The 258049-nt window shown below is 41.7% G+C and overlaps 3 protein-coding genes across 3 annotated transcripts; 1 reads left to right on the forward strand and 2 right to left on the reverse strand.

The window, feature by feature from the left end:
* Window positions 1-6061: 6061 nt before the first annotated feature.
* On the reverse strand, window positions 6062-191235 carry DYNC1I1 (dynein cytoplasmic 1 intermediate chain 1). The gene is made up of 17 exons (XM_084215717.1): window positions 191101-191235; window positions 173690-173804; window positions 171437-171551; window positions 168664-168754; window positions 151651-151710; window positions 147559-147674; window positions 89032-89121; window positions 80093-80255; window positions 78877-78976; window positions 74076-74201; window positions 53804-53950; window positions 49532-49645; window positions 46590-46723; window positions 44065-44209; window positions 30489-30629; window positions 24183-24308; window positions 6062-7016 (listed from the first exon to the last, which is right to left on the reverse strand). The coding sequence occupies exons 2-17, from the start codon at window positions 173795-173797 to the stop codon at window positions 6906-6908; spliced, it is 1887 nt and encodes a 628-aa protein (XP_084071843.1). The 5' UTR covers window positions 173798-173804; window positions 191101-191235; the 3' UTR covers window positions 6062-6905.
* A 28071-nt stretch (window positions 191236-219306) lies between these two features.
* PDK4 (pyruvate dehydrogenase kinase 4) lies at window positions 219307-229528 on the forward strand. The gene is made up of 11 exons (XM_084215704.1): window positions 219307-219529; window positions 220376-220517; window positions 221520-221591; window positions 222166-222350; window positions 222786-222875; window positions 223402-223479; window positions 224102-224178; window positions 224699-224797; window positions 225095-225205; window positions 225907-226020; window positions 226952-229528. Exons 1-11 carry the CDS (start codon window positions 219388-219390, stop codon window positions 227093-227095), a joined length of 1254 nt encoding a protein of 417 aa, XP_084071830.1. The 5' UTR covers window positions 219307-219387; the 3' UTR covers window positions 227096-229528.
* A 14359-nt stretch (window positions 229529-243887) lies between these two features.
* ASB4 (ankyrin repeat and SOCS box containing 4) lies at window positions 243888-252926 on the reverse strand (the record flags this gene model as incomplete). Its single annotated transcript, XM_084206275.1, has 5 exons — window positions 252650-252926; window positions 248978-249277; window positions 246359-246849; window positions 244661-244774; window positions 243888-244076 (listed from the first exon to the last, which is right to left on the reverse strand). Exons 1-5 carry the CDS (start codon window positions 252861-252863, stop codon window positions 243888-243890), a joined length of 1308 nt encoding a protein of 435 aa, XP_084062401.1. The 5' UTR covers window positions 252864-252926.
* Window positions 252927-258049: the final 5123 nt, after the last annotated feature.

Genomic DNA, 258049 nt, shown 5'->3' on the forward strand with positions numbered 1-258049 from the left:
AAGTGAGGACTGAAGCTTTGATATTTTGATCTTTACTACTGGGGGAAGGTTAGTGGTTATGAACAGCCTAGTCACTTGAAAATCCTGTTGGGTGTCTTCTATGGTAACCTCTAAGATGAGAAATTTGGCTTTGTTTGTCTCCTTGGAGTGGGGGGTGAGAGGTGGGTGCCTTCAACCTTGGCTGTAAACTGAGGGAATGCACAGATGCAACATCTCTGCAGAAGAATGAGTTTGCTGTGCAATATCATACTGTGTTGTAATTTGTGGAAATACTGAAATGGAAATCAGTCTGATTTTGTATTTGCATTTGGGTCATCATGGAAGTTATTCTCTTGGACTAATTTGTGTTTTGAAGTTACTAGTGAAATGGAGATCAGGGGTATGAGTAGCAACACTTGTGTGTGAAGGTGGGGGGAGCAGATGACATTAACCTGCCCCTGCATCTGGCTAAACCACTGGGCTCTGACAGACAGCAGCTGCTTCCTCCCAGCCCTGTGTATCCCAGTCTCCCTGAACGGCAGCTCCTCCATTTCAAAAACAGGGGGGAAAAACTCTCCCTTGTATTAACCCTTCAAAATTAGCCATCAGGATTTTTGGTTAAAGAACGTCACAGAAGTAAAACACTCTCACTGGGCGCTGCCTATGCTTCACACATGAGATTTTAGGCTGTTTAAAAGCTGCTTTTATACTTCATCCCTCAGATTTGCCTGATATTCCATATCAGGGGTTTCTGTGGAAAGTCAGCAGCTCTGGGAAGATGTCTGAGTGCAGAGCTGCACCTTCTCCCTGATCCAGGAGAGGAAATGCTGGCCACTGGATGGGCTTGGTTGGCAGCTGCTTCCTCCTGGCTCATTCTGAAGGGGGACACCCAGGCTGCACCCACCAGAGCACGTTCCTCTGCTGACGTCCCTGACACTGAACCCAGTGCTGCCAGGGCTTTGCAGCCAGGCACAGAAGAGGAATTGGAGCGGGGTTATTGTAGGGCTTGCTCAACTTCTTGGCTCATGTGATAAAAACCATTCGTTGCTTGTGTTCACAATTTCTCTGCCTCCTGGTGCCCTCTCATTCCCAAGCCTGGCAATATATTTCTGACTTGTTCTTTATTCTGGGATGAAGGGCAAAGCTCCCATCCCAGGAACTCTTGTATGGCAGATCCATCTCAGAAGGCCACAGCCTTCATCTTCTCTGAGCAGGGCTGGACTGACATCCCCACCCCAGCCATGGTGGGCTTTCCCTTCACCATTGACTTTCCTGGAGGATTGTTCTCTCCTTCTGCCCATCTCTTCAGGGTCAGTAGACGGCAGAGGTAGGGCTGAAGTGTTGAAGAGCCAGTGGCTGCTTTGCTAACAGGAAGCCGAGTTCAAAACATTCCAAATCGTGCTGCAGCTCTGCCCAGAGATCTTTGGGGAAGATCTGTGCCCACAGTCGGCTTCCTCCAGACACAAAAGGATGCATTCCTGCTCTGAAAAGCTTGCAGGCCAAGGAATTGTCAGATTGCCTTGCAAACAAACAAAACGCCCTGAGGACAATATTTGTCCTCTCTTGGTTTCTGGGCGAGTTATGCAAATGGATAAAAAGTAACCTCACTTGCTTCCTGCACTCCACCTAACTCCCTGTGACAGCGCTTCTAGAAAAAAGAAATGGCCAAATACTGGTGATGTTACCTGTCAGACTGAGAGTGGGGAAGGAGTGTCCCTGAAGCAGGTACCCCGTGTTTGTGTTTCTCAGTCCAGCAGAAGCCAGGAGATGCTTTTCTGCCTGGTCCCTGGGGAATGGGTTGGGTTTAAGCTGACTTAATATTGACACTTCGTAGGGATGCTTTTGTAAGAAAACATACCACAGGCTTCAAAAATAAATTGGGCTGGTTTTTCTAAACCTGCTAAAAATACAAAACCTGACAAGCAGCTCGGCATCATCTTGGGAGGGGACAGCCTGCTTGGAATGACCTTGGCTTAGCCTCTGCGTGCGCCTACATGTCACACTGCCTGCTGCTGAGATCCTCTCCAGTAGCACAAGGACAATCAAGAATCCTCCAGCTTTGCTGTTTAAACAGTGCTGTGAAACTCAGACTCTGTTTTTGTTTAAATATTTGCTGTTTTTTGCATAAGCTGGAAGGGGATTTCCAGAGATAGTGATAATTTGTGAATTATTTAATGGTCGAGAATATACAAATCTCAAGATGTTTGTATTTTAAGTGTCTCCAGAGACCTTCAAATACATCAAATAACACAGAAGCAGCCTGAGATAAAGTGGTTTCTTTAATACCATGTGTCATGTGGTGATTCTGCTTTCTGCATGGTGGGCAGCAGATAACTCAGGCTGTGAGACTGGGCAGCCTCGCCTAGTGCTGAACCTGGGGAGGTCATCAAAGAGTCTGTTGCCTTCGGACAGATGACATTTCAAGTGTAATAATAATTTTAACTTCTCCTTGCACTGTTCCTCATCGCACCAGGAAGCAGTACAATTGCTTGCAAGATTCATTCCAGCTGCTGTAGTTACATTGCCTGGCCTTCCTCACACCCCAGGCTGTGCAGACACTGTGTACCAGACATGGTGGTGTTACTTCAGAAGTATCTTTGCTTACGACTTTGAAAGAGAACCGGTCCTGTAAGCTTGCCAAGGATAGGTGGCTGCTCTACAGCACTGAGTTCTGCCTTAGGAGAATGTCCTTTGTCACTAGCCAGTGGAGTGGGACCACTGGTCAATGGTCCCACTCCATGTGGGAAGCTGCTTTGCTCTGTGAGGGGTTTCCAGTCTTCTGCCGTGCATGCTTTTTATCTACAGTTGCTAAAACTCTTCAGAGATTTTTCCACCTGTCTTGTGTGAAAGAACCTATTCCTAGTTGTTTCCATAGCCCTAGAGATGCAGGCTGTCATTTGTGGTGTGACATGATGATATTCCAGGGTGTGGTAGGGGCTCTGATGTTTTCAGAAGTAGCAAATGTTTGGGGCATTGGTTTTGAGACCTGGGAGGAAGGACCTTCCATCTTGAAAAATTTCTTATGGAGCACTTACTGAGTACCCTGTGGAAAAAGCTGCAGCTCTTGAATCGTTTCAACCCCACACCATTTGTCCCGCCTGCTTTTTCTCTTTGAAGTAATAAGCTGCAGGTAATTCTGTGGAGTCTACTCTCAGCAGCAAAGACCTGCTCTGACAGCCTTTCCATGGAGATGTTTGTGGTGTTCCCAGACTTGAGAGGCAGCCTATTTCCCTTCCACCTTTCAAAGATCCACTTGGACCAAGTGCTGTTATTTACATGATGGATCTGGCATTCCAGCCCCATGCTGAGTTTTGTGTGTCCTGGTCAAATTCCAGGTTGGTTGGTGCTGTGCACATGTTCTTTCAGTACACCCTGGCTATCATCTTCTTTCTCTGTTACCACGGGGTGTCTTGACCAAAGTACATGTCATAAAGGTGAAGAATCCTGCTTCACCTTTCAGCTAATACTTCTAGCTCCCACCTCCAGTGCCACCTGTAATATCTCCCCATGTCCTTTCACAGCTTTTTTCAGAACAAATCCCATGTCCCTGGCCACATCATTCCTGTGCCTCTTGCCTGTGCAGGCATAGCTCTGATCCTAGGCACTGAAATCAAGGGGGACTCTGGACTTTCCTTCAACCAGTATAGGAGAGTTGTACCTTCCACATGTACCTCACAGTCCTGTCCTCCAGGCTAAACCTCAATTTAGCCTCTTCTTGCCACTCACTTACTTCTGCTGTAGTTGGTTTGCCTTTTCTGTGGTTCAAATGTGCTCTCCAGCTCAGTCTGAGCACACAGTTTGTCCTTCACACAAAGCTCACTTGCAATGGCCCTAAAAGAGCCAGGCTGTCTTCTGACCCATTCCACACCCAGAGCAGTCATGGCAGCATCCCGGCAGTGCTAGAGCATAGGACATAACCCTTTATGTTCTTCCTTCTATTCTCTGGATGTTTGTAGGCAAAAGAGACAAGAGAAGATGATTTCTTTTTGCTCAAATTTAAGGATAATTTTGTATTTATTTCCCTACTGGGCAGATTCTGAGTAACATTTTTTCATATGGGCTGTTTTAGAAAGCCAGTGAAATGCAGCTATTTGTTTAGCAGCAGGAAAATCAAACAAACAAGAACTGTGGGGGATTCCTGGAAGGGCAGCAACAAGGGCAGGTCAGAAACTCCCCTGCAGGATAATCATGAGCAGCAGAAGGGAAGTAAATGCTTCATGTTCTTGGGTGCTTTTCCATCTGCTTCAGCTGTGTGAAATGGCTCTTTCACATTATTGCTCTGTATATACAAACCTGGTGATTCCTGTGGAAATTCTGATTTTTTCCTTGTTCCCTCTGTGTACTGTTGAACCCCACACACCACAAAAAAGAAAAAAAGGAAAGAAAAATTTCAAAAACGGACGTTGGTCATGCTGATTTGCACAAAACAGCAACTGCTGAAGGTCCTATGAGGCTGCTCTTAGAACCATTTCAAAAGCTATTAATGCTATAAAGTAGGGAGGACTTGGACATGAACATGCAGACCCCCCCTTAGGTTCCAAAATCTGAATGGCAATATGGAAAAAGTAGAAGCAAATTTGCCAACTGTTCCTACTGCACAGATAATGATGAATGGGAGACAACACCAGCTGCATGACCTTCCTGTTACACCACAGGCACTCTCAGATGGTGTCCTCACACTTGCAATGTGCAGCTACTGCACAGGGTGGAAGGGTGGTGGGTTCCCACCTGTGCCTCCCATGATGGCAGGACTTTGCTGTGTATCCACCTGTGCATATGTTCCTGGTCTTGTGACCCACTGAGAACCAAGTGTGCCTCCCCCTCTTCCACTCTGCACCACATCTGCCTCATCCATGGATACAGACAACACTTACGGTTTCTGAAAAGAAAACAGGGCAAAACTGGGGGGAAAAGCCCAGAGATGATATCTAAACTGCTCCTTTACAGTCATTTCACCTGGCTGTTTGTCAGCATTCACCTTTAAGCTACAGAAGTGTTGCAAGTGCTTCACTGGTTCTTCAGGACAATTCCCAAAGCACCCAGGGGAGCAGCAGGAACAAAAAGTTCTCTAACACATGGCTCCAATCTCAGGATGCCACCTGAAAATGACTGATATATCTCTGCTGTGTACTAGGCCTTCTGGGAGATGATGCTCCCCACAGCCCAGTGGCAGGACACTTCCATGGGCACTGGGAGATAATTGCAGGCTCCACCGTGAAGATGAAAGTAGCTCGTGCACTCTCACAGGGAGGTGCCTCTAACAACCACAAAGATAAGGGAAATGCAGCTTTTCCAAAGGATTCATTTTCTCAGCCTACTCTGGCTTTAGCAGTGCAGACTTCCCAGTGCTTCTGGATCATAGCCCCAAACATAATCAGATGTTCTGTTCATTCCTCAACACGGCTGCCCTAAGTCGAGACGTGGCAATGAGACAAGAAACCTAATGTACAAGATCTTTCTTGTCAAACTTGCAGTGTTTCTTGCTTGTAAAAATGGTTTACCTCCCTGCCCCTATATCTAAACCACTGCAAAAACCAGATGTCAGAGCTGTCCTGTGGCTCAGCAGAGGGTTGTGACATGGATGTATCAAGCAGCCTCACCACCAACATCCATCTGGGCCACAGCACCCAATAAGACCAGTCTGCACACTGTTTCTTTGCTCAACCCGCAAGAGATTGTCATAAAGGAGCTTGTTCCTCTGTCCCCTGCCCCAACCTGTCTCTCAAGACAGTCTAAGGAGGCCTTATCTCTCCTATTCCTTTTCTTTCAGCACATATGGAAGCATGCTGCTGCTCTGTGTGTGCATGTGTGTGCAGGTAAGCATGGAGGGAAAACAGAAATTAGCCCAGAAGCTGACATGCAAGGCTTAGTGCTTGCCCATGGAAAATCAGTAGCAGGGTCTGATCCATGAAGGTCCATTACTGGGCAGTCCCAATGCTGAAGGTATCTATTTACAGAGCAGCTGCATGAGTTTTCTGTGCATCAGGGCAGTCATATTTACCCAGTGCCTCACCAGTGACTGGTAATGAACATGCTGAGCACTGCTGGCGAAGAAAGATCAACCACACTGCAATAGAACAGGCCTGATACATTTTATTGGCAATACTGGTGTCATACTTGGGAACCACAACCCTTTGTCAGACTATTAGTGTTAACTTGCATGACAAGTATCAGCGACCAACTGTATCTGAAATATAGTTAAAGTGTCTAGAAATAATAGGCATCTTAAAAAAAAAAAAAAGGAAAGGGAGCTCATTCCATCCACTCAAGCCAACCTTTATAGATCTTGCATCTTAAGCACAACTGATGTACTGTAATTGTTACGTGGACTTTAATGTAACCTCTACAGCAGCACACAGACAATGCAGTTCTCTCATTCTGCTCATGCGTTAGGATCGTTTATTTTAATGCTTTCAAATAAATATGTTCCATGCAGCACACCGCAATAAATAAGGAGCAGCAACTTTTGTATAGTACATCCATTCATAATGTAAGTCACCATGTGATACACCACATCTAAAGTCTTTGGCCCAGTCCCATACAGTGAAGCACACCACATCTGCACATAATCATATCTGGCTTCATATGGATTTAATAGGACTATGCCAGAAGGGCAATGTGAGCACAAGTTTAACCAGGGGTTCCTAGCTATTAAATACAGCTACTAAGTAGTTAAAAGGCAACAACTAAACCCATAAAGGGTTGATTTGTCTTTTCTTTCTTACTTTTCAGACAGAAATATAAAGTATGAAAATGCTCTGGATATTTTCAGCCTTGTGTAAAGCAGTATGATTAATATGGAATGCTTTGAGCAATACTGGCATGTACACTGGCATCAAAAGCCACAGCAGGACTGACTCTGACACTGAACACCGGCGCGCTCCGCGGGGGAAGCTGCTGTTCTGGCGGGCGCTGCTCCTCTCCCTCTACGCCGAGAGCTCCACCGCCCCCTCTTCCTCGCTGTCGGCTCGGTTGGCGCGGATCTCCACCAAGGTCCGGGCAAAGCGCGTCCACTCGTCGTTGTGGGGAACAGCCAGCTGCAGGACAAACCGGCGAGAATGGATTCAGACACTGGCGCTGCAGGACCGGTTCTCACCCCGGCCAAAAACGGAGGCACCTCCTTTGAGGAGAGCTCCTACTGCAATCAGCAGGGCTGTGCACACTGAAGCACCAAGGCATGTGCCTCACCAACCTGCTGGGGGCTGGCACTTGGCAAGCGTGGCCAAGTTCACATGGCACACCTGGCAGCTTCCTATTCAAGTACCAGCCAGGAGGAGCCTTTAGTCAGTGGCAGAGCAAAAGGCTTTATCTGCTTGATTTTGTAGTCTTGCTGCAAAATCTACCCCTTGGTTAAAATATTTCAGATTTTCCCAACTAGAGCAAGGCCTTGATCTCTACATGTGCACACATGTATGTGTGTGTTCACTTAACACACACAAGCTGGCTACTGGCAGTCAGCAAGCCTGTGCCCAAGTGTAATTGTTTGCAGGACCCAGGTCAGTGTGCACAAGGTAACAGAGCTTTTAAAACACTCTGTTGAAACTATTTTCCTGAAGTTCATTAAAGCTCTAAGTAGTAAAATAAATATATTGTGTTATTTTAGTTACCCCCTCCTCTATGTTAAGGAATTCACAGTTACAGGAAATGCATTACAATGGAAATGCTACACCAACTGGATACTGCATTACTAGTCTGATTTTTTATATCATCATGCAAGATCCATTTCCATTTAATACCATTGATGTTTCTAATGAAGAGCTCTTGAACATTAGGCTTCAAGAGGGACATGTAATCTAAATAGCTGAACTTCCAGACAAAATGCTTTAGTGCTATGGCAAAATAATGCTGCAGTCATTTCCAGCTGGATCCAATACTGCAATTTCTGGAAGATAATGCAAGCTGGGATTGAGATAATTAAAAAAAAAAAAACCAACAACTAAAACAAAACACCAAAACAAACAAGCACTTTTTTCAACTTTTTTCATTAAGCTGAATTCCAGAAAACAGCAACAAGCATCGACATGATCCATGCAAGTTTTTACTGCCCTCCTGAAGCGCTGTGATCACATCCTGCATATAACATGAAAGAATAACTGTTTCAAGACATTATGCACTGCTTGATACTGAAGAAGGCAACTGTTTTGGAAACTACAGGAAACTATAATAAACTGCTGTCCACCTTAGCAAATGGATGCCTTTGGATTGAAGAATGGGTATAACCATAGCTAATCCAGTCTGTACTACCCAGTATTCTATCTGAACTGACTTAAATATTTTAATACACCACAAGAAGTGTCAAGCAGATGGTCAGCTAACTGTGTCCACGTGGCACTAGTAGATCATGGGTGCCCATGAGCATATAGTACATTGTACTGGAAAACAGTCAAATTATTCTCTTCTCATTACATATTGACTGGATACACAGAATTGGAGACTAAGAAAAGGACATGACCCAGCTGGGGAAAGAGCTTGTGTGTATGTCCAAGACTACCCGTGTGTGGAAGCTCCACATACACTGCTGCAAGTGTTAATTGGATGGACAAGAATTTGCAATACAAGAGCTAAACATCTCCGTATCTCACTGGTGATGATCAGGGGTTTTTTTCCAATTATTTTTTCTCTAGCTTTGCCTCTACATCCAGGCTTTTGCAGAAAATGTTTTTTAACGCTTCTCATGCATTAGGCATGTATTAAACATGTATTATACATGTATACCAGTGACTGAGTTACATTATGAAGGGCTGGTGTGCAAGTTTGGGGTTTTGCCTGTTAAACACCCAATATATTACAGTTAGCATTAGCTCAGGCTAGACTGAGAAATTCAACCCGTGAAAAAGCCATGTCAGCCCAGTTAATATAGGCACCGTTGCAGTCTCTGGGTTTTTCATTCTTTGTCTTCCACTTCTGGCATTTTTCTCCTTTACTTCTCCCAGGAATGGAGACCAGAGTTACAAGAGTAATTTTAGACAGCTGTCTCTCACACTCACATACAGGGGTGACCTATATTTTAAAGACCACACTGTTCTTTCAAAGTCCTTCAGCAGAAGGAACTGTAGCACCAGAAGAGAGGTCAGTGCACCAGCTCACAGGTACCGGTGGCACACGTCTGGCCACAAGCACACACCTGGACTGACTGTGTAGTAGTAAGGGGCAGTGCAGAGATCCTGCTATCAGAGATGAAACCAAAACCAGCTCTGCAACCATCTCCCTGTTATTAGTACATCTCCTAAAATATTTCATTTCTTCTGATATGTACAGCGCTACCATTTGTCAAACTCTTGAATGAAATGAGTCTCACTGATTTCAAGTAGAAAAATCTTTTAAGTGGAGCAATATCCTAGGCAAAGGACTTTCTGAATTTAATAAAGCATCACTGTTCCTTGTCTTCTAGTCTTCAACAGCATTACATTGTATTAAGTGGCTGAAAAAGAAAATTTGTCATTCTAAAGAAAAAAATTAAATATATTTATGACATTGAGATGATTTAATTGCCTTTACTCCACAGCATGGCCACAGACAAATAAAATCAAAGTCCAGGCTATTAAAACAACTTGTAATCTCAAACTTGAAGTGTCTCCCCAGGAATGTATGCATTACATGTGTTGTTTTTAGCTGATGGTATTAGCAATGTCTGGGCCATTTCTAGTCACTCAGTTCACAAAGCAATTAATGACCAAAGTCAATACCTTTAGCACAGAGGAAAAAATATTCAATGCCCACATGCCACCTAATTCCTTACAACTTCATCTTATTTTACCTTCTTTAATCTCATGCACTGCATCATGCCTTCAACAAGGGGCAATCCTGCTAACAGACTGTTAGTAGAATAAACCTCTCTAATATAAATCCCTCAGGGATGCAAAGGGAAACCTTGGCAATAATAAAGTCAAGGGAAAAATTGTCTTTTATTCTCCAAACCCACTCTTTCTGCAAAGGCCCCAATACTAAACCACAATAGTTATACAGGAAAAGACCACAAATAAAAACAAAAGTATCCACAAACTCCAATTCAAATTCTTCTCTGGATTAATGCTCCCCTTCCAGTCATTTTCCATTCAAGCTCCTTCATCTGGGCGCATTGTCACCCACAAGTGCTGGAGACCTGAGTCTGTCTGTGGGATCTCCCTCTCAGCTTTTCTGCACATATTTTTCCTGCAAATACTAGGGCAGAGGTAGAAGAAATGAGGAGACACTCCATGGAGGAAAGGCAGAGGTTTAGAGCTACCTGGGTGTTCCTCACTCATGTGATAATTTTTCTGTCAGCTTCCAGTTACTACAAAGCAGAATGTGTTAACTTTCATACCATGATGTTTATGCAGAGTAGAAATGTTCACCAAAGCATGATAATATAATAACTTATTTGGGTCAGGTTATTTGAATGAACTGATGCTAAGGTATGGAGCAGAACAAGAACAGAAAAGTTATTAAGTGTTTTCCTCTGATCCCTTTACAGTGAAAGGTGAATGCTACCCACACCTAATTAATTGACTGAATTACTCACACTGCTTCAGCTTTACCATCATGGTATGTTTAGGTTGCATTTCTCATTAGAATTACCTAGAGAGTAATTCTAATGAGAAAAAACAGTATTATCTATGAAAAATGGCTGCCAGGATCTTCCTGACAAGCACCCGTCCTTGCCTTGCTGATGTGTCACCTTTCTACATGATTTACCCAGTACACAAGCAAACCGTGTCTCACAGAGACCTTGAACCTTCTGAAGCTTCTGTTTCTTGGGAGATCACTCTAGCCAAGCACTTCACTAACCTGTCAGCTTTCCTGCCCAAAAACATGCCCCACTCCCTGCTAGGACTGACCAAGAAGATGCTTTATGTGCATCTGGTAGGCACACGACAGAGTGCCGTGCCCCTGAGGCTCACCGGGGAGCACAGGCAGCACCAGGCATGTGAACTTCAGGAAAACCAGCCTCCTCCACCTTCTCCTGGAGCGAGAGACTTCTTCTGTGTGCAGACCTTCCAATCCATACAGCAGAGATTTGACAAACACAAGCTGTATTTCTGTGTTTTCCTAGAAACTGTGCAATTAGCAACTTCACTGAACGCTACAACTCTGAAAAGTGTGACAGAACTCAGGAAAAGGAGATCTTCTGACCAGACATCTCTTGATACTGTCAGAGCTCTGAGTCAATCCCAGCAAGCAGCAAAGGATCAAAAAAACAGTGCCTGAAGATACAAATCAACATCAATTTCATTTTCAGATAAATTAACACCTTCTAGTACATTTGCTCTTTAAAGTGAGGGAAAAGGAAAGAAAAGGAAAATGAAAAGGAGAAAAGGAAAGAAGCAGAGAAGGAGAGAAGAAGAGAAAGAGAGATTTTGAGACAAAACTCCCAAATCTTTTTGAATGTGCCTTTTAAAGGAATCTATCCAGATGCTTGAAACAAAATATTAAAACATATTTCATGACTTTTGTATACTTCCCTCCTATCCATCTTTTTTATGGCAGAGAGTGTTTCAGCTGAATTTGTCCAAATCCCTGTATAGCTACAGTTTCCCTAAAAAAACACTTTCCAGCCAATGAATTATTCATTGAGGATATTTCACTTTATTTCTGGCTCCTTGCCTTCCCTGAAGCCTCTAAATCTTTGGGATGGGAGTGGACGAACTCTTCCTGTCTTCATCCCTCTAAGCTCTTGTTCATCACAGCTCTCCTTTGAGGGCAGTGCACTCTCCCGAGAAGGAATCAAAATGCAATTTCAGCAGCAGCAGCCACCTCCACTTCAGAGGAACCAGTGTCCTGGAAGCTCAAAGGGAGCACAGTTGTCTATGTTGAACCTGTTCCATTTCCTTTTAATGACTATACCTCATGGGCGTATTTACCTGTCACTGAGACACTAGCTCATAACCTGCAGCACTGATCACTGCTGAAATTATTGTGTGATCCCAGTCACCAGTTTAGCAGTCACTCTTTTTTTGGCTTCACCTAGAGCTCGGAAGCCTCAAAGCAAAAGCAGCCATGGGAAGAACCTCCTCAGCATTGTCAGTGACCGCGAGGTTGTTGTGAAGGGGCAAAGTTCTCCAACCAGCACGGTCTGTAAGGCTCCTGACCCACTCGGCCTGTGGACACAGGTGTGAGTGGAGAATCTGACGAGGAGCAGCCACACCACGGCTCGCAGGATCTGCCAGAGCTGTGGTTGCAGCCGGCCCGCGCCGCCCCAGTGCCACACACTGTTTTCAATTACCAGCGTGCAGACGAGCCGGCATGGTGGTCCAAGACACACTCCAAGGGTGATAGCGGTTCCCAGTTCAAAAATCTGTGACCCATTCAAAACATTTCGTGGAAGCACAATGCTTTCTTATTTTTGTGTTAGGAACAAGCTTGTTCTGATCTAAATTGACGGCTTTCTTATAGCTAGTCACTGTGCTCCGAAAGGTCAGACACGTTCTGATTAACACACATCTTTTGTTAGTTACATTCAGGTTTGTTGCTGTTTGGAGGCAAAGGGTGATCTTATTTTAGACAATTCTGTTTACTTGTCCCTGCTTCCACAGAACTGTATATGCCATAAAATCTCATATCTAGCAGTGAAAATAAAAACTATATAAAAACTGATGATCTAAAATAGCCTGTTGCTATTACAATTTTTTAGAAGGGCAAGTTAAACACTCTTTGAAGAGACAGCTAATTAAAACTTACAGAATACTCAGATTAATCTGAGTTTGTGGCATGTCTGGTGAACTAGTGACTAAAATCTCAGACTTCACACTAAGTTATTTGTGTATGTGGCTTATCACCATTTTAATATTCCTTCAATTCAATTTAACAGCATCATCAAATAAACATAGCTTTAGGCAAATACAGTTTTGGCTGTATTTTCTCTGAGCAAAATTTTTGCCAACCTATATTGTCCGTATCTCTAAGTGCTGAAAAGAAATCTTCTGCAAATACTTCGAGCAATGGATTAACATCTGAATGCAGTTATGACATTGCAGGTAAAAATGTGTTTCATGATGATAAACCATGACTAGTTGAACTTGATGATTTCTAAAAAGTAGAACAATCACCAGCAGAATGAGGGCCGCAATACAAACAATAATGAACAATTATAGTTCCACTTTCAGAACTGATCCTATCTTCTGGAGTTCAACAGATGTTTTGTCACTATTGTTGAGGTAAAAACAGATATGAAAATGTAAATATTAAATATCTTAATACACACATAGCAGGCAGGAACACACCTATTCTGGCCCTGGTCTTGCCCCCCAGAATCAATTGCAGGCTGCCTTTGATATTTTTCTCAACCTATATGGATATTTTATTTCCTGAAAAAGCCTATATTTTTTCAGGCAACACCCTATGCCACACACATGGATGGAAACAAAGTGGGAGGTAATATGCAGTGAAATGGCCACCAAAGTAACCAAGAGCACCCTCTCCACATAACTAAAGTACCACTGTATTTAACTCTTGGGAGAGCCGAGCATCACTGTTAACAATGGATGAAACCACTGGCAGGAACTCAAACCCCACATACTGCATGCAGATGATTTTAATAAGATACAGTGTTTAGACCACAAAGGATACACTCAAGAGTAGCTCTATATATATTTGTTTACTTAATTGAAGGGGTGGAATACCATAGGCAACCTAAATACTGCATTTATTCTATGCACAGCAGTCAGTCTAGTGTCACAGACACAATATACACCACCCTTCTATGAAGTTAATTACTTAGCCCTCATCTAGATTAATGTCTGTTGTGATTTATTTCTTTGCAATTCACCAGCAGGGTCTGATTTAGCTAGTGCTGCCTTAGTAAAAAAAAAAAGACCAAATATTAGCTTATATCAAAACCCCCCAGCTAAACAAAAACTGAATCAATTTTCACCAAACTCTTTTTTCTTCTAAGAAGAACAGTAACTTCTGAATTGTTACACAGCTGATGCTAAATTATGTTTTGAATACCAAGCTAACAATAGTGTTATATTAATAATTTATATGTAATGTGCAAAGTTATGCTGTACAAAGGGCCTACATAGGAACTGAACATTTGAGTGCTCATTAATTCTTTTCCAAACTTAGTATTCTTAGTCTGCATCAGTCATCTCGATGCCAGTCTAAGAGGAGAACAAAATAAAACATAGCCCGTAAATTATACATACGTGACACATAAATGTGTGTTAACAGAACATTAAGACTGCAGACTGTAACACTTCAAAGATAGGAAATGTCAGAGTTAAGACTAACTCCCTCAATTTGAGCATGTTATTAATTTTGTGTTATGGCACTGTCTTTAATCTTAAAACAAAAAGAAAAAAAAAAGAAGTAAGAAACAAAATCTGTGCTAGAAGCACACACCAATTATGGAAAACTTCAGCCTGAAGGATTACAACTTGATAGGGCATATAGAAAAGAAAACAAGGAAGTGGGAAGTATTTTTAATGGTAGACAATGCTACAGTTCCCCCTCTAAAACCAGAGTTGGCTTAGGCTCTCCTGAATTAACCAGAAGGAATGATGTCCAGGCTACCAGATTATGCCTCCCTCAACTAACGTATCAAAATGCTGCACTTGATATCGACTACAGAGGATAAAACATTCAGTAATCATCAGTCATCCTGAAAGAGTTGACTTCAAACTGAAATTTCAAAAACCTTTATTTCCTTACATCACCTCTTATTTTTAAAATACTATGGCTGACTACAGGTTTATAGCTTGTTCTTGAGCCCACTGCTTTCACCAATCATATTGGGAGGAGCCTCTCTTTCGCATCTCCCTCAAGGGATACTTGTAGTGGCAGAGAGAATTGGCCTGTAAGACCTGAGAAACAAAGAGGTAATCAGCAGAAAGAGCAGAAAGACCATCTGCCATGCTGGAGGAAAGTTCACAGTTTTGCTTCAACAGAGGTGGTGCCCTAAGCAACAAAGTTCTTGCAGTTCCTGCCATTCCATTTCTTCTGTAATGGCCACCAATTTACAGGTGGATTGAGAAAAACAGTGAGGCATGCTGCTTGCCATTCACCTCCTATGGGGATCTCAGCCCTGCTCCAATTGTCATTTCTCAAAGTCACTGAAAAGTCCTGGAATATTTTCCATGCGTTTCAGGACATTTAACATTTGGAGCTAAGGCATCAGGATTCCTCCTATAACAATTATCAGTTGTCATCATTGCACAAGAAAGCCTAAAAATACTAAATGAACTAAACTAGAAGGTAAGGAGCCCTTGACCTGTTCTTTCCAATACCTACTATTTTTTTTTTTTTTACTACATTGATTGGAAGAATGGGCCCATCGTTCTCCCTTGAAATACCAGAGCTTCAGCTTGTGGGGTGGCTGCACTGGCAAAGGTGCCTCCCTGGAAGTTCAGCTGCAAGAAGGACTGTTGCCTCAGGGAAGAAATAAATCATATTCGGCTCAGCTTGCTCCAGACCAAGCTGGCCATGTCCATGCCATGATTCATGCCAGGAAACCTGTCAGAAAAGGAACTGTAAGGGACTTCTGCCACAGCTTTCTGGCAAATGGACTCTCACCACAGCAGCTTATAAACTGCTCAAAGATTTTAGTCAGCAGGAGAGTTGCTGCCTTCTCTGAGATTTTGTACTCATCCCGTTATCTGCAAGAGCTCATCCATCATGAAATAGCAGTGGGTTTTAATTTGTTGTTTCTTTTTTTTTTCCATTTCAGACACAGATTTTTCCATCACTTTAGGCACTGCAGTATAGATTTCACATTTAAATTAAACACAGAATATAGAATTTTAGCTGCAAAATAGGATGTATTAAGACCCAGAGTTATCCTCAGTTGATATTTTAACTGTTACTTTCCAAGTCAGGAATTAAGTATTTTTTTATACGTTCAAAATACAGACCATTCTGCAACCCATAAATTAAGGATTCTCCAAATGAAAACTGCTACTGGATGTGACAGGTTGAAACCATAGAAGTCCCCTGAAAAAAAATTAATTATACAAAACAGCTCTTGTCTCAGAAGTGTTTTACCACCACAATGATAAGTCATGGATTTCTATGAAATTTGCAAATTGCTGCACACAAACTGAGCTTAAACTAAATTTCATACTTGGCAATTCTCCTCTTCCATACTCTCTGTTACTTAAAGCTATGGACATTTTTCAGTAACATTTCTTTTTACATCAGAAAGGGGGTAAAAAATTTCAGAGAAAATGCCACCCAACAGACTAACTTAGATATTTAAAATACATAGTCTGTGACACAGCTAACATGCACTGACTACAGCTGTGGTCCCCCACAGTGTTCCACGATACCGAGTCAGGATAGGGGCAGACCAGCTAAAGCTGTCTCAGCTACAACCACACGGAAAGCCTGGACCCAGATTCTCTTTTCCACTAAGCCTCTCATCAAGTTTTCAGGAGAAGCAGAAGCTGAGGAACTAGAAGTGAAGCCTGAGTAGTGCCCAAGTGTACAGACGAGTATGTCCCATCTGGGCTTCCCTTTGCTCTTTTTCTCTTGCCCTTTACAGCACTTCCCAGCTCAGCAGGAAAATACCAGCAGGAGGACTGTCACACAGAGCTCTCCCTTCTCCCCCTCCTGCAGGCTGCACTGTGGCTGCAGGCTGCAGAAAGGGAATGATCTCTTACAGATTCTCTTCTGCTGCTCTCATCACTTCGTTATCTGAGTGCCTTCCAAAAGTGTATTAAGCTACATGATTAACTCCTGTCACATGTGGCTTGTTCTCTCTGATCCTCTCTGCAGGGGGAGGATCTGGGCCTTTGCAAAGGAAAAGGAAACATAAGTCAGCTTTAAAAGTAGCGTGCAAATGAATAAAAAGGAGTAGGGCCAGAGTTTTGCTGGTTGGTTGACTAGGTTTCTTAAGGTTTTTATTTCATATGATGAGAAGTTGAATAATTCTTCTAAAAGATATTTGTATCATAGTGGAAACTCATGTCTTTTTACCCCATGAAATTCACTGGGGAGCTACTAAGCTGTCTCTGGAGAACTGCTGAAATATTTCATCATAAGCAAGTGGAAGCTAAGAATAAAGAATCAAAAGAATTTTTAAGATGACCGTTTAAAACTCCCACCCTTTCTGTCTGTTTTCACTAATACCCATTTAATTTCACTGTCTAGTCAACAAATGAGAAAAAGAGGTACTTTCATTAAAAATCTGACACTTCCTCCTTTAACTCTAACAAGTAACATTCACACAGTAAAATGAAAATAGAATTTCATGTTCATTTATCTAGAGAGAGAAACAGAAGAAACTGTTCTTGCCAGGAACAACCAAACATCTGGGCATGGGCAGGAGAGTGACCCTGTCCACCAGGTGTGACCCACGTCTGCATCACACACAGGCACATCACAAAATCCTGGGGACAGGCTCCGCTTTGAGAGGATGTTTGTCCCACTGTCTCCACCCACTCTGGGACTTCAACCTTCTGATAGTTAAAAATATTCTTCTAATTTTTGACTCAAATGAATACACGGCCAGCTTGCAGCCACGTGCGCTGGTGGCAGCATGTTCTCAGCTCCGCTAGATCTCCTCCTCAGGCGCCAAGCTCTCTGCAAGAACGTAGAATATCTATATTGCCACCAGGCTCATGCTTCCCTAAGCCAGTTCTTCTGTCCCTTTCTACAGGTTACTCTTCTCTTCCCATAACCCACATCCACATCCCTCTCCGACACATTTCAAGAGTTCTTTTTTAAAATAAAATACTTTTTAAAACATAAGAATAAGGGATTTTGCACTCACAGTGCAAGGTAGAATATGACCTGAAAGAGATAAATGGGAAAAAAACCGAAAAATAAATAATAGAAGGTGGATGAGAGGCTGCTTCTTTTATAACCAAAAGTGCAAAGAGCATTTGCAAAGTTTTGATCTTTTAAATAACAACAGTTTTATGAAGCTGCTTTGTAAGTCTAAAACCCACGATGAGGGAGACTGAGAAGGGCAGAGAGCCAGTGATGCCACATGATACGCAAGAGGTGGCAGAGAAAGGGAAGCACAAGGGCCCAGGCTGGCACTGGAGATAAAGATCTCCAACCCTCAGTAACCAGCCTTAGGTAACTCAGATTAATTAGATCATGGCTCAGTTTTCCCTCTTGAAAAGTACTTCCCTAATAAAGATTGTTATTAGGAACATAAGCTTCCATTCCAGCTTCTTTAAGTACCCAAACAGACTGAAATAACAAGGTAACTCATATCCCTTTCCATTTCTTATCAGACTAATACAACCTCAATGACAAGCAAACAGCCATCAATAGGTGTGTATAGGGAAATTTATACTCTGAGGTATAAACTTACACATTTCTATGTATGGATGTAGCTAAGCCTCATTTTAAACTGTAGAAGTATATAAACGCTTGGTTTTAACTTATCAACATAACATTGTTTTTCTACAAAGGAATAAACCAGTTCTTACATAAAGACCTCAAAGCGTTCACAGCAACCTAAAGTAATGAATATTGTAATGAGAAACACAAGTATTTAGGGTGATAATGACTGGACTTTGCTCTACTTAGATCAGCTCACCCCCTATGGAGGCTACCAAAGCTTAAAGATTTTATCACCCTAGTAATCAGCAACGGGTAATGGCCTTCATAAAACACAGTAATTAAATTGACTGATTTCAAACTAGTGCGTTTTTTTCATTAGGGAGTTCTTATTTAACCTACTTCAAAAATCCCTTTGTGAATACAGACTGTATCAGTCAAAATTGAAATGATGAGGGACGAGGAGCTTGTTCTGCTCAATATTTCAGACATTATTCATGTAAAAAGCTGAAGTTCCTGGTAATTTTTTTTTTTGGTCATCTCTAAATGCTTCCAGTTTTGAAATCTTTACACTTATAAAACTGGGGGGAAAGAGGAAGCAAATCAAAACCATAGTTCTTTACATTTTCCAACAATTCCTAAGAGATTTTGCTTTGTTAAAACATGTTTTTAAAATTCTCTGAGGCCAGGGTTCCAACCTCCCTAGCAGAAATATCAACGGTGAAATTTAATTATCCTTTATGCCTGGATTCTGCATGTTGTTGTAACGACTGTGTCTTACTTAATCTTTGAATGTTTTTGAATAAAACCTGGTTGTAAGCACAACCCCTTATTATTGCTCAAATTTGCCTTCATGATATGTGCGTGAGCCATTTATCTGTGTTCCAAGAATACTTGTAACTCAACACAGATTTTAAAATAAAATGTTTTATGGTGAGTCTCAACTCTGCTTTTGTGGCAAAAACATTTCCCAACTCATATATGCTCTACAGAAGCTTTATGATGGCAAAAGCAAACCTACTGGAAAATCTACCTGAATAACTACATGACACAAAACCTAGCTTCAGATTTCTCTCTCTGGGCTACAGCAGCTTTTAACTGCATGAAAGAGATGCTGGATGTGTTTTTCCGTATGAAATCTACAGTGAAACACAGGGATCACAAAGGCAGAAGTACAAAGTACAAATGCTTCCGCCCTCAAGCCAGAAAAAAAAGTGACTCAACAGTCATACCAAAATGTGAGTGTTGGTCACAAATATACTTTTGTTTCTGTCTAGAACCCTAAGAATCTCAGAGCAGCTGTTAAAGGCTGTTGGAATCAAAGGAAATTATTTTATAGGCACCAGCGGGATATCCTTACTGTACCACTTCATCCATGTACTTCAGGGCAGTTACCAGCTCCTCCCTCGCTGGTCACGTACTTGAAAATGAGATATGGGATTAACACCTATGATGGAGCAAATGGGGAAGTACACAAACAACCTAACACAGCAGCCCTAAAAAGGCTTAAGGCAGTATTAACTCTGAAACCGAACGAAGTCACATAAACATCCATAGGATTCTGATTTCACTGCGAGGAAACAAGGACAGAGGAAACAACCCTACAAAGAATCCCAGGAAACTGCTTTGCTGGCAGAGCCAGTCTTCCTGGATGGTTTTGAGAAAGACATTTTCTTACTTCTCTCCAGTCCACCTGTCACACTAGCTGCCTTTTAAAACCATGACTAGAACTAACTGTCTGAAGGACTGCCAAGCAGATGCAATAGTTTGTCCTGCAACCACTTTAGCAAAATAATGTACTGCATTATGCTCCTTGTGATTACAGATTTCAAATTCTCTGATCCTATGCTGCAAATTTGTTTTATATTTTATTAGAATGAAATAATAAGTCATATGACTCACAGTTTCTATCTACGTACTCACAGTGCAAGCAGAATATGACCTGGAAGAGATAAATGGGGGAAAAAAAAGAAATAATAGAAGGTGGATGAGAAGCTGCTTCTTTTACAAGCAAAGGTGCAAAGAGCATTTGCAATAAGCACGGTAAGCAACAAACATGGTTGTTAGAGAATATTTATGACAGCAGGCACTGTGTAACATCACTGAAGCGTGCACAATGGGAGCAAGCTTTCTAGAAAACAGATCTGCAAAACAGACATGCAGTTAGGTCTAACTATCAATCACCTGAACATTTGAATAAATCTATAGGCAGTGGTCCATGCTCTGGTAAAATCAGCTTCTACCCTACAGAAAACTTGCTTCCCAGTAAAGACGTCGTAAGGCCACAGGAGCTAAAATATATTACACAAGCTATCACAATGATAATATCACAACTAATATGCCAGCTGAAGTTTGAATATTTAGATCTTACAGAGACTGAAGTGTATATACAATGATCGGTTGTATGTACTAGTTTAAGATCCCATCACACTGAAACAATCGGATTTTTGCGTGTTTGGATTTTTAGTTCATTTCATAATTCTCATTCTTTAAAACAGTGCTTATGGATCCAAAAGAGCACATCTATATGGACTGTTCAAGTCTCCTCTCTGCTGGAATTGTGTGTGTGTGTAACTCCCATTAATGCTAATGGGCATAAAGTACACGCATAGAGGAGAAAATAGACCCCTCACTGTGAAAATAAATGTGTTCAGTTATTTTCAGATGTGATGCCAAAATCAAACAACTAAAAGTACATAGTCAAAGGAGATAACACTACATAGCCTAACTGAAAGTGTCACCATTATTTTTAACTCCCTGGTCATGGACTCTGCTGTGTTCTTCATGTGTCTGACATTTCTTGCTGTCATTAAGACCATGACTGGATAACATATCAACATGGGTCAAATCCTAAATTCTTACACAAGTGAAAACAGCCTCGATCCCACACTCCTTACCTTCACAAAGGGTGCAAGGTAAGTCCTCGTGTCTTATGTTTTTCACTTAGGTCATATGTTTTCTTTTTATACCATATGTTTTCTTTTTATACCATATTTTTAATAGCAGCAGTAAACTTTACTGCTCTCTAGGATAGTTCCTTAAAACTGTGATGAATCTATCAAAGTAAAAATTCCTACCACTTAATTTTTTCCTTAATAGTTGATAGCCTGATGTTTTCTGCTCTGATTAAAGTTCACAGAATAAATGCTGCCTAAGAAACAGGTAAGAAAAACTGTTTATCTAATAAAGTGAAATTCAGAGATACTATACTGTATTAAAATACAAATATAGCATTTTTTTCTTCTGCTGGAACCAGTGCTTTATGAGTTTACAGCTGATCTAATGTCACATTTGGAACAGCCACAAGTAAACAAAGGTTTTTAAAAGGGTGTAGTATAAGTGGAGCATTAATAATTTTGGCGAGTGTATTTAAGATCTTTGTAAAGTGGCCTGCTGACTTTCTAATGCAGGTAATCACACCCATCTTCCCAAATCAGGGAGATGCACCTTCAAACAAGTGGATGCTACTGACTTATCAGCCAGGCAGAGATGAGTTCTTCCAGTGATGAGGCCTTTTCAGAAGCTGATGTTGCACGAGATGAGGAGAGTGCTGCTGCTGAAAGGTCAACTTTCACAGCTTAGTGTCAGGATTTGCAATAGGTGCTGGGTCAAATAGGAAAGTTAGCAGCTGCTGGGTACTGTATAGTCCAGCTCCCAGCCCCTTGACCCCAGCTACGTGCTCATTCATCTACTCCCACATGAGTCATTTCATGGAGACAAACAGCCCAAAGAAAACAAAACAAATAAATCAATAAAGAAATACTTCTCTACTGATCAGTCTTTCTCTGCACAATATGAGTGGTGACAAGCCCTTCCACCTGCACAAAAACTGGGCAGCAAGGGATGTGGCTAAGGATGGCTGGCAGGAGAAGAACTTTTCTTTTTAAACTGTCAGACCAGCCCCATCAGATCCCAGAATCAAACCCCTACATAAAGGACAGTCAAAGGAGGACCCCAGCAGAGCCAAAAACCGGCCAGTATCTGCACAGTGAAGTAAAGCAAAATCCTTAAAGGCTGCCATATTTCTGTACCAGACACTTCCAAGAGCGTACGTGCACTGTGGATCCCCCACGCGTCATCCCTGAGGACAGCTCATGACAGAATCTCTCATCAAAGAGCTCTTTACAGACAGGCCCACAGGCCTAATGACCCAAGAGGCTGCTACTCACTGTCCATGCCCTTGGTTCCAGGCTCTTGATCTGCAAAGTATTTCTGTATCTCACTTGAGGCTTTATAGTGAGAACACTTGGGCTAGAGAATCATATGAGCACCCTTCTCTTTCAAACCAGAAAAAGGCACTAGCAACACAGCAGCCCCAGCCGTGCTGCAGCCCAGATGACCTCTCCTGAATTTCATGCAGGAATTACTGCAGAGACTGATACTGCCTGACTGAACTGGGCGACAAATTAATGAGCTCCTTCATTCATTACAGCAGAGCAGGACTGGCAATGGTCTCTCAGCAGCCTGGTGGACAGACATCCATCGCTCTACTTAAGCACATAGGGAGCTGAGCTGGAGACACTGAGGCTCTGCAGAGTCAGGGCAGGCAACATCCCTGAAGCAGAACTCTTTAGGTAACACTGAGCAGGACTCACACAAATCAATACTGTTGAACGACTCTGTTTTCTTTTTCAAGTAATAGAAGCATGTCTTTCTTTTTTATTTGAGTGTATCACTATGACTCATTTTGCAAGATGACATCCTATTATATACAGGAAAGGTCAAAAACTTCAATATTGCTACTTCTGCATAGAACACTATTTTCTTCTGGGTGAGCTTGCAGGAGTAAATAGTCCTAGGAATGATTTGGTGGATGATATGCAAAAAGAGACATTTCTACAGCCTGTCTAGACTCTCAGACAAGATCAGACTGTGCTGTCATCAAAGACATTTCCACAGCCTGTCGTATCACTTGAAAGACAGAACAATCATGCAAAATGAAAAATAAATAAAAACAGCTGACCTGCCAGTGTCACAGTGGAAATCTGAGCACAGTAACCTTAGACAATTTAGAGATTATGCTAACAACATGGCAAGAAGTTTCAGCAAACATTTGTGAGGAAGGGCAACTCCTGCACTAGTGAATGAAATCCAAAAATATGAGTCATGCACAAGCAATTTTGCTATGGGCCATAAAATCATTTTATGAGAGTTACAGATAATTCTGTATGCATTCTATAATGCTTCCCTACTGTGTAGAGATGGGTATCTCCATATCCTATCACAGATAATGATGGAAAACAAATTCTCTACATAAAAGCTGATTGCTCGGAGATTCACCCTTACCTGTTCCAAGGGATTGTAATGCCAATGGAACACTTTAATACTGCATTAATCAACAAAGAGTTAGATTCATCACTGCCAAACACACTGCAGTTTAGATGCTTGCTATATGATGTAGCAGGGTGAATTGAGAGCAGCCTTAGACACAGAATATGCATCCTGCTATAGTCTATCATTCATGCCCCTACTATCCTTCAAAATGACACCTCTCATTTCCTCCTGTTAGTTCTTTTGCACATATTCAGACATATGAAGCAGTATCAAAAGAACAGATGCATTCTATGCATGTCATGCTGACAAAAACTTACGGCAATAAGCCAGTCATAAAATAAGAGATACTGGAGTATAAAAGGTGAACCCTTTAGGACCAATTTTAGAACAGCACTGCCTCTTTTTGCACCTCAATTTTTTCTTTATGTTCTTTTAACTTTTTCCAAATGGACCCACAGGATCATTATAAAAAAAAACAGCTTGAAAAATACTCGAAGCTTTTAAAAGAGACTTCTCTCATGAGACTTCAACAAGTTGACTCTTTTGCAAGGTACCTTTACGATTAACACACTGTTGGCAACCGAAATTCAATGAGGACTCCACTGAAAGAGTAAGACAGATTTCTTTCTTCAGCTTGGCAGTCTCCAGGAGTTGAGCTTAGAAACAAAACACAAAACTCCAAGAAAACAAACAAACCACAGAAGAATGCCAACAGAAGATACCTCTCCAACATCATAGACCCATATGCGGCCTTCTGAATCACCAACCGCGACCTCCTTCCCAGCCTGGGCCCAGCGCACACGGTTGAGGGCAGACGCTCCTTCTATGGTGACACTGGCTGTGGGAACCTGTTGAAAGAGTAGGAACAGGAACAACAATAAAATCACACTGCCTACAAACCCAGGGGTCAGTTTTGAATGCCCCAGGTGAGTCTAAGTCTCTTGGCATTGCTGGAAGAAGCACACAACTCTCATTGGGGTGAGAAAAAAAAAAGCAAAAGGATTTATTGTTTCTTCAATGATGCGCTAAAAAGAGAGAAGAGTAAGCGATTGCTTGGAATGAATGGTTAAGGGCAGTAAGCGAAACCATGTTTTCCCCCTTAGCCCTGGAAACATGCAAAACCAAATCTTCTTTTCTCAGAAGTCACTAACATGGCCAAGAACCAACTGAGAGCAGGATTTGGCTTCAGTCCTGGCCTGGTTTCTGATTCAAGCCCAGATAACTAACAGTCAGCAGACACATCTCTGTATTCATGCTGACACATCCTTTGAATCCATTCTCACCTCTGTGGCTACATGCAGAGGTTGAAACTTAGGTATTCTATCAGAAAAGTCCTGAGCTAATCACTTAAGAGTGAGGACATGGCAGAAGTGAGAACAGCTGAGCTGACAATTTGGAACTCCTACAATATATTCCCACAATTCTCTTTTACATCCCCAGGACATTACTTCTGCTTTAAATACACCTGGATGCTGTTTAATTCCTAAACCCCCCTCCCTGCCCCAAGTCAACCAACTTAACAGGTGATCCACAAGAACACATAAAGACTCTGGTTAATGCGTGGGATGAATAAAGAAATGAACCTGATCTCAAGAGAAGTATTTGTCATCTACGCTGGAATGAGGGCATCAAAAGATGCTGCAGGAGGAAGGAACTGTGTGGGTGTTTGTCCCAGATAGGTGGATCACTCAGTTGATTTAGGTCACCTCATATGACAAATGACAGTAACCTGCAAGCCTACTAATGCTCCACCCAGCTGCCTTTAATAGGAGAGAACCTGCCTGAGCAAGGAGCCTGTAGCTTGGCGTAACAGTCTTCCAAACAAGGCTTTTTAGTTTCAGTGCCTTTTAGGTCAAGGCAAATGGGATAGGATAGCTGCAAAAACAACTCCTCCACCGCATCCATCTGGTGGGAAAAGGTTTCGGTTACGTTGTGAGATGACAAGGGAGTGTCCCAGCATCTATAAACAGGCATAGAATGGAGAGCAGTCCAGGGTAAAAAGAGGTAGCTGGACAAGAACTGGAGTCCTGGCTACCCTGGGAGGAGTGACAGGTACTGCTTCTTTCCTCACTGGCAGTACAGTGCAGCTGGAGCAGGAAGAAAGCAGCTTGAAGGTCATACTAAACCCTGGTCTGAACACTGACAAACCGGCAAGATTAACAAAACCAGTACTTTGCTGACTTCCCCTCGGTTCTCTGACTGCGAGAACTGAGACAGGTCTAAAGATCCTGGACAAAAATAATTTTAAAATGAACATTGTACAGCTCCAATGCCAGTCTGCTCCTCAGCCCTAATGCCTTCATTGTGTCACACCAGAGGAGTGACAGCAGGAAGCCAAACCTCTGCAGACTTGCTGACACTCTTGCTGCAGCCTCAGCGCGTGCACTGCCACGCCAGCAGCTGGACCAGGACCCGGAATCTGGGCTGCTCCCCTTGACTCTCTTGCTGGAGGCTCCCTGCTCCCCCTCACCAATCCTGACACCAGGCTGCCAAACCAACTGGCACCTCAAGCACAAGGATTCTGCCACAGCTAAAGCATCACCTCGGCAAAGGGCTTCACAGTAGCGTCCTGAGCCCCGCACGAGAAATGCAGGAGGATTTTGTTTGCAGAACGTTGGATGATGTAGAAATAATGCTGGATACCAATCAGAAAGCAGATACCATCCTCCCCCCCTTTAGGAAGTCATTCAAATGCAAATAACTACTGGACTCATCTCCCCATTGTGCAAGGCCTAGGTCCTGTCCAAGGCACTATTACCCAAAAAAGCTGGCATCCACTAACTCCTCGTCCTGGGTCTGTTACCTAAGAAGAGTCAATGGCCATAAGCTGACATGATAAAAATTGATCCATGATAAAAATCACAGTAGAAAACAAGCAAGTTCTAGTGCTGTGATCATGGATTTCTGAGAAAAAAAAAATCCAGACAAAGTTAATTTCATAACATTTGGGAATGGGTTTTTTCAAACAGCTAAATGCCACATTTTAGAGGACTAAGCCACTAACCAGCTACGTTTCTCAGAAAACTGCAGATCACAGATATATGTTTCATGTGCAAATACACAGTGTATATTTAAGGCATTGAATTTTCACAAAATCTTTCAGGAGGCTGTAATACATAACTCTAGAGCTGGGGTTTGGTTTAGGTTTTTGTTTTTGGGGGTTTACTTTTTGTTGTTGTTAATTCAGCATTCTTTCAGTGTTCCACATAAAAATAAACACGAATGCCACAGACACAACCCATGCTTTTTTCAAAACCTAATGGTTTTGAAAAATCCTGTTACTAATCCACAAAGCTATCTAACAAAATAAAAAGAATACTGAAAAAGTCTTTAAAAATCCAAAGAAAAAACATTTTCTCCAGTGATATGGAGAGAAATATAGTCAAACCATACTATCTTAAAATAGATTCGTCTGTTCTCAGTAGTGATAGTTTAAATTACACACACCTATTTTAGATTTCAAGGTAAGAGTTTATTTATAATGGTAGCATTATGCTTTTAAAATCACATTTGAAATACCTTATAAATTCTCTGAAGTTGGTGCTTGTCAGATTTTAAACAATTTTGAAATGAAATTTTAACAGATAACAGATTAAGAAAGATGCAGTCAGAAAAACATGCATGATAAGAATACAGCTTTTTATTATTATTTTCATTGCCTATGTAGTGTCAAAACCTGCTTGCAAATACATCTGTTACCTGTTTCTAGATATAGACACCATCCTAACACTTTAAAAGCTAAGGTACAACATACAAAAATCCCGAGAAACATCTGACAGGATAACACAGAAGAAATAAGCAACTTTGTAAGTCAGTTTTGTATCAGCTCATACATAAATAAGACTCATCAAGCACCAAGAGATCCTCTCCAAACTTGATCAAAAAATAAATGTTATGGATACATTGGTAAGAAATCAGCATTTGCTATCCTGAAGCTTTTTGCAAACCTCACTACACTGATTCATAAAAAAAATATTCAGTTTGCAAAAGAATGATGAAATGGGTAAGGATTTTTTTCTTTTTGACTTTTCTTAATATGCATATATAAAATAAAACATGATGTACTTCCTTGCTATTACAAAAATATTTTCTGATATGCAGAAATAAACATGAAGTACACCAATAGCCTTGCAACTTTGCAATGAGATTTTGAAAATAATTATTACACTGATTATATCCTTGGTACAGTCCAATGATCTAAGTTATTTTGTCAGAAATCATCTAGCTCTCAGGAAAAATGTTTCCAATAAATACCGAGAGCAACACTAGTGGAAACTCTGCTGCGATTCAAAAATTTGAAGGTAGCATATTGTAACTAAACCCAGGTGTTTTCCTAATTGATTTTCAAAATGATACCTAAATATTAATGTGGCTTATTCCCCTAATTAAACAAAGCCAGGACTCCTTAATAACAATCACATCTAGTTCTTACACAGAGATTTTTATCAATAGCTAGCAGTTAAACACAGTAATAGACCTGTCATTTTCTACTGTCTTCACAAATACTTTGACATCACAAATCTGACATCTAAAAGTAATAACGATCTAAAAACTAGGTGTTTCAAGATCTCTTATTACCAAGGCAGAAGTGCTGACAAGGAGTTTTTCTTAGAAAATAGCTGTGCAGACTTAAACGGCATAATCAATTACAGAAATCTGGAAAATTATTAGCTAATTATGACCTACCAGATAGAGAGTAAAAGCAAACAACGATCACTTTCAGTTATGATGCTTAGAAGAACTGTTTGCAGTTCTCACTTTCAGAGATATTTTGTTGCTTCTCCTGCGTAAAAAAAACTTCACGTCTATTCAGACTTCACCAGTTTATCATTTATACTGATTTTTTTATTTGTGTCATCACTGCTCAGTAAGGAAAGCAAATTATATTTCTGTGTCCAGAGATCCAAATTTGATTCTCATAAAAACACAAAGCTCGGATACCACAGACATAGTTCCAGTCTGATCCTACATGAGAGCTGATTTTGACCTCTGAGAACGGAAATAATTTGTGAAATCAGGGGGTGGCCTTGCATGCAGAATAAAAGCAGGATGAAGCTTGAAATTAATTTTTTTGATGTTCCTATATATTTATATGTAAACACACTGAAAGCAGCAGCGGTTTGCTACGTACAGTCTTATTATTGATGGGAATGGGATCAAGCAGTCCAGACTAAAGTTTTGGAAAGAAATTATGGTCTCCTTGAGTAAAATGGCAAAACATCAGTTGATTTCAATTTCAGCCCTGGTACTTGGGGGGAAAGGGTTTTTTTTTTCTTTTCAAAATGCTGGGTTTTATGCTCTGTGTTTAAGCCTGCATTAATGAGAACACCTGAAGGATATGTCCCTCCCTTCCCAAAATAAATTCTTAGGAGACTCCTCCTGAATATCCTCCAGCTGTATGTGCTCTAATTAAAAAGGCTGCACTGTTTCCTGCTCAGAGCACTTCAAAAGGCCTCACTGCTCCCCTTGACAGTGCAGTGCCCGGTGCTGGTTCCTCTTACCTGTCCGTGCTTATTTATGGCAAGCACCACTCACTGGAAGCCATAAACTGCGCCCGTATTTTACTCCGACTGAAACGCATAGCAGGTTTATGTGAAAGGTATATTAATGATCCAACTAATATAAAAAAAAAAAAAAAATTAAAACAGGGTGTAAGGAGGAAAATACTGCCACTAGCTCTTCCATCTTCTCTTTTTTTGGGACATAAAAAGAAACTTACCAGCTAATACGTGGCCTTTTATTTTTTTACAGGCTGTTTGTTCTTAGTTTTGCATTGCATTAAGTAAAAACAAGGAAGACTGAGCGCATGGAAAAATACTTCAATTTTTGTGCTGGAAACTGATTACTGGCCATCTAAGATTGACCTTGGGCAATAACAGGTTTTCTGAAATTCATTTTTGGGGAAACTCAAATCCAAAAAAAACAGTATCAATTTAAGCCTCTGGTGTTTTTAAGAATTTGAAATAATATGAGGAAAAACCCGAAGTTTAGCACATTTAGAAAGATACTTTTTAAAAAACAGTGTTTATCAGTCTCAATCTTTCCTAAAAGTGATCTGATTAATCCTTTCTCACCAGTGAATTTCAAAGACCTATCCTTTCCAATGGTCCCCACTATTTAGCTAATAGCAATGAAAAGGTAGTTATTTGCATTTGTACCTTTAAGTTCTACAGCAAAGTTTAAAGTTAAAAAAAAGGGTGAGGGTGTAAAGCCCCAAATAAGGTGTGTGAGAGATAGATGCCCTGTGCTTTAAAAGACTGAAGCAGGGTACCAAGCGACTCAAAGGCAGGATGTGAGGGGAGATGCAGGGGCACACGCTTGGTTTCTGATACGCTGGAGGCACTGGCACGGGGCTTCCAGTTATGGTCCCCAGAGACTGTGGAGCAGAGGATAATGAATTCAGACGGAGAGCGAGTCTCGCAGTCCAACACGAGCCCGGTCCCCGCTGGCAGTCAGTGCCGGCGTGGCCGGGCTGCCAAGGTGTGACCCCCTGGGTTTGGGCCGGAATCGCAAACTGGCTCTCGGAGCGTCAGAAACGGGGTGAGGGGATAAAAAGAAACCTGCAGAACGGGCGCGGTTTAAAAGTGCGCCTTAAAATAACAGAGGGAGAAGGAGCCTCCTCCCCGAGCCGGCACCGCGGCACTTAATTGCGCTGGCTTTCTGCCGGGGGTGCCGCAGTCGGCCCTCCCGCCCCTGACAGGTACCGAGCGCACCAGCCCCGCCGCAGGGGAGGCAGCGAGGGAGGCGGGAGGGAGGGAGGGACGGCAGGCGGGAGAGGGGGACGGGCGGGCGCCCCCGGCAGCGGGACCTGCCCTCCCTCTCCCTCCCCTCCCCGCCGCGCCCCGGGGCGCGGGCGGCGGCCGACGCCGGGTTGTCCCCGCCCCGAGGGAGCGCGGCGCCCCTTGGAGCCCCGGCGGGGAGGACGGCGAGGGGCGCCCGGCAGTGCCGGCTCTCGCAGGGTTAAGGTCTCGCCCGGCGCCCCGCTGCCCGCCCGCCCGCGCCTTCCCACCGCCGCCGAGCCGCCTCACCTCGGTGTCGTTATTCAGGTTCCACAGATCCAGGCGCCCCATCCCGTCCACGCAGGCGAAGAGCGCGGGATGCACTGGCGACCACATGACATCGTAGACATAGTCGGCATTGTCTTCAAAGGAGTAGAGCGGCTTGTTGTGCTGTAAAGCAGAGAGCGGCATGAAGACTTCGTGGCGCTAGTGCTGCCTGGGGCTGTCTGGCGAGTCTAATTAAAAACTTTGCACATTTACAAAGTGTCATAAAACTTCCCCAGATGAAAGGTCCTCCGCGAAGGGCGGGACTGCGCTTTAATGGGGCAACAACTGTCCGGTGGGATAAATGAGATGCCCGGTGTGAGGGGTGTGGGACGCGCGGATGACGGGGTGGGGAGAGCGCCCGCGCCCGCTCCCGGCCGGCACCCGGGAGGCGGCGGGAGGGGGTGCGGGGGGCGGCGGGAGGCAGCGGGCACGGACCACCGCTCCCGCCCGAGCCGGGCGCGCCGGCGGAGGCTCCGATAAGGATCGTGAGAGCGGCGGGAGCAGCGCGGCGCCTCCGCGGCCCCCCGCGCACCGCGGGCGGCGCCTGACACCTAGCGGCGGGCGGCGGCAGCGCACCGGCCCCGCGCCGCCCCGCGCTCCGGAGGGAGGGAGGGAGGCAGCTCCGGAGGGAGGGAAGGCTGTCATCTGCAGCAGGCGGGGAGTCGGAGGGAAGTTAGGAAGTACACCAGGAATAAAGTGTAATTGTTCCTCATGAATTATTCATCGCATCTGGCTTGTCTTTAATTTTTGCATAATGGCTTCGCTAATCCCCGATCAATTAATGGAAAATGAAATTTGAATGATAATGAAAACTCCAGAGATGAAAGAAATTAAGTATTCTCATGGCTTATGACAGAAATCTAAACAATGGGACTTCTCCGAGGGTCTCCCTGAGTGCCTCTTTCTTCCTGCCGTTCCCTGCCGAGCGCGGCCCGGCGGGACGGGCGCCCGCGGTCCCCCGACCCCGGGAAATGCAGCATCACTGAGCGGGCCGTGTGAGTGTCCAGGTCGCACCCCTCGAACATCTCGGTCAGGTTTCTCTGGAATGCACCCTCGTGTATTTTACAAAGCAAACACTGTCCGGAGCGCCTCAATGCATAGCCGTGCGTTATTTTTCCAAACAGTGGGGTGACCAAATTGCAAGTGTTATATAGCTTTCCTCTCCTATATTATTAATTTAAAGTGACAATGCAATCTATTTACAGACAGGTCTTTGCTAGTTTTGGTTTTGGTCCTCTTGCATCCCATGGTGGGAGCACTGCAGGGTCAGCATGTGGGACAGGCGTGTGTCCATCTCTATGCTGCCATGTCTCTGACTGTTGATGTGGTGGGTTGCTGTTGCAGCACGGTGTTGTAAACAGTTCTGTAATATTTCTGGCCACCACAGGTATCACAAAAAATGACTGGAAGTATTCAGAGGTTTAATTGCATGACTTTGTCATTTGCAAACATACTGAAAATACACAGGGATTTATTCCAGAGACTGGGTTTTCCTCTGCTTGAATTAATGAAAGATGCTTTGATTACAGGATTGGGTCCCAAATTTTCGCAACTGGCCAAACGGTTTTTGTCATTTCTTAAGACTAGAAAATATTTTGTGTAACAATGAAATGAAATCAGAGCTTGACTTTATTACCTCCAATTTGTATGCCATTTAAATTTCTTTTCCCAGGCTGGAGTTTTGCAAAAGATAATGAAAAAATTACAAAAAATATTTTCATTCCTGAAGACGGTGTTTTTCTCCAAACACATATATGTCTCCCCACTATATTATCAGTGGACTTACTTATATGTGTTAATGGGATCACTTACATGCCTGTGCTAAAACTTTTCCAGGGTTTAGGGCTAAATGAACACCAAACTTTTGAAGAGGCAGAGGTATTTCATAGGAAATTTCAAAGTGAATCTTCATGACTGTGAGCTAGGAAACAGTATTTAGAGAGAGCTACATGGATTCCCAATGCTGCACTGTGGGTTTTCACTAAAAACATCTAAATTGGGTTCAAATATATCAAGTGTCTAAATTCTGGTGGGCATTGAAGATAGCAGTATACTGAAAGAAAAAGAAATCTGGTCAACTGCTAGATGGATGGCATTTTTCTTATTCATGGGAAAAGTGCTGCACATGCAGTGCTTTAACATTTAATGTCATGGGAGAAGTAACAAAATTCCACAAAAGTTAAGGGCCTATTAAGATATCAATCAATCCAGGGCAGATTTCAATCAGCATTTCCTTTTTGTCAGCATATCAAAACTTGTTTTGATCTTAAGTGTGGCACTTTTTTAATGGCTTTTTTAGTTCTGTTGCATTATTTTCCACTTCGTGCCTAAAGTCTAAGGCATTAGAAGGAAGGGTCAGGAGATTTGATGCTAGTCTATATCTTGCTGTTGTGTAGTCTCTGGGAAGTAGCTTTAGCAGATGTGCCTCTGTTTCCCTGCTATCAAAATAAAAACACTTTCAAGGTGCTGGGATTTGAGGTGAAAAGCCTCAAATACCAAAAATGAAATGCCTTTACCATAACAGTGGAAATATTCAGTCAGATAGAAAGTCAGAGGGAAAGTGTGGACAACAGGAACAATATGGCTTTTGAGAAAGATCTCAGACATGCAAGGAATGACAGACAAATTAATGCAGCAGAATAGGGCATGGAGCGCTGCAAAGAAAGAAGAAATTGCAGGATTGTGAGCAGCCCCAGTGGTAGTGGAGCTGAGCTACACCTTCATACTGCCCCCAATATCACGGTCCTCCCAGCTTGACTAGCTGTCAGTGAAAAAAGAGAAAGTATTTCCCATACTGTCTTGTCTTCTTGCACTGTTTAACCAGAGAAGAGCACAACAACTGCATATGATCCATCTTGCTTCGTGTCCTGACTCCAATACTAACAGCGACTGGCCTTTCTTAAAAGTTGGCATTTCATCCTGGTCTGAGAGCAGTTATGTTGGTTTCATTGTGAAGACTCCATTTCTGAGTTTAGGTGTGTGTATAAATGCTCACAGCACTTCCTTACTGTGAGCCTGCTTCCCTACTATGGGCCCAGGCCTGCAGATCCTGTAATGCAACGATTTATGAGTAAGAACCTCTACCGACTGCTTTTAGAAAATGCTGAAATGTGGAACCATGTAAAGGTCACTTTAAAGCAGTTTTAAATTACCAAAACTTCAGACCTACACAATCCATAACTAACATATGGCTATTATTATAAAACAACTGAAATTCAAACTTGATGAGCTTTCATTCTTAAATATCAACCCACTCTGTTATTCTATAGAACAGAAGAAATAGTTTAAAGCAGTAAATTCAGAAAAACATGGGCCAAATCTACTTATTACTGAAAAAGAAGAATGTAGGGTGAAAATATGGTCCTAAAAATCGATGGAGTTTTGCCATTGATTCCAAAAGGACATGATTTGAGCATTTAGTGGAAAAAACAAAAAGCCAATTCCAAGACATGCGGGTTTTTTTCTCATTTATTTAAATATGTTATCAATCATTTATCCTCAGTGTTTGTATAGAGGCATTGTTTAAGAGGACAATGAAGAGTGAATGTTTTAGGTACCCGTTGGCTGTCTAGGAAGTAAGACTTGTCTGTGAAATAAGAAGCTCACCTAAATAAATTCTACACATTTATATAAAAGAGGGGGTTTTCACATATATAAATTTGACCAGTTTATTCCACTTATTTGCATAAAAAAATTTTCTTTAATCCATGAGGCGCCACACATGAAGTAGCTAATTATCCATATGAAGGAATGTATACATATACACAGGTTTTAACTAGCAACTGACTTCTAAAAAGACATGGAGAAAACTATTGGCTTTGCCCATTTCATGAAACAAGCACTATTTTACACGTTGCCACAATTTCTGTGGGTGTCAGCTCCACTTAAAGGTACTTTCCTAGGCTGTACCTTCAGCAGTACAGATGTGTGGGGACACCACACACTCTGCTGTCTCCAGTTCTTTCTTTCTACTTAATTGTCTTCTGTTCTAAAGCTGATAAGTCAAACAGCATACTTCTGGCTCTCACCATATTAACAACAGCCATCATTATTGTGCAGTACTTACAAGTCGATTCAAGCTGATTTTGTTTCTCTAGGTGTGCAGAAAATTTGATAGATTCATTAGTCCTTGGCATAGAAACTTTCTGAACAAGCTAATGTTGTTTAGGCTCAAGCTCAAGCTTTCAGGCACTTGGAAAGAGCAGAGCCAGAGTGGTCCTGAGCAGTGTCTGCTCCTCTGTTTGGCCCTTGAACAAATCAGGGAATAGGAGCTGAGAAAGAGATGATCTTTACAGACCCTTCAACCCAAACCATTCTACGATTCTATGAACTTGGTCCCTGTGAGACCAAGTATTCTATAAATAGTCTTTATTGATTAAAAAAAACCCCAAAACCACAACACTCAAAATGGTGTCAAAGAAAGACATTTCTTTCAGCAGAGATAACACATAGGGAAGGTACAATCTTCTGTCTTTCTTTAAAGTGAGTGCTGCAGTGTCACACTGACTAGATGATGTGAAAGAAACTGGGACAGGGCACAGCTTGTGGAACTTCAGCTCAGGATAGCATCTGAGCTTGTTCAGTGTTTTATAGGCCCAGTCTTTTCCATCTTAAAAAAGACCTCAATATTTTGCTGAATCCAGGCTCATTGTTTCCCTTCTGAGGGTGCCACTTAACCAGGCCAACATGCAGACAGCATAGCAGAAATGAAAAGCTGCTGGGAATATTGAGTGAAATTCTCATCAAATTGGCTTTACTCTGGCACTGACCTTTCCCCCTTCAATGGTGTCCTTCTTGGGACACCAGCTATTAGCTGTTTAGGGGTAGTTGTGCATATCTCTTGTTCTGAGGAGTTCAGTCCTCTGCTGTGTATAAGGCTCTACTGCTCTTGTAAAACTTCATGTTCTCTCCCTGTTTGCATGGAGTCAAAGAGGCCCTGGTTTTCATTCAGACTGACTGATCTCCACAGGCATTTTGCCAGTTCTGGACTATCATGTTTCTCCCAAATCTGTTTTCTAATAGTTACAGTGATCTAGGATTATCCAATAGCTCTTGCTTAGATATGATACTTGTGGGCCTTGACTTAGTGCAGTTTATGCTCATTTTTTAAAAGTTACAGCATTCCCAGGAGCTGTTACTAGATGTCATAAATCAGAGGCAGTAGTTACAGGTACATCCCTGATGGCTCAGCAAAGCCTGTCTGCATTCTCCACAAAGGGTATCATTATCCTGCAGACCCCAGTGCTATACAGCTCACAACTTGTAGCCTGCTCCACCTTTTCCAGGACTAGTCAGACCTTCAAAGGACAGCAGTGGGAAAGCAAAAGGGTGATGTTCAGCTTTAGCCCCCCAATGTCACTGGCTAACTGAGGTGCCTGGACGGAGCCACATGAGTAAAAACTCCTTTACCTGCCTTAAAATTCCGTCTGGCTGTCAGTTTCAGCGGTGGATTGCAGATGAGCCTCTGGGACTCAAAGAACATTTCCCTGGGCTGTGACCTATCTGTATGTTGTGTCACCTCACTGTCAGATAACTACTAGGTCACTAAATCAAGTCTAAACTGACTTGATTGGCAAGATAACAGGCTTAAGTTTTAGACTCAGAAGCAACAGGGGGAAAGAAATGAGTATGGAAATGATCCCTGCACTCTTTGTTTAAGTGCTGTAGTATTGTTACACTGATTGGGCTTTGGCATTCTAAAAGTTGCAGACAGGCAAAGCAGAAAACTGTTCACTTTTAGAAATTATTGTTCTTGAAGAGATGCCAAAACTGTTGCCTTTCTTAATTGTCAATAATAAAAGAAAGTCCCATATTTTTGCATAAACATGTGGGAATTATTATGGATAGAGGAGGGGACAAGGGTAAGACCAAAAGGAAAGGGGCTATGAGAGCAGACCAAGTCTGGAGATAACCTGATGATTACATTTTTTGTGGTTTCCTTCGAAGTCAAAATGCCACAAGTGAGTATAAAAGAAGGAAGTAAAGGAAAAAAGGTTTGATGATTGGCACAGGCGGTTTTAATGAGACCTGATCTTAATGTCTAATACTATGGTATGAAGAAAAAATAAAAGAACTTGGAAAGTCAGACAGCACTTGTCTTTTAAGAGCATCAGAAATTCAAACAGCAGAGCTTTTGAAATCTGTGGATACAGCCTAGAAGCTAGTTTTACTGACAGGTAAACTCCTTATGTGGTTAATCCTTCTTAACTCTTTAAGTACTCAGCAGAGGTGCAACACATTGTACTTCCTGCTGCTCTACTTCCAAACTTCTCTTCTACCATGCCTTTCCACTTACCCAATGGAAAAATACCTTTTTATTTTCTAAAGAAAAAAAAAAAAAGCAGAAAGAATGCCATTCTTCTTTACCACTGCATATTAGCTGAGGAACTATTTTCAGTGAGTTTGATATAAATGTGCATGACTTGATGCCTATTCTAAATTTAAATGATTTAGAAGATTTGCTTGCAATTGATGAACTTTAAAAACATCAGAATGTATTACTAGCTTACAGTGTTCCCCAGCTCACTTTTATACCTAGTTCCTCTGGCCAGGCTGGTGTATTCTTGTTTCTGCATTTTAGATGATCCAGTTTAATTCCTAATCTGGACCCCCTCTTACTCCACAATTACAAGAGATGTGCCTGTGGGTTTCCACTCTGTGAGGTTTAATATTCTCTGCTTCATTCACCCACATCAAACTGGAGGCAAGTGCAGACAGCAACACTGGAAAAGCCTATACAGGTATCTGCCAGTTGTTCTGTATTTCCTCAGACTGCTGACTTCATCGCTAAATGGTAATCAAGTTTTCCACCTTTTATTTAAAATAGCTCTAAGCAGGACAGTACTTCTTCCTAAACTACTATCTATGCATTTGTGTCAAGAGACTAATTTAGAAATACTATTGTTTTCTTTTGGAATTTCTAACTATTCCTAAAAATGGCTCAATTTCTCTTAAGAAGCTCAAAGCACTACAGAAAGTCCTACTGTCCTTGCCTAGAAAACTGATTAAGTTTCTATAGTTCATACTCCTGCCTTTATATTACTATATTCCTGGAATATTTTTCAGAGAAGCTTTTGAGGGACTTGCTGAAAATTATAAGCAAGACATGTTGATGGAAGAAACCCAAAGTCCTGGTCAGAGGAAACACAGAGAGTGAAACACTGAAGGGTAGATTTGTTCTTCTAGCTTCAGTTGTCACTCCCTGTTTATACCCCACACAGGTGTGACAAGGAAGCAGAGCTGGAGAGTGGCTGAGATGATTTGGGAGAAGCTGATCGGTGCACTAGGGCTTTCCTGCCATACAGGAGAGGCAGCAGTAGGCGCTGAGGTCCGGCATGTACCTCTTCTGGGGACAGTGGCACTGGCCTCCCTGCCTCGGGTCTCAAGTTGTTAAAGAGAGGCTGTTTAGCTTAGAGGAGAGTAGTGGGATAATGTGGCTGTGGTTTGGTTGGGTCCCACCCCTGTGATTCTGATGGGAACATTCAGTATGAGGCCCCTGAAAATTCAATTTTTCTTTTTAATGGAAAATGCTGCTTCATCGCAGAGTACCTGGCCCAGCCTCGCGTGTGCGCTCAGTGAATTGCCAGGCTTTCAAGTGACCCTGCTGCTGCAGGAAGCAGGAGCACGAGGAGCATTGCAGGATGGCTGACACTGCCTGATGTTACAGCACTGTCTGCTAAACAGTCAAGATTAGTATTTGTAGCTGCTGCCACCAGGACGCCCGCAGAGCTTTCATGGGTCAGCAAGCAATGATTTGGAGGCTAATTATTGTTGAAGACGACTCCATCTTGTAGGACTTTGAACACAGTTCCTTTTTATTATTTTTTTTTTTTTTACTGATAACAAAAGTCTCTCACATGGCAGAGAAAGGATGGCTGCCTGAAGCAGGTGGGAGAAAATTTCCATTAGGGAAGAAGTCCTGGGCTTTATATACTGATAATTGTCCTGAAATGCTTCACTATTCCATGCGAGCTTGATCCTCCAGTGTAATTCTGCAACAGAACTGTCAGTGGGAGGTTTGCATTTTGATTTCAGGGAAAAAAAGGAATGATGACTTTGTTTTGCACAGATTATATAAGCTCCTGAAATCCAGTTCTGCTCTCCATGTGCAAATAGAGCTTTCACTGTTATAGCTGGATTTCTATTAGGGTTTTTCTGAAATACAGTTTAGCCCACTGAGTTTTTAGAACTCAGTATTTTAGATGACTGTTTTATTTGTGGGCGTGCCATTGTTCACTAAATGTATCACAAAGAAGCACCATGTTTCATGGCAGTAAATTAAGTATGTTGGCCAGCTGATTAATATTTTTCTAACACTTATCAGCTATGGCTACACAGGCAACTGAAATAATGGGAAGTATTTCAAGTGAAGAACTTGGGACTGATTTCAAGCCACCTGACTTCACTTTGGTTTTGCTCTTTAAAATTACCTAGAAAATACCTTTTTTTTTTTTTTTTTAATAGCTGGATGAGAGCCAGGCCTCTGGCTCCAGAGGTAAAGGGCAAAACCTAAAAAAATCCTGTCTGAACAGGCAACTCCACCCTCTTCCCCAAGTCAGCTTGGCCTTCTGACAGAAAGTGTGCTCTGAAGCAAATTCATTCATTGCCTTGTTTTTGGATCAAACTCAAAATTCTGAACTCACACCACAGAGAGACCATTTCTATGAAATCCCAGCATGCTATTTTATCCCCCTTTGTCATTCCCTATAATCAGATAAAATAAACATTTGGGCAGTGATTAATCAAATCAATAATTTTAATTGCTTTTATCAAAGAGAAAAGAAGGAGCTTAGTGGGGTAATGCATCAGTGAAGGAGACCATTCTAGTCAGGCATCCAAAATAAGAGGAGTGAAATTGTCCCCTGAGATAGGCATTTGAGCCCCACCAAAATCAGTCAGAGGGAGGAGTAGTAAAGGATTCCACAGGATTCTGGCTGCAAATCAAGGTGTATATGTATATGTGCATGTGGTATGGGGTAAAGAGGCTGATTCCTTCCTGGTAGTGGTTTGGGAGAAGCCAGGATAAGAAGACAGACTTAGGAACTCAGAAGTGCTGACACGTCTGCCAGTTTAGATATGGCCTGAGGCTGCCCAGAGGCAAGAAAGCCACCGAAAGCTACAGCAGCTGATCATCTGCCAGACTTGGGCTCCTGCATAGACAGTGGTGGGCAGGAATGGTCTCTCCCAGGGGTGTCTAATGTATGCTGTACAGTTACTTCTTTCCAGTGGCTGCATATGAAACCAAAGTGTGAAAGCTCTACATAATAAAAGATCCAGGAAGATCCAGCTTCATATGAAGAGTCATCTAAAATGCCTTACACCATAATATGAGAAGATATGGCCCAAAGGTGACCATCAAGTAGTGCTCTGGTTCATTCTGCAACACCTTTTCCCATCACAGTAGATTTGGTCTGTTAAGTGGATCTGATTAGATCCTATCAGCAAGTCTTCTGGGGAAGGGCAGGGGTACCTGTCTATAGCAACACCACCACCACATGCTTCTTTGCATTTTTCTAAAGGTAGGCTTCAGCTGGACCTTGGAGGAGATGGTGTTCAACTCTAGACCAAATGAAAACCAGTGGAGTCTGAAGCTACATGCTGGAGGGCATGACAGGAAAAGTAATTTGCTCCAAGAGGCAGAAGGACTGGGTCATACCCAGGTTGTTGACAAGCACAGGAGCGTAAGATATTCAAGGTACAGAGATGTATGTGAAAGCACATAGCATGGAAGTGGGAATGTCTGCTGTTTAAAATGTAGTTTCTCAAAAAAGCTCAACAGACTGGAACAGCAGAGCATTCCAGAAGAGAAGAGCAGCATGTGAAGAGCATAAGAAAAAAGAAAAGACAAAGGAGAGGGACGAGGAAGGTGGCACCACCATTGATGCACGTACTAGTAAAGCAAAACTGAGCATCGACACGCAATGGGTAGTCTGTCACCGAGGGCACATGACCTCTGGCTCCATTAGACCCTGCTGATGGGGATGTGGTGGCCCTACTACCAGTCTGCTCACCTCTGAGCCTCCTGATTTTGGCATTACCACCATTACTTAAACATTAGGCAGAGGGAGACAAGCGGGGATGGGGACCACGCAGTGTTGTTACAGTTACACCCATCTCTGCCCATCTGAGCATGATTTATCCATAGGTGCAAGAGGAGAAAATTAGTCATTAGCACCTCCCCTCTCAGTGGAAGGATAAGAGCTAAAGAAGGCACGTGAAGGATGAAAAAGCTAACAAAATCCAGCTCTCTGTCCAGACCCTTATCAACTCACTTAGCAGCAAACAAGCCATCTTCTAGGCTTTAGCTGAAACCAGGTTATATTTTGCTGTTTTAACAATTCCAAGACAGCTTCCATCTCTTGACACAATATCAAAAAATTTGCTCTCCAAACAGCAATTGCTGTAATAATAACAATACTTACATTTCATTATTTAACCTCATGCTATTCATTCATGAGGATTAGTGTTTAATTAATTAACAACACTTAGCATTTCCACTTAGCACTTTACCTCTTCAAAGCATCCTACCGACACTACCTAATTAAGGGCAGAGCTCCACAGACACTTCACATTGGGACTTCCCTTTGACAGCTCTGCATCCCAGACTCGCTCACATGGTGCAGCAGGAATTCAAGGTGAAAGCCCTATTCACTTCATCAGGAACCGGGTAATGCCGTGGTTATCAAGCAACTATCTTTGCAAATTCTGTATCTTTTCCTGTTGCTTCTGGTTGCTTGCTATTCACACAGGGATCTAATTTTTGGCTAATGTGATGGATGATAATATGAACCTTGTGTTAGTGCTATCTACAAAACGCTCATTCATCCGCTAGTGAAAATCTTATTCTCAGTCACCTGGTTGAACTGCCTTTAGCTAGAAAATGTGTTAACCACAAAAACATTATAAAATGTAAAGTGAGAGTTTTTAAGGAAGATGGTGCTTTCAATCCATCAGTCAAATGCCTGCTATGAAAGTGCCTTTCTTGTAAGCACCCCGGGATGCTACACAACATCAATAGACAATATAAACACAAAGCTTTTATGGTTCACTTTACAATTGGACATTGACTCTGAACCTGTGAAACAGAAAGGAATTGAATTTCATGACCAAAGAGGAAGATGTGCACAGGATTAAGTAGACAACACTGGTAGAAGCAGGAAAGCAATATGGCTTTGGATGCTGATAGGGAGATTAAATTTACAAATAAGAAACTAAAGGAATAAACCAATTCCGAGAAAAATCTTGTTAGCTAGCAGAAGCACTTACTTCATATCAATCCACTGTTTTTTTCAGAGACCACTGATTGACTGAGCCTTGACTATGAGAACTGAACAAAGAGAGCCTTAAATATGTAGTAGCTCCAGCCAAGAAAATTATTCAGACAATGTGGAAATAAACTTCTGATGCAGTTGAATGGCGAGTAAAAGAAAACATTCATCACAATTCAAAAACTTGTCTAGTGTCTCAGAGGATGTTTTCACAGGGCAGTGGCTGGCAGGGCAGCAGCCTGGGGTTGTTGCTGCTGCTTAAACCTGCTCCAGAAGAAAGTGAGTGATCCAAAAGAGCAGTGCAGCTTCCAGGTCTGAGCGGTGCTGCGGTGTGTCACATGCACATCGCAGCTCACCCAGCTCAGTCAAACAGCTTTCTCAGGAAGCCTCTCTTGCCAGACAAGCCACAGCTTGATGGATATCAGAAATTTAAATGGTTTGGTTCTTTGAAAACTGATTGTCTTGAACAAAATCAGACCCAACCGTTCTGGCACTGAAATATTCCACAAGGATAACTGTGTATTACTATCTGCAGGGTCTTTGTGCCCAAAATGTGCTGTGTTAGGGTTACCACTAACTTATAAAATCCCAAGAGTTTAAAATAAAAATCAGGCTTTATTATCCCTTAATGCAATTTCATTTAAGCTGCAGATGAATAAGACCCTTATTGCCATATTCAGCCTCAAGCTGACAGCTAAATACCAATCCAAGACTTTTCTGTACATGTGTGATTGGAATTCAATACTTGCCTTTCATCTTCCCTGCAAATTCTTCTCCCCTTATTCAGCTTCAGCTTCCACACTCCAGTATACCCTTGCTCCCAAGGGAAGTCACCCCTGCCCAGGAGTCCCTTGTCTCACACACCAAACAGCCTATCTAGCCCCAGTGAGCCAACATTTAAGCTGTCCATGCCTTGGTTATCCTGCAGCCTTTTCTAATGTTTACCACCTAGGAACCATCCCAGACCCATTCCAGCCAGCCCAGGTCCACTCCTCTGGATTACTTTTGCACTGGTTCATGCTGGGTCTAGTGATGTATATAGTCACATGTGAATTAGGTAAATTATGCACCTTTCTCATTATGAGTTTCCTGAAGTGTAATGCTCAAGACAAAACCAACAGCTGTGGCCATTGCTGATTAGGAAAAGATAATTTCATTATAAAAAGATAAGTTAATTAGCACACACATTGGATCAGGTCATTAACAAAAGCATTGAGAAGCTACTATTGAAACTGATTTAAGTTACCATCTAGGTAACTGCTTCTTTTTCCAGCACAAGGCTGTCCCATGAGCCCTTCTGATCACTTTCATATTTACATTTGCTGTGCATCTGTTCTAGCATCTCCAAGCCCTGATGTCTTGGAGGAACACATGCTGAGATACTTCCTGACTGTGGTCAGCTTCCAGTACAGGAACTCTGCCGGGTGCAGCTCAAGATGTGAACCAAATGCAGGCATAAAACTGACTTGGTTAAGGCAAGAACCTGACATTTGGAAGGCAATTCTCTACTCTGGTGTAGAAAAAAAATAATTAGATGACTTATATAATTAGGATTTTACATCTCATTGTCCTGTTTTACTCAGCCTGTACGATCCATCAGGTTGGTCTATTTAGTCTGTCCCATGGAGTGTTGGGGTTTCAAAGTTTCACAGGACTGTGCCATTTCTGCTGTTCTGCTGCTCTCTCTGAAAGAGGTCATGGACAGATGGCCACAGAGCAGTCAGCAGCAGATCCCTGGTGGTCATGAATGTACGTTCCAGCATGTACCTCCTCCCTGCTTCCAGTGTCTAATGTCATTGGGACATTTCATACCTTTTGGCTATCACAGCCTCCTCCAGCAGTGCATTTCACAAGTGATATTGATTGCACTAAGTTGTATGTGCACGTCCCCTGTTGCTTCATCAGAGGAAAGTGTTCCTGCTCCTGCACCACCACAGTGCATAATATTAGCCTTGCAATTTAGCCTCCCCAGGGAGTGATGAATGGATTGTTTGATGGCTTGGAGTTCAAGATATCCTCATCTCCTTGCCTTGTGAAACTGCTCAGCACTAGGGTTAATACTGAAATGAAGGCCTGCTAAGGGCAAGGTATGCTCCAGGGCAACTATGATTGAGGGTTATTACACTAGCTGTATATTTTACTTACAATTCTATCACTATGCTCATTCTAACCTTTCAAACAGCCTTTCAATTAATTGGTTCTTAGGACTTGATAGACAATATTAAAATATTTCTGACAAGAGCATTTTCACAAGTAGAATTACTTGTCCCAGCCCAGCTTGGATTTCTTACCTTTGTGGTCCACAACTTCACTGTCCAGTCAAATGATGATGTGACAAAGAGATGGGAAAAGTCTATTGGACCCACTGCCATGTGACAATTGATTCCTGTGACAGGTCCTTGGTGGCCTTCAAAAATTTCACCAATGCCAGCTTTACTGCAGGGAGAAGAAGGATTTACATGCACTTGATTCACCACCTAGTGTTTTAACATAACTTTACTGTTTCCTTTTAAAGTTCTATTTAATCTCCAAATTTTTCTCCTTCTGCTAAGGACTTTGCCTGCAGAGGTTTACTCCAGTGGGGAAAATTAATGCACAGGGAGAATTTCTCTTACTTCTGAAGACTTACCTTACTCACTTCTACATACATTGTCTACTCCTGTAGAAATAACATTTCTGTATAATTATAAAATTCAAAATTGTAATTATACTATAGCTTATGCCTCTGAGTAAGCCATTATCACAAGGAATAACCATTAAAATAAAAATGCAGATATGTTAATGACTTTTCATGGGCAATTCTTTTTCTCTTAAATATCTAAGATAACTTTTCATAGCAGTCAATCAAGGAAGCAAATGCTTTTTCACAAAAAGTGAAGTAATTGATCCTGTGATCAGGTATCATACAGTCATTACTTGGAACAGGGGAGATGTGCACTTCATCAGCCAAAGGCTGGAATAGCTATTAGGAAGGAAAGGTATAATGCTGTGTAAGTGACAACGGGCACAGTTTTCTTCTTCCTGGAAGCAAATGATGCCAGATCAGTTGTCAGTGCTGTCTCACAGTGTACACAGAAAAGGGAATCATGAAATTACCCTTTTAGCTAGATTATAGAAAAATTGCCCTGTGCCAGTGTGAGTACAGTGTACTGAAAGGAGATATGGAGCTGTGCCAGAGGAAACTGGTCCCTCATCCAGCTGGTGCAGTGTCCCCTCACCTCTCCTGTGTGGACAGGGTGACCTCACCTATGTTCCCCTGCCAGACCTCGCAGCATGTGCTGGAGCAGGGGCTGAGTCCTGCAGTGCTGGATACAAAGGACGCCTCTAATTTTATCCCAGCTATCTGCCACGTAGGCAGTGGGGTAAGGGGAGTCCTGGAACACTGAGACCACCCTGGGTGTCTGCTGTGCTTTGACACACCTTTTTCCAGAATGACATATGGCTCTTCACTGTGCCGGGCTGAAGGACACAGGAGCCTCTGGAAGTAAAGCAGGGATGATCGCAAATAGCTCCAGGAAAGACAGGCAGGAGCAGAAGAGCTTTTGTCGATGGTCAGTAGAAGGTTTCTAAAAAGGTGTGCCAAAAAGAGGATCTGGCACCTTCCTCCTCTTGTGAGGAACAAAACAGGCAAGTCTGAAAGTTCAGAAGTGAGAAATGCCCTTGGGCATGCTTCATTCATCCTAGCAGCCTAAGACTCATTCAAACCATGAGGTGCTACGCAGCCTATCAGTACATGTCTAAATAAACACAATTTTGCAACACTGTCAGTGGTCAAGCTGAAATAAAAATATTTTTAAATAAAAAATCATTGAACAAAACATATGTAAAACAGTATTTATAAAACATTGGGGATGTGTAATAGAAGCCTTACAATCTTAAACCACTGTATCAATGTCTTTTTGGCCAACATAAACTCAGAATATGATAAAATATGACTTTGGAGAACATTGTGTACTACTGGTGGGGATGAGCTCCAAGTCTGTCAGTAGAAAACCAAGATTTTGTTCTTTACAAAAGCCTTTCAAGTTTCCCAGAGATAAAACTACTACTGGAAGCTAACAGTGCACACTAGCATCCTGCAGGTTTGCAGGGTGCCAAACAAGGAACTTGCAGTATCAAACTACAGCCTGGGTTATATTATGTGTGACCACAGTGTGAGAGAGCACAGGATTCTCTGGAACCCATGTGGCTCACTGAGGCTGCATCCATGTTATTTAAGGAACCAGGCCCATGGTGGCTTTTCTCTGATTTATCCCTGTGGAGACTGAAGATGGAGCTGAGAATGGTAAAAAATAAAACAGATATCTGATATTGGTCTAGGCCTGATTACCCTGCAACAGAGGTGTCTCCTAGGCCTCATTTGACCTGTGCAGACATAGACACCTCCCTCTCAGCTAGGTATATAAACCTGTACACAGCTGTGAAAACCTTCATCTCATCTCATCTCATCTCATCTCATCTCATCTCATCTCATCTCATCTCATCTCATCTCATCTCATGGGTGAGAAAGAGGTATTTCTGAGGGCCCAGCCATTCTTCTCTTCAGGCACATGACTGAAAAAGGTAAAGGAAGTGAACCTAAGGGTAATCATTGCTCCCCACCAACCCCACAGGGAGCCTGGAGTAACTGCCCCAGTATAACAGGCTGTGGCAAAGGTGCTCAGAGTTGAGGAGCTCCTGTGCTGGTCACAGGAGCAGTATGTAAGACATTGTTGATCCAAGAGAAGGAAACACTGAACACTCTCCACACACACTTGGCTGTCTCTCATCGACACAGGTACACAATGTTTTAGGAGTACAAAATGCTGAACGTCACCTTCCATGACGACAGGCTGTGTAGACTGTTCCCTCTTCACTGCCCACGACGAAGTTATTGACATCTCCAGTTGGGAAAGCCATTCCTGTGACCGCCACTGGTTTGGACTTGTTGTATACCAGCTCCATGCTCTCCTACCAAAACAGGTTTTTGTTATTATGCTGAGATCCTCCTTTTGCTAGTCTGGGTTGGGGTGTTTTAAAAAATTATTTCTAAATATTACGTGGAGTAGCAGGAGAGGAAGATGAAATCATTTGACCCAGTCACATTTGGTTTCTACAGAACATGTTGTAAGAAGACACAGTGTCACAAACCAGGATGCTCCTGCCATCCCCGGTGCTGTCTGTCACACATATGAGACTGCAGGAAGGCACTGGTCTTTTCTGCATCATCTTAAATCAGCCAGAGATGACAGGTGAGAATTTAAAATCTAATGGTGCAGAAACTAAAGATAATACCTTAATGGTTACATTTGCCAGCCTCAGGCTTTAATAAATCATGCAATACCCTTCTATTTACATTCTGGAAATCAGTTGTCAGGAAGCACTTGCAATATCGTGTGCATGTGAGGCATTTATTTCACTGTGTCATTTGTCCCTTTGCAGAACAAAATTAAAAAGTTGGGGTCCTGTCACTACCACCACTCCAAGCATTGCTTTTCAGGGATTTTCTGAGGTAACTATAAACACTCTCTCTAGACTCCACCATGAAGCTACAAACCAGCAGGAATGTTTTCTATTTTCATTTGGTAGCTATATTTTAAAGTAAATCAGCATGCCCATTTTTGCAATTGCAAATAAAATAACCATGCAAGTTTGTGGCTGTTGCAAGATGTGTACGCTTTGAGCAGATTTTGCACAACTTTTTAGTTTTTCAGCCTAAATGGTGTAACCCAAGAATCCACAAAAGGCCTGAATGATTTCACCATTTGCATTTTTCGCTATTTAAGTGGTTATGTTCTCAATGTTTAAAAGGTCTATGCTGCTGATCTTCTAGGGCCAAAGCCTGTACGGTTTTTCTCAAAAGCGCTTTTTTGCTGTAAAGAAAATGGGCAACCCTGTGAAAGGAGAGCAATGCAAACCCACAGAGAAATACTTCTGCTTGGTTTATGCTTTCATTTGAAATAAATTTGGTTCTATTATAAAGGCAAAACAAGGCATGGAAAATGCATTGGGAGACCGCTCCATATTTCTGTAAACATGTGAGTGAGAGAGAGAAATTCTCTTAATATGGGAGAGAAACCATATATTTTTGTTTAAACCTTCTGGGGTGAGATCATCATTTAGTGTCTCTGCAGACACATGGCCATAGACTGTGGTGGACACTCTGCTCCCAGCGCCCACACCATGACTGTACACGAGTGCTCTGGAGCTGTGTCTTTGGAAAGTTTCAGACTGACACACATCAGCAACACTTTACTCCTCCCAGCTGAAAGCTATGGCATGCAGCTTGACGTCAAGTCCTGTGCCTCTCGTTTCTAGATCACCATGAGCCATGTGCCAGGCTTCAGTGTAATGTGGGGTGTGTCCCCATCCTTGCTGAGAGCCAGATTTGGAGCAGGGAAATTCCATTTGAGTGATGAGATCCTGGAACTCAGATGTTCACAGATCTGTGCTTCAGACTTTAGTATTCCACTAAATGAATATGCAGGGTGGGATTTATCTTCTTAATGTTTAGGGGAGAAACTGTGGAAGGAATTAGGGTGTCTGCACGTAGACGCCTGGGCCATTTTAGATGCCTCCATTTCTACTGCAGAAGAGTATTGGTTTCTTACAATCCTGGGGCACACCTACCAGCCCCACACTGTTGCCTTACACGAGCAATGTGGCCAAAATTTGACGTTGGTCTCACTTTGAGTAGAGGAGTAGATGTGATGACTTCCAGAATCCTCCTCCACCCTAAGATAGGACAGTTCCATGCCCCAGGGTGGGTATCTGAAATGGCTTTTCACACTTGGATGGGATAAGTCACCCTCCAGAAGTACCAGCCTCTCTCTACCTCAGCAGTACAGAAAACTTGAATTTCTAACTTAGACTTGACACATCAACTTTTAGATGGCTGGGGTTAGCATAGAGGAGTCCCACCTCTTGTGTCAACACTGAAAAGCAAATAATTCAATAGTAATTGCACATTAGTGCATGATTAATGGAATCATTATAGGGAGTTTCTATGCAGCATTTTGAAACAAGATCAGATCCCATGATGCTCAGTAAAAATTATATTAATTTTTTTCTAAGAAATTGTGTATAAAAATGAGTGATGTGTTGGAATAGAAAATGTACTTCTTCAGAAGATAACACTTAAAAAGATGCTTTCTGTACACCTTTTTCAGCATTGGATTCTTTGTTTCGTTTCCATTATTATAATCACTAGTGGTTTGGGCAATTTTCCTGTGTTTCCTTTCATTTCTGATACAAAGGAGAGGAGGGGGGGAACAGACAATAGTAGCAAACATTCCAGTGGGGGAGAATTAGTTCTAAAACTTTTGATTTGCATTGTTTGTTCCTTTGGCTACTGAAGGCTGCCAGCAAAATAAGTTTCTGAGTTTCTGACTGTGCCTTGGAAACCTGCAGTGCCTAGGGTGTGTTCAGCAGCAGTGCAATCTAGTCCATATTTGTTAAACAATGCTGTAGAATAAGTGCAATTTATACCACAGGCGACTTCTGTAATTACCATGCTTTAAAATGGACTATTTCATTTTCATTTGAAACTGACCTATGTATTAACGTATTACAATAATTATATGATTTGTGGTAAAGGAAATGGGGTTTGGCTCTTAGCAGAGACTGCTGGAAGCAAGCTGTACTCTTTTCAAGTGCATCCATTGGTTTTAGTTTGTATAGGATGTGAAATTTTGGCTTTTAGGAGCTATGTTCTACTAGGCAGGTATCCTGCTCTACCAAAGACACTTTTCCCCCCCACGCTGGTGAAAACAAACCCACCTGTGGAGTTGAGAGCATGTCCAGGCTCCAGGAGCACATTTTGCCATCCGTAGAGACAGTAATAAGATTGTGTGCATTCTGTGTTCCAACTACATTCACACAATACACAGGATGCTGAAAACACAGAACACAAAGTCAGAGAGCCATGCTTACATTTTCACAAACAAATTTCTAATGTCTCATATGTGATTTTAAAGAATGATTAAGTATTCACACAATGCCTGGAAAATATAAGACTCAGCTTTTGCCAGATAGGAATTGTTTTGGTTGGGTTTTTGTGTTTCTTTTTCATTTAAATTTTAAGAAGTATGTTATGGAGGTGGAAATGTTTTCAAAGTTTCATTTTCCTCATAATAAAACAGCCCAGCTGAGTAATGCTGTGAAAATACAGAATTATGTGGATGAGATTTCACCCACAGGGACATGTATCATTCTACTGATGGCTTTTGACACTGAAAATAACCAGCAGAAAGAGGAAAACTGTCCAAACGGAATAAAAATGAAAACTTTATTCAAGAAAACAGCTGCATAAAACTTGAACTCTGTCAGAATTTGGCTTGCATGCTAAATATTTGCAAATGTACTCCAGTTGAAGGAGATGAACAAGCCCATCAATGTTCTTCAGCATTGGCCAATACACCTTTTAAAATCTGTCATTATAAGTGGGGAGTGACTAGATTTAGGGTGTTACACCTGGTTCACCACGGTGCAGTCATTCCATGGAGGCTGAATTCCAGTTAGTATGCATAATGAAACTTGGCCTATTCCTTTTCCAAGGAACCTGGTAACACTTTGAGCCTGAAATGTCATCTGGTATCTGATGGCGACATATGAGGGATGGGTCAATTTCAGCAATCTCCAGAGTGAAAAAGCAGTCAGACTGAACAATAAGATTTAATTTCCTTTGACCAGTACAAGTGGTACTGCTAAATTAAGGGTTAGAAATATATAAAAGTCAAGCAAAGAAAAATTTAATTTTTCTGCTGTGTTTACCAATAAATAGAAGACCTGCATCTCCAGACAAAAACCCAATTTTTCTCTAATACTTTGCTTAATTAAGGAAAAGTAGGACCAATTTGCAAGAGATCCCTAGGGAGCTTCTAAGCCAACTCCATGTAGTGTTAGGAATGCAGCATTTGGTCCCGCTGAAAGGAATGGCAGAACTGCCACTTACGTCAAGATCCAGCTGCAGGTCACCTACCCAGTCAGTGGGGAATGGCAGAAATCCTCAAGAGCTCTGGCTCACTCTCAGGTCAGATACCTGAGGGGGGCCAGTAAATGTCCCCTCTCCAAGAGCAAAAGGTGCAGCACCTGTACAAACAGTGTTTGTGCCCACACTGAGATGGATGCTGCTGAAATAGTACCTCGTGATTGGAGGCAACCTGTACACACTAGTAAGTCACGAGGTCCATTTTTTTTCTTTCTCTCAAGATTGTCAGGCACCTGGTTTCTCTCAGATCATCAAATGCACCCCAACTGGTCCCTCACATGTGTCCCACACCATTACCCTCACATCATGGACCTTCTTGCTGCTTAGTGTAAGCAAATGACCCCAGTGCTAAACATGATTACTGCATACTGATGTGTGAAATAAGCATTGACCTAGTTTTTCATGGGCTTTTGACCTCCAGTTGACCAAACAGACAGAGTGGGTGAGAAGAAGCTACAGCAAGCAGTGGAATATCTAAAATATTTTGTGGGGGAGAAAGAGTGAGCCATGTCTATCCAGCAGCATCTCAGTGTGTCAGGCCTGGCTTTAATCAGGGCTACCAGCCATCAATTTCATGCACAATAAAACTCATGGCAGAAATGAAAAGATGTAAGGAAAGCAGATGAAAAAGACAACCAACTGTATGTAACAGAAAGTCTAAACAGGCTCCTTCCTTTCAAAGGGTTGCTGCCAGCTTGCTTTTATTTATCTTGGAAATGAAATCATCATGCAAAAAGGTTTTGTCTTAATTAAAATTTCCTGTTGTCCCAAGTGCAGATGTGTGGTGGGTGTGAAAGGAAATTAGTGAGTAAGCTGTGGGTAGAGTTCTCTTTCCTGGTGAATCCAGGCAGTAATCAGTGATACTAAATTTCAGGAAGGTTTAAGTCAGGGAAAACAACATGATCTATCTGTTTCAAATAAACAAAGCAAGAGAAAGAAAAGAGAAAAATCCTTTTTTCACATACAGCATGCGTTCAAATTAAAAGAAGACTATTCAGCTCACGTATCTAGCAGTACAAAAAGTAACACTGCTAATGGAGCATTGTCTTAATTTAATTTTGTTTTCTTGGCAGCAAGGATTCAAGCCAGCCTTTTGCAACCAAGACCTCATTTACAGTTTATGTAAATAATTCCTATGTATGAATATAAAGTAAGCAACTCTCATTGTAAAATCTGAGCACTCCTTAAAACATCATACTTCATCATGTTAGACTGTGTAAACACTTACTTATACCAATCAATGACAGCACATAAAGTGCCCATCCATGACTGAAAGTAATTTATTTATATTATTCAAAAGGAAAACATTACATATTGTTCTGCTGCAATAATAAAACTGTTTTAATATATAATTCCAGGAGGTACAATTTTGCCTTAAATGATTTTTGAGTGTAAACAAATTACTTCCCATTAATCTTTGCTTTTCCACTAGATTTTGAGTCCCAGTTGTTCAATTTGCAGTGACAGTCAGATTCTTGCCACTAGTTTTCTGGTCTGCTACATCTCTAAATTGCACTTCCAGGAGAGACTGTTTCTTTTCATGCAGATTGAACAACATTACTGGCAACAAAATGAGCAAAAACATTAGGGAAATGAAAAGCAATGTTGAAGTTTCAACCCATGGCACAGATCATTAGATAATTACATCAACATTCATGATAGTGGAAATTTAGGGAACAATATTTGTATTGCCTGGCCCACTAAGCATGTCTGTGCACACCTGTAATTTTTAATATAAGAGATTTGCAATCATAATACTGGCCCCATACTGAATCTTCAGCAGTAATTCACATGGCATGGCTTCTGGAGTTGTCTTTTAACTCCAGGGATTATGTTGTCACAGTCAACTGAAAGCTGAACCTTGATCTGCAAATTCCAAACATTAGAATCACAGAATTGTAAAAGCTGGAGCTGCAAAAGTACTATCACTTTGTCTGAACCTTCAATCTGCTAGAACAAGATTATTATCTGATCTCTCAGAGTGCTTTTTGAGTTCAGTTCCTTATGTTACAGAAAATTTGTGGTTTTCTGCACCCTTATATCATACTTTTTGCATTTTTCTCCTCCTTTCTACTTTCCACTCAGGACTTGCCCTAAGCTCCCTCCCAGGATGAGCTACTCCACCTTCCATCTCTCCTGAAGAGTCTGCCCATGCCCAGACTCTGGAGGAGGAGAATGCACAAGGTGTGTGTGCAGGATGGCTGGATGTCAGTGCCATAGCAGAGTGAGGACACTTTAGCAGGCAACCCACGCTTGTTTCTTCCTCCAGCACAAGATGAGTACTTTGCAGTGTAAGAGACTCTCTTATCACAGACATGTATCATCCTTGTATCACAGATGAAGTCTCCTCTTTCTCAGGCATTTTGTGTGACTGCTCTGCCCATTTATCTCCCAGACATCACTAGAGCGCATTGCCACCATCAATAATTATCTGTAAGTACCTGTGTGTGTCAGCAAAAGGCTCTCCTGCATCATTCCATTGAAACAAACTCTCCCTCAGTGCGCAAACTCTGCCCTGTGGCCCTGTCTGGAGCAGAAGACCACGGCAGGGATTTATGCATTGCTCTATTACAAAACAGAAGCAGATTGCCCCACTTTTTCTGAGGTCACCAGTGTCTGCTTTTAGGAATCCACTATGAGACCCTCATAGGTGCCTAATCTGGTTCAAAGGAGAAGTTTGTGTGCACCAAAACAACAATAATGACTCCAGTTGCCTGCCATGTCGGACTGAGAGACATACAGCCTCCACAGCGGTCTGGCTCTCTTTACAGACAATGGGGACAAGGATTACAGTGCCAGTGTGCTGGCACATAGGTGCCTCATTCAAGTGTTGTACTCAATCCTGCCTTCATCCTTGGAAAGGAGAATAATATCCTGACTTGATTGTACAGCGTGTCATGATCAAACACTTACAAGAGGTGGTTGTTCATGTCTCAGATCTACTTTTTTCCCTTGTTCTGTTTTCATCTGTGTGGCAACTAGCATTGTAGACACAACTAGGCAGCTGCCTTTCCCTGCTGACCATCTCCTCTAAGGAAAGAGGAGGTGATTTGTATCCTTACCGTGTGAGCAGCAGCCGACAGGGGAGTTCTCTGAACTGGAGTGCGCCTGTGGCTGCGGTTATCCCACAGCACAATCTGGCCAGAGTATGTTCCGCCGACGACCAGGTTTGGGTGAAAGCGGGCAAAACAGACTGACATCACGGAGGACTGGAGGAAAAGAGGTAGAGAAGAGAGGGGTTACATGGTCAGCTACCTTCAGTTCTCTCCCTAGTGAAGCATACTGTAATTAGCATCTTGCATTTTAGGAATCACTGTATGAACTTTATTCATACTCTTTGCACACTAGTAATTCTACTAAAGCAACAGGACACATGCAAAGAACCAACTTTGACCCTAAAATGTGTTGTCCCATTGGTCCCATGGAAAATATAGGATGAGTCTGAGCATGATCCTAATAACCTGAGATAACCTCTCCATGACAGTGATGTTAAAGTGCTTAATTTCTTCTCCAGAAGTGAGAACTTCAACTAACCAGATGCCAGCTAAACAGAGAATGGCATCCTGGTCCATGACATCCCATCAGGGAGAACTCTTCCCCTCTTTCTCCTCTAAGTTTTAACTCAGGCAGCTTGAGACAAACCTGTGAAAAAAACCCTCAAAAGTCCACCTCAAGGTGTGCTGTTTTGAGAGCATCAGCTGACAAGCTGTGTCTCATTGTTGGATCAATGACTGATTCCTCTGCTACCAAGGTCTTCTAACAACAAAGGGAACTACACTGTTTAAGCAGAACTGAGTTTTTCCTCCTGAGTTTTTCCATCCTAACAGCAGCTGAGTTATCTTTGTGTATTTTCTTTAGCTGGGGATGCTTAGGAGCCAGACTGGTGTGATGGGTACCCTGGCTCCCTGGTAGAGTGCCCCACAAGTCAGTATAGAGACTGTTATCTATCCCAACTACCACTTTTCAATGTCTTTAAAATAACACAACAGCTGAAGTCCTCAAGGGAACAGTCCCCAGACCTTCATGCACTAACAAGCTACAGCCAAGAGCAAGAAGCAGTAGCCTTCAAGTCTTCCATGCTCTTCTTAAATATTTCCCATTTTTATATAATTGGTCCTGGATGTTATGCCTTTATTTTATACAAATATTTTTTTTATATTTTAATGACTGGATATTGTCAAGTGTTGGTACTCCTATGTGGGAACACACTTTACTCAATGACTAAATTACCTTATTTGATTTGCATAAAAAGCATGGCAGACATTTCAGTAAACTTTGCTGAATTAGGAGCACTGGAGCTGCCAAGCTGAACTAGACCCAGTGTCTACCTAGGTAATGGTCCTGTCTCTGGGAGAAGTGGATGGGATTGTAAAACCTTTGACACGGGCAGATGTGTTGCTTCCTTTTCCTACTGCTCCTCATGATGATTTCTAGTGGCTAGAGACTGAATTGAACTCATGAGAGACTTGAAACCCCTTCTGATAGGGCTAGAATTAAGTATGATAACTCTTGATGTCTATAACTAGGTTATTAAGATTAAAGTAAAATGGTGAGTTTAAACAGTTTTTGCAGAATTCATGTGGCTGCCTGATATCAATTGTTTAAAGCCATATTATATACTAAGTTAACTAAATAGGCATACTTAGAGCATTCAGCAGTATATTCATTACTGGGTTTTTTGACCTAATAAGATAATCAAGACAATGAAAAAAGCTGCCATTACCTTTTTTCTTCTCCACTCTCTCTGGATCGTTCTGGCTTTTCTCTTGACATCTTTATACTTTCCCCTCTTGACTAACACTTCTGCATACATTTCTCTTTTGTTATATAATCTAGCACCTAATGACTAGATAAATAATGTACATAAATGCCAATTTAAGTCGGTATCTAAGTGCTTGAGCACAGCAATTCCATTATGGTCAGTCATAGCAATGAGAGGTAGCTTCCAAACACCATTTCCAAAGGACCTAGCTCTACAGAAAAGAAACTCCACCCCTAAGGAACAGGATGTTGGTGCTGTTAAGAGGGGTTTAAGACTCAGCTACACTGCAGCTGCCATCCAGTTTCCACAGATTCCCCCCACGTTATAATTAAAACGACCCTAGAGCACATGTTCTACATTTTATCTCTTTGTTTAATGGCTTCGTGAGTTGTTTTAATCAACCCCTCTCATTCCTTATAACTAAGCTGACAGATATTCTTACATGAAGTGAAATAGCCAGATGATTTTAAAATAGTACAGCTCCACCACTGGGTACACCCCACAGCAGCTACAAGGCTCCACATGTATTTTAAGAAACCCCAATTCAAACAGTCATTCCACAACAAAGTTCCCAAGTTTGTCCCAAACAAACTTGGGAGACTCTGAAGCAGGGCAAAGAAGCCAAGTGGACAGTGTATTTTTAAAAGTTCTGCTTTCATGGTTAGCATGTTTTTGCATTTAGGATGCCAGAATACAGTTGAATGGTCAGGATATAAACTGCTAAAGTGTGTTTTTCATAAAGTTCAAAAATAACCTACAGACATGACACGGGCTTGAGCTCGCTGCACGGCTTCTAGTTTTACATCTCCCTCCAAAGCAGCTTGCAGGCTTCAAAAGGTGAAATGTTCACATCTTTTTAATTATGTCAGTATTATTTTTCTATCCAATAAAAAATTCTGTCAAATATTAGAATTTAACAATTTAAGGACTCCATTCCATAGCACTTAATACAGTGATTATTTTCTTAAAATTAATGGCAGTGCTCAGATGAGTAAGGGCTGTAAGATTAAGCCCATTCATTTAACAACTTGAAAAGCATTCATTTCTTAGTCTTAATGGGAGAGAGTGGCTGACAGGTCTCCAGTCTGTCTGAACAGCTCTGTGCTCAAGGACAGCAGCAGAAACCATTCCCTGTAAGCCTCTTCTGCCCCCAGGCTGCCTCTTGTTTGCCTGTTCAAGTAGTCTTGCTCCTCTGAAACAGCTTTGCCACTGACTTCAAAGGGGGAGGAACCAGCACATGGTCAGGTTTTTAAAATAACTGCATATCCTCGGTTGCACTTCTGCCACACCCTTCTAGGGAAATCTCATGGCACTTTCCAAGAGCAATGGTGAAGCTTCCCAGTTTTTCAGCTAGGGATATTTTATACTGTAGGTGCTTAGTTACCTGTTGCAGAGGACAGAAGCAGCTAGTTTCACAGCATATGGCAACAGCACATAAATAAATGTAGGAGGAATCATGTCAGAAGGAATTCCACAGGGAGATTAGTATTCACAGCAGAAAAGCAGCATTTAAGGCTAGGAGATTCCCAGCATTATCTTTTTATGGATGCCACAAAGCATCAGTCTAACCAACTGTCAGGACCCACAAGAGACAGGCAGAATCGCAGTGTCTGGTCATCTGCATTCTTCTGAATTGCACTGTGCAATCATTTCAGTATTTACTTCAGCCTAATGCTCAGGTGTTTTCTCCCTCTATGCAAATACAGCCTACTGGATTTTACTTTTTCTGTCTCTCCTTAGTTTTCTCAGTGGCCTTACTAAAGTATTTCTGGTGCTTCTGGCACTGTGATCTTCCACTCAGATGTTGTACTTTTAGTGGGGCCACAATACTGGTACTGCTGCCTCCCCCCCGTGCATGCTCTGCCTCTCTGTGGAGCCAGGCAGATCTCCAAGGGCCATAGGGGGAAACCCGAGTCAGTTCCATGTGGGAGCACTACCCAAGCATAAGAGACAGCTCAGGCTGCTAAACCTGGGGATTTTGCCTGGCAGACAGGCAGGCGATCCTGCTTCTCAAATGCTAAAGATTCTCTTCCCAGCTGCTGCAAGAACTGCGCTGAAAACATAATTAAGAAACAAAACATGAGATGTCCGTGCTCTTGTTACAGCAAAGAGCGGGCTGGGCCTCACAAACAGAAGCACTGTCCAGGCTTGGAGGGGTCTGCAGCCGGGGGAAGGAAGGCAGCACCCTTTGCCTCTCCTTGGTGGGGGGGTCCGGTCATCTCAGCCCGTGGGGAGGAGCACTGTGGAGCACGGCTCCACACCGTAACCTTTTGTTCATCAGTCCTGCTCTGCCTCCCTGTGCCTGCCCTCCCTCCTTCCCCACTAATGCACTGATCCAAACAGGCCCCCAGCCCTCTTCAAGTGGCTGGCAAAGCTGTTTTTTATTTTAGGAGCTTAATACAGCCCAGATTTGGATTAATGATGGCATATCCCGTCAACCACAGGTACACGTGCTTGGGACAGACAGTCATTTAGCTTCTCCCTGCTGAGAAGCCTGACCTCAGTACCCACATGTGATGTGTGCAAGGCCCTGGAGACTCAGCTGTCTCTGCTCATGTCCATACGCTCCGATGGCACTCTGCCCAGCCACCAGTCAAACAAGTTCACAAAGACCTGGGTGCTAAATAATAATAACTCTCAATAGGCAGCGACTACTGCCTTCAGCCAGAACTCTTCTGCAGGAAACCACCCCCGGAGCCAGCATTGCCATGCTGGTGCCATATGCCTATGCCTGACACCAGATGTATCTCAAAACAATACTTTGTCAGTGGGAAGAAGCAATCCGAGGAGTTCACAGGGATTTCTAGGCTCCAGAAGACCAGGTTATATTGCAGCAGGCTCTCAGGAAGCTCCTGGGTGGATTTTCTAGCTGAGCACATGCATGTGCATGTAGTGCACGTGAAAAAGCACTACCATCAGTGGCATGCTGCCGTGGGTCACCGACACAGACAACTGCGGGCAATGAAATCAACTGCATCTGAGTTCATAGAATCATAGAATATGCTGAGCTGGAAGGGACCCATCAGGATCATCGAGTCCAACTCCTGCACAGGACCCATTAAGAATCACCATGTGCTGAGAGCCTTGTCCAAACACTTCTTGAACTCTGTCAGGCTTGGTGCTGTAGCACTTTCCTGGGGAAGCTTGTTCCAGTGCTGAACCACTCTCTGAGTGAAAAATCTTCTCCTGATATCCAACATAAATCCCTCCTGATGAACCTTTATGCCATTTTCCTGAGTTCTGTCACTGGTTATCACAGAGAAGAGATCAGTACCTGTCCCTCCTCTATCCCCTCATTAGGAAGTTGTAACTGCAATGAGGTCTCGCCTCAATCTTCTCCGGGCTGAACAGACCTAGTGACCTCAGCTGCTCCTCACATGGCTTCCCCTCAGGGCCCTTCAGCATCCTTGTGGTCTTCCTTTGGACAGTCTTAATAGTTTAATGTCCTTTTTATATTGTGACACCCAAAATGTGCACACATTATTCAAGGTGAGGCTGCCCCAGAGCAGAGCAGGACAATCTCCTCCCTTGCCTGGCTGGTGATTCTGTGCCTGATACACCCCAGACACAGCTCAGCTGAAGTGGCAGATCCTTTTCTGTGCTTGAGGGACTGAGAGTAGAGAGAGAAAGCTGTGGTAGTGCTCCTTAGCTAGAACCATGAACAGGTGCTGTACTCATAGTACTTCATGCATAGGAACTGAGGAACAGGGGCTGAACCACTGATCACATATGTCTGCACTCCCGAGGAATAAATAAAGAGGAAGGCCAGAAGTACACATGCAACTTACTCGTAACCTTTTGTTCTCAGTCCTGCTCATCAAGAGCAGCATTTACAGTTTCTAAGCACTCACAGTCCCTCTGAGAGCTGCCCAACCTTCTTCTGACCAGGCAATCAGGAGACCTTTTCACTCCTCCATTGCTATACACACATATATCTGGTCCCCTACACCACAGGGAAGATATACTTCAACTGCAAATGTGGATTAAAACCATCATCTGGAAATATAATAGAAACTGAATTATTAAATAAAGCCCTTTTTTCATGACCAGTCATGGACTGAGAATAACCATGGAAGGGAGCAGTATCGGATCTGAGCACTTTCTCTGGTTTAGGGACATTTCTCTGTTTTTGCACCACAAAAGGTGCAAGATATCTTGAAAGAGGCAACTTCAGGTGACTTTGCTCTGGCTACTGAGATACCTGGTATTGTACACTGAAATAGAGCCTGTGCTCCCTCCCAGAGTCCTGTTTATTTTTAGTACCTGCTATTGTGAGTTTGGATATTTCTGTGTTTCATATAACTGTCCAAGTATAATTAGTAGTAATAAGAAAACAGCAGAGAGAATAGGAACAGAATTTCAGCTGGTTTTGAAATTAAATTTGAAAAGGAAGTTAAAACATGATTTATGTGCACAAAAACCTGTACCAAAGAGGTAACCTCTTAATTCTAAAAGCTTCAAATTCCAAGACTTCTGCTCCCCTCCAACTGTCTTCCTATTAAACTATGAAACAACATCTGAAAGGTTTTGTGCTGGAGAGTATTTGCGGTACCATACAAGATTCGTCTCTACTAAAAATAAAATAAAAGCAGTTGACATCCTTCACATATTAAAAAATAAATAAATAAAACCAAACAAACACTTCTTCAAACCAAATGTCAGAAATCTGTTTAATTAAAAAAAGGAAGTTTATACTTGGTTATGGTGTGTGTCGACATCTACCCCTTTGATTTACAAGAGTATGGAGGGGAAAGAACAGATTGCTTTATTCAAGAGAAAGAAAGGAGGGAGGGGGCCCAGTGTGACAGGAAAGAGTGTAGGCTGTATTAACTTCAGTGCTTGTTAAAACATGAAGGATTAATGGTAGAAAGGGAGGGAAGAATTGTGAATGTCTCCAGTTTAGGATCTTCAAAAATGTTTGGGGATTCTAAGAATGTCTCACCAGACCACATGAAAGCTGTACAGAGAGACTCAGCCACACGACTGCTCTAAATCCAAAGCTGGTATTGCTCCACTTATACCATCAAACCAATGGAGCTGAAATGTAGCCACAAATTAAATTTATTTTTATTGAAAAAGTACTAAGTCCTTAAAAATAAGGAAAAGAGTATGTCAGGAAATGCAGCCTTTCTTAGCTGAGTTTACAGGGTAGGTAACTCTGGCATCTAACCTCAGTGCTGACATCTGAGCATTGCAGTCGAATCAGACACTCTGCCCAAGTCTGCAGAAAGGCAATATCCAGCCTTATGACTTCATTTTAAATAGAGCAGAAAGCTGGAGCTTTCTGCTTTCATCTCTGTAACTGCAGGTTCAGCCCATGTAACTACAGGAGAAAAATAATCAGGAGAAAAGTTACCAAGCTGCCTTTGCAAATGGGAATCTACGCTTCAGCCCTTCTGCAAAGTGCATTTGCTGTTATTATTAATTCAGCAGGGTCATGGTGACTTGGAAAAACAGCAAAACTGATTGCTGCATTGCAAATGCAGATAATCCTGACACTTCTCAAATTTAATACGGGGAGATCCTGTGTGCCTTTATCCGTGACTGCAGCAAGGAGTCAATTCAGTAACCCTGAATTACTGCACACACATGCAAGCCTGAGAATACAGTCTTTGCTGAGCATCATACTGTCTTTGTTAGACTAATGATGAGATGATTAAGGCCTGGAGAAATAAGGAGTAATTTCATAACAACAGCACATCAAAATAAAGTTTTCTTTCCCCCCTACTTCTTAGATGCTAAGTACCCAAATATGTTTGTTTTCTCTGATTAGGACCTGGCTGCTTATCAGATCTCAGGGCCAAACAACTAATGTCCATGTGCTTGCATGTTGGAGAAGCAAGCACTTCCTTGGTTCGTCTATTTTATTTAGGTCATGATACTCTACAGTTATTCACCAGCACTCTTAACAGTTTTGATTGAATTATTGGCAAGCTTGAAGTGATGGGTGTACACCACCCTTTCAGACCTGGAGCCTGAGGGCATGTGTCTCTGGGTGGAGCGCAGAGACCTTCTGCCGTCCCCGCTCATTCCACAGGCTGGCCACAATTTGGAGCAGATGGTAAGTGTCAGCTTGAGCATGGCAGTCTGGCATGCAGCCTGCATGCAGCAGGGCTCACTGGTTTCAGCTCAGCATTAGCCAAAGGCTTCTGGACCGGAGCTGCTCGACATGTAGGGTCATGGTGACACTGCCTGCCAACACTGCTAGGTATTGCTGCAAGTTTTGTGGCACAGAGACTACTTTATTATGATGGGTTTGTAACAAAATCCCTACTAAGGCATCTCAGTCTGATGAAGGCCTCTAGAATTGAGCAAACAATAGCATTACCTGAATAATTTACTTGGTGCAATGGTTAGAAATGCCAGATAAGCATCTTATTTTAAGCACTGCAAATGAAATCAGACCTAGAGAGGCCCATACTCAAAACATCATGCAAACCAAAGCCTTCTGGAAGTGCTGCAGTTAGCCAAGTCCTAAAGTGTCTCTGAAGGTGAAGCCACTTCTATTTACTAGCAATTACCTGGGGAACCTGGCTGTGAGGGACAAATCCAGGAATTTGTCACTCTTCCTGAATTACTTCTGCATATTATCTCTCTGATATTATCTGATATAGAACACAGGTGTAATCTTGGCAGTCAGCCCCATGCTCATGAAGTGCCCCAGACATTTGTCTCAAGACTTAAACTTCTTAATGCTGCACACTTCTCCAGGCAGAATCTCCTTCCTGCTGGAACCAGGGCCAGGCCTCAGGAGTGAGGTGTAAGAGTCCCTATCCAGAGGTGTTCCCATCTATCACTATGCAGAAGTAGATCTCCCAAAGACTGAGCTGAGGCTGGGATTTTGGTGTCCGGGACTCTCCTCCTCACAGTGATAGCACAACAGGTAATCACTTGATGGCAAGTCCTGGAAATACCAGAGTTGGACTTTAGAGAGCCCACAGAGGTAGCAAATTCCAGATCTGGAGAACAGGAATAGAAAAACAAGTTATTCTCATGCTCTGGGGATGGTTTTGTGGTTTCTATGGCAGCAGTTCCTCAAACCAATGGGTCTGATCAACCAAACTAAGTGAAGCCACATATGAATTAGAAACCAGTACAGATGCTGCAAGAACAATTATCTACAACCCAGCCTGTGAAGTTGGGTGTAGTAGTCACAGCTGCTTTTAAGAGAGTCACAGGTAATTCTCAAGTGCAGCACTGAGTCCAAACCCCCACAAGAAATACAAAGGCCATGAGAACCAAGGCACAGTCAGAAGATCAAACATATTGAACCAAGAACACTTTAAAGCCCCAGACGAGGAAAGAACTTAGTAAGTCCATCTTTTCTCAGAAGTCCATGAACTTAATTGTAATTAATTCTTCTAAGTTCTCCATTATTTTAATGACTCAAAAGCCTGCTTACAGCCAAGCAAATTGGTAAGTGCTTTCCTAAACAAGCAATTTTTTAATTCAGGCCTTCTGAAAGCAAATGACCTTCATTCTGTGAGGAAAGAAGGACACCCTCATGTTCAGATGGTCCTGGGAAGACTCCATAGACTTAGAGACAGACTCAACAGCAGACTTCTACATCAATATCAGACAGGGAAGGGAAAACAAGTGTGAGATGTCAGAGACAGACTCACTGAATTGCCAGTGTTGGGAGGTACATCTAGAGATTGTCTAGTCCAACCCCTTGGTCAGAGCAGGATCAGCTGGAGCAGATTGTTGTTGGCTGTGTGTGGCTGGTTTTGACTATCTCCATGGATGGAGACCCCACTGCCAGCTCGTGTTGAGTTTCTCATCAACGAACCCCCCAAGTCCTTCCCCTCAGGGCTGCTCTCAATCCCTTCTCTGTCCAGCCTGTATTTGTGCTTATTGCCTCTCCCCAGGTGCAGGACCTTGCACTTGGCCTTGTTGAACTTCATGAGACTCACATCGCCCACCTCTCAAGCCCATGACAGTCCCTCTGGATGGCATCCCTTCCCTCCAGTGTGCCAGCTGAGCCACACAGCTGGGTGTGGTCAGTGAACACGCTGGGGGTGCTTTAACCCCACTGTCCATGTGTCTGACAAAGATGTTAAACAGCGCTGTCCCAACCCTGACACCTGGGGACACCATCTGTCACTGGTCACCCCTTGGACACTGAGCCATTGACCATAACTCTTTGAGTGCAACCATCCAGCCAATTCCTTATTCACTGATGTTCCATCCATCAAATCCGTCTCTCCACTTCAGAGACACGGATGTTGGGCACAACAAGGTGAAATGCTCTGCACAAGTCCAGATAGATGATGTCAGTCATATGAAGACTAATAGGCTTTTATATTTGCCCAAATCCATCACTTCCACTGATGTACCTTTTATAAGCAGTGTCACTATGTAATTGGAAATAATTAAAAATTAATTTAACATTGAACATAAATGTGGAGAGTGAGAGACTGAGAGGCACAAATAAACAGCTATCTAGGGGAAACACAGAAGATACCGCAGGCAAGTCTGTATGTAAGAATGAGGGTGGAAACATTAGTTGTTTTCACACTGTTCCTTTCTCCTACAGTAAATTACTGTAGAGTAATTTACACCCTCATTCTAGTATCAGTAGCCTGATTCTGCACCCATCGAGCATTAGGAAGCAGCTAAGATTGCAGAGGAATAAATGAAACCCATTATATACAATTTTTAATTCCCCTTTCTCCAAACAAACCTTAGTTTTCTGAAATTTCACATCCTGTTTTTGTTACCTGCAAGGCTATGCTGCTTGGTTTCTAAAATTTTTTTCCATAAGTAGTCTTGTAAAGGAGGAAGGATTGAGATAAGTGTTTTCCAGTCTCAGGGTGAAAGCCTTAGTAACACTAAATCAGCATAGTTACACCATCTGCAATTGCTGACTCTGGAGTATCAGAGGACCACCTTTTGCTCAAAAACCAGCATCCCTGGGTCATTCACACACACCAGTGGTGGGACATTTCATAATGCATCCTTATCCTTCCAGGAAGAATGGATTTATCCCAGAAAACTCATGCTAGTAGTTCTGCACAACTCCAGTCCAAATTTGGCTTGGTAAATTTATTTAATAGACCAATAGATGTAAACATGAGATAGTAAATGTTAAGCACATTTTTTCCCCCCGTGAAATGACTGGTGATTTAGGATATGTTCATGAACAATATGGAACTGAAGTGGGATTGATATTTTTCTTAACTACTGAACAGTGTTATAAGAGCAATCAAATGATTTAATCACAGGTCCTAAAGCACTCTGGCACATTTTGTCGTAGAGATAATGCAAACACTCTGATCTCTCCAATATGACAAATTGTTAAAAGCATATTGCTTCTTGTATTTAGGACATTTGCTTGTCATTTTATGCTAAAATAAATGTACTTTAACTTTTCTTTCTCTTTGCCCCATGGGAAACATCTTCTAAGGATAATATCAGTATCTCAGCCACGTGGCACGTGCTTCTGCTTTCCCTTTGTGGGAAGCCAGGAGTGTTAATCATCATTAAATCAATGTTGTCCATATACAAAAGTTCTTTTTAAGGAAGCACTTGTCAGTCATTCAGCCATGGGGGCAGAGGGCGGAAAACTGTTGATTTTAGACTTAAGGCCGTGGACAGTTTTATCCTGGGCTGTAATGATGGATTTCTTGGTTTCTGGGGCCTTTTGCAGCAATTTAGAAGAGTAACTGTTTTATATTTTGTGCCAGGTAACACAAAAAGAGGCTTCACTCCTCACATAGAGCTCCCACAGAGACAAAAATCATGAGGTGAAATAATTTTCTTGAATTTGGACCAAATGTACTCTTCATTGCAAGTAGTTTGCACTGAGAACAGTTACATAACCCAAACAGAAAAGTCATGCCTATGGCTGTTTATCCATCATTTGCTGTGCAGCTAGGGAATTGCATGGTATTTTACATCCTTTATGGAAAAAAATTTGGTGGAAGTATCTCAGTGACTTATTGATTTCACATTTGATCCTGCATTCCTTGTTCACCGAAAAGCCTTTTAGCAATGGGAGTTTCAAATATACAAAAAATATTTAAAATGTAATGTTCATATCAACAAAGGAAAATTGTGTTCTTTTTTCCCTTCCTTCCTTTTTACACTAGGTTATGTTGAAATGTAACCAAATCAACAACTTCTAAACTATAAAACAACCCCAGGAACAATTGCAGCATTTGGTGACTTTTTTTCTCTGCAATTTTGGGATAGTGTGGCAAATCTGCATTTTTTTATCAACAGAGATTTTCAAAATTCTCAGTTGAACGAATAATGTCATGTGTTTGTAAGTATCAATAATCTAAGCCATCTGCAAAGGAATGGTTTTGCAAAGGCATCTCTTTCAGGACACTGTGGATTTTGTCACTGCTTGAGGTTTTGGCAAACCATCAATATCACTATAATTTTCTCCTAAGAAATATAGTTTTTTACTGAGGGTTTTTTTTTTTTTTCCCCTTAGCTAGCTAAAGTTTAAAAATATTGCATGTCTAACTCGGCAAAATCAAAAGTTAGGCTTTCTCTGAATTGCATATTAGATGCCAGTAATTCAGAAAGGTATAAAGCAAGTTATCAGTGAAATAAAGAAACTTAAAAAAAAAAAATTGAACGCTCACTGTATCAAGTAGCCAACATATTCTTTCTATTTGGTCTGAAAGGAGGACTGTGGAACTTAAGGAAGAGAAACAGCGTCTTTAAGTACAGGTTCATTACAAATCTCTATTTTCACACTTGCAAAGAGCACAATGCTAGTGCTAGTAGTGACAGTGTATCATTTAAGTGTATGATATCTAACCCCCTACAAAAAAAGGCTTAGATGTGAGAACCGCCTGAAATTTTCTATGCAAGACAAGCAAAGTTGTCACTTTCTAATTATTTGATTCATAATTGAAATCTCAGTTTCAAATGAGGAAGACAATCTGTGTTAAGCCTTGCTCTAAGCAAAGGAGCATTCTGTTGCTAGCAGACTTTGTATGTATAAACACAGTTCTCAAATAATTCAGAATGTTAACTACTAATAGGGGAACTACACCCACCTTTTGTAATAGCAGTCATTTCACAGACTGACATGGCTACAATTATTTTGTTATACAAATTGGCCTTGATGGGTGTGTCGCTCTTCAGGGTTCTGTACAAGCCAGCAAGAGATCCAAGTCATTATGGAAAAATCAGCTTACAAAGGGTTTGTAAAGATACAGTTAAAACCCAAGGGAAGGTACGCAACTTCGCGACATCCCTTTAGTCTAAATAACGATGTTTATTTGCTCTCTGACCTTGCCTGGAAGAAGGTTTTCTTCCCCCACTCTTGTTATGAAAAATATAATGATTTGAGTTTTGTGGAAATAAGTCAGGTTGAAGAGATTTTAGGACTGAAAGGTGAAGGGCTATGTAGAAAACATGGCATACTTGGTTTTGAAGTGCAGATGCTAGTAGATTCCGTGCTAACAGCTGGGGCATTTCAGCAGTAAAGCAGGACTGGTGATTTCGGAACTGGCTAAGATACTGTGGCACCCGAGCCAGAATATACATTTTCACATTTTCACTGACTGTTCTGTCCTTCCCAGTTTAAATGTCTTTGGCCAGAGATAGGAGACCCTGTCCTTTGTACATGGGGTCCTCTTTGTACCCCTCTACAAATCTGCTGCGTGCAGGGCTCTCCTCTCACCTAAGACACCAAAACCCATTTTCCAAGTACTACACTTAGCCTTCAGATGTGTAATTCCTACTGACTCACACACAGTCTCTCCACAAGTATTGGGGCACTAATCTTAGGCCAAATGATAGATATTTTTAATTAACAAAGGCTGGAAGTGGTGTAGCCTCCAATGGGAGGAGGAAAAAACCACAACTGGTATCAGCTGAGGACAGAGAGAAGAATCCAAAACCAAAGCCTAAGAGACAAGACGTGGGCTCTCGCTTACTGACATCTTCATGGCACAAATTGTGCTCTGTATTTCCACATTCTAAACAGAAACATGGCAGAGGACAGAAGTTTTGAAACAGGAACAGAGTAAGTATGTCCTTCTATCACAAGTTGTAGCTGAAACTCTTCTTCTCCCCCAGTCATACAGTTAGAATTAGAACTTCTCCCAAAATGTAATTCAAAATGGCACAAATATGCATCTGCATTAATTATTACAGTGTGCAGATAACCACATCGACACAAATGTAAGAGCAACAGAGCGTCCCAGAGAAAAGGCACATCAGAGCTTTACACAGCTCCACCAAGATCATCCTACCAATGATGCACAGCAGGAAACAAAACTGAAATGAAAAGAAAACAGCACCTTTATCTCTGAAGAAGCCCCCCTTGGTATGATTGACAACATTTGGGTATGTGTTACAAAAGTCGGCAACAAATTTGGGAGCCTGGGTGCTGAAGTATTCCCACTATGACAGCTGTCTCAGTATCTTCACAGGCAGACAGTCAGAGGCCCATTTACCAGTGAACTGCTATGAAAAAAGGAGGAATCTGATTCATGTTTAGGATCATAGGGTTATGGGGAAACTCAGGCTGGAAAAAACTTTCTCTTCCAAAGAAGGGGTTTGTGGTTTTTTTTGGGAAAATTTGCAGTCAGCTCAGAACCGCATGTCTTCTCTGACATTTACAGCCCTTTAAGGACTGATCACAGGTACCCTCTCTCACTAGAAACTGAGGAATTAGGTAAGTCAGCTTTGGAACTGGACATGCTGGATTTTTGGACTGATTTTACTTAGGAAAGTTTGTGAAGCTTAGAGAGAGTTCTGGGTCTTTCATTTCTTGTACATCTCTGAAGAACTGAATCCTTGCTTGAAACTTAGTGCTTACAAGGTGAGGAAGTTTTTGTGGACAAGCACAAATATAAGAGAAAATTTTCTTAATTTTTAAAGTATTCCAGTCATACTTTCTGGACTTTGCTAAACTTCTTGTAGTATTTCTTTTCTTTAGAAGCTCTGGAGGGACTGAGCTCTAGTCTGGCCGCCACAGAGGAGGAAACTCAAGGACAAGAGGAAAAGGAGGATATTAGTCATTCAGGCTTTTACCTCAGCCTGTTCCACACACAAGTCTTGTGGATTTGGGTGTCCAGCACCTTCAGAAGGCAGGCTGCTGGAGCAAAAGGCACATCTGAAGGAATTTATGTTGATTTTGAAAGAGCAGACAACAACAAAGAAACCAGATCAGGAAAAAAATAAGGCAACTCTGGCCAGTATCAGCCACTAAATATAGCCTTTCACTTACCTCAATGCATCTAATTCTAAGATATGCATTTATGACTCCATCCATTTAGTTGAAAAGAGAAAGACCACACCAGGATAAGCAATGAAGAGTGGTCAAACACATAACTTAATGGCAGTGTATGGAAGCCACTACAAAAAAGCTAGGGGAGAATGAAACATTTTGTGGTGCAGCTGAGTAGCTGATTTCTGTACCCAATCCACCAATATTTTCCAAGCATGGACATCTTTTCTTGAAATTAAAATAGAAAACACAAATCCCCTTTCCCACAAAAAACCTTACAGTTTGGTAAAAAAGATGGAACTAACCAAGTAAATCTGACTGCATAGCATTTTAGGAAAAGGACAGAAATAGCTGCAGCTATTGAAAGTCATATACTGCTGAAATATTTTTGTGATTATGCTAAAAGTTGATCTGACTGCTTGAAAGAACTCTTAAATGGTTACTGCTTCCTCAAAAAAAAGCTACTTCATATGTGCCCTCCTGCTAAAAAAATACACTGAATGTAGTTGCTTCTAAGTGTCAGATCTGTACTTCTCACTGCCCTTTTGAGACATTTGGAAAAGACATAGCTGACAAAGAGGAAATTAGAAGATCAGGAAATAATCCATAATAGATCAAGACTGTCAATGCAGTAATATTTTGTTTCTGTTATGATTAGATTGTGTGTAGTAAAGCAGAATTCTTTACAGCAAAAATGCAAAGTCCTCCAAATCAGAAAGTAACATTCAATTTGGTTTATTTGCACGAAACAAATATCTTTAGCTGTCTTCCTCCTCCACCCCTCCTCTCCTGAAATGATGGATGTTTGAGGCTGAGATCCAGATACCTCAACCAACTTTAATAACCCCTCTTCAGTTCCAGAAGAAAGGAAATGGTTGGTAATACCCTCAAGTCCCTTAGGTACACTGATGATTTCTTTTCCTTGTGAATTTTGTCTCTGCAGATCAGCTCTAACCCTATAAAGCTATGAGATGTGATAGAAGACCAGTGCTGTACACATGCTAATAGGCCCTGCTGAAAGAAGGGGTATAAAGTTCAGACCATTATTTGCTAGCCCATCTACTGCAAACTCTGAGTTCTCATTTGCCTCACAGGACCAGATATGTTGCTGCAAAGTTTCAGATACTTCTTCAGGTCATTCTGACTTAGAAAGCTTAGATCAGACCACCATGAAACAGAAACAACATCAGGGGCAAAGATGATGAGTAGTACAAATAATCCTCATAATTAATGGGTAGTGCAGATTTTTATTTGTATGTTCAAGGAAAAAACACATAAAGAACATAAAAGCACTTTCTGAAAAAGACACAAATATTGAGAAACATGGTTGGTGCTACTCTACCAATCAATGGTACAGGAGGGAATGTTCACATACAAGGCCAGCCCTGTGCATTGCAGAAATCAATACAGGATTGAGCACGTGTGGAGTCAGATCATCAATAACTGTGAGATACTATTTTTGTTTTTGTGACCCCCACCTAAACACAAACCAGCAGTAGCTGAGAAAAGCAATGTGAACCACTGCTTAAAATTCTCCCAACTAAACCAAGGGAGAGTCAATGTGATTTCCATGTTGTTCCTGGAATTCATTCCATCTCTGGATACTGCCAAACCAACCCAACTAGGCTTGAATCATCTGCATGGTTTCATAAAGTACTTCTGAAAGGCATGTGTCTTGCCTGTGGAATGCTCTGGATTACACCAAGAGTACGTGATGCTCCAGCATGGGGGACGAGGACATCCCCTGACTCTTCCCTCCAAAGATATTCCCAGTCTGCACTCTGCAGTATTAACTGCATGCTCAATTTATTTCTCACTACTTAAGGAAAGCATTGAGCATTCATTCCTTTGGCAAATGATATCATCCTCCCATTCCAGTTTTGCATCTGAGACAACAAATTTTGCTTGCATAGGAAAACAAATGAACAAATTGCCCAATCCCTCATTTTTCCCCGTTTTCCTATTTCCAACCTTGTGGTAAAGAAATGTACGATGAGCTACAGAGGAAAAAATCCGGGAGTCACAGCTAAAATACTGTCAGCACATAAAGCAGAAATATAAAAATCCAAAGAGGGGCAAAAATAAAACACATAGAAGAAAAAAAAACAATTCCATGGGAGGTAAGAGTAGAAGCCATCAGGACTGTTTTAGAAAGCATCTGATAGAGCACATGGCAGTACACATGAATTAATGAGCAAGTATGTCCACTTGGCTAATTGTAACTTTTCCTTTAATGAGTATTAACTAAAATTTAACCCAGTATTTGTAGCACAACACATTGTAGAGCTATGAAATTTACTACTACTTAAATTGCATTAATGAGACAACAACTTAAAATGACTTTAAATTGGGTAAGAATTTCATATTTACAGAATACACCATCCAATACACCACCCCTCACATTTGAGGACTGAAATCAAATGTTTTGCTGGCTGGAGTTAGGCAAAAACATTTTTGCCAGTAGATTTTTACGTCATTGTCTGTCATGGCTGAATTTTATTTGAAGCCCCTTGGTTCTGGCAATTTTTAGCATTTCACATTATCCTATCTAAGATTAAAAACAGTCTCAGAAAGAGGTAAAGAATATACAGAAATTCCAGGTATGCATCTAGATAATATATCAGGAAAGACAGGAAAAGATTAAGGGTTCTAGTTTCAAGAATTTACCAAATGTGCACAATTAGTATCTGAAGTTGTCCCTGCTGCAACTCCAGCCAGCTCTTTAGCTGTCCAGAGATGCTTTACAGATCTATCTCTATTGATGTTAGCAGAACTCCTGAGGTGAAATTTCTTAGAAGTTTCTCAGAAATGCCTTCATAAACCTATTTATTGATTTGGCTTCTCAGAAGTGGCTCACAAAAGCTCACTGACAGTCACACCTGAAATGAGTTTCTACTTTCTTGTGTCTTGCTCTCTGAGCTCCAAAAATTGAAAGGCAAAAGGTATATTAGTCAGCATCTTGTAGGACTTATTGAGACCACTTTTTATAGAAAGTCATTGGGAAGGAAAACAGAGGCCTATTGGGGAAATACACTGTATTTCCCCAACAAATTTCCACAGTACTATAAAAAGTACTGGGTTTGTCATATCTGGGCTACCCAGCTATAACAGTAAGGTGTGTGTTCATCTCTAGCTGTTGCCTGGACTGTTGTAAGGTCATTTATTTGATGAAACAAAATTTGGCCTCTTTCTCAGAAGGCCTAAAGAAATAACTGAATCAGGCCTGAATAAGGGAATGTTTCTCTAGCAAAATGGTAATATAAATGATATGGGGCTGACTAATTATACAGTTAGTTACCACTAACAGAATAACATGATGATCTGTAGAACTGAAATCCAGACTATGAGCTAAGATATTACTCTTTTCTTATTTTCCATCTGAGTCAGTTACAACAAAACCTGTGTTCAAGAGACCAAGTTGAATACTTTTTGCTTCCCCACTTAATCTCATGTGGGTATCCCAATCTGATCTGAAGATAAGCAGAAGATACTCCACATCAAAAGCCCTATAATGGTGGTTCAAAGACAGATCCAACTCATAATGGACTTGTAAAGCAAATTACTTATGGTCAGTTTGAAAGAAAAATAAATATTTCCCATGGGCAGAACTGATATTCTTTAGCTGACAGAGAATGAATCCAGGATACGTGTGCAAGCACAGTGTCATATATGTTTTTAAATTTACAGGTTTTAAGGTTCCAGTTCTAAAAGGGAGCACATTCAACAATGTGAGGATTAGACAGAAGCACAACCATGCCAAATACTTGGCCACCACTTACTTTGTCCTGTGTGTGTTTTTCTAATGGAGAGTGTAGCCTGTCTCATTGCTTTCAGTGCAGTATGTCATACCTCTTTTGTTTAAGTGTATCTAGACAGAACTTGAATGGAACAAATTGTTATGTCTTTAGTCAATCTTCCTCTGTCTACACAGGAGGGATAGCCTGAATCTGGTCATTATCTTGCAAAATAAACCTAGTTTAAGGATTATCCTTCCTAGAAATGTCATCTCTTCTCTTGGAAGTTTTGTTCAAAACATAAAGGTGTGTGTATATCACAGAAGAATCTGAACATAGGATCTGAGCTAAGACCTTAAGCAGTCTGAAAGGTCAATGCCAATTCGGCATTGGCTGCCTAATATGATACCCAGGAAAATAAAAGTCCTCTTTCAAAGGTAATACACACACACACACACACACACACACACACACACACACACATATTTATGTATATAAATCTGTATGGCATATTTTCAGGCCTAAACTCCTTGTGAAGTTGTTTTTCAGAATAGCAAATTAGAAAAATATGCCCAGAATTAAAGGTTACTTAATCGGGTTGAAGCAGCAACTCCAATTCCAGCAACTCCCTCCCACTATGTTACATCTGATAATGTACCCAAGTCCAAACATAAACTTAGTTCAAAAAGATGTTTGGTCCTCAAATGTAAAATGACACTTAGCTTACACAATTAGCCAGGTAATACATATCCTTCCAAGAGAAGCAATTTTTACCACAGAATTATCTGCATTTTACTAATCTCTGATTGTTAAGTTTTACTTGCTGAAACTTTTCCATATGGCTCTTTGAATACCACTGTCCTGTATTTAATTACCACAGAGGGATATTAATGAAGAGGTTTGAAATTTGGCCCAAGCCCTGTTCCAGAGTTTGGACAGTTTGATGGAGATAGAGGCAGTGAGCTGAACACTTCTGTCAATACGAGGCTGTGCCATTTCACACATAAAAGCAGTGGCAAAAGAGGATCAAACAGACATACAGAAATAAAACACTTAACTATTTTTGAATTGTCCATAAACTTCTAAGCCGGCATAATTTTAAAGTAGCACTGAGTGTAGTGAAACACTATTTTGCTGACTTAAAGTACAGTCAAACTGACTGACCTAAAGGAATTGGTCAGGAGTAGTTCTTGAAATCAACACCATTTTGATTATGCTGGAAGACAGACACAAGTCCAAAAATGCAAAGTTTACTACCCAACTTTAAAGGCAAAAGATTATATTGAGCAGAACCAAGGCACGGGTAGGCAGCTTGAGTGCGGAGGATGCGAGGAAGTTAACGTGGGTGGGAAAGCATGTGTTACTGCCTGGATGAGGAAGTGGTACACCACAGTTACTTCGTAAGTGCGAGGGATTTATGAACTAAATCTCCTGGGGACTGTTTTAAATAGACAAAGAATGACATGCAGCTCTGACAGGCTTTTCTTTGAGAAGGCTGGTTGCCTTCTAAAAACACTGGACTGTCACTTGTACTTTTACTTAAATTTAACCTTAACCTTTTCATTTAATCAGTGGGGAGATGCACCATGTAGTAAATTGTTTTGTCTAAAGCATAAAATCAATGGCTTCCTCAGCCTTACCTGACAATGGAACACATATTCTGGTGTCGTTTTCTTGAACTTCATGTTCCACACCAAGGCTACCCCATCAGGCTCATGTGGAGCATCTTCATTATTGTTATAAGATGCAACCATCAATTCAGGGTACTAGAAAGGAAAAGAAAATGCAAATAAGAAAACATGGATAATGAAAAACCTACACAAAATCATATCAGACAGAAATAATCCACAGTAAGTGTGTAATATCTGGTTTTAATTAAAATAAATGCTAGTTCAATCATATGATTCTGCTTCATTTTGGTTTTACATTTTACTCAACCCTAACATCCTTAAAGCCCCTGATACTTGCTCTCTCTCAGTTATTCTAAAATATCCCAAAGGCAATGCTATTTTCTGCAGGTAATTCTTAAGAAATTAGCAAACTAGCAAAATATTTATAAAGGGAATAAAAAGGAAGGAGGACGAAAAATTTTAAAGCTTGAATAACTTTAATATATTTGCTCAACATCTCTTCAGGGACAAACTGTTGTCTTAATTGACTTTGATAATAAAACACTATGACCATAGAGTTGACTTGCTTTTATTCTGAAATTCACTATTTTTTCAGCATTCCTGAAAACTATTCTTTCTTATTTCATTATGCATTCTTATTCACTTATGCACAGAATCAACTTGAAAGTTCTTCTTGATGATTCAAATGGCAAATAAAACATTTTCCTCACAGAAGCTCAATTTTGCAAGATGCTGAGGTCATCTTGTAAAGCACAGGGTGACCTTGAATTCCACTGACTCAGTAGGATTGATGCAATAAGCACTCTAAAAACAGAGCCACACTTTTTTGTATACCCATTATCCACTGTTGTACAGAAGTAGATATGCAACACCTATATTTATTTGCTATGTTTATATATACATATATATATATATATATATATATATATATATATATATATATATATATATAATATCATAAATGAAAAATCAGAATTTCACACTGTCTCAATGATCTTGAATAATTTTAAAACACCGAAAGAAGTAACAATTTACCCACAAAACATCAATTACTTTCTGTCTACATAGTAACTCCCAGTTGTTCACTCTCAGGTGTTTGACACTAGGCACCTCTGGTAACCTCTGCTCTTCCCTCTAAGTATTTGCCTATTTAGAGGGATAAAGCAGTGGAGATTATGGCATGTCCAGAGAAAAGCGTGTGGCTTCTGTAGACCAATGAGTCAGCAGCTCAAGTTGTGCAAGACCTACACTCTCCTCTTGTAAATTAGAAATGCTTTCCCTCAAAATTTCTCAGTATCTGCAAATTATTGTCACTTTTTGTCTTTCCCAGGTAAATTCCTGCCAAACCATCCACCACTTTAGAGGAGAACAGTGCAGCTGGTAAGAAGCAGGACAAAGAAACTCTCATCTGGGAGTTGTGAATTTGGTCCAAATTTGTGTGAATTTGGCACTTTAACAATTAATAAAACCCCAAACCACCACCCTTCCTATCATTATTATTGGGGTCTGAACCTCTCTGCTCTCAAAATCCATTTGGAGGAAATAATGCACACAGCTGTTACTTCTGCCACCAGCAGCTGTTGCTTCCCACATTCTGTACACTTCCATGGATAATGTATCACAGAGCTGATGATTTTCCTACTCAAGCTCATTGCTCTGAGTGAGCCTGGGCCCATGTGTGGAGGAATCAGCAATAACACATGGACACCACAGCCCTACCTCTTTCCCATTTTAAGGAAACTCTGACTAGATTGTACCTACATCCCTCCAGACCCTGGCTGCTGGCACAGCTTGTAAGGACGATTTAACACCCGGGGACCTGAGGATGAATTAATCCTACACCTGAGATGCCAGCTCTCTTGACACAGTTGCGCCAGCCTTGTCCTCAACTGCTCTCATTCATCTCACCCCTCTCCTCTCTCACTCCTGCAACAGAGCTTACAACCACTTCTGAACAGCAAGCTCAGCTTTTCCTTTGAACCTTTTCATCCCACGCTGGCCCATGGCCAAGTAAACAGAGTGTGCAGCAGGTTCTTGACAGGGCATCACGCTGTGGCTGAACAGGTTGGGGACCATTCACGCGAGTGCCTGAGCCTGCAGTCACGAAGGGGCAGATACATGGGCAGGCAGAAGCAGCAAGCCCTCCTGCCAGCAATGACTACAACCAGCTAGGGTGTGTGACCAGGTCCAAAGTACCAATTTTGAAGCACTTTGGGGCTGGTTCATGCTCCTGGGAAGTTTAGTGGGCATGGCTGGCAGCAGGTCTGGCCATAAACAGGCACTGACTCAAATCTTCTTGCTGGTCTATTGGCAGGTTTTGCAATCAGTTCATGTATTTGACTGGAAACACAGTTTAATGTTTAAGCAGATGCTGGGGTTCATACCTAGCTGGGTAACACCATTATGAGGCTTTCTGACTTTTAAAAAAGCAGAGCTGAATGCAGTACCCTAAACCCTCACTGGCACTGCACACTCCAATGCCCCACTCAATCTACTTCCATTCACACAGTTTCAGTCCTCACCAGGTGCCCAGATGTCCCGTGACTGAAAGCAACATAGAAATGGTGCTGTGCAAAACCTCCTTCAAGGCTGCTGCCTCAGGCTCCAGAAAGACACATCGCTATCCCTGAGGCCATGATTTTCTTGGCTTTAGGCAATCTAAGTTAGCTCCCATGGACAGAGTAAGGTGCTTCATGTTTACTCTCAGTCAATTGGGCCTTTCCCTAGGATCCTTAAGCACCTAAGCGATTTTCCTGTTGCTCTGTAAAAGAATCAAGGGGCTAGAGGGTTAACTTGAACGGTATGAATGATCCCACATGTTTGAGACTGTATTCTACATGTGACTGGGAACAGAGTAACTTGTTTAATCAATGCATCAATGTCCTTTGTTTGATTAAGCTTCTATTTGCCTCCAGGCTGTTTCGCAGCAGCAGTTTTATCGCAGAAAATTGAGCAATGTGTTCTGCAGTTCCCATGATTATTCAAGTTATTCTTTGGCACAGTGGACACTGTCATGTCCTGGAGCATGTGTGAGCAGCAGAGCCAGTGGTTAGGTGAAATACCTCTGTCTGGCTCCAGCTCTTGTCTCATGGATACAACTCAGAGCAGGAAGGAGAGGAGGCAACTCCATACTCCCAAGCTACTGTAGGGCAGCATGCAGAAGCCCCCCACATAGAGAAGCCCCTGCTGGGGTGCCAGGGAGCTGAGCATGAGGAGTTAACAAAGAGGAAGGCAGGAGGGGCCACCCTGGAACAAAGAGGTGGGAAGCAGAACATGCCTTCAAGCCCCAGGGGCTGAACAATTACATTTGGCAGTGCTCTTCTGAGGCGGCTTTTTTTCTTGCTGCCCTGGGAATACAGTAAGAGCTGCCTGTTAGGAAAATATCAGATAAGAATTCCATGTAATTTCCAGCCCCTGAACAAGTGAACAACCTAAGATAAGTGTTTCCTCAGGCTTATATTTGATTTCTGTGGAAATCCATATGTGCTTAAAGGCCACCCACATCACAATAGTGCATACCTGTTGCTAGGCTGATATTTTGTATGAAAGCAAAGGTATAAATCCTTCATTTCACACATGGAGTACAGGCTGGCTATTACAAGAAGCCTCTCTGCAACTGTCTGTTGTGCACCACCCAGACCTCCTCAGCCTGGCAGTCATGCTCCCTGATTCTTCTCCTCTCTGCAGCCTCCAGGTCCTCTGTGCAGGCAGCTGCCACCTTGCCTGAGAAGTACTCAGAGGGATTGAAGCAGCTCTGTGGCCATTTCAAGGGGAAAGAGAGAAACATGGATTGAACATCCCTGTGCTTCTTGTCCCGTGGCACGCCCGAGGCTGGGTTTGGGGCCAAGTAGCCAGACTGACTTGTGCTTGCATTTTTGAAGTCAATGTCCTCTTGGAGCACTTTTGTTATCTGTGTACAGCAGATTTAGGAGCAAAGGCTCCTTGGTTCTCTCCCCAAGGAAACCAGATGCTTTGCTCCAGGGCAGAACCTACGAACAGGCTAACAACGATGAAACAGGACAAGGGGGGCTGGAGTAAAACTGGAACCAAATTCATGGTGATGTCTGATCATCCCAGCTCTCCAACAGAGTAACTAATTAAACTGGTTGCTGTACTTTGCTGATGTGATTGCATTGGTTTTGTATTGGAGAGCTTAAGCAGGTCTATCATCAGTTTTATTTTCCAATGACAATGCTTTGCAGTGCAGAGAAACTGGGTACATTTCAGGCATGCTGCCTTAGCATGACCCAGAGCAGCTTCAGCCTCCTCTTCCATCACTCGAAGAGAGGATCTAGCAGTTTTTGAAAGACATATTTTCAATCTTTTCAAATTGTTCATATACTTTAACATTTTAAGTTTTAGTATATTAGAAAAATTAATTTCATTTCTCATCCTTTTTAAAAGTTTCATGTACTACTATGTATACATATTAAATTTAGTAAATTAATTTTAGTTAGTTTAATTTTAAACCTTTTGTCCTAAAAAAGATTTCCACTTCTGGCTGAAGTAGTGAAAGGTGGAAGAAAAATAAAGACTTAGTCTTGGCAGGTTTGTTAACCTAGGGTTTTAACACAACATCCTGATTTTGAAGACCAAGTGACAAATACAAAAAAAAAAAAAAAAAAGACAGCTTCATTATCATCCACCACTCTTCTTCACAGAGAAAAGTGCTTTCACTCATACAGGGCTTTGCTGTTCTCTCGAAAATAACATCCTGCTCTGCACAAAGAAGAGCAAACAGAGGCTGCCAATAAGTTTTATAGGGAGAAGTGGAAGATATGGAAACATACCTCCCAACTCCACATCTTACCTGAAGAGACCAATCCATGCAGGTGACGACACGATGCTTTGACCAGTGCTCATCATAAAATTGCCGGTTAAAGGAAAGGTTGGCCCCTGCTTGAACATCTCTGTGTGAATTCAAACAAAGTGACAATTTTCAAGTACCAGGGTTCAAATGCTGTGAAAAGCAGTGTAAAAGTTTTTGACTACTTCTCAGATCTCTGCTCAGCCTGGGGAAGTCTGCCACCTTGATTTAATTGCTCTCATTGACTGTCTGGCTGAAAATGATGCAACAAGGAACAAATTTTAGGCCTGTTTCACAAAACCACATTTTTTAATTTCTCACTGCCTGCCTAACTCTTCTGGGTCACCCTGGGCCATCTCTGCCCTCTTTTTCTCCCAGGATGAACCTGGCCCTGGCATTCAGCTCCCACTTTTATGAACTTTCACCTTCAAGCTATACCCAAACCTCTCTTCCTTTTTCCTAAAATGTTAAAGGTCCAGCACCTCCTCCCAGAGACAGAGACAGCAGATGCTGTGTGACACCGTGAGGACAGGCTGAAGCTCAGTGCTGGTCCAACACTGCTACACTGATGCACTCAGATGGTCCCTAGGGATGCTATTCTGGGTTAACCTCCAGTAACTTCCATGCAATACAGCTACTGATTTGCCATGAGGTACAGCAGATACATAGCTGTTACAACCTAAATATTTCTTCTCCAGCTAACAAGTTTTACTGCTTTGCTCCCATATCAAATGCTGAAAACAAAACTTGTCACTTCTCGTCTTGGCTGTTAAGACTGCAAACACTTTGGGAGATCGTTTTCATCCCCACAATGCATGGTAAAGTGGGATCCATTACAGACCTGAGGCAGCAGTAGAATATAAACAACACTAGTATGAATTTGTGAAAATATCGTAAGCACACACACGTACACCTCTGGAATGTATCTCTTTCAGTTATTTTCCCAGAATTTTGAATTTCATCCCAAAAATGAAACAAAAAATTAAATCAGCAGAATAATACATCAAATTAAAAAAACCTGTCAAAATCCAGATCAGTAAATTACAAAGCTATTTTAAAATATCATTTCAGATGACAAAGTGACCCAGGCATTCACTGAAAGATTTTAAGCTTTTCTTAACAATAAAAATGTTACATTTTTTAAAAAATTAAGGCTTCCTGTTATTGGAATTATCTTTATAAAACTTATTTTACAGAAGCAAAAAAACCCCAAACTGACCCATCTTTCTCTTCTACGTCTCTACCACTATAGTCAAAGAAGATGTCAGAATCTTCAGCCAAAGCTCGCTCAATTACACGTATTGTGCGGTCAAAAAATATCAGGAATTCTTCTGAATGGAGAACTTGTTGCTTTTCTTCTTCTGTCAGTTCTCTAGGAGGAGCTTGGAAAATGAAAAGATGTAGTTAGGAGTATGACATTTCACCCCTTTCCCAATGAATCAACATCTTCAGTGGGTTTCTTTTGACATGAAAGCTTGCTGTAGCCATGTCAGGAGAAAAATCAAAGCTTTACTCTTAAAATCATGACTAAGAAGTTTTTAATATGTCTAAACACACTCCTGTATATTACCAGAATGTAGCCTTTACATAGAAGAGATCTTGTATCTTATGTATTTATTATTCTGAAATGGAAAATACTTAAATCCCCCAAATTAAATAAACTCAGTGTTCCTATTTCAGGAAATGGCCGTGACTGACGTTTAGGCAATACCTAACTGGAAAAAGCAGAACACTTATGTAACAGAGGACCTGTCAGAGGAGCTGAAGATAAAATAATCTTCTTAACTTATACTACAGTTCTTTATATTAAAAGGTCTCACATAATCTCTCCCTTCAATTCTTCCAATTTCTGTTTGGTGTCACTGATAAGTTCTGTCTTTGCTTCAGAGCTTTTGGGAAGTAATGAAGTGAATAACCAAAGATATTCTCTGAGGCAGCAAAACTGAAAGCAACCAGCCAAACAGCAGTTTCTTTAAGGCAGTGTTATTCCCTGCAGAGGAATCCTAAGGCCCAGAGCAACAAACGTCACCGAGCCATGGGCAAAGCTGCGCTGGGAGGGGTAGGGGCTGTCTTGGGCAGCTGTAAGAATAGGATGTCTCCCCCAAGATGAAGTTGCTTCTTTGCATGTACACAGAGTTGTTAAACCTTTACTTCCAGTATTTCCAGTTTGGTCCTTCAATTGAAAAATACTGTCTCTAAAGGACACACCAGTGCAACGCCTCCATCAGTTTAATGACCTGTTGGTAAATTCCAACTCAAATGTGAGTATCAGAGGGAATGAAAGTTGGGATGGTGCTGTTACTACAGTAAAAAATCCTGTTCTCAATTGCACTATCAGGGTCATATTGGTATTCTGGCAATATTGTATATTGATTATGTATTTGTCCACAAGTGCTTTTGAATCATCATTATGGTTCTATTTCAGAACTACTTGTATTTCAAGAAATGACATTAGTATCTTTACAGTTACCCCAAACCAACCTTGCAACTAGCCTAAATTTCCAGCATAAAAAGCTCTGTTGACAGAGAATTTTGTTCCAAATTTATAATTAGGAACACAAACAACATATCATAAACAGATTTACTGCAAAACTATAGAGACTCCTACGTAAGAGTTTAACAGGAGATCAAAGGTCTCCTGCATTTAGCTTTAGACTACAGATTTGAGGTGTTTACCTGTGAAAATGACCTTGCAGTCTCCATAGGCTGTATTGGGTTAAAACACTGGCAGCCAAAAAAGGGAATTGAGAGAACACCCACCATACAGCAAAGTTTAACTCCCAGCCCTGTCATACATATCTCAATGTTTAATTAAACAATGAGTGACACACTTTCAAGCTACAGCTCAAAATGATTTTCTAGTTTCTGTGCCATGCCACACAGCTTCTTTCAGTGATCAGGCAGATGTGGCCCTTGCTCTCCATCTGATTTTCCTGTGCTTCATTGGATTCATGCACTCCAGTGCCCAACTGGATGGGGCACGATGCCACCACGAGCCCTCGGGGCAGGAACGGCTGGAAGGGCACAGCAGCAGGGAGGAGGAGTGACATGATCTTCACTCCTGTAGTACTCAGCTCCCCTGTTTTCAGCATACCTGCTCTCAGAGTTGCTGTGGTTGGGAGAGGCTGCTATCACCACGCTTTGCCTCAAATTTGCCTCAAGTGGTCAAAGCGTTAGCTCTGAAAGACAAAATCCTTGCACTACACTTGAGCTAAACAGAGAGGGCAGGAGAAATGAAAAAGGTGGAGGAGCAATTTGGCCCTCAGGAGACAGAGCAGCTAAAAAGTTACAAACTTTAGCCTTTGATGATCTCCTGTGGCCTTGGCCCTATGTCTCCTAGCAGCAGGTTAGTGGTCCCTGTGGAGCTCCACACATCCAGAGAATATTTGCATCCCCTCACATGGTCCCCCTGAGTAGCAGAGTGACAATTACCAAGGCAGGAGCACAATTTGCCCCTGAGTGCTTTACACAGAAGCAATGCATGTGAAAGAAAAGACTAGCAAGAAGTACAGCCTGACCTATTGCAGCATCCACTGCTGAACAGAAATTGGCACTGGGGGAACTCATCTGGCAAGGAAGCCTGTAATGAGGCAATATCCCATCGTCACCACTAAAGCATTGCCTTCCGAGAATCAAAGACAACAAGCATGACAATGCAGCAAAATGGCATAAAGAGGGGGAAAATAACTGCAAAGGCAACTGGAAAACTCGTGTTAAACTGCTGCAAATGGTAAAAATTATTTGCTAAATCAAATCCTCTCTACAGCTCGGAAATATGAATTTATTACTCGGCCATTTGCTGAATACGACTGCAAAGAAAATACAACCCAAAATCAATAGAAAGGGAAAAGGCAAAAAATAAACAACTTGGGAGCTGTGGAGCACTCACAAGCAGCGGAGAAACACATGATTGTAGTTCTACCTCAGCAAAATCTCCCTTGCAGTTAGCAATGATCTGTGGGAGGCCAGCAGTCTATTAAACCATCAGGAACACCTTGGCTAAAGTTTTTAGGGCATAAATCAGCTTACCTCATTCATCTGACTGACACACCAGATGCCCCCTGGCAATATTAAGCTTCATATTTTAGCCTTATTTTCTTCTTTCATTCGGCTGCCTCTGAAGTTTTATTTGAGGCAATCTCTTCTTACAAGAATGTTATCATTACTTTTTCCAGTGTAAAACATTGCTATAACTACTGTAAATACATGAAGTATAAGCAAAAAAAAACCCAAACAGACAGGGCTGTTCTTTCAAATAAGGAGGTTTTCTAACCATTTATCTTTCAGAGACATTTCCATTTTCTCCTTGTTCCTTCTCCCTGTCTGTCCATTACCTCAAATAAAATAAAAAGAACCGATGTAATTTTCTGAAATTTTTCTTCCGATCTGGGAGCTTACAGTGACTTTGATCTCAGCTTTCAAGAAACACAGGCTCTCTTTAAGGAAAACTGAGAAACATAAGTAGCTGATCAAAGTGTGTTTCGTTTTGTTTTGTTTTGTCACAGAGACCTATGTGATGTGACAGTATCTCCAGAAATTCCCTGTAAGAATACAGCACTTGTCTTCAAGTATCTGCTCTCCCTGGCATAAAACCCAAACCAACCACATCTAACCTTCTGTGCTGAACAAAGCCCGGTGCAGTGTGTAGTTTACCACTGCTAAAAGCTACGTGCTCATTGCCTGGAGTGCCATGAAAACTCCTGCAAAGAAAGCTCCGTGGTCAGCTTTTGCTTCGACACCACAGCTGCCTAATGATCTGCTGTGCCTGTGCTGTGATAGCAGCTGAAGGAGCTGAGCCCATCTGTGGCCCTGCACAGCTCATGGCAGGAGGATCTGGGGTGCACCACCAGGTCCTGCCTGACAGGAGCGCCGGGTGTCCGTCTGTCCCTGAACCCACGGAGACACGGACGGGACCCCGCAGCCAGCAGCAGCCTGCTCTGCAAGGGGCTGGGGTGTCAGCAACACGTCCCAAAGGAGCCCTGTGTCCATGCTAATGTGTAATACTGTACAAAACAACATGGAATTCACATTTAAAATGAAACTGCCCTACAGAGTAATATATGCACAGAGGACACCACAGGGAAAGAAATCGCGAGGTGTATCTGTAACGAAAAATATTATATACTTGTGCTTGAACAGGGAGGTCTAGAATATGAAACAATAGTTGAACGTGATGTGAAAAAAATCCAATTTGTTCAAGACTTATTTCCAAAAATAGGAACATTTTATCATTTCATGTGACTTAACATAATCCTCAGAAATACCATATTTCATATCAGGTCATTTGTCCATAAATTTCTTTGGGCAGAACAGAAAAAAACCAAAAAATTATATTAAAATATCTTCTTGAATCTTTAGGAATGAAGATAAAATTGCTGCAGACTTGTTCTTATTCAGGAGAAGCATGTTTGTAGTAAATACAACACAAATAGTTGGGATAACAGTTCAGGAACAAATTTAGAAATATTCAAGTACCAGAATTTGAGTCTTCTCTCATGGGAGTTAAAAAACATAAAGAAATAAAACAAAACAAAAAACCCATGCCACATGTAAATAAATATAACAAAGATTCTCCTGGAATGTCAGCAATTCTAAAAACCTGACAAGAGAAATTCATTAAGTCCATTAAAGGAACAAAAAATACCAAACCAAAAGAAAAAGAACAACCAAAAGGAGTAAGTGAATGAAAGAAAGGGCAAACTAATAAAAACAGTAAAGCAGGAAGCAGCCTTGTTATCAACCCAGAGATATAATGAGAGACAGAAGGAGATTATTAAAACCCCTTTAAGAGCTGTATTATTTCTTTCAGCATCTATTTAAATCCATGTAAACTTTAGATGTGCTGACGATGGAGGATGGCTGAAAGGCACAGGGTGAGAACTGCAAGGTGTGAAGTGGCTCTCAGCAGCTTTCAGCCCTTGCCTGCTGATCCTGTGATCCTCCTGTTTTTCTTGTGCTTTGCACTTTCATGTCAGTCTTGACAAATGCCATATCCTGCTTTGCTGTGTCCCATACCATGGTTTGATATATGTCATGTCTTTGTTGTGCTGGCAAGCCCCTTCATGGCATAACCACTAAACATAAAAAGGCAGATTTCAAGCTTTATTTAGGGATTTTTTGATTCTGGAGTAGCAAGTTGCAGAGCCTTAAATTTGATACTGTGCCAGGCAGGGCTGTTCCCACTGCCTGGCTTCGCCAGGGTCCGTGCTGGACACCATCCCTGAGCATGCCTGAGCTGGCTGTAAGGATGGGTTGGCACACCTGAGCTCACTGTGGTGCTGGTGGCAGTGAAACCGTGGCATTTCTGGCCATGACCAATCTCACCACAACCTGCCTTGCTTTTCCAATACTGATGCCTGTGCTGTTGAGAGCAAAACCATCCCCACCAGCCCAGCCTGCTCTTGGACACCTGAGCCCCATGCACAGAGCCAGGGCAAGAGCAGGGCACAGCAGGTCTTTGGAGCTGCAGATCCCAGCCTTTCCCATCACAGTCTTTTGTGCAAGTTTCTGTGGATATGCCCATGGCTCCAGATAAATGCAGGTTGAGGCCCACTTTTAAGACCTAGCCCGTCCCTTTGTTCTTGCGGTTTCTACTGACACAAAGAGGAGCCTTAGGTGGAACTCCAGAGCTCTCTGGTGGTGGAAAACCCCATCCCACTTGATGCCACAGTTTGGAACCAGTCTCTTGTTTATGTGGCCAGGAGAGGCTGGGAACAGGCAGAGCCCAGCCCAGTTCACCGCCAGGTATCCCACACTCGGCTCTTCCAAAAACAATGGGGAGAACCTGCACCCAAGACATGGGTGGCAACAGGCAGCCCCACAGAAGGAACACAAGGTGGTCCCAAGGCTTCATACACTTCAAGTGCTCAACGAGTCAGTTCTTCATCTCCCACTCCACTTTGGGGGGCGTGAGCTGCTCCTCTGCCCTTCACGTCTCCATGGCAGTGAAGTTCTGCAAGAGGTGCCATGCCAGACAGTGATGCTGGGGCATGTCCAGAACCAGGGTCAGACCCTACAAACACCCCTGGCTGCTGAATAACCCCACCAAACCCCATAGAGCAACTCTGGGGTGTGCGGGGGGAAGATGAGGAAATTAAGCATGCAATAAATGTCTGAAGAATTAAACTGAACTACCTATAAACCACATAGAAAAAAAATCCTGTTTCCTCTTAAAATACCATTATAAAAATAGAGCACTCTTGTCCTGTTGGCTTGGAGAAAAGGAGACTGAACAGACTGCACCCAAACTTTATTTTTTATCCCGGCCAATTTTTGAGTTATATTCATGAAAAAGTGGCCTGCCTTTCTCTCCTTGCACTTCTCTCTCCCATGGATTTTTTCTTAACACTCCTATAACTCAAAAAAGGCCATGCTGATTTTTTTTAATCTGTTAAAAAATGTGCTCCCTGAGCTGAAACCAAATTTCAGCCCAGAGCAAATTTTTACGGCTGGGTTATAAATCCCTGAAAAACAGGATTCATAATGGAAGTGCTGACACAGCCTTAACTACTATATAGCAGTGTGAATGGCGCCACTATAATGTCTATTAGAGATTCTTTAAAAAGTTTGCAAAATATTGTCTTGCCTTGCAGAGAAAAAGAAGCCAGAGTACTTAATGCCAACATAAACATGCTTTTAACCCATTATGTGCTAATTTGCAGAAAAGCTATTAATTCTGAGTAGGCACACAGAGTGCAGCACCGACAGGAAATGTTCTTCTAAACTCCTGTTTGACTTGTAACATGGTTTTAATCACTTCCATGAAACACAAACGATGGCTTCAAACTCTGAATGTTGCTCAGAACATGAGAAGGGTGATTACAACAGAGAGGAAAATGGGATTTTGTACGCAAAAGGGCTAAAGCCAACAGGGAGAGAATGACACCAAACACTAAAAAATGGGCCTCCGTTCCTTGTCGGTTTGGGGACGATGGCTTCATTTGAGTCACAGTATTTAATGCCTGTCAGCAGCAGGCCACTATTTTATCTATCACAACACGTACTACAGGTCAAGTTCACTTTCTATCAGGCAATGAGCATGTTTTCTTCTTCCTTGAGCCCCGTCAGATGTTAGCACCTCACAAAGTCAGTTCTGCTGAAACGAGCTGTGCCTTGCTTTTACAGTCTGCAGTTTGTGTGCCTGAGACCAGTGCTAAACCAGCCCAGATGATCTGCTGCTCCTGGGGGTCTGCTAGGCAGGGAAGGGGAGCACTGCCCTCTGACTAAAGCACAGCAAAAAAATAAAGCAGTTGGCAGTGGTGGCTGGTGAGCAAAGTACATAAAAGGCTGACTTGAGAGCCCATTAAAAAAGTAAAATAAATCAGTTCAGGTTCTATTTTGATTTTTTTCTTCTTCTCTTCTTGCAGGAGTTTGTGCTTTCTCCCCATCTATAAGCATTAGCATCAATTTTCTGTGGGAATAAATGGGTGTGGGATAAGCTTTAAGTTGAATACTACAGGGACATTCAGCAACCCAGGACATGCTTATGCATGGTGTGCAGTAGTAGAGGTTTTTATGGCTTTCTGTTGCCATCACTAAAAGAGATGCTGTGTTAGGTCCAGTGCAAGTTGATCTCACAGTTTGGAAAAGAATTGTAATTTTCATGAAGAATGAAGTTTTTTCTATGTTGCCACATTTCTTGCTCATGTCCTCAGTCCTGCCTTTGCAGACTTGCCTGACTCTTGTTCCTGCCATCTGCACTGGTCCTCTCTGCCCATGGCATCAGTGGCTGGGGCCAGTGGAAGAAGCAGATGATGAGGAGCAGGAGGGCTTTTATCTCTTCACACTTCCTCAAGGACCTAAATGAGCAATGAACACTAGAGGATTTATGGCATGGGTGATTTCTGTGATGCTCTAAAGAGGGAAGAAAGATCAATTTTATAATCAAAATGATACGGCTGGTACTGCAACTCGCTTCAGTGGGCGAGGATAATAAATGTGGGCACTGTGTACCAGATTAATGTTTTTTGGATACTGATGAAAAGATACCAGTCTCCCTGGATGAGAAATAAGCATTGGCTGCTGTATTCCCAGTTGAAGATTTCATGGGCTTCCATGTACAATGGCTCCATATTTTTCCCATTCCCCTAGTGACATTATCTTGGGAAAAACAAAGCTCACAGAATTATCCTGGCAATGATCAGCAGAGCAAGAAATAACTTAGGCCCTACCCGAAGAAGTAAACTACCTTTCAAGAGGCTAAACAGAATTTTGAGCAGTCCTGGCAATACAAAAGTAATAAATGCTAGAGAAGAAACCCATTTCCTTCCATCCTGCATCTGCTGCTATTTCAGTTCTTTTTCCCTACTCAACATAGGAGAGAGCATGTGGAATGCAGAAGGCATTGACATACTAGAATAGCCAATACCCTAGTAAATTTCTAGATGAAGAAGACCAAATTTCACATCCTTCTGCTAATTTGAAAGCTAGGACAGGTCCAAGCAAAGGAAAAGAGGCACCAAGCATATCTACCACATCAGTGCTGACACACATGACTTAAGCACATGTCTCTTGTTTGCACCAGAAGCAAGTAAACCTGAATTTTTGTCTCTTCTAACAGTGCAGAACATTACAATACAGAGTAATGGACAGAAGGGCTGGACCAGTCTGGCTTTAGGGGGGGGTTTTAAGTTCCTTGAGACAGTTCCCACAAAACGTTTTGATTTTGACAGAAGATGTTTTTCAAGTGAAATAATTTTCTGCGGAAGATTCCTGACTACCACTAGGTTTAAGTTTGTTCCTCCCAAGCAGGCAGACAGTTATGGGCTCCAAGTGTCTCTGAAGACCAACAAACTTTATAGAGCTGCTGGAATGCCTGGCATTCCCATTTTAAATCTTTCACGTAAGCAGGGTATTTGAGCCAGAGGACAAATTAGTGCCAGCACTGGGATCCAAGAACCCCTACTTCATTTTCAAATTATAAGGACATGTAGGACATTCTGCTAAACAGCTCAAGCCTCATGCCTTTCACAATCTTCTCAGGCCTACCAGCTGGGTCTCTTTTCTGCTTTTATGCTACTCATATGGTTTTGAATCATTAAAACTGGTGACTGTTTCAATTTCAGTGTTCTCAATAGTGGAAACTACTTATGAGAGTAGCTACTGACAGAATCCCGTCCTTTAAACATTTAACATCATCTTTTTCATTTTTTAAAGTACCTTCTTTCACTTCCTGCTTCTGGTCTTGATTTTCTGTCTCTAAGTCATCCTGTGTTTTCGGCTCCACCATCTCTTCATCATCTTCATCCTCTAAAAAAACAGAAAAAGGAAGAAAAAGATTTGTTAGATTCTCCTCCTTAAGGGGCCTGGAAATTGTCTGACTTCTTTACAATTACAAAATGGTAAGGCAAAGTACCCAATACATGGAACTATGCTCAGAGTGACACTCCTAGACATTTCCCCCTGAGTGCAAGATAATCTGCTCACACAGGGCACCTGCCACTTCTGCTCCCCATAACCTCCCCTCTCAGATGTCAGCTGAATATCTCCCTGACCTCGGATATGACTTTTTGGATGGCATGAGGACAGATACAAATACGTTTCAGCCTGGCAGCTATTCCACAGCTGGGACACCTGCTATCCAGATACCTCATTTCCAATTCAATTCTCACCAGATTAATTTGTCTTTTGACCTACAGGAATAGGTTAAACAGAAAACTGACCTCAGGTCAGATGCCACTAGCAAGGAAACAAGCATGGCACAGTTCTGAAAAGTCATCACCGTCAGCTGGGGGAATATAGCAACCAAAAGTGGCATTTGGAGCTTAGGAACCATTCTTGCATTAATACAAATTTAATGAACACTAAAATTTGACACATGTCAGTTACTACTGCCAGATGTTTTAATGACCTTTCCTGACCTATGCAAATGCATCTCTCCCTCCCCCTCTCTCCCCACACTCACATGTTCTCATTTTATTCAGGAGGGCAAACCATACACTCCTTGATGTTTCTCTGAAGTTACAAGGGTTCTGATTGTCCAGACCAGAACACAACACAAGCAGAGTTGAAAAGACAGTGATGCACCAAAATGGCTCGGAGTCTGCCTAGCCCTCATTACGTGTTACCAGCTTGTTACAACAATGTGATCCATTTTTCCTGTGCCCAGGGCTGGCACCCAACCCACTCATATTTTTGAGAGGATAAAGACACACAGCTTTCTAGATTTTGCCAACTATGAGGAATGAAAAAAGAGTTGGTCCTTAAAGTATTTAACAATCAGGATGAGTAAGTCCACGGGCTATGGAGGAATTATTTTGCAGTTATTTTGGAGCTTGACGTACCACCAAGGCATAGTAAGCATCACTGGTGCCCTGTATTGGTCCAGGGCATGAGAGACCCCATGTTGTCCTGGCCTTGGGGCATTCAGCTATCAGGAAAACACAGCAGTTCCTCTGGGGCTTTCTGAACAACCTGCTGTCACCATACAGTTCCTTGTGTCATGGTGTTTCTCCAGGCACACTTCCTGTTCTAACCTGCCACGTTAATGGGGAAAACATATCATGCTTCTCCAGCTGGTTGGTTACTGGCACCTTCTGCTGTGAAGGCTGGCTGTAATCAGTCCTGGCTTCTTGCGAGATGCTGGTGCTGACAGGTTGCATTCAACCAACAGGAACATGCAGCTGTATTTTGTTTTCAATAACGTAATAGGCACCGCACTTATTCCCACCACACTGCCTACCCTGGGACTTCTCCCAGAAGCCCAGAGGAGACATGTTGCTAGCTGCCATATGGGCCATTAGCTTAAGAGTTGGACTCAATGATATTTGTGGGTCCCTTCCAACTCAGAATATTCTGTGATTCTGTGATTCTGCAGTCTCTTGGCTGGAGATCATGGCTTAGCCACATACTGTAAGGAGGTGTCCCAGCATGGACAGATGTGCTTTTTCCCATGGCTAAAACGAGGAAATCTCGGCATAAAATCTGCCATCACTCCCCTTACTGCTAGTGACTGCAGTGGGGAGAAAGGGAAAGCTCATCTCCCCAGCCACCAGGGAGGAGGGATAACCATGTGCTTCCCAAGCTGGAAAGGGAGGAGAAATCCAGCATGGATGAAGAGGCATTTCCAGAATTGAAAGCACTACTAATGAATGCCATTCCTTTATCAGGGGTTTGTCAGACCATGGAACCTGAGGTGGAAAAAAGGTAGAGTACTCACAATGCCTCCCTTTGGTGCCTACTTTTCCCTAGGTACCCTACACAGAAGGACTAATGACAAACTTTTAGAGAGCAAGCCAGGACGATTCAGTTTAGCAGGGTAAACACATTGCTCTGTCCACTGGCTGAAAGAGAGATAACATCCACCACAGTCAGCACAGAGTTGGTAAGAAGAGCTCTCCTGCTGTACACACATAGGAGGGGTTAAAAAAGGTCCTTCTGCCATTGGTTTGTGGCGCTAGGGGAGATGGGTATGCATGGAAGAGAGAGGCACTCCCAGTTTCAAAGAACACGTGAGACGTGTGAGTGCCTGGTGCAGCAGGGAGTGAATACTCTGCTAACCTCAAGAACCACGCACACACAGATAGGATCACAATGCTGTACATATATATACACACAGACAGAATTATGGCAGATATTAATAAAAAACAGCTCCTACAAAAGTTTGGTGAGTCTTGCATTAAAGGTTTTCATTCCCAAAAGCGCCAACTTTTGGAACCAGAGGCTTAAATATGGATTTCTGCTTCCATTTTTAACCTGTTTCTAACCTGCCAGCTTGTGCAGGAACGTTTCAGAAGGTGAAGGGTTTGAGAAAATTTTCAGGCAGCACACAAAATCTACATCAATATTCAGCTGAAATATTCGGGATTTTTAATGCTTGCAATGCTTTTTAATGCTTCACTTGCAGTTTGGTAATGGATAGGGATGATGTAGGAAATTTAGAACTTGAGATTTCGTAGCAGGTTTTCAGGTTGAAGTGAAGCAAATTTATCCCTGTTTCTAGAAGTCCTTGATCCCTCTGATTTTGGGCATCAAATTATTTGTTTACCTATAGCCCTTTCCTGCTTCTAATGCAGAGTAGGGATAAATGGAAGTAAGTAAAGGTTATTAAAACACATCATGCCTTTTTCCAACATCAAAAAAAATCAAAATAGTTTTACTGAGAAAGCAGTGCAAGAGTTTTCAGCAGATTAGACACAGTTTAGATGTCCTTATTTATTTACAGGGAAATGTATACACATACACAGAGAAACTCAGCTAAAAAAATGATAGGGTTGTGAGTCAACTGCTAAAATCTTAGCAAATGCCAGAATTTGGGTTGTTTGGGCACGATTAGCTCCTTTCCCCTCCCCACGTGTAGGCATGATGACATAATTCTGGAATTTCCTCCCTCTTGAGTGGTTGGCTTCATTTTCTGGGTGCTCAGCAAGAGACACCTGGGGCCTGAAATGCAGAAGTGCTGAAAGCTGAAGTCAACTGGCACTGTGCTTTGAGTGGAGAAAGTCTTAGGGAAATTCTTCACATTCAAAGTCTCCCACAGCTCCCTCTTTCAGCTTTCACTGAAAGTTGTCGTTCTGACATTTTTGTCCTTTCTCCCCCTGTGCTTAAGTGCTTATGCAAGATGGCAATAATATTGTTAAAAAAAAAAATAGAATTCTCACCCTGCATAGATGTTTTGCAGAGACATGTTCATCAGGATTTGTGGCATATTAAGATGCTGTTGGGAAAGCAAAGTAAAACTAAACCTTGAAAGTGGATTAATGTTTTTTCTGTGTTCCGTGTAATACTTTGATCATGTGCACTAATATGAGATCTGAGGCCAGAGCACTTAATGGAATAAGATAAAAAGCAGAAAGGTTAAAATACTGTCCCCCTATTGACTGGTTGAAGCAAGAATCTGTAAAGGAAAAAAGCCCTATATGTTATCATGCAATTAAAATTGTATAATCCTACATATTGAAGAGGGCTAATTAAGAATGCCCAAGAAATCTTCATTCTGGACTACCCAATGTTGCTTGGAATTGCAACATAAATTTTTATTTGATATAATTTATGTATATATATATATTGCACAATGTTATACTGCACAGTGCATACATACCAATGTATGCATCCTCACACATGTTCACAGTACACACATTTGCTTTTGTTAAGTATGGTTATGCATTTGTACATTTGCACATACATGTACATTAGGAATAATTGGAAATGCTTCAGCATTAATTTTCCTCTGTTTTATTTAAAGGTGGCAAAGATAGCATTTACTGTACATTTACTGGAGAATCTGTGAACATCTACATGATTATTCATTTCCACATGTGCCTGCTCAGATTGCAATAATTTTCCAGGGAGATGAAGAAACTTGTGTATTTCCTGAACATACATAGCCTTTCCCTTTTAAGACCATATCTAATATTAGAAAGTTTAAAGAAATAACTTTTTAGCTGCTCACATCACACTAGTAGGAGTCTTCCAGTCACATTTGGCAAGCAGAGATGCTACCAGCACCAGTAGTAGTGTTACACCCTGTTCAGAAGAGAACAGGGTGTAACACTATCAGAACTCAAATGTCTATTAAAGGAACCACATGAAAAAGAGCTAGTAATGAAGCAGTGTATAACTGCCATGCAACTCTTCTCCTTTGTAGATATAAAAGGACTTTGCAAGGAGGCCAGTTTTGTACGTCTGTTTACCACACAGAAGCTGACAGACAGACCCACTCACAGCAGACCAGCAGCTTGGGGAACACAGAGTGGGCTTCAGAGTTTCAGCCTAGAGTCCTGCCCACTAAGGCCACCCTGCTTTCCATAAATAAACAAATCCTCGATGGACATGATCATTAAATGCTTGGATAATGATGTTTGTCTGCTGAAGCTGGTGGAGCCATATGTGGGATTAATATAGACTGAGATAACTGGATCAAAAATGTTTTCTTCATAACTCAGAGCTTGATGACTCTCCAGGCTCTAGGAGGTGGCCAATCAGTCTGAACAGTGCTTGACAAAGTAGAAGCAGAGCAATTGTTTTCATTTTGGTCTTAGCTTGAACACTCCTGCTTCTGTTCCAGACCAGAAGTGGTCTTGTCTGTCTAAAAGCTTGTCTGTTTTTCCCAACTATAGAAGTTGCCCTAATAAGAGTATGACCTCTTCCTACAAACCTGTTTTTTTTTTTTCATCTGGGTGTAAATACTAATTTTCAAATGTTATCCAACTACTAGCTCCAATGATCCTGCCCTATGCCTGGTCTTTGCCTTGGACACCACAACCACTTGCAATAGGTGGTACGGAGGAAAGCCCTGTGAACACATGGCCAACTCCCTGGCAACTGCAGAAGACATGCCCAGATGTGCTGAATTGGATCAGATATTCACAGAGAGCACAGATGAGCTCAGAAAATCAGACCCTGCATTTCTGCAGTGCTGGACTATTTAATATCTACTTGGACTTTCCAGGGCTTTAAACCACTGTATTTATTTTTACAGCATATCAAAACATACCAGGCACATTCAAGACAAACTAGAATACTAAAATAAATAATTGCATCTGAGAGGACTACACATGACATTGGCTTAGGGTTTTAATTCTTGAGATGAATACTGTATTGCCTTTTTTGGATTGCCACTTTTAGGAAATCAGCACTGGTACTGCTCAAATAGATTACTAAATAGCTGATTTTGGGGGGGATTTATGTAGTTATGGTCTCTGATCTGCTAATACATTAAACAGCAGGCAGCACGTTGTGCATTCTTCTTCAGTGGAGGATTTACACCTCCTCAGACCTGTGACTCTGAAGCTAAGGAGTTGCAGCTTCTGTGTACTGTTTTTAGAATTGACAGCTATACTGAATAAGACTGATAGCTCTGGTTTTAATTCTGGGTAGGTACAAACAATCCCTTTGTTAAAGACACAGCTTTAAAATCGCAATTTAATTAGCATCACAATTATATATTTTATTGACTGAGTCAGTGATATATGAGAAGCCAGTGGGTTATTATATGGGGTTTTATATCATCAGCCATGCATATGACACTTTCAATAAAATCAAGTGTCTTCACAAAAAGCAGGCTCCATATTTGCGACTATGAAATACCAGAAACCACTGTATAAGTTTTATATTTACAACTGTTCAATATAACTTTGCTGCTACTGTTACAAAAGAACTACAAACTGAACATGGACAAATGGATTGTATTTATATTGGCATAAGCCTGGACCAAACAAGTTGAATACTGTTGGAATTATCCTAAGTAGGAGTTAAAACACTGGCTTTCCTTTATGAATATGTTCTTTCCATCACTAGCAAAATATGCAACAAGCAAGAGAAGCCATATTTTTTCAAATAGGACTGCCTGACATTCCACACTTTTGAAAATCTATGATTTGCAATCTGTCTGAATGACCTATTTTTCATATAATGTCATTTTTTGAAATATGTCCAGTTTTTCACTTTCATCTTTTGACTGCCCTTTGAAGCAAGAAGATAATTAATTCATCAGTGGATCTTGTTTGCAGAGTGGGATGTGAGACTGGACGTACATTGGGGACATGTTAGTCATCCCAGATGGAAATATTCTTGCATTAGGGCTCTTCTTGGCAATAGGCAGCTGCCTTCTAAAATGTATTTAATTTAGCCAAAGCAAGGAACACTACTTAGACCTCAATACTGAGAAAAAAATCCAGAGGTGAGCAGAACTTGCCCTAAGCTCCATGAAACAGGAAGCAAATTTCAGATGAGAATTTCCCATGAGCTGGAGCTTGCTAGTATATTTGCACTCAACAATCATATGTATGCAAGGTACTAGTGCTCACTGCCCAGAAAAATACTTAAATGTGCATTGGAGGAACATAGAAAAGCTCTGGCTGGTCCCTGTGAAGTTCCTCACCCCTGTTACAGAACACTCCCAACATATCCTCTTGTCCTTATGAACTAGCACAGTGAGTTGTGCTTTCCAATGGCCATCAGATGAAAAAAGAACATTAGAAAAAGAAAGGATAGAACTGGTGAATGAATTTCTGAAACCATCTTATGGCCATAGCACCTATAAAACTTGAACAGAAGTATATGATCTTCCTTCATTTTCCACATACATCATTTTAATCCTGAAAAAAAATGATCTGTATGTTACTTGACTGCAGTCCTGCAAGAGCAAGACAAAAAATCATGGCGCTACAAGAACAGACTGCCTAGCATCTGCTAACTCCCTTGATATTGTTGTCTTTTGTCATGTGTTATCAAAGTGTGGTGGTGCTTTTATGCAAAAGAGAAGCTTTGAAAATCAGTTAAATACAGGCTGTAGGAGTCACGCTACTTTTACCAGAGTCAAGTATATTGACTGAGTAATTTCGAAGAAAATATTGTTCTAAAATTTATGCATAAGATAATATAAGGCTTGACACATACATCATTTTAATCCAGAAGACTCCAGGACAGTTCTCTGTGAGATTAATTTATTTAGCCTAATGTCTTCCACAATAAATAGACTAGTAATGATATATCAGCTTTAAAAGTGCAAAGCTAACAGAAAAATCCTATTTTTCTTGATTCTTGTAAAACTAAGTACAGCTCCCATATCTCTGACACATCTAAGAAGGGCTTTCTGATCTCATCCCTTATTCTGCAATGCAAATTTGCACGACTTCACCCACCCCTCATCCCATAAAGGGCAGGTGTTATTTCCAGCCATTACAACCAGATCCCCAGAGTCCTCCTCTCAGGCTTCAGCTATCCTTGTACAAGCACAATGAAGGAAATACGTATTTCACCCCAAAAACAAACACTTAGCCTGGCTGACTGAGAGGAGTCATTTAGCTCAGAAAATTTATTTTGCCTACAGCATAGGCCGTGCCTGTGCTATTGCCACTTAAAAATTTGTCCTGAAATTTACTACACTTCCCTCTTAAAACAAGCACACCTAAAGTAGTTTTTACTCAAGATTTCTTCTCAAAGCTCTCCTTAACAATTACCACATTCAATTATTCCTGGTCAGGGGATTCTGAGGTCCCCAGTATATGATTTCTCATAACCATCTCTTGATCTAGGGTTACACCATTCAGCTCCTGTCCCTATGCCTCTTCCTGACTTGCGTTTGCAGTCAGATTTCTTTTTGGTACATTATGAAGACAGATCTTATTTTTCCATTTTGTGACAAATGATAGGCTAACAGAGCCAAATGGCAAGAAAATGTCACAGAAAAATTTGTTTTATTGTAGCATTTCACTAAACTCTTAGTAGCCCTGACTGCAAACCTTTGCACTGGTTCAAATGTTCGGATCACTGCTTCAGAATACAATAGTTTCTGTACCAATTAAAATGGAAAGCTGCTTCTGACTCTTCAGGGAAGCATTTCTCTAACCCAAGAAACTGATTTTCCAGTTCCTTGGCCTGAACACAGTTTTCAGTTGTGGTGAGAGTCTAAGAATTCAAAGTGTCCCTTGTTTTTAGTTTCTGGTTGGTCTAGATCAGACGTGGATTTTTCTCTCCTCTTTTGGGCTGTTGCAACATCACACTGGTTGAAAGCATTTTTCAGTCCCCAGAGAACTAAACTGCAAAGTACCCCACTGGAGTCATCACCTCTTCTAGCTGACTCCCTTTTCTCCTCTCTTTCCCACTCCAAATCTCATGCTCAATTCTATTGTGCTTGAAAATATTCCAGCTGGAAGATGTAACACAAAAAGAAAAGTACAGAAGTTTCCTTTCCTTGGCCATGGTTGGGCCTTCAAATAAAAATGCCAACATGAAATAATGTTTGAACACCAGAAGCCTTACAGTAGCATTTACAGACCTCCAGCTCCAAAACCAAACAGTATAAATTTAAAATACCTTGCTCCAGTATAACTGCAGTTAACCTTGAGGAAGAAAAAGATGGAGACCCTTTATTTCTGTGGATGAAGAAGGGGATTACTAAACCACACAGATTTTCACAGCCCCTGAAACCCGTGAGGATTTGTTCCTGCTGTGCTGCTGGAGGAAATCATGTCATGCCAGCAGTGTGAAATGACTCCTGCCCTGGGAAAGGGCACTGAGACACGTGGCAAACTTCTGGATAGGGCCTGCTCAAGACATTTTGAAACACTCAGATCATGCAATAGTGTTAAATCACAAAAACTTAAGTATGTTAATGAAAACCAGTCCCCACAAGCCATGACATGAGCAGCAATTGTAAAACAAAAGCTGCTTTCACATTAAACACACACACAGATGAAGTATCTGGCACTTGCACTGCCCCGATACAGAGGTCAATCGTGGTTGCCTCAGCTGGGCACTAGGTACTTAAAACTTTAAGTACAATGTAGACCAAGTGAATTCTGTGGGATTGTTACTTGTGACATATAGGGGACTAGGACTTCACTCACAGACCCATTTATTCCAAGTGCAAATTACTTTAGACTCCACTGGCCCCCTCATCTGTTTTCCACTGGGCTTTTGCACAAGCAAGATTACAAAATGTAGCTGTTGTAGAAGAAATCAATTCTCCATTAACACTTCCATGCTGTATCTCTGCTCATGCAGTCATACTAATATGCCTTAGGACAAATTCTCCAGCCCTGACTCTGGACTTAACTTCTCCTTCAGGTATCAGCATGAGTTCTGGCCTTTCAGAGTTTTTCCTTTGTTTTTGAACATGAAATAAATCTTCAGTTCAAGGCCCAGAAATCATCTGAATGGCCACACAGTTTTTTGTAGGACCATTGTTTAACTTTTAGTGCCATCTTTTCCACAAATCTCCCCACCCCAGTTCTATGGCATTTTATGAATAAAACCCAATGCTTAACATGTAGCATATGTTTTTGTAACTGAAATATCTGACAGCATGAATTTCTACATTTACACACAAACCTCAACCGACAGAAATGGAGACAAGGCTGCTAATATATTAAAACTGGAAAGGATAATTGGAAAAAACAACTATATTCATAAACAATTACCACAGCAAATAGACAAAAACTCCCTCTTTGTCTCCTTGACACACACATGCATGCATTTCTCTCAGCACTTTAAAAATAACCATTAGTCATACGGCAACTGCATTTTACATGAGCAAAGATTCATTTCAACATTTTTCTAAGGAAAAGGCGGGCAAAAAATACTTTATTAAAAAATTTTAAACTACAAAAGAAACGCTGGGTCAGGGCTCGATGAGTGTGTGCTTATTACTTTTATAGGCACTAAACGGACCCCACTTAATTCTGTTTCCCACTGACGCCACTTCACCTTAGTCACTGGTGTTAGCCGTGATTTGCATCAGCCTATGTGAAAAAGGAACTCCTTCTGACAGTTTTGAACTTGCCATATTTTAATTTAATTTTCAATGTAGTGTTTTTGTTCTGCCACACTGCAAGAGGAGAAGCTTCCACTTCCAGACACTCAGCTGTGGGGTACCCAGGTGAGCAACACCTTTTCGTGGTAGAGAAGCCAGGGCACAAGCACATCAGCTTCTTGCCCAAAGTCACTCCTGAAACAGCTGTAGATGACAGAATAAAATCCTGCTCTCCTGATTCCTAAACTGATATTTCACCCACTGCTTCTCCTGAGGCATGTGATCAGGGCTGCTTTGGAGGCTGCTCAGCCCTCATTATGTTAAACCAGCTGTTCAAAAACCCAGCCGGTTTCCCCCAGCTGCTTGTTGCAGCCTGTTGGGAGAGCACCCAGCTCCCAGCACCGCTGTCCCCGGGGCTGGGAACCCCCTGCCCACGCCCTCCACCCTGACCCCAGCCTTCACCTCCTGCCTCCGCATCTCCCGCACCCCTCTGCCCACCCCGGCTGCCTCCCGCCTCTGCTCCCACCCTGCCCACCCCTCTTCTGCTCAGGGTCACACTTCAAAGTCTCCTGTGCCCCCGGGAAGGCCTCTTCCTTCCTCCTGGCCCCTCTCCAGCCTCCCTGGCATTTGGTCTTCCCAAAGCAGATATCAAAAATCCCCTACTTGCAATCTGGGGCTTTCTGCACGCCAGGAGCCCTACCCACCTGCAGATACCTGTTTGACACAGACTTGCCCTCTGATTTGGATTCTCAGATGAACTTCTAGGTTTTTCTGAGAACTTGGGTTGTAAGACATTAATTAAAAAAAAAAGAAGAAGAAAAAGAGAAAAACCAACCCCCATCACCCAAGTTCACAATTGCTATGGTTAAAATCCCATTTATCTGTTGCAACTTGGAGGAAGATCAGGTATGTTTTTCTGTGTTTAAGCTCAACACACTTCAGTAGGTTCAGATGTCTAAACAGGCAGACTGCACCTACAGTTGGGGTACATGGGAAGATTCAACTGCACCACAACCACCCATTGGAATATGCTGCCTTTTTCCCTCTTCCCAGTCCAGACTCATAAGGAAGATAATTTCTGTGGCTAGTTTATATCTGTTCCTCTTTGGAAAATGGATGCTATGAAGTGCCATACAATGCCTGCCTGTGAATTAAAACCCTTCCTTTTCTCCCAAAACACTGCCAAGACCCTCTCCTGCAGGTTCTTGGAAGCTCTCAGCTACAGACAGGAGCTTTAAGTCAGGAGAACCATATGAAAGCAGATAAAAAATGCTGGGTTATGCTGCCTCGTGATCCTGTACTTGAAGAAACATCTCTGCATCTTTTCTTTGGTTGCTTTTTGCTTTTTTAGTTGGCAAACAAAAGAAGTTGCTGGCTTCTGCCCCTGTGTCTCTTCCCTGTAACACAGCTCACAGCTGCGAATTTACATGTGTTAACTTGGGATGCCACAAACCAGGCAGCAATGAGGTTGTCATCCTGATCTGAGGAAACACAACGTGCATACACGCCAGTGAATTTACTGCAAGCGAAGGGTTTTGCTGCGATAATTCAAAGCAGATTATGTTTCATCAGTTGACTCTTCCATCTATAGCCGGATCACAAAAGCCAGCAATGCGAGTCATATTCTGTCAAAAAGGTGCAGCTCCATCAGATCTTTTTCTTTTGCAAAATGATGCCACTTTCTGTGTGGAAGTGGGAAAATTATAAAAAGAAACCAAGATGAAGAGGCAGTCCTGGAAACATTAAAATGGCCTGTTCTCACATTTTCTGAGGGGATTTTTTTTGAGCCTTCCATTAAAAAGCACTTCTTTAGACTACTTTAAAATATGAGGTAAAGCAAAGTAAAATTAAAAGTTTTCAATTTTGTTACAACATAGATATTTTCAGTAACCAGACTGGAAAATAAGGCAAAATTTTACCAAAGGTGGAGTGTCAGTACATTGGAGCATTCTTTCAAGCTGGTACAAAATTATATTTTGAAATTTAAAATTTCACAGCACTGCATGAAGGAGAGATTCTCTCTGAGCCTGACTTTAAAGCAGCCACTGCCAAAGGGATGCAGTCATACTTGAGTGGCAATTTTCAAATCTGATATTAAAGCAACATAGAAGCACACACTCGATTGGGGATAAGGATGTCTTTCATCAACATAATGACAAGACGTCTATGCCTGTTTTCTGAGATTCCCTCTCTTAAGACTTCAGGTTAATGATTTCTTTTAGATGGAATAAACTTCAAGTCCTGCTTTCAGTTCTGAGTGCCTGAAGGCAAATTTCACATCCGTGTCCTGAGAACAAGATAAGAGATAGTGGCAACAAACTTGATGCACACCTGAAACACAGCCCAGTACATCAAACAGGAAATTAGTAAACAGGTATTTATTGCTTTTGAAGCCTGATCCTGACTCTTTATATTTGCATGCAGAACTCAAAATGAACAGGACAAATGGATTATGAAGTCAGAAAAGTGCTACCAATTCATCTTGATGGCTCTTGCATAGAGAAAAATTGCACAAGCCAAGTCTGACCCAGCATCTTGGAAACCATTGTCCTAGTGGCCTCTAAGGTTACTTGGTTGGATAAAATAGGAAAAATCACCTCAACAGAGGTGTTTGTTTTGGGGCTGGGTACTGGGAATAGTGCTAAATTCAGCAGCCACAGCAGAACAAATAGAAATTGTGAGCTTTCCACTATATTAATGAAACTTCATTCAAAAGGTGGAGTGTAATGTTCTTCCAAGATGGATAATTCACATAAGCTGTGTGATTCAAACACTCATGTCTCCACACCAGCTCCACACCACCTTGGGATTTATGTTTTATTTCAGTTTTCATCAGGCTGCTTATGAATGACCAATGACAAAAGAGCATGTGTGCATTTTTCTTTTTCACAGGTCCCTGTTAATGAGGACTCTGTTGCATTAAGATAGTCAAGATTGTCTCTGGCAAAATGTGTTGAACCAAGGTGTTTGTGCCTGCATAAAATTAAGCCACAAGTAAAGCACTTATTTCTGACAGCAGATTTATAATAGGAAAATCCCAGCAGGAATGAAGAGTTACAAACCCCCGTTGTAGCCTTTTTCATAAACTTCACCTTGATTTAGTATTTCAAACAAGTAGCAGGAAAGGCTAACAGCAGAGGTAATCCTATCATCTTTTCTCCAACAGCTCCATTCCATCTTTTTGACTTCCTCATGCTGCTAACATGAATTCAAATCATCTGTGTTTAAAGTTAAATACAGTGATTGACAGATCTTTGTAGTCTCAGTTCATACTGAAGATTATTCTAGATACCTATCAGTTATTACTACAAGCCCTGTCTGATATTCAATACCTACAGGGAAAATTGTTTTTAACAGTGTAATGTCTGATGTATTTTGAAAGCTATTTTAAAATAAGAAACTAACTATAACCAGGTGGCTAAAATCAAGACAGGTTTTTTTATAGCTTGATTTTTGGGGAGAGAAGGTTGAAGATAACAGCAGAACTGTCTTACACTTCAGTGACAACCATGATTCAGAGCAAATCAGAGACAAAAAAGCATCTTGTTTTGATTCCATGACATCAATTTCTGTAAAAACACCTATTCCAATTATACAGGACATAGGAAGGTTTAAGGGTTTGCTCCTAGCTCTCAGAACAGTACACACTGCTACGAAGTAATTGCTTCCTTTTATGAACACAAGCTTTATTGCTGTGCTAGAAAACTGGGATGCTGCAAGAGACTTCTGGATGTACTAAAAATCTTACTGTGGACACAAATAGGAAACAAAATATCAAATGCAGTGGTCAGACCAGTCACTGTGCTCAAGGACCTGTGAAGCAGAAAGGCAGAAGGTCCTCTTCCATGAACACCTGCTGTTCCCAGCTCTGCTGACCCCCCTGCTGGGCTGAGAGACAGCCTTGCTGCTCCAGAACAGGCTGGCTTCAGGCACAGGGAGATCAGCTCTGCGTGGGAAAGCCTCTGGTCAATACCCTGTGCTCGCAGGGAGGAAAGTGGAAGCACTGCTCTCTCACATGGGCAGCTCAGCAAAGGTGGAAGATGGACATGGGTGGCTGGGCAATGCCAGCTAATGCCCATCATTGCTTCCATGAGCGGATTGCTCCACTTCTTCCCCACCACTCCATTTGCTGCTGAAAGAGTTTAAGTTCTCACCTCATTCTCTCAGTGCTTTCCTCCACAGAGCTGAAATGTAATAGCAGGGAAAGTAGCACAAGAGAAGCAGCTTGGCACAAGCAGCAGGCAGGATGATGCCCTCAAACTTCACCGCTTTTCAGAGCTCCTACCAACATGACTGAGATCCCACACACACCTTTGTGAAACTTGATTAACTTTGTGCTCATGGTTATATGAATCTGAAACTGTTAGACAAGGGCTTAACAGTGTTGCTCAGTTCAACAAAGTCTTTTCTGGTTTTGCAACTGGGATGTGAGGAGCAAGCACAGCTAGTGTGTTTTGGCTGTAAATCATGGTAGGAAAAGAATAAACAAAACTGGGGAACAGAGCTTGTGTGTCTTGGGTTAGTTGGGATGGTTCAGGCTGCTAAAAATTCCTAGTGGCTTTTTCAAGATTGAATCTACCCCTGGTTGTTATTCTGCATGCTTAGGGATGAAGAAAGAAGTACAGAAGAGTTGAAAATACAGACTTTATAAAGCCATACTCAACCCCCTAAAACCAAAGGCAGAAAGTAAATGGCATCAATAAATTGATGGCATCAGTAGTTTGGCCAAATCAGAAAGTTACAAAGATGGGCAAATTCCATCAGCAGAATGACAGCTAAAAATAATCTTGCATGGAAATGTGCATGGCAGTTTATTTTTCATGCACTGGCAAATAAAATCCAATTGATTTTTGCACTCTCAGTATTACCCCATTACACTTCATGAGAGCTTGAAAGAAGATGATGATTTAAATAAAAAGATCCTCCCCTGTTTGTCAAGTTGTCGTTTTTCCATCTGCAAATAATGAAACATAAACTACTCTGAAAGGGAGAGAGATGGAAGGGAATGTGTTCCATGGATCTGTGGAGAACCACATAGAAACATACACAGAAAAAGAAGCTGCAGCACGGAGCACTTCCTGACCTCCTCTTGGCTACAAATCTAAAAGAAGTCTCCAAGGCAAGAAGCATGAAAGAGCTTAAACAAGAAACCCTTCAGAAGTACAGCTCTTTGCTGCATGAATACCACAACACAGGGAAAATCTGCTGTGTAGGAGTACAGTCCTCCCACTTGAAAAGAGCTGGTAATGCCATCATGTCACGGAAAGATTTTCTTCATGGCTTTTGTGCATTGAAGGCATTAGCAAAGTGGGAAAAGTGTGAGCTGACAACTGTGCGAAGAGTTTCTTAATTACATTGTAAAGCATGTCTCATTTAAGCATGCAGCAGAACTAATGTTAAAAATACATGTCTTCCCATATAAATGGATGTGAAATCAGTGCAGGTTAATCTAGCAGATAGTGCACTCCAGAGCTCTTTACAAATGGTAAGAAGTTAAGCTTCATCGACAGCACATTAGTACTGCTACCACTCCAGCTTCCCTCTGTAGCAAGAAGTCTTGCTGAAGCAAGACTCACAGTCCATGGCTGGACCTTGACATAAGTCAGTTCATGCTTCAGCATTTGGCCAAATGTTTTGTCTGCACTGCCTGTTCATCGTTTCTCAGTTCACAGACTCCCAGTTTGGGATGTGTTGACCCTTTCCTATTTAGCCATGTCTGGATGTCTGCTCGTATCTCCTGTGCCATGTGGTTTCAACCAATTACACCCAACCTGCTGGTGGTGGTGACACTGGAGCTCAGATCAGTGTCTTGATGTGCCCCCACCCAACTGAGTTTCTCCCTGTAGGGATCAGAGCATGCTTCCAGGTGTACCAGACTGCAAGCCAACAGCCAGGTAACATGGAGCACCAAGGCATTTAGCCTTGAGCAGAGGCTCAAACTGGGAACCCTTATGACAACAGAAAGAAATAGTCCAAGTGTCAGAGACAGGAATTGAAACCATGGCTCTGTGTGCTCTGTGTTTGGGTCTGATACCTTACACAAAAGAACTTTGATTTGGTCTGAGTGACCAAATCAAAGTCCTTAGTACCCAGCATGTGGGTAAGATCTGCCAGCTTCTGAACTAGGAAAGACCACACCAGGAAGATGGGCTTTGCCATTAATGCCTGACTTCCCAGATGTGCTGGACATTAACATGCTTACTCGCACTATATCCTTTTGTTATGTGTCAGTGAATTGTTGCCTCCATTTCTGTGCATGTCATTTTTCTCATTTCAGCTGTATCTGTCCCTCTGCCTACCACTGTAAGAACCAGACAATATCCTATACAAATTAGTGACACAGACACTTGTAAAAATCCTTATATGAAATAAATACCAGAGCACACTTCCCCCTGCCCCCCTTTGTGCGCACAGAATTCAGAATTAAAGGCCAGACTTGCTTTCTTTCCCTGCCTTTGGAAAACTCGAACTAGCATTATTCCCCTCCTGCCCCCTGATCCTTCCAATGGCATTTTCCTTCACTGGGATGTTTTTTCAGTTTGGGAAACCCTTTTTTCCTTTCCTTCACTTGCCTTGAACGTCCACTGTAGCACAGCTCTGGCTCTCTGCGATGCCTGCACAAGGTGGGACGTGCAGACGCGCGCCCGAGCGCACGGAGCCGGCAGCGCCGGGGCAGCGCAGCACCTCTCCCTGCTCTGGGCTATGCTTTGATACAGCAGGCACCGAGCCTTGCAGCGTGGCAGCAACGAGCTGTTCCAAACATGCTTTGTGTTTTATCTCCAGAGGAGGTGTGGTGGAAGCACAAGGGATAAAAAATCATAAAATGCTGAATATTTAAGGCCTATTCCCCTCCCACCACCCTATTTAAATCAGCAATGCAGTTGGGATGAAATACAACTCGGCTTTCAAACATTTTCTTATTTAATTCAATTTACTGCTAGATTGATAGCTAAACTCAAAACAGATTTTACCCCTTTTCTCCTGGATGGGGAAATAGAGATGACCAAGTTCCCTTTGAACTTGGTTTAAAATGTTTCTGTTTTTTCCTATTAGCTAAAAGGAAACAAACAAAAGAAAGCAATTATTAAAGTGGTCTGTAGTCTATTTCCAGTACAGGATTCACTGACACGGGGTGAAGAGCTGAGTCTCTCCAGGCCTAAGGGACAGGTGTTTCTAGTATGAACACATCGGGTGGCTGCCTCAAAGAGAGAACAAGATCTTGAGTGAACTTTTTATTTTTAGGAGCAAGCTTTCTCTGCATTAAAGTGTACTTTCTCTAAGTTAAGGTGTGCTTTCTCTAAGTTAAGGTGTGTTTTGGGTAGTAGGAATTGTGATTTTGGGGGTAGGCAGCTCCAAGAGCCACCCATATACATAAGGAGAAGATGTGTAGGATCACAAGAGATAAGGTTGAGAAAAGAGAGCACTCAGTCATCACATGTGTTGTATTTGTTGACTTTTGGGAGGAGTAACACCAAAGTAATACTTGATCACCTACTTTGGGAATGACATGAGTAAAGGGGAATGGAAATTCATAACAAAACCACAGTTTCCAGTTATATAAATGCTAAATTTCACCAGGCAGAAATTTCTAACAGTCTAAACAAGGAATAGTGAAACTTTTTTTGAGTGATCCTTCAGCAGAATGGAAGATTTAAAAGGTTGTGGACACAGAGCACACAGTTCACGTGAGGAAAATTACTGTGTCAGCCCAGCTTGGACTGAACTCATGCTGCCAACAGCTCTCTTCTTAACCAGAGATGTTTACTATTCACAGATGTCAATTTCACCTCTTTAATAAACATACATTGCATATTTATACTCTTCTTAAATTTTTTTTTCAAGGCTGGTTTTGGTGACTGTCCCAGAATTCAGATATATCCCCAAAGTTTGAAGGACTTCATTTCAACATCTATTTTTTTCTGAAAGTACATTGGGAATACAAGATAATCTCTCTGCTCTCAAATCTCTATGTCTTGTAGGTTTAACTTAGGGCAGTATTTTGCAGCATGCTCACATTTTTTCATGAGTTTGCTCAAGTGCAAAGGGTATTAAAGGAAAATGATGAGTAGATGATCTCCTGAGGTCCCTTCTGACCAAAAGCATTACTTGATTCTGCGAAAACTGACTAAAAATTACATTAACTGGGTCTTCAAACAAAGAGCTGTTTAAATTTTGGACAGATGAGATTTTTTATTTGAACTTTCCTATTGTCAGCATTTACTAATAAAATTCTAAATTCATTTTATTAGTAAATGCATTCCTGAACAAACAAGCACTGTCAGAGTGTTTGCAGCGAGGACTCTGCTCAGTTCTTTTTGACAGCCCGAGACCCATGTGTTCTCCCTGCAGTTGCAGTAACCCGTATCTAGTAGGAGAGTAGAAAGGGCTGTTCTGCAATTCTTCCAGAGCCTACAGTAACAAAACACATCTAGAACCTTCTTCAACATTTCATTTTCATTCAGAGGCCTGTTTTACACACTCCAAGCACAGCTCTATTTCACACCTCTCTCATCATTTCAGGGAGTGCAAGTCCAGGCACAAAGCAGGCCTGCTTCTGGGGGACTCAGTCCTGCAATGTCTGTTCATGCTCAGTTCTGCTCTGATATTTTAAAGCCACCCTTTAGAAGTACTTTACAATTCCAAAGTCATAGTGAACTGCTTTATGTTTGGAAAACTGCTCTGTCCTCAGTAGTAGACCGAGACTTTTCCCCATGTGCACAGGAATGCAATAAACACGCAAGAAGAAAAAGATCTACGAGGAAAATAATTTAGAAATCAAAGGGTCATAATATACCACTTAAAGTATTTTGTGGATTAAATTACTGAATAATAATGAAAGATGAGAGATTAATGACAACCTGGTCCAAAGACCTCTATTTATACCCAGGCCAAACAAAATGGTAGGCAGGTGCAGTGTATCCCTGAAACCATAGAGAACTTCTGTCTGCCCCTCACTTTTCAATCCTTTTAAAGTTATTATATGTCCTTTTGTTTAAAGACAAAAAATATTTCCCAGAGTTAACAACAAATGTATTTTATCTCTAGTATTCACCTCTATCAATTACATTTTTGGCAGTATTAGAAAACAATGCAGGACAAAAAAATCTCAATCCATTCTAAGTAGAAATCCCTGCAAAATTGCTTTCATCTTTGTTTAGAGGAAATCCAGACAGAGTATTAAAATATGTTCTTTTTTTGGTTATTTTTTCTTTCTTCCTGGTGTGAACAATCTTCTGAAATTATTTTACTCTTTTAAGAATTTTAAATTTTTTTATTTTGTTCTCTGTTTTGCCACAGCAGTGTCATCACAAAATTGCCAGAACAGACAACTTTAGCACAACAGTAAAGAAAAATCCCCAACATTTATTTTCTGCCTCCAAACAGTTTTTTAAAGTTCATGTTAATGCCTTGTCTTTCTCCTGTTCCAAAGGTTCTTCCATCCTTTACAGCTTTTTGTTGCACATTCCTACTTTGTTATTCTACTTGTTCTGTAACAAATAGAAAAGCCCCAACAAACTGATTTTCTGGCAACAAGTTTGCTCATTTACGAATTCTTTTAAAAACAGGGTAGTGGGAGGGGGGGGGAAGATGCCATATTAGAAACTTATGGCATCACACAGTTATTTTATTTCCACTAAGTTATAGTTCTTTGTGATAAAGAACCACACCAAGTGTACCAATGAAGATCAGAAGACTGAACATAATGGGCTTTCCAAGCTAAATCATAAACAATGGCACATTTATTGCAGCATTCAAGTTTTTAGGAAGAGTAATGACTGGAGAAATAAATGATACCAAGGAATGGTCTTGAGCACTTCTATGAATCAAATTCTGTCTGATGGAGAGAAACATTTGCTACCTTAAAGCTGTTCATCAGAGTATACAAAGAACAAAGGTGACTTTAGTCTAATTTCTAACAGACAAACACCAACAACATACTTCAATAATGTGCTGTACATTGAAGCATGGTGAGCCAGGATAGACATAAAGAGTAGCAGACATTTAGGTAAAAACTGGTTTGTCAAAGAACTTTGATGAAATGAAGCTTCTGGTACAGAAAGGGCATCATCTTAAGGCAATTGCAGGATACCTGCAATTTAAAAACTCTCCATACAACATATTTTAGTGATTCCCTCTGCAAGTGACATAGAGCAAATGCAGCAGACATCACTGCAAAGTGAAGCCCTATGGAGAGGAACACAGTTTAAACCACTAAAAACAGTGGGAGGAAAGGAAAGAATGGGAGCTCAGCTCTATAAGCCTTTTTTTAGGCCAAAACCTTGAAAATCAACCGGAAAGGCTGCGTGCTCAGCACTTTGGGTAACCAGGCTATTTGTTTAAGTGCCTGTATACAGATTTATGAGTCAAAGTTTCAGCTCTTTATAAATCCTTAAGCACAATGGCAGAGGGTTAATATTTCACAAGTTCTCATGTCTTAATTACAGGAAAAAAGATTAGGTGCAAATCTACATTGTGGAGAAGATTTTCAGAAGACCTCCATACCAAACAAGTCCCAGTATGGCCACCTTGAGGCTTGTAGAGAATCAATTACCGTGTCTACTTATCTTAGACCTAAAAAAGACCTAAATGTATTTACAACCATGACCCTAGGACTCTCTCCCTAAATGCACTAAAACAGGTAATTTCTGTGCCTACTACTTTTAGATGGGCTGTGTAAGACTTGCTCCATCTTTAAGGTCTCAGCTCTGCCCATTCATCTCAACTGAATTTCCCTATCCCATGGTGGTTTTACAACTCTTATTTCATCTCAAAACTGCCATTGCTACGTGAGAGTCGAAAGGGCTGCAGAAGACACGGGTGTGCCAGGGGTGACCTGGACAGGTTGCTCCTCCCCAGACCTGTCAGTTGTCCACCAGACCACTCTTCTTATGTGAAGCCACAGTCTTCAACACATCCCCAAATCAGGGCCAGGTTCAAAACACTGGGTGCTGCTCACACAGCTTTCTCAGAGAGACCATAGCACCATATTTCTGAGGACCACTGCTTTCTAAACAAATGTGTTGCTGAAAGAAGTCTTGAGAAGACGGGTGGAGAAAGGAACTGGGGTGGGGGGAGAAACCAAGATGAGGGGGATTGACTAAAACCAACCTAAGGAATATTTTTCTTATTCCAGCATGAAATGTTGACAGAATTAAATGTGGGATTAAAAAAACCAACCTTCTAAAGCGCAGTTTCATGTTACCTCCGCAAGAGTTTTGATTCCACTTATGAGACTTCCCAAATGAAAATGCTGGCTGTGTGCCTGCCTCAAAAATACATTTTTTCCTCAGCAGAGTGGGTTTGCCAGTTGTCAATGCCATTTCTTTGCTAGCCAGCAAAATACGTTCATGCTCACAGCAGGCAATTACCATTCTTTTCACTACTGGTAAGGGGCATGACTTCACTCCTAGGTTGAAGATCCCTGGATCATTTCTGTATTGCACAGTCTAGTTAGCCAGCGTAATTAACCCTTAAAGCAAATGGAATAATTATTTCCTTTCTTTTTAAAGCAAGTTTAAATGATTTCATCTGAGAATGGCTTTGCAAAGAGGTGAATCTGTTTTACACATTTGTGGCCTGTTCTGCTGGGAACAGAAGTGCCACTGGAGTGAGGCTGCCTCGCAGCACGGCTCAAAAACCTCTGTTACAGGCAGCACTCTGAAAACAAAAACCACCAGCGATCGGATCCAAAACTTCTTGAAGTTAATGGGAGCCTTTTAATTAGTTTCAGTGTCTTTGGGGAAAACCCTTAGGGCAAATATTCCTTTTTGAAACTTGTTCTCCAACTCGTGGGGCTGGGAGGTGGTATTTTTCATGCATACACAACAGTGCGGCAAATGCTCCCGAAGTGCTCTTATTACAAGCCCCAAACCATACCGGGAAAAGAAGGAAAAAAACCCCAGAGGTCTCTGGATTACAAGTCTGATCTGCCTTGTCTGATAAGAGCAATATTATTCCAGTGAACAGTGAATGTGATAGTACTAACAGAACTGGACACCACACTCACTGTGAGCCAATGTGGAAATTACTAACGCTAACCACTGAAAGGGGCCACAGATACATAATCAAAAAAAGTAAAAAGAAAAATTCAGGGTCCTTATATGAAGACAATTGTGAATTCAGCTGCAAGAAACAAGTTGTTTAAAAATGCCAGGCAGAGAGGTTTGCTACAGTCAAGAAAGTCTTCCATATCACAGCTGGGAAGTTTGGGGATCAAACCACTAGACGTCCACATTAATGTACAGAATTCATGGATTATATCTTTCCCTGTCAAGCAGAAGCACTATTTCTTATTTCTGCCGCTGCACAGCACACACTTAAAAGCCAGCATTGTGCTGCAGACAGAAAGACATACTCCAAAATTTATGTATCACAGCTCTTCTCTCAAAGGAACAAAGTTATCAGCTTTACCCCATGTTTACACCACAAAAAATGGGATCAGGAACAGCACCACAGTACATGGGGTGCAACTTTCCAGACCAAATATGGTCCTGGAGTTATGTAGAACAACCTGTCTGTACCAAAAAATGCAGACAGCTTCTTAAGGGTTACATTTCCTTTTTACATACTTCTACATCAAAACCATATTGCAGCACAGCCTGGGATTCAAACACATCCTACAAAAACAGGCAGCATAAATCTGATATTGAACTCCAGCCCAGTTTTAATTGACTGCCAGCTCTCAGCCACTTCCTAAAGCTCCAAATAGCCAATACCAATGTTGTAATTTCTAAATGTGTGCTTCTCTCAGCTGGAGACAAACTCTAAGGGCTTCAGCTTGCTTTTTGAAATATAAACACGGTATCTTAACTCCCACAGTGGAACCCTACCTTCAACACCTTTCTGAATGGGGAAAAAATTTAAGGAGGGCAGCAGGGAGGCAGTTGCTTATTAAGAGGATATCCTTGAAGTATAAACAACACAATATTTTCATTATTCATTGACAAATAATTTCCAGTGCTGCTGGCAAAGTCCCTCAGAAAGCTCTTCAGGCACTGACAACATGGTAGACTGATCAGTATTTTTAATTAATGTCATTGTAATCATGTGTTCCATATACCTACGATGGTATTTTCACGCAGATCGTTAACAGCAAAATGGTTTTCAGTGCATGCTACAGTTCCCAAAAGCCCGAGTCTACAGAACACAGAAGCAGTCTAAAAAACTTGGGCAAGAGAAATGTTTAATCCTGGGAATTTAGGTGAACACTACCCACTGTACATTGCTACAGCAAGGACTGGCTGACGCTGCACAAACATTTTGTCCTAGCTAGGTGTCTAAGAGCATTTCTAGGCTTTCCATGCTAGAGGGAGTTTAGGGAGCAAGCCAGTTAATGAAATAATTTGGAAGCTCTTGAGTCCCTCCCTTCTTCAAAGGGTTATTCCCCACTTTGAACGTCCATATATTTCCAATTCACACTTCCTCTGCAGAACCTTCTCAGGGGAATGGTCAACAACAGCACATCCCTTCAAGCTGGAGTAAATCTTTAGGCAGAGACCAGGGACTAAGACAGCATTGCCAAGGTCTGGAGGACTTGCAGTGTGCTAGCAGTAGCACACAACAAGAAGCAACACTAGTTTTCTTTATTTATAGGATTGTCTGAAAGGTTTCAAAAGTGCTGTGAAAAACATGTCACTTTCTGAAGGAGGCATAAAGACATATGAAAAACATGTTCTCCAGCCAGCCAGAGAATGAGGTTTTGGTAGCAGCGAGGAAGCCGCATCTGTCACTCTGGGAAACGTGTTTAAAAGAAATCTGAGTTCCACTTCTGGCTCACAGTGTAAGGGGAGTGGTGATTTAGTAATTATTTCTCTTGCCCATTATAGCATCTCATGCCTGCAAAGCTTGCAGAATATTGGCACTATCCCAAAATATCTCCAGCGCTGATAAGACATCACCAAGCACCAGAGTGTAATGATGCATCACCACCTCCCCACACAGCAACATGACATGAATATCACTGAAGAACAAGACAGTGACTTTATCACTGAGTAATTTAATGGATGACTTGAGCTCTAAATAGCCACTTCCCTTCACCTCCTCAGCTGCATCCCTACTTCTAAAGATGTCATCCACACTGAACTAGCACTTACTGTTGTGATACTGATTGATGCTTCATGGCAGCAAATAAAAGGAAAGAGCTCTAGTGGAAGTTCATTAACTTTAAGCTAATGCATTTCATGATAAACAAACAACTGAATCTCTGGGGGAGGGAGAACAGCTTTTTTTTTTTCCTATTAATATAGGAGATGATCTGTAAAACAGCAGGAATGACCAAAAGCCAGATGGAGCAAAGAGTGAAACAGAGGAAGATGGAGAAGCTAGAAGAATTGAAGAGAATACTGTCTCTCAGCACAGGGCTGGCAACACAAAACCTCCAAGAGCTGGGTTCCTAAGCACATATTAGATAAAGTAAGAAGTCTGTCCCAATGGGTGCCGGGGTGTTCATTTATTTTATTATTTTTCAGAATAAAATATACAAAGAAGCTGAGGGGAGACCTGGATATGAAACCATGTCAGTTATTTCACATACTCTGACTCCCATGATCTTTTTGGTCACCAGCGGTTTCAAGACAACTTGAGTGATCAAGTTTCTGCTTAGCCTAGAGAAGCTGGGACCCCACCTCACAGTTACACAGTCATCAAACTCCATGGCTGTATTTGTTTTTCCATGAGCTCATACACTGATGGAATTAGTTTGCCTTTCCCACCCAATCCCTACTCCAAAACTGCTTTCTCTACTCGTGCCTTGGACCCACTTTGTCCCTTTTTATCATCTATATATCACTCTATATCATCTACATCCTGCACTCAAATGCTTGGTTAAAAGACTACCACGTGGTCTGGACCAAAACAAAACTTGTGACCCTCTCCATATTTCTAGATGTCATTGCATACCAAGACTGAGGGCTCTAAAATCTCCCAGACTTGGGGAATGCAGGCAAATTCCCACAGCTGAGCAATTCAGAATTGCACAGGCTTCTAAAACTCCTCCAAATTTCTTCACTCACTCTCTAAACAGAGTAGGGATGTGGAACATGTAGGTACTTGAAGCTTAGAACTACCTCTTGGTTAATTATATAGTTGATTATGTAGGACTCTGTTGGCTGACATACATGAAAGCTAGGGCATTCCAGTTAAAAAAAAAAGTTTAAAAAGTAAAATAAATAGAAAGACCTACTGCCACAACGTGGCAGGAGCTCGGAATGATGAGAAACAAGGTCCTCTGGCTTCATGTGTGGCATTTACAATATGGAAAACTCAATGCCACACATGAAGTACAGTAAAAGTAACAGAAACAACAAAGTAGTTCTTGGTTTCCTTATTTAAACACTTCAACTACAGCTGGAAGCTCCCCTTCTGCAAAAGCAACTCAGTCAGCACAAGCCTTCTGAACTTTTTCACCCGACTTGCCTGGTAGAAAAAATATAGTTTCTTGCTGCTCTGTAACTGAATTTTTAAAAGTATGTGTGTATATTTAGTAAGGTTGTTGAATTATGGAAACCAGAGCTACACCCGGCAGATACTCCTCGAAAAAAGAAAAGGCTTTTGTGCATTTTGATTGGAATGACTGCTAAAAATACTCCAATGCAGCTGTTTAATTTGCTATAGCTCGAATGCTAGTTTTACACTTTTAATTGCTCCTATACAAAATTCTTTGATTGCATTTGATGAAATTAAGATTTCCAGTGTTTAGTGATTAAACCTGGGAAAGAAAATGTAACCACATGCTAGTTAAAATGTAAATTGTCTGTGCTGGGAAACCTAGGTAAAAACCTATTCAGATAGTTGTCAGAGCTCTAGTTATACCTAGCTTGATAAATTTCTCAAAAAATGATCATTCTACAGTATCTTAAGGGTCAAAAAATGTTTCGTGTGTCTCTTACTAGAAAACCTAGATTACACATTACTGCAGCTGCATAATTTTGCACTTATATACTAAGGATAAAATGCCTTCCTGAAACAGTAAATGTCACCTTTTCAAAGACCCAAGATAGCCTGGTTTAGGTACAGGTAATTTTGTGGGTGCAGTTTTTATGCACTGGCCCTCAGGCATGCAAACACTGGGATTCACATGGACAAAACCTATGCACTGGGAGTGTGCAAATATCATGTGTATAAATAAGAGAGATGTTTACAAGAACACACAGAGCTTCGTGGTTGAGGTGTTTTGCTATGCATACAGACACACAGGGTTTGAGCTCTCCTGGACCCGTGCCGAAAGCCACCCGCATTTAACCACAGGTTCTTTTGTGTGTTGTACCTTGACCACCTCAAGGCAAGAGCCTGCTGGGGAGAGCAGTTTCCACCTTAGGACATCAGAGCTCTCACTGTACAAGCACTGTTCGACTACTTTTCCCTTGTGTAAGATGCATGACACAGCCCTTCTCTCTCTAAAATTTGAAGTGCTCCAGATTGTTTAGTCTTACTGTAATGATGCTGCAGCAGTCATGCACTTCATCTGATATGTTTCCTCTATCTGGCATAGGTGGCTGTTGTGTCAATATCTGGGATAATGAGGCTGGTGTTCAGATTATATTCTGGGAACTCGAGTCTGTCACCCCAGACAGTGTTACTCAAGCATAGCTCTGTCAACAAACTAAATATATACTGTTCTTTCAGACAAGAGCAAGCCATATGAAAGGGAAAGTTGAAGTGCCAAGGAAAAAAATACAGTGGGTGTTACTGGAAGCATGTACCACAGGAGCATTTGCTCTCATAAAATCTATAAGAAATACAGCAGTGACTAAAGCATGCTGCTATCTATTGCAGAATCTGAGCCTCCATGTAAATGCGCCCCAAGTACTGGACTTTGCTGCTGAACAAAAACCATACCCCTCCTTCACAAGCTGCACAGGGACACAAGGAATCTAACAGAAGCCTCTGCTCCTATGCATGCATGCAGAAGGCTGTACTTAATTCAGGCACGCCATTTTTTTTATGCCGTTACATTTTTACCTAGTAATTATATTACAAAGGCACATAGGGAAAGGACAAGCACACAAAGCACACTCTCCTTCCATTTTCTTCCTCACTGCAAAAATGCCAGCATTTGAGATGATCTCTGACTGAATCTTACAGTACTAAATTCTACCCTCTTTTAGGAATCTAGTATATTTTTGCACCATGGAATTTTACTTAGCCACAATATTTTATGTCAGGCACAGCTCCTGAGCACTACTGTCTAGTGTATAAACTCTAGCCATACTTAGATACAGAAATCTGCAAAAGCTTTATAAAGTCATTTTTTACAGTACCCCAAATGAAAAATGCATGAAATCCTATCTTCATGTAAGTATGTCAGTTGTGCAGCTCCCATGGATCACAGTAAATGTGGTATGTACATCCGGGGTTTTTTGGTTTGGTATTGGGTTATTTTTTGCCTCTGTTTAGTTTGGGGGTTTTTGGGGTTTTTTTTGGTGTGGGGGTGGGAGAGGGAGTTTAGGATGGGCAACAAAGAAAAACATTTTGCATGAATACTTGCAGAAAGAATTGGACTAGTTTCCCAGCCCCGAAATCTGAAGGAGGTGCTGTGGCAAAGATTCAGTGCAAGACTGGGATCAAAACACAGATGTGCAAACTCTGTCTCTGGAAGGGTGTCGATCACAGCGTGCCTCTATGATATTTCACTAAGGGCAGGAAGGGGATCACTGCGGGACAAGAGTTCCCGTACACGCCAAAATTCCCCGCGCAGCCCAATGCCCGCGCATCATCCATGCTGCAGCATGTGCTGGTGTATGCCCCAGAATGGGGAAGAGGTGAAGCCTGAACTCCCTTAATCCTGTAACAGTGTCCCGAGATGTGTTTCGCAGCGCACATTAGGAATAGTGTGAGCACAGGCAGGGAAGAGGGCTGTGCTCTATGAATCAGCCCCACGCACACAGCATAGGTGTAGCCAGCATGGTTTCAGAGAAGTCCCACACTTTGTTTGCATTGCTTTCCCAGCTACAGAGCATATAGGAAAAGCCTGACTTGTCTACTTTCTGAGTGTGTAGCCATGGCTAGAGTATTTTCAGGAAACCACACCAGAAGTATTTCCCCTATATGTTAATAGAAATGGCACCTGTATTAGGCAGTAAAATCCCTCATGTTCATTTTGCTACATCCTCTGGCATTGATGCATTTAGGTCCTCAAAGGCTCATTATGACTTAAGTCAGTCCACTCCTATCCTGCTAAATATATGGTTGCAGAAGTTAAATAAATGTCATTAGGAAAGCTGTGATCTTCCCTCAGTCATCTCAGGCATTTGCTAAATCTGCCTTTTTCCATGGTGTTTTCTGTGATCATTTTGATGCCTGCAGCTCCAACAGAGGTAGTAACAACAGGAGCACTTGTTTATACAAGCCATGAAGAGCTGTCTACATCAGAGTACTGTTCTCTTTTGATCTCACACACACTTACAGTTTTACCTATTGAGTCCATTTTTTAAACTGTGGCCACTTTTCCCATAATTTCCAGAAATCTCAACTCATTAATGTTAAAATAAAATGTCTTGTGATAGACTGATTTTTTTTTTGTGCCAATAAATACAGAAAAAAAAATGTTTCCAGTTTCATGATTCTAATTAAATAATTAAGATTGTACTAATGGCACAGGCTTATTATAATGACAGATAATATTTTTTGATGCAAAGCCAAAATAATAATCTGGAGAAATCCTGCCTCATTAAGCCTGAAAACAAGTCAGATTTTGAAGTGTACACAGTGGAACTTACAAAGATAAGGGGCAATCTTGCTGTTTATTGATTTTTACCAGAAATGAAGATTAAGAACTATTACAATGTTTTCTCCTAATCTTTGCATTGACGATAGAGGCTTATTCATATTTTAGTGAGCAGCAAAACCCATGCACTCTGAGGCATGACTCATGTTTTCTTCTTTTGAACTCCCAGTCCAAAAGCAGCATGCGTGGTACGAGGCATGGGTTCATTTGCCAACGCATGACATTTTTCATGCTGTCACAACACATCTTGTGCCAGCTAATCTGCCAGCCAAGAGTGGCACCCACCAGCTGCAAAGGATGCTCATCACCTCCATTCCCAGTTGGTGAGAAAATGCCGTGTAGGATAAAGTTTGGACACATTGAGCAATGCTGTTTCTAATAAGTTATTTGTAAAAAAGCAAACAAAAAACAATCCCTTATGACAAAATTGTAAAAGATAATATAGCAGTGACACAGAGTCTTTCAGAAACGATTCCTGAGAATATAAGTATTTATAACTTATACATATTTAATTATCCTTATTTAAATATAAATATTCAAATATTCTTATGCATGCTCTGGCACAAAAAATACTGCAAAGTCTGTATAACCAAAGCAAAAGGCGATGAAAGATCCTGTACAACTTCAATTCCCCCTCCATATCCCTCCCTCAAACACTGAAGTTAGTAGGGTTGCACAGATGTTTTGAGATCATAACACAGGGTCAGAGGATAACTGGTAAGGTCAGCTAGAAAAGGGGGAATGTAAACACTCTTTTTGGACCTTCATGAATGGGACTCTCAAAATAGGAACTTCAGGCTGGAAGAAAAATGAGATTATCTGACTCCACTGCTCTTCTATACTGTATTGTTTTGGAGTTGTCAGTGTCTTCTGCACAACTCAAATTTGTTTCACCTGCTGATTTTCTGGGTGCCGCTCCAGAAAAGGCAATGGTAAAGGGATTGAAAATCTAACCTGGTCAGAATAATTTTACTTTAAGGAATAATAATAAAAAGAAAATATATTCTGGAAGTTTAAAGCAAACCCACTAAGGATTTTCTTCTGTTCCATCATGAGAGAGCAGCACACTCTACTGGCTGTTTCCTTGCAGTTTTCTAGATAAAGCCCTACACTTTACTGTAAATCAGGATCTTTTACTGTTCCACTGATACTGTCAGAGAAAATATGGTGTAGCTGGAAAAAAAGAAAAACCAAAGGGTACAGACAGCAAGTCCTGCTTCTGTCCCCAGTTCATGTTGCTAGAGGCAAATGACTTGACTTGCAGCACTGCAGTTTCTATGTTAATAGAGCAAGGAGAATGAAACCAACCACTGCAAAGCACACTGACCTTCACAGTCTAAAAGCACAGACTGAGAGAATTAGTGCTGTTGTTCCAGTATTCACAATGAAAACACAATGGTAGAGGTTTATGTTTCATCTTTCATACCAGCTCAGTAGCTCAAGATTCTTCAAGGCTGTAGCACAGCACAGTCTCAGGAGAATGATGACTGTATACTTATCAAGATGTTTGTGGTTAAACTTCCTCTGCTCTTTCATTTTGCATCTCTGTGCAAATACACCATTTTGCCTGGGAAGTCTATAACTGATGAAACTGAAGACTGCTATTTTGCTGATTTTGCATGGAGTACATTACAAAGAGATGTCATTCACTCTCAGGAAAAGTCCGTCTCAAAGGCATGTACCCTACATGCCAAGTTGTGTGTCAGACCACAAGAAACAGTTAAACTGGTGCTCCAGTGTTGTGTGAGGTTTCTGCTGTTAGCACCCAGTACACTGAATCCAGTTTCAAGTATCTGAGGGGTTTAAAGTGTTATTCCCTTCAAAATATACCAATTCAGTACATTCCCAAAATGTTACTGTTAAAAAAAAGCTTGCATGCTTAAACATCCCTCAATGTCATATACAGAGAACTAACTCTTCTTTCAGATTGAAATAAACTAACCTATTAAAAAAAAAATCTTGGCTGCTAAAGCAAAAACATTGATTTCACGAACAACTATCATTAGTCATTAGTATACTGCAAGAGTTTGAAACAAATATCTAACTTTAAATTTCTGCAACTGTTTGTAGAATATCACTGCTACTGATGACTTTCTTCCTTAAGACAGATTACACTAACTTCTTTGTAATTCAAAAGAACATAGTCTCATTCCTCAACTGCACCTTTGCTTATGTACAGACTACTTAGAACACTATTCAAAGAAACTTCCAAACTGGAGATAGAGAATTAAGACAGAAGAAAAAAAAGTAACAGAACTCCAGATCCTACAAACAATTTTGTTCATGTTTGCATAGCAAACTTTTCTTAACAGCCTATTTCTTTCCTATAAATTCACTTAATGATTTTGCCTTTTTCTGATTGCAGATAAAGAAATACAACCAAACTCTTACAGATTCTACAAAAAAGACAACGTGATTGCCAGAGACTTGCATCCTTTTATTCTACAGAGAAAGAAACAATTCCCTGGGGGTCGCTGAAAGTCAAACTGGCTCTTATGTGCAGCTGCAATTTTTAGGTTATATGAAAACAAATCAATATCCACAAAATATCCACAAATCAATGTCCACAAAACTCTGACTCTTTCTAATAGCGCCAAGTTGAACTCCCCTTTATCAAAATCTCAGCAGAATTTCAAGTTTATTTTTCTAGGTTTAAAAGAGATTACATTCAACCAATCACACCTATGAATAGAGTAACCAGCCCTTTTATCTGAAAAACTGGACAAGAGCTTGTTTCATGAAACTTACTCTACTGTATACAAAAGAATATATGATCATGAACAGCATCCCAGGAAAATAGGTAAATAGGTTTTCAGGTAAATTTTCTTTCAGAGAAATGGAGCAACTGGCACTTTTCACACACTTTCTGTCTCACAGCTAAGGAGGGATGAAATTTAACCCTGTAAGAGAAGCTAAATCCTTCTGGTATTATAATTCAACCAGTCAGACTTCGATTCCTTCATCCTTAGGGCTTGATTCAAAACCTTTTGAAGTCAATAGAAAGACTTCCCCTGACTGCAGTAACTTTGGCTCAGGTCCTAAGCCACGCTTCTATACCTTTCACTCATCCTTATGCCTTCACACCCTCCCAAGCCTTGGAATCACTGTGCAGCCTCAGGGCTGCTCTGAATTACTTCAGCTAATATTATCTCCCAAAGAACTAACTGGGGGGGTGATACAGCATCCATCTATTGTACCTTCTCCTCTGCTGTATCTCCATAATGACCTCAGAAGAATGGTTGGCTTGAGACAGCTGAGATTTTTAGTGCACCAAAAGAATTCATATCCAGAAACTAATTCAGCTGTTTTTATTTTAATGGCAGAAAATAATGCCAGATTCTGGCTGGAAACAACTACAATTCATCTCAGAAAAAAATTTTCTCCCAGCCCTGCATTCCTTCCCAGCAAAGAGGACCTACTCAGAGCTGGGCTCTGGGAGCCCTTCACTGCAGGGGAGTGCATGGCATAAGGCCCTCCACAAGCCAATAGCACCAATTAGCAGAACAGACACTTACAATAGGAAGGGTGGGATGCACAAGAACTCTCCTTTTTTATGGCCATTACAATCAGTCTAAATTTATAAAGGTAGCATTCACAGTGGCCATTACATGTTTTTTAAGTGTCTCTAAATCTGGCTGAGTCCTAGCAGGATGCCATCCAGAACCCTGGGTTCCTCTTGGAGAGGTGCTGCCTTTCTCTTTTTTCCTCTATAATCTCCATCTCCATGGTATTTGAGGCAGCCATGCATTATTCAGCAGAGCACTGAGTAGTGTGAGTGACATTTGTGGGTCCTTTTTCCCTTCATATTCTCATCAGAGAGAATTATATTTCATTGTTATCAGGCCCAGTGTAATGGTCAGGTGGTATGGACTGTTGGCAGAGCCACTTGCCAGAAACAGCTCTCCCATTGTCACCCACATGTGTGAAAGCCATTTGACCACACAAGCATTTCCTGAAATCCCATTTTATCTCAGTGTTACTGAAATTAAGGAACGTTCCATAGGTCTAAATGAGCAACACAAAGGAGCTGAGTGCTGAACTCCATAAAAATGCAGTCATAGCAAATATGATTGAGGGTCTAACAACAGCAAAACCAGGATAAAATAGAGGGAAAAGTTCACAGAGAATTGGGATAATGGGATATGGATCAATTATGTTCAATTTGTACATCTAGGTAAAAATTAACATCTTTAATAAAATTATGTCATTTTCAAATCCAAAAGTTAGTAATTTTCTGGTAAAACAAGTAGTGCAGAACAGCTGAAATGCAGATTTAACATCTAGAGAAATGCAAATTTTACTGCTGAGAATATAATATACAAATATATCACTCTCCATAGCAGAACCAAAAGTGTATTACACAGAAAATCAGTCTACAAAGCTATACAACCACCAAAGCCATTGCTTTTTTTTTTTGCTAGTTCCTGCTCACTAATTTTCAACCTGTCTTTTAAGTGCAATAATAATATTGAATGAGTCCATTTTATTTAGTTATCTTCTTTAAGATAATGTGACAGTCTACCAACCTGTTTGCATGTTCATACCTTCTCCGTTTGAATTAATGAATTGCCTTAACTCCACAAAAATGACAAGCTGTGTTCACTCTGTGCTGTTTGTACTTTTTACTGTTTCTTAACTAAATTTGTTCAAAAAAATGTTTGTGTAATCACTGACAGAAATTCCAGAATACACGCCATCCAAAAATTCCTCTTCAGGATTTTAGAAAGCATGCCAATGTAGAGAAGAAATCTAATGATCACATGAGCTCATCATGAACAGACACAAACATATCCTTCTAAAATAGACTCTGAATTACATGTTAATAAACATCTAAGCTGTGTGGAGTTATTTCTATCTTGCAACCTAGTTTTTTTTGAAAGCTTGATGAAACATAAGCACAGCAGAAGAGAAATGTTGCTACAACCTGCAATTGCATGAAATAGGAAGTAATCAGGGGTCTGCCTAGTTTTAGTTGCACCATCTAAATGTGGAAGACAACTTTGACCACTGGGAAGTGATTACTAAGCACATAGCCAGCTGCATTGATATGTTCTCTTTCCTGAAGCAACTTTCCAACACTTTGCCGGCTGCAGAGCCTGCCAGACAATGTGTCAGACGTGACTGTGCTCGTGGGCCAATGACCCACTGTGCTCTCCACGGCTGCTGCCTGCTGACACGGGTGGGTTTGCTCCTACCTGAGCTCAGCCCAGTTTAAGCAAGCTATCTGGGCTTTCCATGTGGTCAACAGGCTGAAATAGGCATCTCCTAAAGGCAGCTCATCCCACCCACCTTAGATTCTTATGTTGCTGCTCTCTAGAAATGTCCCTGACTACACAGGCAACTCCAGCAACCAACAGAAACAACAACTCCATAGCAAGCTGGGTAAGACAGAGGCTGTGTTCAGGGATCAGGCTGCAGTTGGGGTCTCAGAAGGGTCTGGATCAGACAGCAATAAACACAGCATCCATTGATGTCTTTGCTAGGCGCTTCTGGACCTTAGGAGAGTCTCCCTAAATAACCACTGGGCTGGGGAATAGTCCTTGCTGGGCATTAGCACTCTTACTCTATCCTTCAAAGTGGTAGGTTTTGTTTCTTCCTACTTTTATCTACATGGATTTGATCCACTGGTGAATCAGAGAAAACCATTTAATATTTGAAGAGCCAGCTTATGACCTGGACGTTTCAGGTGCTAGTGCGTCTACAACACAAAACTGCTAAGCTGCAGCTTGAAATTCCTGTTGCACTGTACAAGAACAAGAGAATAGTCTGTGCAACTGAACAGCAGCAAATTCAAACTTGAAAGGAGGAAATACTTTTTTCAGACAAGGTGTAATTGGACCTTGGAGCTCATTATGACAGGATGTTACTGGGGTTATGGTCTTCAGAGAGCGTAGGCATGTAATGAAACAGTAGTAATATCCAGGCTTGTAATAGTTAATGCTTAAAGGAAGAGTATGGGAACAAAAATGAAACCTTATGCTTCAGGATTTAAAGCGATCTCAATTTACTAAGAGAGATCTTTTCTGAGTGTGATGAAAAGAGGGAGGAATTATCCACCTCTGCCTGCTCTGAGCTGCGGAAACATTTCTCTGAAATAGCTCATTCTGGACGTTGTTGAAAATAAAAGTACTAAATTAGATGGATCTCAGATTTGATCCAGGCTGGTATTTATGTTACCAAATATCTCCTGTATATTGCACTGTTGATTGTATACTACAGTAGATTGTACTGTATGCAAGACAGCTTGCTTTAAGGACAGAATATTCAGATGGATTAACTAACTACTTGTTTATTTGTTTACTTTAGTGTCAGAGATGTCTTTTCAATATGTCTTTTCACATATATATTCATTTCACAAGTGCTATTAGACTTTGGAGCTCATAATCACACCATCTCCCTGGGGTATATGTATGTAAAAAAAGATTTCGTATTTTTACCTGTCTCTGAGGATCACAGAGATCACAGTTCAAGCAGTTTAGGCAAGGATATTCCTCTGGGAAAAATTGTTCCTCTGTGAACAATTCCCACTGACACTGTCAGAGACAGTACATGCAAAATGATGGTAGTGCAGACCAAAGAAAATGTAAAGGACAACAAGGGAGGGTTGCACATACCCACAGAGGTTTCAGCCATATTAAAATAAGATGGATTACTGTTAGTACGAGGTGAGAAATTTCCCCCTCATCAACTAAGAGGAGGCCTGGAATACAGAATATGCTGAATTATGTATTTTGCTGGGGAAAGAACTGGAAATATTTCCTAATTGAAAAGGAGACAAGTGGATTTAAAATGTATCGTGTTTTGAGATGATTACGTTTCCTCTGCATGGAAGAAGAGGTATAAATATTGCATTTGAAAAATGTCATGTTGATAAAAAAGCTACAGTTTCACCAATATAAAATATGAATGTAAACAACATGTCTGTCAGACATGGCTATAACATACTGCTTAGCACTGCTAACTTATAATATGCACCTATAATTGTTAGTTCTCCTAATGAAAGAAAGACACAGCATAAATTCTTGAACACATGTTTCACTTTTCCAGCTGCCTTGTGCTGTAGAACATCATGCTAACAAGAAGTGATGCTAACAAGAAGCTAAAACCAGTGTAGCAAATGGGGCATTTAAATATATATAAACATACAGACATTCATATATAAATAGAAACTAGCTATTTTGGGGAAATGAATGGATCCCTAGACAGACATATTTCAGTTTAATATTACCTATATTTTTCCTACATGGTAACCATTACAGTCCTGCTTAATCAGAAAAAAAATTGTTATGCTCACTGCTAAAATGGAAAGTCAATATTCAGCTATCATCTCTTTTATGTTCAATATGAAATTTTGTCTGTCAAGCACAGGGAGGAAAAAGTATATGACTTTTGACATTTTTCTTCAGTCACTTCAAATCGAGACTTGACACATATACGTGTCAGTAAAAGGTGTGTTCATTTTCAGAGCAGTGCCATAAAGACTGCCAGCATGCAATGGCTAACAAGGTCAGAAACCCTTAACCTGTGTTTTAATAATTAATACAAGAGCATGTTTTAATACCATCTTCAAATGTATTGTGCTTGCATTGTCTCAAAGGGGTTATTCTCTGTTCTCTCCCGTGCCAAAATCCATGTTTTCTGTTGTGATTTTCAATCTCGACTCAAGTACAAAGCATCAAAATCATTATTTACTGAAAACTGCAGCCCAATATTGCTGCAGGGTGGCATAGTTCTATCTAACCAGCACATCATAAAAATGTTATTCTGTTTGCACCATGCACTAAATACTGACTGCATGGTCATATGCAAGCATCAAGCTATCATCTTTTTTCTGAAACAGAAACAAAAAACTAAAAACAAATCAAAGGGACCTACATGAAACAGGCTGAGATGTTCAATATCTGATGATGATCACTAAGAAGTCTGTAAGCTTGAGCATCTGATTAAACAGAGAGGGAAAAATGACCCTTTGAACTTGTAACCTACTGGGGGTGGTTTCTACTGCAGTAACACCCCATTTAAACCCTGTGGCTACAGTACATCTGCGGTTCACTGGCTATAATTACAGCTTTAATACTGTAACTGTAGCAAACAAGTCCCATGGTGTATTAGACTAAACACACCAGGCATTTTGTCCTCTCGACTACAGCCTGTTTAATGGCATCTCAGGCTCCAGCACATAAGTCTGCTCTTGGCCACGCACTCCCAAGCAGTTAAAGTTGGCCTGAACTAGTTCCAGAGGAACACCGATCCAGCCCAACTGGGCATTGGACAATTACTTGAGAATATCATTTAGGGTTGAAACTGATATTTATCTAGTGATTGAAATCAGTTGGGAACTCAGATACTGTTGTGTCAGCATTATGTCTTTCCTGGAGCCTTCGGCACTGTTGGTTTGGCTTCTTCCTACACTGGGCATGTACAGCTGGGCTGACGTGGCAGCTGAAGAAGCAGCACACTGAGTGTATTTGTTTGTGTTTTTTTATTATACTTCTCTCTTTGTCCTGGCCTCTCTCCTGAAAAAAAACCAAATACAACCCACATCAGGAGAACCAAACTCACTTTGAGTATCCTTTCCTTTCCTTTTCAGAAGTCTGCCCATGCTTCCCCCTTGCTGTGCATTGCAGGCAGGAGTCCAGCCCAGATCCAGGGACTCACTTTGAGCTTCTTTTGTTGGACATATTGCAATGGGCAGCCTCATCTCTATAACTCCCCAAAGAGAAATTGGTATCTACTTAGGGTAAGTGACTTGGGGAAACTCTTTAAATGTGATGTTTCCCTCCGCCTTGATCAGCTGTCCTGGCTTTACCTCTGCTGTTAAGGACTGGTCAGTGGAGCTCCTGCTGCCATGTCCTATGATCCATGTATATAGATCCCTGTCATCCTCCCTTTACTGAGAGGTTTCATCCAGCCAGCCCTGTCCAGAGGACCAACTTTGAATAGCTTGAGTCTTCCTTAAACTCTGCAATGAAATTAATCATTAGCAGTCATACCCTTATCCTGACCTTCAGAGTAAGAGCCAATTTTATTCTCCAAGTAGGACTTCACTTTTGCTTTCCTTCACAAAATTACCATTTTCCCAGTTTTCTGATTATATCACTTGGTCAGTAAAACTTCATGGTCCTGCCTACCACAGTTGGACATTTCCCTTACAGACTTTTAATCTTTTTTTTTTCATCTTCTTTCAAAACCAGTATTCAGTATTTTCTCTAAATTATCTAAATGCAGAGTGACCCTGAATACAAAGAAGACCTGACATTTTGCCTGTGAGGTGGAATCAGGCACCAGTCTTTAAAGCAAGGCCCTTCCTTTGCTCCCCCACTATCCATCCTTGAACCTCTGTTGCTCTGCACCCCCCTCTCTTTCACAGCTCCTCCCTTTTAACTGTCCTCTCCCATCACTGTAAAACACCTGCATCCACATTCCCATTTCTTCAGCTGGAAAGGACAGGGACACTGTTTTATTCCTACAGGCACTGCAGGAGGGTGTGCTGTTTACTTGTCTGTATGTTAAGTAAAAAGTCCAAGTTCCTGAACACAAAAAACCCCATGGTGAATATAAGGGAAGTATATTCTTATACTTACCTTATAGAAAAAAAAAAAAGTTTTGCTTGAGTTTGTTATTGTTGTCATTATTTATTTGTTTTTAGGTAGGAGAAACAGTAGATTTAATAAATTATCAACAGTACCTTACACCACAACCAGGATCTGGTGGGAGCTGTTTCCACCAGCTGCAGGTAGAGAGCAAATCAAAGACAGCCACTTATGGCCTCACACAACAGCTACCAGCCAAAGCAGTCATGGGCATTTCCTTAAAACATTGGGAGAGTACTTGGCATTTAGTTTGGTCAAGGGAAAGAGCCTGCACATGAATATTTAGATGCCCACTCTATATCCTCAAAGTAATGTAGGTTAGAACTTTAAAAATAATATATTGCCTCTAATAATAATAGTAACAGTTCACAGGATTGTAAGTACCTTTCAGCCTAGGTTATCAAAACACTTTACAAAGGCAGTTAAGTAAGTATCATTATATCTATTCTACCCTGACGTGACAATGACTTTGTGTCAGCTATAACTGAAGAACAATCCAATACTTGCCCGTTATTCAGCTTCCCAAAATAACCTGCAATTCTCTAAGCAGCTCTAACAGGAAAACGAAGTTACAAATGGGGCAACTGAATGATTCATCCAACAGTAAACTTAACAGTTTATTCTCCTAATGGACAGAGCTACCACCTCATGGCACTCACACTGCAAATAATGACAACTTGTATCGACACAGATTCTTTCACCCTGGATGTTGGCAGAGCCCTGCACAAATTCTGCAGCAACATCTGAGAACTGCCACATGGCAGCACAACACAGCCACCTCTGGGAAGGAATGCAAGCAGCATACAAGAAGAAAATTAAAGAAAAAACCCACACATATTTCCTTTTTCTAAAGGAAATATGAAAAGGAGCATAAATTCACAGTGTAGAAATATAGCAGAGCTCTTTTTGGTAGGTAACATGAAAGTTACGGTGAGACAATCAGTTGAAGAATTCAGGGGTTTCCTAAATAAACACAAAAGGCAGGGCCCCAGCAGGTGGCCAAGTTTGATATTCAAATCTAACATTTTACATGTGGAGTTTTCATTAGGACAAGGTTACCACATGATGGACAATCTGTATATATTTGCAGATGTGGCATGCAGGGAAGTCAAACCTGGGCAAGGAGCATAATTCACAGCAATCTCTCTGCCCGAGAATAGCTGAAGGCAATGTCCAATCAAAGTACTGTCAGTGCAGCGCTCGGCGAATAAATGAGTTGCTTTGACAGGAAATTCCAACAGCAATTTTAATTCTGATCAGGCTTCAGGAAGTGGAAAGAATAAAAACACATCAATTATAGTGACAGGAAGTTTTAAATCACATGGCAAGCAGCTGCTGCCAAAGGACATGTCTGCCAGCTTTGTTAAGAAGTATGGTATTTTGGTGCGACCAAAATTTTACACCAAAGTTTTACAGGCTGACATCAGTCTCTAATTGCATGTTATCCCACTACAAGGGTAAGGAAAATGACACAGTGCAGACAGCACACCATCATTACAACAAATCAGAGAGACCACTTTTTTTTTTTTTAAATCCTGACCCAAACTGAGCATATTTATAACAACTCCAGAACACACCACCAGTAATGATATGGACCACAGGCACATCTACCTCAGTAAAGCAGGCAATCCCATCAGCAAGGCAGAGCCCATCCTTCCCTGAGTCAGCCTCAGGCTGCAGAACGATCAGCACTTTAATCATTTTACATGCACTGCCTTTTTTCATTAATCCATGCTGTAAACAGTGACCACTGCAATGAATCAGTGGTGCACTGAGAGCAAGCCTGAAGTTTGCTACCAAGCTGACATTTGTTGATGTTCCTGCTGTATGTTGCAGGCCCAGTGTAGCAAACCCATTCCTTCAGTTATAAGGGTGCTTTTCCTTGTTCCCTGTGCAGTACCATGTAACACACTGAACAAATGAACAAAGTCTAGGCTAGATTTCTCATCACAGAATACCAAGGGTTTGAAGGGACCTCTGGAGATCATCCAGTCCAACTCTCCTGCCAAGGCAGGGACACCTAGAGCAGGTTACACAGGAATGCAGCCAGGCAGAACATAACTAAGCTGGCCTGGGAATGGGATGGTGGGACTTGGGTGGACAGCAGGCAAAGATCTCAGGCTGCACTGCTAATTTGCCTCTAGGGGAGCTTGCTTCAAATGGCTATCACTTCAGAAAAAGTCATTCAAATGGATGCAAATTGTTCTGGCCTCACTTCCACGTACACTGAAGCTGCCTTATACAACACTGGGATGGAAAAGGACATTAAAGCTAATGTAAATGTGATTTATAGTCCAGCTCAATGCTGTAAAGCAGCCCGGCTATACAGAGGACACAGAACGCTCAAATAATATCTTGAACTCTGTTTTATCAACAGGTATTTTGTAACTGGCTTCAGCAAGTGTTTCTCTGCTAGTGTCCAAGAAGAGAACAGCTATTGCTGCCTTCATGGCACACATCTACAGGAGGTTAGTAGGTTGTGGCAAGTGCCATTCAAGGCAAAGTGACCAAAGAAGTGTGTTGAGCAGACAAACATTGATTGACTCCTATCCTACGTGGATTACTGATTTATATTCCTCACAAGTGAATTACATCCTCTGCTGTACAGCTTACTGGCTCAAATAACTCCTGCTGTCCCTTCCCTGAAATCACCAAGATGGTCAAAGGGTTCAGAGCTGAAGACTGTTTCAGGCTGGGCAAGTATAGGACAGAAAAGCTGGCCCTCAGAAAAGGAAATATTCATGAGTTTTGCTATTCACATGGACACAGATAGCACAGTATTTTCTAGAGCACTTTCTAAAATGCAGAAAGAAATAATCAAAAGTGACAGAAATATTTATGCAGATTTAGCAAAGGTCACCCAAAAGTGTGTCATTTTAACAATACTGGCAAGCTTTGTATAAAGTTTTGCTTTTCAAAGAGAATACTTTTCAGTGTAAAGACGACTGGAGGAAAGACTTAAACTAACACTAAATTTTTTCATTATGCCTTTGGAAACACTGTGAATGTTGGATTCCAAAACAAAGTAAAAAAAACCTGTCAAGATAAGACATGATATATCTTTTTATTTCATTTTAACTTCTACTTAAATAGTAAAAGAAGGTAAAACATGAAAGTGTTCATAGCTTCCTGCATAATTATCCACATTCAGATTTCTCCTCAGGAGAGATTCTGTGGGCTTTGATCCAGGGATTTTGAAGCATTTAAGGGAGATAGAGGAGCCAAATCTTGTATTTCTTCTGAAGAAAATACGGTATAATTTTCTTATGATTTTAAAGATGTTCCATGTATGGACAATCTGGACTGAAGCCAGAGACAAGGAAAAATACAGGCAGACCTATTAAATGTCCATTATTTTTGTATGTCTGTTTCTATTATTTTTTATCTTTGTAAGATTATATTCTGACAGAATCAGTGTTTCCAATTCAAAGAACCCTTAGGGATATCCATAGTGTATCTTACTAATCGTCCATATTTTTCATCAAAATGCTCTATTTCACCCTAAAATGACATCAGTCTATGCACACACAGATTAACGGTGAACATGGTGGTGCTACAGGGTGGATGGTGAGACCTGATGATCCTAAAGACTTTTTCCAACCTTAACAATTCCATGATTCTATGTTTTGTATATACAGACAGGTATGTACAATACCTGCTAATGACCACTTTGGCTCAAAATCCCTTTGTGCTTCAGTAACTGCCTTAAACAGCAAAAGAGTAAGTGGCACAGATTTCCTGTTTCTGTCCTCCGCTATTGTCCTGCCAACAGTTAGGAATGTATGTGTACAGACCTGCTTCCAAAATCCAGCAATGGCCCTAATCATCCAGAAGTTTCCCACTTAGGTCACCTAGAAGTGCACCTTGAAAGACAAGTGTCCTATGGCACACCCTTGGATGTGTGCTTGGCTACCCTGACTTCCTATCAAAATGTTCTTAGCAGCAAACTTTCCACAACGCTCTTGTTCTGCATAGGGGTTGGAGCAGGCAGTGTTGCACTTCAGCTGAGCTGAGAAAGGCGCCTTCCCCACCCTGAGATCATTCTTCAAGCCTCTGTTTCTGTGGCAGTTTCACATGCCAATAAAACCTGCTATAAATCAGATCCTTGCGCATCTTAGTCCCTTGTCAATTGGCCACTTTGTGCAACATACCTACAAACCATGGGAAAAAAATCTTTGGTTTCAGTCATTTGACTTCTTTCCTGCTTGATTTCTTCTCTGTTTTTTAACAGTAAGACCACAACCAGCACCTGGACTCCTACACTTTCTTAGGGCCCTGCCTTTCTGCTGCGAAGGACCCACTGGTTCTCTGTCAGCCTGTGAGTGTTCACAGGCTGATGAAACACCAAGAGCATGTCACAAGTGCACACCACTCAGCCCTTGTAATCCCAAACTCTAATCCTTCTCAGGTTTCTTCTACTTTGTTCCCAAAAGTGCTTATCAAAAGTAACTGCAGGAACAAAGGGTCCTAGTTAAACATAATGTCGTTTTAAAGCGGAGACCATAGGAACACAGACCGATGCCTAACAGCTTGACCACTTGACAACATCGACCAAAGGCAAAGAGCAGCACTGATTTACCAGGAGGTGAGTTGCGGAGCCTTTGATGTCCTGACTGATACTGCATACTGAAGTGCAGACCCCCATGATATATGGCAAAATTATTCATTTTTACAGCTGTGTGATCTTCCCTTCATGTGGCTCTCCCTTATGTCCAGAGAAACTTCCACACCACGATGCACAGGATGGCAGTTCTGAGACTGCCACCTTCATGCTGACACTAAATATAAATTGTTCTGGTTTACACTGCACAGAATCTAGTCCACCAGCTGACAACAGACCCCCAGGGACAGAACATGACACTCAGCTGCTGGTACCAGAGCTCCCTGTGTTAACTGACAGAAGCTCTACCTTTCCTGAAGGGTACATTGCAGCTTACCAGATGAAGTTTATTTGATTTGCTCTAACGAACAAAGCTTCACTGGAAACTGCAGTCAGAGCATCTGGAATCAGCAGCAATGCAGTAAGATGACTCATTAGTCTGTGGTCAGATTTTTTCCCATGTAGGACAGTCAGCTCCTCATATCCTTTCCTTCTGTTACCTCCAGGAGCATCCTGTTAATTTCTGAGGAAAATCCAATATGTCTTTGTGGTTTTCAGGATTTCCTCCACTTTCTTCCAATTATTTTTTCATTTAATTCCTTTTCATTCCTTCATCCTTTACAATCTCATATTTATCCACCTTCTTTTTCTGTTCATCATGCTTTCTTTTTCATGCCTATGACCAGGAATTATTCTTCAGCTTTTGATGCTCCTTCGTCTCTTCAGCTCTTTGTCATTCCACCAAATGCCAATTGTACCATTTTTTTTTGCATTTTCTCTAAAGACTTTTTCTGATTTAGTTTATGACTGGTCCTCTCCATCATTTTGTTTCTTCATCAGGTGGGAAAAACAGATATGGTGATTAACCATTGTTTTTACTATTGGCTAAAGCTTAGAAAACTGTATTAAAGATCACAGGTGGATTCAACTCTGATATCCCCCTCCCAAGAGAGCAGTGTCATCTCCAGGTAACCACTGAGTATTTGTTTTCCAGCTGATACACTGATACTCCTGGAAAGCCTCTTCTTCTTAGTCACCTTCCAATGAGACTGTATAAAAGGCTCTCCCAACCTCGGAGAGTTGATCAATGATATAAAAGGGTGATGCTGGCAGAGGGTGATTTTGTAACCAGCTTCCTATCCAATTCCTCACAACTATTAGAACAAGACACATTATTTATGAAGATGCCTTTCAACATTCATCTCAGTTTCCAAGTCCCTGCAAAACCACTGGAAGTCTGTAGCCTCTATTGCAGACACTTCTCAGGGATCATGCTACTCCCTGTAGAGATGTGAGTTGTTCCTAAGTCCTATTCCTCTGGTCCAAGACATCTTGCTTCATTCGTTCCTTCCCTGAGGAACTCGTTCAAGATTCTTGCACAACTGAGATCTCACCATCCAAAGAACCACAAAAATACAGCACTGTGTTCCAGTCTGGCCACACCCAGACTGAAGATTTTGAAAAGAAAGTGCTTTTCAAAATGAAGAGTCTACCTCTTTTAGCAAGAGCTTACTTCTGGACAGAAGAAATACTGATTGACAGCTTGCAGGAAAAAGACACATGTCACTGCCCTTTTTAGAGACCCTGAGTGAAAGCCCTAACACACCAGAGATTCAGAAGACTAAAATTCCACTAACTCTAACCAGCCATGGGAAAGACCCAGCTTGTTGCAGTGTCTCACCATGTCTCATAAAATGCACTGAAACATTTGCTAACGAGGCTATCTGCATGTTATTGTTCATTTTTATTGCAGCAGCACTAGGAGTGCCCATCAATATCAGGACCTTGTGCCTGGTACAGATGTCAGTGTGTTAACCAAAGGAGAACACATCATTCAACTTTCTACCCCCAACAGAAGCAGTCAAATAACAAGACCCCTTTCATGTCAGTGTGCCATTTGTACAGACAAATGCTCAGCAGCATGGGTCATAAAAGCTAGCCCACAAGGACTGTTTCAAGGGGAAGAAAAAAAATTCTTAAATTTATTTTAAGATTCATATCTATGCATTCATGCCTGTGCATTTAACCATATAAAGAATTCGCTTAAGTGTAAGAGACCTGCTTTTAAAAACTTCACCACTGTGTCATACCATGGAAACTACCTCAGGGCTACTAGGAAGGGGGTTCAAACATCCCTCTTATAAAACACATCATTATGCATTAGAGGAAACTTCATTCAACAGAGAAGAATGGCACACCAGCTGGAGGTGAACACCATAAAACACATAAAGTTTTAATTAAATTAATTAGAAATTCTTTGTCTCTCACTGTGTTTGGAGGCAGATAGAACCCTTTAACAATGGCCAGCATACAATCAGGTTTGTCAAAACTAATAATAATACAAAAGCATTTGCTTACCCTGGGACATTTTGAAAAAGTTTGAGTAACTGTATTATTTTTAATATGGGACATTTATAAATTATTGCAAGATGTGGCCAGTATTGGAGCAGAGTTGCTGTTTCTATTGTTCATTGGATTGATAAAAGGTGTTAGTAATAAAATGCACATTTTTAGCAGCTGCCAAAATGAATCAACCTGGAATACAGGGAAGAAGCATATTTCCCCCTTAAAATGCATATATATATATATGTATATATGTAATACATATATTTAGTAGAACCTGTTGCAACAAAAAAAAGGGGGGAAATAGCTTTAAACTAAAAGATATAAGGAAAAGTTTTTTCTCAATAAGAGTGGTAGAACACTGGTGCAGGTTGCCTAGAGAGGTGGCAGATGCCCCATCCCCAACCATTCAAAGTCAGGTTGCACAGGGTTCTAAGCACCCTCATCTAACTGAAAATATCCCACTGCAGAGGGGTTGGATGAAATGACATTTAAAGGTCCCTTTCAACCCAAACTATTCTATTATATATCAACACATTTGCATTATCAGTATTTCTTCACGGCCTGTTTTCTATATTCTGTGCTGATAAGTAAGAAAAATAAACACTTCAGAGCTTGCAGTCCATCAGCAAAACGGGATACAACAAATGAAAGTTACAGCACCAGATCCCCTCCTGCAAACACATACATGCCTGATATCAGACAATCTAATATGTCAGAGGACTAATGATGAGCACAGAACATGCATAAGCATTTGCAGGATTAAGCCTGCTCACCAGGGTAAAAGACGATAGCTGTTTGCTTGCCTGGCCCTTACACAAATACTTTGTTTTTCAAAGCTGGAAAGCCTAGCAAAATACTTTCACATTTAATCAAATAGAAATAAAATGATTCTACAATGTACTGAAGGGCTTCACATGATGAGTCAGTGACCATGTCAGCTATTTAGCCTCATGGCAAGCACTTAATTTGGTCCCAGTCCAGGTCCCATTTTAGTCAGCGGGAGTCTTTTCCCTGATTGCAACATGAGCTTTTGTTACTAAATTATCTCAAGCTGATGAACTGTGAAACAGAAAAGGTACTTTTACCAACCTTTTCTAATCCAGACTCATTAAGGATAATCGCTAACTAGCACTAACTAATTCAGTAATTAGATCTGAAAACATCCTCACTGCATAGCTACTACCTAAGGGTTGGGTACTCCTTTTTTATACTTCCTCAGGTCACTCTAATGCAAGAAATATCACAGGTCAAGCGAACAGTCTGACAACCTATGTGATACGGTTGAAAGTGATGAAAGAAGAGATGAAAGCATATATTCCCCATCCTACATCTCAGTAAACAAAGCTGTGGTTTTGTCCATGTCACAGTCATGGTGACAATTTCTAGACCTAGATATATATCCACTTGATGCTCAACACTCTTTGGGGGAAGGAATTTGATGGGCTTTACTGTACAGCAAAACCCTTGAGCAAAATGGGACAGAAACATGCATTTGAGGAACTACACAATATGCAAACCAGACTGATGTATAAAAATAAATGTTAGCACATAAAGTGTAGTATTGAGTCCACACAATGAAGTCCTCTGAATAGTATGAAAACACTACTTAATTGAAGATACAAAAGAGCAAAGTAATTTTTCTATTTTTTCTGTATACTATTGCCTTTATCAGCTGGGAAAGAGCTACCCTCAATTACATAGGTTACAGGGGAAAATAAGGTGCCTGCTCTTTCCCTTTTCTTTCACAGAGGCCCAAGAAGCAGCTTCAAAGGGGAATAGGTAAGAGATGAAGGAGCTCAAGAAAAGAAATAGCAATAACAGCAGTTCCAAAATTGTTTCAGGAGATGACAGTAAAATACTTCATAATGCACTTGCCCGTATTCCCGTCACAAAGTGGTGGGAATTACCTAAACTCAATCATCTAAAAATTAAGGTTATAATTTGGATGTATTGGTTAAATCCTTTAAGAAATGAAGAAAGGCACAAATAGAAGATAATTTTTTCCAGTGTTATGATAAACACAGTGGATAGGGTAAATTGCCTTCTGGGAGGTTCTGTCTCACTCTTTTGAGTATGGAAATTTACACAAACAGGCCTGGCCCCTCAAGGTAGAGCTATTGCCCGTGACTGCACTGAACTGCTGAAGCTTCTCAACAAGGATGCAGGTAGCTAGCTTGGGTACTAGCACTGGTCATGCTGACAGATCAGACAGCTCTGTGACAGCTAAAAATCCTGGTAAATTAGGCTATTGTGAACTCACTTAGTTCATGTTTAAGCTGTTAGTGGTCTGTGCTGTGGGGAAATGAAGAGATGGATCTATGTCTCTGCGCTGATTGTAACTCAGTTTGTGACTTGCTCTGAATTACACATGTAGACTGTAATAAAGATAAGACTCCTGAGATTTACACCACTGCTCTGAGCCCAAGGGTATCACTTGGCAGGCAGTGAGATCTTGTAGTGGTCAGCTTTATGTGTGTATCTACAAGTATCTGTAAATCTACTGGGTAATACATAATGTAAACATTGTATCTATAGCTGTACCTATAACTACACATTTAAATAACTATATAAATGTGTCTGCAACTTTTAAACACAGTTCTGTACATAGACTAGAGACAATAAGAGGAAAGAGAGACCAGATTCATCTCCTGTTCACTCTCTGCCTCCATCCTGTTACAACCTAGGAATGGCAGAAGAGATGTTTCCCAAGCACAGTGTCATAGTGCACTTGTGCCTGCACACTCCACCCTAAATCAGTCCAAGGCACTCTTGAAAATGGAAGCTCACTGTTCACTAGACACCTTTTCATGACTGCACAAATGAGAACCAGACGTAAATTTGTTATATCTTTGCTTAAACAGCAACTCTTACATCCCTAAAATGTATGTAAACATGCTAAACTCTTAGGAGCCCTGCCTGCTTGGAAATCCTGAATCCAAACTTTCTGCAGTACCCAATCTAGCAAAGAGGAAAAGGCAGATTATAAGACATGCTTATTCCTGATCAGTACGAACTAGGAGCATGTTACAGCATGCCCAGTTGACATCTGGACCAAATTAACCAGTTCCACTGCTCTGGAAACTTGGGCACAGACTGAAGGACAGTCTGGGCTAGGGTCCATATCCCCCTCACAAGATTGTGTTGGGTTCAGCTCTTTTGGCCCCAGTTATCCCCTCATGTGAATGCCAGCATGTGTCATGTCACAGGTAAGAAGTCAGTGAAACACATGCAGGAGGAGTTTGTGCTGTCTCATTGTGTAAGATGCTCTGTTTTCAACCTGCACATTATCTGTGGTGCAATACCAGCACACAGAGAATTCTTCAGCAGTCACAAGTGAGATCTTTAGTGCTTTCTGTGTTTCACAGCAGATGAGTGCTGTTTTGGGTGTGCTGTTGCTGAGTAATTCGTGCCTAGGAGAGGAAGAGTGAACATCTGAGTGGAGATGACAAGAACGAAAATATGAAACAACCATGATTAAAGGTTAAAATTTCAAAAATTCTCCAGTTGTGTCGCTGGGGCAAGACCTTCAAAGAAGCTCAGTTCCAAACCAAGCAGTGAATTCTGAGAGTCCTCAAAACCCAGCAGCTGCTACTGAGATCAGTGAGTCTATTCATAAGTGCAGGGATCTGTTTGTGCCAATCACAGAGAAGCTGAACCCACACTGAGCTTGGATGTAGCAAACTTCACAACACAATTGGGGTGAGGAAAAAAAAGGAGTATCCACAGCAACAACATGCAATTATAGACTTAAAATAAGTGTGACGCTTCGTGGCTCAAGCTCAACACATTTCAGAAAAATAATGATTATGTTTTCACTTCCTGTGTCCTTTAAGTAGGGTATTAGCTTGCAGAAAGAGAGAGGTCTGTTTGGAGGTTTATGGCTAGGACATACATCTGAAGTAATTGTGGCTCAGAGTGAATACATGCTAAGTTTATTTTAAATAAGATAGATGGGCAAGTGACAGCCTGGGTCTGGTTGAAAAGTGACATTATTTGTGGAGACAGTCTATTGTATTGCAGCAAAAGAGAATTCCATCTTCTATTAATAGTGGCCAGTGGGAATTCATGCTGAGACTTTTACTTTACTGACATATCCATTTCATTAAAGGTTTCTTCACCCAGAACCCTTCTTCAGTTTTCAGAGTAACTCTTGTGAGCAAGCGAGCAAAAGGATTCTCTGGAAAGGATCCAGCTACTACTGACTTTGGGCAGGGATTCTCAAGTATTACATACAGATGAGATCTACAGTTTGCCCTTATACTAAATATAGCATGGCTTTACATGACCCTGGAGCAGCTCTTGGGAGGGAGAAGGGGGCCCTGGGGTGCCACTGGAGGGCTCTGCCCAGGTGCTCAGGTCAGAGTCTGAGGACACACCTGGTGAACAAAGACCCAGCTTGGGGTTCATCCCCATTCATCTTCAAGGCAGGCAGGCATGTGGGGTGTGCCAAATTCTTCACTCCAGCCAGCCCAGGCACTTGGCTCCCTCTCCAGTTAGTCTGAGGGCAAGCAGCTGACACTGCTCTATCCAAGGCAGGTGGCCTCTCCTATGGAAATGAGCCAATTAAAGGAGACTATAGAGGGGCACAATTAGCCAGCTTCTTAGGCTGAGGCTCAGCTATAGAATTGAAGATGGAGAGGTGCTGAACAGGAGAACTTTCAGCTGTGTAATTTTTGACCCAGTACATTAGTACCGTGGGTTAAAACAGAGGAGGGGATTTTGGCACGTGAATCTTTTTCATCCCTTAGAGTCCAAGTGCCAAGGATCAAATTGAGAAGTGTGAAGTAACCAAGCAGTTTTCTGTACATCTTTTTAACACCCCTAATGAAGGCCTTTCCACATTATGGCCTGTGTCTATTTCAGCCCTGATTTTGTATCTACTTACAGGATTAGAAAGATTAAGTGCTAATTAGAGCACTGAGGATTAATAACTGCTACTTCTACAATGCACATTTTTCTTAATCTTGTCTTAAATTCTAGTGGAGATTGGTCCATGTTACAAAGCCAGAATTTGCCAAAGGTTACTAAAGACATAATAGAAGGTGCTGGGTATTATTCTTGCATATGCTGAATAGGCATCACCCATTAGTCTAAAGAAGGAATTACAGGAACGGCAGGAAAAAGCATGCTTTGTTTCTGAAGAAAACAAAAAGTCTTCATTGTTCTTTTGGAAGCACTGTTAACCCAAATTTCACCCTTTTTACATTTTCAGGTCTGAACCTTCTCATTTGAGCATTGCAATATGGACACACATTGCTAATTCGAAGAATATTCAAACACTGCTGAAATTATACATAAAGTGATAACTAGGAACATGTGAAAACAGAAAATAGAGAAAAATTGGCCACTGTCATTCCACTGTCTGTTGATTGGGGAAATCATGGTGCCGTTCAGTAGTGGGACTATTTCCTTGTTCTCGTGCTAAAGCTAAGTTGCAACATACTAATAGTCATATATTTGCAAATAAGTTTAGAAATATTTTGTTGCTTGAGGGGAACATTTAACAAATCAGCTCAATACAGCAGTTGTTCATGTGTAAAACACGGCCGGGATCTTTTGCAGAGAAGAAAGACTTAGAGGAAGGTTTTCATTTCCAGCCAACAAAGAATTCAATTTGCATACAGGTGTTACAGGGCTTCTCTCTGAATTCATGCATCACTGCTGGTTTCAGATGTCAGGACACAGAGATGGGTCAAAGGCACTGTGAGATGACTTGCAGCTAGTTAAAGGAGTCTGAGGTCAGGGCCCTTAACATCAGCTCTCTTGTTTTCCATCAAGCAACACCAGATGTACCAGGACCTCATTCAATCACATTATTTCCCACTGCAGCTAAAGGAGCAGACTGGTTTCCACACAAGGAGACTGACTACAATGCTTTTTGGATTATTCTAGGAGAGAACAGCTTCCCATCTCTTGGGTGGAGGATGGGATTCACCTGGTTAACGGCACAGAGCAAAGACCCATTAGGATCGAGAAGGTGCAAGGAAGGGTGGTACAGCATGGTCCCTCTCCACGATGGCTGCAAAGGCCCTGAAGCAGTATTGTTTCCATGCACAGAACAAAATTGCACAACAGTCCCCTCCTAGGCAGCACAGGCCAAAAACTGGTTCCTTGTTTCATCAAGAAGGCAGTTAAGCTTTGGTTTCTTCCTCGTCTTTTGTTGCCGGAATGGTTTAGAGAAGGCATGGTTGGGCTGTGACAGATCTGTTGTTCTCTCCCCACCCTCATAAAGAATTACCAGATATGCTTTCTTGGCTTGCATTTAATGCAGAGGTACCTTGTGCAAAAGAAACCAGAGTCTGCAGAAGGTCAGGGACACTTTGGAGCAGGAAACTCCTCTGTGTGTGTGCCTGGTTTTCAGGAGACCCGCCCAAAATTTTGTTAAGATTGTGGAGGAGTTGCGAAGAGTCAAGTTACTTGATCCCTGTCTATGGATGATGAAGAAAATGATCAAGAAAAAGTCTAAGATCTCTAAAGAGCTTTTCTTCTTCAGACCTCCAACTGTGTGTGACTAGAGGCAATCTTCTCTGTTAAACCAGTTCTTAGTAGATAATTCCCTGAGAATTACTGATGCTTAATAAATTGTCAGATCTGCTTGTTCAAAACAGTTTAGCATTAAAAGGGCTCTCTGCATAAGACTATCTGAGAACCATCTTGAGAAAAGCCCTTTTCCAGAAGTCTTTAGTGAAAACCTGGAAGGAGAAACAGGGAAGGGAGCAAATACTGAAGTAGTGACTGCTGATTAATATACTGTCAGGCCACCTTTTAGAAATGGACTGGGACTGTCCTGCAGAAATCCTGTTTGAGCCCAAGTCTGTTACATATTTTATGAAAACAGACGTTTGATGTCCCTTTCTGCACTCAAACACCAAAGTATCCATGAGCAGACTGTGGCCTCTTCATTCGTCCTCCTTGAAAAAATCCTTAATATATTTTTCTGCACAACAGAAACCAGAGAAACTAATTTCTAAAGCCAAGTCCTTATTCTAATTCTGTACCACATAAAATTACCCTGAGCCAGGTGGTGAAGAAAGCCTTCAGAGGCATACATCCGATGTCTGCAGCTTGCAAGGAGTGGAATACAGACCCACCACACCTGGTAGCTGCCTGTTGTGGCTGTTGTGGAATACATGTACCTTAACAAATTGTACTTTACTAACTGTACTTCAAAAAGGATTTAAAATAACAAGGGTTTGCACCTGATTTCCCCAGTGTATTATTGCTCTGAATACCCATGGCTGATTTTTCAAGGCTTTTTAACATTTCTAAATAATATATTTTTCCCCCCAATTTCCGTGTAATGCCTTGGTCTCTTCTCACACCCCTTTCACCAGCACTTGCATTCATACATTTCAGTCATACAACTCAAGCACCTTCTTTTAAATATAATTCTTGTCTCAGGCGAAAGATCAGGGGAGTGTTCTCCCGCGGGTCCCTCCAGCATCCCCGCATTCCCGCGGGTCCCTCCAGCATTCCCGAATCCCTCCCTGCCGGCCTTCCTCAGGCACGGCGCTTCACCGCTGCACCGCCAGAGGGCGCTGCCTGAATGCCTTTGAAAGATTTTTCTGTCAAAACTAAATTTAAAAAAAAATTTAAAATCCACCTTGAAAACCTTGTTATTTAGAAAAGGTGATGCCCTTGTAACAGGAAGAAAGAGGGATTATTGAAAGACTTCTATAGAGTGCAATGCCTCAAATCTTTGCACCGCTTCATTCTAGTCTCGTCCAATCTTGTACAGTCTGGTACAACAGTACAAATTAAGCTTTGTTGATTTAATCAAACAAAGCCATCTTGAATCAGAGTTCTTATGCCAGCTGTTGAGATCCACGGTACAACTCTGATGGACCTCAGTCTGAAAAGAAAAGGCAAACTGGAATTTTATACTAACTAAGAACACCTAAGAACACCATGGTACTGCTCAGGATGGAGCATAGTACTTTAAAAAGTTACAAAACATTATTACAAAATTAGTGCCCATTAGTACAAATCCTAAGGCTCTGTTTCTTTAAAAAAATTTCTCTGTTTTAACACTGATTCATCCTTAGGTTACCTTCTCTTTTTAATAGTGAATTCTACCCTAGTTTTGCTTTTCAGCACCTCCTTTTGTTTACAACAGAAGGTCTTTGCTTTCCCCCTAGTTATGCCCAATTTCCATCACATATCCTCATAGATCCTGACACAGATGTTGCATGCATTGTAATGCACAAACGTGCATCTGTGTTTCCCATTAAATGAGGTGTTCAAAGCTACTCTTGGGTCCAGACTTTTCCTTTTGAGAGTGGAGCTGAGCGTACAATTCTCTGGAAGGGAAAACCCAAAGTAAGCTCTTTAACTTAAACCCCAGCTTCTGATCCACGAGCTCTAGCCAGATTGGCCATGGGAAAGCTCAAGTATGATCTCACTTACTTCTGGGACTGGCTTTTCCAAAGTACAGCAGGCATCCACAAAGCCAGAGCTGAGCAGCAGTCAGGCACAGCAAGGCACAGCAGGACTGGGCAGAGTTTGCTGAGCTAGAGGGCTGCTGCACAGTATGCTAAAGCATGTACAGAGACAGATCCCCTTCCTTGATTAAAACTGGAAATCTTGGACCTTGACAATCAAAGTATAAATAGAATCAAAGTATAAATACAATCCATAATATCCATAGATTTTACCATGGAAAAGATAAAATTCCAGAGGTGTGACTTGCTTTCGCAGCATCGGAGCTTGTCCCTCCTAGTCACAGATAACTTCCCATCCAATTACCAAAACTCAGAGTAGGCCACAGGCCTCCCAGGATGCCAGTGCACCACTCTGTAAGACAAACCCACTTTACTCCACAATGACAAACCCAAAGCAACAGGGCTACATAAAGAGCTCTCTTACCAAGTTTGGCAGTGAAGAACGAGTCAATGCAATCAGTGGCACCTAGAGGATTTTGGTTCACCCTACAGTAGGCACTGAGCATTTGGTACCACACACAGACAGGCTCATGTGTCTCATGACTGTGAGAGAATTCCCCTCTCTCCCCTCACTGCTTTAAAAAGGATAACTTTCAGGAACCTTAGTTCAGAGAACTACACTGTCAGTCACAGGCAGAACCCAACCCAGCCTCTGGAGCCCCACCTCCGTTTTGCCACTTCATTCCAGCCTACTTCCAGATGGAGTAAGAGAGGTTATTTTTATTTTTTCTCTAATAGTCAAAATACCCTTAGTGTTTGAAAAGCTAGATAAACAGATGGATCACAGGTCTCATTGTGTTCTTTGCCAGAACTGGGCTACATTTTGATGCAGGATGAGGTTACCCTGCTCTGGAGGTGAGTATGGCAGGTCATTTGTTTTCCCCCCATGAGCAAATATCTGTTGAAGATGATAAACTGACGAGTGCACATGACTGCCATTGTTTAAGAAAATCAGATTTTCTCTTGTACACAGGACCTACTCCTTCAGGAATGCGTTTCTGATTAACCTATTTGCAGTGACAGTCTGTCAAGGCAGAATGTGAGAACATCTCATTTTATTGAAGTAGTTTCTACTTTGCAAAAGAGGAATAACAACACTCTTGACACTGGACAGCAAAGCCAGAAAGATCACAGAATTTCTCCTTCTTGCAGCCCTCAGTTTCTGAGGGAACCCAGATCAGAGGAGTACCTCCCTTCTCTGAGATTTTACCTCCTGGCCCAGTCAAGAGCAGAACAGTAAGCTGGAGATGAGGAGCATCAAGCTGGAGATGACGAGCACCTAGCAGAGCCTGAATGTGCAGACTGTTTTCCTGTCTGAAAAGGTGGATTGCAGGCAGTCATACAGAGCTCAGTCCACTGCTGCACAGCAGTGAGGGACCCACCCTGGACAGAGGTTGGCCATGGCTTTTCTGGTCTCTCCTAGGTGCACCTTTAGCAAACAGTAGCTCTGCAGTTCTTTGGAGGGTCCAACCATTGAAGGCTACATGGGGCTGCCACTCCTGAGCTGATGTGAGAGCCTCTGCACTATGAAGGAAGTATCTCAGACAACTCTCAAAAAATATTTTGCATGGCCTAGGTCTTAATCAACTCCAGAATGGAAAAAACAGCACTAGTAAAATGTCTCTCAATGCCTACAAATACCTGAATTCAAGTTCAATTATAGCAGGAGGAAGGGGAAAATAAAGAGCATGTTTTTTTCTCAGGCTCCAGAGCCAAGATCTGTGTGTTTTTGAAGTCATCCTGCAAGAAAGAAAAGAAAAGGCTGAAGCTGACTGTGACCTAAATAAAGCAAAAGAAATAGGTACTTGTGATCAAAGGATTGAATGATGCATATACACAGCTCCCTAAATAATAGAGTTGGTAGGAGAAATGACATGTCATTATTCCTCTGAAATAAGGCAAATTACCTGCCCTGAAAAGAGGAGTTAATCTGTTTTTTATACAATGAAGAATAATGCTACACTATTTCTGCTAAAATTAGCAGCTGACAAGCTGAGACTTCAGTGCTCATAATAGCATCTGGCTCTCTGGCACCACTTGGACTTACCAGAGTGAACCCTTCCTTTTCCAGTTTTATTAGGTTTGGTGGGCAATAGCCATTACCACAAAGAACATCCACCAAGCTCCAGAACAGCAGTAGGTTTAAAGTACCTCAGAGTTTCCTTTTTGCTCTCTAGAGAAGCAAATGTAGAAAACCTGATGAGGATATTTCAAAAAAACTCAAGAACTTTGAATGGGGTCAAAGTCCTCTTTTCACTCATCTTTTCAATCAGCTGAACACTTCATTAGTTGTCTTCCAAACAAGAAGAAAGCATGGGACAATCTCATCCTAAAATTCTGCATTTTGACATTTCCAGTATTTAAGGCAGTCCGTGAAAAGTGATTTCCGAACACTGAAGTCAGATTCATCCAGGTAAGTAAGTTTCTTGTTTTCTATTCTCAAACTCTAAGGCTTCAGATGCTAAATAAATGAGCCCATAACCATAGTAATAGCTGAACAATTTATCTTGAAAAGATAATGGCTATATTTTATCACATGAATGCATAGAAACAGTGTAGAGACTTCTCTAAGCTGCTCTCCTGAGGAATCTCTCTCTTCTGTTCATCTTTAGACTGACAGTATGAAGGGCTTGGCATTCATAAAGAGGCTTGGGAGATTGCATTTCCAGAATGCATTTCCATCAGACCTGGGAGACCAAAATCACAGTGCTTATTTACCCCCTAGAGAATTTCCAGTTAAATAGCCTCTCAACAGAATAACCAAACTTTCCTGAATCTCCTTTACTGATACACAGCCATAATCATATCCAAGTTGTATGCAGAGAATTCCCCAGCAGCAGATTGGAAAGGAAATGTAAGTTACACTTTCTCTCCCTCACACATCTGAAGGAGGAGATTGGGTGATATTTCCTCTGTGCTTTAATATGTAAAACACCACTACTGTTGATGGTTTTTCCTTGGCTGTGAAGACAGAGAATAGAAAATATAAAAAATCCAGTCACCAGACCCACATACTTGACCTCTTCCATCACAGTTTTGGCCCAGGCAGTTTAAAGTGCATGATGTTTTGTGTTTGCACTTATCTTATTTCAAACAAATGAGGAACAAGTGCCTTTCCTCTGTGCTGGGAGGACCAATTCAAACCACACTGCCTCTCTGCTCATAGTCCTGACTGCCAGGCTCCATGGCATCACACTGTTGTTTGGGTTTTTTTTTTTCCTTGAAGGGTTGGAGATAGTCCTCTTGCCTAGCAAGAAAAGGATTTTGTAATAGTTGAAGAGCTTCTTGGGAACAAAGCAAGATCTTACTGAAAGAAGACGCTTCCTTAAGTGAGCCTGTACTTTTCAGAAAGGCAGATCAGCTCATGAGTGGTGGAGTCACAGGTTTGAGGGAGGCAAACACAAAGCCATGTCTTAAATTCCCCATATCCATAGGTTCTTGCATTGGATAAAGCCCATGTGTCAGAGGGGAAGGACACCCTCTCCATCTGATCTAACAATGAACTCATGATAACGCTCCAGGGTTGAGCACTGACTGGTCCTAAGCAAAGACAAAGACTCCGGGGCAAAACCCATTTTCTCAAGGCTTCAGCAGCCCACAGAGAAACAAGCAGAGATGAGCTGGGCTGATTCAGGGAGGCTGCTGAGACAGCTTCTCCCTATGAGCAGGCAAAGCCCTCTGGACACACTGCTCAAGGAGCATCATCCAAGCAAAAGAGCTGTCTGTGTTTGAAGGCACTATTTCAGACCACAGATAAACAAGGTAAACTTGTGCCCCAGAAAAGCAGAATCTGAGCATCCAGCACAGCAGGTTCTATTTCTGCTTCCTAAGGCAGACCTGGTCACCCAGTTACAAAAAAAACCCAACAACAACTGGCTACATTTATCACTCTATTTTCCCTGACACAATTACCACCACCACCAGCACCTTCTGAACCTACTTGAGTATTTTTCTTCTCTGAATGAGGCCTGGTAAAGTTCTACACTTCCTTCTGCAGAAAATTACTCAATTGTTGAACTCTTCTTGATCCTTCATTAGAAATAGCAAAAGGCTGTTATGAGTTTTTCCTCTTCTATCTGCTTTGTTCTAGCGCACAGAAAACATCGGGCTAATGTACTGGTTTGCAATCAGTTTAAATGGTTCCACTGACCTGCAATCAGCATTCTGCAGTGCAACAATGGCAGATCAGCAAACCTCTGCCACTCTGTGTATTTACTTATCAACAAGAGAGCCAAACAGCCAACAAACAGCAACCATGAATACAGATGCCAGCATGATGTCAGCAGAGAGACAGAAAGAAAGAAAGACTGTCCACATCAAAGTATGCAAACCTTCTTTTTCAGTACATGGACCTAAGGTGCAACTTCTCCCTAAGCCTCAGCTATAGCTGGGGGACACAATTACCCTGACCAAACAACTAGGGCAACTTTCCAACACTGCCTCTTTACAAAGCACAGAATTTATAACTTCCTTGAGAAAGCATAAAAAAAATGAATAAAGCATAATTTTAATTACATTCATAATGATTTATTTTTAAAAATGTTCCCATTAAACTGCTATCTAAGCACAACCCATTGTAAGTCAGAAGTAGTTTGGTTCCACCTGCATTTAAAGTGATTTTTATAATTATTCTCATCAGAACAGCCATTAACCACATAAACAATAGCTGGCTTGCAGAACACATGTGATAAGCAGCTATGTTATGACTTACTATATTTTTATTACATTCTTTAACTTGGACACAAATTTTCTATTAAAATGTTTTTTTCAAAAACCATAAATCTTACCTTCAGATTGGTGTGTGGCCAGAGGCGTCTGTGTCTCCTTGGAGTATGATACCACCTCCCGAGGTAAGAAATCGACCTGGGTAATCTTGGACACCCCTAGTTTGTGCAGTCTGCGTCTGAGGTGAAATATACAACATCAAAAGGTCAGTCTGGTAAATGTAAATCAGCAGCAGGAACAAATGTTTGCTGTTATGGACAGGATAACAATACTTCAGTGTTTGTAAAGGTGAAACACAACACAGTGTGCATGAGAAGTACCTCACTGCAGTGAAGAAAATTAACCTGGGAACCATTTGTAGTAATAAAGTCCAGCTGTTGAACCTCTAGATCATGCTGCTGAGAGGGACTATAGATGGGAGAGAGAAACAGCCTGCTTGTGTCCCTCCTAACATGCAACAAAATTCTCTTTCATACCATCATTACTATGATGCTCTGTCTGCTCAAGGAGCTCATCCTCAGCCTGGGATAGACAGCTGTGGAAGGGGTACAGTGGGTTTAAACCAGGATGAACTAGACTGCCAAATGTTCAGCTGGGAGCAGTCTTTGACTGGCAAGATGTGTAATTTCCATAAAGAAGGAGATTCTGCCTTTCACAGGAGCCATTAATGGTGGCCTTGAAGTAGGTTCATGATTAGTGGAGTCCTAATACAAGGGCTGCAGGAGAGCTACAGCACAACTGGTCAGGGCAACTATAGCCTTCTATTTTGTCTACTTCCCTTGCCTTAAATAAACCATATGAAATAAATCAGTGAAGCAAACCAACTGTAAGTGGGTAAGGGAAAAAGAAGAGAGGCTGCTGAGCATGGTCATGAACACTTGTAGCTGTGCACAGTTCACTCAGCAGCGGGGGAAAAAATCAATTTGTTTCCTGAATATTAGCTGGCTGTTTGCAGGAAGTGAAGAATATAAAATGGTTACTTGGAAGTGTTTTACTGTAAAAAAAGCCAACCTTTTAGCAGAGAAATAATGCAAACACAATAAACAAATGAAGCAAGGCCCGTTTCCTAAATCAACAAGTGTGAGCACGCTTGTGCATTTATGGAGAAATAAATTCCTGGGCACAATGTTTCTCAACTTGCCACATTACTGAAGAGAACAATTTGGAAAACCAGAAAATTCTTACACATTATCCATATGCTCTTCATTTTCCAGGTTGTCAGAAGAACAGAAGTCATAGGGGTTTTGACCGAATTAATTTACAGTGGTTTAGGTATTCAATTAAGATTCATGTATGAAAGGAAATGGGAGTCTAAAAAGGAAACTGTCATCATTGGATAACACCTACTGAACTTTTCAGCTGCATCAGCCATATTTTTTTTCAAATCTATTTTACTGCCTGGGTTGTTATTAAGCTGACTGCAATTAGATCAGCAGGTAATAGGTACAAATCATCTGTATTGTGTAACAAACCACTAGAGCAGAAACAGTTGTTGTAGCTGTGAGTCTTTCCTCTTTTCAAAGAAGAAAAATTAACAAGTCTCCCTCCTTATAACCATCTCTGACTTTGCCAATATGAACAAAATCTACAATTGTCTAAAAACTACAGAAAAACTTTTACCTCATTACTGGGGGCAGAAAAGTTTCTTCAGCTGGCAAAAATTTTAGTAGTTTTACATTTTGCAGTTGCTTTAACTTACAGTCTGTGTGAATTCAATCTTTAATAAATATCTCACCCTAGCAAACTCTCATGTGCTTTTCCCTCCCTCAGCACCAGATGTGCAATCTCTGTTGCCTTCCTGGTCAGTTTGATTTCCCTATGCAACCAGTCCCCTGCTGCCCCAGGCTACTCTTTCCATTTACTGAGGTTCTTTGCATTCAAAGAGTCTCTTGACAGTGGTCTTGGTTAAGTATAATCCCTAATTAATTATGTGTCTAATCTGGACCTAATTAGAACCTCACCTAATTCTAAAACAGTTTCACATGAGGTCACTCCATATCTCCTGGACTGCCTGAGGATGGAGAACATGACCCTAACAGAGAGCTGGATTTAACTGCTGGTTGGGTGAACTGAACTTCTGCCCACTGTGTCCCAGAAGTGAGATACTTCCCACGGCACTGTGCTGAGACAATGCATGGAATTCCTCATCTGAAACACTTCCAATTCAATAACTGCTGGTGCCTCTACAAATGCCTTGTGCCACCCATATCCTGTAATTACTGGTGAAGACTGGGAGGGCCTTCTTCAGCTGAAGGAATGTGATCTATTGATTGCTGTTTCCCTGCGTCAAGCCACCTCTAAATGTTCTCATGTTACTAAAAGCTGGCCTAGCCTTTGGTCCCAAGCACTCAGGGACAACTGGAGCTTCTTTTCAAAATCTGGACTTTACCAAATACGTGCAGTAATGTTCTAGTCTTTAGTTCTTTTTAGGGCAACACTAAATGGTCTATTGTTTCCCCATTCCAATTTTTCATCTGAGGTGCTCATAATTCTCATAAATTCAACAAATATTAATCTTAGAGAGCACTTAAAGATAAGCTTTGAAGGATTCCTTTCCAAACTGCTAATGGGATGTCAGCAGGAGGATAATGAATAAAACCCATGCACGAAAACTGATTCTTCTGTCCATAGGTATCATAAGAAAGATGTATCTGCTAGAAGTGTTTTGAGACACTCATCATTTAATTGCTGACTGCAGGATTTCTTTTGCATTGGTTTTGTTGGGAGTTTTTTTTGCTCTAGTCTCAGGACACTAGAAGAAAGTTTAACTCTGCCTTGGGTTTGAAGACAGTTTTCTTTCAAAAGGGCGAGGACTTCCTTTAAAATGTATACCTATGGAATTGCTCTTTGGCACGCTTCTTTTCTGTCTTTGCACTGGCTGCTAGTAATTGATTGAAGCCCCTACATACAGAGTTATCTTTTCATGAGTCAGATAAAGGAACTTGCTTTGCACAGCTGTTTGAGAAATCTTGCTCCTAGGAGCCCTCATCTTTTAATTCAAACTTCTGTAAAAAAAGCAGCTGGGATTTCTATAAAGTTTCTGTAGGTTAAAAAACGCTACCTTTTTGGTACAGCCCAGGTAAAGTTGTAGATGGGTGACCTACTTGAAGTCACACTCATGCGTGAACTACAAACATTCCTAGGAGTTCTAGACATGGAGAAATACTTCTGTTTAGAAAACTCTCTGGAGTTTCTTTCTTTCTGGATCTTTCCTGGTGAATAGACCTAACACACCTAACTGCAGGTGGGAGCACTGTCAATCAGCAGCTAAAGGGAAGCTGTTGTTTTTCTTACAGAATGGTGAATGAAGTAGCACATGAACAAGTAAAAGCACAAGAGAGTTGCCCAGAGACTCGAAACAGACAACCCTGTAAATTCATTGATAGAGCAAATTTTTCAGAGTAGTGATTTTACCTATGGCTCATGCTCTGAAGAGCTTGAGGTACTGCTACCCACCCTTTTAGAGGAACAGGTTATCCTAAATACCTCTGCAGGCAAGCACTTCTACATAATTTAAATTTACTATGTTTTTTTCACTTCTTGGGGAAAAGAAATTCCATCCCAAACTATAAAAAATTAATTTTAGGTCTATTAAAATTTTTAGAAAGCTTCATAGGCCTGAACTCAACTAGGATGGCGCTTACTCTTGGACTATGATCCAAGTGCACAATTCCTAAGTGTACAATTTTAAACACATATGCAGCTCCTAAGGGAAAAGGGGACATTGTTACTGCATGTGGAAACAGCATAACCATAGCCAGCAGAAAGGAAGGGGAAAAGTATCTTGCAAATGATTCAGAGAGAACAGTCTGAATCAACAGGTACAAAGAAGATCAATGTAACTATACATGCACACATATGGCACAATAATAACATTTCATCTGAAATGAAATAGTTATTTGTATTGTGTTTCAGGCAACAGAAATAGCAATTTATCTTTTCATAAGCTTGTTTAAATTTAAATAGCTGTGGTTTTTTCCCACAAATATGACTTTGCTGAAGCTTCTTATTTATTAAACTAAAAAAAGGAAACTTAAATTATGGTCTTTTTGAGTCAAAAAAGCAAATGAAAATCACATACAACCAGCTCAACAAGGAAGCATTTACAACATAATTCTTGCAAAGAAATGATAACAAAAAGAGCTGACATATACCCAAGTTCAGAGTCAGACTGGAGTTGCAGCACTGAGGGGTCTGTGTCCCATTGCAAGGTCCTAGGGTGGTAATCAGCCGTGCAGCACGAAGGGGAGGGAAGAAAAGAACACACAGAATTAACTGAAAGGATGAACCAAACCCCATCTCCCTAGTTACATGCTCTATGTAGTACATTCAACCTCCAGGTGCAAGCAACAGCCACTGTAGGTCAAACAAGGTTTATATGTCAAACTGAGACAGGGCAGGCAATTTAATAAAACCATTGATAAACAGAGGAAAGAAGCTGGATTTTCTGTCACATATTGATTAACTAAACCTGGGGTTGGGGTTTTTTTCCTTTTCCTGAAAAAATCTAACTCTTTAACTTAGGTTGATGGATTCACAATAAATTGTAGAATCTGCAGGCACAATTTATTTATGTTTTTATGATAAGGTAGCCTGAGCACTTGACATGAACTCTTCTGAAGAGTTTATCCCTTCACACACTCCTGAGACAGACAGTAATCCATCCTGTACAACACTGCTCTGGGCAGGAGCATCACGGAGTGCATATGACAGCAAATGGCACACCAGCTCTGACATACTCTGAGGGCATCTGGGACAAACAAACAAATTCTTCTTCTTTTCCTCCCGATAAAATTCCTGGGGAAGAGGCTAATAATACACCTGAGAAAATCAGATCTGTGACAATCCCTCAGATGGGGCTATCACCAAATGCACAAACGTTCCAGAGGTGTGGTCTGAGGTGAAAATGTTGCTCCTTGCACTGCAGTGCATTTTCCCATGCAACCAGCTCTAAATCACCTTGCACACACTCACAGAGCCTTTAAAGAGTCTTGTAAAATACTCAGAATCCTTCAGTTTAGAAATGCAAAAACTGACATATCAAGGCCAACATTTTCAAAATGCTTGCTCCTTTCCTGTCTCTTAATTTTACTTTATTTTTTCCACACTCAGGAAGCCATATCTTATATGCAAGAAAGCTGCTGGAATCTGTGACAGGAACACACAAGTGGCTCCTCAGCACCTTTTCCTGTAGTATGAATACTAGATTGTGCACTGCTCTCACTAGCAGAAGCTAGACCAAAGCAAAGTGCTCCTTCCCTAAGCAAGCAAGTCTTCATGAAGACATGCTGGAAAATGATAGTTGTCAAAATTTCCCCCCCTGCTCCAAACTTTCTTCTGAATACAAATTTTGAGGATGTAGAGATGATAGTATTACCAGGTTCAGCCAAAACTAGCCATAAAATCAGCTGTGGTCAATATCCACAAGTCTTTCTGCAACAATAGCAACCTCTGCCAATGAAGTGCTCATATAAACTAACAAGTTACTGAATTAGTTCAGAAATAGATCTGAACTAATAGATTTAAAGCTAAATAATTATTCTATCTCCTGTCCTTAGCAAACTCACCCTTTCTATTACCAATGTTAACTCACTCTGGACAGACAGACAGACAGGGGCATATGCTTCACTCTTGTAGTTTCAGAATGAAAAAGAGTCAATCTCAACACCCTGGACATACAAAAATAGTGAAAAATTGTAATGCAAAGCTACCTTCTCATGCAACATAAGGGCACTCATTTCCCTCAACTTATGATCCACAGTAATGTTTATCAGAATAAGACACTTCATACTGATAAAGAAAGGCTTCTCCAAAACTAAACTGTATTCCAAAAGGTCAGAGATAAAATAATACAGCAAGAAATAACAGATTTTCCCCTTGTAACTTGACTGCAGTCTAAGTACAGTGGAAAATGGACATAAGATCTGAATGCCTGATGCAAGGCAAAGGCATCAATGACTAATGCATTACAGATACTCCATTAAAAATTCCATCTGTGTGAAGATTGATCTTGTCATGTCACCAAGGTCAGTTGCATATATTAGGACTTGCTGTGTAAGTGCCAGTTTCTAGTTTTAGTGCTGCCTAGGGGCTACTCATACATTCATGTCCAGGTTTTCCAAACTCTTGAAAGAAAATACACATAACTCATTTCAATTTCCTCCCCCCAACATTCACTTTGAAACCTACAGGATTTGTAGGGGGATAAAGGCTATTTCATCAGAAAGAACACTATTATCATTTGATTAAAGCAAGAGCTTGCAACAGGTCTCTAGAAGTACAGTTCCACCTCCAAGAATCCAGGCCAGGTCACAAGAGAGGGTATCTTTACCTGGTGTCTTGATAAAAATGCCAAAAAAAAAAAAAAAAATTAGAGATCTCTCACACTCAAGACAGCACTCAAATCCCAAAACTATGGGAGCAACACTAATGGTTCAGGCCATCACAGGCTGACATGTATAGAGGCATTCCTCCCTTAAGTATTTATTACCTGGATTCTCACAAACAGCCTTCACCACTCTGGACACTGATACCTACTTTTAATAGCAATTCTCCTTGACTCCTAATTATATCTGTTTTCAACACTTTTAATGCATCTGCAAAGCATTTCCCAGATTTGTGCTCCCCTGTGCATCACTGTGTTACCACCTGCACAGGTGTGAGGAAGAGATGAGGAAGCAATCTGCTGAGATGTCCTCCCCAGCTTGGCTGAGCAATGCTATCACAGACAATGAGGCTGCAGGTAACAAACCTTCAGGTTTCAAGTCTCCTGCCCTGGGAGACAGAACACAAGTGACTACACTCAGGTAGTAAAGGCTGCAGAGCACAGGGAGTGACTCTGTTTCAAGGAACACTATTGATTTGTTCTTTGTCTCTTCCTGGCACCTGAAGAATGTCATCAGATCAAAATGAAAGTGAGTGAACAGTAAAGATGTAATCTGGACCTGCAATTTAGCCAGTTTCCATGGCAATAACATCAAAAAAGAAAGAAACAGATTCTTTGAGGTTTAGCAACCCTAAAATGATGTTGAATAGCCTGTGCTGTCATCCTGACTAGAAAATTAGAGCTGATCTGTTTGTGATGAACAGCCATTGCGTACGACATTCCTTGGTCGTATGGATGAGCGCCGTAGTTAGGCTTGTTCTCCTGTGGACACTCCTCAGTGGGGATTCTGAAATGCCACTGCATCTCAGCAGAAAAGCACCTGCCAATATGTTTCCAGCTAGTGCACGAGTTCCTCCTCCAGACCCTTCTTCGTGAGGAAAAGGATTAGGTGCTGTTGCTCTTCATTTTTCTTTCTTCTTCATAAAAGCAAACTGCAATGGCTTGACTTCAATTCACCCAGAGACAGAGGCAGAGAAGGAAATGTCACAGACCCTGAGGACAAGTGCATGGCCTAGGAGTCAGCAGTCAGGCTGAGGTGCTCCCAGTCTGGACTTTTCAGAGAGCACAAATTGCTCAAGGTTCCCCTAAATGGATTCAAAGGATTTTGGCACAGGTCTATGTAGAAAAGATGACAAACATTTTAGTTGAATATTTATATGGGGAAAAGAGAGGAGCATAGACCGAGCAGGTAAAAGTAGTTCTCCCTAGCAATCTGCAGTCCTGCAGACTCCTTCCATGGGTGAAGGGAGTGACACAGGCATGGCAAGGATCCCTGGAAACTCACTGAACAGCACAGTCAGGGCTAAGCCAGATCAGTCCGTTTCCCACACCCAGACAGCGCTGACACTATTTTAATCAGAACTACCAACACTGTTTCAGAGCTGGGCGCTGTATCAGTCTCCCACATAGTGGCAAACAAAAGCTCTGTGTCATGGTCCATCCCCCTTGGATATGTTCAGTGCACAGCAGCTGACCCTGGCTCGCTGAAGGATAAAAAGCTGTATTGCTAAATTACAGATTGTTCTAAAGCAGCACAAAGGGAGTGAGGGCTGTTAGATGTTGCACTAAGAAGACAAGGTACAAGTGTTATTAGCTCTCTTTCAATTGATCTGCTTTCAGTCTCTTCCTTTAGAGAGGCATCTCAATAACCTATTTTTTCTCAAATTTAGGACAATACTAATGCTGATGCTATTTTAGCTCTAACTACTGAAAAAGTAACAGATAATTTTGACACATCATCTTTTAATAACCTGAAGAAAGAAACTGACAAGAGGAAGAGGCCCAGATGTCATATATTTACTAAAAGATCAGATGGTAAAACAACACTTATTTCTTCTGAATTCAAGTCCAAAGCATTAGGAAGATATTCAGAGCACAGTTCTAAAAGGACAGAAAACTGTTACAAAATTTAAGGTGGGAGGAATTTGAACAGAAGCATTCCCTTTTCTGTAGCATTATTATTATTACCATGGAAAAACAGGCACTGCCATATGTTACAATGCTCTGTGCAACCTTACCTCCAGAAGATTTTATTCTGATTGTGTAATGTCAATTATGTAGATTAAAAATGTGGAAAAGACTAAAATAAACTACAGATAAAATGAAACAAAACACTTGAAACCTTTTGGAAGATTCCCAACATCAGAATGCATTAAAGAAGCAGAGATTGTGACATCCGAAACTGTCTGGAATCCATGAGAACTCTTCAGCTGATTTAAGTAGCTTTCTGTCTGGCCTTAGCAGCAGTGTATGGAACACGTACATCATCAGTTCCAATACATATCCTTAGTAACCTGCCATCAAAAAATGATATTTAGTATCTGTAATCATCATCATATCGCAACAGAACTTGGCTCGGGATACGTGCCCCAATCCAACACTTTTCATGTGCAACATACTGACAGCTTAGTTGTGACTCTGCTTCCCTGCAGCCAAAATCAAATCCTGCCTCATCTGTTGCTGATGCTGCAGAACATGTGTTCTGCATGATTTCTTTCCTCCCCCAACTCCCCTTTCCCAGGTCAAGAGCAGCCAGGCTGAAAATCCATACTTTTGAAAAAAAGGCTCCTCACAGGAAAACCAGCAAAGTCTGCTTTCCCAGGAGCTTCTTGCAGGGCAGAATCCTCTTTGCAGCATTGCAAATCACACCTTCAAGCAGAATGGAGGAAAGCAAACACCACATTCTGGCATCTCCTGTCACCAACAGCTGTTGTGCTCTCCAGACCAGGAGAAAACTGCACTGACAGTGTACCCGAGGTATCTCCTGAACTGAGATACCCATATGTGTCCCTAATGAAACACCATTAAATCTGACAGGCCCCAAACCCAACATCTCCCCTTGCAGCAACAGCAGTTTCCCAGAATGACCCTTCATGTGGGAAATAGCAATGCCCTTCCAACCCTAAAATTCAGTGGCAGACTGTGCCATGACTCCACAGATTAGGCTGTGTCACAGTTTTTCAGCAACCAAAGGCCAATCCACTAAGCAGAGCATAGACTGTTACTAAACTGAAGCAAAGAGACCAGAAATGAAGGTGGGACTCGCCCAGAGCACATGGACTCACCTATCCTGTAGGAAGTCTCAAGGCACCTTTGCTTCCAGAGTAGTATTTCTAAAAGGATGTGAATGTGACTAGCCTCATCCTCCCTGCCTGTGGTAGGAGGGGATCTTGATGCTGCAGGAGGTGTTTATACAATCCTCAGGCACCTAAATGAAGGGTTCCCCACCAGTGAAACATTGCCAGGGACTCTTTCCATACAAACAGAAAGGCAGGAGATTGCTCCGTGCAGCAGTTCCAAACACCCAACTTAGATTCCAACTGTGAATAGGTATTAGAGCTGGTTTGTATCTTTACTGTCTCTCTCACTTTGATCTGCTGAGAAATAGATAAGGAAGCAATCATCTGCTGCTTGGCAGCCTGCAGGCTTCAGTCTGCTTCATGCTTTCTTTTCTTCTAACTTCAAATGCAACTAGCAAAAGAAGTGAATTAGGAAAAATGAGCTAAGCAACAAGCCCAAAACTGCAGAGAACACAATTCTGGCTTCTGACTTTGATGTAAGGAGGAGCCTTATGTTTAAAATGACAATTTTAACCCTGGATTACAATTTCCAAAAGATTCAGAATTGCTTCCATTAGGAATTCTGGACCTTTGTACTGATGGCACATAGGAGAAAACGTCACACCCAAGTCATACAACCTTAAAAAATACTGGTCACAACATCTGGGAGATAAGAGACCTCTTTTAAAATCATCAACAGAATAAAATGCTAAGATGTGTATGAATGCATTTCTTCAATATGATACCAAATATTGTCAGCAAATTGCAATCCAGTAGTATTTGTAGTTTCAGTGTGTAATCTACCATGTATTTAGACCACTTTTTTTTTTTCAATGACTGAATATTGCTAGAATGAATTTAAGGCAGCACAATTATTTAGCTACTTTAAAGAGTTCTACCTAGTTTCTTGTGTCACTTTCTCCAAAGCTACTAACTTGCTGCTGATTAAATAGAAAATCTGAACTAAGAAACTGTTGATGAAAAATTATTGCAGATGTTAAAATATATGTGTGTGCAGATAAGCTATTTGATTTTATTCATTTCACTCTATATTTTTATAATTTTAATTCTCTCCACTGGGATTTTCACTTTCTGATATTTTTGTACATTTGAAGTGTGCCTCCAAAACAAACTATATGAAAAACCAGGAGATTCAAAGCTGCTAGTCAGAGATGGAAAAGTACCACTTGCCTCAATGGATGGTTTGCATCTAAGCCACTATTCTGCTGCCATCTGTGCTCTGTTTTGCAGATCTGTTCCACTTTGAAAGGATTGGCAAAAAGAAAATACCTTCCTTGTGCTGCTTGTTTTCTGGAGCACACTATGGGCAAGATGGCTATCAGCAGTTGGGGAGGATTTGTGCTTCCCAACGCGACGCTCCCTTGTGCTCGCAGAGCAGGAGTCTGCTCTGACTTCACTGTGCCTTCCTGTGTTCAGAGCTGGGCTGCTTCTGCTAATCATAAAATAAAATGCCTTAATGCATTCAGAGAACAAGGAGCTTGGCACCACTGCTGGAGCACAGCCAGAAGGTTTTGCTTGGGTTTGCATTTACACTTCCAAGCAGGCTGACACCTCTGACTTCCAGTCTTCACCAATCAAAAGAGCAACTCTGACCTCCCTGAGAGCACAGCACTATCTTTTAGCTGCCTGGCAACCATAAGAGCCCCTTTCAGAATGGCACGAGTTTAAAACACTTTTTTTTTAAGGTATATTTATGAAAAAAACACTGACATAATATTTAAAACACATGTGTATTTCAAAATTCTTCTTGAATCAAGGCTATGCTGCACAATGGATTTAATAGTTTTCAAAAACCATTTGACTTAATAATCAGGATGAACTACTATGGCAAGCCTACAATGATAAGGACATATCACAGGACCAACTGATTCCCCTTTCACAGAATTCCACTAATTAAATCAGAAATTTAATTCATCCAATCTGCTGAATTTATCTGCTATGTTTGAAGTCTGTCCTTTGGTTCAGGTCTGCATTACAGATCTCCTGGAAATATCATACTCACAATATATATTCTATAGCTAAAGAAATCCTAGCCTGCAAATTCATGCTGGTTTACCAGGAGGGTCACTGTGGGCAGCAGGCTGGATCTCTGAGGACAGAAGGTCAAATAGTTAGAACTGACACGGATTTACTCTGAGTGCCAGATACCAAAATGGTCATTGTGAAAGTGCAGTAATAAAAAACAGGTTTGGGGACAAGGCACAAGTTGTTTTATTCCCTCAGCAAACCTTAAAAATTCTTTTTTCAAACACTATTTTTGTCTTGGTTTTTATACCAAGAGTAAATCTTAGTAGCAAAACAGAACTCAAATGATCACAAATGTAAAGAAAGAATTTGGCAGGAGAAGTTTTATGTGCTATCAGCTCATGCAAATGCTTGGAAGGAACTTCAGTACTCACATTAGGAGTCTTTGATCCAGACTCCATGGATATGCATATAAGGAAAGCTTTCTAGTAAACTTCAAGGGACTTTGAGTACAATTGCACAAAAGACAAAATCACATTTAATAGCCAAATCTAGGAAAGGCAATCCATAACTTTTCAGAGGACTCAAAGAGGTAACACAAAGGTTGGAACCTACAACTTTTAGTCTGGTATTATTCAGCTGAAGAAGAAGGTGAAAGATTTCAGCAGATTTTCCATTTTGTTTTGGTACTAAAATCCAGTAACTACTAGCTGGAAGAAGAGCTAGTGCTTCCCTTCCTTTATACAATTTATTTTGTGGAAGAAAAAGCAAAATTGTTGCAAAAGAGATGAGATTTTTGCTACAATTAGGGTCGAAACAAGAGCTCACTGTATGAGAGTAATCAAAAATTTTTCACAGAAGCAGTCAAAAAGTCAAAAGTTCTCATGACCCAATGATCTGAGTTTTAATAGACCAGCTCAGAAATTATTTTCTGAGTTTGAACTATTAAAGTAAATAAGTACATCTAAAATTTATGATTAAAAATCAATTTTAAATGGAAAGCCATTTATTTTCATAGGTTATGCTCATGGAAAATTTTATATGGCAAACTTAGACTGCTTCAAAACTCCTTGGGGAAAAAAATAAAATAAAAAAAAATAGCAATATCTCACCAGTGGCAGCAATTCCCATTTTAAATATTTGAAGGAAAATCCTAAAAACTGCATGACTGAAATAGTTACTCATTTAATCTTTTTATTTTACCAGATAAAACATGAAATGGTGAATGGAAATGTCCTAAGTTCTTTTTAATAGGCTAGAGAAGGCCAAAACATAAATATGCACAAACTATACCAGTTTAACTATGTTAAACAGTTTAAAATGGGGGGGTGATCTTACACAATTTAATTAAATTAAGATGAAATTCAGTGCAAGAGAACTGTTTAAGCTGAGCTGGCCTTAGCAAGTAAGTTGTTTTGTTTTAAGAGGATTAGTGTTTTAGTCCCTAAAATCATCTGACTGTCTGACTAAATATATGATGATATGCCTGTAAATAACTAAAGAGAACTAACTACAGCTGGGCTGATAACCTAAATGGTTAAGTGGGGCTTTATACATTAATATTATTTTCTTCTGGATGCAGCTGGGGCTCAGGTTTCCAAGGCATTTTACGAAGCACCCTGGGAATGGCAATCTTTCCTTCTCCTTTGATTTATAGCATGGAGATGCTTGCTAATGAGAAAAATAATCAAAGATCTGGAGGACTGAACTCTATCAATCCTTTAGGAAGGAAAGCATGAAAATCCTTAATGATGCCAGAGGCTCAGACGCTAAAAGGATTGCAGATGATTCTAATTAATATGGACCATTCAGACTTTGTAACTGGCACACACCAAAAAACACTCCCTACTTTCTAGGTCAGATATACAGACACTTGAAAGCAACTGCCAAATATCAGTCCCTAAGGTGTCTGCTTCTGTTTATGGCCTAAAAAAAAAACCAACAAAAAAATAACCAAACTGGCAGGGAGAGGCTTTAGATATCTAGGGCTAAATATTCATTGAATGTAAAGGAGAAGGACTGTGGTTCTTCTTTTGCAGGGAGAAAAGGAGGGAAAACAATGTAAGAAATCTGCCATCCTTCAGCCTTGCATCCTAACCTGTGCAGGGCAGGCTGTGATGTGCAAACAGCCCAACAGCCACCCACTGCTATCCTGTAAACAGCCCGATGTGGGGAAGTGTGAGAGATTGCAGCATCGCTCTAAAAAGCAGCAGAGTTCCCAGGCCAAAGACAGCAGAGACAGCCAGGGCTCCCCCGGGCAAGGGGAGGAGGCTGACACTGTCACTGCTTCACAGAAGCCATCACCATTCAGCTCAGGAAGGCTTAAGGCACGATTTGGCCTCCAAGTCTGCTGGAAACTGTAAAATGAAACGTGTGCCAAGCAACCCTGACAATGGAGTTGTGGTAAATTAAATGGAAAAAAAATGTAACAGCTGGGTGTTATTAATTTCTGTCCTACCATGCAATGGTGCACACCCCATAGCAAGCCCAAAGCCACCAAAACAGAGTGGCAACACAGTGTCCCAGAGGGCATCCCATTAATCTCCAGCCACCAAGCAGAAAACTTCTCTTGACTCTGCGCTGTGAAAAACTGCACAACAGTCCCTAGGGTTACAATCCTTCTTTGTCTGACTAAAACTAAAACACCATGCAAGCAAAGTTTGCCATGAAGCAGTTATTTTCCCTCAGCCTTTCCTAAAGCTCCCTTAGAATCTTCACATTGTTCTGTACTTCCCTTTGGCTCAGCCCATTTATGAAATAAGTATGCCACTAAAGCAGCCATTTAGAAAGCATTTTGTACATATAAATTGATCTTGCAGAAAAGCACCATAAAGGAAATAATCCCCTACAAATAACTGTTACAGCTGCTGCTCCTGAGGCAATACATCACAGGCCCACTTGTCCTGGAACAAGTGAAGAAGGATCCCTGTCATTTCCGAATGTGGGAACACAATGAAATTCTGGTAATGCAAGGCTGAGTGGCAGTGATGAAACAGCATCATTGCACACAACCTGTCAAATGCATTTACTTAATGATAAAGTAGCTAAGCCCGAGGCAATATGGTTCTGCTGGCAGTGGTTTTAGCAGATCTTTTAGAAACATGTTTTTGCTAATGTCTGTGAGAGATGTTTTCTGCAGCTAAAGAGAAGATAGGAAATATGCTGTATGAACTATTAAAGATCATCTACTACAATAATCCAACATTCCTGTACAAATGAAATAGAGACCAAAATCCACCTTCTTTCGCCTTCTTTATCTATCTAATTAAACAGCAAAGTAGACACTTAAAAGGGAGAATGGCATTCTGATACCCTTTGTTCAGCTTGTTAATGTGTTATATTACTGTTCTAAGTAAGAAGCTATTTGGAAATTAAAGCTGAGTTGCCAAGCATGATTTTTCAGGAAAAAAGGACACAGCTCAAACACTTTGATGACATATAGAGAGAGATCACAGAACAAAAAGTATCTTTCTGATTTTAAATATAATGTAGTAAGAACACACTGCAAAAGCGATACCTTTTTTTTTTTTTTTTTTTACTTTCAGTGAGCAAGATTAAGTACAAAACTGTAAAATAATGACATGCTTTGACTCATATGGTGCCCAGATGCTCCAGAGCTATCTCCTTCCTTTTGATTGTGCAACTGAAAAGCATGAAATGTTTGTGCTTGACAGTCAGACATGAAGTAATGTGAGATTAACACAAGACTGGTGTGTGTGTTTAGATGCTGCAAAATAAATCAGAATACCTATTATTTATACAAAAATGAGTAAGCAATATGCTGCAGAGAAAAAGGACTGGAATCATATCCATTTCTTCTTGCACCAGGCCAATACAATCTGGGAGTGAACATCAAGACATAGAAAGAAAATATATCCTAGTGTATTTCTTTTTATAACAAAATGGCTCGAAGTAGCCATGGTAGGCAGAAGGAACAGAGGATCACATCTGATGAAAACAAACACAAATGCAGATTAATACTGTCAGCAAACTTCAAAACAGAATGAAAGAGAAGAAGACATGCTCTCAACTCTCTATCAGTAAGGACATCCAACCTAATGTGACAGCTGCTACAATATTCTCTGGAATACAAGTGGGAACATTCAGAGGTCACAGTGACTGCAAGATGAACTGATGTAGTGGACAAAAAAATCATGCCACGAGACAAAGCCAAAGGAGATACTGCTCCTCAGAGAAAAGCGCTCCATCATTGAAGACAGCTGTTCTATTTCAAGGACTGCTCATTTAACGTATTTTATGCAGAATTTAAAAAACTAGTGATGATGAGACAGTCAGGATTCCAGAGTGATCTAACTTCTCCAGCATTTACTGCTAAAAAATCTCTTTGAGAAATCCAGTTTCCCTTTATTTTTTGTTTTCTTTGCTACCTTATGCAATGCTCAAGCTCATTCTCACAGGAACTTTCATTAAATATTTAGAGCTTCATCCAAAGAAGGGCTAACCCTGCTTTACTGCAAGTACGCTTCATACACTAAAGGAAGTTAATCAATTTCAGTGCATAAAACTTATCTCAAGACCCTTGATATCAAAGGAACAACATAAATCAGGTAGGAGCCATTTAAACCAAGTATTACATTGTACCCTAATCCAAATAAGAACAATAATTACAGAATGAGTAGCTGTAGCCAAACAAATCCACAGCACAGTCCAATGGGCTATGAGAGAAATAGCACAAAATAATCCGGCTTACATTATTTTAGCAGATAAAACACCATTTTGAAATAACCATCCTCTAAAAGAAGCCACCAGAATATTAATATCTTTGTCTTTATGTGAGCCCACAAAACAATCAGGTACCTAAACTTATGCACAGCAAAATACACAAGAGTTAGAAAGCAAAAGAGCACAGATAAAACTCTTGCAGAAAGAAGGGCCAACCATTAACCTTTATACATCCAAGACAGCTGAGCCTGGTGCAGTCCACTGAGCAGATGGAAGGCAGGAAACCTTACACCCTAATGGGATTCTCATGTTCCCCAAGGCACAGCAGGAAGTGCTGGACTCCACTGGACACACACACACACACAGAGTTCACAATAAATGAGATGCTACTATGCAAACCTACTACTGTAGGACAGTGAAACTAGCTGGGAATATCCTACATGTTCCCAGGAACACATAGGAGAGTGAAGGACACAGGGCAAAATGGGGCACAGAGATAAATGGCACCTTGGTCCCCAGATGGAGCTCCTCCCAGCATGCCACATGCCAGGTGAACACAGGACCCCCTGTAGGTAACATGGGCATACACACCAATGCAGGCTGGTGTGAGCCCTGAAAGCCACCCAGCCACAGCAGCAGCTCCTCCCAGCACAGAGGAATTTCTACAATCTTATGTCGGGCTGACATGCCAAGTGTAGATGGACCCTCCCTGAGCCAGGATATGAGGTCTTTCTAGGGAGCTGCTCAGCCCAAAACACCTTACACTGCACTGCCTGCCTCTGAGGCACTGTGTGAGGATTGTCCTTGTGCACTTACTCAGACAACTCAAACCCAAAATTCATGGCTGTGAGTGCTGCAGAGACGAGATTTACAAATGCCTAAGGTATGCTGAGTAGCAGAACATACCTCTCCAAGGGCATGTTTCATGGTGCCTCAATTATATTAGTTAGCATCCTCCCTAGCACATTAGGGTAGCAAAAGTTGAGAGTATCCATACATACAGTTATTATAAAGCATACAGTTATTATAAAGGAGTTATATATTAATAGAGGCAAATTTGTGTTTCACACTATGCTACAGCATAGGACCTCTCAGCAAATGCCTTTACCTCAGCCCTTTTCTTCACATGCATTCAAATCTCCTTTGAGGTTGTGCATGTCTATGCATATATAAGATGACCATAAGCAAGAGGACACAGGAAATCATCAAAATGCTTACAAAATACTAAAGAAGCCAAAACACATCCTGAAAGAGCCAAGTACATTCTATTCCAAGGAGAATCTCCATTCAATCCTGCAATACTTTCTTAGGAAAAATGAGTCATGTCTGAATACATCATATAAGAAAGCTCCGTGAACCAATGACCCATCTATTCAGAGATGGGTATCTGCTCAGGCTATGTAATTTTTCCATCCTATCTGTGTAGCACAAGCAACACAGGCATCAAAAAAAGCAAAGTGGGATGTGCAAAGCAATGTGGAGACAGGTAAGCTGCTCTCTGAGCAACAACTGGGCCCCAGTGAATTTTTCATTGTAGCCTGGTAACTAAGAGCAGCACCAGAATCAAAGTGTAACATACCTCTGCCTACCCAGAAATGATGCCCAAGACCACAAAAATAGATATAAAATGTGGCTCTCCTATCCAACTGAAAGCATTCAGTCAACAGTTTCTAGAACAGTTATCTATCTAACATCTGCTTATTTTTACAGTTGCTGTCATGGCTCAGAGAGAAGCTGGAATGCTGCTTAAACCTAATGTTTTCCCAAATGACAAACCGCAAAATGGTACTAAAGATTAAGCAGCAAAAAAACCCCACATAGAAACCTGGGATGAGGAAGACAGAAACGGTTCCACAATTCGGTGATATTACAAAATCCACCGCATCTCTTCTCCTAATACAGTGAATGGCATCAGAGAAAAGACAACAGTGCTCTGGCTGTTGTGCTGGAGATAATGGACAATGGTCCTGAGGGATAGCAGCACTACTAGTCTGTAGGTTGCATGGCAGAAGCGACTACTGTGACCATGCAGCTTTTCTTCCTGTGCAACAAAAGGGCTGTGCAACTTTATGAATGAGTTATTGTTTGACCTATTATCAGCCTGTTTGTCACACACATTATCCTGGACAAGCAACAACCAGTCATAGAAGATCCCACAGAGTCTTTAGGTAAGTTGTTTTAGCAATGAATTTGTCTCACCATTGACTTTCTTTCTGTTTTATACTTCTCCAACTTCAATACCACTTTGCTGCTTTCACCTTTTCAGCTGGAGGAGACTTTTTGCTCCTATGCAGCTATTACACTTGTTGAGCACGTGACCAGTCAGTTTTCATCTTGCAAAGTAAGACTGAGATCTGTGGTTCCAGAACTACAACTAAGAGTGTGCAAACTTTCCAGTTTATAAATTCTCTTTCCTGAAAAGCATATGTCATAAACCTGTGTTTCTGGCTGAACTACAGTCACTTTCATATAAGAAATCACATATGCTTGCTGATCAAAGCATATCTCAAATATACTTGGTGATAATGGGACCAACAGAATAAGTCTGAAAACTACCAGAAGTACCAACAACTCAGAGAAGTATGAACACAACCAAGTTCTGTACCAGAATCTGGTCCCTCTCATGACAATCTCCTGCATTCTTCAAAGCTTTCAACAGAGCCTCTCTCCTGTAACAAGCTGAAATTTGTGACTTCACAGCTTCTTTTTTTTTTTTTTTAATATCCATCATCTTCCTCCAGGGAACACTTCAGCAATGAGTAACCAGAGCCTGTCATTCCTGCAGCAGTTAGCAGCAGCAACGATGGACAAGCTGTGATTGCTGAGACTGGGGTATTAGCAGCTTTGAAACTAATCTGCTCTCCTCTAAAGCTTGAGCTCAGCCTAGTACAGAAAAGGGAAAGATCTAACAAGCATGATGGCGTGGCAGGGGATCCAGCAGAAGTGCCCCTTCTATCACAGAAAGTGAAATGGAAAAATAAAATGAAGCAGGATAACCTTGTTTACACAGATACACAGGCAATAATATATGCAGTAGTCAAAGTAAGTTAGATGCATGGTCTGGGCACCCATCAGAGAAAACAGCTGGGGTGGTTTCATCTTATTTACCCACTGTGATGACAACACAGTGGGTAAAGCAGTTACTGACATCAGTTCTACATCATCTTCCTCTCCAAGTCTGACACTATCACACATGCAGGCCTGAGTGTGCCCGTTCACACCAACACTGAGCACATCTACCTGCACCCAGTGACACTAATTCCACTAATTGCCACTCAATACTATCCACTGGTTACAGACATTCCCCAGGGCCCAGACCAGACATTATTTCCATTACCACAAACCAATCACTCCAGGCAAAGATCTGCAAGCAGCCTTCCTGGTACACAGCACAGCCCTTTCAATACCTGAGAATATGCCAAGCAAACTAGGAGACTACAAGCAAGGTCTCAGGGCTCCCACTGAATTCCTGGTACAGCCACAAGAAGCTGGAAAATGGATCCAAAGTGAAAGCCCACAATGCAGAATGTCCTGAGCTCAGAAGAAGGGGACAAACTCCATTCTCCTCTGAAAGGACACGTGGTCATGTGCTTTCATTGCTCGCTGCTGACAGAGAGCCAAAGTGCTAGCGTGGGTAACAGCCAAATAAATTCTTCCAAAAGCCTTTTTTTTAACCTTAATGGTAAAAAAGTTACAGCATAAAGATTCAGAGGAAAAGCAGGAATTCAGAAGTCTCCACCCAGTTTTGTCAGGGCTTCACACAGGACTGTGGTAAATAGCTTCATCCTGAACAGCAGGCTATACTTTGCTTAAAAAGGATTTTTGTTCTACTCAAAGTACTTTGACTTGCTGAAATCTACTGCATTTACTTATGAAGGCAGAATTACGCTATTTTCTGTGTTTTAAACTGCAAGGCTAGGGCTTTTCACTTAGCAACCTTCAGTTCTTTTAGAGGGTAGACCTGGGAGCTGATTTAATTGCAGCCGCGCCGCATCCAGACCACAAGGGAGAGTGTCTGCATCTGGCTGAAGGGGACAAAACATAGTCTCTGCTATGGAAGTGTGATTTTACTAAGCAGCAGGCTGGTGTGGTATGAAATTTGTTACAGTCTATGTCTGGAGAGGTATTCTACGATGTCTAACTGAGCACTGTTAACTACAGAAAGCAACCACTGTGCTTTCAAGCCATTAGCAGAGTCTTGGCTCACAGACTTGGATGAGCTGGCAGCTCAGCCCTATGTTGAATTACTGTGATACAAAAAGAGTTATTAGGATCTGTCTTTTACATTTCTCAAAGCATACAGTATAGCTGCTTGCACCTCTTCTTACTTGAACACACCCTTGTTTACCAGCAGCATCCTCAGGCTCTCCTTTCTTTTCTATTCCAGAGAAGGAAGTATTTCGGGATTGCCACTTTGATTTTTATTTCCCCCATAGAAACAAAAATAAGATTACTCTTTTTTCTATCCCTCACACAGATTCCAGTTCCAACAAGAACAGAGCTGCTTCCCTTCCATTCTGCAGGAAACTCTCCAATATCCAGAATTTCCAAGGCAGAATTGCCAGTGGGTCCTGGGATGTTTCAGCCTGTTCCTGTCCAAGCTCCTCTCTGCCACTGTCAGTGGCACACACTGCAATGAGCACTCACAGCAACCTGAGGCAAGCTGATGTTACATGAGGAGGAATGCCAAGGGGACTGGTTAGGTGAACAGAGAGAACTCCGCATGAATAACAGGTTCTACCCCTGGGCACATCTCCCTTTTGTTTAGTGTATTTCTGAACAGCATGAGAGCTTTCTGTAGGCCATTTCAGCCTCTTGCTTCCACTATAAGGTCTGGGGCTCAGAGTTTAAGATCCATTTGTTGCATGCATTTATTTGCCTCACATCTGAGACCGCTCTTACTGGACGGTAGCACCCAGTGGACAATGCAGAAACAAAAGTACACATTCAATACAGCATGTTATTATTTACAGCAGAAAAGGAAAAAATGGGGAAGTAAGTGCAAAGTGAAAAAACCCTCACATTTATTCAAGTCTGTTAACTCTGTGGCTTACCTTCCTATGGGTCCCAGATCCCCTGAGTCCTGGCTGCCTGCGTCACTGGGTGTGCTCACTGATTTCGAAGAGGGAGACATAGGGGTTGGGACTAAATAATGAAAATAACAGGTATCCCATGTTAACACATGCAGCGACTGCACTGATGAAGAGCAGTGTCAGACAAATCAAAACCAATGGACCAAAATGATAGTGGATGGATGAGTAGGAGAGTTTGAAATGGTGAAAGCAAATAAGGAAGGAAAGAAAAAGAAAAGGAAGAGAGTCAAGTGAATTTTAAGGCTTCTGGAAGTGTTAAAACTGACATGTATCTAGACAGGACTGAAAGCCCAATGGGAATCTACAGCTAATCAATGGAGAAGATACCTGTGGAAATAAAATAGTACTTGTTTGCTTGAGTCTGGTTTGAAGTTGACTTGCAAAATATTTTAAAGATATGAAGAAGTATCAGGGGCTTGTCTTGTCAAAATCTAAGTGAACTCTTCTGGTAAAGTCAGGTAGGCAACAAAACAAGCATACTTTTCAAATTCTGAATTTAAATCAAAAGCCAGTGTCCATTAGATATGCTCTAAGGTTGCAGTGTGGAAATGACATCAAAAATAAAAGCTAAATAAGGAAATCAGCTAAGTTAAAATCATTTCCCAAAGATGCTGAGAACACACAGTTTACTTGGTGATTGTTTTCTTAAGTAACGTAGGTCATACAAAATTTCCATTTTGGGTGGGACATGATTTCAACACTCAAGGAAAAATTTCCCTTGGTTTAGACACTATTTGCCCAAGCTCTTAAAATGATTTTCTCTTTGCCTTGCCAGGGCTTTTGAAGCATATTTCATGCAAAGGCAGTTTTGTTTCCTGAAACAGGAAAGGAAGTTCATAGCTCAAGGTCAGCCCGAGTTAAAGCTCTTCAGCAAAGAAATAATAAATAAAAGAGTAAAAATATCCTGATTTCTTTTAAAATGGTTTCTCAAAAATATTAAAAATTAAGAGATGGCTCCAGTCAAGATTTAAAGCAAGTATTCTTCAAAGCAGCCACATTGAATAAAACACAAAAAAGGGTTTAATGCAAAAGCAATGTTTCGATTTGGTTCAAATCGTGTGCATTTCCTTTTATAGATTTAACAGAGTAAAACTTTAAAATACTTTGTTATGCTTTACAATGTATAATGACAGACCTGTCAAGAGATTCGGATTTTCCATATGGTCAAGCTTTTAATGCAGATTCTCCCTAGAGACTGTCACAGAAATGACTGCAGCATGAAAAGTGAATTCATCTTTGTGACAGCCCTTTGGCAGGTTACAGGTATGTCTGGTTGTTTACATATTCCATATTCAGTGAGACCTGGCATCATGTGTATGAATTGTGAGTGTATGTAAAGGGAACAAAACAGAACAAAATACTATTTTTAACTAAAAGGAATCATCTTTCATGTGAATTTATGTGTTCTTTTGACAGTATCAAACATAAAAAAAATTACCTACGATAAAAACTGATAACTTGCAACATGAATATATGTGTTTGGCTAATAAAATGATAAGGACATATATACTCATTTTTACACAAAAATGAGTTTTTTAATGCTATGCATTAAAAATATATCTGATTTTATCTTGGACCTTACTTTTGTATCATGACATAATTTTACAAACATATTTTATTATACATAAAAATAGAGAAATGGTGTCTAAAAGCTTCAGTTACTCTACCATAACTTATAAAAATAGTAACTTTTCTCAATAAATGTTGGTTGATGCAAGTAATTAAGTCAAATTCCAATTCAGAATGTCACTACCTACTTGCATATGTACCCAGGCATCTGTATAAGGTGCTTTCCTAAACCGAAACTTCAACATGTTGTCAAATTTGAAGTTTCTCCTACATATTACTGGAAAGAATAACCAGGGGTAAAATCCTAGATTCAGTCACAATGAACTTAATGAAAAGGCTTGATAGCTCCAGAGAGGCCAAGGTTTCAGCTAAAACAGTGAGAGTGATCCCAAATTTGAGGGAGAGGGGAAGGGGAAGGGGAAAGAAAGAAGGGCAAGGGCAAGGGCAAGGGCAAGGGCAAGGGCAAGGGCAAGGGCAAGGGCAAGGGCAAGGGGGAGGAAAGAGGGGAAATGGAAGGAAATTTCTCACTTTAGGACCATTCAATAAATGAGGCAGATCTTAATCAAGGTAATCCATACTCAGATTTTGTATGTGTTTTTAAACTGAAGCCATCAGGTTCTAGAACTAAAACATCAAAACCAAAAAAGATGTCAAGCAGACGAAACCAGACCAAAAATCTACAGTAGTGTCTGTTGATAAGTGTTTTTCTATTTGTGATTTGTTTTTTTTTTTTATTTTGCTTCTCCAGTTTTTCTTAATTTTAAAAGAAACACAGTGGGAGTTCCCAAATAATTATGTTCCTCCTTCCTTACAAATGCTTAATTTGAATTTTTGAAACAAAACTTGGGGCTAATGAAGTTAGCACTTATTTTTTCGAGTGAGAAGAAAAAACAGTCCATCAGAAAAGAAATCACTGCTGGTATGCAAAACCAACCTGCAATTTGTTCATAAAAAATTCTTGAAGAAATGAAATAGATGTTTTTGGCAATGACAAGTACTCAAAATGCCATGAGCTTGTATACGTGAATGGTATGGCAGGCATTCAAACAGAAGAGTTCACTTCACTAACACAGCCAAAAATTAAAAAAGCCAAGCATGCTTTAGTAGAAAGAAAGCATTAGTTGTGGCAGAGCTGAATGCTTTACAGTGTGCTGCTCTTAAATACCTAGAGGTGGTTCTGGGGATATACCAATGCTCTGTAACAAAGCTTCTGTCTCTCTTCTTTTACGGTCTAGGTCAGAATCTTCCTGAGCTGGCTCCTTCTTCTGCTGTAGATCAGCCTGAGTTAAACCAGAAGAAAACAGAAAAGTTTATTTCATATATAATCAGCTCTAGCAATTATATGTGTGGAAATATTTGTATGCACTACTGCTTAGGTACAATATGAAATTTATTTTGATACTTTTAGATAATTTATAACTTAGATAATTTATACTGCATGTATCAGTAACAGCATTTTCCCCTAAATGGATGGTAAAACTGGTTTTTGCAAGGATATTTGCAAGAATTTTTACAGGACAATGATGGAAATTTTATGCCTCTCACTCGGAAGGTGCAACTTATTCAACTAACATAAAAGCTGACCACAGAACAACAGGTATCATTACCCTGAATAAAAACTGGTCCTTTCCTCTTTACTTCATAATCAAGAAAAAATTTTCATTGCATTTCAGTGATGTAGCTTAAGGTCCTACACTTGGTCCTAAGTGCTTGCTGGGAAAAGAAATACTGACCCATTAACTTCAATATCCAAGATGTGCAAAGGAAAGAACTGACATTTCTAAACCAGGACTTTGGCAGCCTTGGGCTCACTGAAGGTCCACAAGACCCTTTCCTCTCTGCTTAGTTTGCACCTCTATCTCCTTGGAGTTTCCACACATTAGCCTTCTCCCACTCTAATCTGTGGGCATCTAAAAACAGTAGGAGAACCTGCATTAGCCAGAATCCCACAATGAGGTTGCCCTTTCTGCTGAAACCAGAGTGTTGGAAAAGAGGACTTGTACAGTTCCTCAGACTGGTGTTGATCTTGGTTCAGGCACAACAGAAAACCTGGAAATTCAGAATGTTTGTGTTCTCCAGTTCAGAGACAGGAAACACTGATTTTATAGTCAAGGCCCAGGCATATTCCTGTGCTCAGCTCTTCCCATGAACTATCTCACAGCATGTAGGTTTGTAGGCAGCTACCCTGCACCAGTGTGAATGGCCAAGCAACTTTGTGAGTGTCAGCCTTCACTACTGGCACCACAGCACTGCCCATTTACACAATTATGCACAGCACAATTATGCACGGCAGCGTTATCTGCAGACGCGGCTCTCAGGGCCAATGGAAAGTTTCAACCACCACAAGTTCTCCATGAGGCACAAAGTCAGAGTCAGGGGACAAAGAGAAAGGACCTAATAGCTCCCTTGAGCCATTAGCTTGGCCTCTCTCCCTCCAGTTCTTCAGTAATGAACACTGAAAGATTACCATTTAATGATCCGCTCATGGAGGACTTCCCCAGTGAGTCCGGGAGCCTCAGTGGGGCCCGTGCTGTAACTGCACAAATGTGGCTCAAATGAAAAAAGATTAAAAAGACAGCCAGAACTGGAATGCTGATTTCTTGGATCACATCACATTTCCACGGTAATTCCATGAAATTCATGTACAATATTAAAGTGTCAGTTTAAAAGGAAACCAGCTATTAGTAAAGGATAACAGGTGCTTTAAACTATAGTAAGTGTTGACATTTGAAGGAAAGGAAGCATAATCACTTAATGCTTCTCTGACTTTGCATGAAAATGAATATCCACTCCCTGTCAATTCTCACCTCTATTCCACTAAGTGACTGAATAAAAAGAAGTACAAATCCCTTAATGATAAACCTAATGCATATTGTCAAGGACAAATAAACTAATATGTCAATCAAACTTTAACAGAACTGAAAGATGCACCCATGCCAGAAGATGAAAATGCAATTGCAATTATGTTTTACTTTACTGGAGAATAATAATTGTAAACCTGTTACCTTAGCTAGTAATCAAACTAGTCTTCAGAGTACAAAAAGACATATTTAGATTGTAATGGCTTGAAAAAATGTGAGTCCTCTTTCTATCTTTCCCCACTCTCCACTCCCTTTCCATTGAAGGAGAGCCCAGGAAAAAGCATTGTGGCAAATCAATTTTTCTTTTTCCATACACATGCACATCATGTTGTCTAAACTGTTGTCATTTGACAGTGCAGTGGTTTTAAAAGCAATTCCCTCACCCCAATATTCTTGACTAAAAATAAGCTTTTTGATTTTCAGGTTAGTCTGACGTGGGTTTGAGTATCTCATTCCACATGACAGATACCTTGGGGCATAAAATACTGAGATGTCAAAACCTCAGCAAGCCCCTTGTGCAAGCATAAGCTGTCTAAAAGGTGGTTTTGCAAATTTACCTCTTTTTTCTTCCTTTCTTCCTCCTTCCGTTTCTTTTCTTCTCTTATCTGAGCCAAACGTTGTTTTTTGCGCTCAAGTTCTGCTTTTAAATCACTTTTGTCTGACATTTTGACTCTGCTGGAAACAAAAATATGGAAATCAAGGTGAAAATTGAATGATTACCCTATTTACTGAAAAAAAAAGGATAGTCAATTATATCAAAATGAGGGCTTCTAAAATTGCAACAAATATATTTCTATATAAACACTGATCCTTGGACTATACTGACATTGTAGGAAGTGGAATATTTTCTTCGCAATTTTCATTTCAGGAAACTAGACCAGAATATCACCAAATGTGGAATATATTTTCAGACTGCCTCTATTACAAAATTACCTTTGTGAAGCAAGCCTATTGCTGCTCAAAATATGCTTTAATGCTTTCAAAGTGAAGCTAAAATCTTTTGATTTCCATGATCTTCAGCAGCTCTGCCAGAGTGTAGAACTCTGATCAGCAAATAGATTCCAAGTACCAGATTCAGAGCTGCCCCAAACAGCCCCAAACTTCTTAGACAAGCAATAATTTTACTTGCAATAAATGGAAACAGGAGAGCTTTTGCATATGCAGGTGCTTTGTACAGCTGCCAAGCAGGACCCCCTGTCCCACCAACACAGTCCCACACAGACCATCAGTTCAGTCTCAGTATCCTTCTCACATTCACCCCTCCAGCGAGCACTCTCACCAAGCTCTGAGCTAACCTGCCCAGGAATCTCCTCTGCCCTTTCCAGGGAAACCGGGGCAATTCCCCCAAGAAGCTGCAGACAAGGCTCAAAACCCCAGCAAATCAACATTTCTCTTTAATGAAGCAGCACATTGCTCTGCCAACAGTCGTGTTCAGGTCGTCTTTCCAAGAGGCAGGAGACATGCCTAACACTCTTGATTTGATGCCAACCACACAAACTTGGCAAAAACATTTCTTCTGAAATACTGAAAGTCCCCTTCCACCATTTAAACCCACTTTTCTTTAGAATAGTGATGTGAAGCCACAAATATTCTTTGTCTTTTAAATCTCTGTCAGTCTATACTGATGTACATGAGCCTTAAAAATGAAGGGTAAAGAAATAAAAAGTAATTCTATACAGATATAGAGCCAGATCTTTAAAGAAAATACACCAATCTTTTTCTACAGTTTTAAAACCCCACCAGTGTTGCACAAATCCATAAATCAGGGATTATTTATTGATTTTCTAACATCATAATAATTATGAACTGTAATCTAACTGTATCAATACTGATTTTCTTATTAGGCCTTTGTTTCAAGGACAGTTCTGACTAATATAGACATTCATGAAAAGAGTTAACTGTGCTTTTCCTGTTCACACATCACCAATCATATCCTCTGCAACTCCGGATCAATCAGATCAATGGCAGTGCCATGTACACGCAATGGAAGTCTATTGTTCACTTGATGCATGGGAAATTTGAATGTCAACTCTCCCTTAGCATAATGAGAACTCTACTCATATTACTGCCTGGATGGGTGGATGACCAGAGAGTAAAATTATCTGCTAAAAATTACACGGCATTTTCACCCGTCATGAATTTCACTGCAGACATCAGCTTCCTCCTCAAAATGATAAAAGCCTGATAGTTAGCCTGTGACATGGAGGATGTTGCCAACAAAACACCACCTGCACATTAAGCACAATCTTGGCCCCAAATGCTTTGTTGTCTTTGCAAGCATTTTCCTTAAAGGAAAGAACAGAATCACATTTGGAATCAGACAAGGAAACCATTTCATGAAAAGGACAGGCATAAGAGCAGCTCAAACTCCAGCTCACACTGTCACAGATTCTGCACTTCAGCAGAGCTGCCCGTGCTGGCCAGGCACCCTTTCAAGGCCAGGAGGCTCTGGTTCCATCCACAACAGCTGCCAGCAAATGGTACAGGAAGGACAAATGGTAATGGAAGGACAGCTTCCAGCCAGTGGAACCACTGGATACACTGGCTGCATGTGGAGGACCACCACTTCTTTATTCCTCTATCACTCTCATCCATAATGGTATGTCAATCAATTGGAGAAAATCAAAACTGTCAGAAGAAAAATTACATTTGCTATTGGGAAAAGTAAGCAGTAGCATCTTAAACAACAATTATCTGTGTGATCAGCTGACATCAGTGAGCTATTTTTTACATGAGAAATGCCCAGAGAAAAAAAACCAAGCATTTTAATGGCAGTGCAGGTAATGCTTTGCCTACCAATCTGTTCAGGATTTCTGTGTCTCTTTTAGATATGGCTGAAATCCCATTTGAAGTCATTTTCCTAATCTGTTGCACACATTTGAATTCTGATTATGAAGTTACCCCTCAGAGCCCTTTGGATTAGACAGAGTTTTTTCATCCTTTTAGTTCGGCAGTTTGGCAACAGAGAGAGAGCTCCCGTTTCCATGCAAAAAATATGCAAATGCATTTTAAGGCTACTGACAGAAACCCTGAGGGTTTGGCATCCCTTTCAAGCTGTTTGTCAGATATCAATGAATGGCTTTCTAAAAATTCATTCCCTTAATGTCAGGGAAGCTAACTAGCTTCTCCCCTGATTTGAGCATCAATGGTTTAGTGCCTGGCCCCTCTTTTACAATGCTCCAGTCAGGGTGATCAAATCCTATTATAACATTGCTCTATTTTTAACAAAATAGATCTTACATACTACAAAGAGGATGTATTAAATTTCTTTCAAAGAATGTTGCCAGAGCTCAGTTATAGACTTTCATCCTGAATATATTATAGTCATGCCTGAGCCCCCCAGACAGCTTACCAACCTGCAGACTGGCTATTTACAATTTTTAGCACAAATTGAACACCAAGAGTATGTAACCACCTTTCTTAGATGCCAGCAAGCTGGTAAGCAAGGAGGCAAATGTACTTATCACTCTGCTTGGCATTAACCATGGAGTTAACACTTCATTCCTGGGACCAAATTTCCAATAAGAGCTATTCTGAGTGCCAAAAGGCACACCACACCAAGAGAGATAAAGGCAAACAGTAAAAGAGATTTACTTTTAACATTCTCTGTGGTGCAGAATGACAGCCCAAGGCTTATGCACAACCTAATCTCCAGCCTGGGAGAATGCACTGGTCAGAGGACTCCCTAAGGAGCACATTTTGTACTGAAGCAATTAAATCCCCTGTGTGGGAGAAGGAACAGAGAGGAGCAAACACACAGAATGTTGAGTAAGTGTAGAAACAATTGTATCAGAGCAACAGACTGAGGCTCCCCTGTTCAAGGGAGATGCATAATCTTAGATCAATTTTTATTTGTTTGGCCCAGTTTATTGTCATGGATTTAAAAGGGGAGAGAGTCCTCCCACTGCAGAAGAGCTTACCACACATGCTAGCACAGGTTCTTGTTATCAGGACCTTGCACAGAGAGCACCAGCCTGAACTCCCAATACTTGGAGAAAATTCTCCTTCCTTTGAGATACTGAAGAAAGGAATTGGCTCCTCATGGCATGCCTTTTGATGAAATGGAGTGCTCCATTTCAAGATGTCAGTTTTCCTCATGTGCAATAAAGATGCCTCAGGGTCCCCTCTTAGGCCCTCTTGGAAACACAGTTAATTCCATTTACGCACCAGACCCAGCGGGATGGAAGCTCCCCAGCCCTGGGCACATGCAGCACTGGCTTCCAGGGACTGCTTTCTGGGACTTCACCATCTTCTGGCTTAGCTCACAGTAGCCTGGATGCCCACAGTGTGCATGCAGAGCTATTCCTACCATCAGTACAGGTAACATCAGAAGAGTCTGGGTATCCTAGGACGTGATTCCACTTTTCTTAAAGCAGAGGTTTAAAAGCAGCTAAGATCAAGCAGGCCCCAAAGTCACCAATTCCTCTTTAATGATAATAAAGGGCCCTGGGTGATCAACATTAAGTTCTAGAAATCTCCATTGTAAATGTCTCAGACAGGGTAAGAAGAATTCTGTCCTTACAATGCTCCCAGCAGTTCCTCTTTGCTTGTCATTGTATGAAACAAGATATTTGAAAGACAATTTACATTAATCTTAAAATAATAATGATGTTTGCACAAACTTCTCTGCTGTACACAACATATGCCAAACTACTCCCCTAAGCTCATCCCACATCCCACATCTCACAACCATCTCATTTGTGGTAGCAGTAAGAATGTAAATGTGCAAACAGCATTTTATTCTCGACTGGACTAAACCCCATGCAATTACTTTTAGAGGTGCAAGCCAGTTTTACTACAGCTTTACAAGCTACAAGGTCTTTATCAATGATCAATAGCACAACATTTGAGCACATATTTTTTCAAAGCATTTCTACAAACACCTAACAGCAGGAACAGTCACAGGTATGTAATCAGTTTTACTTGATTTGCAGTACCAATAAGTTGATACTTGTTAGAGTAATCAAACCAGAAGAACAGGTATCAAGAGTTGGAAGCTGTGTACGTGTGTATGTAGACTAAATATAGGAAAAAATAAGCCCCAAAATGCCCAATGTATATCAAATAAAATAAAAAGACAATTACAACAGTGCACTTTTTAAGTAGAAAAATTAAATAGCATGTAAGATCTCCCTTCTCTTCCAGCCTGTTCTTTGTATTTGCTAGGATAGCTTTTTGCCTGCATGCTTTTGCCAAGCTCATCTAAAAAGGAACCTAAGTTTCCAAATCTGGTAGCACATAAAAAAGCCTACAGATTTTACTGCTTTTTGGTGTTTGCAGGATTTTTACATGGTGTTCATTCAGTAGGCTGCACTAAAGTAGAAATTTTCCAAAAGGAGTAGAAACTTTACCTTTCATGAGCCTTGAGGTCTTTCCTGGTTTGTGACTTCCTGTATTGTCTTTTTTGTTATTATCTCTGTTGCAATTACCAAGGGGGTTCATTAAATACTGTTACATATGGCATTAGTCATCCTATATAACTAATTATAAATAATTGATTCATTAATGAACTTCTCTGAAATAAATAGGCAGCATCTATCATTTAGAGATGCTGTACATGTATTATTCATATGCCTTCATAAATAGCCCGTTACTTGAGTCCAAAACTGCAAAACATATTTGTGCAAAATGCAAAGGATGTTGCACAATAAAATATATTACTCAGTGGTTCTGGTTTTAAAGAAGGGGTTCACAGAGTGGGAGTACTATTACTATTGAAGCTCTGACATATGAAGTGTTCCACTGGAAAAAAATGATTCATTTCTATAACATACCTATTTATCTCTACTTGGTGCAAATTAACATCTTTCCTACAGCTAGAAATATCATAGATTTTTTCAATTGAAAAAAATTCCCATGAGACCTACCTATGACTTCCAGAACTGTAAAGTGTGCATGCGAAGTATGAAACTGTACAAAGCAGATAAATAGCTTTGGTCTGCAAGAAACCAGAGGGAGTTGCTACCCTAGTATAAATGCATTCTAATGCATCACATTCATTTGAAAATAATGTTTGAAACACACTTCAAATGGGCAAGAGGGGCTAGAAGCATCTCAACAGCAATTTTTAAATAAACATGAGTGCCTCTTTTCATCATGCATCAGAATTTGTACTTGACTTCAGTCGAATAACATAAATAATTTTGCTAAATGGGCATATCAATGTTTATGAAATCACAACAATGAGCAAATATTTGCAGCTGCAAAAACTCAGCATTTGCAGCATTTAAAGGAATCTCCTGTGTGTGATGAATTCAGGAAAACGCTAAGTAAAATTGGAGAGACTAAGTATTTTTTCTACATAACCTTGAGGCAAAACAGTCAGGCTTTTTACACTGCATCTGTGTATTTATCTATAAATAAAAATGGTTGTGAAGTGTTACATTTCAGGGAATGCACCATTTTTATCCTTCAGCTTCTGAACATTTCTAGCAGATGGGCAAAGGTCTTGTACTTTGTTCTGTAAAGGTTTACAAATCACAAGCATCCAGAGATTAGGTTCTGTGCTTCCTCCTGGTTGCTATGCAACAGGTCAGCACATCTCTAGCCTATTTATTTCGATGCTGACAGGGTATAAGATATGTACCCACAAGTGCTCAGTTGCACATCCCTTACAATCTATTACCATTTAATCTTTTCACTCTTGTTCTTCCATAACAGCCCTACTACAAAAACTCAGTTTCAGCAGAATTTTAGGGTTTTCACGAAGCAGCACATGAGCAGAACTCTACTACTGCCCATTCTTCCAACACCAGGAGTAGAACCAATGAAGCAATACCTTCATATCATCCCTTTCTCTCATACCCCTCTAGTCTCTTAAATTTACCATGATCTTTTCAATTCCAACATGATGCCTCAGGTTTTAGCTTTCACTTTTTTTGATTCTGTGCTGCTTTAGTGTGTAGTTCTGAGCTTCATATAAGGGGATGGCAAGCTCTCTTCACAGAATAGAAAACAAAACAATTCCTTCTCTAGCTGGGGACCAAGGAAAAATGATCCAAATCTCAGGCCCAAGTGCATAAAGAACAAAGAATGAAGAGAGAAAAACAAGAAGGATGGGACTTCATAAACTAAAGCTATAATCAGACAATTAACTCCAATGTGCTAATGCACCAGAACTTAAAAACGTGTGAAACCCTGTGACCGGTTGTCCATTTTGTGGCCATTTTGGGTTCATCTTGAGTGTAGCCCTGGCTGGGCTCTTGTACTGCCCAAGGTGGATCTATTGAGGCCTCCTCATAAATACCTACTTTATTCTTTAGCTCCATCTAGGCTCTGTTCTAGGTCAGCCTTCACGAGGCATGAAAGAAACCTTGTGCCATGGAAGACCCGTCAAAGTTGAAGGGAAGAAGGTGCTGGCAACAACTCGCTGGAGGTGAGCAAGAAACACACAACGTTCCAGCAAGGAGCAGAATGAACTCAAGGACTCATACTAACCATGTCACTCTAGCAAAACTGCTGCACATCTTGCACCAAATATGCTCCCTTTATACTGAATTCCACAGAAACAACTGTACATATCACCTCAAAGAAAACTGAATTTTATATAGGTTCAAATGTCTTGTATTTTCTCTCAATAAGCATTAATGAGCACAGTTATAACTGCACAATGGTCTCAGATGTGCTTCTGTGAGACAGTCCTCAATGATGCAGAAGCCAATACTGATTTGTATTTCCTGGGGATCTGACTGAGGACTGTGCCCCAGTTACAAAGAGCAGATGTTTTTAACAGAGCAACCACTTGCATGCTTGACAACATTTAGATCTCATAGAATAGAATATTCCTAAGCATTCTTGGTCGCTGTCCTCTCTATCAGCTTCTGTCTCTGTTCTCTTTTACTGTTCTCTTTTACTGTTTGGCTGCAATAATACCCAGGATTCCATATGTGGCTCTGTATATGGCTGGGAATGGACATAAAAACATTCCAGTTTTTGTGACTCTACATTCCCCACACATTAACTGGTCTCTCTTGTTGCACTGTGTTTTTTCCGTGAATTTCCCAGCTTGCTCCAGAGAGGAACTGCAGGATGAACAGATCAAGAGCAGCCCTTCTGAGAAGGACCTAGTGGTGCTGGTGGATGAAGGGCTGGACACGACCCAGCAATGAGCACTCACAGCCCAGAAGGCCAAACCAAGCTGGGCTGCACCAAAGGCAGTGTGGCCAGCAGGGTGAGGGAGGGGATTCTGCCCCTCTACTGTGCCCCAGTGAGACCCCCCTGCAGTGCTGCATCCAGCTCTGGGCCCCAGTAGATTGGCTATTAGGAAGGACATGGACCTGTTGAAGTAAATCCAGACAAGGCCACCAAGTTGATTAGAGAGATGGAGTACATCTCCTGTGAGGAAAGGCTGAGAGATTTGGACTTGTTCAACCTGGAAAAGAGTGGACTTTGCGGTGACATAATTGAAGTTTTCCAGTACCTGACAGGAGCCTACAAGAGAGAGAGACTTTTTACAACAGCTGGAAGTGACAGGACAAGGGGAAAGAGATTCAAACTGAAAAAGAATAGGTTTAGATTGACTATTAGGAAAAAAGCTTTTACTGTGAGAGTAATGAGACACTGGAACAGGTTGCCCAGAGAAGCTGCGGATGCACCATCCCTGGAGGTGTTTAAATGCCAGGTTGGATGGAGCTCTGAGTGAAAAATGTCTCTATCTACTGAAGGGGCCTTTGAATTAGAAGATCTCAAAGGTCCCTTTCAACTCCAGCCATTCTATGATTCTGTGACCTAACAGGATAATTTAAAGGTGTTTTCTGACATTAAAAGACACCCAAATTCAAGCTGTAAATTGGTAAGATTTTAGAGATGGATAATGTGAGAGAGGTAACAACCTAAACCTCAAGCTGCAGGTCACCTATCTAGAAAAATAAGAGCCTTGTATTTCATGTCTCTGATTTCAATTTCTTTTGTATGCATTTCTTATACAATGATCAGATGTCAATGATATCTGCTTCTATCATTGATATGACCACTTCTTCAAAACCTATATAAAATATCTTGTTCATCATAAAAGTACCAAAATGCCTCCCAGGAGTAAATTTAATGATTTACTAAAACCTAACATCAAATTTTGTTTCATGTTGTCTGCTAGTCTCTCCTGAAGTGGACCAAAGACTCATTTTCTCTATCCTGAAAATATTTCAGCCATTAAAACATGTACTTTCATTCCACACTGGGGGGTAAAACTGACCCCTCTGACTTTTCCACCCTCCTCCTGAGATAACCCTAGTGGTACATGGCTGCAAAGTGATACTTAAAGCCATTTACCCAAACATGAAAAATGCATGCTCTAGTGTCTGCTTCTTAACCCAGTTATGACAAGTGCCAGAGAGACATCAAAGAACAAGCTATGCTGCCAACACACAGGTTTTGCTGGAAGACTTACCCACATAACATTTCTTTCTTATAACAAAATATGCATTGCTTTGCAGCTGATGTCTGTAAGGATGTAACTAGGTTAAAAATATTACATATTGATTTCAGCTCTGAAGTCAAGACAGCTTAAGATTTAGAAAGCAGGGAAGAGCCTTGGCTGTAAGAAATATACAGAAAGTTCTCAAAAAGTAGAATAAACAACACTGTCATTCTCTTTGTACTTGCCAGGGCTTATCTGGTGGTACTAACATAGCAAGATGAATGCTCAAAGCTTACATTAGCCAAATATCCCTGTTGACTGACAGAAGAGAAAAAAGGTATGGCCAGATAACAAGGCAAGATGATAAATGCAGATGTCTAACAGCATAATGTAAAGGACGTGTGCAAAGAATTTGAATATGAGAGAGGACTAAGAATCAAGAAATCTATGCCTTCCATTTACCTTTTCTGTGGTTAAAGCATTCCATCCAAATAGGAGAAACATGTTTTGGGGGTTGTTTGTTTGTTTGTTTGTTTGTGGTTTGTTTTGGGGGGGATTGGACATTTTTTGTCTTGAGAAGACTGAAACCCACATTCCTAGGGTGACTGCTGGCTAATGAGTGAGAAGGACTGGAGGAATGGAGATTGCATTCTTAATCATTGAAGCTATTTTCTATTAATTTCTTTTCTGCAAAGATTCACTGGACCAGAAGAAGCAGATGCGAGAGAGTGAACATTAATCCCTAACAGAGGCCCCTGGGTTCTAGTCTTTGTTTCAGGGTTAGTTTATATTATACACAGTGACTGTTTAGTTTACAACACAATGCTGTATTTAGTATCTGGAGCCAAGGATTCCTGTTTCTTCCCGAGCATTTGAAGCACGGTGATGAAGAGTCTTTTCTATTTCTCCCACAGGCTCTGTTGCACTCAGAGAAACTTTATAGACTTATGTGAAGCAACTTCAGCAGGAAAGACTGGAAAGGTACTTACTGCAGAAGACATATAGGTTGCTGGGCAGAGCACAGAGGAAGGCAAATATCTCTAAGCAAAAGTAAAATTACCTGAGACTCCTTTACATTAGGTGAGTCCCATTAAAACCAGATGCAGATGCTGTCCGGTGCAGCTCAGCATGGAGCGCACAGTCTGCAGATGGGCTTGAGGAACTAGAGATGAACTAGATAGAGCAGCCTCAGAGAGACAGATTGGACACATTGGCTGTTGAGTTGGGGGCTCAAGGGTAAGAACACATCAGAAAAGAGCAAAAAAGTGAGTTAAGAGACTTCCTGTGCTTCAGGAGCCAGGTGAGAGCCAAGCTGATTTTGAGGACAGCAATTTTAGTTTCTGTTTCCATACCATTTTCTCAGTTTAGATGCAGCTGAGCTTCCCAGGCACCATAAGAACTTCCAGTTTAGGGAATTCAAGTATGCATCCCAGGTTTAAGATGTGGACATGCTCTGCACTTTAGGCACAGCCTCCTACAAAGGCAATGGTGGCTGCGCATGAGCTCTTCTCTTCCCGCCCCGACACATATCTCTCAAATACCCTGGCTTCCACTGAGAAGAAGGTTTGCAAAATGGGCTGACTGAGAGCAAAAGCAAACAAGTCCCTGTCCCAAACTGTGGGGCAATCACATCCCTGGAGCACACTGCAGGACACCTCCTGAAGCATGGCCCATTGTGCCAGGACCTTGGCTCCAGAATTTGAAACCAAGACATCAGTTAGAGACCACCAGTTCTCTGGGGAAGGTGATACAGGCAGTTTTGGAAAATATATCAGCATTTACTAGTGGCTGTCAAAATATTGGGCCACTGAAGGTCCACAAGGCAACTAGAAATGACCCATGTCTGGTTTTCAGCCACATCAAACTGTTAAACTGTTAAACTACATATCACTGCAGTATCAGAAGAGAGAACCAGAGAGAAGCAAGGAGTAATTGGGTAATAGTTAAAGTTAATCCTTTAGCAAAAGTGGACATTACATGATATGAGAAAGCACAGCAGTCTTATTGACATATACACACATACACAACACCTCAAGAAAAATAACACAAAAAATGGGAGGCAACCAACTTTCATTATACTTACTCCTAATTCATCACTTGATTTAGTGAGATCATAAACTTTCTTGGGAAAAAATTAAACTTAATTAAACTTTACTGAATGAACACTGAGGAGACATGAACTCCATTTAAAGACTTCAAAAGCCACACTAGTATTAACTAATATTACTGCTACATTTTATTATAATTTTGTTCAGAAAGACTGCTCTATTTGTCAATGTGGAAGTCTAGAGTCTAATTTCCCTGTTCCCGAAGTCACTGATAAGTAAACAATAAAACCCAATAAGTGTTAGATATATAAAGGCTGCTGTAAAAGGTGTGGACAGCATCAGTAGTAAGGCTGAAACACAGAATTTTTTCCATCTTAGCCCCTAACAAAGAGTATAATTTACTGTCATCTTTTAAATTTTATGCTTTAAGCATAAGGGAAAAATCTTAAGGCTCTTTAATTTATAATTATCAAAGTAATGAATTTGCACAATGTGTTTTTAAAATATTTTCAGAGGCCCTTAAAGGCTGAGAAGCTAGGCTTTCCTGCATTTTCTTGCTATTCAGCTTTCTGTGAAAAAGAAAATATTGTGAGAAATAAAGGGACAGTTTTCCCACGGGCTCTTTCAGTACAAAGAGAGAATGGCATCACTGTTTTTTTTATTTTGTCTCCAGTACAATACCCTCCTATCCCATCAGCACAATTTTTCTTGTATTATTATTACTACTGTGGAGATAGTGAAAGGCAAGAAAACAATATTCACAGGCTTTGCCAAGTGCAGCAGATTATGTACATGAATAGCTAACTGCACACTAGGGGGTATGATTTAGGTCAAATTTCTTGTTTCATTCCAAAAGGTTATAGATTTTTAAGCCATTCATTGTTTGATGCACAACACAGTTTACAGTCATCAGCACATATAATCTGAACTATCTTTTCTCAGTTTTTTGCAGAAGTAATTTGTGTTCCTAGGCAATGAAGACTGGCAGAAGTTGATAGTCTGTAACAAAGTGCTATAAGCGTGTGACGAAGTTTTATGAGCAGTTTGAGAGAAAAAGGACAAAGAATTAATTCATTTAGGGGCAAGTTAAGATCTGAAATAAATCAGAATTATGATACAAACCTCCTTCTGGTTCAGCAATTGCTTAAAATGTTACTAGAAACAAACTGATGAAAGAAACAACAATGTCATATGACTTTGAATAGTGAGATTAATGAAAATGCAAATCTTTCATATTACTTAAAGAGAAGATAAACATGTATTATGAAATAAGTCACTTGAGTTTAGACAGTCCCCCAACTTTGTGCTCTGAGAATCTGAGAAGAAATTCTTTTAAAAGCTCAATGTCAGTGGAATAGTCTTTAAACCAGGACAGACAGGTTCAAATATAAGAAAACATTAGAGACAGTCTGGGTTGGTCTTTTGCTTTGTTGTTTTTTGTTTGTTGGGTTTTTTTTTCCTGTAACCCTGCTTTATTACATATTTTAATTTCTGGAAATATATAACAGCAATCATTTGAAATGTCTTTGCCCCAATTACCAAGTGACCTGGTAACCACTCTGATCCTAACAGTGGTTGCCTAATGTGCAAAACACGAAACAAGGGCATGCCTTGAATAGTAAGGATTTTATATGACTCTCTATGCCCTTTAAAAGCTAAGATCTGTTTTAATGGGTACAAAACAGAAGGGCTGAATAGTTTAAGGCAAGAGAAATCCATATTTTCCCAGCATGTGGTCTGAGACCTACAACACTAACTTTCAATACTAACACGGCATAGTTTCAGTACTAACATAGCATAGCTTTTTCTCTCAAATTCAGCCTGAAGTGTTAGAATCAAGGAAGGCTTGATATAAAGTGATATAAATAGATACAAAATAGATCCTCTATTATACTTATTTCTATTTAGTCATACTAGGCAGTTTTGTGTCTTTGCCTTACTATAACTCCCCATTGTTTTAACACAAAACACACTGCATCTTTCTGGTGGGTTGAAGTGAAAAATTAATAACTGAGGAGCAGGATTTGGAATTATTTGTACCACATCACAGCTGGAGGGAGAAAAGACCAAGGAACTAATATCATTTCTATGCTAGGGAGAGAAAACAAAGGGGAGGGGAAGGAAGGCCAGCAAGAAGGGAATATGGTGTTAAGACAAGTATTGAGTAAAAGAGAAAAGGGTAAACCTCAAAGAATGATAGCAAGAGGGAAAGGAAATGTGAAGAAAAGATATCACTTCACAAACAAAAAGTTAGGCCCTTAAAAGATTCCTTCTGTCATGGTTTTCTGCTGAGTGGCAATAAATGAGCCTTCTCCTTTAATCAAATTATTGATTAATTATTCTAGGGCCAAGTTAAGGAACAGTCAGCCAGCATGTGGGGAACACACAGGGTAGAACTGCTCTGCTCCAGATGGACTCCCAGGAGGCCTGTTCCTCAGGTTGATGTAACTTGTCTCTCAGATCAGCTGATTCACATGCATGGGAGCTGCGTTAAATATAAAACATGTACTTGTACTGTACAATTAAGAGCCAAGAATCACAAGAGACATCTCAGCAGCTATTATTCATCAGGTAACACAGACCTACACACAGGTCAATGCAGCAGTTAGACAGGGACTCATAAAAACTCTGTTAAGTCAAGGCAAAGCTCTCATTTCCTCCAATAGTGTTTCCTTCATTAGTGTCATGGCTTTCAAACAATGAGGGCAGCTGACTTCTGCCACCACTCTACAGGCTCAGTTCACCACCAGAGAAGTCAGAGAGAAACTCCCATTACTGTCATTACTGTCTCAGTGATAGGGCTGAGACCTCTGTCCTTAAACTTGAGCATGGAGTTAGAATGTGCTGCCCACAAAAGGCTTCAAGAAACCATTACTCCTGCCCCATGCCTTCTCCACGTTGCACTGCACTCCCAGATACTCATCAGCAGGATTTTGCCTCAAAAGGTACAACGAAAAGTGCTGAAAATGCACAGTAAAAAAAAGAAGGGGTACAGTTTTAAGCTCAGGATGAGTTGGTACATCACCCATCACAGATTATCAGAGGTGTATTGTATCTGCAGGATCAAGTGGCTCACACATTAGTCTGCTTCACAGCTTCCTGCAGCTCCTGCCATCTGCCTGGAAGTAGCCATTTTCCCAGAAAAGTTGGCAAGATGAAGCCACGTAAAATGAACAGTATTGGGGGAGCAAGCTCATGTATACTGTCTTATTTTGAGGCTTGCAGATGGCCAAGTGAACAACAGCTCCCAATGTCATCTCTAACTAAAAAGAGCTAGCACACTTTTAGATGGATTATTAGCAAGTAGCAAAGGGACATATTGCATCAATCTAAGATTTAGACTGAGTCAGGGTCTTTTTGTTAAGCAATACCATTCCTGCATTACCATTTCTTCCTGCCTACAAACAGCTGAGTGGAAGACCATTCGAGCCCTCATCTGCTATGCAAGCCCCCATATGGACACATAAATGTCTACTCACCTGCAGGACTTGTGTTGCTCTGAGAAACAGAAATAAAGCTGCAGCACTGGCAAAAGCACAGTTTCACTAACACATGTTGCATCTGTACTAAGGGCATTTTGCCATCATATTCCATAAGTATTTTGACTGGAGAATGTCCCTTTTAAACACAAATTACATCTAGAGTCATTATGCTTTGTTTCATTTAAGGTTTTTAAAATAAAATTGGGAAGTATCAGATGAGTATTGCATTGAGAGGTCATTATGTCTGACTATGGCTGCAGAAGGCCTGAGACTTTATCTCTGCAGATAGGAATTACCCTGTGCACCTCAGTAAGGATTTCGGTGTTACTTTCCTCCAACTTCTCTAAAAATTAAAGCCCAGGGAAATGACAAGGAGGATCATTCTGTTAACTTCCCACCACCAACTCCAAGCAGCAACTCATTTTGGCACTAGGTGTTGGTAACTCTGAAAAATTGCAAATTACTACTTCTGCTGCTGGTCAAACCAAGCCAAAGAAGCTCAACAGGGCACTTGAGGCATAGCCCTGGTTAATAAGCCTGAGTAGTCCTAGAGAGTGACCACAAATTGTTTAAAATCTCTGCAAGAAGTTAAGTTTGAGGAGCTGAAAGATACCACATGATTAACTGATTCACCAGCAGGAGTAAGTAAAGCTTTCAAGAACAATACTGCCTTTCTATACCCTTGTGCTTTTTCTATTTCAATCCCTTATCTTTTTCCCTCCCAGCCGATTTCACATCATTGTCCAATATCCTGCAATGGTGGTTCCTCTAACACAGCCTGTCAGACAGAGCAGCCAGCTCTATCTAGTATTCCTCCTCTCTCTTCTCACATGCTGGAAAACAGAGGGCAGCAAGGAATGCTTTTTGAAACCTGTCTTACTAAAGAAAAGATGACCAAGGGACTGAATCTGTTTTAATTTATTTGAAAATAAGGCAGGTAAGGCAGCTTGTTGCATGGTTTAGAGTACCTACCCTGAAGACAGCTGCTAAAGCATGGCTTTTATCTATGAGAGGCATAACAGGAACCAGAAACCTGAACTTGGAAAAATACACTGAAAAACAAACACATTTCAATAATGAAAAAAAAATAGCCACTGAAAGGCATCACAAAGGAGGGCAGCTCACTGCCCTTCCTTCTATAGAAAGAGCTAGAAGGTCAGATTCTTAATTTAAGATCTGCTGGGTACAAACTTCCAGTAATCACAGCCTGTGTAAGGTGGGGTTTATTGCTGCCCCTTTAAAGATTCCTCTCCTAAACTGTGGATAAGGCAGCACTACAGTTAGTGAATTTTTATGGTAGATTAATTAGAGGCAGAAGTGCTTAGAGTTGAGAGAAATCTAGCTAATCTAACTCTAAACCATCTTTTGGATCTTCACATACCTGGCCCTCAGAAGTCCTGCTCAACAAGGAGGATGATGGTAAGACCCAAACTTCAAAACAGTCTGTTCACAGAGAAGGTACAGAAGGACAACACATTTTGTATTTTTACGGACTATAAATGGATGATTTTGGGAAAAGAAAACAAAGCAGAGGATGCACTGGTGTCACAGTGAGCACTCCCATGGGGAGAAGACCCAGATGCAGCCCCAAGGTTTGTATTGAAGAAACACATCCTTGCAGAAAAGTGCTGCAGAGGAATTATAAAAGGAATTTTATCTGCCCTCACTAAATATGGAGAATGTTACTAGAGATGCCATCTCAAATGAAAAATAAAAACAACAACAACAACAAAAAAAAAGACCCTAAAAGAGTCAGAATAGCAAACATGTAACTTTTCCCCATTAACTTGGCAATGAGGCACTTCAACAAAGCCTCAGAACAGAACAAATGAGGCACTTCAACAAAGCCCATTGGCAGTAATAGAAATTAAATTCCCCGATTGCTCTGATAACACCATCAGGAGATAGGCAGTCCTGGGACCTGGGTTTTCCATTCTGAAACAGGTTTTGCAGTCCTGTGCTTCATGATATTTAGTGCAACTTCCAATGTTATTTAAAGTCCTCATGCAGAAGTGAAGCACTGACAAAACCCTGTATGTCAGGATAAATTTTCAGGTGCCAAAGTCACATGCCAACTTCATGTCAGGTCCTTCCATCTCATACCCTCTATATTATCAGGCTAGACTACTTGATCTGCCAAGAATCCTTATGTTATATGCATTCATAGTTCAAATCTGTACTTTCTGTCAAGGGCAATATTGACAGAAAAACAAACTTTGTTTCAGTCCATAAAACAGGGGCATTGTCTAGGAAATCTGGGGCCTTATGTTCTCTGCTGACCATGGGGGATTCCCAGGATGATGTAACTGCAATAACATCCTTTTGAAAATCTATTTCACTGGACTATCAGTGAAAAAAGGCCTCTGGCTGACTCCCTCCTTCTCTCACCCTTTTAGGGAATGACCTTAAGAAGGGGGAAAGACCTATTTACTGTCCGCTGTCGTCCTGGACTTCAGCAAACCTGCTACCACTTACGCTGTGTGAAGAATTATAGCTGAAAAACTTTTACCACCCCCTTTTGCTTTAAGCTGTTCGGCGCTCAGGCACCAGCTGGGAGCCTGCGGCCGCCACTCGCAGCCGGGGCCGAGAGGCGCCCCAGGGACCGGAGCAGGTGCCGAGGCCGGCGAGACTCGCTCACCGCAGCCCTCCCGCCGAAGAGCCGCCAGAGCCCACCCGCAGCGAGGGCCGGCCGGCTCCCCCGGGCAGCCGAGGATGCCCGCTCGCCCAGCCGGGATATCCGCTCGCCCAGCAGCCGGGATGCCCGCTCGCCCAGCCGGGGATGCCCGCTCGCCCAGCCGGGGATGCCCGCTCGCCCAGCCGGGATGCCCGCTCGCCCAGCCGGGATGCCCGCTCGCCCAGCTGGAATGCCCGCTCGCCCAGCCGGGGATGCCCGCTCGCCTGGCCGGGCCGCCTGCCCGGGGAGTGCCTCCGGCGGCCGCACCAGGCTCCGCGGCCGCTGCGCATCCCGCGGAGCGGCTTCCGCCCCGCTCCGCCGCCGCCAGCGCCGGGCCCAAGGGCAGCCCCCACCCGCCCCTCCGGTCTCGCCCCTCCGGTCCGGCCCTGCCGCCCCGCGGGTGCCTCACCTCCGCCGGCGCCCGTGAGATGCGGAGCGGCTCCCGGCGCCTTGCAGCTCTCACCGAGCCCTCGCTCCCGGCGCCTTGCAGCCCTTACCGAGCCCTCGCCGCCGGGGGAGCAGAGGGATGCCCCGCTGACTGAAGGGCTGCTGCCAGTAGCTGCGCCCCGCCGTGCCGAGCTGAGCCGAGCCGAGCCGAGCCGAGCCGTGCCGCCCGCCGCTGCGGCAGGACCGCCGCCACCGGCTGAATATGCTGTCTCACGGTGGACAGGCTCCTCCCGAGAGCTGCTGCTGCCGCTTTCCTCCTCCCGCCTCCTCCTCCTCCTCCTCCGCCCGCGCGCCCCCGGTTGAGACACCCCCGCCGCCGCCCGTGGGACCGGGGCGGGGCCGCGGGGGGCGCGGGGCAGGTGGCGGCGGAGGGGCCGGCTCAGTGTCCCCGCCCGGCCCCCCAGCAACTCCGGCCTGAAGTGCGCCCGCTCGGCTGCGCGATGTTCCCCTCGCTGTCACCCCCACAGTGGCGCAGGCTTCGCCCCAGGAGCAGCCGAGCCGGCAGCTGCGCGGCTGCCCGGTTGTCAGCACAACACCGGCTTCACCACCAGCCCCACTACAGCCCAGGCAGCATCCACCGCCACCTCCACAGCATCCTGACACCACCGCATGGCAGCAGCCGTCAGCCCCACCACAGCTGAGGCAGCATCCCCACCACCATCCTCACGGCAGCAGCTGGCAGCCCCACAAAGGCTTAGCCATCACCCTCTAAGCTGCCTAGGATGTCCTCCCAGGATATCCTCACCACTACTCAACGGCATCCTGGCCATCAGCCCCGTAGCAGCCTGGTCAACTGTCATGGCAGCAGGCTCCTGCTTAGTCCTGTCCCTTTCTGGAAGAACAGGGAGAGCTCCAGAACAGAGGCTTTCATGGTTAAATGGATAAGACTGCCCAAAGGCAGAGGTTTTGTTTTGTCCCTGTTTCCTCATACCATTCATGGGGACAGGTACCAGGCAGGAGGGCCAGACTTCTAGTATTGCCCCTGCTTCTCTCCACACTGACACATCCATCTCCTGGGGGAGAGATGCCAAGCAGAGCTGTTGGGGATAGTCCATGTTCCTGCAAAATAGCACCCCCCTCTAGTGTAGATAACCCAGCTTCCCACTCCCTGTTGCACACAGGTATGTTGCCCCACACATGAGGAAAACATTGTACCTTTTGGTACCATGGTTTGTTCTTTAAAACCTGATGTCCTGGACATTCTGTTCTCCGTCCCTGTGGTCCAAGAGGTACCCTCCAGAACCCAGTCCCTGGAGCCTCATCTCTTGTTTTCTTTTGGTGGGAAACACTAATTGCAGCCACTGTCATTCGAGGTCTAGGGTCTGTCCTAGGAAGAGTGAGGTATACCCAGCCCACTGAAAAGCCAGAAAAGATTCACATCACCTCCAGATCCTGCCAGACTATCACCTCCAGCTCCCAGACAGACTGCGCCTGGCCAGGAGACAAAGAATCCTGAAGAGGAGCAAAAGCCTCCATTGCTGGTGCAGATACAGTAATGAAATAACAGTTTCTCAATTTAATTGGAGTTGAATCAGGAAAGATTCATCTTTTGCTCTCCTGTGAAGCTCTTAAAGAGCAACATCTTCTGCTTCTGCAGGTGGAGCATGTGGGGAAAAACCCCTGTGGTTTTAAATGCACAGTTTGAAAAGTTTTGAGTTTGGTGCATTTGGTTTGCAGCTCTTTATTAAAACAAGGCCCTTTCAATATCAGACACCCAAAATTGAACTTCAGAAAGTGATTTTTGCTTTTGAAAGGGTTGGAGTGATTGCCTTAGCTTTAACATAAATGCCATACAGTTTGTTTAGGTTCCTTGGAATTGCATGTCACTTGCAAATTCCCTGCAAACTTAGTGGATTGCTTTAAATTATCCTGACCTAAGAGGGCCTTGTAGTCATTTAATATTCCTGAAATGACAGATGAGACTGGTTCTCCATGGGGCCTGATGAGATCCTGCTATTGTTAAGAGACTGTCCTATCCATATAACCATGATGCCATGGTATCACACACATATCATGGCATCACATTCTATGATGATACCAGGCATACTAATGTATGGCATAAATGGGTTTCCAGAGCTTGCTAAGCCCTAGATTTTTTTGTTACAGAGTAATGGCATTTTGTGCTCTAGTAATGACTACATGAGATATTTCTTTAAAAAATCCTGTAAACCCAAGTTCAATGGGACACAATTTTGATATCTGTTATATTCACATTTGCCAGAGGTGATTCAGTCTTTTGAAAGCATAAAAATAAAGGATGGAAATGTATGTGTCAAGGAAAACTTGTTTAAAAATCCTCATCAAAGATAATGAGAGATTTAGTAAAATTATTATTTAAAAAATAGGGAATTGTGTACAGAGGAGTTCAGATATAACTTCAGTGGCCAGGGTAGTATGTTAAAAACCCACAAATTTCTCCTCAGAGTAAACTGCTGTAAGGAAATTTGGAGAGAAGCAATACTAGATAGTATAAGCTAGGTGTTCCTACAAGTAGCAAGCTCCAGGAACTCAAGAAAAATTTATGAGCAGCCCAGTTAAGAAGCTCTCTGAAGGAATAACAAATTTCCCTAGAAGTGATGCTCTGTCCTCCTTGACCTCAATCTCACCATTGTCTCCTCTAATCATCCACAGCAAAAGGTCTTACCATCTTTGTGGATTTCTTCCTCTAGGCATGCAAGTTCTGTTGTCACTAATTTTACAAGGCAGGGATAAAATCTTCATACACCAAGAAGATATGATTGTATTCCCTTTTCAAAACAAAATAGTTATGATCAATAATGTATTTATAACTCCTTGTAATGAAAAATATCCAGTCATTTCAGTATACACCACTAATTTTACATTTTCCCATTAAACACAAATCCATAATATTATCCAACTCAATATATTCTGCTAGTAGCATTTTCTGATTATTTATTTTTAATCATCAGGAGAAAGTGCAGTAGCACAAAGTTAAGAGCATTTTCAAAGCTCATGTGTCCTCACTCTGTGAGTTCAGGAGGTGGTCATTGTAGCCTCAGACTGCTTTATGAGAACAACAGAGGGCAAACTGGTCAGCAATTACAGTCATCTGACAAGCTGCCTTCCCTGCAGCAGAGGCCGGTTGTACATGGACACACAGCCACCACGCTGTCATCTGAAGAGAAATCAAAGATTAAGGAAACGTTTGAAGTCTATCACAGACTATGGATTGTGTAGACAAACAATATTGTTAAAATTACAAAAAAAAAAAAATCATTGTTTGCCTATCTCCCCTCTTCTAGCTTACACACATGTAAAATGTAGAGGTTTCCATGCACATTAATATGTGCAGTGTGCGGTTAATTGCTAGATTGGAAAAGTTCAAGGGAAAACAGTTTGACATGTTTTCTTTTGAAGTTACTTTATATAAGTTGCTCACATTTAAGTTATTAATGAAGATGGGTATAAGTTCCTCTGGCAAATGAATAACTGTTTATGATGCAGCACAAGACAAATAATTAGTAATAATTACTAGAACATTGCCTTTCCCTGCCTCAGGCACCAGCAACTCTTACATCACAGCGGGCGTTAATAAATGAGCAAATCCTCTAGGAAGTTTTTGTCACTGTAAGGTAAAAAATTAATTTCAAAGCAGACATTTCTAAGGCTTAGTGGAAATGGCAGCACATTTTAGACACTTTGCACGGTAGGCATAACCTAGGCTTGGTAAATAACAGAGGGCATTACAAAATGCCTTCCAGCTTTTCAAAATCAATGATTTAAACAAAGGATCAAAAGGCAGAATGAAAGTTTTAGAAAAAATAAGGAATATCACTTCTGAAGTCAGGCTTACTGCTACAGCAGTAAAGTCCCTATAGGGCACTATTCCACATGGCTTCAGAAATCTTTCCTTCACAAGTGAACTAGTTAGTTACTCATGTAAGAAATGTATGGGTGGTTGCTCAGTTAAAAAGGAAAAAAAGTTAATAGGAAATATTGGAGAGCTTGTTTTACTGTCTGCTGAAATCAGTTAGATCTCCGAGCAGATCACTGAGCTGAAATTTCTGCAAGTCTGCATATCCACAATACATTCAAGACTAAAAAGGAAGATTTTAAATTTATCTGGTACACAGTCACTAATAATTCCTCTGTCAATTGATTTCCTATTGGTATAATGCCAGCTCCAAGATCTTTGCCAAAGCACATGTACAAAGCCAAAAAACTCCTACATCTTAAAAAGGATAAATTCTTTCTCAGAAAAAACATCAGTAATAAGAGATGCTGCATAGAAGTAGAAGGTAAAGGGAGAGCTGTGGCAGATGGCTGAGTTCCATGCTCCTCTGGATTTGGGTTATTCTCCAAACATGTTGCAACTCTGTGCTCCTAGAAACAATTATTTTAGTGACAGGCTCTTTTCTAAGCCTCTTTTCTCGCTTTGTTCCTCATTTTCCTACAACATTGTCACCAAAAAATTGTTGTCCTAAAATTCAACAATTCTGTACATCTGAAACAGGAATCATTAACTTGACTTGTCATCTGAGACTCTGCCTGTTAAAACACGTAATTTCCCAGGCTTCCGATTTTGCACTTGTAACCAAGGCACAGAATGGGCTGCAAGAAAGAAAGACTATAGAAATTTTGTTACTGCCTTTGTAAATAGCAGGGGCTTGCCATGTAATGCAACAAATTCCTCTGATTTGAAAAGAGTCAGTGTACTGGGAAGGGTTTGGAAACATGTCAGCAAAGCAGCTAACCTGGGAAGGAAGTGGAACATTCTGGGAGACACCTCCTGGCAATGGTCATGCAGATTCAGCAGCATGAAGAGGACTTCAGGCTTGAAGGGTTTTACTGTGCTCATGTTCTGAATTACTGAGGAAGCTGCAAAAGGAGAGCTCCACAGCTTGAGTGGCAGTGCCTGGAAATGAAATGGGCTTCAGGCAGAACCGGACAGTTTAGGGAATACAGAGTCTGAAATGCTCTCCTAAAAACCAAACTACACAGTTGTCTCCACCCACCTCTGTTTTGAGTTCCTGAGAACTCAATAGTTTTGTTGAAGGGAACAAAATAAAAAGAGTTTACAGAATTACCAGCAGCACCCAGCTATCTTTACAATTATTGTGCTCTTTTTATAAAAGGTTGTCTCATTTCCCCACACCACCTTTGGGTTGAAGTCCACACCTTTGTGTTTGATTTAAAAAAACAACAATTTGCATTTTTGCAAACACCGAAGGATGCTACTCCTTTATAGGATTCCTGAGATCTCCCAAATATTACCTTGAAACTTAGCTTTACCAAAATTAAAATCAGTTGTACATACAAGGTGAGGCATGAATTTAATACATCATGAAAATGGATTTAAGTGTATGGAAGCAGATAAGTGCTATTTTTGACAACAAATTGAACCTTATGGCAAATTATTCATACAACTGAAAGCAGAGTCCATTATGTAGAGAAGATTCTAAAGGGAACTATTTATCTAAAATTTCTCTTTGAAATGTCCCTTATTTTTCATACTTTGTTCTGCCCAAGACAGTCATCTTTGCTTGCCTTTTCATTATGCCTTAACCATGAACTGGATGGAATAATTGGTGTGAGTTAATAGAAAATTCTGGCTTTAATGTCCCATCTACAGACACAACAACAGTAGGTGCTAATTACAGTAATGATCTGGATCTTTGTGGAAGTGGCTCAATGTGTCCATGCATAACGAAAGTTTTCAAGCAGCGTCCTAGCTCTAAGTTCATGCTGCAGTGTTAGCAAACCCCTCACCTGGGGCCTGAGGTGACCAGCCCTTGCCATGGCTTCCATTTTTTAACCATGCTCTTCTCATACATATCCACTGCTTACTGAAAAATGTCTGTAATTTTTCTTTTCTCTCACCCTCATTTTTCCTGACTTAGAGTCTCCAGATGAGGATAAGCAGTTATGCTTGCCTGGAGGCCTGGATGACACTCACAGAGGGAAGATGAAAGCAGCAGCAGAGAAATATAACAGTTTAATCTTCTTAAAAGGGGATAGCTGATAAAGCAGTTCTGGGGTGGGCTTGTTCCACTGCTTCAAAGTGCTGTTTGGTTAAGGGAATTTATTGTTGCGCTGTGTGAGCATGATTATTTCAGCATTGCTTCTGATCCCAAATAGCTGTCATTGCCTATAGTTGTAGATGGGTATGTATTTTTCTCATTGAAATCTAAAAATAAATACTAGAGGAGTTGGGGAGAATTTCGACTGAATGCTATGAGCTTTCCGACATGGCAACTACCGTACCACAGAAGCCTAAGGGAAAAGATATGGCAGCACAGATTGTTCCTCCAATACAAGGCAAATTAAAATTCAGCAGACAAGTGGCCTTCATACCCAAGATTTTAGAAAATCAAATCAATTATACATTTCAGTCCAGAGGAAGGAGGCTGCTCCCACACAGACAAAATGAATAGGACTGCTTAGCATGGCATGAACAGGGCTATCTGTCCTCACTCCACAGTGGAACAGAGTGCTGTATGCGTGGCATATAGCAGGTAAGGTGATTTGGAATCCCTCAGCTCACAGGACACTGAGATTATGACTTGGAACTCAAAGTAGGCAAGCATCCAGTGTCAGTTTAGACATTGTGGTGCATGACAATGATTCACCTTGACTTGCCCACAGTTTTTAACACACTCATGTCCTGAATGGGATGTCTGTGCTTGGTAGGCAGCATAATTCCAACATTTTGCTTTGAGGGATGCTTATGTCACTCTCATGCACATACAGATAACACATCTCCAGTAAACCTTGTTATGTAGACGTTTCATGCCCTGTGCCATTCTCAAGGACTGCCTGCCTGCTCTCTCCAGGTGTGACAGAACTATGTCTGCACCAAAAGGCATCTCTAGAATGAAGTGCCGGGGATAAGAATGAGTCTTATCCACTGAGAATAAAATCTTCTGCCCCACTCTTCTTAACTTGGAGGTTAGTGAAGACTGCAGAAGAGATGGAGACAGAAGGCTTAGTTAGGAAATTGTATACTAAATGGTTATAAAGCCAATGACAACTAGAATGAATTGGGATTAGGAAGAGTTAGGGCCTGGGATAAACCTTTAGGTCTGGACAGGGTCAGAACAAGCAGCTCTGCACCAGATATAGGCAAGGGTCCAAAAGCTATAGGCCTGAAGAACTGGGAGGGTCTCAAAGTGATTGTGGCACCTGCCTTGTTTACTTGGATTGTAGTAGAGAAACTCACTCCTAAGCCTTTTGAGGAGGAAAGGGCCTGGCAGCTGCTGCAGAGGCTGAGGTGACAGCAGCTCCAGGGTTGGTTCTCTGTGAATAAATGACAGCAGTCACAGCACAATAATTCCCAGAGTGGTAAAGGGAGAGGTGGTGAAGGTCAAAGATGTTGCTGCTGTGATGTCAAGTTTAGATGTCAATCTAGTACAGCCCAGATGATGTTGAGACAGGAATGGAAGGAGGAAAAATGCTATGTCTGTACTTCCACCCAAAAAAAGGAGGTATCTGCCTCAAATTCATGGTCCCAAGCAGTGGCAACCAGTGTTGCCTCTGGGGCTGTGATCATCAAATACAGCAGGGTCTCACTTGAGTACTGGCCTTCCTTCTGCACATCACCTTGACAGAGCTCATTATTTGGAGGGCTGGGATAGTAACTAACAGTGGGAAATATATCTATGATGAATTACACAGTTACAACAGTGTTCTGCAGTGACAAAGAGCCTCAGCATTTTATTGTGGAATAGTTGCTGTCCTCTGTTTTCTGGAGTACGCTGGACATCTTTAGAAAACAGCCCAAAATATGAAACTCTTGATTGAGAAGATAAGATCAAGGTCATGTTAGAAGAACACTTCTTTTTCTGGAAAGCTGTATGCTGGAAGTGATGAGCTATAGGGGAGACTTGGGAGAGTATACAGTGCCAAAGGGAGGTAAAAGTTGGTGTTCCTAAGTCTCTCTTACCTCCTGTTAAAAGTAGTCAGACACTGTGGCGGCCAGATCATCTAAATGCTCATCCATAGAGTATATTCCCACATTGCCTGTGAGACATCTGGCAATGGTCTGCAGAAAGAAAGGAAAAACCTATAATCTGGTCAGAAGGTAATTACTGTGCAATGGCTTGGTGATGTCTCAGTGAAGAGTGATCAGTAGTGTCATTAGTAGATACCTCGTGTCTGCATTGATATCTTACTGCCTGTCAAGCTGGATGCAAAGAGTTGTTTAAGTGATTTGTTTCTTGCCCTGTGAACTTACTCCCTCTCTGCAGCAACAGTGTCACATCCCGGATTCATCTGTGTGCAGGCAGCTGCAGAGTGAGGCATCAGTCAGATGCCACCTGAAAACCCATGGACTCACATTCCTTATGGGACCATGTGAGCACAGTGCAGGGCATGTGACAGTCCCCAAACTCTCTGTTTGTTCATGATGCCCAATGTGATGCCCAATGTGAAGGAGAAAAGGGAGTTCTTGCCAGAGTTATGTCATCTCAGAGTCCTCACTCGACACTGCTGGCCTCCTGGAAAGGGTTATTTCCTTGTGGAGGAGGCAGAAGCCATGCTTTGGAGTATCTAAGACAGGCAGTGATTTCATACATGCACGCTGTCTGACCTGCTTACAGCAGAGCTGTTTAACATCATCCATCAGGGCTGATGCAGAGCTGCCATGAGTTTATATGGCTGTATGGTGCCAAGGGTCTGAGGAAAGCATGAAAGAAGGACCTCAACACAAACTTAAGATCACATTTTTCCCATGAAAACTTGTCTTTCATCAGACAAATCTGTCAGTGCTGTCTTGACTCTTGTGCAGTATTTGTCCAAGGAACTGCTTGGGCAAATATTGCACAAGCAGTGCAACTCATGCCTTGCTGCAAGTCTGTCCTACCCCAGCTATTCCTGAGATGAGGTATTTCTTCTTGACATTTGTATTATTGGCAGAAGGTAGTGATTGGCTGAGTGTGGGAATCCTCCACTTGAGGCTGGAGAGCCGCTGTCCCTAGCAGTGCTGCTGTCCCCCAGCCCCAGCTGGCATTTCTGGGACCTCGTGTTACAAAGGAAGGGTCTCACTGTTGGGAAAGAACATGGGCTTCCAAGGTGTTTTTGCTTCAGGAGAGCTATGAATGCTACATGGGAGAGGGGTCTCTCAGCAGCTGCCCTGCAGCCACCTTGGCAAGCAGCTCAGAGATGCTGGAGCACTGAACAGCTCCACCTGCAGCCTTCAATGCCTCCAGGCTTCCCTCTGAACGAGCAGGGGAGGGAGGGACTTGCTGCATGACTGAACGCAGGCTGCAGCTTTGGGAGATGCCTGTAGCCTAAATGTGGGTGACACCTTGTAGTCAGATGAGCTACACATCAAGTGTAGCCATCCATTGTAAAGTACCGCATAAGTGCACATTGGGAGAGATTCACTTTTTGTCACAGCCTGCTCCTGCGCAGTCACAGCTAATGGCAAGGCAGAGGCTTTGCTGCAGCCTTGGGACTGTGTATTTCACATGGTGTGCCACCAGCTTGTACCTCAGCCACCCTTCCCATTTCTGTGTCAGTGGCTAGTGCTGGTCCTTTTTCCCTGGGCTGCACCTGCTGTGCAGTGTTTTCTTTAATACCTTCCTTCACATAATTGCCTGACAGCTGCCTGCAGTCTATATCTGCTTCCTGCATCTCACCATTTCCATGTAGCACAGCTGCCAGGTCTGGCACATATTGCTAATGCCTCTCCAAAACCATCCAGGAGTAGTAACACATTAGCAGGATTTAGTTTTTGAAAATTAACTGTCAGGCTTTGCAGTACAGTACAGATGTAAAATCCTCCTCGCCACCAGCAGCTTTTATAAATGTGCTATAAATACAACTGTAGCAAGGCAAAAGGATGATTACATTAAATTATGTTGAAAGCATAATAAGCAGCTTAGAAGTAAAAAGTTTACAGAGGTGCTGCAATTGTCCCCCCATTGTATTACACATCCTAAAAATCCTGTTCCAGGGTTACACAGGAAAAGAAAACACAGCAGATCTCATAAAGATCTAAAAGGGCACTGCAAACTTTACACTACATTAGTATGATGATGGAGTTTTGTGTTTGTAACCACTAATCAGAGTGGGTGAGTTTATAAAGGCATATTGCTTTTCAACACATCCCCTAAAAAACAACCCTTGTGGTATTACTATAAAGATGTTACAGAGTTATAGAAAAGTAAGCATCTGTGAAAAATGTCAAACTGAACCAGAGGAACCATTACCTATGTCACACTGTACACTAGGAAAATGAATGTATCCTCACCTCAGCATGGTTTTCTCACCCTGACTATGATGAAAATAAAAATAGTTCTGTGTACGTGTCTAGACAATATACACACAACTCTCTCCAGTACATAAAAATATTTTTTTGCAGCATGACCAGATACTCTGCTTTCCACTGATTCATCCTACAGGCACACTTTTTAAAAATTACTATCCTAAAGACAGCTAATATTCTACTTTTTAATAAAGATTTTACCTTCCCACTTTATCTGAAAAACGTTTTCCTATGTATAACAGGAAACTTCATTTCAATGAATTTTAATGCATGCTGAGATAGTTCTATTATTTAATTCTATATATTTTGGGTTTTGTGGGTTTTATTAATATTTGGGAGTAGACAAGCTGAGTTATGCACAGTGACTCTCAAGGTATGAGATCAGTTCTGGCACGGCCATTGACACAGTAAGAGAGAGGCTTGTATTTGGGAAGCTCATAAACGGATCCTTAGGTTTGTGCTATGGATATCAGTCCCATGTTCTGCTACCCAAAACTGCAGCCTCTTTCATGTTTTGTGATCCACAAAGGTGCTAAGTCTTCCACTGTAAGTGCTTTTCCTACCTCTGTTTAAATTGTACATTTTCATAATCATTTTCAATAAGTCAGGGTCAATCAAGCTGGTTGATGGGAAGCACTTGGATGTTCAGTCTCCAGATGAAGTGGCTGGGATCTTTCAGAAGAGTGAGCTGCTCCACAGCACCAGCATCTAAAAAGCCAGATTCTCATCCACTTGATGATTCTGCTCTCCATCACACAAACCACAGACTCTGTTCCTGTATACTTACGATTATGTCCTTCGTCCATGAACCCATCCCTTTATTTCTTATTGCAAAAATAATTTCACATAATACATTGCTTTATTAACCATCAAGCTTTTCAGGAAGATATGATGGGTGAATGAAAGGGTATGTGTATATTCCATGGCAGAACATATACATGATATAACAGAATAATTGGGACAGCCACCATTCATTTTTAATTTTTTCCCATTCAAATTTTTATTTAATAACTAAGTTTTATGTCTAAAGTATAGGAGATAAGAAAATCAGCCCTAATAATTCATTAATTATCACAAGAACACCACTTTTGTTTCCTTACTCAACTCTGTATTTTGAATTTGTTCAAATACTCATGTTTGATACACTGCTAGTAAAATAGTTATTCAGTGTTCTCAATCCTCCTATTTATTCAGGCTTCTCATTATATATCAGAACTTCCATTAAGACTTTAGACATTGATTGATGCTTGATCTTCCATTAGTACAAAGGGGGTTAATACATAGAAAAGGAAAATAAAACACCTTCTTAAAGTGTGAGCATCATAATAAAGTGAGTATGGCTCAATTACTGCTACACAGCGCCATGTTGCCACTAGGTGTCAGGGACACAATTCACTCTGCCGGGCAGCAGGACCGCAGGCTTGCTTAGCTGTGGCTCACGTCCCCCAAGGATTGAGGGATAATTTTGCCTACGCTCTTACACCTCTCAGTTAAAGGCTTTTAAACGGCAGTGGAACTGGTCCTCCCTTTGAGAAGAACACTGTTGTGAAAACTCTGTGTACTGGGGCACTTAGCTCTGCCACCCTGGTAGCCATAGTGAGGGAGTTACAAATAGAAATAGGAGGCAAAGTATAAAGCAAGTACAAGACAAGGGCGGAGTGGCAGACATTGTCTACCTGGACTGCTGTGAGGCCTTTGACAGTGTCTCTCATAAGAAACTCACAGAGAGCCCAGTGGGGCATGGCCTGGACAGACATACACAGTGAAGTACACTGAAAACCGTCTGAACATCTGAGGCACGGAGTCTAGCCAGAGGCCAGGAGCCAGCAGTGTACCTCAGGGGTCGGGGCTGGGTCTAATTCTGTTCAAAGTCTTCATGGCCTGGATGACAGGGCAGAGTGTACCCCCTGCCAGTGTGCAGTTGACACAAATCTGGCAGCTGGGCAGAGTGGCTGATATACCAGAGGGTTGTGCTGCCATCCAGAGGGACCATGACAGGAATGGGTGAGCAGGAAGCTTAGGAGGTTCAGTAAAGGAAAGGGCAAGTCCTGAGTCTGGGGAGGAACAGCCCCCTTCACCAGTTTATGCTGGGGACACCCAGCATAAAAGCATCTTCACAGTAGATCTGGGTCCTGGTAGATGCAAAATTGAACATCAGCCAGCAATGTGCCTATGTAGCAAGGAAGGCTGAAGGGATCCTGGGCTGCATTAGGAAGAGTGCTGCCATCAGGTCAAGGGAAATAACCCTTTCACTCTACTCACCACTGCTGAGGCCACACCTGGAGTACTATGTCCAGTTCTGAGGCCCCAGTAGAAGACAGATATGTACATACTGAAAGAAGTCTAGCAAAGATTTCATATGTCTGATCACCAGCCCCTGGGTCTGGCCATTCAGCTGTTTTTCAACCCACCTTACTGCTCATTCAGCTCATATATACAGCTTGCTTATAACAATCTTATGGAAAACAGTGCCAAGGGCCTTACTGAAGTCCAGGTAAACAATATTCAAAGTTCTCCCCTGATCTACCAGGCTAGTCACTTCATCATACAAGTTTCTCAAGTTGCTCAAGACCTTCCTCTTAGGCAAGCTGTGCTGATTACTCCTGGTGATTTTTTTTTTTTGATTGTTCATGGGACTGGTTTCCAGGATTAGCTGTGGCATCACCCTCCCAAGGATCAGGGTGAGGCTGACCAGCCTGTAGTTCCCTGGGTCTTTCTTCTTGCCCTTCTGAGTTATAGAAGTGACATTTACCTTCCTCTAGTCTTCAGGTACTTCTCCCAGCCATCATGAACAATCCCAGATCATTGAATGATTATTGAAAGTGGCCTCACAATGACATCTCCCAGCTCCCTCAGCATCCTGTCAGGACCCATGGACTCATGTAAGTCCAGTTTACTTAAGTATTCCCTGATCTGACCCTCTTTCACCAAGGGTACATGTTCCTTGATCCAGTCTTTCCTCCTGGTCTTGAGGATCTGGGACTCCTGAAGGCTAGTAAGGATGGAAGCAAAGAAGGCATTCAGTATCTCAACCTTTTCCACGCCCTGTGTAGCCAGGTGCCCCACCTCTTGAGCAAGGTGCCCACATTTTCCTCAGGCTTCCTTTTATCACCTATGTACTTACAGAAGCTCTTCTTGTTGTCTCCATCAGCCCTTGGTCTGATTTAAATCCAGCTGGGTTTTAGCTTTCCAAACTTCATCTCTCAATGTTCAGACAATGATTCTCACAGGTATTCCTCACAGGTTACCTGTCCTTGCATCCTTTTTGTGTTTGAGTATGGCCAGGAACAAACTTGTTTATTCACGTGGCCCTCTTGAAATTTTTGTCTGAGTTTTTACTCATTGGGATGGAACAATCGTGAGTGTGTAGGAGGTAAGATTTTAATAGTAATCATCTTTCTTAGCTCCACCTTTCCTCCAAGGCCTCATCACACAGCATTTTTTCCAAGAGCTCTGAAGAGGCCAAAATCTGCTTTCCTGATGTCCAGGGCTCTGACCTTGTTTTTCCACCCTCCCTGCTCTTGGGATCCTGAATTCCACCCTCTCATGGTCACTGCAGGCTGACCTGCACACAAGGCTGTCTTTGATCTTCACATTCCCAACAAGCCCTTCCTTGGCAAGGATGTGGTCCAGTGATGCACTTCTCCTAACTGGCTTCTCTATCACTTGGAGGCTTGGAGGAAGAAGTTATCATAAATGCCTTCCAGGAACTTCCTGGCTCGTTAAGTTCTACAGTGTTGTTATCACTGTTGTTCTGCAGGCAATACTATCTAAATCTGTGCTGTGTATTGAACTTGTTATGCAATACATTCAACTCTGATGACATGAACTGACTTCCATGGCTTTGGCAGTCCTCTGTGCAGGATGCACAGAACTACCCAAGATTCCTTTTGTCATGCCATCTGAGAATCCCTTTGTGTGTAGGGACTAAACATGGGACTGGACCCTTTCTATTATGTTTTATTATGTGTGCTGTAGATAAGATTCCTATTTCATTTTTAGCCATCAGAAACATAAGATAGCCTGCAAATAATACAGAAACCAGTGGGAAAAATGTTCAGGAAAAAGAAAGATTTTCCTGGAATCTGCAATAAAGAATTTTCGAAAGCACTTACAGATTTACTACACCCTGTAGGACTGTCTGTTGGATATATATAATATACTGTGACAGGGTGGTTTTGGTAGTAGTAGCCTGAAGGACTTTTCTTGGAAAACTGTTACTTTTTTCTCAGAAATCTTCAATTATGATTCAAATAACTCTTTAGCTAACTCCAAATACATTCAAATTCCCAAATATACACACTGAAAACAAACAAAAATTAATAGAAATAAATAAGAGTCTTCAGTAGGAGCTTACAACCAGGGAAAAGAAAGGATCAGCATTATAAGAAGAAAACATTTCAGGATCTCAGCGGACAATATCCTTGAGCTTAGACAGTGCCCCATAGGCAAATCTAACCTGCACTGGGTTAGCTGTCATGACATCCTGCATTGCCACAGAAATCTGCTGGGGTGCAGTATCTCAAGGAACATGGACAGAATTGATGAGCCAATAATGCCTACTGCCCATTTCAAAACCTTTTGCTTCCTAGACAAAATAACTCAGGTTTTACAAAATTTTGCTTTCTTTTTATGTCATTTATTAGACTATAATTAACTTAGAAAGTTTTCTCTGATTATTTACCAAGAATGGCTACAACACACATTTCTTTTAACAGCTACATGCATTATGTTTGCACAGCAAGATTTCAGGAGCAAACTCTAGTTAAAAGCACTTAACAGAAACTTACTTTTTTGGGGCCAGTAAGAACAAGCCTTTCTGTTTTGCAACAGCTTTCCTAGCAGATATTTTCATAATGCCAAAGATGGGATATAGTAGTGTTTGTCTGTTCAGTGTCAGTCTGGAAGTCAACTTTCTGAAAGAACAATAAGTTGTCTATTTAAGATGTTTTGAGCTCGACTACCAGAAACCTGGGCATGCAAAAGGCATTTGTCAGTTCTAAAATAATTTCCTTTATCTGATTTTAGACAGAAAACTTGAATGTATAGATGAATATCAGAATATCAATTCCAATGAAAATTTTAACTTTCAACTCTATAGCATTTCCTTCCAGAATATCACAGAATCCTTGGTTGAAAGAGAAAATAGGTTTAGCCCTACCAGAGGCTGAGATTAGATCTGACAGCTTGATTAGAATCCTAAATACCCAGTCTATTTCTGTACACCTATATCATGTTTTCCCTTACCACCTCTGCTCAGAGCCAAAATACAAACCCTCCTGCATGTCACATGTTGGCATGCCAACCTCTCAGACAAATGCCAGCGAATGAGGAATTGCTTCTTTCCACAATGGAGGAAAAATTGTGTTACGGAAACATTGACACTTCACAAATGAGAAAAATAATGTGTCTTCAATGAATTCAGTCATAAGGAGGAGAAAAGGTCCCTGCAATAGTAAATATTTCTCATTTATTGTCCTAAGTTGCAAGAGGATATTTAAGTACTGTCTGGAAGAGTAAAAGGGGAATGTCATAGTGTTGCATGGCTGCCTAATTTTCATAAATAGGCTGTCTCTAAAGTACCATAACTACAACTGCCATGGGTCTCCCAGAAACTAAGTTGCCCTAGCTATGTTTATATCTCTTTCATATCTTCCTTAAACTAACAAATTTCTATTTTTGTGAGCTAGTAGCTTTGGGTTTATGTCATGCAGCAGGTGTAATCCAGGTTCTAATTATGTCTAGACTTAATTCAAATGCTCACAACCTGTTTCCTTGGAAATAGATTACGATAATATACTAATATACTATCTTGTTTATTGTCCTACACATTTTGTATCTTTAGTGCAGGATTGTACTGAAGTTTCCTACAGAACTAGGATCAATTCTCACCAGTATTTTGCCAGGGAAAAAGTCATGTGAGTTTCTACTTATGGAAAATTGATATCCTCAAAAGTCTTACTGTTCACTTAGGGACTTAAGTTTTCACAGAAATCAGTACTTAACCATTGCTCTGTATGGATATCAAACCTCATTTGAACTCTAAATTATATATGTAGCATAAAACCACTCCATTTCTTTCTGTCTCTACACATAAATCTGAAATAATCCTTGCGGTAAAAATAGCAAAGTGACTAGTGGCCACAAGAAAATACACGACCTTAGTACATTGATGGAAATGTTTTCTAAGTTCACTGTCAACACCAGACTGCCAATGACCAAGCAGATCCCACAGGACATGATGGTATTTAGCTTCTTTCAATTTTCTTGTTACTCTCCCAAACTGTAACTCTTACCCTAATTCTAACATCACTATCCATCCTAATATAAAGCATAGGATATTGCCTCTCAACACAGTGCTGAACATTGCCCAAGGGCAATGAGAGCTGGGACTGAGAATTTAGTGCCCACCTGAGACCCTCCAGCCTTCCACTCAGTCCATCCCCATTCCAATCTGTAAAGCCCTTGACAGAGGGGTTCACACAAAAGCATGCCTTCAGTGCCTTCCAAGTCCAGCCCTCACTCCAGCTATGCCTACTGTTGTCTCTTCACAGCTGGGCAGAGCTCTCCCATCCCTCAATAGTATCCCCTGTGCCAAATGGGAAGCTTCTGTGCAGCTGACTGAAAAATTACTTTCCTAAAGGAAAAGGCACAAGGTCTTCCATTCAGATACCATCAACCTCTTCCCCAAATCAATCCTCTTCGCTATTCTTCTCAAAAGTGCAGAGAGGTGCCAAACCTCAAACTCAAGGTGAGGGTGTTGGCCTGCAGGGATGCCAGCCCTCACAGTATCCCAGGGACCATTCCTAAGTTAGCACAAAGAGGGACATCAGCTATGCCTGGGTCCTCTCCTCTAATTGTTTTAAAGAGGCAGTCAAGCCATCTTAGACTCATTCTTTTGTGATTATTTGCTCTACTACTTTTTCTTCTAAAAAATCTTCAGCTTCTGCTTATTTTGGATACCACTTTACCGTGAGAGATGCCTTCACTGACTTGGATCTTCAGACTTGATGTCTGCAGTCAGCAGCAAATGCTATCTGTGCATTGCTCCCTCCTGATGTTGACTAACTGGACAGAAAGCTGACAGTCTTGATCTGGGAGCTAACACAAAAGCCAGGGCAGGGTGTGAAAACTTTTCAAAGAATTTTGTTTAGCTTAGAGCTAGAGACTTGCTAGAGATCACATAATTTATGCAGTTCCTTGAAGGGCCTTAGGGACATTTTCCATGTTTCATGAAGTTTTAGTGTCTGGATTGAAGCAGTGGCCTGCATCTGACTCACTGCTGAGTACCCAGTTTCAGAATTTAGGCTAATGCAGGTAACACAGTTACACGTGTAAAACATCTAGGGAGTTTCTAAACATCTATATGTCACTGAGTAATGGAAAAACCCAAAATATCATTCATCCTGATAGCTAGAGCATCTATCCAAAATCTGAAATAGCAAGGAAAACAAAGACGTTTTGACAAAAAAAAAAAACCAAAAAAACAGAAGGCTTGTATGCCCTGCTAGGAATAAAGTATGCAGCAACTTACAACCCATGTCTCATCTTTTGACTAGTCTTGAGTATGGGTATTAAGTCCACTTTTTCTTTCCTACCTCTCTCCAATACCAAAAAACCCAGCAAGATCATCCCTCCTCAGTCATTAGCTATGAGGTTCTTTAGCATAATAGCAACAACTCATCACAGTCCTATCTATGGTGGTATGAATGCTAAAAAGGCCTTGATAGGACCTCTCTGTGGGACACCCATCCTAGGAGTCTATACTGTATGGGCAGGGGTGGGATGGCTCAGTGAATCTACCTAACATGTCAAACGCGCCTAGTCTGGGAAGCTCACAAGGCTGTCTGACAGAGCATGGTGGCCTCAACAACTGACTAAAATAGCAGGAGATCCTGCACAAAGCAACATTCAATCAATTAAAAATTTCCATGCAGAACTCCATCTTACCTTTCTAATATTTTTTTTTACTACATCCGAAGAAGAGACAGGAAGTTCGCGTCCCTCCCTTCCCTCCTGAGTGCACTCAGATGTTGGTCCTCATGGGGGAATTATCAGTTCCTCCTCCTTTTCTGCCCCCTGGTTGCTGGCACCACTGATGGTCTATCTCAATTCAGATATCCCATGTTTCCTCCAACAATCCATGAGTAATGATGGACATGACATCGGCAGAGCACTTTTAAAACAGCAGGATTGCTTATTTTATCCAGAAAGAACAAAGCACACAGAGAAAAGTATTTCAAAACAAGAATATGAATGTCTGGTTTATTTTTTCTTGCTAAAAAGGTGTCCTGGTCACTGACTTCCTCAAGTAAGACAGTAATAAGAAAAAAAATTCAACTCATAGAATTAATCTATGCATAATGTAGGAAACTGAACAAAGGGCAAATCAGACACCTGACTTTTTCCTTTCAGTGTGCCTTTTGCTATCTCCAATCTTACAGAGAAAGGTTTGATCCAGTTGCCACTTAAAACTACAGCTGAAATGACTGGAAACATTTAACTGAATGCAGTGGGTATTAGATTAGGACTTCATTCACAGTCATTCACACACTATCCAGTAACCGGAAATAACACATGCACAACTTCCCTCTGGCTGAGAAGTTAACCCATCACTTCAAGGATGTCCCAGCAATCCCCTCTAGTATCTCACACTGCAGTAGCAATGCATAGTACTTAATATGTGCAGCTGACAATAAGATTTCCCACATCCTGCTGAAAATAATCCATTTAACTCATACAATAACTCATGAGTTACTATCTGAACTCTGACTACAGCCAGCTCTTCAGCAGTGCAGTAGTTAGTGAGCGTACCAAGCCTGTCCTTTCCTGTAAACAACCTCTCCCTAATATATTTTCAGATACAGCTGTCCCATGCCCAAATACTTTAAAAAGCATTTGAAAATCTGGGTTGCACCCTACTGGAGACAGCCCAGGTTCCCAGTCATGACACAGAACAAACCTGTTCTACAAGCATAAAGGCTTTCTCTTAGGACAAATCAAGGTTATGTACAAATACACGCAGCACTTGGGATCAGACAGTCCATACTCTTCTACTAGAACAGGGAAACACGTCTTTTTGACCATGCAAACAGTAAACAGTGTATCAGACATAAAATAAGAGTCTAAAAAATGCAAATGTTAATAATTTTCTTAATGAAAAAAAAAGGAAGAATAATGCAATTGCATATCTCAATGCTAGTTGTGTTGTTCACTGCACTTCTGGAAAACATGTTCATTAAAATGAAAAGAGTGAGATAGAACAGGACCAGACAGGGTCCCTTTCCAAAGGGAGCTGTGGATAAAATAATTCAACTGATGTGATTACAGGGAAATTGTTAGGGGATATTTACATTGAGGAAAGCAATGCTATTCTGGCTCTGGTCAGAGCCCCCTTCAGCATTTCCCAGCATCCAGCACACTCAGGCAAAATATCTGTGTCATAGGGCATACCTAGTGTCATGCTACTGCCTTTTTGGTCCCTTATCAAGATGACAAGGGGCACTTAAAATACCACCCTCAGACTAGTGTGGTAACTGGCACGCTGAGTCAGGACAACTGTGAGCTGCTCTTAAGGAGAGCTAAAAGGTCATTTGCACAGCTCATGCACTAAAAATGTTAGCTGCTACGTAGTGCTGTAATGCCAGCAACCGTGATGTTAAGGCGTGCATATCCTGCAAGCTGATCAATATCAACAGTATAAATTTCATAAAGCTGCCAGGAGCTTAGATTACGTTAACACAAACAGCAAAGAAAGAACAGCCAGAAAAGATACTGAGAAGTAGGAAAGACAGCAAGGCACACAGCCCTTATGACAGCCCTGAGAAAAGAATCAGGACAAACAGCTTTGGATGATCTGCACGTGTATATCTATTCCTTTGAAATGCTGTGATATGTTTCTTTACCATAGAGGGGGAAGTTAATGGAAGAGGTAGTGAATGGATGGAAATAACATGAAATGATTTATGTTCAGATGAGAGTGGCAACTCACAACTCCCTCGAGCAGCAGCATTTAGTCTCTAAAGAATATAAATTACATACTTGGGAAACTGCAAGTTGCAGGTTGTAGCCTTGTTTTATTTGGCTGTCCTGACTTTAACTGGGGTTCAATAGATCCAATTTTTCAATTTCAGACCATTAGAGAGAAGAAGGAAAGGGGGTTGTAATTTTTTTGTCTTTACTACCTTGTGATCTTTTCAGCACATAAAGGTCACCTACAGCAGATGTCAATAATCACACTCTTTACAGTTTCCTTAAAGTTCATAATTTTACAGAACTATTTCACAGGTTACTAAACCAAACCAAATTACTTCTCAGCGAGAGTGAATTGGTGCCTTTCCTATATAATTTTATGAGTTCCCTCTGGGTCTTCTCTAGTCCAAGGATTTGAGCATTTGGCACAAGATTTGAAACATGAACTGACTGTAAAGGACCGGAATTATCTGGATGTTTCAAAAGTACAATATTAGATATTTTCCTCCAGGAATGGTTAAATAGAGACACCCTTTTTATTTGAAAGAGAAAATTCTTGAAGTCAAAATGCTCTTTGAATGACTTCAGATGGAAATTTATCCCATGTTTTCAACAGTACAGTTTAATTCAGCATGTTGGTCAGGCTTAGCACCTAATTTCTCAAGGTGCTATGGGTTCATAACTCTGACTGAAATCCCTCAGACCTGCAAGGTCTTGCAGCCTTTATTAAGCAGCCAGAAGTGCTGACACAAAACTACAGACTGCTTCTCAAAATGCAGTCCAACACTTCTTTGATTCTTTCTCATGGAAAGGGCAAATAATACCATATCCACTTACTGTATTTCACAAAAAGAGGGAAAATGCAATGAAGGTTTGACTAAGGGGAATGTGATAGAAATGTCGTTATTTGTTCAATTTTATTAAATTGCTGTTTTTTCCTCCAAGGCCTTGAAGAAGGTAATTTTCAGCAAAAATTACATCCTAACTAGGATTCTTGGCATTCTTTTGATTTGACTTCTTTTAACTGAAATGCTAAGAATTTAAAAACTATTTCCATACATGAGAGGTGATAAGCATGTACATCATTTGATGTGCATGCTGTAAGCCCAAAACACCGATAAACAGAGATAGACTTGTTTACTTCAGCATGGCATCACTCCCACGCAATATCCATTGCAGTATCTTACACCAATTAAATCCCACATTGCTTCTTTAACAATATTCTTATCTCTCTTTCCTAAGCTTCAGCATATAGGAACTGCAAATAAGGAACTGGTTTTAAGGATTCCATGTAGCATATCTGGAACAAAAAGCAGAAGGAAAACTGGTTTTCCAACACCCAACCCAGGGAAAAGCACTGCCCTCCCTCTCAGCACCTGCTGAAAGCTTGCAAGGGCTCTTGTGGTAATTACTAAGCTTTGTTTTATCTAGAGTATCTTCAAGGTTGTTCACCTTGGATTTATTTCTTGATCTGAATATTGAAATTTCAAAACATTTCTCCAGTACTGTTGAAACAGAGAATAAAAGCTTGTATTTCTTTCTGGGATTGAGGAAATGCCTAAATATTCAACTTTACTCAAATACGTATTCATGATGAGTATCCACAAAATGGAAGGCTTAACAACTCTCACTTCAACAGTCGTTGTGTGAGTGTCTAAGAAGAAATTACACTGATTCTTATATGGTGTAAGGAATCTGACACATACTGGTGGATATGGTTTTCAGCAGTGAAAATATGTTTTTTTCAAACTAAATTTTTAATTCAACAATTCAATTTCTCACAACAGACAAAGATATTTTTATCTCTGTTTCAGACTGTATCTTCCTGTATGTTAAAATATTTTCTTTCAAAGGAGGCTTTTTGAAACCAATGCCTGCAAATTTATTGCTGATTATTTGTACCCAGATATTATGCCCCAGATAATAGGGAATCAAGACTTGTATTTGCACATATTCTTAACTTTTAAATAGGTAAATATTTCAGTAATTTCTTCCTTCAGTATTTTTTGATATCTAGGGGTCGTTACCCATATAGAAACAAAATAAAATGTATGTTCATGAATGCCTGCATATAAATGTAACCACCACAGGAAATTTAGAGTATTGGTGTAATTTCAGTAAATAAAACGATGAAATATTAAACCCCACTAGTGTGGGGTTTTATGTCACTTTAGGTAGGCAGAAATCTTGGAAATCAAATACCACCATAGCTCTGATGATTTTGTTTTTTCATTTCAATGACTATTAGATAAGAACTAAATTGAAAATTGAGTTTGAAAATACCAAAGTGGATAGAGTAATAAATAATATTAAAGAACTACAGTAACAAGAAAACATACTTAATGCTGCATAGTAGAACTGCAGATTTTGTCTAATATACCACAAGATTTTGCCACAATAAATGGAGAGAGTTCCCTTGTTTAAACTGTTGTTAATGTTCCAGCAATGTTGTACTGACAATTTACCCATTATCTGTTAGTCACGACACAAAAATATCTTGCACTTCCTCAGACCCAAAGGCAAAGCATTTTAATTGAGCAGTGCAACATTTTTTATTGTACTGGCTCTTTATCAGGAATATTTCAATACACAAGTTACATTTTCATATTTAATTGCAGTTATCACACCTTAGCCTGTGGCTATACATTTAATCAAGTAAAAAAACTCCCACAGGCCTACTGTGTAGACAAGTCCTGTAGAGTATGTTATGGAAACTCAGTCTTTATGAGAACAACTGATTAGTATCTGTGAATTCACACTTCAGGGATAATAGTCAGGATGTTGCAAACAAAAAACAAACTTCCCTTGGGTAATCCTAAACACTAAGGAGAGGCGGCATTCCAGAGATACCCTGAGCCCTTTGAAAGAGTGGCCAGATAACACCATAGAGAGCCCTTTTCTAGATGATGTCTTGGCTTACTATATCCTAGACTAAACTTCTCATTCAAGTTCATATGATGTGGACACTAAAAGAAAATAAACTCTTTAAAATCTGATGAAGGAAATGCTGAGAGGGAACAACTGGGAATGCTTTCTAAGATCAGCCTCAGACAACATAACCTGGAGTAAGTTTCAGGCTCCAGTTCAGAGCCGAAACTCAAGCCACCACATCCACTTTACCAACTGTCTTGCTACAGTCAACAGTATCAAGTGCATCTGGTAGAACACTTAGCAAAAACATCTCCTCTTCACTCGGAGTGATCTCTGAAAAAAAACCCACTATGTGTACCAGTTCAAAGCCACAGAGCCATGTAAGGGTTACAGGAGAAGCCAGAACTCCTTCTCAGGGTGAGGTGGGTGTCTCCTAAGATATCTAATCCAAAGCTTTTAATTTAAAATATCCTGTTCCACTAACCCCATTTCCATATTCCTACAGAAAAAACATAACTGGTCAGATGAAACATATTTAGACCTTAAAAGATGTATTCTTTTGGTAATATGAACTTTTTTCCCGACTTTTCACAAGTGGTGCCCTTTTTCCCAGGTGATTTTCTCCAGAGCAGGGCTGTTCACAGTAAAGGCAGCCATGGCCCAAAGAAGCAGCTGTCCTGATGATACCTTTCCTCTTTATTTTCCTCTGCATCTGCAGCTCTAATGGAGGATGCCACATGCTCTTCCACAAGAACTGTGACGGTAGTCAGCTGAGGCTGGAAAAGGACATTATTTTTTGTCTAACTATGTACTTTAGATCAGTGCCAGCCCACTCTGAAAGCCTACCTTTATTTCCTCTGCAATGGTGTACTTGGCTGAAGATTACTATTCCCCTGCTTAGTAAGCACCCTCCTGAATTGTGACAAGCATTTCAAGATAAATGCTTTTGAGTCCTACTTTTATCACAGTTTGAGTCCTAGCTTTATTTCCTGAATGGTACAGCTATACTCCAAAACAGTTTTTTTCCCTCACCTATCTCTACACTCCTAGTTTAAACACCCACAGTTAATCTCGTGCAAGCCTCTAGCTAGTTTTTGGAAAAGCAATTTTGAAACCAGCAATCCAGTCTCATTTTCCACGATTTTAAAGGAGAAAACAGATAATTTCAGACATGGGTAACAAAGGCAGGGAACGAGGAAAAAGGGTGTCTCCTGTTCAGGGCTGTGGAGTTGCCATGTTTACAGCTCCAAGCAGTCTGCTGACCAGCCACAGCTCCATCTGTAAAATGATCCAGCTACTGTACTCTTGACTTTTACAAGTTATGAACAGCCACAGGAGATTGTGTAACTGCTGGAGCAGCTGCAGAACCTTTCCCTCACTGAACTACTGAGGAGGCATGCCAGCTTGTTTGTGTGCTCCTCCACAACCTTTCACCTACTTTGCCTGTTTTGGCTGTACTGGGAGCCCCCAGCAACTTGACAGCTTGTGCAGCCACAGCATCGGGTGACAGAAAGATGAGAACGGGAAGATATGACCTTTGTTTTTAATGCTATTTCTGTCCTTTTTTCCATGTAAAGGGCCACATAAATATTTAGAAAACAAATGTATCAGTAGGTTGAAGTATCAATCCAATTCCATAAATGCAGATCCATCTGCAGGCAGAGGGTAAGCGATTTGCCCTTGGTACTGCTGGAAATTTCATTAGATGCTGTGAATATGACTCACACACTTGTCACCAGACCGCTCCACTTACTTTCAAAACTTCCTAGTGCTACCATTAATTTCCACCCAGACTCACTGCTCCTCGTGGGTTATCATTTACCCTTCCTTACAGAAGCTGAATTAGAAGTTGCCTTAGTCTGGTTCCATTAGAGAAAAAAATGATGATGCTGCCTGTCCACCTGTTTGCCAAACTGTCCCTCCTAAGCATTTTAACTAAATTTAAAAAGATAATCAACTCCCTACAAACTGTGTACAAACTACCAGGTGGTTTAGGGAGGAGAGATTAGAATTTTGCTACACACTAGATAAAAGGGAGGGGAAACTCAACCAGACTCATTCTACTAGAGAGTAGCAACCACATCAGTAGTCATCCCACATATTCTGGCTGGTCAAGAGAGGGCACTCATCCCAGCACACTGTATTACGTCTCCAGCACCTGTTGGGTTAGGAAAAAGATCCTTACATTTTTGTCTGTCCCCAAGAGAAAAAGGAAGAGCAAAAGCAACCATGATACTTTCTATTAGACATCAGCAACATGGTCATTTATTACACAGGCTGCCTGACCAGGAACACAGCTCAGACCTCAGTACAGCACGCTGTGTCTCCGGCAGGGGAACGGCATAAGAAACATGAGGCAAGAGACAGCTGATTGCAATGGAGAGCTATTAGCACACAAATGGACAGGAATCCAGGCTTCATTCATTCCACTCTTCTGGACCCATCTGTTGTGGAAAAAAGCAGAATGTTATTGCAGCTCCATTTTCTTAAGCATAGTCAGCAAAATATTACTGTGACCAAGCAACTGCAAGTGCTGTTACTGCCTTTTCAAAACTTGCCCCAAGGCAGTTCAGAAGAGGAAAGTTAAAATATCTAATCAGCAGAAATGAGACCTTCTCTGATGAATACTCCAGATCACAATTTGGCACTGTTCTTCATAGCCATTGTTCTCTGACACGTGCACTTAAAACTGTCAGGTGTTTCAGAAGAAGGGTGAAATGGTGGTTGGAGAGGAAATAAAGTGAGAACACTGCTAAAGATAGGAGAGATGGAGGCATTATTTGAAGTGGTTACAATTTTCACAGCCTAGTTCACCTGCATCTTGGCTGATGATGAATCCTCATATATTGTTGCATTTGTGTGCCTAAAACTTAGCTGTCTTGCTCAACATTCAGGACATCCATAAGAATTATGTCACAGTTTATATATGCAGGAATAGAAAATAATGTTGTTCAGAACCTCCTGTAACATATAACCATCATACAAAGATTATGAAGGAGACAGGCTTATTTTAGAAGATCATCTGAGTTAAAAAAAACCTCAGTTGTTGTGCTACTGATGTGTAAAATTCTTGCAGAAGTTTGTTTTGATTTGAAAAACACCCAGGTTTTGAGTTACTGGAGCCTTGTCCTTTTAACAAATGGGGAAGGCAGCACACTTCCTGTATTTCCTGCAACTACAATTTTACCTTTGTTCACAGCTAAATTGAGTACGTAAGATATTTGTTCATACCTTACTGCATATAACTACCAGGAAAACAATAAGAAAACAAGTTGCTGTAAAGAAAATTAATGCAAACAACAGAAATTGTTTTTAGTAGACCATTTCCCTATTCAGAATGCTCACAAGGATATTCGAGTTACTTATATTAAGCAGGCTCAGCACACCAACAGATTAAATAATGCATCTCATAGGAATAGAAATAATGACTTTATAAACTGCAATAACTGCCTACTGCTGAGAACTTCCTGATCCAGATTTTTTGCAAAGAGTTAATTTTGAGGTTCCTGCTTGTCAATGATTAGTGGCTTAAGGAAGAAAGTGGAACTAAACAAAAGCTACCCAATATGTTTCATGGCTTAAACAAATTTGTATGATATTTTCATTTCTGTGACTCATCTGCAACTTGCAGTCAAACCAAGTTCAAACAGTCAAAAGCAATCTCAAATTCTTGAATTTTTAACTTCTGGAAAGGACAGGAAAAATCAAAGTCATTCCATTTGCTGCTATTTGATGTCTAAATTTTGCTTCATTTCACAATTCATATGCTAACATTCGATCACTGTGGTAAACTAGAATATATATCTCATGGAAAATTAACAGAATAACTCTCCCAATAAAATAATAAAACAGGGAGCAATAAAATAATAAAACATAAAGTACAGCGGGAGTAGAACCGTAAGTAGGGATAAGAGATATACTAGGAAGACAAAAATGAGATAAAGTTTAAAAAAACAATCTAATGACAAGCTAAAGTATTTTCCCCTGTCAATTAAACTATGTGCACAGCTTTCTTGCGAGGAATTTGATCTTCCTTCCCTTGAAAAAAGAGTTTACATGTTTGTGTGTGTAAATATACGCATATAAAATTGGACTGGAGAGTTATATGCAAATATTAGGGCACAATTATTTTGTATTATTTTACTGCCACATGCTCCTGCTGTTACCAAGTTTTCAGATGTCAGAAAGCCCACCGCTGACATTAATTCCATTCTTCAATGCCTTATGCAAACCCTGCCCTCAGTGAAGTGGACAGGGCGTGCTGGGAAAGGCCAGGCACCACTGGAGATCCAAGCTTCTTCCCCAGCAGAGAGGAAAGGCGCAGGGGCTTTTCCCAGCTCAACTGTGACCCTGGGAGATGAGCGGTCCCTGAGAGCCCTGTGTCAGCCCCTTCTTAGGTCAGCTCTAGTGACAGTAAATAAAGGCCACATGCTGATCTGGGGCCAGTGCGTCACCAGCACAGCTGTCCTCGGGTATTTGGTCTCTGTTAACCAGGTCACAGCCATGACCTACATGTCGACAGCCTGCGGCTGGGATCTGATTTTGCTCCCTTTGCCTTCCACGCAGTCGGCCAGCCTCTGCGCCGGCCCTGGAGCTACCCCGTCAGTGCCAGCACTGCCAGCATCCCCCGTATGAGTGCGAACACACAACTGCCCCGGGCACCACCGCCGCCTTAGGCCGGGCCATGGCCCCATGCACCGCTTGCCCCCGAGCCCTGGCGCCCACTGGGTGCCTGTGCACAACCCGCACAGAGCCGGAGCCCCCGCGGCCCGTGAGGGGCGGCAGCAACACGGCGCCCCCTCAGCTGGGCAAGGCACCCTGCCAGCCCGGCCCCTGCCCGGTGCACAAGGTCACCGCGGGAGGCGCAGCAGCAGCACCCGCGGCTCCGTGTGCCCTGCCCCCGCGGCTGCCCCCGGCCCAGTACCGCTGGCGCTTCCCGTGCCGCTGGCCAGGCGCCCGCCGGGCCGGGCCGGGCACGGGGAACGCCGCCAGCGCTGTCACGAGGGGCCCGGGGAGGAGGCGCGGCCTGCCGGAGTCCCGCCCCCCCGCGATTGTAAATAGAGGCGCCACGTGAGGCCGCCCGCCACTGGAGAGGGGACGGTGACAGTCCCGGAGCCCGCGGATCACTCGCCCTCTCAGCGATCGCTTACCTGCCGCGCACCCGCCGGCCCGGCAGCGATGAAGGCCGCCCGGATCGCCCTCCGCAGCGCCGCCCCGCTGGCAGGGGCCAGCGCCAGCAGCGGCCGGTTGCCACAGGAGGTGGAGCAGTTTTCCCGCTTCTCCCCCTCCCCGCTCTCCATCAAGCAGTTGTTGGACTTCGGTGAGAGCCGGGAGGAGCGGGGTGAGATTGGGGCTGGGGGGGTAGCCCAGGTCCGGGGCTCGGAGGCTCGTTTACCCATGGAGGAGCGAGCCCGGGTGCTGCCGCGGGAGGGGTGCGGGAGCGGCGCTGTGCGGGACAGAGGAGGCGGCGATCCCCGCCCAGAGGGATCCGCGCTCAGCCAGCGCTGAAGTCGCTGCCGGCCCCCGGCTCGGCTGCCAAGTACCAGGGCGGAGGAGGGGGTGCCCGCCGGGTATTCCCAGCCCCGGGGTGGTGGCGGCGGCGGTGGGGAGACCGCCTCGGGCGGGCACCCCCGGCCGCAGTTTCCCGCCGGCCCGGTGCCAGGGGCTGGAGACCTGTGAGTGCCGCCATCAGGGTTGAAGATGTGCTACAACACTACTTCGGCGGTGCTCGTAGGGTGCGGGCACTGAGAGGGACATGGGCTGCGGGGGTGTTGGTGCTCCGCGCACACGGAGGCGGGAGGAGCCGTCAGGCGGAGCGAACGCGCAGTTCCCAGATCCCGTTAGCGCTCTGGCAGCGCTGGCGGCTGCGCGCACATGATACTACCCGACGTCACCCCGAGCAACCTCCTGTTTACAGAGGCCGGAGTGCTTCTCAGGGGATTACAACTAAGTCCTGTGTCTAAATGGGAACTGTACAAGTATTCCGTCCAGGAACACGCTGTGTCTTACTGTCATGTAAACAGCGTTCTGCATAAACATATAACGCCTAACACTTAGGTGAGCTGGGCAGAGAAAATAGAGTCCTGAAGATTATGGGAAGTCAGCAATCTGTATTTGTATCTTGAAACTTCCTTAGACAAAAACTGTACTTTGGATTTATTCATAGGCTCGACTAATGGATGTGAGAGAACTTCTTTTGCATTTTTGCGACAAGAACTTCCTGTGAGGTTTGCAAACATCTTGAAAGAAATTGATCTTCTTCCTGATAAATTACTAAGCACTCCATCAGTAAAATTAGTAAGAAGCTGGTAAGTATGAACTGCTTGAATTCAGCCTGCAAAGTTACACAGCTTTGAGAGTTTTGTTGTTACAAACTTTTTTGAATAGTAGAAAGTATTATTAAATGCAGTTCCTTCATGAAATCTGAGTTGCAAGCTGTTACACACTTTCCTTTTCTAGCATACTAAAATTAAATTGAAAACCAATATGATTATATTGCTACCTTTAAATAGGTGTGGGGGGGTGGGGAGTTAACAGTTTGAAATACCAAATAGAGAAGGGAGAAATGAAAACATGTTTCCACACAGCATTACAGACTGAGACCCACCCAAAAGGGGAAAGCAGGCTATGTACTTGTTTTCCTCTCTCGCTGATGGAGTTACTAACAGAGCTTCTATGCCAAAGAATGTCTTGACCTGTCTTGACCTGTGCAGCAAGTGTTTGAAATTCAATTATCATAATCTCTGCAGTTGACACAGTGGTTTAATCTGATTTAACCTTGCTTACTGGCACAGTTGCAGCATTTGCCAGGATGGCTGACATAAAGAGCAGAAGTATTAGAGTCAGATCTAGAAACTCTTCTTAATATAGTAAACTGTTGTGCCTTTGCTGTATGCGTCAAGGCTGTCAGATGTTAGTGCAAGCAGCTCAGCTACTTAGCTTCTGCCAAAGCTGATCAGATTTGGAAAAATTTGGCTTAAGTGGATTCCTGATTGGCATTGTCATTTGGATCTTCTGAAATACATCTCTTCTAAAGAATTCCAAGGGGATCCTATGTACCTTGAGTGAGGGCTTAGATTCCTTTCTTGTGGCAGGCACAAGAAAAGACTGAAAACTTCTGGAGTTCAGGCAGCCAAGAAATGTCCATCTGTCATTCCATTGTTGGTTGTAACTTGGATGTTTCCAAGATACTTAAAGCTCCTAGATGACTTGTTAGGACTAATGATGTGCACAAGACAAAGTATTTTTGATATTGCTAGATTAATAAAAATCAAATCAATAGCATATATTTCTTTCTTCTTTTTCAATAGGTACATCCAAAGCCTAAAGGAGTTGATTGAATTCCATCAGAAAAGCCCAGATGATCAAAAAGTCCTATCTGAGTAAGCTTTTCATGTTTTTCTTTGAGCTTTTTACTTCACATTGTGCTTTTCACAGTATATTCACTTTAGACTAACAGCCATGATGAGCTGAATTTGATAATCTAGCAGGAAGAGCTGAACATAGAGCAAGCTGGTCGAAACCTCTGACCATGTCTAGCAGTACTGCAAATAAATATGACCTGTCACAGCCTAATTTCAAGGTCATATTGCCCCTTGAGCTGTCATGACAGAGAAATACAGAAAAAATATTATCTGTGCAGTCATATCTGCTTTTTTTCCAAGATGACAGCTTGGGATCTTTTTCCTTTCCTTGCATTTTTCTCTGCTCAAATAAATGAGTAAATGGGGTGAAATTGATGTGGCTCATTATAACTTTTGTTTTAAAAATGCCAAATACTTCTGTGTTAAGTCAAGGAGGAATTACTTTTGAAAGAGTAAAAAACCACTGTATTTAGTATTAAGGCTGTTAAGCACTTATCTGTGCTGGTGCTAGATTAGATAATTGCATTATACAAAGCTTGCTTCTGTGTCATCTGAGAATAATGTTCTAAAAAGATTTTTTTTTTTAACCTAGCTTTATAGATACTCTAATTAGAGTCCGAAACAGACATCATGATGTGGTTCCTACAATGGCACAAGGAGTAATTGAATACAAAGACACTTTTAAAGTAGATCCTGTAACCAATCAAAACATCCAGTATTTTTTGGATCGTTTTTACATGAGCCGTATTTCCACCCGGATGCTCATGAACCAACACAGTAAGTAGAAATTTCTACCTGAGAAGAAACTTAAACCTAATGAGTAACGTGTTAATGTAAACACTTCTTAAAACTGCTGGGGAACTGCTTTACATGATTTTGTGTGACACTGAAAAGTTAAAAGCTGAATCTATCACTTAAGAAAGTAATGGGAAAACTTGTTTTCTAGACTACAGAACAATTGAAATAAATCTTTTGTGGAATATGTAGGGATATCATTCTTTATGTCTGAAAAACCTGTAGATGTGAGCTACAGAAAAGCCAACATAGTTTGCTGATGGTAGATAGCATTTTAACTCATAAGAGGCATAAGAAACATTCAGTATCTTATGTAATCATATGTTGTGATCAGACTGCATTAGTCTCAATTTTGGGGCTTTCTTTTTATAACACAGTATTTGGGATTAAATGTTGTATTTTTCTCTTGTCAAACAGCTCTTCTTTTTGATGATAAATCTGGCTCGGGGCACCCAAGGCACATTGGAAGTATTGATCCTTGCTGTGATGTTGTTGAAGTAGTGAATGGTGCGTATTCTCAGAGCTTTAACATTTCTCTTCCTGATCAGTATCTGATTGCAAGCAGTTTGGGTAACCAGCTTCAGTTGTAGAGGATGCTGACTGGCTTTAATTGAAATAGCTGAAAGCAGTCTTATCAAAGCATGAGCTTTTAGAGGACAGAATTTAAAATACAAAGTAGCAGTAAAAAACCATGTAGGAGTAAGTCCTAGCTAGTGACACATGAGGTAGGAATTAAGTTCTCTGAGGTGTTGAGATTGACTTTACCAACTGGTAGATAACAGATGTATCAGTTCATTACACTTATCAAACTGTACAAAGATTTGTTCATGTTTCTGTAATTGCCCATTGTTTTCAATTTTTAGTGCACACAATCGAGGCAATGTTATCATTCCTTTGAGACACATTCCAGTCTTAGACTGTCTAACGCTTTAGCAGCTAAGGTGGTTAAAGGCTGTATTGTGCCATGCATTAGAATGAATTTTACATTGCTTGATATTATACTTTATATAATTTATTTAAATAATTATTTCAGATGCTTATGAAAGTGCCAAGTTGTTGTGTGACCAGTATTACTTGACATCTCCAGAACTGAAACTTACTCAAGTGAATGGTAAGATAAGAGCCTGTGGGTATCCAAAACTGAGTCAAAAGTCTCCTAATTCTGTAACCTCAGTGCACATACCAGTTGATCTGGCTTGGGCTAGTTCCTCTTTCATTTTCTATTATAGGCACCTCATTTAACCTCCCATGTTAGAACTCAAATGTTGGTCTATCTTAATCACAACATTTTTGAGGTACCATTTATAAATTTGAGAAAAGTCAGACAAACCTGTACCTAAATTAATACAAGAAGTTGCTAGAGAGGACCTTCATATCTGGAGTGAGGAACTGGTGCTACTGACTGAAATGCTGGATCTGGTCTGAGCTGCCTGCATGTGTCTGATGACAGCAGTCTGCTTAATGTTTGAAATCCTTTCTTTATAAAGGGGAATAAATGCTTGACTTTTTTATTTGTTTATTTGAAAAGAAACTTATTAAGCAAGTGGCAATTGTAATGTAAACACTGTTATGAATGCATAAAGCTATTTGCCAATTTTGAAGCAGGGAAAACCAAAAATGAAACTTGATTTATTTTTTGTTTGTTTTGGCAACTTGCTCATTGTAAAATCTAGATACCATATAGAAAAATGTCATCACCCTTTTCAGTGTTTTTTATTTTTCCTTTCCTTTAGGAAAAGCTCCCGGAGAACCAATTAACATTGTATATGTTCCATCTCATCTTTTTCACATGCTTTTTGAGCTCTTTAAGGTATGTTAGTATAGACTGAGAGAGTGACATGGGATGTGGGATTGTGGCCACCAGTAGCCTTCTGCTTTTAGAGATTACATCTGTAGGTTTGCCTTTTCTGTGGAGTGGACAAGGTATTTAAGGAGTAGTGAGAGCAGCTGAACTTCAGTGCTGCCAACATGACATACAGAAATCTGGCAGCCTTTAGCAACTGCTGAACTTTGCTCTTCTCCAGAAACCTGTTGACTTTAAGGGAGTTTTATTATTTAATTTACAGTGCCTGAGTTAATGTTGGGCAAGAATGTTGTAATCTTTCACTCAGAAGAGTCTTGGCTATGCTTAGATGCTTTAAATTGTGAGACCTCCTCTCACACCTTAAATGATGATAAATCTGCTCCCATTATGCCAAAATGCTAAGTGTGTCCCTTGGAAACCAGGCACTGCTAGGACTAGAGGATAATTTTGCCTCTGTGTAAAAGAGATATGATTTGAAGTGCATGGATTCAACAACTTTTGATCATGGTAACCTTCTTTTCCATAGAATTCAATGAGAGCAACTGTTGAATTCCAAGAAAACAGTCCTACCCTTTCTCCAGTTGAAGTGATAGTTGTCCTAGGAAAAGAAGACTTGGCAATCAAGGTATTTTGTTGGCCTACTACAATGGACTTACTGTAATGTTTGTTGTTATACATGCATAGCTGGTTCTGTTAAAAGGTCCAGCCTCTGAGAACAGGTCGAAGACACCGAGCATGAGCACAAGAGCATTCTCTTGATGATGTGAGCCTCCATGTAGCACAATTATCTAGTGGGAAAATATTGTGCTGCAAAAACAAATCTTTGCATTTATGACTGTTGGGAAGGTGTGTTCAAATAACAGCATTTTAAATACAATTCTTAGTGCATGCTTGGTATTAACTTTGTTCTCTCATAAATCAGATCTCAGACCGAGGAGGTGGTGTTCCTGTGAGGAAAATTGAGCGGTTGTTTAGCTACATGTATTCCACTGCACCAAGGCCAAATGTGGACGATTCTCGAAATACCCCTCTTGTAAGATACTTTCAATACTCATGTTGCAATTTTGTTTTTGTAAGTGTTGGTGGGTTAATAATGAAGCACTGTGTCCATCCTGCTGTTCTGTGGGGTATTTAAAGATTTACTGTGCCCCATAAGTATGAATTTACACTTTCTGAAACAGAATTTTAGTATTTAGCTTAGTGGACAAAAACATACTTTTAAAGGCATAAAGAAGAACATTACAACTTGAATGTAACCCCCTCTTTTTTTTTTCTTCCTGAATTCCAATGACACTTCTTTTCTTTGTCTTCGCTCTCCATTCAGTCCTCACATTTACTGTAGATCATGCAGTTTTTCTGGAGGCAAGCACAACTGGAACAGTCTTTTAGATTATTACGTTTATCTCCCAGTAGAAAGCTCCTTTTACTAATCAAGCTGTACTAGCAATAACAAGGGGAAGAAAAATACTGAAATTTAATGTGCAAAAGTGGGACATATATATGGACCCTCCCTCTTCGATGGAGATCTTTTTTCTTGTGACTTTGGGTTTTTAATGGTCAGCTTCAGAATTCTCTGTGAAACTGATTAGAAATTTTTGTTTTCTTCTAAGAGAAGAGGAAATTCAAAGGATTTTTTTAACAGCTTAAAAATCTCTGAAGACTTTCCAGCTATTTAACTTGAAGCCATTAGAGCTAGTAAAAAAAAATTAATTTTATATTGTACTTTATTTTTAGGCTGGCTTTGGGTACGGCTTGCCAATTTCTCGTCTGTATGCTAAGTACTTTCAAGGAGATCTAAATCTTTACTCCATATGTGGTTATGGAACGGATGCTATCATCTACTTGAAGGTATGTATTTAAATTTAGTTAGATGAAAGATTACTACCATTAATGCAGTGGGATAACTACTTGCTACCATTTTAAAGTAAACAGATTCTCTGCTCATGAGTAGCTCTTGTTTGTTTTTTCTTGAGAAATGACAGATTTAGTAACTGGTTTTTACTGGTATCAAAAAAGTCACTTGGCTTTAACCAGTCTACTTGAACAACTGCTAGTGAGAACCCTATTGGTTTTCAGATTGTGTTAAGGTGTTATCTACTTGTTCATGGAATATCAAGTACTTGAGGAGAGTGAAGCAACAGGTCTGGTTTGTTTACTCTGAAAACCAGAAAGTCTGTATAAACGAAATCCTTAAGGAGTCAAGGTGCTACTCAACATCTGCCATATAGCCCCTCTGTGGGATTTAGATACTAGTAGTTTTGAACACCAGGCATATAACTTGCACTGCTGTTTCTATAAGAAACCTGCCAACAACACTTGTTCTTTTCTATTTTCTGTGCCTAATTATAGGAAAAACTTGCTTTGAATTCCTCTTGCTAAACTCAAAACACTGAAGCACAATCAGAGCAGAAGTAGGAAAGGAAGATACAGTTCAGCTATATATATGTAACACTTCTACTGAAAAATTCTCACTGGAATTTTGCAAATCAAAGTCCTTTTCCATGCAGTCCTGGACTATCTTGAAAACATGTTAGAGGCTAATGCTTAAGGCTTATGAAAAATTCATAAATAGGATGAGATGTTACTCCGGTTGTCCTACCAAATTAACCAAACCAATCATAGATACTGAAGCACATAGACTACCACATCTATTGCAGAAACATCTGTGTGAATAGCTTCATTTTGTAGTGTCACTGGCTTAACACGTTAAGCATGCTGAATGAATTTTTGCTGAGTGACATTATTGAGAGATGTTAACCTGTTCCTTCTTGACTTTTAGGCCTTATCTACAGAATCAATAGAAAAACTCCCAGTTTTTAACAAATCAGCTTCCAAGCATTACCAGGCTAGCTCAGAGGCAGATGACTGGTGTGTCCCAAGTAAAGGCCCAAAGAATATGGCTAAGCAGAGTGCAGCTTCCTGAAGAGAAGTTGATATCGAGACATCCCAGGGGATCAAGCTGGCTTCAACAGCAGCATTTGGAAGTATTTATCTACCTTCAAACGTGCAAGTTTCAGGACTAGCAGAAGAAAAAGAAGATAAGAGTATCATAAATCTAGGCTGTATGCACTGAATCTGAAACCTTGCTGTGGACTTCAGGATGAGGAAAATAGAAGCACATATGTCTTTAAAGAAGAGCTGTGTATAGAGAAAAATCAAGATATTTTTTTACTATGATCAAAGACTGGGTGTGCAATTTTGAAATCCTGTTTAATGCTTGAATTCTTAATACTGACTGATAAACGAGTTATGCTGATGCATATTTTTCTGTTAGAATAGTTATCAGCAGTTTATCTTATTACAGAACTTCTCAGGTAGATAGCATCCATACTTTAAAGTTGTATTTATAATATTTGGAAAAGATCTACTTAACCTGGCAGTCTTGTAGCAAGATATAAACAGCAGTCAGGTACAACCTGACTGGAAGATAGGGAGCCTGGGAGGTACGGAGAAAGTGTTTGCCATATATAAGGAAGTCCCATTTAAAAAAAAAAAAGCTATTTCAGGAATAATTCTTTAGTGATCTTCATCATAAGTGATGCCTTGCTCTGTGAGTCACACTGCTAGATATTTTATGTTAAACTGTTCAAGGGAAATCAGCCAAGTAGGGCTTCTATGCATAAGGTAATGAAGAAGAAAATCAGGCTATTTTTAAGAGCTACTGGAAAGAAATGGAAGGGTACTTGGTTGTAATAGCTCTAACGTTAGGGTACATCTGGCCTTTGTCCCTGTGTTCTGGAGGTTGTGTGGCAAGTCAGTTAGGATTTTCCAAGAGCTAAAGTCAGACATTGCAAGTTGAACAGAAAGGTTTTGGTGATATGTATTGTATAAGCATGTTGTGAAGAACAGCATGTTTAAAACACAGTCTTGTGGTTTGTTTCTGTTGTGCTGGTAGATTAGTGGCACAATACACTAAACCAAAATTGTCTTTTTCAGATTGTCAAATTCTCAATTTCAAACTGTCAACACCATTTCAAATTGTCAAACTTGCCAATTGTCTTTTTCAAATTTGTATTGGACCATGTCAGCTCAAAGATGTCCTTAGGACATCTGTACCCTGAAAGCTGCCACTTAGCACTGAAGGTCTGTAGAAGGGTTTTCAGGAGTGGTGTTGGAACTGTAAAAATTTATTCTAAGAGCTGTTCATTGCAATGGAAAGGGCTTAGGAAATGTTTCAAAATGTAAACAGCATTTGAAAACTACAGGAAGACTTTTATGAAGAGCAAAATAGGGGGAATTCCCACACGAAAAGTGCCAGTGGGAGAGAGTTGTTCAGAAAATGTTCCATTCTCAGTAAGCTTCTTCCTTGCCCATCTTCTTTGTGTTTTCACTTTTGTAAGCAAGGTAGGCTTTAACAGATGCTAAACTACGGGATGTTGCCAAGCTGGCCAGTCAAAAGTTCATCAGGGCTGTAGAATATTACTTGAATTTTTTTTTTTGGCTGATTATCATATCTTCTGTTTATGTGATCCTTTGCAAGAAGTTACAAATACAATAAAACATCCTGCTCAGTATGACATTCTAGAGATTTCTATTTGTAGGGCAGAAAATGACTCCATAGTCCACTGTGAATCTAAAATGGTTTTTAATAGGAAACTACCTTTGCATTTTTATGTCCTGTTGAGATATATTTCTCATTGGAAATATATTTTGATATATATTTGAATATATTTTGTCATTTATTAAAAAAAATAATTTTAGATGTATTAGTGATAACTGCTGAGCATGATGATCTTAGTACTGCATCTAGGCTGTTTTTATTCTGGTGAATAAGCTGCAGTCACCAAAAGTCACCAGATCATGCAACTGAGCTCAGCTCAGTGAAGTATGTGGCTAATAAAAAGGAAATACCTTTGTCTAGAATATACAGGTATAAAAAACCTGCTTTTGCCATCATAAAGTAATTGAGTATTTGTTGATTTTTTAATGGAATAGAAGGTCACAAACACATACCAAAATAGTCATTGTTGTCAAGTACACACAATTTATACCTTTCTGTCTGCATCCAGTAATGTTTGAACCCGAGTTATGATCTAATGGTACACTTGTAACACAGCTGCAGCTGCTTCATTTAGTAATTTTTGTTTCAAAGCACCAAGGCACATATGTGCTGCAAAAATGTTTGTGGTGCTGCTTGGAAAGCAAAGCTGTGGAACGTTCATGATGCAGGCAGAGGTTGTGAAGCACTTAAGGAACACACAGGAAATCTGTGTGGTATCTAGGCTATCTACCTAGATAATACAGCACCTTTTCCAGCATTGTCTGACTTTTTATTATGAAAGCAGAGCTGTAGTTTTAAGTCTTTTACTTGGATGTAGATGTTGAAATAGTTTTATAATAAAATGTTTTAAATGCTTGTCTGTGTCTTTGTTTTTAAGAAGTCTGATGCAAGAAAGGGCTGTTTATTTTAAATCTTAGGAAATGGAGTTGAGAAAAACAATACTCCATATCATGTCAGGTACAGCAGGGGGGAGAAACACTGGAAGAATGATCTGCTTATGCTTAATGTTGCATTGGTTGAGAGGTTACACAGTACCTAAAATCAGTGCATCACCTTAGCCGTCTCCTTACTCTTTTTAATTAGGAGGGTATTCATTTTGAGACAAAAATTGGGAATCTTCCATCAGTGTGTGTTCTACGCTCTAAAAGGGTTGTCTTTTGTTCCGTTTTAAATAGTGTGAAAATTGACTAAGAAAAAAAAGATATCTATCACCAGGTTTATATCAAACAAAAAAGTTTTCCCACAGACTAAAGGGATGGCTGTCTTTCAGCTCTGAAGGAATGGGACAGCTGGCTTTTCATAGCTGGTGTGTAAGAAAACGGCAGTGATCAGGTGGTGTCACGACCCAAAAGCCCTGTACAACTGGTGCTTTAGCAGACTTGTGTTGGCCTGGGGCCATCTTGCATCTCTCTTAATTTTAAGAAGATAGAGTAACTGTAAAAATATATGTAGATGCTTCACCTGAAAGAGGAGAGGTGGAAACCAGCCTCACTCCAGGTGTCTAAGAGCAAGTCTAAAAGTGACAGCCTTGTGTACCGAGTTTACCCTCCTTAACAAAGGTTTCACCTTTTTAAGGGTTTTGACTCGAAATGCCAGGGAAGCAGATGACATGGCGTCCCATTTTTGCATTTTACAGTTACAGAACTGTACTCCTCTGACATATACCAGTATGCCAGGTGTGTTGGGAGAAACAATCCCAAACTAAAATACACCAGGGACTTCAATAAATACTACAGCAAACAAGAGGAAACCAACAACAAAAACACCCATTGTGTTTTCCCATCATTTTTACCATGCTGCAGTCTCTATAGACAGGACTTGCATATTTCCTCTCGGGTTTTTGAAAGCAGAAATACACATACATGCTTTCTATACCTTGCCTATGGCAGGCTTGGGAGCAGGGCTGCCCAAGTGCTGTCTGTGCAACTCCCTGTTGAGCTCATGGCCCCAGCAGACCCAGGACTCTGTGCAGCACACTGTGCACAGACCATCAGTGCTAGCCAAGCTCCTCCAGTCTAGAAGGCAAAATGTGATTTTTTTCCAGAACAAATCCAGTGGGTAAGAGGCCATGCACCAGCTCTTGGTCACTGTGTGGGTCTGACTTGTTGCTGCCATGGCAGGGGGGGGCACTGACATCAGCACATTCACCCACGGCTGAAGGGTGTTCTGGTTTCACAGGAGATAAGCAGGTGCTGCACTTTCGCCCTTTGCTCTCTGACTGGGACCTTACACAGCCAGGTTCCTGATGTCAACAGAAACCACGCCAAAGCACCCTGTGTTTTCTCTTCCAGATCATTAGCTAAAAAGTGTACACTGATTGCTGGTTAGTGTTACTGGTGCCTTGGGCATAAATCCAGATTAATCTCCCTGGAGCCTTGATACACAGTTGTTCATTATCATCATTTCCCTATCACTTAACCAAGTTTTTAAATCCACCAGACTTTGCCCTTTACATGCAATAATGTCCTTCCCAAAGAATTATTACAAAACAAGCTTTGCTACCTTTGATGAGAAACACTACTGGACTGGAAAAATAGTTGGGTCTTTTCCCTCCTTATGGCAGCAATGATGACTTTAGAGGACCAGGTGTAACACCAAAGAATTTTCTGCCTTTAAGTTCTTTTGACAAACGGGAGGCAGAGTATGGCAGTTTATGATCCCTCAGCTCAGCTAATTTTTGGGGGTGGGGATGGTGAAGAATAAGGACACACTTCTGCATTAACATCCATGGGTTTGTATTTCCCAAAAACTGACAACACAGTTTTAAATGCCTATGTCCTGACCCTGTATTACAGGCCCTAAGGCAGCTTTGTACATCTGTGCTGTCGTACACATTCGGACAGAATGACTGACTCAGTACCTGGCTAGATGCTGCTACTCCTCACAGTCAGCAAGGAGAAGGGACATGTTGGTAGGCAGCTCCAGTAAGTCCTTCTTCTCTCCACTCACCTCACAGGGAAGAAAGGGCAGAAATACTCAGGGGCAGTCTTAATTCTTCCTCGCAATCTCGAATGCTGGGTGTCAAAGCAAGTAGCTGGAACACAGACCTGGGTCTTTGGAATATCCTGAGGGCACTTAATAATATAATATTTTTATATAAACAGAAAAATATGTATGGGAGGTACATATATGTATGATCAGGAGCTGCTCCTCATCAGCTGTCCTCAGCTGTCCTTCTGCAGCTATGAAAGAAAATCAAAGCAGAGTGCAACAAATTGGCCCGTGTAAAATTAGCACAATTTCCCTGTGTCACACTTGCTTTGCAGTTCCTAACGGGAAGAGGAAAGAAAGGACAGCATCTGTCTGATTTTCTGCTGTGTGAGGGGCAGAGCCTTGAGGAATGTCTCACTGCCTTCCTGGGATTCATGGCCAATTGAAAATGCAGACAGAACTGTGATGCAGGAAACACAGCAAGAGGAGTGACCACCAATCCCACTATTTTGAGCTGCTGAACATTCTGCTGATATGTGACACAGAGCTTCTAGTTTAGAACACGTATGCTTTAAGTTAAATTAATGTGATACAGCCCTGTCTGCAAGCCTCAAATAAGAAAATCAAGAAAAAAAAAAAAGACACTTGTTTACATTGCTGTTATAGGCTGGGCTTTCTGTACTTTGTCACATCACTGGACTGGGCCTGAAAGCTGAGAACCTTGGCATGGGATTGGGCACACCAAGTACGACACCTTATCATGGCACTGTGTACATGTCTCTGTGTGTGCTGAGGCGTGAGCTGGATATCTCAGCTGCCTCTCATCACCAGTGTCAGTGCATCCAGAGAACTCCAGAAAGCTCTTCTGAAGCAGACACCTACTTCTGGTGCCTGAATAGTGATCCTGTCTCCAGTGTCAGAGTTCAACTGACTGTAAGGGGACCCCAGACACGGGGGCGCCTCTAGGCACCTGTATGTAGATGGCTTCAGCTGTGAGCTGGCTCCCAGCTCGTTCAGTTACCTAAAAATAGACACCCGGTCCTATATGAGGCAGGCTGGAGCACTCTTACTGTCTCTCATCTGTCACTCTGTAAGACAGAGGTCTTCCACAAGTCCTTTGTCATGCCTGCTAGTCCCATGCAAATACCTCATATGGGAAATCCTGGCTTTCTAAAGTATCAGTGAATATTTATGTTTAGGTAAATGACTCAGGTCCTCTCACTAGTTCTGTGTGGTTGTGGGAAACTGGAAATACAGAGCTCAAAATTACATTGCTGCTGTGTCATTGCTGGCCAGGATGGATATATAATGGAAAATCCCAGACAATATTTATCCTGCAGCAAATGCCAATGGGATCACTGCAGATGAGCTGTCTGCTGGCACAAACTGTGTCAGCCTGGAGCTGCCTCTGTGCAGCTTTTCATCACTGACACTGCTGATCTGTCTGGGTTTGGGACTGGTCCTAGGGCCACATGATCGCAGGAGACAGCATGAGGCTCATCACGCTGCACCCCACAGGGCAGCAGTGCTGCCAGACAGCTCTGAGCCATGCTTACTACTCCTGGGATGACCAAATACCAATTGCTGAGCAGACATTTTACAGAAACTGAGGAGCTAACTGTAGCTGATGCTGATTGTTAAATGCCATGAGGCACACAGATAAATCAGATGCACTGAAAGCTCATTTTTGTAGTGTTTGTTCCTTGGAGTGGTTTTCGCTTCATAGCAGCTTTACTGCCCACAACACCCTGGGTTGATTTTTAACAAATTAACTGGAAAACAGGTTTGAATACCTGCCAGGGCTACTTGCTGTCTCCTCCAATCACTGTGGAGTGCAGCAGAGTTAGTAACATGCATTGCAAAGACTATTGGTGCCCAGTGTCACTCCCCTACTCATGAAGGGCATTACAGGTGGAATTCAACCTTCACACAGGGGTGGATCAGATGGTTTGGACCACTCTCAGTGTTACCAGGCTTATGTCATTGCCTCACAGACCACAGGAAGCCGTTTGCTCAGGCATAAAACTATGTTTGTGTTGACACTTGTTTCTGCTTAGTTAGGGCCTGTTATAAAACCTTCTGATCTCATAACTTTGCCCTGCTTCTAATCAGCTTCACCTCAGATTTTATAGAAATACACAATGAAAAAAGCTTCATTTTCAAGCTCTGGCCAGGGACGCCTGAAGTTTTCATTATTCATGTTATTAATGGAGATGCCCAGAAGTCTTCTGCTGGTACAAATTCGTTCATGTGCTTCTCCTCCACGGCCTTGCCCTCTTGTTCCTGTGTTCTTCCTACTCCTCTTACTGATGCCTGGCTTTGCACAGTCTGAGCCTATGTTCTGTAGCCAAAGGATGGGAACAGTCCTTTGGACACATGTCACACTTCCAAAAGCTTTTGATGATTTTTCAAGGCCACTGAATGGTTAGTTCACTTGAGGAAAAAAATCAAATTGTAACACCTTCTGCATATTCCCAGGCTAAGAAGAACAACATCTTCTTACATAGATGTTTTGAATGGCAACATCTATGTAAGAACAGCTGAAACAATGGCAGAATTATTCACTGGAGTGCCATAAACGGATGCAGATAGACCTTGGAAATTATATTGCAGTACTCAGTACTATTTCATCTCTGAAAGAGATGTTACCATCCTTCTCCAATGGATTGTTATTGCCTTTTCCTTTGCAGCAGAATGATATTCCTCACCTCTGAGTATTTATCTTAAGGCAGAGGATGTGTCTTGACTTTAAATCTGAACTGTAGTAGTCAAACAAAGCAGAGAAGAACTGGGGATCCTCCCAATTCTTCCCAGGAATAAACATATCCACTGCCTTAGGAAATTAGGGTTTTGGACGGAAAAGGTCTACCCTTATCAGGGGGCTGTTTCAGAAGAGGGCAGTTTCTTTTCATAAGAGCAGAAGAAGATTCCTGCAAAGCTGTTGACAATTAAAGAGTGAAATAAATTTTCTTCAGCATTTCTTTAAAGTATATCTACACTGGAAAGTTTGAGGGTTTTAAATAATTAAACAATTCTAGGAGAATAACAGTATATTGGTGTAAATTACAGTAAACTTTCACTTATAGAAGTATTTTTAACTGTAGTAAAAGATAATAGAATAATAGATCCAAAAGCAGTTCTCCACTTGATCTTATTTTAATAGTGTGTGAGTATGGAATACAGAATACAGATGATGCATCAATGGGTTGTCTATAAGCATGTCTGAGAATTGTGGATTGAATTTGATCGAATTCCCTGCTCTTTTCTGTTATGTTTCTAACATATGCTAACTCTTTTTCAGTTGATAAAAGAGTGTGATATAGTGTGGAATCTACATATTAAACAATATGGTAGTAGTAATAATTCAGGTATAGACTTCACACCTTATCCACTGAAATGTGTGACAAACTTCCTGTTGACCCCAGTAAATGGTGGACAAAGCCAAAACAGTTTGAGTTGCTGATCTGTAGAACACACACACACACACACCCTTAAAGGTCTCTAGGAAACAGCAAGCAAACTAATTTTTAAGTCCTTCAGGGTGCAAGAGCAGACAAGAGGTTGGCCTCACTCTGTTACCTGCCATGAGATCTGCAAGATGCCACTCATTGTGCAGGAGGAATTGAAAATCAAGAGCCACAGCTAGGAGAGGAAGAGAAGTATATGACTGACATGTAGACCTTCAAGATATGTTGAACAGAAATATGTGTATGCATATATGGCCAATTTAAATATACTGAACTGGCTGACAGCTCTGGCTTCAGCTCATCCTCCTTGCTTAATGCAGTAGAGCCCTTATACTGGGGAAGCTTGAGATCCAAACTCCCCTGAGCAGAGGGAGGTCAGCTCTCAGCCTCTCTGTCCAGGCCAGGTGAGACCAGAAGCCTGATACACGCTGCAGAAGTCTGGGTGCAGAGACACCCTTGTGTCTGAGGTGTAAGTGTGTCCCTGTTTTACAAAGTGGGCAGCTTGTCCTTGCATCCCCAGCCACCAAGAGCCCCCCTGAGATAAAAGGGTTTTGCCTGTGCCTGGAGAGAGAGGGACAGAACTCTTTAACAGCACATGACAGTGACTAGCCACAGCTTGTGCTCATTTCACACAGATGAGGCTTTTTTAAAAAAGGATTAAGAGTGTCCAAACCCCAAACAATGTGAGAGCCTGCTTCAATACGCCTGGAAGATTATTCCAGCTGTTTGGGGCTGGGCACCTAAAAAAGCAGAGCTTGCCTCCCATCGTTAGTGGAGCTCCAGACACTTGGACATGAATAGCTTGGTTTAAGCAGAGGGCAGACTGGTAGCTAGTGCTAGATAAAAGGATACAAAACAGCACTGTAAATAAGAAATGAACAATTATAAACCTTTAAAATACCCCTCAGGACACCTATGGCTGCTGTCTGCTGCTAGCTGCTGGATCTTTTGTTCTGCTTACAGCTTTTCATCCTTTTATTTTCTCTTTTTTTTTCTTATGAGGACAAACCCCGGCTGCATATCCAGCATAGCCTGCTACAGCCAGGACTGGAGGCCATGGGAAGCAGTGGTGCCTCTGGCTGCTGTTCTGGCAGCCTCCTGAGCCCAGGCAGGGAACCCACGGGGACAGCGTGTTCCCTGCTGGCTGCGCTGGAAGCTTCAAAACATGTTTATGTCGAGTCAGCAAGAACCGCCCAGACTGGTCATGCCGCTGCTCTCTCTCCCTTTCCAGGCTGCTGGAAGGAGCTGTGTCAAAGTCCAAGCCCACATTTAAGTCTGTTCCAGGTGTTACCTGCAGTTGGCTCCTGCCTGCCCAGAGTCACTTAGCCGCCATCTCACCAATGCGCCCATGTCACCCGAAAGTGAAGGGCAGACAGAGCTGCCTCTCTGCCCCTCTCCCCGCTCTGTGTCAGAAAGTGCAGCTCCCCTGTGCTTAAGTGAGTTCCAGCAGCTGGGCAGAACTCAGTGCCTTTGATATCAAACCCTGCCACACTCACAGCACGGCCAGGCAACAGCAGATAGTGAGTCCTGGTCAGGACAAAAGGAGTCCTTCTCCTTGATCTTCCACAGACAGGATGACCCCGTCAGAGGCTTAAAGGGACGCCAGGTGCACGACTCACGTACATCCCTGAAGCACGGAGGGGCTGTGTGGGGTGCCCTGCAAGAGGGGACCACGGCAGCTCTAGCACAGCATGTCAATTACTCGGTGGAGTTTCAACCACGACAGCTCTAGCACAGCATGTCAAGTACTCGGTGGAGTTTCAATCAGCTGGAAATTAAAGCAGGAGAGAGTTGGGATATGGAGACCCCCAGCATTCAGCTCTCTGCAGCTGTGTCAGGGTCACTTGGATGCCTCCATCCAGGCTTGCTAATGCCACCTGTCTGCTCGGGAAGGGGCTGGGCATACGTTTCTTTGCCCACTGTTAAGGTTCCCTAAAGTGCAGGAGAAAATGTTTGGGTTTGCCTTGAACTTGCAGCCCCTGCAGTGTAAAGCTGCCCTGCACAGAGAGGCTGCAGCTCACACTGGTGGCTTGTGAGTCCTTGGTGCCAGGAACAGGAGGCCTTTGGCTGTGCCTGAGGGGGAAGAGCACGCAGGAACACTGTGACCAAAAGGAGCCTTGTGTTCATAAAAACACTGTCAGCTTCAAGTACCACAGGTCATAGTTCACAGCCCTCAAAATGCAGGTTAAAGTTGTTAAGAAAACAATGTTTAATCCTCTCATTTAACATTAGATTTCTGATTTTGTTTTTCTCATTTGCTGTTGAACTTCACCTCCAAATGTGCATGGCAACTCTCCCAGGTTTATTGAGACACTCACTATTCACCATGTGAAAATCAACAATATCAGTTCTAATTCTAATGCCAGTTCTCCCCTTTCTCAGTTCTTCCCCCCACACCATGTGGATAGACTGAGCTCCTACCTCTCCTCTGCACAGCTCCCTGCCACATCTGCCCGTTTCCTCCACCAGGCTGAACTGTCTTGGCCAGGGAAGGGGACAACCACTGCTTCAGCGGCACAAAAAGAAGCTGCCAGAAGTAAACGGCTTTGTGAACAGAGGCTTTGCTGATAGACTTCAGAGCTTTAGAACATCCTGGTATCATTAGAAGTCAAGGTCAGTGCTTTGTATTTCCTCCCACATCACTGGAGGATGCAGAATTTGGTTTCAGGAAAACTGGCAGAATAAGGAGTCTCTGCCATGTTTCTGATTGCAGAGTAGAAACCTCCTACTATGCTGGCAGGTGAAAAGTGTGAGCACAGCTCAACTCAGCAAGGCAAAGCCCACAGCCTGCCCCACAAAATCCATCCAAACCATCTGGGTTTCATCCACCCACCACAGGAAGGAGGGGCATTTGAGAAAAGATTTTGTTCCAGCAGACTGAGAAATGAGTAAGTTTCTGTGGGTAGGAAATCCAGATGTGGTGGAGGATGTCACAAACCTGTAGAACCACAGGGGTGTAGAGGGGCAGTGGCTCTGCTGCCCTTGTTAGAAAAGGGTGTGGTGAAGGAATTGCAGTGGGGGTCAGGCTCTATGTCATATGCCAGAGGCTATATAGCCAGGAAGGGGAAGAGGAGAAATCAGTGAAATTCTGTGGATTTATGGTGAAGGGAAGGACAGGGCTGTGGAAGAAATGGACCCATATGACAAACTGAAGTCCGAATTTCCAGCTAGGTGTATTTCAGAGCTGCTGCTGCCACCACAAGGTGTGCTCACCATGGATACAGGCTGACAGCGTGCCCTTGAGTTCAGGATTGCCATGCGCCTTTCCCCAGAAGGGAACTTGGAAACAGCAGGACAGACTCACCTCAGAGTTGGCTCAGCCATTGGGACGTAGGTGTAATTCAGTGGACTCTGTTGCCACTGGGTCTTTTGGGCCAGCTTTACTCTGCATGAATGTTAAAATAACTACATTACTTTTTGCCATGAAATGGCTCTGCCCTGACTGCAGTGATGTCACATTGCCTGCACTTTCCAGCATGCTGTGTGCTTGTAGCCAGCTCAGGCACTGCCCTTCAGCACTGCCTGTGTTTCCATACTGTATGAACCAATGGCCATCTATTAATAAGGCACACAGCTCTGCCCCCTCTTTTATAGCATGTTATAAAGTAGATTTTCTGTGAGTATTCCTGCTCTTTTCTTCCTGCACTTTCTTCCTCAGACATTAGCAGCTATTTTTCTTTACTTCATAACCAACTAACAATTTTTATTAAGTGACCAGGAATAAGTAAAAATCCCTATCCTTGACCAGAGCTGTCTGGATTCAACCCCCTTCCTTCCCACAAACAGCCAGCAAGCTCGTGGCTATACTGAGGCAGTGCAACTCCCCACTGACAGTTACTATTGACATAAAGTAATTCAGTGCTGATTGCAGTACTAGCAGCCTGAGCAGCCACATCAATTGCACTGTTACAAAGTTAAGCATGGTGAACTCAGGCATTAGCAGAAGGCTGATACCAGCATCTCCAGTGAGCCCCAGCTTGAAAGAGCAGAACTGGATGGTTTTTCAGTGGTATAAAAATCATCACTGTTCTCATTTCAAATGCCTTAATTGTAATTTAGCAGCACGCCATAGGGTGCCTCTGCAAGGTGAAGGGCAACACACACCTGATACATGTTAAAAAAACCCCTGTGTATTAAAATCAAACAGGTCATTGGAATGCATGATGTCCATTGTCACTTCTACACTTTGTGTCCCATGAAGCTTAAGATGTATTTGGAGAAAGAGTTGGAAACAAATTTCTGAGCAGCCAACAGATTTCCTCTGACAGTTGCTGCATACAGCAATACAGCAATATTTTCTTACCCACTCATCTGCTGTGCCAGATGTCCCTGCCTTTCTACAAAGAGACACTGGTAGATCTTTCCACTGCTTTAATATAACTCTTGGGGAGGTTAAGATGTCAGACACTAGCTAGGTTTTGGCATCTCTGCTAACAGTATGTTCTGCACTGTCATTTAGTAGAAGAGTGAACCCTAGGGATTACAGGGAAATTCTACTGGCATATCCTGAAAGTAAATGGAAATATTGCTGTGTCTGACCCATGTGTATCTTGAAGTGTTACAGAAAAAAAACCAGCAGCCCTTCAAGAGCCCTGAAAACCTTCCAGCATTGAAAACCTGGCATGCCTCTTTGTCCTCTGAGAGTTTAATAAAGATATATAAGAGCATAGACCACCCCAGACTGTTTCAATCTTCCCTTTCATCTCAAAGACTGAACTCTTGTATGTTTAATTTAAAGGTATTTGTCCCATGAGCAAAATCTGCTGCCAGAAGCATTAGTGGTTTTTCAAAGGACGTTCCTTAAATATGAATGAGCTGAGCCCCTGTGATCACCCTAATTGATCCAGCAGTGCTTGCAGCTAAAAGTAAAGCTGCCACCTTTCATGGCAGACCAGACCTTTTCCCCTGCTGCAGACCAGACCTTTTCCCCTGGGAGATTTCTATAAATTCATGACCACAGCAGTTAACTTGATTCTGTCAAAACTGGTTTATAGGCTGTAAGATGTTGCCCAATAGAAAGATGAGAAATTTTTCTTTTAAAGATGTTTAGTGGTAGTGGTTTTGAATAAATAAAATGTCATTGATGCCAAAACACTTACAGGCCTAATACCATCAGGACAGGCAGCAATGCTGGAAAGATAATCCTTCCAGGTTCTTTTAGACTCCTTGTCTTGGTATCTAAAAGCTGACCAAGTTGGAACAGACTTGAAAAGATTTTGCAGGGAAATACAGTCCTGAACACTGTTAGACTTCAGTTTCACCTACACACTCTCCATGGATAAATTATTGGAGTTTTGGGTCAACCCTCATCAGGGGCTAAGTTTAAAATTATTGCAAGAGCACTTTAAAAAGAGGATGCCCAGATTTCCATGAACAGCTCCATGGGTCCCCAAATACATGCAGAGTGTCCCTATGGTCATAGAATGGGTAATTTCTTTTGTCCACCAATGCATGTGGCTTAAGAACATCTCTTTATATACAACTTCTCAAAACCACGAAGACCTGAAACCTGGAATCCAAAAAACCTAGAATCTCACTGTTATCCATTGAGAAGTCATTAAGGGAGCTCTGGGAAAGGGCTGCCAGTGGGAATGGGAAAGGATCATTCATTCTTTGCACCCATCTGTGCTTTAAATATTCTAATAGGCCATGGAATGCAGTGGAAGTGTTTCAAACATGTCTATATCTCCTGTAAGAAGCCAAAAGACAAAAAAGCAATTTATTTCACAGAGGACACCAAACAACCCTGAAAACAATTTTCTGTAATTTTAGGTCATGACTGTGCCCAAACTTGTGGTCTCTCTTCCAGGTGGAGTCATCCGATCTGATGCAAATACAAAAATACAAAAGCATGATCAGGAATTATATGATGGTATGAAATTTCAAGACATCTTACAGAATCACAGAATCACAGAATCTGCTGAGTTGGAAGGGACTCACAAGGATCATTGAGTCCAACTCCTTCATTGAACCATTTCCAAGAGCCCCAACAAGAGCCTGAGGGCATTGTCCAAACACTTCTTGGACTCTGTGCGTCTTGCTGTTGTGACCACTTCCCTGGGGAGCCTGTTCCAGTGCCCAAACACCCTCTGGGGCAAGAACATTTTTCTAACAAATCTTAAATCTCCCTGACACTTCAGGCCATTCCCTTGGGTCCTGTCTCTGGTGACCACAGAAAAGAGATCCTTCCTCTATGCCTCCTTTGTGCATCCCATGAATTTAATAAATGATGATCTTATTATCAGGTATTCCCACTCCTCACATGATCAACTCCACTAGTGTGTGGGAATAGAGCAGTTACAGAGGAAAAAGTGCTAAAAAGGAACAAATACTAAGGTTTGCTTACTCTTGGTCTTTCTAACTTCAACAACAAAAGCAATTAAAGTGCATCAATCAGGTCTTTTTTCTGTGATAGTGATGTTCTCTAGTGTTTTAACAGCTTGCAAATTCCTATGACTATAATCAGGCTGGTCCCACTGTGCTCCCTGTCAGATACCACAATGGCTATAATCTGGCACCTGCTTGGTACAAAGCTTGGAAGTGAGCCTGGGTGCCCACAGAATAAAAATTAAGTGTGTTCACTGCAGAGGGAGAGGATCAGAGGGATTTTAGGAACACCAGTGACAGCCTTTATTCTTCTCTCTCAGCAAATGAGTCCTGGCTACGACAGGTCAGAAAACACTGCTATTGTTCTGCCTTAAACCTCCCTTTTCCAGATGCAGAATTTCAGAAGGAGCCAGTGTGGGGATGTGTTTCCAATAATATCAGCTACCTCCATCCATCTCTTCTGGACTGCCAGGCTTTCCCCATTGTCAGACTGTTCAGAAAGCAACAAATATTTCTTGACTTGAAGCTGGCAAATCTTGTTCCTCATGCCTGACTTAGAGATGCATCACCTAGAAAAGCAGTGGGTTTAGATAACCTACGCTTTTTCATCTTTCCAAATTCACTCTTTTTCTGCAGTTTAGAATCCAGTGGATCCTATTGATCAGGACATGTCTCAAGCAGATTTTTCTATAGAAAATCTGTCTCAGATGCTGATTATTCTCCCCAGTAAATTACTGTAGTATCTCTGATAGAGACATCTCTGCAGCTGTATGGAAATCTTTCATTGGCTCACTGAATTACAGGGACCTATATTACAACTTCATTCACATAAAAAAACATTTACTCGTGGTCTGTATTCACTTTGAAATTCCTTATTGGAATGGGAAACTGTTAAATAGCAATCCTCACTGCTGTCTGGTTAAACATACACAGACCCATGAACTGGATTCTTGTACACAGTGTACAAGCTTTAATTGATGAAAACGGAGAGGAAAGGAAAGGGAGGTGATTTGTAGCACTAAACAATCTACACATTACTTCAAATGCTGTTGTTGCCACTGTGGGAGACACAGAGACACTTGAACAGCTTGGCTGCTCTGGTTTGTCTGGGAAGAGCCTAGTGTGCTGTGGGCTGTCTTGCAAAGAGATAGCAAAAATGACTGGGACTGACAGCTTTGCAGTCAGAGATGCAATGAGAAGTCAGGAGTCACTGGCTGCCAGTGGTGGGCCTGGCTTACCTCTCTGTTGAGAGAGCCCAGAATGGTCAGAATCCAAAAAAAGTGGAACAGCCCAGATGAGTTGCACCAAACTAAAAAAGGGAAGAAAATTAGGGTTTACCTGTAGGTCAGATCACAAACTTGTGCTTGCTGTGGGATATTTGCTGTATGAACTGCCACTGCAGTGGAGAAAGTAGCTTGGTCAAGTAAAGGAAACCAGTGCTAGCAGGTCCAAAAGCACAGGAACTGCAAATCAGGGGGCCTGGCAGGTCTGTAACAGCACAGGCAATATACCTTTATCTTGGAAACACCTTTTGGTTAATGTGGGATTCCTCCCCCCTGCACCTAGCTACAAAAAATGAGGTGAATAGTACATGCTAGCAGGCTAGGTTCATTTTACAGTCAATGAAGAGAAGGGTCATATGCTTCCCAGATCACATCCAACATCATTCTGAGAGATATTAGGGAAGGGTACAAGTACAGCTATACAGGTTTTGGGGGAAAGTTTTTTTACCTGCCTTTCTTGACACCAGGATAATAATTTATTATTGGTCACAGTGAGAGCAGAAACAGAGACAGTATATGCTCAAAGCTACCCAGTATCCACATACAAAAATTTCAGGGCTGCATGTTCCTATCTTGTTTATGTACTGTGGTTGATAAAGGAAAAAAAAATTCTTACAATTAAAAAAGATCATTATGACAAAGCTTTATAAGAATCAGGTAGCGAAGAGTGAACTAACCTTGAATTGACAGTCAGTGCACAGGAAAATACAGACACTACTGGAGGCCTGTCTGTGGCCACAAACCAAAGCAGTTTGCCTATTGCACTCTGGGAAGGCATTTCTGTGACTTATTTTTTGACAGTATCCTTTCTTTTACTCCCAAAATGACAGCTGAAGAAAGTCATAGTGAAACAATATCAAGGGCTGCTCAGATTTCATCTAATGCTATCTAGCAGGCAGTGGTACAAGCACTGAAGGAAGCAGCAGCATTGTTTAAGCTAGGCTGAACAAGGCAGTGTGTGTCCTGGGCGTGTTTGGAGCAGGGGCTTTTCCAGCTCTGCCTCCCCAGTGCAAACTGCAGCTGTGGTTTCTCAGGGTAGGGAAAGAGAGCAGCTCCAAGGAGAGCCGGTAAATGCCAGCCCAGCTCGCAGGCTGGCCAGCCAATGGACACACACAGGGCTGTGTCAGGATTGTGCCTGGATCTCTGGCACCCCACAGAGGCGCGTGGATGCCAGGAGGGAGATGCCAGAGCCTGCTCTGTGGTGGCTCAGTAGATGATTCCTTCTGGTTCCAGCAGCAAGTACTTCTTCATGGACAGGGGGATGGAGAGCAAGGGGACTTCTCGATGGCACTTTTCTGACAATATTGCCCGAATAGCACATCTGCATAAGTGCATCAGTGACCGTGGGGAATTGCTGCACACAGTGAACAAGGAGTCATAGAAATCCTGGTGCCGCTGTAAAATAAACCACAACCAGGACATTTGGAGTAAGGATTTTTGAATTAAAGGGATAACTATGTCAAAGCATGTCATTTGTCCCATAGTTTTGCCTTTTGACCACATATTTTCCTCTTTAATCTCTTATTTTTCATTTAAATTCTCCCTTGCATTTGCAGCTAACTCATCCTGTTCACAAAAATCTGACCCATGCAACAGGACCTAGAGGTACATAGTCATACCCATGTAATATGGCCCTTTAGAAATATTTGCAGACTTAAAAGAAATATAAATATAAATATACATATTGAAAAATCTGAAGAAACACCAGTCACAGCCAGAATCTTTTCACTGGCTGAGTACAGGGACAGCTGAGCTCCTGCTGTAGCCCTGACAGGAGGTGCTCCAAAGGATAATGTTGCAATTAAAATATCAAAAATATGTCTTTTTTCAGCGAGTGATATGCTTTTGTCAAATGAGAGATATTAAGTGGGGAAGTCCCCATCCTCTGAGATGTTCTTCTCTTTCAAATGATCTTTCTAATGGTTTGGTATGGGTTATTCAAATAATAAGCCTGGATTTTACTCAGTTAGAGAGCTTACCTCCAAGACATCCTCAGGTATGGCTGCTTTCCACTTAGATGTTGATTTGATGTGTTCATAGGAGTTGACAACCACCTCCACAGCTCTGGGGTGGGAATGACAGGCTTGCAGCACCTGCAGGCAGGATGCATGGAGAACATGAGTACCAGCAGGAAGCCAGGGCTAGCCTGGGTGCTCAGCAGTGCACAACAGCAAACTGGGACAGGCACAGCCAAACAATTGTGAGAGGATCAGGCTGGAGGTGCAAAAGACACAAGGCCCCTCCACACCACTCTGGTAAGCACAGCTAGAAGCCCCAGGCTCATCCCCTGTTTAAGACCATACAGAAGATCATGGATCTCCACAGCAGTCCAGATGGGGTGGGCTTTATCACCCAAATCTAGAGATAGCTTCTTCATAGCTGGGTTGGGTGACTCAACACCAGGCAAAGCCATGCACAAAATTTCTTGCTTCACCACATGCAGCTCAGGAACAGAAAAAATTCCCATTATACAAATCAAAAATGAGAAAAATTAGAGAAAAATTTAAAATATGACCAGAAGAAGAGACAGTTCAAAAGTAAGGCTTTCAACCACACAAGGACCCCGGCACAACTGTTCTGCCCAGGAATTTTAGCTCAACAGGAAAAAACCCAGTCTATTGTCACTCATATGCAGGGCATAACATTGCATTCACCCAATTTTGTCCCATGCACTCTCCAAGTTTTACAAACAAAACTGCAGAACACCCCTGTGGGATAAATATCCTACGTTTTTACAGATGGGCAAATGATAGTTTAGAAGAGAGACCCAGTTCATGCAATAGGATGCAGGAAGAGGAGACTTCAGAGGGTATTGCTCTCAAATACCCTCTAGGAGACTAAGCATTGTTCTGCTACAGGCAGACCCTGCTCATACTGGGCTCAAGAGGGTACAATTAAAATTTTGGCATTTTATTCAAAGGCTTCTGGTTGCTTGGCTTGTTGAAACTTTACATATACAGTCAGGCAACTGCAAAGTGTTGCTTAGGGTACTAGATGAGAGGGAATAAGTCCTGCCTTCAGCAAGCTTACTTGGTTTTCTGATATAACAACACTCTCAGGTACTTCTGTCAGTGTCTTGGGCTTTGCAGGTGTTTAAAAACTTTTCAGGAGAGATCCTGTGATACTTTTTCTCCTTTTTTGGTCATCAGCTATGAGCCCAGGCCCAGCAATTCTTAATTCTCACATTTCCTGGGAATAATCCAAAGCTTTATTAAGATGCATTTCATTTTTAGTAGATTTGAATAGATTTTTAGATGTCAGATGTAACAAAATCAAGTGGTCTCATCTTTAATCTTGGTGGAGACCATGAAGTACACATTTCATAGAACTCAGTGAAACCTGTATGAAGCCAGATTTGAAAAAAGGATGTGGGTTCTCTGAAATGAGAAAGTGAATCTGCTCTGAAAAATTAGGCTTCAACCAGCATTTAGAGTTTGGCATTTCAGGTTGGTTAAGAGCAAAAATTGGAGCTGTGTCTGGTTTCTGGTACAGACAACTGTAATTTCACCTCAGTTAAATGATACCACTCTTACAGTAGGTCATCTCCCAACGCTTTGGGCATTCTGGGCCCAGACTGACAGGACTCCAGAAAATCCAGACAGTTTGGATCTCTCATCCCATTCCTGTTGAAGACACCACCCCTCTCCAAGCCCCTACTGTACAAAGACATCCTTAACCTTGTGGAACTGCAGAGGGTATATCCTAGCTGCCCCATGGTTCAGCAGCAGCTGGTAGCAGATGTCTGGCTGAGCAGCTGGCCGCACAGATGTCACTTTTATGATATACTGTAAGGGTGCACAGCCATTGACATCCATGATGTTTGCTTCTGCTCCTGCCTCCAGCAGCATGTGCAGCAGGACGTGATCACAGTTCCAGGCAGCTTTGTGGAGTGGTGATTTGAAATCCTCATCACGAGCATTCACTTCAGCTTTATAGTCTAGGAGCATCCGACAGATGAGGTGGTGGTCCTGGCTGTACACCTGATCCTTGTAGTGAAGGGCCCAGTAGGCTGCACAGGCCAGGGGAGTCTCCATGTAGGCATTGAGAGCATCTACCTGTGCTCCCTGTTCCACGTAAAAGGCCACGAGCTCTGGGACACCCAGACGTGCGACCACGTGCAGAGGAGTCTCCTCGTCCTTGTTGTTCGTTCTTATGTTCACATTTGCTCCTGCCAAAGAAAGATGATGGGGGAAGATGAAGGCAATGAAACACTTGTTTGGTCATCTCTCTGTATGGGCCCTTCTTCCCAAGGAAAAGGTCAGGGTGGGCAGCTGGTATGACAGAAACCTGTGTAAATGCAAATAGCATAGATCGATTCTGCATTGCTTCAGTTTCCAGGGAAACTCTTAGAAACTTAAGGTTCTTGGATGCAGCTTCTATGCTGGCCCCCAGACCTTATCTGAACATTCTATTTCAGAGCAGCGTGCAAGCCCGAATTTCTGTGTAAAACGCTTTTTCCGATAAATAGGGAAGTGGTGGAGGAAGGAGATCATTACTCCTACTCCGAGCAGCTCTGCTCTGCTCTGTACCCTGAAAACACTCCCTGCAGCGCCTCGTTAACGCCAGCCTGGATGAAAGGACATTTTATGACAGATCCGTGGATGATATTAAAGAACCCATCGGCTGGGTCCCCGGCGGGGGTGCCGGATCCCCGCTCCAAAGCGCTGCGGAGCGGGTCCGACCGCGCCGTTCCAAAGCGCTGCGGAGCGGCCGCAGCTGGAGCAACAGCACCATCTGCCGGGCAGCGAGCCGGGAGAGGGGCAGGGAAAACTGCCTCGGGGCTGGAAAACCCGAGTGCTAATGCTGCTAAGCCGTGCCGAGTGATAGCCGTATTCGATGTCCCTGAGACGGCACCGGCAATGCAAGTCTGGAGGTGGCAACCAAACACGGGATCAGCACCGCTTGCGCTGTCGCCCCAGCCAGAGGGGGATGAACTGCAATGACCTGGATGGATCCCAAGGGACACCACTGAGTGGAGATGGCAGGTGAAAGATGCATCTGGGGAACTTTGGAGCAGGGATATTAACTGACAGTCTGGCTTCAGCTCTTGGGGCGTACTGCTCTGTGAATGTGCACACCTGACAGGGTTTGCTCCAGACCTTTCCCACTCTGTTTGGAGTCTCAGCATACAGCTCATACGGAAATCAGAGTTTAAAGAGTGCTTTGGGAGGAAGGGTGGCTTTTAAAGTACTATTATGCTGTTGATGGGTGGGTGGAGAAAGCCTGCAGAATACATCCTTTCACTTGCATTCATCCTCTGCTGCGTTTCATAAGAGTACATTTGACTTCTAAGCTTTTCTGTGCTAGCAAATTCAACTCCTGCTGTCAGGACTGTTTGCTTTGGGCAGGATACAACTGGCAGCATTTATTTTCCTTTCTACCAAACAAAATAATATGCATCTTTCCAGAAGAAGAAAAGCAATGTTGTTATTCATTTATGACTGCAGATTGCCTTGCCCACAAAGCATGGACTTTGCGCTTGGGCTCTGCATCTCAGGAAAAGCTTTCAATAACAACACATGTAACAAAACCAACCCAAAATCATTTGTATTGCCATGGCACAGTGTGATAAACAGGGGAGTCTCTCTGTAACTAAGGACTTGAACTGTGTTTCTTTTACTCTGTCCTGTGTCAGTATCCTTCTGTTCAGGAAATAGTGTGTGACAAATATATTTATGGAAGAATTACATTTATTCATAGCCCCATTTGTTGCAGATGACCAGAAGCATAATGTACCTTACTTTGGGAAAACAAAAAATCTTATATAATACCCTTTTTTCCTTCTGGGCATGAGTTTGGCTGCATTCATGACAAATGAAAAGATGGCACGAAAAAGTGCATCCAATTTTTCAAGGCCAGATCTCAAAAAACAAGCGATTTGAAAAATTTTACTCAGGTCCAGGAAATTTGAAAAAGAAAGAAGATGAGGGGTGCATATGAAAGTAGCTCAAAAGTAAACCTAGATGAAAAAGATGGAAAAATCCCCCAAGAGATATAGAAACTCCCTGATTCAGAGGAACTCTGCTGCTGATGGACGGATTGGGCAGTGGACTGGAGACACTGAAATGGGAAACAATCTTGGAGTAAGGACCAGTGGCCAGGGAAAGATGGATGAGGTGAGGAAACAGAATGGGATAAACTTCCTCTGATCAAAAAGGTGAGGATAAGGAGCCTGAGAGGAAGACACCTGGGATAAATACACATCTACTTTGGGAAATTGCCTCCTAAGAGGAAGCCCAGACCACGCTCACCCCCTTTGCCCATGCCATGAGCTATACCCCAGAGCTTTCCCTTACCTCTCCAAAGCAGCTGCTGGGCACAAGGCATGGAGGTCCGTGTGGTACAGAAGTGCAAGGGCGCCTGCCCGCTCATGGAAAAGCAGTTCAGCTTCGCCCCATGGTTGCAAAGGATCTTGAGACACTCCACATTTGCCATTTCACAGGCTATGTGGATGGCAGCTTTGCCATTGGGCCGGCAGTTGATTGTAGCTTTGTGATTGAGGAGGACCAAAAGACTCTCCAGATGGCCATACATGACAGCTATATGAAGTCCAGTTGCCCAGGATATTTTTAATTTGTAGCTGGGAAGCCAGTACCCTGTACAAAGTGAGAATGTGTTACCAGCCTTGGCAAAGACTTTTCTTAGGTCTATCCACCTGCTGAGAATAATTGAAGGGGAAGAAAGTATTGGAGTTTAAATGTAATTTACTGTAATTTCACCAGCATAGTACACACAAAGTTCTCTCAAGCAAAACTTCATTTTCATTAAGCATTGTTACTATGTGTGCTGAGTAGCCTGCCTTTTGGAGAGATAATTCCCTTGTAGATGTACTCTGAAAGAAGGTATTAGACTTTTTTGTGACTGGTATAGGTTAAACCAAACAACAGAAAAAAATGCTTACAGCTAAAAATGCTTACAGAAAAAAATGCTTACAGCTAAAAAAATGCCAACAGCTAAAAATCACGGGGGAAGTGGAATCTCCAGCCTGCCAATAGCTGAACAAAGGTGGCATTGGAATAAAATGACAGCATTTACTTAGGACAGTGACTCAACAGACAGCTCATCCTACTGTTTCTGTGTGGGAGATGGCAGGATCTTGCATGTCAGTGGCTGGATTCAGACCTCCAGGGATGCATTACACATAGAGAGCCCCTGGCAATATACCCCAACTACTGCCCTGAGGAGCACAGAGAGAGGAGATTGGATACTGATAAAAATTAGGCTGAAGAGCCAAAGAGAAGCAGTGACACTTTAGAATGAAATTTGGCTGCAAAATGTTTGTATTTTTCTCAGAAAATGGCACAGTGGTTTTTTTCTTTTTAATTTACTAACAGGTGTAAGGCCAAATAACACATAAATACTTGTTCCCAAATAAGGACTTGTTCCCAAATAAGGCTTAATGAGTGCACAGATATAGTCTCAGAAGTGATTACTATAATCACTTGTTTAAGAAAAGTAAAGCTTCATAATAATGTGCAGAATGGCAAGAGAAGTCTAATTTTATATATATATATATATACACACAATGCCTGCGTCTTGGCTAGAATGTGACTATAAAATTCTCTGGGTTTGATTTATCTATCTCTCCTTGGACAACTGCCTGGCTGAAATATGTTATCATGTGAAAAACACAGAAAAAATATTAGAGATGCACAGTGAGGTCAAATTAATTCAAATCTTCCCTTTTAGTCTCTGGTTTTATGCAATTTCTCAACACTAATGTCATATATATATACAGTTTTTACAGTATTCATGAGGTACAAGCAGGAAGGAAACAAAGTGCTGGTGGCAAGGAAAAATGGATTAAAATTTTCCTTCCCTCCCAGATAAATTACAAGTATATTTTCAGATAGGGGCAAGAAACTGCAGACCATGTCATCTACTCTAGGACCAAATTTTTGGGACTGCCAAGCCCAGTCCTGGAGGAACCCCCACTGTAAAAGGCAAGAGCAGGGTGACAGCCTCCTCTGAGGACACTCAGCCTGCTGACTGTGCAGGTTACACTGGCAACCTCCTCATCATACCCCCTCAAACCAGGCACAGGGGAGGTGGGCTATATCCCAAATTCTCTGCATATAGCAGAGCAAGCTTCTTAAATCCCCTCCCTATCCAGCTGCATGGGCAGTGCTCGCCCTTGTTACTGGTGAACTGTGATACACTTCAGGCTTATCCCACATAGGACTGGGTCTCCCATTTATGGCCAGATACAAGCCATAAATTGTACATTAACAGCAGGAAAGTGATACTTAAAAGCCAAGTTATCACTTTTTATAGCCACAATTTTCCTGCCTGGGTACACACTTTATTTCTGTTGGCTGTGCTGCTTGCAGGTGAGTTGTGCTCAGACATCCCCAGGGAGCATCTCCCATGTCCTCTGCCCAAACCTGCCGAGATCTCTGAGCTCAGAGCGACAGGGACAGACACTGAGCAGGAAGCAGATGTGGCCTCCATGGGAGACCTCATTCAGCTTACCTGTTTCTTTGGCTAGTGACATAAAGAAGCCATGCTGCAAGCAAGATCAGCACCTTTGAAAGCTCTCAGCCTCTTTGGAAGAGAGGAAGAAAAGTCACTCTGCCACCCATGACATCTCTTTTCCACTTCATCACTAAGGGCTATGGCAAAGATCAGACTGCCAGAATGGTGGGGTGGTGAATTTTTCTCCCCTCTTTATCCTTGAGGAAATCTGCCTTTCATATCACAGTTATCTATCATTCAGAACAAAAGTAAAATTTACATAAGAGTTGGTAGAAGTGCTTCCTGCCTTTCAGACAAAGGGAATACAATACAGTGATTTAGGTCATAAGGGTGCATTTTCCTCTCTCTCTACTTTTTGGAAAACAAAGAGAAGTCTTCAAATGAGACTAGTTACTGATTGCAGTCAAATGATCTGTGATTAAAAATCTATTCATTAATCCTGTAGTCTCAAACCACAACCAGATTGCTTTTTAGCCTACTGAGGATAGAAGAAGATGTATTTTAAGATAAATTCAGCACAGTGTGGCTTAGCTCATACACTGTCCCTAAGGGAAGTACATAATGACTGTACCATCCTTGCCCTTAAGAAATCAAAAGAGCAAGAACCAACCATTAAATAAGGGGTAAACACAGAAAAGGAGAAGAGGTGAGATATTCCCTTCTTTTTGCCGCAGAAGTGAAAGCGCATTTGCTGTGCTGCAGCTGCTGCAGGAGGTGTTTATCTCCACATATGATTAACTTCTGGCAGAGACTGACCATTACTACTTTCTAAATACACAAGAAGAGTCTGTTAGCAAGTAGGTCATGAAGTATGTTGATTTTAGCAAGGAGCAAACTTGGTTTGTTGTTTTAAGTTGTAAGGTTTTGGAAGCTCTTTCAGTGTCTGGCTGGGAAATTGTTTGAGTTTTCTACACTCTAAAACAGATGTTGTGTTGATTGTTCTGATTGTTTTTTCCAGATTATTTCTCTGTTTCGATAAAATACCACATCCTCACTTTCTGTCATTTGGAAAAATAAACCTTCTCCCATCCAGCAACATCCAAGGCAGGATTTCCTTAGTTCCCCTCAGCTAGGGAGAATCCACTTTACTTCCATTAAAAATGGAAGACAGGGGATATTTTATGTTTCTAAATAGTCTGTACATGTGAATGAGTTAATGCAAGAAATGCATATACCCCATTTATACACCTGCATGTGTCTATTCTGGGCTTTGCACCTGAGTTCTCTGAGAGGAAATGGCAAAGGACTCCTGTTTCTGGAGTCTCCTGCAGCTGCAGCACAGAGGCTCAGGCTGGGCTCTGGCCTGCCCTTCACCAAGCCCACAGAGCTGATAAGCTCCCCTACCACAGTGGCCCTGACCATGTGAGCCTGCTGAGACGGTCCTGCCTGTGGATCAGCTTATGCTGCAGCTTCAGAAGAGATAAAAGGCCACAGTTCCTTGGAAATCACTCAAAACCCTCTACTTCCTGTCTGGTGAATGCTGCCACATTTACCTTGTTTGTAGGATGCCAGAATCAGGTTTTCATCTTCCACTTCAAACACCGTGTCCACGTCTATTTTCTTTTGGCTCAAGAGCTCTTCCAGTGTTTCAAAGTCATTGGACTTCAGGGCTTCAAGAAAAGCTTTTTTCACCAACTTTGCAGCTGCAGCTCGAGTGATTTTCCCCTCTGTGTTCTCTCCCTCTTTGTATGTCTCCTCCAAATCCATTTCCAAGCGGGTCTGTTTGTGCTGTGAAGAGGGGCACACCGAGGTGCCTATAGCACAGTTGCATGCTGAAGTTGCTGAAGACCAGAAGGTAATTTTATCACTCAGTCATGCTGATCTGCTTGTTCTATTTATATGAGGAGCCTTTCGGGCACCGAAATGCCGCTCTTGGATATCACCACGCTCTTTTGATGAAAGCGAGGACAGACACACCAGCAATTAAAACAAAATGAGAGTTACTTCCATGGGCTTCATGCACACTGAGCTTCATGAACCACTGGTTACCTTCTGGTGCTGCCCATACACTTACATTAAAAGAACTAGTCCTGGCTGTTGTTCCTCAGTTAGAGAAGCACCCACACATGCTTTCAGACTGGCCATGGCTGATTTATTGGCTGCAATGGGATGAGATGCTCTGCCCACAGATGCCCTTTAACTAGTGCAATTCAGGAAAAAAAAAACATCTAAAAATTCTCCAAGGCACTCTTCATGTGGGAGGTAACCCACTCCTCTCCAGGACAGCATTCTGCTTGCTGGTGCTGAGCTCAGGGGCAACAAGCAGAGCTCCTTGGAAGGAGAAATGCTGGGACAAGGGGGCTGCAGGGCTGTACAGCCACATTGTGGGGTGGGGGATCTCACACACTGCAGGGGGTTTGCGTGTGAATTAACTCAGCTGCAGGCACAAGACGCTGCTTGGGTCCATAGGCTCTTTTCCTTCCCCAGCTTGCCCTTCATCTAAATTCAGAACTTCTCTCTCATAAGCCCATCACCCACTAAACACTGCCCCCTCCCTGCTTTTTCCTGCAGTCTTTTCCAGCCCTATCCCTGTACTGACAGCAGTTAGAGGGTGAGGACCCACATGTAGCTAGCATGTGCTGCTACCATGCATCATTTAGAAGTGGCTCACCCCTGCACCCACTTGGGCTGCTGGATGAGACCTCAGCTAGAAGGACACTATTTACCCTTGATTTAAATTGCCCAGCAAAGCAAACACCACCACAACTGCCATTATAAAGAAATCTTCATTTTCTCCTTCCTGTGAGTTTGGCTGCCAAGCGGGCTGATGGAGAGACATGAGCCAGGTGGCAGTGGAAGTCAGAGCAGCCTCTCTGCTTGAAGGGGTTCCAGAGATTCCTCAGGCAGCCCCATCAGCACCTGCAGGACCCCTGTCCATGGGACTGCTCACCAACTCCCTCCTACAGCCTGTGCTCAGCAAAGGTGGTACCAGTCAGCAGTTCGTGTTTGTGAGTTCCTTCTACCTATGTACTTTTGAATGAAAAATACTTTACAAAAAACCAATTCCCCAAGGTAATGTACATTTTAATAAACACAAGGGGAAAGAAAATGGCTTGCCCTGGTGCTATGAGTCCCAGGCAGATCATTTGTGTCTTTTAAGGTTTAAGAGCAGTGTCACTATTGGGCTCTTCTTACCTTTCCATTCCCTCCCACAGAACCACCTCCTGCCTACTTTGTTACTTTCAGTAGTGAATGACTTCAGGCTTTAAAAAAGTGTTGATGTTTCTTCCCTGGTATGAGGAGAGGAACAGGATGTGAACTCCAGATCTTACAGGCTTCTTGTTACCTGCAGCTTTATTTTTAAACCACTATATTCCTGGAATGCTGTGGATGCACAAAGCACTGATATGTGGCTGCAATCAATTGTCCACCTCAGCGACACTTTTGATTTGGACTTGATTAGCTTTTTAACTTTCATAAATGCTATTATATAACCTGAGGATGTTCAGTCTGGCTGAAAGACTCATGCTGAGACATCTCTGTGCCTCTTTGCTGCCAAAGGTTGACATGCACAAGCCTGTTGCTGTAACAGATTACTGCACATCTGCTGATCCATCGTGCTTGCTCTTGGTTGACAAGCCAGACGAAGTAATTTGCTGGCTTGGCCCACAGTGAAAGAGAAAGCTGATTAAAATTACCTTACATTTCTCATGGTCCAAGAGCACGTGAGGAAAGAACAGCACCTCAGACCAGGTTATGACTTGCTCATCTTCATCAATTTGTGTCGCCCTGCTCTGACTCTCACAGAAATTTTTCTTATCGCTAAGTTTAAAAGAGAGAAAGGAAGCAATTATAGATATGTATGCTGCCTGTATAGATGTCTGCATGGCCTTAGTAGTTAGTGTTTTCCTGTAAGCAGCGCTTGGGTCCAACCTTGAAAAAAATCCACTCCCGTGTGTGGTTTCAGTACAATTACACGCGAGACTAAGGAAATGTTTTGAATTGACAAACAATCCCAAAAAGTTAGATAGCCTTTGTAAAGAACGACATAAATATTTTTTATTAATTTGCCTGAAGTGTAGTCAAAACATATATAAGAATACATAAATACTGTAAGACATGGGGGGAACAAAAGAGACCAGTTTTTACCGTACATCTGTATTTTTGTTTGTACGATTTCCTGCAGGTCTCTCCTTCACCGTACCACAAGGTGGCAGTTTGATTTTGAAAGTCAACACGGATGTCATCCAATCCCCAGGTCTGCCAAATATTCTGAACATTGTACCATGAAAAAAAAGCCCATCCTCCAGTTAATATAAATGGCATTTACATTATTTATAATATTTGTAGGTTAAACTCGATGCCACTGTCATGGGTGCTGTGCATTCATATACTGTATCCAGTAAAGAAACCATGGTTTCCACACTTAGGATCAATTGTCTAAATTACAGAGCTAATGAGAAGGCACGTTTTTTCCAGGGAGACAGCTTCCACCCCCAAGCCTTCCTTCTGCTCCACGCAGTGCCACACAGCACAGGATGAACCACAGGCACAGGAACACCTGCACCCCGGGGGACAGGCTGGATCTGCCCCTCAGAGTGGCTACAGCAGTTCATAAGGAGCAGGTGTGAAGGTTACACAGCAAACAAGAGAAGAGCAGACAAGCCCTGAGGTGCACTCTGCTTCCACTTCAGGCAATGGGACCACCGCCCCTGGCTTTAGTTGGGTTGCTGGGGACCCTCTCCATCAGCACTATCACAGGCTTATTCTAAAGCCCTCTGAAGTCAAGGGAAGCATTTCCACTGCTTTCAGTGGGTCATGTCCTTTATTGGGTTGGGCACCAAGCAGCTGAGCTGAGCAGGGGGCAGCTTCTGGAAGTGAGTGCTTGAGCACCACTGGGGGGGTATTATGAGAAGGATGATGGGTGGCACAGGGAATGAATGAAAATCAGAGCTGGGACTGCTCATAGGAAGACAAAGACAGGCTTAAGCAGAGAGTGAGAAAAGACATCCTCAGGCAGACTGTGCAGAGTGTGACTCCCGAGGAGGCAGCGCCCCTTTCTTGGCACTTGCTGATGTGTAAGTAATCTATTGACAGACACATAACTCACAGCAGTGCTGGGAACAGCTTGAATGGAATTTGGAGGTGAAAACCAACATCCTGAACTCTATGCTGGGGCAGGCAGGATGCCAGCAGAAGGAGAAATGCTCCCAAGGAAAGGTGGTGATGCAAGCAGAGCCGTGGGGCTGCTCCGAGTTGCGATGGTGAACATCCCGGCAGTCCCCAGCCAGCCTGCTCTGGAGCAACCCTGCTCCTGGGGCAGCACCGTGGGGATGCAGAGGGCAGCAGCAGATCCAGGGCTACCCACACAGGGGTGTCACTAAGGTTCTCCCCTCCCCAGCTCCAGAGGGACCTGCTGCCTGGCAGCAGTGTCCCAGCACGCCTGGCCAGGGAGGATGGTGGCCAGCTAACCAGGGCTGCCCCAACAGCAGGAGCACACCTCCCTGTGAAGCAGTCTGCTCTGCTCTGAAGCCTTACAGGCTAAGGAGGGAAATGTACTGAATGTTACATCAGTGGGCCCGAAGCAAAAACCATACCCTTGAGTTACTCCCACACTTTGATCTCTTCTGAACAGCTCATGCTTGTAGAAATGCTGCTGCAGTAGTGACCACAGCCCCTCACTTTGCCCTGGCCCTTGCAGCGCCTGCAGCATCTGACCAAGCCTGCCCCACTGCTGCGTGCTCAGTGGGCAATGTTACCTTGTATACCCCTTGTGTTGCCAAGTGCATCCCTTGTTTCTTGTCTTGTCTTTTTCCCAAGATTTTTTTACATGGGAAGAGGCACAAGAATATTTCTGATGCAAAGTGTAGAGAGGGGATGGAGTTCTCCACTTTTGCCACCACCTTTCTCAAGGTAGGACTTGTTTCTTCAGTAGGCACAGGAAAACAAATAAAACTATTCAAGGACAGACACAAGCCAGAGTGAGATAGTTTGGAAGATTATGTGACTCTTACAGCATGCCAGTGCTCAGCTCAGATGAGAAAATATTTTTCCTCCTGTGCCCAAACATCAATACCTACAGCATAAATATGTGAGCCTTGAGTTTGTCACATTGTCTCCTGCAAGAGTCTGTGGAAACACTTGCAGGGTGCAATTTCAGCTCTCCCTTCCCAAACTGGATTAAGCACAGCTCTCTTATTCATTTTGCACATTTTTTTTGCTAATATTAATATTGATTTTTTTTTTCACTGCTGCACATCTTTCTGCCAGCCTTAGCCATCAAGATATTTTATCTGATTTTCTTTTTCCAGGATGCTGACTCTGAGTCTGAAGATTACATAAATCATCCCCATGCTTCTTGCTTTATTTCTTATTACGAAAAAATCTCTTTAGCTCTGCAAGGTGCAAAGAATCTTCTCCAGCTGTAAATCATCTTTGAGAAAAATCATCTCTTTAAATTCATCCCTGTGACTGGTTAACCTGCAACATTCTTGGTATCATTGGTTTTTTAATCTTCTGCTTGTTCTTTGTTATATTATTTCACTTTTGTTCTCATTTGTAAGGGATAGAAACAGTCTCAGATACTGAAAGGCATTTAGACATAAACTTCCCAAGTCAGTGAAGTACAGTTCCTAGGAACTGGGAGCCTATGCTCCTAGGAGAGTTAGGCCTTGGAGCTTTGTTTCCAGTAAAGCAAGAGTAATTTAGAAATATGGAGCAGGTGGCATGCTTAAGCCTTAAGGTACACACATGTTACAAAATCAAAAGTTGATGGTAACAATCCAGAATTTTGTTCTCATGGAGGTTCTTGTCTTCATGGTCAAAGCTTTGCCCATCCTTCCACAGATTTTGTTTTGGCTTTTATGCCTGCTCCTTCCATCTTCAGCCCCAGGGATCCATTTTCCTTTATTCCTGCACGTTGTTCCAGTTCCTGCTATCAGTGTATTTATTAG

This window comes from Fringilla coelebs (genome assembly GCF_963513975.1).
Source record: "Fringilla coelebs genome assembly, chromosome: 1".
Classification (NCBI taxonomy): domain Eukaryota; kingdom Metazoa; phylum Chordata; class Aves; order Passeriformes; family Fringillidae; genus Fringilla; species Fringilla coelebs.

What these genes read in the sequence shown, in the direction of transcription:
- DYNC1I1 (XM_084215717.1), bottom strand. Translation starts at nt 173,797, where the DNA reads ATGTCAGACAAAAGTGATTTAAAAGCAGAACTTGAGCGCAAAAAACAA. An exon ending in GCATGGATTGGTCTCTTCAG is followed by an intron (nt 74,202 to 78,876) that starts GTAAGATGTGGA and finishes TTTCCTTTCTAG; the next exon opens with TACCCTGAATTGATGGTTGC. An exon ending in ACATGCTCTCAACTCCACAG is followed by an intron (nt 46,724 to 49,531) that starts GTGGGTTTGTTT and finishes CTGTTTTGGTAG; the next exon opens with GAGAGCATGGAGCTGGTATA.
- PDK4 (XM_084215704.1), top strand. Translation starts at nt 219,388, where the DNA reads ATGAAGGCCGCCCGGATCGCCCTCCGCAGCGCCGCCCCGCTGGCAGGG. An exon ending in GTAAAATTAGTAAGAAGCTG is followed by an intron (nt 220,518 to 221,519) that starts GTAAGTATGAAC and finishes CTTTTTCAATAG; the next exon opens with GTACATCCAAAGCCTAAAGG. An exon ending in TGTTGTTGAAGTAGTGAATG is followed by an intron (nt 222,876 to 223,401) that starts GTGCGTATTCTC and finishes TAATTATTTCAG; the next exon opens with ATGCTTATGAAAGTGCCAAG.